This window comes from Tympanuchus pallidicinctus, unplaced genomic scaffold (genome assembly GCF_026119805.1).
Source record: "Tympanuchus pallidicinctus isolate F22 unplaced genomic scaffold, pur_lepc_1.0 scaffold8, whole genome shotgun sequence".
In the NCBI taxonomy this organism is placed as follows: Eukaryota; Metazoa; Chordata; class Aves; order Galliformes; family Phasianidae; genus Tympanuchus; species Tympanuchus pallidicinctus.
The window spans coordinates 30,323,362-30,584,226 of record NW_026294802.1 but is presented as its reverse complement, the minus strand read 5'-3'; the positions used below and the strand labels follow the sequence as shown (position 1 = coordinate 30,584,226).

Sequence of the window (260,865 nt, the reverse complement as noted above, 5' to 3'; positions counted from 1 at the left end):
GCTCTGAGAAGCCTGAGTTAGAAGCAAGCCAAGGAGGGCTGCACTGTGTTTGCCTATAGGTGCTAGCAGGGACCTCTGGAGATTCAAAGGGAAAGTTTGGAAAGGCAGAGCCAGCACCTTATAGCACCTTGCTGCTTCCCAGCTGTTTGCAGTCGAGAGTTTACCTCACCCAGAGGCTGCAGTTCTGTATTTGAATGAGTACTTGGGTACCCCATGTCCATGTGAGTTTCTGAAAACTTCGTTCCTTAGGTCAATGAGTTTGACACAATTTATGGAAGTAATTACAAAGCTGAGGACAAGGGAGAGAAAGAAAACAGAACTACTATTTGTAGATGTCAAAGTGATGCTGTGAAACCTGGACTTGGTTCTGAGGAATTGCAACAAGCCCTCCAGCATGTGGCCCCAGTGAGAACTCCTCACACAAGCTGTGTGCTGAAGCACACAGTGATCAGTGGTTTATAAAGCAAGAAGGATGCTAAAAACATCACTGTGATGACAAAGATTTAGGACTGTCAGGCACAACCCAGATTCCCACCCAGCACTGTTCAGGTCCAAATCCTAACACGTTCCTCAGCCAATATCCTTCCTACGCTTCCTGTCAATGAGTGTCGGGCTACTGGCACACACACGACTTCCTTCTAAAAAGCACATCACAAAGCATTGAAGACATTTCTGAAGTATCAGTGATGTTAAGTTGCACACCTAGTTTTCAAATTTTCCATCTTCCAGACTTCCTGGTGACTACAAAGAAACCACCCTGGATTCCTTGTCAAGAAACATTCCCAATGCTATTTTCAGGCTTCATTTTGAGGTGCCTGGCTCAGCAGGGACACTTCAGAGCAGTTAAGGTTTTAGGGGTACTTAGATTATGAGCAGAACGTTTGTTTTCTTAGAAACAGCTGTAATCTTGAGGCAAGGTGAATATTCCAGAGGAGGACCACAAAGATGATCAGAGGGTTGGGGCACCTCTCTTGCATTGACAGACTGAGGGAGATTGTCTCGTTCAGCCTGCAGAACAGAAGGCTGTGGGGTGACTTCATTGAGCCTTTCAGTATTTAAAAGAGAATTAAACAAAGGAGGGAAATCAACTTTTTACAGAGGTAGACAGTGATAGTACAAGGGGGAGTGCTTTTAAGCTCAAGGAGGGAAGGTTTAGCTTGGATGTCAGGGGGAAGTTCTTCACAGGGAGAGTGATGAGGTGCTTGGCACAGACTGCCCAGCAAGGTTGTGGATGCTCCATCTCTGGAGGTGATCAAAGCCAGATTGGATGTGGCCCTGGGCAGCCTGATGTGGTACCAGATCTGGAGGTTGGTGGCCCTGCTTGTGGCAGGGAGCTGGAACTTTATGACCATTGGGGTCCCTTCCAACCCAAGCCATTCTGTGATTCTACAATTCTGTGATTGAGGGTTTTATTCTGACATGACCAATTGGTTGGGAATGCTCTGCACTCCAGGAATTTCATTTCTCATTCAGCCGAAAAAACACAGATGATTGATTGGTACACTCTGCTTCTCTAAGGGTAAAATAGGACTTTATTAGCTCTCCTAGGGAAAGGACTACTGAAAGCAATATAATCTATATCATGCATACGGTGCACTTGTCCAGCTGGTGAACTATATTAAAAAAATGAAGAAAAAAAAGGCAGCACCAGGAGATACTGGTGCAAAGCTCAGATGTAAGAGAAAAAGATTGTGTATTGGTCACGGAGTCCAAAAAATAAGAGCAAGCAGTCAATTTAAATAAGACTGCATCAAAAAGATGCATTTCCAAGACAAAAACAAAAACATTGTAATGTACTGAAAGGGAGAAATTGAAGCAAGTTTTCTTCAGAGATCAGCTCAAAATTATTTTTTCAAATGGACACCTAGTATGGCACTGTATCATGTGCAGGTACAGATGTAAATAATATAAATAGCAGACACAAGATTAAAGGAGTGCCTGGAAACAGCCTCACTAGCTGAATTATATTTTATTAACACACCTTGGACAGTAGTGCAGATAATTACACCAGGCTTAACAACTTACAGTTTACCAGAGGTGTTCTTTTCTTCCCAAACATGAAAGAAAAACATATCATCAGGATGCAAAAAAGCAAGTAGTCATATGGGAAGGACATGCACTGTGCACTGTCCAGAGTGAGCGTGAGTATCTTTGTCCAGGAAGAAGATATGAGGTGAACTGTCATGTCCAGAGACCCCCTCAGATTACATCTCTCACTCTTCAGTACAAAGATGACAAAAAAAATCTGTTCTGTCACCATGACAACTCATGCAGCCTCATTGCCATAGTAACCAGACGAATACTGCTAGTTCTTAACCAGACACGCGGTGAGCAGGCGGCCAAAGCACCACTGAGGAAGAGCCACCACTGCAGCCACCACAGCCACGGTGGGTGCTGGGCTCTGTGCTGCTGGCAGTGCCACCCAGCCCACCTCTGGGCTTTAAGTCGACCTCTTTCTGTGTCTCCCAGCCACTGGATGAGCTGCCCTCCACTGACAGCTCTTTCAAAACCAAGCCCATCTTCCTGCTGGAGTGCCACAACTGTACACTTAACCCATTTAATTGCGTGTTTGTTTGTTTTCCCAGTGATTTATCAGGCTAAGATTAAACATGACTAGAAGATTTTCATCTTCACACGGAGTCAATGAAGATCTGCTCTATTAAACCTGTGCACCACAGGGTGGCTGTTCACAATGCATTTGCATCCCATGCACGCAGTCACATTATCAGCTCAAAGGCACTGTCCTATCCCCTGAACAGTCATAATTTCAACACAGTCACACTGAAAGATGTGTTTACTATGCACCACCAAAGCCCTCATTATGGTAATTTCTAGTGCTGGTTCAGTCACAGTCACAGGCTCTCTGGTCATGGTGCGTGGTGATGTACGGCATCAGCAGGGGGAACACTGACACTCCTAAGATGACTTCAAAGTCCAATAATTTGCTGTGGGGTAATATCTTCCAGCATGGAGAAAGGAGGAAAAAATACAGCTATTAATGACCCAGACTGGGGTGGGAAGTGGAACATGGGTAGTGGAAGAGCTTGGTGGTTAGAGCAGATACCTGTAGTAGGTTCTTGGCAGGGATTCACTTCCAACGGACCTGGCTGTGACCAAGCTACACTACCAAAACTCTCCAACACACTCTCTAACACACTAGGCTTAAACCCTAGCCTGGTGTCACCTTTGTCTGCCAGCAAGGTCTCCTCGAATACCTCTCCCTCCCAAAACAAATCCCCTTTTGGGGAAGGTCAGTCAGTACAGACCGATGAAGATCAGAATGGGTTGCAAGAAGCCTCCTCAGGAACGCTGCATGGAACACCGGCTCATGCTTGCCTTGCCAGATGACTACTCACACTGAAGAGAAACAGAGAATAACCCCCACCAAAGAAATAGTGAAAAATCTTCCCAGGAGCACATTTCAAAAGATGTCGCCTTGGATAGCTATGCCCCCCTGGGGAGTCGTGCCCCAGTGGGGAGACCATTCCTTGAGTAGAGTTTGGAGCAAACTGGCATGGGGACATTATCCAGCTTCCTCACTGGGCTGTAACAGCCATTAGATCATGTTGCAATGCCTTGGGGAAAAAAAAAATTGCTCCTCTACTGTTGAGGAAGAAAAAAAATGGTAAGAATGAGGAAAATAAATCTGTAAAATGCAATGTAATTTTAAATGAATTGGTAGTTTTCAACAGAAAAATTGTAAAAGCTTTTTAAGTTGGTTCTTTTTTTCTTTCTTCAACTGAGTGAGAATTCCTTCATGAAGAAGATGCAATGAAACAAAATCATTTTAGTGCTCACATACATACTAAGGTATGAAACATGATTCTTGTTATTGCTGTTTACAGCCAAAACAGAACTCCGTAAGTCACTCAATGGGGAAGAAAGCCAACAATACTAAAACAACAGATCAGACTAGAGCATTAAAAGCTATGTTCATAAATGTGTAGGAGAGTACAAACAATAATTCTATCCTGGATACGTACTGAGCTCAAAACTACTTACTTTTAATATTAACACCACCCTCTAGTGGCAGCTTTTCCACCTTACCAAAGTACAAAAGTAATTAACGCATTGCTCTTACGCATGGAAAAATGGTACAAAAATTGGATTCAGCTGTTTTCTTCCCTGAGCTGGACAGAACGCTTACACTTGGCATTCTTGAAGGAATGCCAGTTTTGGGAAAAGTTCTGTCCAGATTATTTCTAAATATAATTTATGAAATAAGTATCTAAGGAGATACTGTCATGAAGTGCAAAAAAACCAGTAAGTCCCTATAAAACATGGTTGCAGAATAACCTTTCAGATGGATACGTAAGTGAGCAAATTATACTCTGAAGCATGAAAGCTGTGCTTTTAACATATGATTATCGTATCAACTCTCTGAAGACATTTCAGCTGGCAGCTTTGAAGATAAATATAGAAGAACTTGAAATAGTTCTGTTTCTTGAAATTTCAGCTCTTTCTCGTGTAGTTGGATATACTACAAAACCATCAATGTGTTTGGTTCCTTTTCCTTCTTTCTTTCCCAGGAGCTGGTTGGCAGCATCCTCTGGGAATCTGCCCTAGAGAGCACAGGGGCCCACAAGAGCTGGTCACTTTTCAAGAACCACCTTTTAAAAGCTCAGGAGCAGGTAATCCCACTACGCCTCAAGTTAAGCTAATGGGCTGGAAGACCAACTTGGCTGAACAGGGAACTCTGCCTGAAACTAGGCTTGAAAAAGGAAATACACGATCTCTGGAAGCAAGGTCTGTCTTCATAGGGAGGCTATGGAGCTTTGGTTTTCATCTACAGGGAGAAAATGAGAAAACTCAAAGCCCAGCTTGAGTTGCCACTGGCCAATGTGGTGTCAGACAACAAAAAAAGACTTTCAAGTATATCAACCACAATCAGGCTAATCCTTGGAGTGGAAATCACCTAATGAGGAAGGAGGAGGAAAAAACAGAGGAATTCAATTCTTTCTTTTTTCTTTTTTTTTCTTTTTTCTTTTTTTCTTTAACAGTACTGACAGATTTTGGCCTCACAACTGGGGGAATACGACTGGAGAAGCGATGACTTTCCATCTGCATATATAAAAGGACTATGCCAGCTCAATGTGCCATAGGTCCAGATGGGATTCACCCTTGAAGTACTGAAGGAGTCAGCAGCTGCTATAGCTGGACGCTTTCCAACAATTTACCAAAGGTCATGAAAGCCTGTGCAGGTCCCTGCTGACTGGAAAATAGCCAATGCCATAGCCATGTACAAAAATGGCATGAGTGAAGACCCAGGGAACTGCAGACCTGTTAATCAGTTCCTGGAAAAGTCACGGAGAAAATCTTCTTGGGTGATTTTGAAAAGCAACAAAGCTGCTATCAGGCATAGTCAACTGGAGTTCATCAAGGGAAAGTCCTGCTGAGCAGTTTGATCTCCTTCTGTGACAGGGCCACCTGCCCGGTTGATGAAGGCAAGGAAGCAGACATAACCTTTCTGGTTTTCAGCAAGGCCTTTAACACAGCATGCTTCTGGACTGGTCCAGCTCTACTCAACATTTTTGTCAGAGATTGGATGCAGGAGTTGAAAACATCCTTTGCAGGTTTGCTGATGGTACTGAACTGTGAGGTTCTGTTGACTCCTCGGAAAGATGGCATGCCTGCAGAGGGATCCAGACAGATCAGAACGCTGGGCAGTCAGCAACAGCGTGACGTTCATCAAAGATAAACGCCAGACACTCATTGTGGGTTAACCCTAAAGGAAGCTAAGCACTGCACAGCTGTTCATCCACTCTTCCCACCCTGCCAGTGGGATGGGGAAAGAATTGGAAAAAAAGTAAAACCCACAGGTTGAGAAAAAAAGTCTGATAGGATGGAAAAGGAAGGAAAACTAATAATGATAAAAGAATACACAGAAGAAGTGGTGCACAATGCAATTGCTCGGCACCTGCTGACAGATTCTCAGGGACTTCCTGAGCAGCAGTCCTTCTCTCTGGCTGTCTCTCCCAGTTTGATCCAGAGTGATGCCATACGGTATGGGATACCTCTTTGGCCAGTCTGGATCAGCTCTCCTGGCTTTGTCCCCTCCCATGGTCTCCCCAACTTCCTTGCTGGCAAGCTATTGGGGAAAGCTGGAAAGTTCTTAGAGTGAGCACTGCTGTGCAAAAACTGAGACATTGGTGTGTTATCAACATCATTGCTGATGCCTCATGCCTGTCAGTTTTCAATAAATGACTGGATAATGCCCTCAGTAATATGTTTTAACTTTTGGTTAGCTGTGAAGTGATCAGGCACTTGGACTAGATGTTGTACAAAGATCCTTTCCAACTGTCCTGTCCTGTCCTGGTTCTACTCCACTGTTCCGTTCTGTTCTATTCTATTCTGCTTCTCTCAGAAGCAAGTAGGCTGATCCCTTATTAATCTAGCAGCCATTGTTTCAATAAGTCTGCATGCAGACTGCAAACTTCAGCATGGAAATGGTTGATCCACTACACCTAAGAATATTGGATTTGCAGGCAAAACAGTGTAGACAAATTGCTTAGGAAGCTGGGGTGGGGACTCCGTTTATCTCAGTCATTCCCTACATAAGCAACAATAAAAAAGGACTTGCTTTTCCCAAACGCCTATTATTCAATGACAGTTGAAAATAATTGCCTATTGCTCTCTCTAGATAGATACATATGAAGAGAAGAAAATAACTTTTACTGTTTCTGAACCTTTCCTTCAGCATCATTCCAGGCAGAGGTGAGCTCTACAAAATGATTTCCACACCTAAAATGGGACTTAAATGGTCAAATTTGTAAATCATGCAGGCAGATTTAGAGCATCAGATTAAAAGAAGACAGCCTATTAGTGCTCACAAATTCCCACCCCATCTCTCTGATAAGAGTTAGCATCTTCCAGCGTGGGGGTGCCTAGTTTACTTAGCTGTATTGATGAGGGCAAAGCCTCAGATGCCCCACCACAAGTCTAACAGAGTTTAGGTGAAAAGTGGAGTTGCAAAACATAACCTTTCACCTTTAAAGTATTCCTACAATTTTACCTAGAGTCCTACACAGACCCAGGAAGTCTTTGGAGAAGCACTGCTCTATTCCTGAAGAACCAGACCTAGTAAATACCCAGAGAGGACATAACTCCAGCCTACTGCAGTTGCCAGTGGTGCTGATGAAAGCAAGTCTTTTAACAACTTTTAATTCAACTTGTAGATCCCCACATGGGACCACAACAACTCAGCACAATTATGCTCTCTTTACAGCTCTGAGTAATTTGACTTACACACACCAAAAAAAACCTCCCAGTACTTTGGTAGCAAATGATGCATATAACACAGAGCCAAATATTTAGTGACACTAAATACTTTATGAGATCAGTAGTGAGCTGCACAATTACAGCAAGCACTGCACTGCCCCAAGCTTCAAATGTTAACTCTTAGCATCATATTAGCATGTCCTAGTTAATAATGTAAACCAACTAAGACTCTCAAAATCATCTATCCAGAAAGAGCTGTTCTGCCAAGATGGTTGCTACCTAAAGATTGGAAACAGGTGACTGTATTCATATGCTTTTCTCCTCCCAAAGCTACTTTCTTCCCCTTACCGTGGATAGCTGGTCTCACAGGAAAATACTGCAGAGGCAGACAGAATTCGTGCAACACTTTATTATACTGCTGAAGACTGGGAATCGGTTCAGGTGACAGCTGCTTCTCTCTTATCAGGCTGAGGAAGTCAATAGCACGACAACATTACAAAGCCACTCTCTGAAAGAAGGTAAGCACACAAAAGACAGTCTTGGGAGGGTTTAGAGTTTCACTGGGACAAAAGGACAACAGGAGATGCAAAGTGCAACATTGCTACAACCAGGTGGTGGTCTGCTGCTGGTGTATCTACCACTCCTTTTCCAGTGACAAAAAGAAGCCTCTTCAAAATCTTAAGGGTGATACTGCAGCTAGACTAAGACTTAGGAAAAAGGAAGAAGCAGATATTTTCAACAGACCAACACCTAATTATAGCAAAACATGGAAGACTCTCTCTGGCACAAAATGCAAAACTGAAGCTCAGACTTTGAGATGAGAGCATTCTTATGTGACTGTGAAGAAACCAGCACTTGCAGGAGAGGTGAGACAAGCTACCAAAACCCTTTGCAAGAGAGGAAGGTACTCAGTAAAACTTAAAATCCAAGGGTATCTGTTCTGCTTCAAAGCTTCAACAGTGTTAGCTAAGGATCTAACTTGACTACACCAGCATAAACTGTGTGTCAGAGCCACATCCTTCCCTCCTGAATTCCCATAAAAGAAACTGCATAGTGGTCAGAAGAAACACACAGAATAAGCCTGTAAGTCGTGTGTGACACAGGGAAATATCGATTCTCAAAATGAACAGCACTTTCAGAATAATCAGAAACCACACTTCTAGCCTCCGGATTTGGAAAAACTAAGCAGCGAAACAGACATTTCAGAACGAGGAAAACATACTGCACAGGAATGAAAATCAAAATTCCAAGAGTTGCAATTTAGCTTACTTGTGAAAGCATTTAAAACAGAACAGAATAAAAACAACAAACCTCCAAAAATCTGAAAGTATATCCCAGTTGGCCCTGACAGCAAATTGTAAATTAACTCACAAAGGGTATTTCCTCCTGCACGCTTTTTTAACGTGTAGCTGAACAAAAGCACAACTTGAAAGAGCTTTGCTGCTTTTCTGTGGAGCCATTCCAATCTAAACCACCTGCTCAAACTCCTTCAGCTTCAGTTGGAGCCAGATACACACAGGGTCTCATCACTGCAGGGAACGCTCTGCTCCCAAAACATGCTTCAGCTTTATTTGATTGAGCCTGTGTTCTGAAGCAGCTTTATGATTGTGCCTGTGTTCTGAAGCAGCTTTACGCTTCAGAGCTTGTTTGGAATAAACTGCTGCTTAACAGACAGTATCAGTTCTCAACTGTTTTTAAAGTGTTTTAATTAGCGAGTTCCTTTGTGATTCATGTATCTTATTTATTGAAAACATGCTCTTGTAGATTCAGATATTTCAATATTCCCTTCCATCAGTGCACAGTTCCCAGAAGTAATTCCTGTCAGACAGTTTTTTGGTTTTCGGAAAATACACATTTTCCACCCTCATCACATTTTCAGTAATCTCTATAGATCAGACTATAATAAAGTGCATATATTCCTTTGTTATACAGGCAACTAAGTTGTGGACTGAAAAAATAAATCATACTGCAAATTGGAAACCACACACACACACACACTCAAAAAAACTCTCACTGCTGCCATTTAGCACCCCACAGTTAAGTTATCTCACTGAATACTGCCAAAAATATTTTTTTCCCCAAGAGTCAGTTAGCTGTATTTTTTTTTAATTGAACTTATATCATTAAAAATAATGGTTCCTTTTTAATTAGACGACGATAATCGTGAGTTTATGTAATCCTGGAAGCTGCAGTTACCCCAAGGCTGACAGTCTGCCTTGACAATTTGTGTTACGTGTTTTACCCTTTGGATCCAGGCTTCAAACTTGCAAAAGCTTTGGAATTCTTAAGGGAATGTGAAATTTCATTGAGAAAAGAAATAAAGTGAGAATCCCTTTCTGACTTCTTGGACTCAAAAATAACTACAATGGTGAAATGAGGTTCAGGGCGAGTCAGAAAATAAGTGCTTTGGACTTTGTCATCGTAGAAGTGAACAACTTTCTCCAAACTGTTGAGGTCAGAGGTTCTGTCAGTCATAATCATGATTACATTGGGCCAGTGCATAACAGGCCTGTCACTGGGCAGAGACACCACTGCAGGATACTGATCCACTCCTTTGGGAGCTTCCCTGTAAGAGTGGGGATGGTGATAACCGTGTCCTTGAAAACTCTCCGATCCACGATTGTCAAAGATTAAGGAAACATTGACAGCGTCGTATTTCCGAATAAAACTGGAGATTTTCCCAAAGTAATCAGGATTTGTTTTAGCAGTCAGAGTTTTCATTTCAGACGCGGTCGTTTGTCGGCTAAGGGCCTCGTGAAAGTAGAAGCTAAACTTGGCAAGGAGAATGTTTTTGAGTTTCACCAGCCAGAGGAAGAGGTGAGGAGGTTGTACGGCTTTCTGGGACTGCCCCCCAAACAGATGCTTCTTGGTCTCTCGTTGTTTTTCAAATATCTGGCCCCAAGTCTGTAGCTTTGTGTGAGCACTGTGCAAGTTGACCAAGGATGGAAGGAATTTCCACTCTGAGATCTGAGCCTGAGCCTTTAAGAGATGCGCAAGCACATCTACTTCCAGCTGGAAACTGCTTTCAAGAGGACTGAGGATTGGATGATGAAATCTAGAAAACACAACATTGTTCAAGACATGAGAAACTCTACAGGCAACAGTGAAGTTATCAGCTAGTGCTTCTCAATTCACAGACGGAACACAACACATCAAGGCAGGCTGAAGCGTAAGCCAACAAGTTATCTTGTTAATTTAAGAATTCCTACTTAGCATAACTAGGACAAACATTTTAATGAATGTACAGCATACCTACATCAGCCTACATTGATTCACAAGCTATTACAGAACCATTCCTCTTTAAATTCAAGTGGTTTTGTTTCAATTTTAAATCTCTTCTGGTGGTAATATGTCTTGATAGCTGTCAAATAGTACTAAGATATCTAAGATATTAAGTTTAAATAAAGAAAGTTATGTTATAAATTCACTGCTCATGTAGAGAAGCTATGAGGAAACCAACCTGAGCTTGCTTTCTTTCCTTTTCAATTTACAATAAAACAATAAAACTGTGATGGGAAATAAACCAGTAGAACTACAATTAACTGTATTTACTGTTGAACCCAGTCTCAAATTTGAACGTTGGTGTGCCAGGAGCAATGAAGAGGAAAAATATTCAGTAGAATCTCATACTTCCACAGTAAAAGATTCTCTAACTGTCAGCACATCTCCCCCTCTAAGAATTTAGGGCAAGACCAGCTCTCAGTTTAACAGATGCTATGAAAATGTTATTCATAAGGTAGAAGTGCCAATGCACATCTTATTCATTAGAGTGATTGTACCATTAGGACAAGTCTCAGTGAAATGGAGTTTTAATAGAGCCATTTTACAGCTTTCTCTTCTCCTCCCAGCTTTTCTCCATTTTATCTTAACTTCACAGAGGGGAAAAAAAAAACAAGCCAAACCACCCCACAACAAAAAACCGCACTCAGAACCTGTCTACTTCCTTCTCCTCATCACTCAAACTTGTAGATTTGTAACACTGGAGATAAATACACTTTAATTCAAATTGTGCAGAACTGCTCCAGTTGCAGTAGGTAAATACTCAACTTCTAAAAGACAAGAACTTCAGCTAAGACAAGCAGCCTTTTTAATAAGTGTATTCCCATAACATGCATTTAGGTGACCTCTTAAAGAGATCACCATCAAAGAGCAACCAACACTTCAAAAACAAAACTTGACTAAAATCAATACAGATTGATGCCCTCACTTCCAACATCCTGGGTTGATCCTTGATACTACTTTAAAGCAAACAAGTTTACACTTCACACCTCTAATAAGTGATCAACAGGCAAGGTGAAAGCAGCTCCACTCATTATCTCCCTGAACTCTCCAGTCACAATCCACAGAATCAATTTTGGAAATACTTGGTTCAAAACCAAAACATTTCATTCTGTTGTAGACCAAAAGAATGGACAAGAATGTTAAGCTTTTCTCCCTCTTCCTCTTCTTCCTCTTCACTGCTTTTTCTTTGACTTTCCACTCAGCTTGCTGCCAAAATATCAATGCTTCAGCCTGTAAAAATAGTCTGACAGCCTTATCATATTTCAAGGGTCTCCTTTTTTCTTGACAGCCACAACACACACTTTTGAAAGGATTTGCTTCTAAGACATAAGTTCAAATTTATTTAAAAAAATTAAATGATAAATGTGGTAGATCAGTCTATTTCCCCCCCAGTCATTCATGAGAGCACAGGGATGATGGTTCTGTTCTCCAGACTACAAAGACAACATTTTTTCTTCAACTTCTTAATTTCTTTCTCTAGATCACAGATGCATACAAAGCTACAAAACACTGACTAGATGCAAGCCACAAGACACAAGAATAATTACATCAAAGAGGATTACTTATTGATTATATATTAAGCTTTTATAGACCTGAGGCTGTTCTACTTTCTCCAATTAAAAACATAAACATTCTCCTCTCACACACTGCCTCCTTCACCCCACAAAAAAAAGTTCAAAAAGTTCAGGCAGTGGTGATTTTCCAGCTGTATTTTACAGAAAACACAGAGGAAAATGTCTTCTACTGGCTGTTCACAAGCCAGGAATAAGCACTAACAAAATAGCTTCCAATTGTTCAGAGATTGATGATTTTCAGATGTAAAGGAAAGAAACCAAGGCCAGAACCTGCAGGAAAACAGATGCCCCGTTTGGCTTAGAAGTGTTGATAAAATGGTGCACCTATAAGTGAGGATATATTCCCAGAGGGAACAGACAGCATCAGGGTGAGTTTATCTGACCTTTCACTTGAGAGAGACAACAGAGAAATGCTGCGTGGCAAACACACGTCACGTAGCAGCCCTCAGAAACTGCTCTGAGATACATCACAACTAAAAGAAAGAATAAAGGATGGACTTTGTTTCAGAAATATCCAGTACAGCATTGGGGAGAACCAAGCTACCCACACAGCTCTAGTAGCAGCTCAGAACATCTCCATCGTTTTAGGTTTCATTGGACTAACAACCCTGAGACTGTAAGGATTTACAAACCAAGAACTGCCAAAAATTACTAGTAAGATCATATAAATCAGACTTCCAAATAACAATGTTACACAACAATTTCCTTAAAATTATTAACAAAAGCAAGGGGAGTCAGCTGCAGTGCTTATGTTTGGAATTTTAGAAACACTGTCAGCAGCACTGAATTTTTTTTATTGAAAATTTAAAAAATCTTAACTATAAAAAAACCTCGCAATATTTCACCCAAATGTCTTCTTAGATGCTATTTCACTAACAAAGATTAAAAAGAACCCAGCTACACTTGAAGACTATCTTCCTAAAACAGCTACCTTGTTTGGCTTTTAAAATAAAAGCATTTTTACAGCCATTTTTGCCTCCTGTCAAGTTACTCAAAATTTCTTTTCTTTTTAAACTGCCACCACTTGCACAGATCACGTTTTAGCTGTGAAATTCTCAACCAAGAGTGACTTAGAGATCTTAATATAAGAAAGGCAAGACCACCAAAGACTTTGTGCTCCTTCTGCTACCTCCAGTAGCTCTCAAAAGAAGTGATAACAGAACACCATAAAACCCTTCCAGGAGGATCAGAAACAATAATAGTCTATATTAAAAGCCAACAATATTGTGAAATTAATCTGAAATTTACTCAGATACAAACTAACGCAGGGCTTTAGAATGTGTTGGCTCAATTCTAAGTTTAAAACTAAAATTAATATACAAATATTTGTTCTATTCCTAAACCAATTTCATAGAGTCACAGAATGGCCTGTGTTGAAAAGGACCACAATGATCATTGAGTTTCAACCCCCTGCCATGTGCAGGGTCACCAACCACCAGACCATGCTGCCCAGAGCCACATCCAGCCTGACCTTGAATGCCTCCAGGGATGGGGCATCCACAACCTCCTTGGGCAACCTGTTCCAGTGCATCACCACCCTCTGTATGAAAAACTTCCTCCTAATATCTAACCTAAACCTCCCCTGTCTCAGTTTAAAACCATTCCCCCTTGTCCTGTCACTATCCACCCTTGTAAGCAGCCATTCCCCTCCATGCTTATAAGCTCCCTTCAAGTACTGGAAGGCCACAATGAGGTCTCCCTGGAGCCTTCTCTTCTCCAAGCTAAACAATCCCAATTCCCTCAACCTTTCCTCATAGGAGAGGTGCTCCAGGCCTCGAGCCCTTTTCACTCAAGTCCATATTGAATTAAGTCCTTGTTTACCCTGCAAGCAGAGCAATGGACATAAGAACAGAATTCTGGCATACATTCTTTGCTCTCAGCTAAGTATGAATTAAGGAATAGAGAAGATGGCTCCTGTAAAGTAAAGAATAGAATTTTCTGGGTTTTTCTTACTTTGAGCCCTCAGCTCAAGGGTGGTCATTGCTCACCAACATTCACTTCATGCATGAATTCATGCAAGGAACTCCTCAGCAATCAAAAGACAGTAAAATCTTTAGGCTTTCAGCCATAATGTAATTTATTACAGATCATATGCCCGAGTACTTACTGCCAGCAAATAAGCACTGACCTTGAGCTATATTTCTTTAAGATGGATTCCAAAATGTTTACCAGTTCCTCAGAGTTAATGAACTTTTGGGTGCTGAGCGTGTACATTTTTTCATAGAAGTCAGCAATTTCCATCCGAGCCTGAACAAAAAAACAGAGCTGTTCAGACAGGTGAGAAAGCAGCTCTTCCAAGTGAGGAGCTGTTCCTCCCAGTGCATTGCGACCCGTCGCCACCACCTTCTTCAGCTCATTATGCAGGGATGTGTAGATGGTTCGGATGGAGTCCTTTCGGCTGAAGAATGACTGACCACCTGTTCAGATAAATATGGAGGTATTACCAAATTCCAGGCAGAGGAAAGATAGACAGCAATACTGGAGAACAAAACCACGTTTGTTTTTCCCCAGGTGTTCCTATGGGTTTTTCATCAAGAAATCAGTTTCAGCCTATTATTTTGCAGGTATGAATTGCACACAGAAGCACTCCGTGTAATCTGATGCAAGTCTTGCCTGCCCCAATTCTTATTTCATAGCAGCCAACTACTGTTGCAAAATGTCTTCAAATTCTTCACACCTGTGTTAGCTGCACTATGGGCTTTTTAACAAGGGTTTAGTTAACTCTGCTACTATGATACACTATTATCTCTGGAGGTCATGAGTCAACATGAGGTTTTAATAGGCTCAGCTGCTGTTAATAACTCCAAAACTTTAACAGAGAATTCCCTTAATAACACCTCCTCAAAGACAGAGCACGCAGACTTGGACAGCAGCCTTTACATGGGAAACGTGATATTTACGTGTACAAACCAAATGCTTCAAGTTCCTACCCTATCTTAACATCAACCTGAACTCAAAGGGAAAACAACTGCAGTTTATCTCAGTGGGACCACAGTGCAGACTAATTCATAATTAAACTGAGAAAAAACAAAGTCAATGCTTCCCTCCACTTGTTTGACATTATGATTATTTTAAAATAAATAATTTTTTAAAACGTAATTGTGAAAAGGTTTGGGTTGGAAGGGACCTTAAAGATTAGCTAGTTCCAACCCCACTACCACCAGGGATACAGACAAAGGATATTCCTCATTGATGTTCCCAAAAGACTGTACAAAGCTACTATTCTTATTTCATTTCCATTTCCAGATGGCTTTATGTGCTGCTGTGGCACTCATGAGCTGCAGCAGAGCAAGGATCATGAAGAATGAACCTGCAGAACATTTTTTTTTTTTTTTTTTTTTTTTTTTTTAAAGAGACTTCAGGTTCCATTTTGAAGCTGCTTATAACTTTCATAGTGGTATATAGTCATTTCCACATCTATTTTACACATGTAACGTTCAAAAGTTTCATTAGCAATTTGTAGCAGAAAAGCATAGAATTGGTTATCATGGAAAAATAGCTCCAAGCCAAGAGCTGTCCCTGGATCAGGGCAGGGGAACAGTCACCCATTGCTGCTGTACTTGAAGTATGCAAGCAAATAAAACTATGCACGTCCCTTATGTTGTCAATTTTGCTCTTTCTGCAAGAACCAAACAAACTTTTAGAAGTCTGCTTTACAGTAGGCTTTTTCCCTCTGTAAAATTCTTCCTACAAAATAGTTTAAAGTCACCACTTCAACATAAACACCATAGCAGAACTTTCTTGTTGCTTTACTGCATCATGCAGCAGACTTGCATCCCTTGATTCAATTTCCATGCCAGTCTGCAGTCCAAAGAGAAAACAAGGAGTTCTGCCCAGAGGACAGCATGATGATGGCTTGTCCTGCATGAGTTAGTTTTCTGTATTCAGAGAAGCAGCTGAGATTGTAGCCAAGGTTTCCTGAGATCCTGCAGCATCTACATGAATAACAACTTTCAGGAGGCAATCTTCAGCCCTGAGTACTCACACACGTTCTGACACACACACTGTTCTAGTTTTAGGGCCTGGAACCATAAAGTGAAAGAAGCTCTTGGCGACTCCACTGAGCTCACCTTTGCCAGAATCTCAGACAAGAGCACAGCCGCCCGGAAACAGAGCTGGCTACAGCTCGGGAACCGTAGCCAGGCTGCTTATTCCCCGGCACAGGTTCGGAAGGACTGGCTGTGCCAGACGCAAGACGTGCTTCGGGGTAACGCGAACGTCAGAGCGCACGGAGGGCGCGGACCCAGTGCTCGCGTTCGACTCACGCGCTGCACTCCTGCGCTTCCCGCGAGCCCGCCCGCTTCCCCCCACCCCGCCACGGCGGGACCCGGAGCAACGCGGCAGCCCGCCGCGACCGTGTGGGGGCCCGAGGACGGCGATACCTAGCTTCTGGCCCAGGAAGGTCATGCTGTGGTAGGCCTTCTCGGCGGCGGCCAGGTGCGCCAGCCCGGCCAGCAGGGCCAGCCAGCTGGCCCCCGCACTCTTGTTGGCCTCACGTTCCTTCTCCACGTTGTCCTTGGCCTTATCGTACGAGAAGATGCCCAGGTGGGAGAAGAAAGTCTCCAGCACCGCCTGCTCCACCGGCACGGGCGCGCCCAGCGGGATCGACTCCCCCATGCCGCCGCCGCCGCTTCCGGGTTCCGCTCCCAGCCGAACGAGGAGCCCCACTCGCTCCGCAGCCCCCGGAAGTCCTCGTCACGTGATGCGGGGAGAGACGGGCGGGAGGGTCGCGGTCACGTGAGGTGCAACGGCCCTCCCCGTCATGCGGCGCGAGGGCACAGGTGGGCGCAGGGCATGCCGGGAGGGGATGCTCCTCTGCGTAAGGCGCTGGTCGTCCGCGCTAAGCTGCAGAATAGGAGCGCGCAGAGCACGGGCCCTCCGCTCCTGAATTGTTTTCTCTGGTTTAAATCAGAAGGCCGCTTTCATGCTCCACTGTTTTCTCCATTAAGCGTCCAAACGCAAGGGCTTCTGGGCAACGTTAGCTTGGACCCTAAAGCACCACTCCTGCATGATCTCCCATGTAAGCCGTGGCTTTTGCAGCTTCCAATCCCACCTGACATCTCTGCAGCCATTTTAGGGATCCTCAATTGCTCAACCCACTGACAAGGACTAATTTAAGCTTTGGACAGATCAACTCCTTGAACAGATTGGAAAGATGAGTACAGCACGCAGCAGAGCTGTGACACACAAGCCCACAGAAAGGGGGCTGCCGTGACAGCATTGCCTGTTCCAGCTCCTGGGGAACATCAGAGCTCTGTCCCACCCACCTCCTGCTGAAATTAGCAGCCACTTCTCTCTGCACTGAGCTCCAGAGCTCCCCTGCTGCTGTCCCAGAGCAGCAAGGTTCCCAGCTGCCTCTGGCCAGTATTTCTACTACACTCTTCAACTAGGCTGCAAATAACATACAGAAAACAGGATATGAACAGGGGCTTCCTGGGTATTTGAGACAGAGTTTACAAAGAAACCTGGAATGAAAGGTTCAAATAGACCTTTATTACACTGAGTAGACAGCACATTTTCGTACTTAGAAGAAAGTATTTGGTCTCTTGGTGGTGAAACGTGGTTTGTGCTGACGACGCAGAACTCTGTGTGGCAGAGGGAACTTGATTTTAGAATCCTGCAAGGAAAATATTTGTGTTGAGATACTACATCACTACTGCTTTACACTTCACAATACTGAAAAGACACACAACGTCTGCAATTGTTCTTGAACAAGAAGTCTGTGAAAGGCACATTTGTTGTAATGTAATACATGTTATATTCTGACTTTAACAAAAGGAACTTTATCACAAAATAAAATATCTGTGAAGCTATGAGTGCAAGTTTGGTTCCCCCTCCACACTCTTGCCTGCAAAGCAAACCTGCACCAGACACAGCTCCCTCCCTCCAGCCCTCTACCAGACTGGGACCCAGCAGGTACTGCAGTTTTACTCACATGGAACTGCTTGACTGCTGGCCTACGGCACTTGCTAGCAGCAATCTGCTCAACTTTCATTATCTGAATGGAGTGAGCACGGGCACGATGACGGGCTCCCATATCACGGTCTGCAACAAGAGAACTCATAACTCAATGTCTCCAAAAGAACGCCATCTTACTCTTGCCTGACTTCAAGATATGCGCTTGCAGAAATAATCAAGACGGGATTTACCTTTTTAAAACAAGTGAGTTGATTCAGAATCCACACTGAAGTATTATTAATGGAAAAACGTTCTTAAAATTCCTAAATTATTCAGACTAGATACTTAGCTATCAATCACTGCATTATGGCAAACTTGAGTTCTGAGGCCTCTTAAGCAATCTTTCAGTACATTAATTAACAGAAAATATCCTATTAAGTTAATGTAGAACCTCAAGTTTCACTTTCAAGAGCACCTCAGCTCTGGAAAGGCGACAAGATCCATATAATATTTGCACACACGACAAGAACATCATTACAGAGAACAACATTCTTTGGGTTTTTGTGTGCATTACGTACAGTTCCAAATTCAACTATCAACAGAGTCAGCCATACAAATGGTGTACCCCTCAAGCACTTTACATAACAGAAGTTGAGATGATCTAATCTGAAACATTCCCTCAACAAGGCCGTTCTGAAACATTATATACAGTAAACATCTAGAGCACCTCAAAGACTAAAAAACTCAGCCTACAGAGCAAAACTTGTTACCACAGTTACTCAATGTTACACAGTGATCAAAAGGGAATATCTTTATCTAGAAAAAACATATTATGAGTGTGAGATCACACCTGCAGACCTCTCCAGCAGCTTCCTGATTTCATTTCCTAGAGTTTAATTTTGTTTCTCGTAGTTTAAGACAGCATTCTTACCCAGACTTTATGCTCAGTTTAAGATTTAAGCTTATGTTTATATACACGTTCTACCTTGAACAATTACAAACTTACAGCACTGAGTGACAGCACCAGCAGTGGTCAAATCCCTGTACTCTCTGTACATGTTGTGAGTTCCACTACGAGAATCGTAGCGCAGCCAAATACCAAAATTTTTTACCCGCAGAGGGGTCTTCTCATACACCTGGAATTACACAAAGGGACAAAAGAAGTTAAATACGTCATCAGTATTTTAGTTTAACTACAATGAAGCTCTAATGAAAACACTGTGGACAGTTTTAGTGAAAAAAGATTTTGTCTCTTCTCCCACAACAACATAGCTGCATTCAAACTGATAATTTTTGATGAAAATACTTAAAATCAACTTTACATCACTATGAAAACAAATGGAAAAGGACACCCTATAAATAGATTGGTAAGCATATACTCTCCAAGAGTTATGAATATCCACATAACTCTTAAGAAGTATAAGCCCAAATAATGAACGCTAGACCCTGAAAACAGCAGAGTACAGTAATGACTTAAGTCATCATAGCAAGTTAATCTTGTTTTTTTTTTTGACCGTTTGCTGTTTCCTAAGCTCCCTGGATATATACTGCCATTTTGAAAAGAGGAAGGCGTTGGTTCACTTGACAGCAACAGAAAGATAAACTGAGCTTAACTTCACTCCTAGCAGCAGTGCTTCGTGTAACTTTATCCTATATATACCAGCAGGAATTCCCTTCGAAACCGCCCAGATTACCGGGTATGTCATCCCCCACCTGGCCGCAGTATACAATCTCTCCAGAAGACTTCTTCATCTTCTTCAGCTGTGACACGAAATACCAGAACCGGGACTTGGCGACAACGTGGTTGGGAGCGAAGATCCGCATCCGGTAGAGCGGAGGAGTCCTGCATTTCGGCGTGGGCAGACAGCGCCCGACCACCTTGTACTCCCGCAGCTGCAGGGAAAGACAGCGGCGTGAGTCGCGATGCGGAGGCTGCGAAACGACTCCCCGGGACGGACACCTCGGCGAGAGGCGGAGGACAGAGGTCCCGGAGACGAGGAGCCGCACCGAGACGGGCCTCCCGGCGCCCGAGGAGAAGCCGTGCTGCGGAAGGCCGGCAGCGCCGCCCGCCGGCCCGGCCTATGGCGGCCCCCCCTCACGCGTCGTGCCGGAGCGCCGCCGCCATGTTGGCCGCTCGCCTCCATGCGCGGCAGAGCGGGGCCCACTCAGGAGCGCGGAGACCGCTCTCGAGCGCCACGAGCCCGCACAGCCGCACTCCCAACACCCGGGGCCGGCCTCAGGCCCACCGCAAGACACGGACGCAGTCAGAGCGCTTCGCGGCCCTCACTCACGGTGCCCGACGCCTTCATGCTGCTGCCGCCGCCGCCGCCCGCAGGAAAGGAAAGGCCGCACGCGCGGCTGCTTCACGTCACCCGCCCGCTGCGGCACCGCCCGCCGCCGTCCCGCCCTCCCATTGGCCCGCGGCGCGGCGCGGTTGGGCGAGGCGGCTGTCAATCACCGCCCGCGACGGCCGGCCCTGGTTTCCGGGCTGCGGCGTCCGCGTGGCCGTAGGAGGAGGCCGTGGCGCCTGGCAGTGCGCATCCAGGCGGCCGGCCGACGGGCGTCCCTCGGCAGCGCGTCGGTGCCCCTAAGGGTGCGGCCCCGTCTCTATCGCGTCGGTGCCGCCGGGTCCTGTAAGGGGGGATGGCGGCCGGGGGCACTTTCTCACGTTATTCTCAGGGTAACCGCGGTAACGGCACTCGCTAGGCAGACGCTGCAAGCTGCCTCCACCCGTTAACGGAGGGGGTGTGGAACCACGCTCCCGACCCCTGTGAGCAACACGCACGGGTGCGCTGCGACGCGTCGTTCGCCCTCCGGAACGGGGGCGGGGCGGGACTACAGCTCCCATGGGCCGCGGGGGGCTCGAGTCGTTCGGGCTGTCCCGAGGTGCCGCAGGGTATTGTGGGAGCTGTAGTCCCGCGGTGCGGCGAAGGGGCGGAGGCGCCTTCCCTTCGCTTCCCGGACGCGCTTGGGCCGCGCCACCTCCCCCGGGCCGCCTCCCTCTGCTCCTCCCGCCGCCAGCCGAGGCGGCGCGGCCTGCGCGGCCCGGCCCGCTCCCTATGCTCGTGGCGACGTCGGAGCTGCGGGGCGGGAGCCGGCACTGCCGCGATGGAAGAGTGACCGGGAAGGTAACGGCGGCCGGGCGGGAGCCGGGGCTCGCCGGCCGTTGTCGGGCGGAGGCCGTGGCGGCCGCCACCTCGGCGGCGGCGGCCTCTGCCGGTTTGCCGGTCCGGCTGCGGGGAGCGCTCCGTACCACGCAGACCTGCGGGGCTGCGCCTCTGTGCCGGAGGGCCGCGCGGCGTCGGTGGGGGGAAGGGGAAAAAAGCTGGGACGCGAGGAGCTGTCGGCCGGCTCGGAGCGCCGTGCTGCCCGCAGAACTTTCTAGGCTACGGGAGAAGTTGTGGGAACGGCCGTCATTCGGCGCTGCTCGTACATACGTTAAGCCGGCGTAAAGGCTTCGGGTCCTACGAGTGCCTGAGGCTTGCGGCAAGCAGAGCAGGCAGCAGAAAGAGCGCGTAGGGTTGGATAGAAAGCTGAGCGAATTAAAGCAGCGCGGACGTGGCTCTGCCTGCTGACACGGCCTTGTAAATACCCCGAATGAATGGTGTAAATGAGGGGCTTTAATCGCTAATTGTTCTGATGCTCATCACCTGTAGTGCGTGCTCTCAGCACGCTTATGGCTCAGCCCTGCCTGCTCTGAGGACCGCATGCCTTTGACCATTAATGCTGTTACACGTCCTCCTCCCCCACCCGAGCCGTGACCGCGTTTGTTCCTTGTGTGATGGCCTTCTGAGTGGGCGAGTCAAGCTGAAACCCTTAGAACAAGTTATATGGTCGAAGATCAAATGTTAAATGTGCTCCTGTCGTGTGTGCAGAGGTAACAGAGCTGGCTGGCTCTGCTGTGAGCTGAACGTGTGAAGGGAGCACATCTCTGAGCCACGGTACTTTTAATAGCGAGGCTTGTCACCAATGTGTAGAATATTGCTACTTGGGGGACAGAGATTCTGGTGATAATCAGCGGGAAAAATAAACCAACAATGGCCTGGTTAAGATGGTTTTACTTGTGTAACTGTGGGCCAGGCCCCAAGTGGAAGAAGACATACAAGAAAGCACAGTATTCTTACAGTATTTTTCAGAGTTCGTTTTTGTCCGACTACTCTGGATATCAGTTATGGGGAAAACAAGCTGAGGGTGCAGAGATGGAAACATGGGGAGAGCAGTTTTAATCCCTGGAAGTTCTGACTCTGAGCAGGGTGGCTCTGTGTTGTCAGGCAGAGTGCAGAGCTTGTTTTGCCACAACTCTTCGCTTTGTTCCAGACTTTCTGGTTCCTCTTCTGCCACGACTTGCATTTTTTTTCGTTTTGTATGAATTCTTTAGATTTTCCCTACTGAGCTGCCCTTCGTGTTGCATTTAGTTACAATTTTTCTGTAATGAATTGTACAGAAATGTCTGCCTGATGTCACGTTCATTGCTGAGCTGTCCTTTTCACGCTTGCTTCCTCGGCTGTCGCTGTGCCACCTTTCTTCCAGTGGGGGAGGTGATGGCAGCACATGCACCAGGCACGCAATGCTCAGAAATCGGAAATTCTACCTGCAGGCAGTTTGAAACAGCAGTTCCTTTGAGTTTCGTCTCTTCCTCTCGTGTGCTTTTTTTCCCCTACCTCCTACGTACTTATATAACAAGGCCTTACTTAGGGCCTGAGCAACTCTGTTGCCATGTGGGCATGCTTTGATGTCCTGGTGCATTTTGGGATTCTCTTGCTGTTTAACAGCATCCGTGCATTTAACAAAGATTTTTTTGATCCACTTTTTTATCCAGCGTATTGCAGTATGGCCCGTAGAAACACCTGATCTTCAGAACACTTGTCCAGCTTCCTTGTTAGTTTTACAGTGATGTGTCTAAATAGAAATCATCTCTAGTAAATTATCATCCACTAATAGGAACAGACCACTTTGTTAACAGCTCAGTATGATTTATTTTGTGGCTAATGTCTGATACCTCTCTAATGTGTGCTTGCTTTAGAAGAAAGGCCTGGTAATGCTTTTGTTCCCTTAGAGGAAATGGCATTATGAAGCATTTCAACAGTATTTCAGAGCAGAAATGCTTATTTTTGCAGTGGCTGAGCTGCTGTCTATCACTTAAGTAGCTTGTCCATGCTTATGTCACGTCTTATTGAAACGTCCTTTGTGTGCTTGAAATTTGAGTTCAAACCTTTCCTTAGAACAGTATAGATTATACTATTTTTCTGTTACTGAAAGTGGATGAAAAGATGTAGGATTCTGAGATCTGTATCAGAAGCATGGTCATGTTTTGGTGCAGTGCATACAATGTGTTTGAGATTGGTGCACACAATTCTGTGGTTATTCCTGTCCTGCTTTTAATTTTTATTGTTGTGCGGAGCGAAGGAAACTTCTTTTTCTATTTTCAGATGATCGTAGCTTCCACTCGAGAAGAAGTGGGCAAACCTGTTAGCAGGAGTAGGAAACGGAGAGTATAGCAATAGAGATGGATGAGCAAGCCCTTCTGGGGCTGAATCCAAATGCTGATGCAGACTTCAGACAAAGAGTACGTAATTGACTTGTTTATTTCTCTAATAATTTGGGGTGCTGCTTCAGTGAAGAAGTCTTGTAATTGCTTTTTTGATTTATGCACGAAGGGTTTGTGGTGGTGTGTACGGAGTGCCATGTTGCAAGTGTGTATCAAAGCTGAAAGACATGTTGCCAGTCCAGTGAAACTATGGTTAACTTGTATAGAATTTGTTTCTCTGGGCTCTGGCTTTTTCAGTCCTTTCAATTCTAGTCCTTGTTCAGCTCTTCAAGTGGATTCCTGTGGGATGGAAATCAGCCCCTGGAAATGCCAAATTGCTCGTGATTTCCTTTTAAATCTTGGGTGGCAGTTTGGGGGCGGGGGGCAGGCTGTTGTGTTTTTTGTTTATCTTCATTTATTGTTATTTTGAATGGATTACCTGCCTTGAGAGCCTTCTCATTAAAAACAGGTTTTTAAATTGTGGTAAAGTTTAATGTAATTTAAAGTCATGATAAGCAGGGACTTAAATGATACGAGAGATGCTCACTTGGGAAGGCATTTCTAGTTTTAAAACTATTTAATGAGTAAATGCTTACTTATCAAATTGATTCAAATACATATGACATTCAGTGAAACCTTTCAGAAGTGAGAATACGAGCATCTTCTTCGGATGTTCATAAAACAGCCCTGAAATGTGTAAGGAAGTTAAAACTGTAATTTGATGCATCCTGGCGTTGCTAAGCAGCCTGTTAAATCTGTTTGTTGGGGATGCTTGTCCTTGAAAAGATGAGTATGGCTGAACTGTAACGTTTTATCAAGAAAATGTCACCGTACATTTGAAGCTCACAGATTTATTGACCTTTTAACCATGCAATCTGCATACTTCTAAAATACTTCATGGTGAAAGGTGAGTAATTTTTTACTCCTCATGCTGGAAGTGACATTGTACTACTTGACTTTACTAAGTATCAAACCTTAGCTAATTAAACTGTTCACTGTAAGGAAGTTAGTGCAGGCTGCAGTGATTTCTTGTTTTAAGAACTTAATTCAACTCTCTGAATAATTATTTTGATGAATGTAAACAGTCATGATAGTTAGAGAAACCTCTTGAAATACAAGTCTTTATAGGCTTAAAATGATGTTGTCAAACTCATCTGAGTTTCAGAAATTATTTTACAGTTTTGTATAACACATCACACAAAATCTGAAAGCAATAATGTCTAGGTAACTGTTTTTAGAAGAGTCTTAAAACATTTGGTAAGCAACTTTGGCATCTAAAATCTGCCTGAAATATACATTTCTTAGCAGCCTCTGTAATGGGTTCATAAACTGACTATTGTCAGCTGGTCAGTGAGAGATTTGTGTTTGAATGTTGCTTGGAATGTAGAATACAAGCAAAGTAGTGCAACAGAGATGGGTTGTTTCAGTGAAGAAGTCTAAGTCTCTTGCTCTTTAGAATTTGCGGAGGGAATTTATAACTTGGACTTGAACTTCCACCCCTGGAAGTTGTAATCAACACCCAAGTGAACAAGGCCCTGAACGAATTCCCATAGCTGACCCTGCTTTGAGCAGGCAGTTTGCACTGGACTGTCACCAGAATTCACTTCCAACTCTGCCAGTTATGCGACTGTGACTTTTTCACTATTCAAGTAACAAAATGTTAAGTGGAAACGAGCACCTGTAGTGTTTGGATTTGGAGGAACACTTGCTTTGTGTTAATGAGGGAGCCAAACAAAAACTTGGAAGTTTCCAAATACCACGTTTTTTGAAGGAGAGGTGCGTCTAAGTGTGAACAAGATGTTTTGCTGTGTGCTTTGGGTCTTGTTTCATTACCATTTTCTGCGTCGGTTCTTTATCACATGAAACTTAATTGGATGTTTACAGGCGCTGGCCTACTTTGAGCAGCTGAAGATATCTCAGGATGCTTGGCAAGTCTGTGCAGAAGCATTAGCTAAGAGTATATACAGGTAATGTAAATAAGAATCATTACTTATTTTCATTGGTAATGTAGACTTTATATACAGAAAGCTCAGGAATAGTTCTACTGAGCAAACCATCCCATTGTTCCATATGCAAAGACTGTGCAGTCAGCACTATTTTTGCACCAAGTTGTGTATTCAGATCTCAAATAATGGGTTATTGCTGTACTGTAGAATAGTGCAAGCTGGAAGGAAATTCAGGGATGTGTATCTATGCAATAACAGTGGCGATTTATGGAGAATACTTAGATGATTTTTCAAAGCTTCCCTGATTCCAACCCATAGTATGTAGTCATTAACAAAACCGTGAGAAATTTGAAAAACACCATTTTACTAAGATACACAATTTGTAGATTTTTTTTGAAAGACATGGTAGAATAGGTATTGTAGTTCTGTGTGCTTAGTACCAAACTCAGACTATAATAAACTGGTAGGCATAGAAAAGAATATCATAAGAGGGAATATCAATATTAATTCTCACTTTTATCAGATGAATTGCTCGAGTGTTCACCATTTTTCCTCAGCCTTTTTTTCTAGTGTGCCATAATTCTTGATTTGCCAAAGGCACTGCCTGGTTGTAATATTTGAGGATTTTTTTCCTTGACAGGGAAGTGTACTGCAGTGCTTCCTCTAATAGAATTTTCTCTTCTTTTCTAGTGATGATCACATCAAGTTCTTTTGCTTTCAAGTTCTGGAACATCAAGTTAAGTTCAAGTTAGTATTCTTTCTTGATACCAACCATGTAAATCTATTTTGATTTTTCCCTTTTTATTCTGCTTGCAAATAAAATGGCATGTCACTCCTACTATTCTTGAGTAAAAGTTCTCAGAACCCTTATTCCAAACTGGTACCTCAGCGTTGTTGATGAGGCTTTACTGAGTTCACAAGGCTTTATTTTATTCCTTTTGCTTTTCCTGGAAGAGAAGTAGCTGGTGTTTAAGCAGTGCACTTTACTCAGCTAGTCCAACAGTTCTGTTTGGCCCAACACAGACCTGGTCACTAAGTATGGGATAAAACTTAGCACTTTCCTTCAAGCCTTGCTCTACTACCACTGATTTTCAGAGAAGAATTTGTCCTGCACATAGCAGCCTTGCTCAGTACAGCACTCTGGACTTAGACCAAGCCCTGCTTGTGCAATAAGCATGGCAAAGATGTTGTGATGAGTGAGTATTTTCACTGAGTTGTGTTTCTGTAGCATGGTAATTTTAGGAAAAAACAATCTAAAATGGAAGATTCATTGCACGGAACTGTATTTGTTCCGTACTTTGGACTCCTTTGGTGTGAGCTCGAACATCTCGCCAGAGGTGTCTGCCTGCCAGTTGGGATATCGCTACGACTGGTTGCAGTGCACTGAATGTTTGAGTCAGGCTGTAGGTAGGAATAAGCTGTATTTTGCAGCTGTGGTTCAAAATTGAGTATTGGACCAAAAATCTGTGGCTGAGCTGTTTGAGATCTTACCTAGTTTTACATCACTGTTCTCCTTTATGTCCACATTCCATTTTTTCTGTTTGCTTCTTGCAGTAAATTTTCTGTTCTCCTGCTTCTCATTTTTTCTCTGTTTTCAGTGGAATTGCTTTTTTTTCTTCTACTTATTTATGAAGTAACAGGAACATTGAAATCCCACTCAGCAGTTGTCAGGGCCATACCACGACTATAGCACCTTGGAGAAGTAATTGCAGGAAGTTTCTTCTCAACTTTTCTAGTCCTCAGATGGAATATGTGTGGGCAGTATTAGAGTTAAGCTGGTGATAACACAGAATGCTGGCAAGGCTTGTGTATGTACTATGTAGAGTTCCTTGTTTGTTTTGTTTTTCTTGTTTTGGCATATGTTTGATAGTAAATGCACTGCAGGGTCAAATCAGTGAAACTTCCTTGAGATCTTCAAGGAGTGTAGAACTCGGATTTCAGCATATACAAATGTCCATCCTTTGCCCCATGGTTTATGGTCGAATGCGGTCTTAAGATCCTGTCCTTAAAGCAGGGCAGCCTTCCCACAAAACTTCAGGCTGCTTAGGAGAGGCTTCAATGCCTGGAAATGTAATTCATTAATACATCTTTTTTTTTTTCCTTTTTTTTTTTTTTTTTCCCTTCAGAGTTTTATCATGCAAACAGCTTTGTAAATTCCTTTTCCTTGGAATTTTTCATTGACATTAATATGCAATGTTGCTATTAAATGTGTTTTTACTTTACTGAATGTAAATGCTCTTGTAAAGAAGCAGTGATATTTTGATCTCTTTATGCTTTGTTTCAGATACTCTGAGCTCACTGAAGTCCAGCAGCAGTTAATTAGGGAAACGCTCATAACATGGCTGCAAGCCCAGGTAAGTGTATTTACAGCAGTTTTGCACTGCAGGCTGACATAATGCGCTGAGTGCAGGCTAAATGTTTAATCTGTCATTTGAGTTTAAAGATGGTTTCCTGAAGATACGCATTATCTGATGGTGGAAAACTTCTAATGTGCTAATCATTATTAGAAATCCTTTCAAATGTTTGTTATAAGAAAGTCTGTGCTTGAAATTAATATTAAATACAAAACTCTTACATCAGATAATGGTTGTGGTTTAATCAGTTGTGTATGAAGTAAGAAGCATTAACAGTTTTCCTGTGGTGAAATATAATCTAGATTCCTGATGTTGTTGACTGTCTAGAATAGGAATGGCAATTTGTTTTTAAAACCCTCTTGGCCTAAATCCATCTTATTTGGAGTACCAGCAGACATTTGGGAACGAATGGAAAAGACTTTTGAAATAACCCCTCTGGTAACATTATGGTAGTGCATTTGCTACTCTTTCTTGCAGAGGTAGTTACTGTAGCTAAACTTGTAGTAACAGTTGGACCCAAGAGTTTGCAATATGTAGAACCTTCAAGCAAACTGGTGCAAATCTGTGTCTCTTCCTGCCACTATCTAGTTATTATTCCTCTCCTGTACTGGCTACTAAGATACTTGCTTTGTTTGTAGAAATTTGAAAATCAATAGAATATATTGCAACATGAAAAAGAACAGATCATTGTGAAGTAGATTACATTGTTTTGTTTCGTTTTGTTTTGTTTTTTAATTTTTCCTTGGTGTCCCATTTCAAAGGAATTTATGTAAAAGAGAAGGGAGGGAGGGAGAATGATTGATAGTAACAGCTTCCATTTCTCCCTAAAGAAATGAGACCTAGAAGAACTTCATACCATTCTTACTAGCATCTAACTTAGGTAAAACCAGCTACGTGAGAACCATAGCTTTTTTTCCCAGAAGTTCTTATTTACTTCAAACCACAAATTAAGAAATCTTATTTTAGTTTTTTAATAGCACAGTTAATATTTTTGCCTTGAATGAAAGATTTAGGACTTAAGACCCAGAAAGAATGTTTTTCCTGCTTTGTTACAATTGAGCTTCTTCAAAATCATTAGAAAGGTAAAGCTTTTTATTAGTCTCATCAGTAAGGCAGAAGAGAGGTACTGCACATCACTCTGAAGAGATCAAGAGCATGTATGATTTTTCTCTACTTAAGAATGAACAAATATAATATCTTGTTTTTACCAGATGCTGAATCCCCAGCCTGAGAAGACTTTCATTCGCAACAAAGCAGCGCAAGTCTTTGCATTGCTTTTTGTTACTGAATATCTCACAAAATGGCCCAAGTTTTTTTTTGATATCCTATCAGTAGTTGACCTTAATCCACGAGGCGTAGATATGTACCTCAGGATCCTGATGGCTGTCGATGCTGAGCTGGTAGACCGGGATGTTGTTCATACATCAGAGGCAAGTTATTATTTCACACTAATATTTGTTTTGAAGTTCCCAAAAATTCTCTACTTCAATTACAGTACAAGATTTGCAGAGAGATTTTGTTTGTTTGTTTGTTTGTTTGTTTTTTCTCTGTTTTTTCATCTCTGCCTTGGAGTCATTAGGGGATTTAGATCCAAAAGCTTTATATTGTTTAATGCTTTTTATGCTTTCATTCTTACAAGTTAATGCATTTTTTTTTTTTGCTTGAATAGCTGGCAAACAAAAACTAATGGGCTGAGTTAGCTGACTTTGTGTTAGATTGACTCATTTCACAATGGTAATATCTTCCAGTGCATGTTTGAAGGAGTCCTAACGTCAAAAATCCATTTAATTATATAGAGAACTTTTTTTCTTCCTTGCCTGCCTTTCTTCAGTGTCTGGGCATCATGGTAGAAAAAAAGAAGGAAAAGCTATAGTATTTTTTTTTCTTTTCTGCAATAAAAATGAAGGTGCTTTTTCTGGGTTTTTGATTTGAATTGTTCATCTTGGTAGAACAAGTAAGTTCTGGTAGTGGATAAAAGAATGCTACTAGCCTGGAAAAATGCTATTAGTGAATGACAGTATTAATTTATTGTTTTCACTGTGTTGATAGGAGGCTCGTAGGAATACTTTATTAAAAGATACCATGAGGGAGCAGTGCATTCCAAGTTTGGTGGAATCGTGGTACCAAATCTTACAAAACTATCAGTACAGTAACTCGGAGTTGACGTGCCAGTGCCTTGAAGTTGTTGGAGCTTACGTATCCTGGATCGATTTGAGCCTGATAGCCAATGAAAGGTATGGTTTTTGATGGAACGTTTAGGTGGGACAGAAGCAACAACAGAACCTGTTAGTATGCTGCCTGTGTTTCCATGAAACCACGTGAAAACTTTTCTTAGAATAGAGACTGTAATTATATATAAATAATTGTGTTTTTTGTTTTAATGGAGTAATAGAAATTGCAAGCAAGCTGATATAATGACCAAAACAGACACTGTACCATTTGCTCTGTTCTCCTTAAAATATATCAAATACTGGATTTAGTCAGTACAACAGACTATCATGATTTCATTTTTATAAGACATTTTTAATTTTGCATATGAATAGTACAAAGCTTTTGTATGATGCTACTGCAGACTTCCAAGTATAAATTTCTCTTTTTTCCCAAAGGTTTATAAATATGCTGCTAGGTCACATGTCTGTGGAAGTTCTCCGGGAAGAAGCCTGTGATTGTTTGTTCGAAATTGTAAATAAGGGAATGGACCCAATTGATAAAACAAAATTGGTTGAATCTTTATGTCAAGTGTTACAGTCTGCTGGCCTCTTCAGTATTGATCAGGTTTGTAAATTGATTTTACAGTAGCAACGAGTCATGGGTTTCAAACAGTTCTTAAACAAGCAGATCACAGAAAACTGTGAAAGTAAGTGCACAGATGTAGGGAGAATCAGCTGTTCTTCTTCGTCACAGTTAAATGCTTGCACTTTCCTCATACTGAAATTAACAGGTGGTTATTAATATTCTTTATTCATTTAAATCACTGGTTATTTCATAAGGTGTGTTTTGCATACCATTTATGCTGTTCCTATGTTTTGTTCCTTGGTATCCTTCTTCAGGAATTACTCTGCAACAGGTATTGTAGACAAAGTATTTTAAGAATGTAGCCAGGACAGAGTATTTCAGGGTGAGACAGGAGACATCCTTTCTTAAGGTCATGTACGTTGTTGTACCTGCCTGCACCAGCAAACACAAGTCTTGAAATGCTGATCTGGGAACTGGAAAAATGGACCAACCAACTAAACGTATGTTCCCTGTGCAGTAGCAGTGCTTAAGGAAGAGCTGTTCGCTATGTGCTGTGAAGAAAGAGGAACCTAGTCCTGATGAACCACAGCTGATGAAGCTGTGGTTCTTGGATTGCAAGGCAGTTATCTCTTTATTGTGAAGTCTTCATCAAATGTATGTTCCTACTGGAAGGCCAAAAATGTGTAATCATCAACTCAGGAGTTATTTCTCTAAAAATCTTACCTCAGTCTCTTAAGAGCCTTGTTATTCCTCTGCTTTAGTATAATTCTGACAGGGAGCAAACCATTTGTTTTAGATGACTGGTCTAGCAGTCTCCCTCCATTCTAATCAATGTATTTCTGCAAATGGAAGCCATAAATATTGAATGGTCACTCACTTTTGCAGGCAGTACTGCTTGTTGCTTGTTATCAGTATTTCTGAAGTGAGGTGCAGCTGCCTATTTTTTAAAGTTGTCATGTGAAGGGCAAATATGAAGAGATGGGGCATGGAACAAGCTGCTGTTGCATAATGGTGAATGCATAATCCTTAAGTTCATGCCACGTAGACCTGAGTTCTGCCAGTATTTTTAATCAGGTATCATTCTGGATGATTGGACTGGGTGATCCTGTGGGTCTTTTCCAACCTTGGTGATTCTATGATTCTTACAGGAAGATGATGTGGATTTTCTGGCCAGATTTTCTAAGCTGGTCAATGGGATGGGGCAAGCATTAATAGCTAGTTGGACTAAATTGGTAAAAAGTGGTGATATGAAGAGTGCTCAAGATGCTCTGCAAGCAATTGAAGCAAAAGTGTCCCTAATGTTGCAACTGCTAATTCATGAAGATGATGACATCTCATCTAATATCATTGGCTTTTGTTATGACTACCTTCACATCTTGAAACAGGTAAGTATGCCTGACTTCAGTTTAACATTTTTTTTTAAAATATATTATTTGCTTTGATTTTGTGGGAATATATGAAGCTAATGCTTTATGTAAGCTGCCTTGCAAAATAGTCTTTTGACTAATTAGCATTCAGTATTTTCACAGACTGTGGGTGTACTTTTCAGAGAGTTTTGTTTAGAAATCTGTAGCAGCTGAGTTAAATCCTTGTAAGTGGAAAAGAGGCCTGCTTCATATGGTTGTTAAAAGTAAACCTGTATTTTGCTATTAGTAGGAAAGAGGTTACTATGCAAGAAATAACACTTGAAATTTTTTTTTTATAGCTTTCTGCACTTTCAGACCAACAAAAAGCTAACGTAGAGGTAAGTATTAACTTTTTTTTACTGAGGATTCTTACTGACATTTTATCAGAACTTTTCATTTTGTTGCAACAAATTGTATATAATTTATATGCTTTAGGATGTCCATGAGACAGTAATTAAAATTAAATAGTAAGCCTATGTAACCTATGTTGAATTGTATATGAAGGTGAAAGTGATTTAAATGCTTGGTCTTCCCAAGCAACCTCAGTGCTGTAAGTCTGTCTTGCTGTGCTCCTTGACAACTTCTTGATGAAATGTTCTTTAACCAACACAGAGGATGTTTTCTCCTGAAATTTTTATCTGTATTAAAACCTTCCCTCATTCCAGGAATTGGAAGGAATATGGGAAGGGTTGTCATAAAATAAACCCTCGTGAGTAAAACTTAACAGAAGAAGCTGCTGCTCAGATGTAACATTTGCACTTAAGATGAGCAGCTATGTGCTAAGTGTTATATGAAGCAATGCATTAAGCTGAAGTTTATAAGCTTAATTTTATGCATTAAGCATTAAGATAAGTAAATATGTTTGCATCCAGTTTTAGAAATGGAAAACTTGTATCTTGTGTTCAAATCAATTTACTGCTGCAGCACATTTAACACGCTTAAAATCTGAATGTGTTTCTATCTAGAAATCTATGATTATGTTGAATTTGCTTTTCTACTGAACTTCCTGTTGTAATTGTTTCTCAACTTCACTGAACACATCTTGAGGGGTTTTGTTAGACTGAGAAGCAGTCGTACCAACCTTTCTTCTTTCATTCAGTTCACAAAATGAAAACGTTTGGAAGCATCTTTTTGCTGACCCAACGTAGCTTGCTAACCTGGGAAAAAAGAAAAAACAAACCCAAAGCCCACGACCAATTTTGAAGGGGCTGAACTACCAGAGAAAAAGTTTTAAGGCTAAGCTGACCTACCTCTTTGAAATGTAATCTCAGAGAGCTGTTTAGCTTTCTCTGCCTAGTTCAGTCATCTCTAATTGCTCTTTTTTAGTGTGAACTGAACTGCACAGGTTAGAAGCAGGAAGTAAAGCCAAATAATGCTGCTAGGTGGAGGGCTCGAAGTCATTTATACTGTGTATCTGAAACTGCATGTGTATCATTTGGATAGAATCTATCTGTTTCAGTATGCACTGTGAATTCAAAATTTCTGAAAACAGTAATTCAAATGGGATGTAAATGTTTACAAATATTTTAACGTTTGCCATAATGTTTCCTTTTTTGTAGGATTTTGACTGTTGCTTCTTATTGCTTGTCTGCTTTTACACTTACAGTTCTGTTTATCTTAGGCAATCATGTTGGCTGTTATGAAGAAGTTGACGTACGATGAAGAATATAATTTTGAAAATGAGGTACTGTATGAATAAACAGACAAATGCAACTTGAATTGCACACTGTAAAACTTTCTCACATTCTAAAAATTCATACCTTTCTTAGGCTAAGGATTTGAATATAGGAAGCTAAGGTCTGTAGACAAATATTTCCTGTGGGGAAAACTTTTGTTTCATTTAAACCTAAGAGCATGTCTTCATAGGACAAAGCAACGTAGTAAAAGGATATTCAAGCAGTTTGATTAACAGAATAACTCTGTCTGCTTTTGTGCAGAGCTGTTCCTGGACAGATATGACTGTGCTGTTAGCTAAGCATAGCTGTTGAGCTGGCTTATTCAGAGTGAGTTTGCATGTTTCTGCTGTCATGCAAAAGCATTTGAGAAACATTTAAGAAATACTGCTCAACCTATTTTAGATTTAGATTAGGAAGAGGTCAAACTTCTGCAAAAAATAAGCTAAAAGTCTTTGATTTCTTTCTTCCCCTTGCATCTCTTCTAGCCAGCAGTAATGGCTGAATGTGTTAGGCAGTTCTGCTCTGGGCTATTCAGAGAGCTGTGATCTTAGAGGTGAACTTGGACTAGATGTAGTACATGTTAAATGTTTCTGTCAGATTAATTTAAAAATCAGCTAGATGCTGAGGGACATCTTCATGAGGAATGAGTCTATTTTCAAGAACTGGGTCAAAAATGCTTTTCTAAGAGCATTTTCTTTCTTGTACATAGTTCACTCTGAAATTAAAGCCTCCTATTTATTTCTATGGAAGCTACAACAGATACAGAGAGCAGAATAATGCTATTTGATGAAGCAAATTCTCAGCTACAAAGCTATTTTTAAACATAGTCACCACCATTAGCTCTGCATATTTGCCAGCAATGAACAAAAGCCTGCATGCCACACTCATCAAAATCTTCCTGTCTGACCAGGAACCACATTACCCACTGCCTCACTGTTCTCACATCCATGTTTTGGTTTCCATAAATGTTCAGCAAGCATCAATGAATGCCCATGGATGCCATTTTTTATGCATAGAGGAGGAATTCACTGACACACCTTTGCTTCCTGAGCACTTCCATGTCAGATGCCATTATGTCAGAGTGCCCCTCTGCTGCCATCTGTCACATGACAACATAATGGGATACTGGTGGGAAGATTCAACCTCTGCTGCCATAGCACCAACATCCATCTCTGACATCCTGAGCTAACAGAATACAATAGGAGACACTACTTTTGAAGCCACACTTTTGTATTTATGGTTAGTTTTCAGTTTGGGAAAAAATTTGTGTTTTTCATGTGTTTCTGGATTGAATGCGGTGCATCCCAGTGTATCACAACCAGACAGTAAGGGAGCTAGCTGCTATGTTGCAAGGGTATTACTAAATTTTCCAAACATGAAGTATGGTTCTTACATATACACATTTTTGTTTGGGATGCAGCTGTCTAAAGTGGTTCTGGATATATTTAAGGGTGAAAATGTACTTCGCTGATGCGAGTGTTTTGCAGGGTGAAGATGAAGCAATGTTTGTGGAGTACAGAAAACAGTTGAAGCTGTTGCTGGATAGACTTGCTCAGGTCTCACCAGAGTTACTGTTGGCATCTGTCCGCAGAGTTTTTAACACTACACTTCAGTAAGTTTTTTTTTTATTATTTTTTTAAGCTTGTTTACATAAATACCCATAGCTTTCTTGCCTTTCTTTGTCAGGCATTGCACTAACAGTAAGTGTGAAGTACCACAGCAAAGCCTACTGATAAAATAAGCTTGTAACAACTTTGGTAGTGTGACTTTGTATAGCTTCGTGATACAAATCTTACCCAGTTACTTAGGAAGAAGCAGCTTTCTTTTTGTAACTTTATTATTAGCTAGTTTTTGTTTGTTTGTGTTTTTTACTTCTGGTGGTGTTTCTTCATCTTTTTCACTTGCCTTCTTGACGTGCGCTTGTCCGAATGGCTGCTTTACGCCATCAGGAAATGTTAATGACACGTGGGAAGTTATTTCATGTACTATTGCTAGCAGGGAGGAAAAAAAAAAACCAGGTTGGATACAGAAAAGAAACAACAGTGAAGATTTTTTTTTTTCTTCTTACAAAAAGAACTGGACCAATCCTGAAAACCATGTAAATAAAGTAGGTGCCTGACTAAGAGAACGGCTGAAATCTAGTATTGTCTGTGCCTTCCTTGTGCCTTGCTTTTTATTGTGCCCGCTTTTTAAGTGATACTGAATGACTTGTCAGCACATCAAAGTAGATAGTTTTGTGCCTGTCACGGAGTTAACTAGTTCAATCTATGCCTGTGACAGTACGCCCCTGGCCTCCCGGCCCCACAGAAATGGGAAGGAAGGAAGGGAGAAAAAAGCAGCGGCAACAATCTATGGAGGAAAACTTATTTTACTATGATATCGGAATGCAAGATAACACAATAAATCAGAGAGGAGAGAGAGAGTTCCTGAGACCGAGTCAAACCTGAAAAGCTTGGAACGGCCAGGAAAGCAGCCTCCAGCACCCAATGCCAGCCAGTAAGAGACTGCCTAACCCGGAAGGGCCAGATCCCGTGACTTCTGTAATGTACAGGGATAGGTACCTGGAATTGGAGCATTAACACTTTAATGCCCAGTGCACTACATGATGTTTTGATGCAGAATACTGAAAACCAAAAAAAAAAACCATAAAACCATGACAGTGCCTAAATAAGCATTTGGAGAAATCTGTAGCTTTCAAGTTGAAATTGGTGAAAGAAGATTGGTGGCACTCTGAAAGAGAGATGGTACATCTTTGGATAAGATCTTCAAAAGCATCCTGAAATACAGCATTTATTTTCTTTGCTGAGTTCTACTCATTTGTGCTATACATCTGAATGCTCACAAGAAAATATGAACATGGTAGTTCTGTGATTATTTCACAATCCATAGTGACTAAGAGGATCTTCTCATTTTTAGGAACTGGCAAACTACACGATTTATGGAAGTAGAAGTTGCGATAAGGCTGTTGTATATGTTGGCTGAGGCTCTTCCTGTGTCTCATGGTGCTCACTTCTCTGGTGATGTTACAAAAGCTACAGCTTTGCAAGACATGATGAGAACGGTAAGCAGGTGTTACTTGGGAACTATTTGAAAATGCTAACATTGACTGAATCATTTCAGTGCAAATGGCTTATATTAATTACCAGCATTTCAAATGCTTTGTACTTTGGTGTTATAAATGGCTAAATTGCTAACTTGCTAATGCTTTTTTTTTTGTAGCTGGTGACTTCTGGTGTTAGTGCCTATCAACATACATCAGTGACCCTGGAATTCTTTGAAACAGTGGTTAGATATGAAAAATTCTTTGCTGTTGAACCTCAGCACATTCCAACTGTTCTAGTAAGTTTCATCTCATTCACATATTCAATTAGATAGGTCTAGATATGTTGTTTAGATTTAAGAACTTATTTTCTAAAGGTCACTAAAGAAATTGGCTATCTTATATTGTTGGATGATTAGCTTTCTCTCCTTGGTTAGACTGAAATGCTTTCTAATTGCAGATGGCATTTTTAGATCACCGTGGTCTTCGCCATTCAAGTCCAAAAGTACGAAGTCGAACAGCTTACCTTTTTTCCAGATTTGTCAAGTCTCTTAAGTGAGTAAAAGATGTACAGATGTATTCATATAGTGCAAAAAACATACGTGCAAAAGTAAACTTGGTGCATGTTTGAAACAGGCAGGGTTTTAAGCGGACTGCTGTGAAACAGACTAATGTTCTTACAGAGTTGTCCTGCTCTTTAATATCAAGGGTAGTAGGGGAAAAGTTCACCATAGAATAATGAACTTGAATGCATATTCTTAACTTATTTTGACAAGATGTTAAAATTGATCAACTGTATAAGTATCTGCATTGCTTCTCCTCAGTAAGCACAGTTGATAGTGAGTGGATTTGAAGACTCCCAAGTGTTAAGTTCCTGCATCTAACCAAATTCTGAGTATTCACAAAATTTATATTGATGGAGTTTACTCAGGCTCTTACAGCCTTTCAAATAGTTCCATCTTGCTGGTCTCATTTAACAGGCTTGTTTGAATGTAGAGGCAGGAGAACCTCTAAGGTGGAGCAGATTTCAGAAGGATCATATTTCTTAATTCTTAATGAAAATACTCAGAAAAGTGATGCTATTTATGCATTTTTTAAAATAATTAGGCAGAGAAGTGTGTATTTTTCACTCTGCCATGTATCTATTTTACCCACTGCAAGCACCATATGTATAACTCAGACTTGTCTACAACAGCGTTCTGACACTTGAAGGGATGTTCTTTACTGGGCAGGTAGTTTAATGTCAAGATTTACAACTTTAGGAAAATGCCAGCAATTTTGCAAAAACAAGAAAAAAAAGCCCAACCCACTTCTACATAGTGTTTTGTTCTTGTATTTTACTTCAGTAAGCAAATGAATCCCTTTATTGAAGATGTTCTGAATAGGATACAAGATCTACTGGAACTCTCTCCTCCTGTGAGTATTAACAGCAGTTTTTTGTAATAAATAAGTCTTGTGCTTATTCATCAGTGTGCCCAAATAGTGAGTAGTACACAAGCATTTAAACACAAATAATTGTCTTGATTTATTTATTTATTTTTTTAAAGAGTGAGATCACCTGCTTATGTTTGTGCCTAACTTTTAATAAGTTTGCTTATTTGGATTTCTGTGTGTAAAGAGAGATGTATAGAAGGCTTTTTGAATTGTATAAAAATACTCGTTCCTTCAACAACATTTTACCATCCACATAGTAATGCTACTTGGGCAGGAAAAGAATAAAAGTATTTGTAACTGTATTAGAAAGATAAAAGAAATGCATGATTAAAGAAAAAGTAATGATTTCAACTTTTTTATCAGAAGATGACTTTGATAGAGGATACTTAGTGAATTATGCCTGTTGTCTTCCATTTTAGGAGAATGGTTACCAAGCTCTGTTAAGCAGTGATGATCAACTTTTCATTTATGAAACAGCTGGAGTATTAATAGTTAACAGCGAATACTCTGCAGAAAGAAAACAAGCTCTAATGAGGAATTTGTTGACTCCACTGATGGAAAAGTTCAAGGTATTATTAGAAAAACTGATGATGGCACAAGATGAGGACAGACAGATGGCACTGGCTGACTGCCTCAATCATGCTGTTGGGTTTGCAAGGTAGGTACTGTGCAGTGTCTGTATGTGTGTTTCTGATTGGAGTAAAATGGGATTTATTTTAAAGAATTGAAGAGTTTACTGGGAGGAGAGGCTGAGTATCTATCTGTGATTTATTGACCTAGAAAATCCCAGCAGTTATAGAACTTCAATGTCCCTTTAAAAGAAAAAAAAAAAGAATGATAAGGATGTAGATGAAGAGAATAGTGCATAATACAATCTTCCTCTAAGAATTGTCTGGGGCTGTTCTGATCCTATGATGTTTGTGGTACGTTAGAATTTAATTCTCTAAAAGCTGTCAAAGCATAACTACTACTTAATGGATAATTGCTATTTCTGTTGTTTGGCTCCCACTTCACAAAATATAATGTTCTAGTTAAGTGTCTGGGCTGCATATGTACGTTGTTCTCAGTGTTATGGCTTCTCCATTATCCTGAGCTTATATAAAACTTGGTGCATTGCTTTTACAGCCGAACCAGCAAGGCTTTCAGCAATAAGCAAACTGTAAAACAGTGTGGCTGCTCTGAGGTATATCTGGACTGCTTACAGACATTTTTGCCAGCTCTCAGCTGTCCATTACAAAAGGAAGTCCTGAGAAGTGGCGTTCGCACTTTCCTTCACCGTATGATTATTTGCCTAGAGGAAGAAGTTCTTCCATTCATACCTTCTGCCTCCGAACACATGCTCAAAGATTGTGAAGCAAAAGATCTTCAAGAATTCATTCCTCTTATAAACCAAATAACAGCTAAATTTAAGGTATGGTATTACTAGTAAACAAGTCTTCAACCACAGGAGTGCATTGCTGGACTCACAGTACTGAAAAGAGTGTTTTTTCTTGATCAATCTCAGAATTTAGTTATTTCTAAACTTTCAAAGTTAATATTTGGAAATGAAATGTTACTTGAAGCACGAAAATATTAAGTTTTACAATTTACAAGATCTTACTGGAGTGTTGTACTAAAATATATACTGAGGCATCATGTCTTATTATTCAAAATAATAAGATGGAAAAGATGGAAAATACTGAGGTTTTAAAAGAGGGACATAAGGATCAAGCAAAGGTTGAAATGCTGCCTTTAAGAGTTACCCAGTCCTAATTTCAAAGATTTTGAATGTAAAGTCAATAAAATACATTAAATAACTAACCTGTTAATGGTGGTTCGTTTCTTAGCATTACCACAACAATACTGCACAGTCACAAACATGGAGGTTGCTCTGAAAGTAATGCCTCCTACTTACTCCATGGAAACTACTCCAGATACAAAGTGCACGCTAGCTTATTTGATAAAGCAAATTCTCAGCTACAAAATACTGTTCTTCATCATAGTCACCACCCTTAGCTGTGCATTTTTGCCAGCAAAGAGCCTGTGTGCTGCACTTATCAAAATCTGCATGGCCATCCAGAATGTGGCTTCTTTTTCATGTTGTGTTGCCACTGTTGAAACACCACTCACTACCTCAGTGTCACAGAATCACAGAGTTGTCGGGCTGAAAGGGATCTCTAGAGATCATCTAGTCCAACCTCCCTGCCAAAGCAGGCTCCCTAGACCAAGCTACACAAGTAGGTGTCCAGGCAGGTCTTGAATGTCTCCAGATAAGGAGAATCCACAACCTGCCCGTGCAGCCTGTTCCAGTGCTCTGTCACCCTCACTGTGAAGAAAGTTTTATGTGCATTTGTGCAGAATTTCCTAGGCTTCAGTTTGTGGCCATTTCCCCTCGTCCTATTGCCATGCACCACTGAAAAAAGTCTGGGATGAATCTATCCTCATATCCATTGCTTGGTCTCCATAAATGTTCAACAAGTGTCAGTGAATTTCAGTGGATGCCATTTTTTCCACATGGAGAAATCAGTGACACGCCTTTGCTCCATAAGTACTTCCATGTCAGACACAGTTCTGTTTGATTGCCCCTCTGTTGCTATCTGCCACTTGGCAACAAGATGCAGTGGGATACAGGTGGGAAGGTTCAACCTCTACTGCCATAACATCAACATCAGACTCTGGCATTGCAAGCCAACATATTAAAATAGGAGGCATTACTTTTGGAGCAGCTCTTGTGATACAGGAAGTCATTGCTGTATGAGAAGGCCAAAAAGCCCTACAAATAGGTTTAAGTAAATTTTTCTGCAGAATGCAAAATTTAAATTACTTCTAGGAAGGAGAAATGTGTTTTGTGAGCAGCTAAATAGAACCATAATATGACTGTATCAAACTGGTGTGTGGATCTTTGGAATGTAGTGGGGGGGGGGGGGGGCAAGAAATTTTTGAAAAAAAAATGAAGTATGTGAGAGATGAGGGAGGAAGATTTCTGTTACTGTAGTCCTTCTCACAAGTTACACTACAAACAATGCACAACAGTTAAAAGGAGTGTTGAGTGAAGAAAACCTAAACAAAATATGCAGGAACAAGACTTGATAACTTGTTCAAGTGGAATGCTTAACTTTTTATGGCACTGTACTGTTTTATTACAACATGTTGAAATAAATCATCTAGCTTCATGAAAGCTTATCTTGAAAGGTAGGAATTGGAAATTAAAACTTCATGGCTTCATTCGTCTTCATAAAACTTCATTCGTTACAAGTATTCATTTTCTGTAACTGCTTGAGCTCACAGCTTCTTCTAATCTCCACAGACACAGGTTTCACCTTTTCTGCAACAGATGTTTATGCCACTACTTCATGCTATTTTTGAGGTGTTGCTTCTTCCAGCAGAAGACAACGACCAGTCTGCTGCTTTAGAAAAACAAATGTTACGGAGGAGTTACTTTGCTTTTCTGCAGACAGTAACTGGCAGTGGAATGAGTGAAGTCATAGCTAATCAAGGTGAGTAGTTCAGTTTCTCAAAGGATGTCACCATAGTTGCTCTCATTTAAGCTTTCTCTGCTAAAATCATTAACCTAATTCCTGCCGTGCAATATTAATTGTTAATGTTGGTTCGTTCTAAAAAAACTTAGATGGGCTTACTATTAGCCCATCCCAAAGAAGGGAGATTTAGATTAGATATTAGGAGGAATTTTTTTATTCAGAGTGGTGAGGCACTGGCACAGCTGCCAAGGGAAGCTGAGGATGCCCCGTCCCTGGAGGTGTTCAAAGCCAGGTGGGATGGGGCCCTGGGCAGCCTGAGCTGGTGGGTGGCAGCTCTACCCACATCAGGCATTGGAATTGGATGAGCTTTAAGATTCCTTGCAACCCAAACTATTCCGTGATTCTTTAATTGAAATACTGTACTACACTACCTGTTCAAGGAAGACTTTGGGTACGTGAAATCCAGATACAGTAGATGTATTCTTTCTCTTGATTGTGCCTCATGCATGTATTTGACTGATGAATCAGAGATCATATATTTTGAAGTAGAAAAGCATTTAAAAATAGGTGCCTGTATTTGAACTGCTGGGCAAAGCCATTTTCAGCTCCCTTTCAGTTTTCATTCTGTGTTGTTCGTTTTTTAAGATAAACATCAGTGACTTCTGTGACTTTTTTTTTTTTTTTTTTTTACTTTCACCTTATCTTAATAACTGTGCTAAAATGCATCATGCAACTTGTTACATTTACCAGGCTTTCCCAAATACAAATCAGCACTTTTTATAAAAGGAATGAAAAGTCAAAAGTCTAGTTTTGTGGGGTTTTTTTTACTGAATAATTCTCTTAGCCTGTATTCTACAAATATGGCCAGGGATTTGAAAATTTTCAGGGTGACTCGGGTGGAAGATAGAACTTAGACTTACTCTCCACATCCTAAAATGCACTATTACATGTGGAAAAGGAAAGGATGATGTTAAGAAGTAGTAAGATGTTTCTTAAAAGAGGCATCTTGGTAGTTGTAGTAGGCCAAGAAAGTTTAAAGAAATCAAAAATAAGCAAGCTTCTGTGATGCTTTTGTGAAGTGTGATATAAGTATATTGTAATGCATTGGAAGTGAGCTACTTGAGTGCTGCTGAGTTTTTAACTAACTCTATCAACAGTAGTGCAAGATTACAGAAACTCTTGTGTTGTTTGAATGACAAGTTCACTTTAATGTGTTTAAGGTGCAGAGAATGTGGAGCGTGTGTTGTTCACTGTCATCCAAGGAGCAGTGGATTACCCAGACCCTATTGCACAGAAGACTTGTTTTATTATTCTTTCTAAGTTGGTGGAACTTTGGGGTAAGACTGTCTTTCCATGATTCCCTCACAGCTGCTACTAATTCTGAAGCACAGGTAGAACATGCAATGTTATTTCTCTTTTCAGGAGGGAAAGATGGACCAGTAGGTTTTGCAGACTTTGTCTACAAGCACATTGTCCCTGCATGTTTCTTAGCACCTTTGAAGCAAACATTTGACTTAGCAGATGCCCAGACAGTATTGGTATGTATCACCATTGGGCTTTTTGTTGTTCTTCCTAGCATTGCCATGTGGCAGGTTCAATAGAAAAAAGGAAAAGTGAAATGGTCCCTTGGTATTAAAGGTCGTCTCCTCTTAGAAAGAAGATATCTTATGATTTTTTAATGGGGTACCTGAATAGCTTGTTCTTAGATGTTACAGTGCTATATTCTGTAGGTCACCTATGCTCAAAATCAAGCTATAGAATTGCAGGTTTGAGAATTTGATGCTGATCTGCGTTGCTTATGAACTAATATTCAGTGAAAGCAAATGCACAGATAACTGTTCCTTGGGTTTAGCTGTGACAAATGCTTCTTTGGTAAGAGGGAAACAAAAAATTGAAGGGAAATGTTGAGGCTGACTTAGAATGGGATGAGGAGAAAGGAAGGAACAATTGCATGAACTAGCCCTTGTTTTGGGAGTTATTTTAGAATCTCTGGATGGAAATACTTAACCACTATACTAACTGAACAACTTAATATTATGCATTACATTACAGGCTTTATCAGAGTGTGCAGTGACATTAAAGACAATTCATCTCAAAAGGGTAAGCTTCGTAATACTTTGCAGGGAGTAACTCTTGCAGGTTTCCTTCTAATGCTTTTATCTGTTTCTAGAAATCAGATGTTTTCCAAGATTCATTAACTGTTCTGCTTTTCTGTATTTTAATAGGATGGCTATAGTGCTTTGTTAGGAACAGAATTAAGTTGCTAAGTCACTAATAATTCACTGCAAAATACTGACTCTTTAATTAAGGGAGAAACTTTACCATTTCTATCTTTAGCTGATCAATTAGCTTTGGTCTCCTTTTTAAATGTACTACTTCAGCTAACATGAAAGAGCAATTAAAGATGTATGAGAGAGGCCTTTTGAAAAGAAGAAGGTTATTTTTCAGATTTTGAGAGACTAGATTAAGAAACATTTATGGGAAAAAAAAATAGAATTTTTCATTGGCTACTGCCTAAAGCACTACAGCAAATTTCAGTTTTAATGAAAAACCAAGTAGTTTCTATGTTTGTGTTACTGCAACCTTTAACTTGCTGGATAATTTCTCTCAAATGTGAGTTGAAGAGATATCTAAACAAACAAATAGGAGAAGTATAGATCTGTTTTAAAACTCTTGTGTGCCATACAGTACAGGGCTATGACTTGCCATAAAACAGTACAAAACCACTTCAACGAATTGTGTGCTGCTTCTCTTTAGGGTCCTGAGTGCATTCAGTATCTTCAGCAAGATTATCTGCCTTCTTTGCAAGTAGCTCCTGAGATAATTCAGGTAGGAATTCCCAAATGAACGTTTGGAAAACTTAAAACACAGAAATTTTAAATGGGAACAAAATGCATGTTGACAAAACTGTTTTACTGTCCCCCAGTACAAGTTGTTCCGATATTGCATATTGAAATAGAATTAATTTAGCATAAAGAGTGAAGTTACTGCAGGAGTATCTTGTAAGAAAGAGTGTATCCAAGTAAGTCTTCTTTATATCCAGTGCAATTAATTTTTACTTGACTACCAGAAATATCAGGGTATTAGAATACAATCAATAACTATACTGATGTTGTAAAGTATTGGATGATCAGTAAGTATACAGAGAAGTTAGGCTAATAAGATTATCATGTTGGGAAAGATAATCAGAGATAAATACAAAGTATTTACCAGCATTGTAGGCTCACAAGCAGTAATCTCCAGAGAGATCCATGCTCAGTGGCAGTCAGCCCTTAAATGGGGACTTGGAGAGGGGCAGCCAGGCTCCACCCCTTCTGGTCACACAGCTGAATTGCCTGCACCGGTGTTCTCATGGCTGACTCAAGTGGTCAATCAGAGGTTCAGGCCATGATCCAACAGTTCCCCTACAAATACTTGTAACAACTTAAAAGTAAAAGATGAAGAATGTTGAATCTATAAAAACAGTGAAGATAAAGGTCATATTCATTGCTAAGCCACAGCACTAGCTCTGCTGTCAAAATAATATACAATATCAAAACAGGTGGGGTTTTTTGTTTCTTTTGAAGTACCTGACAGTGTAAAAGGGCTCTGAGAAGTGAAGTTTTACACTTGACCATTGTGTCAACGTTTTATCATTACTAACCATGTGGTAACCATTGCCATGAAGAGATCGTTAGCTCTATTCTGACAATTTAAAACTTTAATTGCAATTAATTTGGAGACAATAGTAATTGGGCTTGCTTTTTTAAGTTTTCTAATGATTACAAATGTCTCCTGAACTGTAGAACTTTCAGGTGGCATTAAATATATATAGGCATCAAATACTATCTGTTGTTTGCCCCAGTGCAGTTTTCTAGTCTAAGTTTATAATGTTTTTTGAAAGTGACAGAAATGCTGTACTGTAACCTGGAGTCACTCTGTGTGTGTGTAATGCTACTTAGGTTTGTTCATCTCAAAGAAACCAAAATTTAGAAGAAAAGTGAAAAGTTTAAAAGCTCCTTGACTGCTCTCCTCCTAGGTAGTCTTGCTTCTGTCTGTTCACTTAGAAGTGAACTTGATGCCTAGATTTGAAAATACAGCTTTTCTCACCCCAGAATGTGCTTTTTTTTTTTTTTTTTTCTCTCCATTTTTTCCTATGCTTTTCTTGGGTTGTACATGAAGGAAAATACAAACTATACAAAGCATACATTATATATGTAACTCAGGTTCTCTAGTGCTTCATTTAGTTTTTCTTCCTTACAGGAATTCTGTCAAGCACTTCAGCAGCCTGATGCTAAAGTTTTTAAGAATTACTTAAAGGTAAAGATTTTGTTTCTTAAATCTCTTTTAATTCCATTCGAACATTGGCACCTAATTCAATCAAGGTGGTGACCTGAAGTAAAACTGAAATATAGAATGCTCAAACATCAGACTCAACTGATAGATAAGTTTTTAGCTAATCTCCAAGTTGTACAAACAGTTGCGTGGAAAGAAGGAGCAGTAACAACAAAAGCCCTACATCAGTAGAACTACACATATGCTTTACACCCTGCCATTTTCTTCATTAGCTCAGTATTGTTGTGGCTTGTGTTGCTTATTAGTTGAAACAAGAAAAACGTACTGTAATTAAAGTCAGTGTGTAAGAAGACTTCATTTTGGTAGGTGTAAATTTAATCAAATAGCACAAGACACATCCCTGAAACTCTTGGTTCATTATGTTAAAGAAGAAAGTAAGCTTTGACAAACTGTCTTACACCATTCCATGTCTTAAATTCATATTTCCCTCTTTTTTTTTTTTTTTTAAATAATACATTTTAACAGGTGTTCTTCCAGAGAGCAAAACCCTAAGGAAAGGACTGGAATCTCACGTATCTGTTTCCATAATCAAGAACTCTGGTTGTTAATTTATAAAAAATGCTAACTCTTGTGCCATTCAAACTGGTTTTGTTCTTAAAAAACATTGCTTTGTGCTCACATCAGTACATCTTTCAGCCTTTGCATAAAAAAAAAAGAAAAATGCAAATACCCCACTTCTGTGTCTCAAACATGAAGGTATGTGACAACATGTAAAATTGCCTGTATCCCTACACAATACTTCTGTTATGTATAAGATGAATTAAGCTTATGCTGTAACATGTATGGCAATAAAATGACACTTATTTTTTGAAATTAAATATAAAATTCCCTTCAGACCATGGAAATGGTTATTAAAATATGTACATTTTTGATACTGAGTAAAATGTTTTCATAAGACATAAAATTCATCTGTTCATGTATGGTGACATGAAAATAAAACAATCAAAGTCATTTTTGTAGATAGTCATTTCATTAAAGTTGTCTTAATGATAAAATATATATATATACCTCCTATAAACAGATTGGTTTAATAAATGACTTCATTTAAAAGTAGCATCTTGGTCTTTTTTTTTTTAATAAAATGAAATTTTATTCAGTGAAATATTAAGTCTGAATCATTTTGGTTCAATCTTAACAAGCTAGAGCATTTAGGTTTTGGGCTATTACATTTAAATAGAACTGGGCAATTTTAGTGATGCTTGGATAGTAAGTTGTATTAGTCTTGCATGTGGAAGGTGCTGGCAGAAAGAAAGAACTGCATTCGTGAAAATATGAGGGCTGCTGCAAAAGTAATGCCTCCTATTTTGTTATGTTGGCCCACAATGCCAGAGGCAGATGCAGGTACAGCAGTAGAGCCTGAACCTTCCCACCAATGTCCACTCCATGTTGCTGTGTGACAGATGGCAGCAGAGGGGCACTCTGACACAATGGTGTCTGACATGAAAGTGCACAGGAAGCAACAACAGGTCATTGAATTCATCTATACAGAAAAAATGACACCCATTGGCTGGCATTCCTTGACACTTGCTGAACGCTTGTGGAAACCAAACAGTGGATGTGAGGGCAGTGAGGCAATGAGTGGTGTGTTTCAGCAGCAGGGATAGCAAGGGGAGACAAGCCACATGCCAAACAACCATGCTGATGTTGATGAGCATGGCATGCAGGCTCTTATTTATTGCTGGCAAAAATGCAGTTAGTGGTGGTGACTATATTGAAGGTCAATGTTTTGTAGCTGAGAATTTGCTTTATCAAATAGTGCTAGTGTGCTCTTTGTATCTGTTTTAGTTTCCATGGAATAAATAGGAGGTGCTATTTTCATAGTGGCAGAGGGGTCAGTGGTCTGTGAAGAGATTTTAGGTGTGTTGATATTTTCAAAATGTATCTGTTTGTCAGTTTGTTTCTTTGCATTTCTGTTTTTTATTCTTTGATGTAACAGCATTCAAAGCTGTTGTTCAAGGAATAGAGTGGGGAATGAGCTAGTATTAATGATTTAATATTTTCCTTGAGCTGCAATGTAACTAAATTTGTAATTCTCTATAGTTTATGGTAGTAGGTTCTTTATCTAACTGAAACGGAAAGCAAATGAGGAGATGGATCACAAGCAGCAACCTTGAGTGGAGCGTGGTGATGTTTTAAGGATGCTTTTTAATGTATGATGTACGATTGCTGTATACCTGCCTGTCTAGACTAAAAATGCATAAGCATCCTCCTTTTGTATGCAACAGTACTTCCCACTGCAGAGTAAAATATTATTAAGTAAGGAAACACGGTTGCAAGTCTTAAAGATAAAAACCACATTTTAGAGATAGAATATTTTATTCACAAGCTGGTGTTGTTATTAAAAGCAATTTCAGGCTTGCAAGGCTTTTTCCAGGTGTGAAGTAACAGCAATAAATTCCATGCCAGGAGAGGTGAGAGACACTTCCTCTCACAGCATGGCTGTGATCAGTTCAGACACTTCACCAACTGGTTGCTGCTCAGAAAGGCAGTCTGCCCATATACCCTCTCTTGTCTGATGCTGTAACAAGACTGTTCATGGTGGAAAGCTAATCCTACAAAATAGATGCAATTTTGTTTTGTGTCTGTATGTGCCCACAGACTGTCTTGGAAGATTACATTTGGTATGAGTATGACATTTTATATTTGCTGTTTGCAACAAGGTAGGTTGCTACCGGTCAGACGGATGATGCACGTTACACAGGCACATGGCAGGAGAGTGCTCTGGCACACTTCTTGCATATATTGCTCTAGTAAGAAGGCTTCTTCCTCCCACCTTTTTTTCCTCTATTCTTGCTTAATGTATTCATTACTCACTATATACCAGGCAGTTCAGAAAAGTAGGAGATAGCAGGCTCCGGAACAGTTCTATATATTCTTTTTTTGACCTAGTAATGTCATTGACTGTCAGCACTAGCCTCTGTACCACTGAAATCTCTTAGAGACATCTTAACAAGAGGAAGACTATAATTTGTGGACTACTTAGCATACTTTTGGACTAAAATTCGCCTGGGAGCATCAACTTGTACTTCTGATAAATTGATTTGAATGACTTCTATGGTGACATGTTGGAAAAAAGGTAGAGCTAATGAGAGCTGTCACATATCATGGAATTGTTTTTCTTCCCCTTCTGCAAAACGTGCAAAAAGTGGAAATGCATTAAATGATGCAGAACAAAGAAAGGTAGTTCCAGGTGAAGCTGACTGCTTAATAGATGTGCTTACTCTGATTTAGTTGCTGTGCCTTTTAAGTACTTAAATGCAGAAAACAATTTGACTATAACAATATAACAATAAAATAGCTCAAAAGCTTCAAAGGAATATGCAGGACAGGCAAGACAAAAAACTTTGTGGGAGATGAAGGCAGGCAGTAAAAGCTTTGTCTGCAAGGCTAAGGATCTAATTTGCCCTTTCCTGAGGCAGAGCCACTTCCAAAGGGCATTTCAACCAGTCCTGCTTCTTTGCTTCCTTTCTTCCAGTGCAGCCTTTAAAAACAGAAAACCTGCATCACACACAGAGCACACAAATGGGATCCACGTGCAGAATGGGCAGCCAGCATTCTCCAGGAAGAAGACCCAAGATGTACTCTCTGTCAGCCAAGTTCCACAGGATGCCAGAGTATGAAACTCCTGCAAACATGATACCACTTTCACATCAAACAGGCCAACAGCCATGGACAGGAACAGATGTCCCCACAGAAGCAAATATCACCTTTGCCTGGGCCTTCCCAACTAAAAGGTCAAAAAGACACTGGAGAACAGCTTCAGTAGTTCCTCTATTATTAGCAGGTCCTACTTGGGTATCCACATTGGTGGAAGGCACAACTTAACCTCCAGCCCTCGTGGGATCCCTAGTGACCAGTGGGCAGGTTATGGCAGAGGTATTTTTCCCAAGAGTCCTTCGGAATAGCAATACATGCTTGACTACCAGTGTAACTATTCCTCTCATGCTCAGTGTAAAACGCACCCTGCTCTCATCACTTTAACAACTGCAGACCTTTGAACTCCAGACAAAATTTTCCAATCAGCAATCCGGTCACACCAAGGATTGACAAGCATTGCCATCACTGGTGTATTCAATTCTGCTGTACAGAGAATCATGAAAGCCTTAGCAGAGAATCTAGAACTTTCTCAAGTTTCCTCAATGTGTAGGTCAAATGCTGGTGCCTAGGACACAACCCTCCTATGAAAAGATAGGAAGTTTTCCTTTTTTGTTCTGATCCCAACATTCAGCCAGTTCTTCACCTACTGACCTGTACAGCTGTCCAGGCTATAAGTAGCCAGTTTCTCTAGAAGAACGCTATGGGAAAGTAACAAACTACTAAAATCCAGGCTCCACAAAACTGAAGTTCTTTGCACCTAGCTGGTACAGACAAAGAAAAGCTATTTTAGAAGGCTTACCCATGTGCTCTTCCTATGCAGACAGTAAGCACTTCTTTGCCTGCCCTAGCTCTGACTGAGAATCATCACACGTCTCTGAGATGGAGCATGCACCTGTGGCCCTTTTCTCTGAGGACGGTTGAAGCACAATTTCATTCATAGCATCACAGAATGGCTTGGGTTGAAAAGGACCACAATGATCATTGAGTTTCAACCCCCTGCTATGTGCAGGTTGCCAACCACCAGACCAGGCTGCCCAGAGCCACGCCATCCAGGGATGGGGCATCCACAGCCTCCTTGGGCAACCTGTTCCAGTGCATCACCATCCTCTGAGTGAAAAACTTCCTCATAATATCTAACGTAAATCTCCCCTGTCTTAGTTTAAATTTAGATCAGGGACTACTGTTGGGGCATTGTGCATGCTTACTAGACTCTTCCTATCTTATGGATTCATCTTGTGGCTGAGGCAGAAGGTAGTGAGTGAGAACTGTGATCTTGTCTTATCTTTGTCTTGCCTATCCTTGTCTTAACTCATGAACTTTTTTGCATCACATTTTCTCCTTTTCAGGAGGGGAATGGAGAGTGAAGTGTAATGGAGCTTAGTGAGCGAACAATATGAAACCATCACAGTTGTTCACTCTCTCCAGTAGCTTCCAGAGGTGTTCCAGGTTTCATTTCCTGAGCTGTGCTTGATACTCTGCCTCTTTAGGCTCTGTGCACCTGGTGAGCTGCGAGTCATGTGGGAATCAAATAAAAGCAGCATGGGTATTTTTGCATGAATTCTGATGTGGTTCTGTCAAGAAAAATCCCCAGTGTGGTCTGCTACCAGTCCAGCCTATGCAAGAGCCTATGCTGCACTGCCTCAGTTCTTTCCTTGGAGCCCTTCTGGTCTCCTTCTGGGGCCTTGGTTTTGGGGATGAAATGCTTCATGTGTCTGGGGCAACTTATGCAGGAGCTGCCTCATGTTTTCAGTGTCATAGGAGCTGACAGGCCTTGCAGAACAATGTACTGAAAAAACCCGGCCTAGTGAAGCACTGCCCAGTTTCCAGGAGGCAGTCCTTTCTTTTTTTTTCTGAAGAATAGATGCGCAGACATGGCTGAGTCAGAAGGGCCATCAGGTCCCCTCTTGTTTGGCTGAGGGAGCACTGAAAGGAAAACCATGGCTGCCAGACTCTAATTCTTTAATGATACAAGAAAAACAATATTTAACTTTCTTAGAAATTTCCAGCATTGCTGTTCTCAGATGATGCACTGGTAAAGTTAGTGTTTTTTTTTTTAAATAAGATTTCTCTGGGGTAATCTGCAATTCTCCACTTGAATTCTTAAAAGTCAAACAATCCAATCTTTGTTTTCCTGGCATGCATCTACAGCAGTTGGTTTCCACTTTCCTGTTATTCTCTCATTGCTGGGTTGTCCAGAGGATCTCAACAAGCCAAGGAGATGCTGAGGAGATTTTACTGCTCTCAGTTCTCACTGACTTATCAGTTTCACTAAGCGTTATTTTGGAACATGCTTAGTGCCTGTAACAACAGAACTAGCGGAGTGTCAGAATCATGACGCCCAAGTTAAGATAATAACTGGAAACACAGCTTGTAAGCAGAAGGTGACTATCTCCTCCCAGCCAGCTGTTCAAGACATTGGATGTCAGGGGGAAGTTCTTTACAGAGAGAGCGGTGAGGTGCTGGCACAGGCTGCCCAGAGAGGTTGTGGATGCCCCGTCCTGGAGGTGTTCAAGGCCAGGTTGGATGGGGCCCTGGGCAGCCTGGTCTAGTATTAAACGGGGAGGTTGGTGGCCCTGCATGTGGCAGGAGGGATGGAGATTCATGATTCTTGAGGTTCCTTCCAACCCTGGCCATTCTGTGATTCTGTGAAAGCGGCAACGAATCTATGATAAACATAAGACCTGTGACGCTCCTGAAGCGCGATGCTGAACCCCACAAGCGGCGCGGACGCGTTTCACCCGCCGAGGTGCTCCCGGGGCCCCTCCTCCTCAGGCCGTCCGGCGGCGAGGGCCGAACCGGCGCCTCCGTCAGTCACGCAGCGGCGCGGCCCGCCCCGCCTCCCCAGCGCGGCTCCAGGAAGCCGGAAGCGGCTGGTGGGCAGGCTGGCGAACGGCGCTGGGTGCGTGGGGCCGGGGCCGGTGGGCAGGGCGGGGCGGGGCGGGGAAAGGTAGAGGTCAGGCCGCGCCGGTGGGCGGCCGCGGCCCGGAGGGAACATCTTTACCGGGCCGCCGCCGCTCTGGGGAGGAGGCTCCGGTTCGCTCGCGGGCGGTGGTGGGGCCTTCCCGGGAGCTGCGAGAACCTCGAGGAGCGCGGCGGAGCGGGGCACCCGCGGAGCGGCCCCGTCTGGGGCGCGGCCTGCGGCCTGTGTGTCCGCGGTCCCGGTGCCGGCCGTCCGAGCGGCTGTGGAACTAACGGCGTGCGCCCGGCGTGCGCCCGGCGGCCGCTCCGGCACCCGGCGGCTGTCGGCGCGGGAGGGCTGCCCCGCTGCGGAGTCTTTAGCTGCGGGTGGGGCCGCCGCCGCCTCCAGCCCTGTGCGCTGAGCGCCGGGCCGCTGCGGGCTGCGCGGCTAGGGAGCCCCGAGCGGAGGGGCGAGAGGCGGCGAGGGGAAGCGGGAACTTGAGGGGAGGAAACTTCCTTCCTGAGAGATAACAGGAGGGGTACTGGGCGGAACGCTGACGTGTTTACGGGCTGTGAGGAGCCTCGGCGCCTTGCCTGGCAGCCTTGGTGGCGTGCGGGACTTTGCGTGCGGGCAGCGAGAGCCCCGCCGCCTGCCCGGCCCGCTCAGCTCCGTGCCCGGCTGCTGGCGGAGCTGCTGCTCGCTTAGCCGTCCCGTAACTCTGCGTTAGTTCGCAGCAGCCGTTCTCCATATCATCAGTGCAGCTTTTTCTGCTACTGCCCCGCTGCTGACAAGTAAAGAGGCAGTAGCTAGACACTGAGAAGTATTCAAGGCACCAAAAAGCAGACCCCGACCCAGCAGCCTGCTAACAAGCCTTGGGGAGAATAAATCAGTGCTTCATAGGAGACTTTAAGGCCCATGTGAGGAACTTCTGACTCATCTTGTGTGAGGTTTAGACAAAGTGACCGTGAGATTTGAAGGAATAGATCACTTGGTGTTGAATCTAGTAACAGGACTAGTCCTACGGATAGATGTGCACGTGTTTTGTGAACGTGGAGCTCAGTGACCTGGGAAGATAACGGAAGATGTGAAAAGGAAACTTGACGACACCGTGTCTTTAGAGAAGATCCGTGCTGAGTCAGTCTGAGAAATGAAAAGCGTCAGATCAGTGGAGATCTAGCATGTTGTATAAGTTTTTAAATCTATTTTCTTATAATTTGAAGACTGATCAAAACTGCGTGAGGCTTTATGCCCTTAAAGAGAAGACTGTGCTAAGAGAGCAAGGACTTTGTTCTTATTTATAAACATACTGTTTTGACAAGAGGCATAGTAGAGCAGCACTGACACTGGTAGGTACCTGGTGCTAACACTGGTGTAATTATATCTTTAGTTCCATAAGTTAAAAAGACAGACATCGACTGTTAGACTTATGTGTTGTTTTTTTTTTTAAATCCACTGAATTACATTCAAGCTCAACTGTCACAGATTTGTTCTTTTATTGTTTTCACTCAGTGACCTCAAAACAAATTTATTTAGGAAGTAACAGGGTAAAGGGGGAGGGCCAGCCTATAAGTAAGCTGCTTCATTTCTCACTTTGGGCACTGTGATGACTCTGTTAGGCCACTAACATTGCTAGTATTGGAGTGGATATCAGTGAAGAAACTCGTTGATTTGATTCATCTATGTAGTATCTGCTTAAATAGGATTCATCTACAGGAGTTGCCTCTGGAAGAAGTTGGTACTCAGAACTGGAGATCATCTTAGAATTAACAGAACTTTAAGGTCTTGTGTGTGTATAGAGGTGTGGTTTTTTTGTTCAAATTCAGGATTTTCTTGTTAAGACTTGAGAGAGAACCTTTCTTTCCTTCTCTGGGCATGAAGAAATAGGTTTAGAAATGCTATCGCTGAATGATTCTGGGCTTAGTGTGGACTAATGGCATGTCTTTGCATTGTATGGTTGCATTCTGTGCACTCCATGACATTACTTTGATGTTTTGGGACAGCTATACCTGAAGCTGCACACCTTACGTGAGCCAATAGCTAAATAAAACCATAAAATCAGTAGTTGTTGTGCATGGAAAGATGTGCCCAAAGCCAGAGAAGGCTTCTGCCTCTTTGCACAGCAGGTGCGTGGCCTGAAGCAGGGGCAAAGCATGCTGCTGCTTGCTGACTGGCTTTAGTCATTGCCCTTGAGATGCTCTGCTGCAGGCAGTGCACAGAGGCTGCTACTGAGGGACCTGCCCCTGCACTGGTCTGTGTCCTGCTGCTAGGATTCTTTAGGTCTGGGGAAGCTGCCTCTTTAATCTTCCATCTTTTTGCTCAATTTAATAGCAAAGTTAGTGCTTTGATTAAACCAGAAAGGTAAAGGTGTTCAACTGCAGCTCCTGCTGGTTTGGCAAGGGGGAAAGCTTGTGCTTCTGTTTTATTAATCATTTTTATTTAATCAAAATTTTTTTCTTTCTTTTGAATCTGTGAAAGCTGATGTGTTTGACACCTTGTAGTCATTGGAGGGTGGGGAAGCCCGGTGGTATTGAAAGATGACATGGCATACCACATGTGGAATTTCAGAAATGAGAGAAGTGTCCTCTGATTTCTTCCAGTGATAATCAGTGGCTCAGCAAAGAGTTGATAATACTTATGTTAATTGTGACTTTTACCTAGCTCATCTCATGGGAGCTCATTGTAAGTAGTTAGTGCAGTTTCCCTATAGCTGTACTCAAGCACAAGGCTTCCATTATCGAGTTGTTCCTAGGACCAAGTTGATCTAAAACGTGCCTTTATCTGCTTTCCCTTTTTGTCTTGTGTGTTCTTCAGTGTTACATACTGAATAATGGGTGGTCCTGCTGATCTTGGTGCTCATTTTGACTCTTTCTTCTAATTTCCATTGCTGGGTCATTTGAAAACATATGTACATATTGTATGGTTTTGCTTTTGCAGCTGATCTTTCAAACAGTATTTGAGTAGGAAGGATCTCAAATGCATAGAAGCGTTGTGTCATAAGCATTCGTTTTGATTTGTGATAGTGTTGAGCTTGGTTTTGGTTCTGTGTTTTACCTCTTAATTTTCTATCCGGTTCTTTTAAATTATCTTTGTTTTTGGATTTGTGTGTGGGTTTTTGGCTTTTGTTATCGAGTTGTTTTGGTGTTTTTTGTGGTTTTTTTTTTTCTTTTTTTCTTGTAATTATGAAGGCCCCATTGTGCATTTTCTTAAAATATATTTTGGTATATTTAACCTTTTTGTTTTTAAGGTCAAAGTCAAAGCTGTCTAATAGGAAAGCAAAGATGCAGAGCACCTCGAATTATCTCTGGCTGTTGTCTGACATTCTAGGACAAGGAGCTACCGCAAACGTTTTCCGGGGACGACATAAGGTTTGTGAAGAGTTACCAATAGAAATGAAACATAAAACTGAAGTTTTTATCCTCATGGTTATGGAAGTTCCGTAAGTGTTATGGAACTGATAAAAAGCTGTTAAATGTTTAGGCCTAGAGCAAATGCATTTTTCTAACTTGTTTGCACATAGTTCTTAATATTTTTTGTCTGTTTCTCCACTGAATTTGAGTTCTATACAGTTACTTCTGAGGATATGTTTGTGATATTAAATATATCTTTGTATTATATATTTGCATTCATATATCTTTGTAAAATACTAACGGTTAAAATTAATCCCTCCACTTATCAATTTGCCTTCCACCTTGCTTAAGAATTTAAATAGAAACAAAAGTCTTGTCAGTTTCTGCTACTGCTACCTGAGTTTCTTTAGTTTCTTTGTCACTTTTAAATTCTCTTTTCATATTTTTTTCTCTGATCTTGTACCATCAATACAATATCTGTAACATGTTCTCATCTGTACAATCAATGAGTATACAAATGATATGGTACATCCAGCAGTTTGGCTGATGTAATTATTATACTAGAGTAGGAAAGTAGGACATTCACCCATATCCTGGGCTCACGTGGTAAATTCCAGTGGACTGAATCTCCAGAAGAGATCCTTCCCCACTGCTATTGGGCTCTTAAATGGGTCTAGGAGAGATGGAGCCAGGCTCCACCCCTTCCTGCAGCACAGGTGAATTGCGGTACCTGTGCTCCTGTGGCTGACTCATGGCTCGCCTCAGGTGATCAGTCAGAGCTGTGATTCAGCAGCCCCGTACATCATCTGATTCAGTTGCTGTGATATTCATCCTTACATCAGTGCTTCCAACATATGTTGGACACTGTTTTTTGGGGTGATGTGCCTTGAGTAATCAGCACAAAGCACTGCATCTTGGAGCAGTTTTGCCATATAAATGATGTACTGCTGTGTTACTGTGTTGTAACCCAAGGAGCTAAAATGACCTTTCTGTAGGTCATTCCGTTCCAATGAATTCTGTGGTATGTCTCCCCAAATGAAGAAAAGCCTCGTTGTGAAAGTGGCATTCACTTACATAGTAATAACACTGTCAAATAACTATAAAATTATATATAAGCTATAGAGTTTGCTACAATCCCCAATCTATGTGAAGCAACACTGAGCAGTATTTTAGCAATTTATGTACTTTTTGGCTGAGTGAATTTCAGCACAGCGGTTCCTCTGTAAAGCTTATGGTTTCATGGTTGCACCTCTCATCACTCTCACTGTTCTGATAACATGACTTGCAGCTTTGTATCAATGGCAGAAAACCTTTACTGAGGCACCAGCAGTGCATGTAAATGTGCTGTACAACTTCCCTAGGTTAAGCACAGGAAGGCTTCAGTCTTGAATCTCTCACACATGACGTTGTCAGTGTAAGCTTGTTCTTAGAGTGCATGCAGGGAGCTGCTTTGCCCCAGGAGTTATGCGGTAAGCTGGTGCTGTGGGTGCATGAGCGTGCTAGGGCTTAATTCCACCTGACAGCTTCAGTCTGTTACTGTGCCCCTGACCGTGCCCAAGACTTGCTTGCTGGGTGGGTTTGAATCTCTTCTGGATTTTGCATGAGTGATATGTAGTGCTTGATGCTGCCTTCTGTGGTAAAATACGATATTACGTGGTTAATATAAGCAAAACACTAAACAAAAAGTTGTCTTCTAACTGTAGAAAGGGAAGACTCTTATCTGTAGGATGTGCAAGTGGTTGACATCTTGCTGACAAATTATTTTCAGTGGAGTTCGTTGTTGGTTCTTCCATGTGCAGCCTTTCTTATGCTATTCATTTAAAAGCACTTAGATTTGTGGGGTTAAATCTGGGTTTCCATTTTTCTAGTTTGTTTACTTCTAGCCTACGTTAAACTAAGTCAATACATAATTTATTTTTTTTTAGGAGAATCTTAACTTTCATTTAAAGCAAAACACTATTTTGAAGTATTTCTAATCTGGTTTAGCTCAAACAACAGAAGATCTCAGAATGCTTGGATAATGGATATGTGCATATTTACAGTCTTAGGCTTCTGGTTGATTAATCATTGGTTGTTTGTTTTGTTTTCAACAGAAAACTGGGGATTTATATGCTGTCAAAGTATTTAACAGTATAAGTTTCCTTCGTCCTGTGGATGTTCAGATGCGAGAGTTTGAAGTATTGAAGAAACTGAACCATAAAAACATTGTCAAGTTGTTTGCTATTGAGGAAGAGGTAATGAATTGTTGTATTTGGGAACCAAGGTACACAGTAGTAACCACACTAACTTGTCTTTTTGCTTTATCTTCACTTAGATACAATAAAGTTACATTTTTAAGAACAGTAATTTATGTGATAATATAATACTCAGGTATTCTGAGTACTCAGGTACTCTGACTACCCTTTTCTTCTTTTCTTTTTGTCACTGTTAAAACAATACACTTTGTTTCAGTGTTGAGATACAGGTTTTGTTTCTTCAAAGCCATCTCAAGAAGGTGCTGTGATAAGGCTTACGGTGAAACGGCATTTTTAAGTTATCAATGTAATATGTAATACGTACTGATAAGATGTAGAAGCATTAAGCAAGGTGAATGTAGATAAGATACAGTAAAAATTCAAAAAATTGGAGATGTTTCAGTAATTCTGGCAGGTTTATGATTTTGTTTTATAACCAACTGAAATAATGACATAGTACTTCTATCTAGCAGTATGAATTACAGTGCTAAAACTTGAGACCGCTTGAGATGACTCGGATACTGAGACTGCTAGATAAGAAAGGAGGAGAATTGCTGCTGTCTGCACTTCTGCTCCTTAGTTTTTTGTTTGCCCACCTGTTAATATTGCTGTCTACCCTGTAAGGACTTAGAACTCAAGGCTTTCTTCATCTCTGTGTTAGAACATGTGAAACAATAGTAAAAGTGATCTGCATTTCTTTTCAAGATCTCTAGAATGATATTTGTGATTTTGCTACTGATTTGCTTCATTTTCGGAAGTGTGCTCCTGTTCTGCTTGTGTTTTCTGACATTATTTTCATAGTATTCACAAACTTGTCCTTTGTAATTGTTTTCCAGACAACAACTAGACACAAAGTGCTAGTTATGGAATTTTGTCCGTGTGGAAGTTTATATACAGTTCTAGAGGAACCATCCAATGCCTTTGGTTTGCCAGAATCAGAATTCTTAATTGTGTTGAGAGATGTAGGTATGTAACCTTTGCTCTTCAGCCTTGTTGAATTAAATAAACTTGTACTCGTTTTATCTATCGTCAGATAGCGAACGATGAGAAGTTTGAATTAGTTCAGTAATTCAGCAAATTAAGTTGGCCACGTGGAGTCATGGAGTGTGTGTCATGTTGCTGAATTAAGAAGCAAAGCTTTAAACATTTTTATTTAGATCATTGCCATTCTGTTTGCCAGTTTCAAGATTATTTGTCACTTTGTATTTGACTGATTTCTAGTGATCATTAATCTCAGAAGAGGAAACTAGCAATAAAATGAGTTTTACTTGTGTCTGCCTGTCATTAGTAAAACATCTGCCAGTACTTAATGGAAAGGATGCTATTGAGGGCAAGAAATAAAGTAAGTTTTCTAATTTAAAGAAAAAAGGAAAAATGCTTAGAAAATTTTCTGGTCTTTTTGTTATTTCTCTTCTTGTTTTCACTTCCCAATGAGAAAGTGAACACGCATGTATTCTTAGCTTCAGTTACACGTCAGCATTTATGCAGTAAGTGCTGAGATGCACATCAAATTCTGCTGTTTTCTTTTCTTTTTTTAATCAAAGTGGCTGGGATGAATCATCTCCGGGAGAACGGAATAGTGCACCGTGACATCAAACCAGGCAACATCATGCGTGTTATAGGTGAAGATGGTCAGTCTGTCTACAAACTGACAGACTTCGGTGCTGCAAGGGAGCTTGAAGATGATGAGCAGTTTGTTTCTCTCTATGGCACAGAGGAGTATTTAGTAAGCCTGTGTGATTTTACTTTTTGCTGAAAAACTGCTTAAAGCTTGGGATCCTTTGTGGCAATAGTTGTATAGGTATAGTTCAGACTATTAGAAATTAATAATAATTTCTCTCCTTGTATTACACTTGTGTTTAGAACTTTACACCTTCTTTACTGAGTCACACCAGTTCTGACGTGGCAGCAGAACTTTAAGGAATTTCCAGGTCTAATTTTTTCGGTTTCCTTAGGTGTAAGGAGTAACAACAGTATCTTAGTTATGAATATCTTTGTCTTCATTCCTGTAGATATTTTCTCAGTTTGTATTTGAGCTATGTGCATGATGGTGAGTGTAGTTAAAATGTATTACTTGACATGGTGGTTGAAAAGAGATGAGCAGAGAAGCACCAGTTCAAGCATCTTAGATGTAGTAGTCTTCCTGTTGCCTGAAAGTTTTCTTCCATGTGTAGCATTGTAACTGATACTCTCCTTTGCTATAGACTTTTTTCCAATTTAGCTTTTGTTGCTTCACTATCATCTGGATGAGTAGTGGTTTTCTGCTTTACTTTGAGGGTGACAGAGCACTGGAACAAGTTGCCCTGAGATGTTGTGGAGACTCCTCTGGAGATATGCAAAACTCAGCTGGGTGCTTTCCTTTGCAATCTACTGCAGGGAACCTGCTTTAGCAGGGGGTTGCACTGGGTGATCTACTGAAGTCTCTTCTAACCTTTATGATTCCAGGCTGGAGGTGGCTCTGGGCGGCCTGGTCTGGTGGTTGGCGACCCTGCACACAGCAGGGAGGTTGAAACTAGATGATCATGGTTGTCCTTTTCAACCCAAGCCATTCTATTATTCTGTAATTCTCTTCTTTGGTGCTGTTATATTCTAGTAGTATAGTTTTGACTGAATTTTAACATACTACTGTCAAAACTAGAAGTAGCTATCATATACCTAAGAGCACTTTGTGGTAATCTGTTGGAATAACTTAAGCAAATTCTGTGATGCCAGCTAACTTTGTTTTTTTGATTAAAGAATTTGCTGTGAAATTATTGTGGTTTTGTTCTTGACATTGTTCATAACGTGATCCAACATTCTTTTTATCTACTTTTTTTTCCTTCCAGCATCCTGATATGTATGAGCGAGCAGTTTTGAGGAAAGAGCATCAGAAAAAGTATGGAGCCACAGTTGATCTGTGGAGTATAGGGGTGACCTTTTACCATGCTGCAACGGGGAGTTTGCCTTTCCGACCCTTTGAAGGGCCTCGTAGAAACAAGGAAGTGATGTAGGTAATTTAGAAGGTTAATTTTATCTGTTCATAAATAAAAAATATGTACATTAAATGCTTTATTTTTTTTTAAGAAATCCTATGTATTTATTGCAAACAGTAAAACAGTGAAAATATTTAAGGCATAATGTTCTTCAAAATTCTCCTTCAACAAGGATTTTAATGTGTGAGGCCTTCAGACTTGAATTAAGCATCAGAGCTCCTCCAGAATACCAGTGTTTTTCCACACGTTTCCTTCCCCATTGCAGTAGGTTGGTCTGTTGCAGTGTGGTGTGTGTAAACTGAATATTCGTATGAAGTTGCAGTACTCTGATTTTATTTTTTTTTTTCAGTTTTTTCAGTGCTGCAAAAGTTTGTTGTCTTTTTATGTGATTGTCTCTCCAGACTGTCCTGGAATGCATACACTACACATCAGGCTAATGTTTGGTTTTTTTTTGTCAGACTGTTTTGCTTATTTCATGGAACCAGGTACTACAGCTAAAGATAACAGGTAGCTCCCAAATGTAAAACAGAACTTGTGATAGTAACATGCTGGCTGGAGTAGATTTCATTTTTCATTTTATTCTAGTGTTCTTCTGTATGTTACATTTAAAAAACAAATCAAGATGGTAGCTGGAGACTCTGATACTTGTAAAGCTCCTCTGTACTGGTAATGCTTGTTGAGGCTGATTTCAGTTTTCTTAGTTTAAGGAACTACCCATGCTTTGGTTCTCCCACAGGCATTCTCATCTGTTTTGTGCTCATTTCTTGCTTCTCTTTCAAGCAGGCAGGAGTACGTTTTGTGTGTAGTTCATCCTCTGAGAAAAGAGCACAGCTGAAATTTCGTTTTGCACAAAGCCTGTTGCTCCTGATGTATTTCATGAGAAGTCTGAGAAATACCAGCCTGCTACGTACAAAGTTACACAGTGCTGAATTGCATCCAATTTGTTGAATATTTCCATGTTCCAGTAATTTCTCAAAGCCCACCTTCTGTTCCTTTTTTGATCCTCAGGTGACTTTTTGGCAGTTAAGCGTCATCCCTTGCCATGGAACATGCTACAAGTTAGTCAAGTGAATTCCAACATTAGAGGCTTGGCAATCTGATTTTGATTAATTACTACTTGTGAACAAACTGTGGTTTCTTATAGTAGTACCTAAGATTTCTTCTATTTTTTTTCTCAAATTCAAGGTAGAAAAAAAAACTGCTTTCTTTTCCAACGTAGTTCAAAGTGTTTCCTCTTCACTGTTCACTACTTTAACACTACTTGGTGCCAGCCTGAATGTGAAGCTCCCTGATTATTGCCCCACCTCAAAACAACAAGCTGGCCTAACATTTACTCTTGCTTCAGAATTTATGTTATTGATTCTGTTTTAAAGGTCAGTTTGCTAGACTTGTGTATAAGAGGTAACAATTTGTTTATGTTGTATTAATAATGTGTTGCAGGTATAAAATAATCACTGGGAAGCCTTCTGGTGCTATTTCTGGAATACAGAAAGCAGCAAATGGACCAATTGAATGGAGCTGGGAGATGCCTATTTCTTGCAGTCTTTCAAAGTAAGTTTGAACTCTGAGTGTTTCAGGGCTACTTAATTGTGCTTTTGCAGTTCTTTCTCAGCACCGGTCCTTCAGAACAGAGATCTGACTGTTGGTTGCAGTTGTTTTCTTTGAACTCTTGTATAATTCTACATACTGTACTGATTGGGTCATCAAGTCTTCTTTCTTTCCATCTTTCTATAATATTTATACTATGGCTAATTTACAAATGAGCACCAGAGAATCTGAAATGTTATGAGTAGAATAAAGATTATTACTATTTTTATCCTCCCTCATAAAGGAATGTGAAGACTTAATAAACCTTGAATTGATGTTCTCCGTTCCTCCCTTTCTGAAAGAATGTGATGTAACAAATCCCAAAGGTTAGACAGCAGAAAATGATACGGAAAAACAGTTCCAAAATGTACATTTTTTTTTTTACATCTTCTATTTTTTTTTTTTTATCATTTATTGGTATTTTTATTTCTTATTTCAAAATACTTCATAGAAGGAGTAATGCAAGACTGATTTAGACAAAGAATAATTCTTACTGATACCGATGTACATAAAGGGGAGACACATGTTCATTGCAGTATAACCATGCCTCAGTGTTCATAGGTGATTAACAAATTTCTTTAGCAAACATAATGTTTTAAGATCATGTTGAGGTCAGATTTTCACATCTCCATAACTTGCTTACCTATATTTCTTAGAGAATCATAGAGTCACAGAATATCCTGGGTTTCACAAGAACCCTGACACACACGGATTGTTGAGTTCAGCTCCCAGCTTTACATAAAACCACCCAAAAATAAAAACCTGTGTTTGAGAATGTTGTCCAAATTCTCCATGAACTCTGGCAGCTTGGGGCTGTGACTACTGCTCTGGAGAGCCTCTTTCAGTACCCAACCACTCTCTGATGAAGAACTTTTTCCTAATATCTGTTCTGAACCCTTCTGAGTCTTCAGCAATGTAAAATTGCAGGTGTTTTTAAGTACCTTGCTGAACGTTTATTCAAAGCTGTTCTTCATGGTGAAGGGCAAATGAAATTTTTCTGTGAACAGACTATAGAAACAAACTTTCTGAAAGCCAAATATGTTGATCCACAAGGAATGTAGTGTGGAAGTCTGTTTTTTATTAATTCATTAGTTCATAAAGATAAATTTATTGATTTACAGCATACAGAACTTACCATTTACGCTTTATTCACGGTATTGCTTAGTTGTTTTTTCTGTTTACTCCATTATTTTAAATAATAAAGGAAGACTTTTTCACTAGATGTCTACTTAGAGGAATATTTTCAAATAGCATTTAAACAGCATTTATTGCTGCATATTTAGACTGCAGTGAAATGGAGCTTTGAAGAAGCTGTCCATGATAACGCAGAAGCAGTGTCCCTAATCTTCCTCACAAGTCAGATTTTTCAAAGTAAAAATGCCAAGAAACTTACATTTGCCTTTTCATAGAATAGTAAAGGCTGTAAGGCAATAGTTTCTCACTTTCCTCTGCAGATGATGAGCTGCATGTATCAAATGCTTGTTTGGCCCCATCTCAATCAAGGTGTGTTTTTGTTAGCACTGGCAATTGACAATTCAAATAATAAATCTTTGCTAACCAAGCTGATTCTGACTGGAAGCAACGTGCAAAGCAGCTCAATCAGCAAACTTAACTGGCAGTTACCTCCTCCGAAGTGATAGGCTGCTCTAAGTGTTGATGAGAGCTCAGTAAAGATCATTCCCAGCAGTGGTAGAACATTAACTTAGCTCTAAGATGTAGACTTCCTAAATTGCTTGTCATATTTTTTTCCAGTGAGTATGAAATTAGTTATGTACCAAGGAAAAATAGGTGATAGTCAAGCCTCAAATGGTGTGTTATAATTGAACAACGGGCATTGCCATTAAACGTTTTGTTTTTATACAGAAGAAATTAAAAAAGCAGTGGGATATTCTTCAGGGCATAATAGACTGACTTATGTTCATGAGGCAAGTAAAACGTGGAAAGGTCCAAGTTGTTTTTATCTCTTCCTGGTGTCCTCTAGGGGTCTGCAAGTACTGCTCACACCTGTCCTTGCAAATATTCTGGAAGCAGACCAGGAGAAATGCTGGGGCTTCGATCAGTTCTTTGCAGAGACGAGTGACATACTGCACCGAATCATAATCCACATCTTTTCGCTCCAGCAGATGACCTTGCACAAAGTTTATATTCACAGCTACAATACGTAAGTGTTACCCACTTCATTTCTGTGCATTTCTATTCATTTCTTTGCTCTTACTCAGGCAAACTGCACTGTGACCCGAGAGCATCAATGTTACACATGTGGTCGCCTTTCCTTGTCAGTGTGTCTGAGAAGTGTGACCTTGTAATTCTTGTGTGTATTCACAGTGCATAGAAATATGTTGATCATAAAAACATTTCTAACAAAAATAAAATGTTTGAAGGTCAAATCAGCAGATTTGAGATTGGACTTAATCAGTGACATAGCACAGATTTAATCTATGTCTTTTTACAGTGATTTTGTGTTCATAGTGGATACCAACTCAGCCCAGGTTTGTCTGTGCTAAGTTTTCCATACATCCTATTTACTAAATAATTTTTCACAAAACATGTTCAGCTCTCACTGTGCTTATCTTGTCATCAAGGAAACAAAATGCGCGTAGTTTCTGTGTCTGATGCAAAAAAAACTCTTGTAGGCTTCTGGAGTTGTATTGCTGCAAGTTAGTAGTGATATGGAGTTCACTTCGTGACCATAAAGCACTGATATTAAAAGCTATAGAGTCTGACTTTCAGAATGATGCAAAAATAAATTACTTTTCCCTGCCTTACTGCAGATAATGCGAAGAATGAATTATTCTTTCATAAGAGAACAGATGCAGTTATTTCATCAAATTTGTACATAAATTTCTGGTCTTTTCTAATTCTTCTTTTCTATTCAGTACACTGTATTGCCTGAGTACTGTTTTTGCAGTGAAATCTTGCTTGTAGCTCTAATTGCTATTTGTACTTTATTTTTCACTTATTTTATTATAACTTACCTTTCTGAGTGTTTGTATGCTATCTGTAGTAGTAAGAGGTGACACTGCCTCCTGTGCAGCACTGCAACAAACTGGTCCTTCCTACTTTGGTTTTTTTTTGTTGTTGTTGTTTTTTGAAGTTGTACTTCTTGTATTGTATTTTAATTCTTGTATTGTATCCTTTGACTGCTGAATTTGAAACACCAGAGTATTCTTGACCATCTCAATCTCTGCTGTTTCAGGAGGTAAATCTGTCTGTCTCTTCACTTTAAGTCTGAATTTTGGGTGTATGCTCTTTGACGTGTAAAATTACTAGATTTTTCTCTTGGAGAGACCATCCATATGTTGTTAAGAAATCAGCATGCCTGAAGTGCTCATCCTTCTGCTTTTACCAACGTTCAGAGTTCAGGGCAAAGCAGGTTTTGTTTATGCAGACATTCACAAAAGGTGGTGGAAAATCAGAGATAAATGCAGAAGTGTGATGTTTTGCAGGAAATAGCATCTGTTTTTGTAACAAAGCAAGCTGGAGCTCTGGGCAGTGCTATTTTGTCTTCCCGGTCAGATGCTTTCTGTATCAAACCAGTACTTAATTCAATAGAAGTAAAAAGGATTTTTTTACTTCAGTAACACAAAATTGGAGTTGTTGAAGTATTGCACTGTAGTGAGTCCAACTACTAGTGTATATATTTCTTGTATTGTAGAGCTGCTATATTTCATGATTTGGTCTACAAACAGACAAAGATACCATCTCAGAATCAAGAACTTATATACGAAGGTCGGCGTTTGATACTAGAACCTGGCAGACTGGCACAACACTTCCCCAGGACTACTGAGGAGAATCCTATCTTCGTAGTAAGCAGAGAGGCTGTGAACATTGTTGGATTAGTCTATGAAGAAGGTATAAAATGCCTATTTCCTCCTTCTTATAAGTACCTTAAATAGTTTTATTTAGTTATTATTTTATGTCTGGTATGGCTAAGAGTTTCAGAGAATTATCTTTGAATATCTGAATTTCTAATTAAGCAGTCCGATTAAAAATAAAGCTGAGTATCCAGCATTTTTACAGTAAGAGTAGCTGCTTGCAGTGTACCTGGTGCTGTGAACCTGAGTGTGTGTGTGTGGTCATCTGTAGTGGTGCATATGGAGTTCTGAAGCTTTTTGAAGATGACGCTTGTAACAAGCTGAAAGGAAGTTTACAGAATGTAATTCACAGCTGGCTCTATTACACTTCTCACCAAGTGGAAATTCAAGTTCTGGTCTGTTTTATTCCTCATGAATGTTGTTATTCTTTCTGTTAACAGTGGAGGTCTTAGCAACTTAGATTTGCTTAGAAGATAATGCTGAAGAGGAAGAAAACAAACGAAAGTTTTTACGTTTCATCTATCACTGAGGCTCACAGTGAGCCCAGTGCCAGAGCACTTCTTTATGAGAGATGAGCTGGAGGGCATGCCTTCAGCTGAGAGATCAGTGCTGCTTTTGTCATTACGTCCTACATACTGACTGCTGGGGCCAGCTGGAGCTCACGCAGAGGTGCTGAAGAGCGTGGGTAGGAGCGCTGTCTGCAGAAGGGTCAGCAGGGCCTTTATATTGTGTCAGAACTCTCTGAAAGAGTCCATGAGCGTGAGAACAAAGGAGATTCAGCTGGTGGAGGTTACCCTGGGTTTCAAAAAGCTATTCAGTAAAGTCCAGCCCTTCGGACTCTCCATGAATGTGAATCATGAGATAAGAAGGAAGGATCTCCCACAGGGCCAAACGTGGGACTGAAGAGCAGAAATAAGCGGTTGGCTTTCACAGTGGAGAGAGATTATTAGTGGAGATCTGCGTGAATCTGTGCTGTGCAGCATGTTTAAAAGTAACTTGAAAAAGGTAGTGAAGGGCATTTTGCTCTAAGTTTCACATTAAGGTGTGTAAGACTAAAGCTGTGTGTGAAAACCATGCAATATTTAAAGGCTTGGCAGTAACAGGTTAGATGAATCTCCATGTAAATGCATATGAAAATAGTGGATGGGGTGAGGAGGGTAAGCAGCTTGAGCTTAATGGAAGGACTCTAATTTACTGTTTTCTGCTTTTCTATTCAGGAAGATCTTCAGAGTTTTAATGGAGAATTCAATGCAGTCATTTGCTCAGTGCTTTGCAGTGGTCAAAACAGCAATAGGAAAGCTGAAAATGCTCAGTGAGGCTTTAGTCATAATCCCTCAGCATCGACATACTACGTGCCTTTACTTTTGACCTTTGAGTTCCTGGGCAGTCCTAGGCCCTCTTTCCTTCTCTTTCAGTGGTGGTACAGAAGCATTAAAACATTCTGAGAAAAGCAACAGGGATAACTTAAAAATTGGTAAAATAGATAAATCTTCACCTAAGAGAGAGGCAATGGGGGAGCAGAGGAAGAAGAAGCCTGAGCAATTTGCATAGGTATCTGAGCAGCATATAGAATCTTTGTAAGCGTTGCTTACTTTCTCCTCCAATAGAAGAACCATAAAATGCCAAATTCATTTGTTACAGTGGCTGTTTTGTACTTGTATGTGAGGTGCTTCAATCGCACAAAGCATACTTAGACTGCAGATTTTTTGCTGTAGGTTTTGAACGTGAAAGCTTTCAGAAGGTTTCGGAAGGCTTCTGTTAAATTAATGGAAGAAAAAAATATTGAGGGTTTCATTAAGCACAAATTTCATCAGATCTCAGGAAGTCCTTGAAACACAGATAGTTTGAAGCTGGGAGAATAAGAGGGGAAATTAGATTTTTGTCCATTCTTACATACTTCCTTAAGCTTCTGCTGTTGTCAGCTGTGGGATGAAGCATACTGAGCTGGGTAATAGAGTTATGCTTTTTTGTATGGAGGTGCTTGATGTATGGAAACAAAATGGGATACTTTTGAAGTTGCTTGCTTCTGATTCAATTGTGCTTTTGACTTTTAGTAATATTTCTTAAACATATTAGCATATCTGTTATTTTATTAAGGTTTTTGAAGTCTATTATGGATGACAGGAAGTACAGATGTTTCGTTTCTGTTTCAGTTCTGCTTCCTAAAGTGCATCAACGTTATGACTTGGATGGGGATGCCACTATGGCTAAAGTGAGTAATGGTGATTTTTAATGTGTACAGCTGTCTCACATAACGATACTGAAATGAAAACTACTTTATTCTCAGATGAACAATGTTAATAAAACTATTTTTACATGGTAGTGAGAATTTTTACTGACAGAAGTGTATTTGCTAATGAGAGGCGCCAGAAATATGTTTTAATAAAGTCAGGGTTTGTATTCAAATAATTTTGTATTTGAAAAACAAAACAAAGTCTTTTAAAGTTCAAATTCTTTGCTACAGCATAATTTAGTAATGTGAGGAAAGGAGCTTGCCAATTTCAAGTCTTCTAAAACTACTGAATGTGTGCATTACCATGCTTTGATTTTGTCACAAACACTTTTGTGCCATGCCTCTAAAATGTGGCTGCTGAGGAGTTGTTTTTTTTCCCACTATGGTAATTCTAAAGGCACCTGTCTCTTTGAAAATCAACCATCTTTCAAATTAGTAAACAGAAGGCCATTATTTCATATGATTAAGAATATTTTAAACTGTCTTTTATGAAACTTTGTTCACAATTCTCAGTGATACAGCAAAGGTATTGTAAGGTAAAAGAACCCCTAGCCTTAAAATTGTAAAATAAATCATTTTTACTAGTTTCTTTTAGTTTATTTCCCAAACTACTGAGGAAATATACTCGTCCCTTTACAGAAGTGAAAGTAAATCCCAAGAGGAAGTGGTGTGATTTTTGTCTGTAAGAGGCTTATTTTCATCCCTAACAGATACTTTAGCATATCTGGAAAAACTCACTATTATGTTTAGCTCTGCCTCTATAATCAGTATTCCATTATTTCCTGGCTGAAGTTTGGGCAGAATTATTCATCTTTTACTACCAGCTTCACGTTGCTCTTTATTTTATTAATCGATGTTGCTTTGTTGTGATTGACTTGAAACAGCTGTAAAGAGAATGTCAGGTTAGCACTAATGTTACCTGTTTTCCACCAGGAAGTAACACGTATCGTGTGTTATGCCTGTAGAGTTGCCAGTTCTTTGCTGCTTTACCAGGAGCTGATGCGAAAAGGAATACGATGGCTAAAGTAAGCAATTGATTCAAGTGCTGTGAACATGATTGTGATTTAATTGTGATGTACCTTGGTTTGTGATCTGCTGCCCTGCGGGGTTTCTTCTTCTCCTTGCATCCTTCTGCTTCTTAGATCATAAAGGAAACAAAGTTTTGTTGTTGTTTTTTTAACAATAATATTTAAGTGTTTGCAATTTCACTTTCTCCTGTGAATAGTTAATCTTCAGCCTTGGTTAAGATGCATGTACACGTTAGTTTTGTATGAGGATTATACCAATGTGTCTCTAAAGGAAAGCAGTTCTTAGTAGCAGTTAATTACTGTAGGTATATTATTACATAACTTGATTGCTGGTAAGGTGGCAGTTGAATGCAATTTGTTATAGACTGATGCTTTGCTTTTTAGTGAGATAATCAAGGATGATTACAATGAAATGGTTCATAAAAAGACTAAGGTTGTCATCAGACTGGATTTCTGCAGCAGAAACATTGAAAAAGCAGAGAAAATGTGAGTAGAAACAGTACACCAAATGCATTGATTTTCCTCATCTTTAATGACAATGATATTTTAAGTTATGTACATTCACAGGGTTTTTTGCATTTAAAATTAAATTTGAATTAGCATGGCTGTACCGATGCATTGCTTTCACTTCAGCAGATTTAGTAATTCGTTTTACTCAAATTAGTGTTAATTTTACTCCTTATTTTAGTGGGTACAAGTAACTACTATTAAATAGTAGTTGCACACATCCTTTTTCTACTTTCTTCCTAGTCATGCTCATTTACTGTTGTCTTTAGGAGTTATAGCAGAGCCTGAACGAAGGATCTAGTAGTTCTCCTTTCCTGGGTGCTTTGGTGCTTTTGTCATTGAGTTTGGTTTTGTATGTGAAGGATGACTTTGAGTACTGCCACATTCACAGCTTTAAGACCTTTGCATTTTTTTGCCCAGAAAGAATTTTTGTGTTGAAATATAACATGTAGCTGATATGAAAACCTATTGAATAGCTGCAGTATGATGTCATGAGATCAGAGCGTGCACACAGGGATGCCAAAATGAATTGCACAGGAGATACAACTTACACCTTTTTAATTGCCATACCATTAAGTCATGTTTGTCTCTTTTGGTTAACCCACATGTCAGAGGCGTGCATCAGAGTCTCACCGTTGTTTTCATTTACGTGTACGTAGTACAAGGGTTTCTTTAGAGCACTATCCTTAAAGCTGTCAAAGCTTATGAAAAGGGACAGCTAATATATTGATATCTTATAGAATAAAAGGGAAAGGACCTCCAAGTTTCAAAGACTTCAGAAGAATTGTGACACTTTTCTTGTCTTCCAAGCTCTAGAAGCAAATGTTTTCCAGTGGTCAAAGACTCTTCTGTCCTACCTCTTTCAAATAGTATCCAGGAGATGGAATTGCAGCATTGAATTCTCCAAGTTCCGTTTTTTCTGTCCAGACTTTTGTTGCATCTCTTAATCTCACTCAGTGTCCAATTCTATCCCTTTTCTTTCTGATACCTTTTAAAAGTATTTTGTTCAATCTTTCTTGGCTCCTTCAGTTGGATGTATTCTTTCTAGGCAGTTTGATATTAGTAGTTTGCAGTAGTTTGCCAAGCTAGCAGTTTGGCTAGTAGTTTTCCCACATACTGGCAGTGTTCCCTGAATCCTGTCTTAGCCACAGGATTCAGTAAGCTTGCTTCCCAGCTGGTCTGAAAATAGAAATGCCCACAAGATAATTAATGCCCACATGTAGAGTCATGTTGGAGCGTTCTGCACTTGCAAATTGAATGGCTTGTATGTAGTAATTGTGAATACCAAAGGATTTGTCAGGCTTGATCTGTACGTGCCAAACACTTCTGAGTTTTGAGGATCTTGCTTTAAAAAAACAACAGCGAAGTTGGTAACTGGTGAGACCGTGGTAAACCTTATAGTAGCCTTGTTACAAATCACCAGGGCTGTACTGCAAACTCCCTTCAAGCCAGTTTATGTAGCTAACAGCATTGCTTCCTGTTTACTCTGTTTGGGTCAGATGTTTTCCAGTATTCAGCCATGTCCTGCAGGTGAATGCCACTTACTGCTCAGAAGAAATCGCTGTCGTTTCTGATATATGACTGTGATGTATTCAGTCAAACCTCAGAGCAGCAGTTTGAACAAAAATTACATTCTTTTGCAGACTGGAGTAGTTCTTGTGAATAGAAATTTGCTGTGTGGTTGCACGTTTTTTCAGCAGGCTTTCAGTCGATTTCACTTTAGAGGACTCTCACAGAGCTAGCAAAAGACAAATCCTCTTGTTCTCCTTTCTCAAGGCTCTGCCACAAAGCATGACAATGCAGAGCTTTTGTCTGAAAGGTAAACAGAGTATTCGCCTTGAGCAAAGTATGCATTGTTTGAAAGTAGCTGAACTGGTTCTAATGGTGTTCTTAATAAAATGTGCCAAATACTCAGCAGGAACAAATAACCTCCTGAACGATTTATTAAACACTTGAACTATGGTCATATGGAAAGTATCAATTGCTTGGCCCAGCCTTTAATGTTTGGTAACCCAGCCTTTCCAGATATGTTTCTGCAGAAGAACATCTCGGTGCACTGATTTGTTGCACCATTGACTACCTTAAGAATCTTTAGTTTGGTAACTTCCTAAAAGTGATTTGATGATAAAAATAGTTTTCTGCTGCCTTCTGAATGCAGGTAATGGGAGTATGATGAAGAATTTCTGAATAAAAGTTTCAAATTCATTTTTAGCAATTCAAAGGTAGAAAAAAATTCAAGGAATTATTTTTTTCTTAAGAGAAACGTTTTCATTTCTAATGGTTGCTTTAGGTTGTCTGTCTTTCGTAGTTGTTTGATAAATACTGTATTTCATATAGAAGAAGTGGTAGCTATTCTTAATATTTAATTTCAAAGAATATTTTGAGTGAATCCGTTACTCATTTGATATTTTTTTTTTTATAAACATGCTGTTTGTTATGATCAGATATGAGAATTTAATGCAGATCAACTTGGAATCATCAGAAGTGGATGAAATTTCAGAGATAAACACGAAATTGTTGCGTGTAAGTATTTTACAAAGCCCACGTTATTCTCAAAATGGTGGTCTAGAATTACAAACCAGTAACACAGGTTTTTCTGTATTTTCCAAGTAATTTCTGGACTGCTGAGGATTGTTAAGATGCCTCTGCTGACATACGGATACCTTTCTGCAAACACTAAATCCTGTCATTAGTTCACTGTAATGAAAATAGTGTTATCCCTGACAATCCAATTCCATTTGCTACATTTCACTTAAGTGAAAAATTATAACCACTAAATGTATTTTTCTGTTTCCTTAAATGATTTTGAACTGCTAGTTGGCTGTCTGATGTGATACCCACACAGGCACGCTTCAGAATGTTTGTTCTGTTTTGAAACTTGTATTAAGTTTTCAGACGAGGAAAAGTTGAAAGTAACTTCACACTTTTTCCCAGGATGTCAGTCTATAAAGTTCACTATTCCAGAAAGAAAAAGGTGATTACTTTTTTACTTTGGAGGTTTTCTGAATTGTGGGGAAGGAAATGTGTGAACGACATGTAGTCATTATGTGAACTCTTAACAAACTAAAATAACTAGTGGAGAAGTAAATAGGGAATTTAGGAAAGGTACATTCTTAAAGCCTCTGAACGAAACAAAGTATTAACTAATGGAAACACCAGCTTCAGTGAAGAAAGCTTTGTAGCTCTTTAATGAAGTCAAACAAATGGATATTGAGGCACTTGGTCTGTCTTCAGCCTAAATTAATTTTTCACTTGGCCCAGGAGTACGATTGCTTGAACTTTCTTGCTCTTACATAGCTCTCCAGCTCTCAGGGCACAATAGAAACAAGTCTTCAAGATATCAAGACCAAACTTTCTCCTGGTGGTTTACTAGCTGACACCTGGGTGAATCAAGAGGGCACACATCCAAGAGACAGAAAGTGAGTAACTGTATTGACTCGTTTAATTCTATGCTGAGTTGCAGTCCATAAAGCTCATTAGTAGCTACTTGAGTTTGTAGATCGAGTATTTTGTTATTTTTGTCATTCTAGTCCTGAAAGGCTGCAGACGCTGCTATCTTCGATCACAGAAATTTACTATCAGTTCAAAAAAGACAAACAAGAACGAAGTAAGTAATTGATTTGATTCATTTTTAATGTAAGCTGTAATATAAATAGCAGGTCAGTCCTTGTTCTACTTGGACATTTGTGGTAGCAATGAGGAGTTAGTCAACAACAGTAAATGTGTGTGTATGCCTTTCTTAGTTATCTTCTTAATGCCCATATGAACGAAACGCTGCTTTTAATCTTAGAGATTTGAATTCCAACAAAGGAGGAGGAAAAAAAAAAAAGTAAATTATTGCTTTTACTTATCAAAACAAAAGAAAAACATACTGAAAGTGGATAAACTAAGTGAAGTTTTACGTAAATACAACTAACAGAACTAAACTAGTAATGTCTCTTGTCTGCTCTGATCCTAGGGCTTCCCTATAATGAAGAACAAATTCACAAGTTTGACAAGTAAGTTCTGAAGTTAACTTTGGGAAACAATTGCTTTCAGGTGCTCTTGGTGATAACCTCTCCTGTGGATTATTGCTGCACATTATATCCTCTTTAAAATTTCTTCCTTAAAAAAGATACGTATTTTTTAAATATCTTAAATACATGGAGTGCCAGCATACTTCAGTGTGATGCTTTCTGGCATGGAGGTCCTTCACATACGTTCCTTTTAAATGCAGATGTTCTTTATCAGAGCATGATTGCTTTATAGAGAACTCCTTTTTGTCCTGTTTGCTATTGAGATGAAAATATTTCAATGGTTATCATGCAACAGTTAATGAAGCAATAGAAGCAGCTGTTAGACTGTACCCCTCAGTATTCCAGTATCCCTTAGTTTTACTTCCTGGTGCAATGCCTAGGATAGTATGGCAGTTCCACTGGAACTACTGTCTGCAGTGCTAACCAGTATTCAGGTTTGTTTTGTTCTCCTGTCTTTATGTGATGTTTTTCTTGTCATTACCTTAAGCTAATACAGAACTCCAACTTATTTATTCCAAGGATATCACTCAGCACAAAGGATTATTTACAAATGCTGGATGTTCCAAGTATCTGTAGAAGGCAACTAAATAATAAGGGATTCTGTTCTTTCTATTCAGAGTCCCTTTCCCTTGAATATACCTGCTCAGATAAATGCTGACTGCAAAAACACATTTGATCAATTATTCATATGCAAATACTTGCAATTTCTCCCTGCCAAGGAATGTTTCTGAGATAATCTGTCAGTTCATGCTGCTTTTTGAGTTCTCATACATTACAGTGGCATGAATAAAGTTGATCTGAAGGGATTTTGAATCTGCATACTTCTTGTTGGTTGTTGTTTTGAAGGAAGTTCTGAAAGCAGTATGGCACTCTTAATCGTTTCTGTGTTGCAGGCAGAAGCTGTATTTGCATGCTACCAAAGCCATAGCTCTGTTCAAAGATGAGTGTGTCAGCAAGTATGATGCATTTCTGGACAAGGCTGAGGACTGGACAAGGCAAGTTTTTTTTTAATTTCTTTAGTATTTGGTAAAGTGCATCAGTTTTTTTTAAAAAATATATATGTATATTAAAAGAAAACTACTACTTTTCTCATTTAGGAAAATGCTTCACACAAGAAAGCAGTTGCTGGCTCTCACCAACCAATGTTTTGATATTGAAGAAGAAGTATCCAAATACCAGGATTATATAAATGAGGTAAAAATTCTTCTAAGTTATGGAAAGGCTTTGCAAAAATAAGATTATTTTACATTGTTTAATATTAATGCTGTTTATAGTGAGTTGTACTTAATGCAGTTGCATTAAAATATAGGCTTGATGGTTGATGCTCGGCTGAACATGAGCCAACAGTGTGCCCAGGTGGCCAACAGGGCCAACGGCATCCTGGCCTGCATTAGAAATGGTGTGGCCAGCAGGAGCAGGAGGTGATCATCCCCCTGTACTCAGTGCTGGTGAGGCCACACCTCCAGTGCTGTGTTCAGTTTTGGGCTCTTCACTACAGGAAAGATGTTGAGGTCCTGGAGCGTGTGCAGAGAAGGGCGACGAAACTGGTGAGGGGTCTGGAGCACAGGGCTTATGAGGAGCATCTGAGGGAGCTGGGATTGTTCAGTCTGGAGAAGAGGAGGCTCAGGGGAGACCTCATTGCACTCTTCAACTTCCTGAAGGGAGGCTGTGGTGAAGAGGGATTTGGCCTCTTCTCCCAGGCAACGAGCAGGACACTGGGCAATGGCCGCAAGTTGTATCAGAGGAGGTTTAGGTTGGACATAAGGAAGAACTCCTTCTCTCAGAGAGTGGTCAGGCACTGGAATGGCTGCCCAGGGAGGTGGTGGAGTCGCCATCCCTGGCAGTGCTCAAGAGGCGTCTGGACGACGTGCTGCGTGATGTGGCTTAGTGCTTGTGGTGGCAATGGTGATGGGGAGACGGCTGGACTGGATGATCTTACAGGCTGTTTCCAACCTTGTGATTCCACAATTCTATGAAAACACTACTCTCATTCAAGATCAGGGAATACGCACTCAAGGACTCATGCTAATGTAATGCTGCTGGTGTCATGGAAGAAAAAGTTCCATTAAAATTTGGACAGCGGCTCTGTTGGATGCAAACTTACCAGAATTACCTCAAAACTGAAAGAATGAGAAAAGCCTTTACTCTTTTCTGTGTAACTTTCATGAGATGTGAAATTCAGACTTAGTATCATGTTCCCATATCAAAACCTAATCTCAGTCTAACCTAAAAGAGTATCTTCTTGCAATCAAGAAGAAGGAAACCAGTTATTCATTAGAATCCTCTTCCCTTAGGCTATCTAAAAACATAACAAATAAATAATTCTTCCTTGTGAGTTTATTACAAAAGCTTGAGGCTCTTAAGAAGATGGAACAAATCAGAAAACTGAAGGCCATCTCTATAAAGATCTTGCCACGATGATCTCATGCCTTACTGCTGCAGTGATTTTGTGAAGTATCTCAGCAACAGAGAATTGAAAAATGGAGAATATCAAGAAACATATCACAACTTGTATTTTAACTTACACTTCCTTTTTATCTATTGCAGTTACAAGATGCTCTGCCTCAGAAAATGTTTGCAGCTTCCACTGGGATGAAACATACCATGAATACAGTTTATCCAAGTTCAAATACATTAGTAGAAATGACTCTTGGGTGAGAATTTATTGATTGAATGGCCATCATATTCCGTACCTATTAGACAGATAGATTGAAAAGAATGCTTACAGTTGGCTGTGTGATTGCTCTGCTAAGGCTAAGAATGATACAATTATTCAGTTGTTGCAGAAAAAATAACTCTATTGCTGAAGCAACAGTATGGATTTGGAAATGAGTAAAGGACAACATTAATAATCATCCATTACTTTTAGTAAATAACCAACCTGATCTATGTCTCTTGTTTTGTATGTAATGACAAGTTGCTGAGAGTTTTGTGATGATGAGTGATTGTACTAGACAGCTGTCTCTATAAAAATTGTAACCTTTTGCTTGTTCTGACTACAGTATGAAGAAACTAAAGGAGGAAATGGAAGGGGTTGTTAAAGAGCTGGCTGAGAACAATCATATTTTGGAAAGGCAAGCAATTGTTTTTCATTTTGGGGCTGTTAGTAGGAGCAAGCTTAATTTGGTACAGTTTGTAGATCAAAAATGCAAACTAAGGGGCAGTTCTATCCCCTAGTCTAACAGTAAATAAATGTTCACCTGCTGATCTGAAGTGCAACAAAAGCCATTCTTCACAACTTTGAAACATAGCTGTGAAAACATTCTGACATAGCAATCAGGACATTTTTTAATGTCACACAGGTTTAGCTAATAGAAATACTTGTTGCACAGAGGTTATTTCCAAATGTAAGCGCAGTGTTTTTGCAGCAGCTCAGTATGTTCTTTTAACTTCTCACTTGTAGATACCATTTTTAACAGCTGTGGAATTCTACCGGTGTGACTTAATGATTTAGCAGTTTTCAGATTGCTTAAATATAATGGGGAGTTTTCATCATCACATACAGAATGCTTGTGCTTTTTTTTTTTTTCTAACTGGTGATAAAATATATGAAAAATAATAATCTCTTAAAGTTTCAGGTTAAATTGTTGGTAGAGCTGAGCTTAACTTCAAGATGAATTTTTTTGTTCCCTACCCAAGTCCTGTACTTGGAGCATAGTAGCCTTTTTCTGTCTTGTTGTCAGGGACAAAAGTTAGATATAAATGCGTGTGTCAGCATGTGACAAGGGAGAGGAAAAGCCCACAAGTAAATTACAGTGAAGTAAGGATTAACTGATTCTGTATTTGATCTATTCAATCACCTAAGAATACACTGCTTTTTCCTTTTAGATTTGGTGCTTTGACTGCAGATGGTGGCCTGAGGAATGTGGACTGTATCTAACTTTCAAAGGACCTGAAGATTTGTACATTTTTCAAAGGGAAAAAATACTGTTGGGACATTTTAAAGCAGATAATAAATCTGTATCCAGTTCTTTTTCTCTGCAACTGTAGTATTAAAAAAAAATGTAAATATGTATAATATGTAAATATAGAAGAAATATATATCTTTTTTTGTCAGCGTTTAGGGTAGAATTAATTCTGGCAGGGAATTTAATTCTTGGAGGATTTCTGACATAGTCCAGAAGGCAAAAGTGTTGTTGGTGAAGTTGACATTTGTTTGGTTTTAATATTGCCCCTTTTTCAGAATGCAGTTTACTCGTTATTGCAAGAGTAACCTATAGAAGTCTAAAAATCATGATTCATCTTTAAAGAGTGTCTTGGATTTCCTTTAACCACTCACAACAAGAAAGACATAGAGGCCCTGGAGTGTGTCCAGAGAAGAGCAGTGAAGCTGTGAAGGGTCTGGTACACAAGTCTTAGGGGGAGAGGCTGAGGGAGCTGGGATTGTTCAGTCTGCAGAAGAGGAGGCTCAGGGAGACCTTATCGCTCTCTACAATTGCCTGAAGGGAGGCTGTGATGCAGTGGGGATCAACCTCTTCTCCCATGTAACAGTGACAGGACGAGAGGGAATGGCCTCAAGTTATGCTTGGAGAGGTTCAGGTTGGACATTAGGAAATACTTCTGTGAGAGAGCGGTGAGGCATTGGCACAGGCTGCCCTGGTGGGTGGTGGAGTCAATGTCCCTGGAGGTGTTCAAGGAGCATTTTAGATGTTGTACTGAGGGACATGGTTAGTGGGAAATACTGCTGATAAGTGGACGGTTGGACTGGATCATCTTAGAGGTCTTTTCCAACCTTGGGGATTCTATGATTCTGTGATTCTATTACTTTGGAAACTAGCTGAATGACTCTAATCATCCCAAAACAGGAGAGCTGTTCTAAATTATCTCTCTTTAAAAAGTGTGAATGGAGACTAAAAGCACAGACAGGACAGAGTGGAAACACATTTGTCTTCATGTGCCTATTAGTTCTCTTTTGTGGGAAAATAATTTCACAGTATTTTTTGTTTTTAAGTCCTTACCCATATTCAGTGCCACGTTGTCTGCTCTGTATGTGGAAGTTTGATACTGCAGGTGTCAGACTGAATGTAGAAACTCCTTTTGTAGAGTACAGTACTTTTAGAGTGTTCCTGAAATCTTGTTGCTCACTACAAGAGAAGTGGGTTCTTAAAATAAAATTGTTTTTTTTTCAGAGTCCTCTTTGTAGACATTATTTTTAAAGGTTAAAAACAGATATTACAGAGATTTTTTAGGTGGTGAGTAGAATAGAGAGCATTATGCCTCAGTGGTAACTGAACGTTAGAAAAAATAATGTAACCAGTCCAGATCTTGGAAAAATGAACCCACCCACTGCCAACTTAGGTATTTTTCAACATTACATTGATAACCCCTTGCAGTTTCAAAGGCTCTTAATTTTGAAAGAAACTGAGTGTTAGTTGGATATGTGATTCTCAACGTCCTTTATACTGAAGCAATCTGAATAGGAAAGCTCATTGTGGTAACAATATTGTCTGTGTATTGAAATACACGTGGCATTCTTTTTTATGGTTGAAACTGATTTATGTTCTACTATGTTCATTTTAAACATGGCAGGTTTTAGTGTTGCTAAATACATTGGTGATCTTAATCCTGTTAAAATTACTTTTAGATAAAGTAATTTTAACTAAGCACTAGCTAAAGAAGTAATCAGTTCATGATTTACTGATTACCTTCTTATGAAATCAATATACTTTTCCTGTTGAGGTGTGGCATATGATACCATGGAACTCTTGGCTCATACTAAGTGTCCTGATGCTATCAGTCATGCTACTGATTTGCCAAAAGAAGTAATAGAAAGTAATATATGGTTCTTCCTCCTGAAGCTGGTTTGCTTTCTGGGGGGTTTAGCATAGTATATTAATTATCTGTTACTCAAACAAATCTGTCGTCATATGAATTGTGAAAATGCATGAGTGAATGACTTAAATACATCATCAACCTCTTACCGTGGAGCGTGTCCTTCTTTGTCTTTCCATAACTTTGCTTTTTCTCCATTTCAGTGTTGCCTTCTAATGTTTATTTCCCCGTATCCTCATAAGCCTCAAGTCTGACGTAGCGAAGCGCAGCATAGAGCTGGCATTAGTCGGCTGTCCTGAAGTGGTGTCCCAAACAATAGAATGACTGGCAGGGCTGCCAGGAGAGCCAGTCATGCCTTGTACTTTATAACTGCTCTGCTAACACGTGTTCTGATGAAAATGAGCTCCCTGTGAGAGTGGCAAAATTGTCAGGCTGTGAACTCCTCTTGTCAGCTCTAATTGGACTAAAGCGCTGTAATAGCGGTAATCATAGAGTAACATCGGCTATAGTGCTACGATAAGGGTTTAAAAGGCTGAATGGAAGAGGGTGGGCGGTTTTTTTGTTCGTTCTTTTTAAATCCTGAAGAGAATTCTAAATCTGGAAGAAGGGAGGTGCGTTAATCTTACTGCTGCGTATTTGTTCCGCTGGCCGCAGCAATCGCCGCACCCCCGGTGCTCCTCGTTCCTTCGGCACCGGCTCCCAGGCGTCCGTGCGGGCCCCTCCGGGCTCCTTCGCCTCCCCCTGCTCTGGGCACAGCAGCGGTAGCGCTGCGGCACTGCGGAGCGGAGAGAGAGGGCTGCGGGGCCGGACCGCTCCCGACTCTCCGGAACCCTCCTAAGGGAACCCGGGCTCGAAAAACGCCGTCGCTAAAAGCGGCGTATTATGGGATGTTCGCGATGCTCCGCAGCCGCCCCCTGCGCGCCGCGCGCGGTGTCACTTGTAACGGGCTGAGGAGCGCCGGGCGCGGCGCCGCGCCTCCCGCACGCAGCCGTGCCCCGGGGACGGCGGGCAGAGCCGCGCTGCCGGGCCGCTCCGCTCGACGGCTCTCCGGAGGAGCGCGCATGGCGGCGGCCCCGGGGGGACCCGGCCCCGACCTCGGCTCCGACCCCGGCACCTCCAGCGGCCGTCCGGCGCCGCCGAGCGCCCCGCACCGCTTCGTGCCGGCGGCGGCGGGAGCGTGGTGCGACCTCTGCTGCCGCTTCGTCGTCTCGCAGGGCCTGCGCTGCGCGGGTGAGCGGCCCCCGACCCCTCGCTCCCTTCTCTCCCGTCCCTCCGATACCGGGTGGGGGCTCGCGTGCTTCTTGGGCGGGAACGGAGCGGCGGTGGCCGCGTCCTGCCCCGCGGGGAGGTGCCTCGGGCCGCGCCTCGGCGGGGTATTTCCTTCCGTTGGGATGCGCGGCGGGCAAAGGTGGGCATTTCTTTCACCTCTCAGAAGGCAACTTTCCTGTTTTGCAGCCATCTACCTGTCAGCCAAACGCACCTTGTTTTGTTTTTGGTGCTTTAGCCAAGCGTAAGGAAAAAGTCCAGCGGGAAAAGACCTTCCCACGTTGAGGGCTCTGTGAGACGTTCTTCATAGCTTCAGTCCCCCCAAAGCCCCATAAGGACGTGTTTGAGGATAACCGAGCACTGCCCGCAGCAGAGTGCTGTGACAGGGGGTGGGCTTTGCCTTCTGTCCTCACTGTTAGAGGTGGGCACTGACACCTGGCCCAGGGCAAGAGGATGCATGCTGTGGCTTAAGGAGATGTGGCAACTTCAGGTTGTCCTCTGCTAAGGTACAGCACTCCTCTTACAAGGTTCCTATCGTTACCTTCTGCAGCTCTGTTCTTACAGTTAATGCTCTGAAAGGAAACACTAGTGATGTGAAAATACAGTTTTTAAAAATGTATTATTATTGAAGTTCTCGCATCGTTCTGACAGGATGTGTGAGTACACTTATGTGAAAGTAGACCTTAAGAATCCTATTATTTTCTTTTACGGTTGGCTGTTCTGTGGCAAGAGCCCTCAAGTGTCACGTTGGATTATGCATCTTCCAGCAGTGTTTTCTCAGCACGATTACGGCTCGCACTGCTTTTCTTTCTCCTCCGTGACAAGCTCCATTTTTATCAGCCATAGTCCTTGCGGCTGCTCTCTGGTGAAGTAGCAGAGGGAGCATTCAACATTTATAGCCTAGCATGAATATAACATTTAAAAGCCATAAAGTGGTACGGAGAAGAGAGGGAGCGGGAGCGAAGTCACACACAGACCGCTGCTTGAGCCTGAGTGCTTGCTGGCACCCTGCGATCTGAGTGGGTGGACCCACATGGCTGAAAAATTGGTGCAGGGCAACAAATCCCCACCTGTACCAGCCCAGTTCAAAGGCTCTTCATCTAACCCGGCTGTAGGGGTGGTAGCAGGCTGCAGGGCTGCAGCAAGGCTGGTGACACCTGCTGGAGAAGCCGTGGTGCTCGTCAGCACCCCTTGAGAAGCAGAAGCCACTGCAGGAGATGCAATGCCGATTCCTGGCAGAGGCTTTGAGCTGCTTGGCAGGTGCGGCAGTGCTGGGAGGTCTCCAGGTAGTTCTGGGCAGTGGTAGGGAGCTTCTCTGCCTCATCTAAAAAGCAGAACGTCAGCATCTTCCTGGCAGCCTGCAGCAGATAAAGAAGAAACTGCGCACTGAATTGTCACAAGGATTCTGAGTCAGAGAGATGGAGGTATTACTTGTACTTAGATCACCCTGTTTGAATCAGCACTCAGTAGCCAGCTGCCCTCAGATGAGACCGGAGTCAGAGGTGCTGACCAGGATGGTAAGCACTGAAAGCAGTGAGGAGTTCCCCCTGGGACATGGGGACAGTCAGAGGGGATGCTAGGGGGAGAATGTGGAAGTTGAGATGAGCAGAGCTCTGTCTCAGAGAAAAGAGCTGCGATGTCCCTATGGGGTGGTGGCACAGCATTAAGGCAGGGCTGGGCTCTGCCATCCTCGTTTCACAGAGGGAGGGGGGCTGTGGTCATCTCTGGGGTTCCATGTGCTTCTTGATACGTGTGATAAAGTGCAGTGAATGAGGAACCACCAAGAAAAGGATCCTTCTGCTTCTCGTGCTATTTTGGTGTGGAATTCATCAGTTGGATTTCCATCTTCTGCTAAAAACTGGAAAAATACTTTCATATAACTCAGGGAAGAATGATCAGAGTGGAAAAAAAGAGTTCAAGGAGATCAATGACCATCTGTTAAATGCAGTGCACAAGGTGCACGTTATTCAAGCAATAAATTCTTGGAAAAAATAAGGCAATACCAGAATTTCTGGACCTCAGCCCAGAAAGAAAGCCGAGTGTAATGAGATACCTCTGAAAAAGATGCTTGGTAGTATCTGAGCTCTTGCTGTTATTCTGGATTACTTTCCAAAGGGACCTTGATTGGAGTAGCGCTCCTGGCTTTCTTGGCCCTTCACCTTTTCACCTCTATTTTTGGGGGAAAAAACATTCATTTGTGCAGGTGCAGAGTGCTGCTGCCCAGTCTGACTGCTCCTTACAGAGCAGGTGGCAGCAGAAACAGTCCAGCTTATTCTGGTTTAAACCAATGAGATGATGTGCAGAAAGAGCAATTTTCTCTTCTAGTATTCAAATTTTCTTGGAATCTGAGAGTATTATGTAGTGATAGTTGTCAGTGTCTTATATCACACCGATGGTTTGATGGTATGTAGCATTATGTCGCACAGACGCCCTGAAGTAGCTGTGTTGTTTCACCTTATCATTTGGCATTTGGAAAATGAGGCATTTCTAAGAGTTTTAGATAAATGTTGATGCTGCCAGCCTTTGGAATACTGCTCCTCAGCAGCTTTTCCTTCCAACCTGCCTGGTCAGTGGGCTGTGTTTTTAAAGGCGGCAGGGGTGTAAAAATAACACCTCTGTGCACGCCTGCCCTATGCTTCCTAGCTCAATTCTGTAGCTTTTCTTTTCTCTTGAATATTGACGCTTTCATTTCAGATTCACTTTTTCACTGAGCCAGATAGAAATGCTGCTGTGCCTTTCCAGGAGTTTTGCTCTTCATTTAAGAGGATATAGAGAAATTATAGTGCTTGCGTGACTTCCGGTTCAAACTTTCTGAAGTTATTTAATCAGATGGAGTTTAGAGGTACCATGCAAAATAGGTCATTTATTTTCAATTTTAAGTGATGAGACAGGATGGGGAGGTCATACTTACGCTGAAGTGTGAGATTGACACAGTGATACTTACTGCCCTTAGCAGCTATAGTCACCCAAGTAGCGCTCTGTGTGCTGGTGTGTGGGTCAGGTTTGTGTGGCAGGGCTGATGGTCAACTCTGTAGGGACCTTGGGAAGCACAGAGGCTTACAAGTATCTGTGAAGTTACTAAAGGAAAAACTGCAGTATTTCCATCAGAATTTTGATGGACACAGTCTCTTCTAAAGACAAAATGAGAATGCAGGTAAGTGGGTGTCTTCTGGGTGCCAGCTTGCGAAGAAAGTGAAGGATGGAGGCTTTACAATCACGTGTGATGTATCTTCTTTATTACAAGCCTTCTAAATCATCTTTTAAAAACCCACAAAGCTTAGAACAAATTACAGTATGTTATCTAAATGGCTCCTAATTAGCGGCACTTTTAAAGAAATCAATTCCTCCTTACAGAAGGAGAGGTAAAACATGGAGAAAAGAAGAAAGTGCAGGTGTTAGTGATTTTTTTCCTTCAAAGGATATTTTACTGGCAAGCAATTTCTGGAACATACGTTTTAATGCTTTTCAAAAGAGAATAGACCTTGTCAGCTATCCCAGCAGTAGGAGTTCACTGGTATTTAATCACGTGTGATGAAGGGTTGTACTGCTGGATTTATGCCTAGAGTTACCATTTGTATTACCAAACAATCTGTGTTCCAGGGTCTTCTTGAAGTTTCATTTAATGAGTGAGTACTGTGAGCAGATTGGAGGTGGAGCTCTTCTTTGTTTCCCCTTCTTTCTTGGGTAGTTGTTTAATGACTTGCCATTCTCAGATTTTCCTTTATTTTGTTTGAAGTCCAAGATTACCAGGATTTCTCAGGCTCTGTATGGGCAGGAATGGTAGCACGCTGCAGCCCAGGGTTTGTGTTCCCATGGGTTTGCTTTTCTGAGCCCATTTTCCTCTCATTTGCAGAGAACCATAATTCCTCATCTGGAAGAAGCAGACCCTGCTCTGAAGTGCTGTGAGTGAACCAGATGCCAAGGAAAGCACCAAGAGGAGAACTGGCTTTCTTTGTCATCAAAGAGGGCACTGGCCAAGCCTCAATCAGACCTTAGCTCATGTCCAGCATTCACAGTCATCCCTTCCTTCTGCTGCTAAGCAGCATTTACCAGAACCCCCGGCATGACTGGATGGAGCTCTGTATCCAGACAGTTAAATGCAGGTCAGCAGTGTGCAGAACGGAAGGAGTTATGCTGCTTTTAGCTGGATGGCTTTATGAGCTGCAAGGCATGTCTGTTGTCGGTAGTCAGTGCAGCATAGAGACAAATGCCTTTTTGATTTTTCTCCATAAAGGAAGAGCACATCTTGTGTAGTAGCTTGGGTGCAATGCCCTGACAGTGAGCACAGGAGCACAGAAAGTATAAAGTGATACAGTGAAAGTCGAGCACTGCAACATCTCTTTCTATTGCACTCCAGTTTCTATGCTCCATTAGCTGCCAAGGCTAAAATAAGAAAGAGGGAATGAGAAACATCCTACTCTTCAGAGAACATGCGTATAAGGGACACCGTCAATCTCAGGTGCACATAGCATGTGGTCACTTGCACAGTGTGCAGAGATCTAATGAAGGATTCTCTAAGCTTTACTGTAACCTAAAAATCAGGCTACTCTTGATGTAAACATACCATGCTAAGATGAATGAATCAATGTGTTCTTTTAGCAACATCTAGTGCACATTTTTGTTTTCTGAATTCTGATTTCCCTTAGAGATGGTTCTGTGCAAACTCTCAATGAGAAGTCTACTAATTCTGGCACAGTCACCCAAAGCCCACAGGCATGTTTGTCTGTCATCCGCTGAGTCAACTCCAATGTGTCAAAATGAGTTACAAGGCAACTCAATATCTTCTCTTCAGTTCTAGCTTAGAGTTTTATTTTCTCTGTATTCTGAAGTGAAACTCTACGTGTATAAAAGCTCACCCACGGTACCGGATCAGGCACATCTGTCTCTGCGCATTTGCACCATCAGGAAAAGGACATAAAGAAATTACAACAAATGTTACAGGCTGAAGTATTGAAAATGAAACAGTGAACGACCGTTGCCCAGGCGAATGAGCAATGCTAAAAAAAATCCTGCAGATATATTGCTGAAATATGGAAAAAAATACAAAACAAACCCACAAAAAAACCCAACACTTTTTATGCAACAGTGTTACGATATTTCACAGTAGTGCCATATATTTCCATAGAATTGCAGAATCATTGAACAGTTTGGATTGGAAGGGACCTTAAAGCCTACCCAGCTCCTACCCCTTGCCGTGGGCTGTCTGCCCCCTCCCAGCTCAGGCTGCCCAGGGCCCCATCCAGCCCAGCCTTAAACACCTCCAGGCATGGGGCGTCCACAGCTTCTCTGGGCAGCTGTGCCATCTCTCACCACCCTCTTGAGTAAAAAATGTCTTCCTGATATCTAAACTAAGCCTCTCGTTTTAGTTTTAAACAGTTTCCCTTTGCCCTGACACTAGGAGGCCATGTAAAAAGTTGATCTCCTTCCCATTTATAAGCTCCCTTTAAGTACTGGAAGGCTACAATGAGATCTCCCTGCAGCCTTCTTTTCTCTAAACTGAACAAGCCCAGCTACCTCAACCCTTCTCAGTAGCAGAAGAGCTCCAGTCTTGTGATCATCCTTGTGGCCCTCCTCCGGACACACTCCAACAGCTCCATGTCCTTCTTGCACTGTGGGCCTCAGGCCTGGATTCAGCACTCCAGATGGGACCTCATGAGAGCCCAGGATATGGTTGGCCCTCTGGGCTGCAAATGTACGCTGCCAGTTCACACTGAGCTTCTCACTGACCAAAACCCTCAAGTCCTTCTCCTCAGAGTTGCTCTCAGTCTGTACGTGTCTAGAATTACTCTGACCCACGTGCAGCACCTTGCATTTCATTTTGAGATGCAGTAAAGACTAAGATGTGACTAAATGTGCTTTGACACCCGAATTTCTCTCCTTAGATTTCTGTCCAGGATGTGCTTCATTGGAAGTATTTCTCTGAACTTCCTGCTCCTCACTCCCTAAGGTCAGAAATCCAGATGTTCTCCAACAGATCCTGTAGAAGTAGACAGTTCTCAGGGTTTTTCAGTTAAGATGTTCTCAGTGTCCCACAGAGAAGGCAGAGCACTGCTTGTCTCCTTACAGCCAGCTCCAAGGAGGCTCTCACAGCTTCTCATGTGCTTTCCACAGCAGTTTCCTGGCTTCTTCAGAAGCTGTGCTTCTGAACTGTCTCATGAACTGTTTTATAAATTCACTGCAGGATGGGAATAAGTATGCCCAAGAGGCACTGTTCTTTCTCTGCCAAAAAGATGGGAGCCATGACAACCATTGCAGCGGCAGACAGCTGGATTCAATTAGACAAATCCCAACTACCTGCTCATCCAGAGAGATTCCGTAGGGCTGGCAAAAAGGGTTGAAACTGCTCCTGCTTGTCTAATGCTCGCTTGCTTTGGAGAGGCTTAGTCCCAGTTCTGTGGTGTTTTACTTAAAAGTCATTCTCATCACAGGAATGTGTCTGGTCAAGAAGCACTTTTTATTCTTATGCAGAAAAAGACTGTTGGATGGGAGTGTCTAGTGATATAGATCTGGGAGTGGTTCGGTTTGATGTGCAGTGACTGTCAGGTGAGGTTTTGGGTTTTGGTTGCGTTATGTTTTTATACCATTTTTATGTCTTTCATGCATCTGTAATGTATTATGTAAGACTTTCAATATCTTTCCCCTTCTCTTTGTTGTTTTTCTTTATTTCCGTATCACATGTTGTGGTATATTACCTGCTGGTATAGAAATGACTGGAAAAATTCATAAGAAAGGATTAGATGCAAAATATCATGGACAGCTAAAGGGCAGTACAGCCTATTTTAACTTTACTGATTTATTTGCAAAAGAATAGATCACGATATCTGAAAATGAATGTGTTTTACATCAGTTTGAGCGCTGCAGTTCTTCAATTTCCATCTTGCAAGCTGAGGCAAGATTTTGGAAGCTGCAGATTGTCATTCACTGTCCATTTTTAATCCCTTCTTTTTGTGTATGCGCAGCTGCTGAGAATCAGATGTTTTTTTAGAAAGCTCAAAATATAGGTCCTTATTTGGATTATGGATGGATGAACAGCTGAGCTGGAAATCGGAAGTATTATGTCAGTTTTGCTGAACAAAGCTCAAGTGCAGCAGATTTTTGTTTCTTTATCACAGGAAATGCACTGTGTTCTTTATGAGCTTCCCAGCAACAGTACAGCATTGTCACACATAGAATCATATAACAGAATCATAGAATGGCCTGGGTTGAAAAGGACCACAATGATCATCTAGTTTCAGCCCCCCTGCTATGTGCACCAACCAGCAGACCAGGCTGCCCAGAGCCACATCCAGCCTGGCCTTGAGTGCCTCCAGGGATGGGGCATCCACAACCTCCTTGGGCAACCTGTTCCAGTGCATCACCACTCTCTGTGTGAAAAATGTGACAACACATGATAATGTTATGATTATGTTGTAGTATGAAATCTGTGTCATTGTGTCTTGACACTTGTGTAAACGCAGCAGTGCTGAAGCATGGGACTACAGAGCTCTGGAAGCCTTTGTCCTTCTCTGGAAGTTCAAGCTCCATTGGCATAAAAAATACTGTTACAAAGATTGACTTACGAATACTTCTCCACTCTGCACTCTGCTTGTAGGTGTTGTACATAGCATTGTGCCTCATACCCATGCTGCCATGCATGGGAAAGCAACCACCTTGTTTTCCAACCGTATTATTCTAACTACAAAAAAAAAGATAGAAACTTGCTTTTGAGCTCAGCTACTGAAGGTATTTGCTAATGGAGGCAAGCATATGTTAGTATCTCGTTAAAATGCTTACCTTTTCTTATGCAATTCTCAGAAGGAGCGGTGAGGCATTGGCACAGGCAGCCCAAGGATGTGGTAGAGTTACTGTCCCTGGAGGTGTTGAAGAAATGTGGAGATGTGGCACTGAGGGATGTGGTTAGTGGGCATGGAGGGGATGGGTTGGTGATTGGAGAGTATGATCTTAGAGGTCTTCCTACCTTAATAATTTTATGACTCTGTGATTCCCAGACAGACACCACTGGTTATTTACATTTCCTTGTTTTCCATGAAGTATGTTACATAATAGTGAGGTTTTTTTTATGCTTTTTTGTTCCAGCTTTGCATCTCGAGCAGTAAGGATGGGAATGGCTTTGGTGCAGCAGCCACTACACCCTGTGTAGCCCTGCTCAGAGCCAGCCTGCAGGGCTCTGCGTGTCGGCATCGACAGTGACACGTCTCAGCTTCAGGGGATTTGCCTGCAGCCCTTAGAGCCCAGGGGACCTGCTGGGAGCTCACTAGGGCTGCTTTCTGTCTGGCGGGCGCAGGTTTCCCTGTGCAGAGTGGGCTGTGGGGTGGGCGCTGTGGGGGATGAGGTGTGTGCCTGGCTCTAGTTCTTGGCCTAGAGAGCACCCAGGGCCGTGGAGCCAGGTCTGTGCGCCCACAGGGCTTGAGGTATGCGAGCTGGATGTCAGTATGCCGCAGGGAGAAGCTTTGCTGGGGTCGGGGGTGAGGCTTACCCACTGTTCAGCAAGCTGGTTTGTCACACAGTGCAATTGTCTGGTTTATTTAACTGAGGATTTTGTGTGCTAATTGAATTCTGTGTTGTTCCAGTAAGGCACGGAACACTGCAAGGCGTAATCCTCCATAGGTTTGTTGTGCCTACCAGCAAAGTCAGTTTGCCTCTTTATGTTTTTATACCCTGATGTGTTTTACTGAGTGCTCTTTTAAGCCTTATAAAATACCACTGTAACAAAAATACAGTATAGATATTTTTTGTTTGGATGATGAGTATATTCCCCAGCCCTTCACATCCTGCTAAAGATAATAATACTTCTTCATCAATTTATAAACCCACTAGTCCTAACATATATTCACTTCTAGTCTGAAATATCAAGTATTTTTATATAAGCCACTTTGGTTTTCATTACATTTTGTGCAGACCCATTTCAGGAAAAAAAGCCTTAATCATTTAACTCAGTATTTGGCAGCTGCTCTTAAGAGCTCAGAACCATTCCAGTTCTCAAAGCTGTGAGTTAGCTGTTGGGCCCTAGCTCTGCTGTTTGCCGAGCCGGGTGTCAGAGCTCTTGTGCTGAAAGCCTCACTTTGCTGTGAAATTCCTGCTGGCATGGTGGGGTGGAGCTCAGTGAGGAGATGAGTCTGGCAGCTTCAGCCCCGACGTCTGCTCTTCTGTTGACGCTGACTGAAGAATTGTGGCAGATCCAGTAGAAGTGGAAATGTTTGTTTTCTGAGACATACTAAACAGAGGAAATGCCGTCTATCTAACTTGGACCCGAGAAGTTAGCAGTATGTTAAAAATGTCCAGTGTATAAAATGGGGCTAAATACTTCACGTATTTTAGCATAGAGAAATACACAGTGAATTCTAGAAGAGTTATTAACTGCATGCTGTGAGCGTAGCTCATGTAACAGAGCCCTTCCTTACTGTCATTTAAAGGTTAGGATAGAAGGATCTTTGTTTAGTAATGACATTAGTTTTGGTATTCAGTGTTTTCTGCTGTCCAGATTCAGCAGAAGGAAAAAAAATCAAATTAAATGTGAGAAGCTGAAGAGAAGCTTGTGACACAGCTGAGGAGATCTTACTAGGCTTGGGAAATGGTTGAATTGTCTTGCTGTTCGAATGCGTATGCTAGAATTCTACAAATAAATGTATGTTTTATTTGTTTTAAAGCAATTAGGGGGGTATAGTAGTTCATTGCATCTCTGGGTTTACAATTCAATATGTGTCTTGCTTGAAGCATGCAGTCGAGTGACTACTGACATGCAAGTAGTTTCTTTGGATAGCTGAACGTTAATAGATGCTTGATTCAGACTGTGGCAGTGAATTATCTGAATTACCTTAGAATCTATTATGAGTAAAAGTTGCTTTTTGAAAACCTGTGTACTTATAGAAATCTGTTCAGTGTATTGCTAAGAAATTTCAAAAGAGGGTTTCTGAGATATTTAGATAAAATCTTGTCAGTTTAAATAAAGGGCATTTGAAAGGGGACTTAGGCTATCAGTTTTGGAATTGATTTGCTCACAGACTAGAAGAGGTAGCTGGAGATGAACCTTCCAAAAACCCTGTGTGGAAAAGAAGTCTTCTTTTAACATCACCGAAAACACAGCACCAGGTTAAGGCTCTGAAGCATTAGTCTTTCTTTAGCCAGAGCATCTATTAATATAGCTCTGCTTGTCGTAAAGAGGGAGGTCTAAAGGGCTCTAAACTGAGTGACTGGGAGGGAGGGAGGGGATTTAGGACTAACAGGTGGTCTCGAGACGCGCTGGCTGAGGCTGAGCTCAGAGCCGGCTGTGTGCGGGCATTCGTGGGCTTTCCCCTCGCAGTCTGGGTATGTGCTCCTGCTCTTCCTGATGTGAAGCTGTGGAGCCCTTTCAGACATGGCAATAAGAAGCGACTTCAGCAAAACCATCCGAAGGATAGCACGTTTCTTTTACCGGTTTCCCAAATCACTGGGCAGCTCGAGGAGGAGGACAGTAAAACTTCTTTGGAAGTCTACTGGTAAGTCTGCTGGTATATTCTTAAGACCTTTATTTTTTTCCTGCTAAAAAGAAATTCAAAGAGAAAAATGATGTATTCCCATTCAGCCGGTTAGCTTTCCCGGACCAGCATTGTTCTGCGTTTTTCCATTCTCTGAGGCTCATTAGGTAAAACTGTAAAAATTCTTTTGCATTTTGCAGATGCAACAGAAGGTTAGTTAGGCTTCCTCAGATGGAGAATCCTCTTGCAGCCTTGTGATTTATTCATATTAGCAGTCATGTTGGAGATATTTGGCATCCCGGTTTTACAGACCTTTTTTCTCTCTTACACAGGAGCTCTGATACACCTCAAATACTTGCCAGAAAATTATTTCAAATTGCCTTACCTGTTCATTTATCTCGAAGGCTTTGTGAAGGTAAAGGTGACTAAATACCTTGGCTCTTTGTGTTGTTCACAGAAAGCAATGAGGAATGGGGGGAGGGCTTGTGTTTGGCAGTGATACTCTGTCCTTAAATATCCGTTTTATCAGCTGAAATAAAGTACCAGTCAGCTCATCAGTTAGTAAAAGTTATTACTCCTAAAGACAATTTATCCTTGATCCTTGTCCACTCCTAATAGGGAAGTGTTTGCATCCTCTTAAATAGTTGTAAAGCCCGAAGATGGTTGCGTCCTTTCAGAATTGCCTAAAAGCTGGGGTTGAGGCGTGTTCCCAGGGAGTTTGGAGAAATGTGCACTTCTGCAGTTTAGGAAGCTGCATTTAGTCTGTTATTTTTAAAGGTCTAATTATACGAGACAGAATTTCTTTTGACAAGGACTGTTTTGATTGAAGTGGTCAACTTGTCTATTCTGCAAGTATTACGGCATTAATACCACATTTCGGTTTGCGAGGGATTCAGATCAGTTCTGCAGCTGAACAATTTCTGGTTGCAGTGTTGTGCTCCAGATAACAGATTTATGAATCTGAGACAGGAAGGACAAGTTGAACAATGTGAAATCTGTCACAGAAATGCTGTTGGACTACATGTCTAAATGACACATCTAATTAGCTTGGAAAGCAAATGGTATCCTGGGCTCCATGAGAAGAGGGGTGGCCACTAGGGACAGGGAGGTGATTGTCCCCCTCTGCTCTTGTGAGGCCCCATCTGGAGTACTGTGTCCGGGTCTGGAGTTCCCAGTACAAGAAAGACAGGGAGCAGTTGGAGAGGGTCCAGAGGAGAGCCGCAAAGATGATCAGGGGGCTGGAGCACCTCCCCTATGAGGACAGGCTGAGGGAGCTGGGTTTGTTCAGCCTGGAGAAAAGAAGGCTGCGGGGTGACCTCATTGCAGCCTTTCAGTACCTAGAAGGAGACTATAAACAGGAGGAGAAACAACTCTTTGAAAGGGTAGATAACTGCAAGACAAGGGGAAATGGGAGGGAAGATTTAGGTAGGATGTCGGGGGGAAGTTCTTTACAGAGAGAGTGGTGAGGTGCTGGCACAGGCTGCCCAGAGTGGTTGTGGATGCCCCGTCCCTGAAGGTGTTCAAGGCCAGGTTAGATGGGGCCCTGGGCAGCCTGGTCTGGTATTAAATGTGGAGGTTGGTGGCCTTGCATGGGGCAAGGGGGGTTGGAGATTCATGGTCCTTGAGGTCCCTTCCAAGGATCATTTAATTCATGGAACAAGGCTAGCAGCACATTCTGTGATTCTGTGATTCTGTGATTCTGTAAGTACCAAAATTATTCACATGCTTCTTTAATTCTGAAATACCACATTTTAAAAATTCTTTTAACCAAGCTGCTCTTCCATCCTACTGAGAAAGTTCTCTAGTACGTAAGTCCAAGCAGAATTACCATCTATTTACATTCTTATACAGGGAAACTTACCCTCATAAATCATAGAATCACAGAGTGGCTGAGATTGGCAGCACCCTCTGGGTCCATCTGCTCCAACCCCTGCCAAGCAGGGTCACCAGAGCAGGGTGCCAGGGCTTCTGAAGATCCCCAAGAGGGAGATGCCTCTGGGCAGCCTGTGCCAGTGCTCCATCACCTGCACAGTGAACAAAGTGCTTCACTATGCATAATTCTAGATTTTTCAGCTTTATCTCCGCCTCTGTGTTTTTCTGCCAGCGTTTGTTCCTGTGTTGGCACTAACAGGATTTTCAGGTTAGGTCAGCCAGGATGAGCCAGCAAAATAATTGTGTGCTGTTAGCCTTGTTCCATGGATGAAAAACTCAGCTGATAATTACAGCTTGCTATAAGACTCACTGATAGTTTTTAGATGTGTTTTAACAAATAATGTTTTAATAACAAGAAAGAAACTTTCATGATTTGGATGTGTAACAAAGAGTAGAGATGGCATTCTGTAGTATGCTTTACCACAGACATTGTGATATCTTCTGTCATCTGAGTCGAGTGGTGGGCGCTGTGCCTCTGAACAGACTTGCTTTCATTCTACTTTGGTCACTCCATATCTCAGGGGTCCTTGTCCTCTTTTCCTGTCCAGAAACAAAATCTGCAGAAGTACAAAAACAGATTTTAATTATGAGAGTGAGTTTAGTATCACTGTATATGGTTGTTTTCAGAAAGCTGTATTTCGTGCATTTTTTATCTGTGAAAGCATAACTAGATTTCTAATCTAGTTAGTCCTTTGTTTTCCAGCCTCTCTTTGGATGGATGCTTTGGCTGTGGATTATTGCCAACAGCTAAGGTACCCCTTTTTGCATCATTAATTCTAGGATAATGCTCAGTAACTATTTTTGATTAAATTACTTACCAAAGGTTAAAACAGTATCTTAGATGTTGTTCAGAGTATACTACAAGGGCTGCCGCGAGAGTAATGCCTCCTATTTAGTTATGTTGGCCCACAGCATCAGAGGTGGGTGCTGGTGGTACTGCAGTAGAGCCTTCCCACCAGTGTCCACTACACGTTGCTATGTGACAGATGGCAGCAGAGGGGCGGTCTGACACAATGGTGTCTGACATGGAAGTGCATAGGAAGCAACAGTAGGTCCCTGAATTCCTGCATGCAGAAGAAATGGCACCCACTGATATTCATTGACGTTTGCTGAATGCTTCTGGAGACCAAGCAGTGGATGTGAGCACAGTGAGGCAGTAGGTGGTGTGTTTCTGCAGTGACCACAGTGACAGTGGGGCACCTCTGCTGCTGCAGGTTTTTACAAGCACTGCATGCAGGCTCTCGTTCATCGCTGGTGAAAATGAGTAACTGATATTGGTGACTGTGTGGAAAAACGCTGTTCTGTAGCTGAGAATCTTTTCTATCAAATAGTGTTACTGTACTCTTTGTTGTAGTTTTAATTTAGTGTTCTCCAGCATTTATTTCTTTGAAATGCGTCTGAATTTTTTTTCCTTAAACATCCTCATAGAATTTGTATTGACAAGTTGTATGATTAAAAATCTTCCAGTACGTAATGAGCAGTCATGGGGGAGAACTGAAATACAAAGGAATTAGAAAAATGGGTCAGAGAGAGCCTAGATAAAACTATGGAAACTTATGGTCAATGAAGACACAACAGACAAATGGCTTCTATTTTCCCTATCTTATAGCAGAGCATTAAAGTGATGGGTGACAAATTGAAAGTAGGTAAAAGGAAATTTCTTTACTTTTTTTCTTCTTTCTAATTCAGAATGTAATTAAATTGTAGAGCTCATTACCAGGGGATGCTGCTGAGGTCAAGAATGTAACCAGATTTAAAGAGGATCTGGAAGAATAAGAATATTCAATCATATGACAATTGAAGCTGTAAGAAAAGCTTTGAAAGAGATGTAAATCATCTTGCTTCAGTGTTTAAGTTAATTTTTACCAATTACAGATTAGTTTGACATAATTTCTGGCTCAGACCCCACAATTGTTTTCTGTAGTTTCTTTGGAAGCAACAGATGCCTACTCCTAGCAGAGACAGCCTCATGATACGCAATGATTTAAACCCTTACAATCTTTTTCAGTTCTGTACAGAAAAAAGCAGATTTCAGACCTATTCAGAAAAAAAAAAAAGCCATCCCATAATATCCTGTGATAATGAACATGAGAAGATGAAAAACACAATGCTTCCTATCATTTTTTTAGATAAAGTAGTCTGACGCAGACGATTTTGGTGGCCATTTCTTTCCAAAGGCAACTGACTCATGAAAATCTTTATTCTCAGCTGTTGGATAGTGATGATTCTCTAGTTTTTGAGCTACTGTCCCTCTAGGCATATAGGAAAGCTCTTTCAGAGGGCAGAAAGAGAGACCTTCTTGACAAAATCTTGAACTAACCCAATTTCCCATAGTCGGAAGTTGATTTTTACCCTTCACTATTTTTTTTTTTTTGCATGATCTTTCTGCTGTAGTGTTTTAGCCTTTTAGTTCTTCTCTAATGTTAGTAGAGCCAGACTTTTTTTCACATTTAAAAGCTCATTATGGAGTAGTGTGTAGAAGATAATGGCTTGCTGCATGCAAGCAGTGGATTTTTTAATGGATATACTGACTCTTTTGGATCCTGTTGTACATGTTACAGGGGTGGCTACTGCTGATGGTGCTGGCATGCTGCTTGGCTCTGGTTGTCATGGCCAGTGCATGCTGGTGTCAGGGCAAGCTCACTGCCTGATGCAGTCTACATCGCACTTACCCAGCGTGAGTGATCTGTCTGAAATTTTGGAGCTAATTGAGCAGTGCATTCTCAAACAAAACCTCACAGAGGATGAAGGTGAGGTCCTAGAGCTGTAGAAGCTGGGACTCCTCTGGTCAGCCATGGGTTGTGCGTTTATCAGCATGCTCTGCCTGTGTCTGCTGGGAGTGGCTGAGACTGGGCAGCTTTGAGCCTTGCAGTGTCTGCTCCCAGCCTCCCTGGCAGATGCCTGCAGCTGACCATGGAGCTTTACATCACGTCCTGTGCTTTTTGTAAGAAGATTCATTCCTATGAGCCCGTAGTTCATCAAGACTCCTCTTAGGATCAGCTGCTCTGTGCTTGGGGACAATTCTTCATGGTCTGGTGGAATCGTGAGGCCAAGTCAGGGCTTAGGGTGCTTGCAGAGTTTGAAGGGAAAGTCTCTGTCTCCAGGCTGATGGAGAGCATTTTGTCCCAAGGATGGTGAATGGGGTGTGGGAACATTTGGGAGCTGCAGCTCTGAAGCATTCGTGCTCAAATAAGGTGGATAAGATGTTTGCCAGCAGTTGAGTATAATTTGAAGGGTTAATTAACTGTATCTGGGAGAGAGGGCAAAAAGACACTGTCTCAGTGGACACCTATGTGGTTGCAAATCAGTTATATTGAAAACTAATGGAGCAGCAGACAAAGTGAACTTCTGCAGCATGAATCCAGTAACAAAAGGCCGTATCTCCTTGGGACCTACTAGAGTGGGCGATCAAAACTTTAGAACCAGCTTGTCTGGACTGCTGTGTTTGTTTCCTAAATGCTTACTTCAAGGCTACTACCTACCTAGAGCTTGGGATGAGTATGGCACTGTAGCAGGTTGGAAACAGGTAGAATACCTGTAGAATTAGGCTTTTACAGTTGGATCATACAGACAGATTGTCAGTGTTAGGACTGGATGTAATTCTTTCAGTTCCTAATTGTTCATCTGCTTTGGACGTTTCAGCTCATTAGATTTGAAGATTCCCAGTCATCATTTAATGTGTTCATTTAAGTTCATATAACTATACACAGATTATTAATGGAAATATGCCATTTAGAAATCACTTGTGTTGTGAAAACATGGTTTTAATTTCTGGTCCTCTTTTCAAAAACATGTACATACTTTTGCTACCTCTTTTTATTTTAAGTATGTGTGTAATTTTTCTTGTACAAATTGCATAAAAGTGCACTTATCTGGCTCTAGAGGAAACTGTTCCAAGCTCTATTTTGTACAAAATACTTAATGCATATTAGCAAAGTGAAAAAGAGGATGGATGCCAGATGTTGGTGGTTGCAGGTCATCTGCGTACTTTAGAGATGGCTGAAAAAGGCTGTGGAAGAAACACATCATGCTGAGTGATGGGTCAGTGAAACTTAATTCATTGTTGATAAATATGTACAAAAAATATGAGGAAAACACTATAACTGCATATACAGAACAGTGGCTTTCAGTTTAGTATTCATCACTTGGAAAACTTGGTTGACACTCAGCTGAATGTGCCCAGGTGGCCAAGAAAGCCAATGGTATCCTGGCTTGTATCAGAAAGCAGGAGCAGAGAAGTGATCATCCTTCTGTACTCAGCACTGGTGAGGCTGCACCTCAAGTACTGTGTTCAGTTTTGGGCCCCTCACTGCAAGAAAGACATTGAGGCCTGGAGTGTGTCCAAAGAAGAGCAGCGAAGCTGCAAAGGGTCTGGAGCACAAATCTTACGAGGAGCAGCTGAGGGAGCTGGGATCATTCAGTCTGGAGGAGACTCAGGGGAGATCTTATTGCTCTCTACAAGTACCTGAAGGGAGGTTGTGTTGAGCTGGAGGTTGGCCTTTTCTCCTGTACAACTAGCAATAGAGCAAGAGGAAATGACCTCAAGTTGTGCCAGGGGAGTTTCAGGTCAGATGTTAGGAAATGCTTCTTCTCTAAGAGAGTGGTCAGGCACTGCAACAGATTGCCCAGGGAGATGGGCATAAGAAGTCATTACCCACCCCACCATGGACTGGACATACGAGAGGCTTAGAGCTTTTTCACATACATGCACACAGATGTAATTCAATTGGAGAGCTGACTAACAGGATGTTTGAGAAACTAAAGTGTAAGTGTATTCAAGGAAGGATTAGATAAATTCATGGAGGAGAGAGCCACAAAGGGATATTAAATAAACAGATGCAGATGCAGCCGTTGGCTCATTTAAGTCGCAGAGTGCCAGAGGAAAGGAGGTCATAAAGGGGAAATATCATTCAAAATTCACTTTATTTGTCATGCGTGCTCCCTGTGCACCTGCTCACAGGTTCTTCCCAGGACAGGATAGTGGCCTGGGTGGCTCCTTGCTCTAACCCAGCTATTCTTGTGTTTTTCAACTGAAATACTGATACAAGCTGCAAAATAGGAGAGCCTCTTTCACTATTGCTGATTTCTGGGTTTTCCACCATCCATCAAATAGTTGTTAGTTTGCCTCATATTTGTAAGTCTGTTTTTCCAGGTAAGACCCATTCTGTTAGGCTCCAGATAATAATGTCTGTTTTTATTGGTAGTGGTCACCAGTCACAGCACATATCAGTCACACAGCTTCTACTAATTGCATCACACATTGTTTTATCCCAATTATCAGATGATTAGATGAACTGAGTGTGGCATCCCACTAAAATGTCTTTTGCTTAGCTCTGCCAGTTTTAAATGGAACAAGAGAAACCTCTTTCCATAACTCTTTTTTTCTCTTCCAAAGAAAGGTCCTGATTGGTACCCTTACTAAAAGCTTTGTATGTCTGTTACAAATGCAAGGTAAAAAAACCAAAACTGTTCAAAGACTGAACTTCATCTCACAGGCCTAGCCTCTGTGTGGATCAGCGCTACTGATGTGAATATCTGCAACACATGAGGGGTTAAGGTCACCAGGAACTACTGTTACAATCATTCAATTCAATTCAAAAGTAAAATTCAATTTTACTTTCTGCTTTTTTACTGCCACATTTCTTTCCTTTGCCAATGTCAAATAATAGCAGTAGGAAGATGTCACTGCTCTTTGCTGCTTCTTTTTTGCTGCCCTGGTAGCTTGTAGGAAGACAACCAGAAGAGAAGAGGATGCCATTAAACTCAGTACCTCCCCAAGATACATGTCTCAAGGTCTCCATTATCAAGGTGGGAATTGATGTCTCATAACTGAAATAAAAGCTATGAGTTGGTCATTTATGCAGAAGAACATTAGTAAATTAGTAGTGTGGAATTAACTCTTTTAAAGAGAGAATGTAACACTGTAGCTCAATACCTTAGCACCCAGAAGCATGCTTGGAGCTGGGCTGAGCTCAGTGTTAAGAAATGACCACTACAGAATGCTCTGCACAGCATTCTGTACAACTGAACAAGCACAAACGTTGTTCAGTTGAGCTTTCTGTAGTTTGAAGGGTTTGATTTCTCCTTTTCCCGATTTCACATTGCACCAACTGAACCAAGTAGAGGGAGTTAAGTAACTTGGATCTGGCTGTGAGCTCACAGCTCTTTAGCAGGCTGGGTAGCTACACGTAAGCCGTACTTTTATACTGATGAATATTTTTTTGTCAGGTTTCTGCTAAGGAGAAGGGAAGCCGAAAGAAAATGATAATTTGTGAATTAACTTTATACTCTGTGTTTCAGGTGTTCAGCAATAGAGGGCACTAGAGTAAATGCTTTGTTTTCAGATTGGGAACTGAGAGCTGCCATGTTTAAAATTTTTTGGATGTTGAAGGTTTTTTTCTCCCCATTATTTTTGTCTTTTAGTGTTGGAAGGAGACTAGCAATCATAGCACATAGAAATCCAAAACCAGCATGATCAGTAGTGGCACTACATAAATACGGTGGGCCAATTTTTTTACCTTTTTAAAACAAAAATTCTTCAGTTACTTCCCATTACATTTTCAGTTCAGAAACTCACACAGCCAGGTTCTCAATGAATGTAAAATCTCATGATTTTTGGCAAGTGTTCTGAGAGAGATGCAAGAGGAAATGTGGCTGCTGGGAGCTGGAGTGCCTCATCTGCCCATTTATCCAGGCCCCACTGAGTCAGAGACTTCAACACAGTCTCTGGTTTGCTGGGTTTGGGGAGCTCCATGCACAAGCTCATGGATAAGTATGAAGTTATTCACCCTGCCTGGGGAGGTGTTAGATGTTCTTTGGGGTTCCTTTCAACCCAAGGTTTTCTGTGATTCTGTGGTTCTATTCAAAGATGCTGTAGGCTGGTTTTAAACCATTGGTGCAACATGTTGGAGCAGTGGGCTGGATTGGTAGCTGGGCTCCAAATGCAGATGTGTCAGAGGAACAGTGCTGCAGCGCTCCTGTTCTGCCAAGGCTCCTCTCCAGCTGCCCAGCCTGGGGAGGTAGGGAAGGGCAAGGAGGAGAAGGTCCATAATGCTCTCCAGAACTATGGAAGCTCCACTGCCATTTTCTTTCATAAATGTACGTACAATAGGCATACTTTTCTTTGCAGCACGTGCCAGCAGTACAAAAGCACCCTCTGAAGTCTGTCAGGGAAGGCTAGACAAAGTTGTATATCAAGATATCTGCTGAGTTTTGTCCACAATCTCTTGTTTGAAGTTACTAGGCAGAGAAATGTAGTCTCCCCACCCCTATCTGCCTTGGCAGAGTCAGAAATATAAGCTCTGTCTGCCAGCTACAGCAAGTAGCCACCTCCAAGATCTGCTGGTGTAAGTAGGAGCACATTGTATTCCCTTCTTGTTTGCTGCAAAGCATGGGTATGCAATGTGAAATGTGCTCTTTGCATTGGTTAACAGGTTGAGACCTCACCAGGTTTTTATGTGTGGAGTTTTGAACAATAGTAGACATCACTGTGCTACAGGGTGTTTTAAAAAGCTGCTAAACATTAAGGTTTTTAGACACTGTCCATAGATGTGGACCTCAGAAAACCAGCCAGGTACGTGGGGAGGAGCAGGTTATGTGCCTCATAACCCTCAGCGCTCACATCATCTTTTGGTGCTTAGTTCTCAGAGCTTACTGCAGGAGTGTTCCGAGCACATAGATGTGTTTCTCAAGGCAAGCAGCTGGGACCATTCCAGCAGAAGGCTGAAACAAGAGGAGCAAGCTGAAAGCTGCAGCATGGAAGTTAAAGCCAGATTTCAAGTTGGCTGTGATGCTAAAATAGATCAGAAAGATTTTGAGTAGTAAATATAATCTTAGCTTGTATTTTCTTGTTTTGTATTTTTCTTTTAAAGTTCTTCCACTATTCATAGTTTATGTTTTAAGCCTTCCTTGATTAAATGAAGTGAATGTATTCCATTCTGTGTGGTCTGGCAAGCATTAGGAGCTCTGTTGCTGCTGGAGTGATGGCTACAAATGGGACTGCACACAGAGCGTTATCTGCTCAAAGCAGGCACAGGAGTTCTGAGGAGCCCAGCTCTGTTTGTAGGCTGATAATATGGAATCCCAGCTTTGAGCAAGAGCTTCCTATGGCAAATCTTAGCAGGAGACTTTTGGCAAGCACTGGGAAAAGAGGGAAGGACCCAAGACTGAGGTAGCCATGTTGAGAAAAATACAAATAGTCTTTGCATACACGTTAAATTGACTTAATTCTTTAATAGCTCTGGAATAAATAATTAGAATTTATATTCCAACATAACTCAGGGCTCAATGCTCAAAGACATTTAAGCATTGATGAGCCACTGTAGAGTTCAGTATCTCAAGATAGGCGTTAACCCTACCTCACGCATAGTTTTTACGTGCATGGAGGCGTGCAGTCCTCCCTCAGAGGTCAGAGGCTTTCTCTGTGGCTGCTGCCAGCCCTCTTAGCTGGTCGCTGTGACCACCTAAAGATGTTTCATTCATGCAGACCTCCCCCATCCCAGTTCCGCAATGTGCAGCTAGATGGCAATGTCTGCTGCCAGTCCTTCGGCGAGCTGCCCTGCCATGGCGGTCCTGCTCAGCCTGCCTCCAAGTTCCAGGTGGCCATACCCGCACAACTCCTCTGTCTGGTGCTGAGCACTCAAAGCAAAAGCACAAGCCAAGTTGAGATAAAACCACACACACACACACGAAGACATTTAAAGCTCCAAAACAGGCCCACAGTTGTTTATAGAGGTATCCGTGGCAGAAACTGAAGAAACTCTGGCTTAGCTTGTTTAGTTCAAAACACCAGTCCCTCCTTCCTGTTTTGCTGTTGAGAGGCTGAATTAATCTACTACCAGATTACTTACTACTTGGTGCATGTGATCAAGGATGTGCTCTGGGTGTTCCCAGATCGCACGGCCATTGAGCAAATCCAGGCTGATGGATGTTGTTGGCTTCCATGGCTCAACTGTTCCTCCCTGGAGTTTTCACCTGGAATTTTCATGTCTTCTCCCAAAAGGCCTATGACTCTGCTCCACAGATGTAATGTCCTCTAGATATGGCAAAGCCAGGTTGGTTACTGCCTGCCCAGGTGGCAAACAGTTGTCTGAAAATTCGGAATCTTTTTTTCCTTTTTTCTTTTTTTTTTCCCCCACAGTAGCCAAGCTCTAGATTGGTGAAGCACTTTACAGACAAAAGAAAGTTGAGTTTTTAGGATTATTTTGTTAGAGTTAAAGCACCCTTCTTCCCTTGAGGTCCGAATATATGCAAATACATGACCAAGCAGGCCTGGGTTGCAGGTGGTCTGGGTACATGGGTAGCTGCAAAGAGAGCTGGTGGTTGCAGGAGTTTGTCCTGTTCCCAGGCAGAGTTCCTGACCACAGTTGGGGCTGTAACAGGTCCAGGTGGGGCTGCAGGCCTGACAGATGCACTTTTAATCAGTGTATATGTAAATGTTTGGGGTTGCACAATGCTAGAACATTCACAGCCACAAGGAAGTGACAACTGTTAGCAAAATTCGTGTGAACGTTTCAAAAGAACTTCCACAGTGCCCATTTTGACTCACTGAGAGTACAGGATAGGAACCAAACTTCAACTATATCCGAATAATTTCCTGTTTTGAAGAGGAGCCTTGAAATGCTGATTTACTGCTCAGGATCCAGATTTACTTCTGTGATCTAAAGTCAGAAAGATGTAAATCAAACGATGGTATGAGATACGAATTTGCAGGAATGCCATTATTTTCAAATATTCATTAAAACATTGGAAGTAACTTTGGTGTCATACATACATATAATTATTTCTCTTCATAGAAGCCAATTAGACTGTGCGTGTCTTAAAGTACCATCTCTGTACTGGATTTATGCCATAATATAAGACTTAGTCCTAGTTACCGATACATCCCACGTCATCAAGAATTATGCTGCTACAGTCAGTAACTCATTTGAGTTTTTCAGTATGACTTAATTTGTTCAGAATGATTCTGTTCATTAAGTCAGTATTCAGCATGAGGAGTAGTGTGTCAGACGATGAACTCTCACAGGCTGGTATTGACACAGCTTCTTCAAAGTTACAAACAGATCCTGGTTCTACTCTTCAACTACCTATCTGCAGTCACATTCCTTTGAGTTTTAGCTTCAGTTTTAGAGTTTTACAACAAGTAACATTTTAGAGATTTAACTAGTAAAATGTGTGAATATATTAGAAGTACCCATGAATGAGTGTGTGAGAGGCTCTTGTTTGTTTGTTTTTATTCTTTGCCAATGGAAGATTGTAATCCAGATAGTTTTTGCCAGCTGTGTGAAAGTAAAAGATGAGAATTCTAGAAAAGCTGGAAAAAGAATTATACAAATGGCTTGAATGCTGAATCTTGAAGCCTTGTTTTATCACCAGCACTTTGAAATGGCTCTGTTATTTGGATTTGTGCTTGCCTTCTACTATTGCCAAGTGGTCTGCAACAGTGGTGTGAAGCAGGAATTGGATGAGAGAGAATGTCTGCTTTCCAGCAGCACTGTCTGCTTGAAGGAGAAGGCCCATCTGGATATGTCTTCTGGTTTTTATCAGCCCCCCAGTGCCATTCTAGCAACAAGATGGTTCCAGTGTCTTCCTAGAGGTTCTTGTAGTAGCAGGCCTCATGGAGCACTGCCCTAGGGAGTTAGTCAAGCCAGTTTTATGGTCTATCAGTGCCTGGGAAAATTGCTGTCTATAGGATGTGCATAGGGCCCGGTGGTCAGTGGCCATGGCTGTGGCCCATGTATCTGTTGAAAGCAGTCTGCAGAGAAACTGTAGATTAGAAGAACTTATGTGGAAAAGTAGTAATTGTGGATGGATACCCCTTTAGAGGAGTTAGGATTGTGGGGCTTTTCTGTACTGCAGTGTGATCTGAGCCTTGCCTAGCTCCACAACTGGGAGCATGCACAGAGATTGCTTGGGAAAAAGCATGGCTGTAAGGAGGTCAGAAATTCCATGACTCATCGGTAATGATTGTGATGCCTTAAAAATCACCCATGCATCATTTATTGGGAAAATGGTAAAAATGAACTTCATTCTAATCTCAGACTGATGGTGAGTGACAGTAATAAATAAAGAAATAATGAGGAATAAAGAGAATAGCAGATGTACGAACAGAGTTAAAACAGATCTGTGCCCCCAGAGAGCTAGGGGCACTCAGCACTTTCAAAGGGCATTTGTTTCTCATTGCGCCGCAGGATCTAGAGAAACTTATATATGGTGGCAACTTTGGCATCTAATTAGAATGTAGACTTCTGAGCATCAGCGAAAAGAACACAACGTATATTAAGTCCAAACCAAAGCGTGAGATGTGGATGTCAAAGTATCATAGAAATATAATGAATTCTATCTTTCAGAAGAAACACTGATCTTTCTTCTCCTTCCTTATGTGACCTGCTGGCTGCACACAGATTAAGAAGTAAAGCCGTAAGCATCTTGTGTAGTTTGAATATTTTTCCAAGAAGCTTTACAAGCATGATTTCTGTAGGGCAATCACAGTAGTAATCTCTCCTCTGATAGCTGGGAACAAAGCCACAGGCTATCAATTAAAGATAATTTTACTGTCTGATTTCCCATCTCATGCAGTAGCAGAACCAAGCTGTACACCCTTCTCAAGCTTTCTAGTAAAGACTTCTTCAATTTATTGTAGCTGATAAGTAATACAAACCTAAACATGAATTCAGCTTTGAACTTTTGATGTGTCACTCTGGCATGGCATACATTTACATATCTATTTGCAAGTTAAATTTGTCTGAGCCCCTGTCACAGAACTTGTGTGCACATGCACAGTTCCTGGGCAAGGAAGAAGACCATAGCAGGAGGGAGAGGGTTTGTTGCTGAGCCTCTGCTTGACCCAGTGACACTCAGTTACTTGGGCTCATGCTGGAGCAGCCGTTGAGCTGCCTGCCTGCCCCTCTGCTTGCTTCCTGCTGTGCAGCCTGGCACAGCCACTCATGCAAACAGCTATTTACAAGTTATCAGGCAAAATCAAGTGTCAGATGAAGAGAACCCAAACATCAGGTAGGGACTGATCGCATAAAATGGATGCATTCAAGTCTTACAGTTCACCTTCATGAAGGCAGGATATAAGCAGTCTTCATTTCATGTAATTTTAAAATTTGCTAAGTTGTTTTTTTCTATGACTCCAGTAGCAATGCAGTAATAAATAATGTGTTCCCTTATGACTCAGTAGTTGCCAATGCAATTTTAAAAATATTTGTATGTTTAATAAATACACGGTTTGCATTTATAAAGGATGCAGGATAATTACACATGTTCAATATGCAGCGATACGTCACTTTAATAAATAACTTAAGCATACAGGACAGCCTGAGCATTAGTAAAATAAACCTGCTAGCTTTTCTACATGTCTGTGGGTGCTTTCATCAGCTGTACATAGTTAAAACCCCTGTACACTTCAATTCAAAGGACTGCATTCGTTTCAGGCTGTGTCAGAAAGCAACACCTGGTTCCAATTGCTTTCTGAACAGAAATAGTATGGCAGCCCAAAATCTGGTGATCAAAACAGTGTTTTTGGAATAGTAGCTGATGTTTGAACTCATGGTAATTTTGAGAATACTCCAATGAAGGATTACCAAAAAAGGAGGATATTATTCTTAACTTGACGCTACCTGGACCTTTGTGAAATGTTGTATGCCATGAATGCAGTAAAATAATGTGTTTAAAGCTAAGATAAATAGTAAAAAAAAGGCTGTAAATATTACCGTGCTAAGAAAAAAAATCTATTTTTTCTTGTCTTGCTCATTGAACTTATAGTCAGTATATTAAAATCTAGTTTATGATCAAGAGTTTCAGAGAAGAAGCTTTCACATTTTTTGCAATTATGCCTATAAGAGCCAGCAGGAAATTATGGGCTTGTCTTACAAATGACATTACAGACTCACAAATTAAAATGAATATAAATGACAAACAAAATAGCACTGAGAGATAATGTTTCTTAACTTAATTAGTAATCCTGGTTTTGAACACTGTTTAGCTAGGAGATTTTTTCCTAACATTATTTGTGAAAATGAGCCTTCAGAATAGGTGCATGCTCAGTATATTTGTTTGCATGACCACAGAAAGCTGTTGGATTAACGAAGCCTGGTTTCGTACAGATTTGTGCCCTGTTCCTTGTAGCCTCCTCCCTGGCCAAGAAGAGGCACCTAGGAGCTGGTTGTCCAGTGTCTGACACATGCATGATGGCTGAGCTTTGCCTGCCTTGCCCCAAGCTTGGATAGTAGTTTGATCTCTCTTCTTTAACCTGGTGATGATTTTCAAGAAATTTGTATAACCATAATGGTCTTTTAGACCATATGTGGTTGAAATTGGTCAACTTCAGGGTAGAGCCTTTTCTCAGTGTTTTGAGTAATGCTCCAACAGGATCGTTCTTGCCCTGTAATTAGCTATAAGCCATTTGCTGATGCCCTAAGTGTGTGCCTCTTATGTTAAAGATCCACTCCATAGCCAAGAAGAGCAGCATTGCAGGAAACTCTGCTGAGTTGCCCTGTAACACTGCTGCTGAGTATTGATTGTAACTGGGAACCTAGAATGATTTATCCTTCAAGAGGTGTGATGGGAATCTATTAAAAAAAATGTGGGAAACAGATTTTTGAAAGGTTGACAAGGGAAACAAACAAAAAAAAAGAATCCCACCCAGAATTCATATTTTTCTATAAACAAGAATGGTATAAAGCTTTGTAAAAAAAAAAAAAAAAAAAAAAAAAAGTATTTGCATGAGCAGTTTATTTTGGGAAAATCAAAGCATTTCCTTCAACAGTCATTCTTGGAAATGGCTGAATTGTTTTAACCAAAATGTCCTAAACCAAACAGCATGATATTCCCCAGCATGGAAACTTTAAGGACAAGTGGTTCCTCTTTGGCAAAATTATAAACAATTTAAGACAAAGTCTAAAAATAGAGAGTGACATTCAGTGCGAGACAAAGGTGGTATAACAAGCTCTGCCCAACTTATAATAACAGTAGATGCAGCAAGGCTTCAGAACCAAATTCCAGTAAAGTGATTCATCTCTTTGTGATGCTGAAGCAGTATGAATCAAGTGCTTTCTTGGTAGAGATGGGGCCAATTGCCTCTGTTAGGAATTTACATTTCTAGTGTCCATCCCGGTTGATTTTGGTAGCTTGCAAGTGACATTTTTGAATTGTTCCTGAAGGCAGCTTTCTGATTTAGCAGGTTAACTGTGGCTTCAGATAAACTCCTCATTGGTTTTCAGTATTCCTGTATGCATTTTCAAGAGCACCTCATTTAAAATCCATAAAGCTATGTAACAGTGGTTGTATAGTGGTTGTACTTATGTAGAAACTTGTATCTGAAAATCAGAAATGTGTCTTTTCTGAGAGCAGACCCTCATGTGCTTGCATTACGATAGCTAATATATAGTGCATGACACAGATTTCTTGCACAAATGCATGAGAGCAGCCCTGTTCCACATAGAGACATGCATTGCTGGGACCATGTTGGGGCTGTCTTCTTTGCTCCAGTGATTTTCCATCTTCATGATACGTTCCTGTTTTTACGGGGAGGTTCAAACGAGGCAGTGCGCCATTTCCTGGAGGCCACACAGTAAATCAGGATGTGCCTCGCTCTGGGCTTCAGCCTGCAGCAACTTCATTTCTAAACACTTCTGTTTTTCTTCTTTTTGTCTGCGTGTGTGTTGCAGATTGCAAATACACATGCCACGCTCACTGCCGAGATCTGGTGCACCTGGGCTGCCGGCGGAATGGGAAATTAATGGACTGCCTCACTGCACATGGCACCTTGCATGGATCTGACAGCGATGGTCAGGTAATAGGTCTCATGTTCGTGTAATTACTGCTGTCTCTTGTCAGCTCTGTAATGAAACGTGGTCTGCCTGCTTCACCTGGCTGCTTGGAAATGATGTCACACTTTAGCATGGCCAGCAGCACTATGGTTTTGCAGTGTGACTGCTGCCAGCTGGGTCACCACTCCTCCAATCAATTTTCAGCTAAGCTTGCTGAGAATCATCTCACAGAATGGTATTTCTCCTGCAGGTTTGGCTGCCCCAGGAGGGTGGTTGGAGCAGAGCAGGTGTGTGTGTGCTGGGGGGAGAACCTGCAGCCTGGGCTGCCCGTTAGGCCGTTAGCTGTGCCGTGGAGCACCTGGCAGTGAGATGGGCAACCCAGGTGCTGTGTGCTGCTGAATGGAGTGCTGTGGGACTGCGAATGGAGCTAAGGGCTTGGCCGTTTATTACCACTGAATGATGCTTGTGGTTTTGACTGGTGTAGTTTTATTGTGCCTCTCTGCCAGTAATTTCACATTTCCTGAAATTCCCCAGCAGCTTCAGTTTGTTGCGATGTACTCCCCTCACTTAGAGCACCACATTGCTTCTCACCTTGTATTTCACCCTCAATGTCTGCGCCTTCTCCCTGCCCCTCCTTCCTCAGTAGACGCATCAAAGCAGCACATGACTGTAGGGAGGTAGGGATTCTCCATGAAGAAGGTTCACACAGTGATAAAGAACCATACAGATCTTTAGTGCTCTGGTAGAAGTTGCATTGTGCTAATTAGCTCTTGCCTTTACCCATTTCCAGATAATTTACCTTTTGTCACCCATAAAAGTCTACCCACACTTAATGAGGTGTTAAGCCATTGGACTTTCACGTGAACTAGTTGAAACTTCTGAGTGCATCAAAATGTCTCCATGCCCTTGCTAAGCTTGCCAAGCATGCACTAGACCAGCACAGAACTTTATCTGGGAAAAAGGCTATATCTGTTTTCTTTGCAAAATTATTCTGGCATTCTGTGGATGGAGTGTAATCTGTAGGGTTTTAATTAGACTTGGAGTATGCTTTGGAAGCAAGTCTTCCAGTTGTCCTCACTTTTTTGTTTTGGTTTGTATCAGCAGGCGGTCTCAGAGTACACAAACTCAGTTCATTTTCAGGTTGAATAGGGGCACACTCTGATGTGCTCCAGCCAATGATGGCCATTCAGCCCACAGGAACAAGACTGAGATTGTCCTAAATAAAACCACCAAAGTCTTCACACTGATGACTTCACAGCACTGCACCAAATTGCTTTGCTTTGCAGAATTGCTCCTATTGCACCACAGGATTGTTAACGTAGGCGTAAGATGTTTGTCACAGAACAGTCCTCAGAAGCAAACTGATAAGTGCTCCAGTCTGCTTTTGCTTTATCTGCATTATGACTTTGAAAATCATGTGGTATGCAAAACTAGTTGATTTTGCATCACACTATGTTAGCAAAATGCATATCTGCAAAGAGCATGCATGTATTTGGGGATATCTCAGCCATGCAGTGAGTGTCCACTGAAAACATGATGGGATTACAAAGAACTGCTGGAACTCTGTGGTATTTATGGAGAGGAATGCCTTACTAACAATCTTGCCAGGGACTGGTCAGATAGGTTCATGCTCTGGAATATGGACAAACTGCTTGACGTTGCTAATAAGCCCTTGGAGATCAAAAACCTGAACTTTGCTGTCCTTTCTGTATGTGGATATATGTATACACACGTATATTTCATGATAAAAAGGTCTAGGAAATGTGATTACATATCTGTTTGGAGAGATCAGTATAGCTGTGTGGTTAAATATTCGTAAATGAAGCTCACAGTTTCACAGTTAGTGCAATTACCCGATGACAGAAATACACGGCTCAGGTGAAAAGGGGATGGTGTCTAGCTAATTGTCTGGCCTTAAATGGTTCCCTCTCAAAGACATTCCCTATAGAGATTAAAGCAGAAAAGATGGATTAATACCCTCTGCTGTCTCACAACAGCACCCTTGGGAAAAGCAGTGAGAGAGCTGCCTGTGTCCTCTAGGAGCAAGCAGAGGGGCTGGTTGTGGGTGAGGAGAAAAGAGAGAGTGCGAGAATGGAAAACTCTGTGGGCACCAAGGCTGCCACTAAATGTAACTGGGGCTGAAAGTAGTTTCAGTTCTCTCTACTCAGAGAGGTGAGACTCTTTGACATCTCTTTTATAAAAAAAAAAAAAAAATGCCCTTTGGGAAGAAAAGAGACAGTACAAAGCAAAATATCACTGTGCAGATGTGTTCAGCTCTTGATGAATAACGAAAGCTACCACTGAGTTACTGATTGCTCTCCCATACTCACTGTTGGTAATGGTTTGTTTGCTGTACAGCGTGCATGTTTTTTATGGCTTGTATATTTAAAATCTCTATTAAACCTGATTATGCTTGGTAATAGTTGAAAGGAAAAGAGGAAGACTAAATGTTTTGGCAGGCAGAACATAGTTTCATTTTTGCCAGTGACTGGGATTGATTTCAAACCTGGAGCTGATTTCAGTTCCAGTTGTGTGCGTTGCTCAGGCTGCTTTTATAGAAATTCATTTCACATAAATAAAAGCCATGATATAGTATCAGTATGATATAGTAAAAGCTAGGAATTGGTCCCAAACTTTCAAAGCAAAAAAATTTAAGAGATATCCACAGCAGTTCTCTGCAGTCTTCCTTCAGTGTGAATATTGCTAGTATGACTTTGTGCAGTGCTGACTTAAATGATAATGTATATGTGTGTTTATAAAACATAAATGGCAACATTTTAAGAAGTCTAATTTAGTATATCAGATATTTGGACTTCTTTAATAGTCTCTAGAGGTATCATGAGAATGCATCTAGGTATCATGAGAATGCAGCAGTTATCCTCTGGAGCATTTATCCACCAGGTGTTCCTGAGCAGGCTGCATAAACTCTTGGGTCAAGGATAACTAAGACATTCGTTAAGTACTTCAATTAGGACAAAGGCAACAGATGCATTTAAGCAGAGAGAATTTTTTTTTAAATTTAAAGAGGGTCTTGGAGCTTTAGGTTGTGGTTGTGGTTTTTGTTTTGTTTGTTTGTCTGTTAAGTATCTATTCCCGCAGGAAATACCCCATTTTTGCAGACTTTATTGGCTTTATATCTTTTGATGACAATTTTAATACTGCACACAGAAGGCATTAAAACCCAGTGAGTTTTCTTTCTCCATCAGTGATCTCCAGCAGAGGGCAGGGAGCAGAGTACAGCACAGCCCCTCTGCCCACAGCTGCTCCCAGCCCCGGCCTCTGCCGGCAGCTCTATGCTCCTGCTGCTGCCAGAACAGCTCTTATACCCGCAGCTGCTTCCCTACCCATCTCCTGAAGAACTTATGTGAAAAAAAAAAAAAGCAAAAAAAAAAAAAGCAGCAGAAAGCATGTTAATGTGTATAGGCAAGAAATTCTGACCGTCTCTTTCCAGCCTGTGGGTTGAAGGTTTTCCATCCCTTGCCAGAAAGGGATATCTTGCTGGAATTACCATGACTTCAGGTTTCTTGGAGATAACTTCCTCTCCCATGTGGTGTTTTTATTTTGGCAGAATTTGAGACTTTTTTGGTGTAGTTGCCTGGAATTCCAGATGTCTGACAGCTCAGGCAGCTATGCTTTACCTAGCTCTCAGGCATTCAGAAAGCTTGGATGTCTATGCACAATGTCAACCCCACTTGGATTTGCTTGAAGCCCAACAGTAAAGGTTGGATGGGGCACACAGTGAGTGGACAGTGAGTGGACAGACAGATGTGCCATCATAGCACCAAATGACATATTATGGGAATTCAGATCTCTAACAGGGCAGGATTCAGCCTGATGGCACTTTATGGGAATTCACAGCCCACAGAAGAAGCATTTTTTTTCCCCTCAAATTGCATTTGAAGTCCTTGAATAATAATACACAGGTCTGACCTTTCAGACAGAGAGGTAGCAAGTTCTCTGATCAGTGGAAACACAGCTGAAATCCAGAGATCGATTCTTGGTTGTTTATTAATCAACTTCATTCAAACCACTGACTTTCTGGCTGCTTAAAAAGAAGCAGACAAGGTTTCAAGTTACAGGCAAAAACTGCTCTTAGACCAGAGGAATATTACAAGCGAACATCTGATTTTTGCAGTTTTGTATTGTTATATTCAAGACATTTGTATGAGCTCCTCAGGAAAGGACACACAGTCCTTCCCCAGTAATGCCACCTTCAGCTTGAAATATTGTCAGCTATTGTTATAAGATCAGTGTTAGAAGATCCTTCAGCTTGTATTTTAAATACACATCATCCTTACCACAAACATCTTCCACAACCATTTCCAGTTTGTGCTGTCAGTGTTGTGCCGCATATGTGATGTAAAATACTGACTGCATGTCTTTATTGCAGCAGTCTTCTTCCTTGTCCAAAGCTATTAATATCTTCACAGGACCTGTGCAGGCTCTGCAGAGCACAGATGATCACGTTACAAATTTAATAGAAGTAATATAGGCTTGCACGTCCCATGTGTTCGAGTGGTTTGCTGATATTCAATTCAAACGCCTAATCTTGCTGGAGAAAAAGCTGCAGGAGAACCAGTCTTGTGAGACATTGTTTTATGTGTTATGTAGACAATATAAAGTGACATAGACACACACCAGCACCAGAGGTGGCCAGGTTCTGCCTGAGCAAGCAGGGGGAGCTGATAGCGGGTGAGGGTGCTATGGGTTGTGCCAATGATGGCTTGCAGCAAGGAAATCTGAGAACATTCTCTTTGTTATCTTTTGGGTAGTTATTCAACATGCAGATCGGGCCAGTGATCACCAAGAGGACTGTTTTTTATGGGGCATGTGTAGGCAACTGAGTTTTGGCTGCTTGCACTGAAGAAATGCATTTTACTGTTGTCACAGAATCACAAAATGACTGAGGCAGGGAGGAACCTCTAAAGTGTCTTTGCTCCAACTGCTGCCCAGCAGAGCCACCAGAGCAGGGTGCACAGGCCAACATCCAGGCAGCTTCTAAAGATCTCTGAGGAGGAGACCCCACAGCCTCTGGGCAGCCTGTGCCAGTGCTCTGTCACCAGCACAGTAAAGAAATGTTTCCTGAGGTTCAGAGGGAACCTCCTGTGCTTCAAGTTGTGCCCATTGCCCTTTGTCCTGGTATTGTGCACCACTAACAAAAGCCTGGCTCCATCTTCTTTGCATGGGGACAGAGGCCAACAAGAATCTCATGGGGTGCAACATGGAGAATAGCTAAGTTCTACACCTGGAGAGGAACAACCCGAGGCACCAGTGTATGCTGAGGACGCCCAAATGGAAAACAGCTCTGCAGGAAAGGACTTCATAGTCCTGGTGAATACCAAGTTGGACTTAAGCCAGCAACATGCCCTTGCCTTTAAGAAGGTTAATGGCGTTCTGGGCTGCATTAGGCAAGGTGTAGCTAGCAGGTCAAGAGAGGTGATCCTTCATCTCTATTCAGCAGTAATGAGGCTGTACTTGGAGTGCTGCATCTAGTTTGGGGCTCCCAGCATAAGAGAGACATGGATGTATTAGAGAGAGTCTGACAAAGGGCCACCACAATGATCCTCCTATGAGGAGAGGCTGAGAAAGCCTGGATTGTTCAGCCTGGAGAAGAGCTGGCTCAAGTAGGGGTCTCATCAGTGAGTGTGATGGTATGTGTGAGATGCCCATTTGCTTGGTGATAAAGCACTATCCATGATAGTGTCTTGTTCAACCGTCAAAACTTGAGGAATGAGAGAAAATGAATGCTGGATGGGGAAGTTGTGAATATGGGACATGATGGCAGCTCCCGTGAGTCTCTGCCCCTCTGCAGAGGCCTACATTGATTTTTTCTTGAAAATTCTTGTGAAATAGATGACAGACAGACAGCTAAACTTCTCCTGGAAGTCAACTGGTAGATAGGATGGCAGTCACTTTCACCCCTCCCTTCACAAGCTGCCTGATTATTTACTTCACATCCACAAAAATATATGGATATATATTCATACCTCAACCAAAATAAAGTTATCAGTAGCACAGCAGCCATGTCAGGGCTGTCTTAATCTACTAATCCACAGGGGTGATAGTTTTCCAAACAGGGTTCCAAGAAATATTTGATATCACATGCATTTTATTGTGCTTATTCACCAGGCTCATTTTATTTCACAGTTGAGAGTTCAGGAAGGAAGCTGGGCTGGAATAATGATTGCAGACTGCTTAATTCACCCCATGTGGATCTGCCCTAAGCAAACAACAAGATGGCAGCAAGGCTGATTAAAAGAAAAAGTCAAAACTGTTTGGATCTTGGCGTAAATTGGTGTAAATATTTTTGAAGCTTCATTCTCTTTCTCTCTTTTTTTTTTTTTTTTAACAGTATCAGGCTTTTTTTGTTGACTCATGGTGTTAGTTGCTGTTGGAAATTTACAGAGATTACTGCTGCCTTTTGACTCAGTGCAGGAAAGGCATGATGCAAAACCTTCCCTGGTGGGGAAGGAAGGTGGGGAGCGGTTTTTGATTATTTTCAGTGATAACATTGCTGGATAAAGGTATGAAAATATTTGTTCCCAGTCTTTGATCCAAGTGGTTTGCCAACCAGCAGCCCCACAGATAGCTGTCAGAAAAGCAGGTAGAGAATAGAGCGTATGTTGTTCTGATGCAGTCCCGTTTATCTTAGAAGAATGTAAAGCTTTGCTTCCCCGAGACCAGGGAATCAAACAAAATAAGGTAGTGTTGTTCTGCACTGATCGTGGCTTCCTCTATGTGAGGACACTGCCTAAGAGCTGCCCTTGGGGCTCTTCTTTGGTGACTGACTCTCAGCCTTTGGTCTGTCCAGAGTGCTTCTCCTCTTGTGTCCTTCTCACCAAACTGTGTAAGCTCAGTTTCTCTCCAATTTGGCATATGTTATCAGTGGTGGTTTCTGTCCTTCCAAGAATCGTGTTGTACAATGAAGCTCCATTCTCATCTGTGCTGTCTCACAGGAAATGTGGATAAGAACTTACATATTCCCTGTTAACTCTGCAAATAATGCGTATGAATGCATGAAAATTCAGTAATGTAGTAATGTTAGTGCTTCAGTGTATTTATTGGGAAGGGGGAAACTGTGACCAGTTACTATGTCATTTAAAGGCAATGACAATGAAGTCATCATACTAAACTAGTGGGGAACAGTCCTTCTGTTCCTACCCAAACCATAAAGGAGTGGCTGGCTTTTCTGGAGTCAAAACATACTGGGTTCTTGACATAACTGTGGGGGACATCAAGCAGTAATCACTTTGTCATGTCTCCTTCTCTGTTTTTATTAAACCTGCTCAACCTATTTAACCTAAGCCTCCAATCCTTCAGTATAGCTTTCAGTCTTGTACCTCTGGTTCCTGTGACCAGATTGTCTACTGCAATGCAAAAGAAGCTGCCCAGAAGTGAAAGACTGTTGTGTTTCTTCTAAACACAGAGCTAGAGCTACAAAATGCAGATTCCTACAAGCTTTTTAGATCTGATGTGTTCTAAAAAGAATACGCTGGTGATCAGTTATTTGGTTTTTTATTTCCTCAAATATTTATTTCACAAAAAAACAACACTTTTGAAAATGAGGTAAAGTCTTTATCGTCACTTCATTCAAGGTAAACATTTTATATTATGGCTGGGATATTCTGGATAAGATTTTGGTTCCAAGGGTCGCTTTGCATTGATTGCCTTTCAGCTATGACCTTCAGATATCTTCAGATTTATGCTTCTTTTGTTTCTGCTCTTGTTTTGGCTTGCCGAGAAAAGAAATCCACATACTACTTGTGGATTTTTCTTGGAAGAAAAAAGGAAGAAAATGAGAGCTTTGACATACTAGGTGAATAAAGTGTATTGTCTCAGCAAACAGTTTGCAGGCAGCCTTCAGCTGGTCTGACACAGCAGAGCCTACAAGACTGTTCTATCTATGCATGTCCAGGGAGTTGCAGCTGCTTCCATTTCCCTACCCATCTTGATTCAGATTTGGATCACCTTCACAGTCAGGAGTCAGTGGGAAGGTCAGCAACCCAAAGTCATGGGGTGAGGAAGCTGCAAGGTGGAGCGGTGTTGTTTTTCCTTGAAAAGGTACACAGCATCCTGAATCTTCCAGTCACTCCCTTTCTCCATGACCCAGTTCTTAATCAGAAGGCCTCTGGGTGGGTTTTGGATCAGCACCTGGCCCAGGTGATGCTGCAGCCATACTACTTGCAAGGCAGAGGTGCCCTGAGAATATAAGCCCAATGGGTTGCCTGCCCTGTGTGGATATTTAAGCAACAAAAAAGGATAAAATTGTATCTGCCCTTTACTTTTGTGATGAAAACTTTTATGGTCAGACCCCAAGAGGTCTTGAAGCGTATACACTACAACCAGTGCCATCAGCCAATGGAGAGCAGCAAATCCCTATTTAAAACATTTTGCCTGCTATGTGCTGCAGTCAGCTGGATAGCTGGATAAAATTATTTGCTTTGCCTAACTCGTGTCCTGTGCTTCTCCACCTCATTCTCTGCCACTGCTTACAAGTGTGTGTGTAACCATGGCCAGTCCCTTTTCAGGTTTTGTCTTCTCTGACTGCATTTGTTTACAGCAAGATAAGTACAGTCATTGATTATTTTGCTTTACAATCCTGAATGAGAACAAAGCAGTGGTGATAGTTACCATGGGGCAGCAGGATGAGATCAGCATCCTGTCTAAGGCTGATCTCACCTAACTGACTTCAGGATAAAATTACACTGTCTTGATTTCCCTAAACTTTTGTATCACTGCAGCCTTATCAGACAATTTTACAGCATTTTTCTTCAGGGAGGACTGGCCTGTAGTAAAGCTGACCACTGCTGTTACATCTCCCATCGCTCCTGAATTTGTATTTAGAGGAATGTTGCTCTGATACACACTCTGCATTTTCCATTCGCACAGTTCTCTCCCTGCAACCTTCCTCTTGCTATCATAACAAGTATTTTCCTTCAAATAACCTTGGAGAGATTTCTTTATCTGCATATATGACTAATCAGCAAGGTCTTATGATTATTATAAAGCAATTTGTTGGAGGTAGGAATTAGAGCATGAAACTGGGACTGAGGAAACCAGATTTGCAGTCCTTGCTCTACTAATGACTGATTAGATATGGCCTTCAGCAAGTCAGTTTGGTCTCAATTTTCAGATGTACTGATTTAATTTTTAGTCTCTCGCCTCCAGCTTTCTTTTCTTCCTTATTCCAAGAGGAGGGAGGTGCTCATGGTATGCAAACCTGGTATTTCGCTCTATCTCAAAAATATCTCAGTCTGGGGAGTCAGAAATAGAAAATGTTTTTGGAAACAGTGATGTTGTGATTAATGTTCCTTGCCTATCTGTTGCTCCTAATCACACAGAGAACTACTCTTTGTTGCGAAATACTGTGGGCAAATAAATGCGGTGTGTGGCACGCCTGTGTGTCAGCAGCAAGCAGAGTTCAATTCTGAGAGCTTGATTGTTTCTGAATTTGTTTCTGCTTTGCCCATACCTCTGAAGTCAAGTACTGCTGAGTGATTCATCACGGCATATTCCTGAGTTTGTCCAAGAATCTGTAATCTGGAGAAAGAATGAAAGGATGAAGATATGATGAGCTGGAAGGTAACTCAGTACAAGAAAGGGAAAGGAGTATGATTTCTAGCAGCTCCATCTGTGAAATATGATCTTACTGATTTCTTTATATTTTCTCCCACAATTAGCAGATAAACCTAGGGAGTGGAACAATTTCTTGGGCTGAACAAATATGAGAAATAAATTTTGGAAATACCTAGAACCCCTATTTCCAGCTGTAACCAGGTATCTACTCTCTGTCCAAGAAGTGACCCTAGCATTATTTGTTAGGTAGATTCTAACTTTGTGGCAGTAGGTGTGCACTTCTCTTTCCCTCTCTTCCTCTTCCTCCTGCTCTTCATCGCAGCCTGCTCCAACCCCTGCACTCCAGCCTTCTCTAATTCTGGTGGAAAGAGCTGCCCTGGGTGCTGGGACAGGAGAACAGAGAGATCTTTGCCTGAGAAGAAAGTAAGAGAGAAACAGAAAAGCAAAAGAGATGCAGACAAAAGCAGCCTGGACTTTTCCCTCTTCTGCTCATCTCCTATGACACAGACTGGATCTCCCAGGGCAACTCTGCTCTTGGGGGTAAGAATCATTGCATTGTAGGAGACAGTGAAAAATGAGATGCGGGGTCCAACAGAGTTGATGAGAGCAGAGTTTAGCTACATCAGATTGAGTTTCAGAAACAGTTTGTAAATATTTATGAATATTTACATGTCCTTTTTCTTCTTTTTTTTTCATCAGCTCACATCAGCACCGCGTGCCCCGGAGCACTCCTGGCACTGGGAACAGGAGCTGCCCTGCATCCTGAGCCAGACAGAGAGCTCAGCAGAGATGGGGCCTCTGAGGCAAGGGGAATGTGCCTGCCTCGATTCCACCTATCCCCAGGCCACTCTAACTAACATTAGTTGGCAATTGTCCCTAATACCAAGGGCTGAAGCAGCATTTCATAGATGAGTCCTTTAGATTGTGCTAAAGCAAAATGCTTATGCACTTGGAGCAGTACTTCCTGGTCATTCCACACTCTTCCTCACGCTTTTCATTTCTTTTAAGTCACCTGTGGGTTTTGGCTGCAATTAAGAAGGAAAAATGTTCTGGCAGTTCTGCAGCAGTCAGATTTGGCAGTTTCGCCCGTTACTTCCAGTAATTATCTTCATGTCACAGCTACGCCCTCAGTGCCAGCTTTAGGGAAACCTTCCACCTTTCTGGTGTTCTAATGAGGAAATGGATTCTTTAGGAAGTTGCTTGTCTCCAAGAACAACCCTTTCTTTGTGAGCACTCTTGCTGCGGTCTTTTGAAAAATATGCTGATGTGAAAGTCCTGTCTGTGGCCGACCTGCTGGCAGGATGCTGGGGGCAGTGGGCCCTGTGTTCCCTGCAGTGTCTGCAGGGCAGCTGCGGAAGCTGTCAGCTGGCTGAGCCACAGCAGGCAAACCTCTGCCAGCAGCAACGTGTGGAGAGACAGGGCCTCCCAAAAAAGCAGATGCTGATGCAGATGTTAGGGCTGCAATGACAAGGACTGCTGCCCTGTGAGCAGTGTGGGGTCTGTGGCAGGAGACTGCTTCCAGGATGTGGACTTGAAATTCCACAAAGCGGAAGGCTCTCAGTGCTGGGGTGCCTCTGCATTTCAAACCCTCACTGCCATAAGCCTCTTATAAAAGGTTTTGTAGAGTTTTCCTGAGTTAATTTAAAAGCAGGTCTTTGAAACAGATAGTTTTCAAGAAAACTCACTCCAAACAAGAAGGTGAATGCAGCATGCATGCAGCAAAGAGTGTGTGCTCTCTAGTGTTATTCTGTCAGGGTGTTATATATAAGGGATGTTTCTGATTTCTTTTGAAGTTTGTGAACTGACTGCTTGCTCACTGATTGCTTTCTGTCCTTGTGGTACAACCCATTCTTCAATTATCCTGTGACTTGCTAACTTGGCCACATCAAGTGAGGAGAGGAGCACCCTCAGTATTAAGTTCCCTGTGCACATGGGCTGTAGATCAGTCCGCAGCCCCAAGCTGCACAGGCACAGCCTCTGTGGCCGTGTGTGGCTGGCTTCTCTCTGGACCGGGCAATGCAGGCACCGAGTGCAGGTGGAGGACATGGAGGTTTTAACAGCTGGTGTTGGTGGGATTGCCTTTACTGCCCAAGCAGATCTGCAGTCCATGTGGCACATGGCAGCAGGCAGTGATCCAGGCTCCCTTGGGCAGTGCTTTGTGCTGCAAAGCACTTTGTGCTTCTCTCCTGCAGTGTGGTTTCCAGTTCCTGACTGGAACCTCCCTGCACTGGTGTCACTGAGCAGTGTCAGTACCCCACAGTTTGCTATCCTTTTGAGGAGCTCCATTTCATCCCACGGGATGGCTCAGTGAGTGAAGCAGCTGCTCTGCTGGGGCAGAGTTCAGACTGGTGCTATGAAAAAAAAACAACAAAAAACATAGCAAAATTGGTTCCAGTTTATCCTAGCAATCTATGCCCTAAATTGAGGCTGTTCAGCAGCTGCTTCATCAACAGCTGAGCTGTCTTTGCAGGGACTAGGACACCCTGGGAAGGAGCCGAATGGATGGACAGACAAGGGCAGGAATAGCTGCTGGTGCCCAACCCTCATCTCTCCCTGGGGAGACTGTGGGGCAGCTCTCGGCATAGCGAAGAAAACCAGAGTTGTGGATGAAGTCTCCAGGAGCCTGTACAGAGCATTTCTATGTCAGTAGCAGAAAAGAAAACATGTGGAAACAAAGTGTTCAAATGTTGGTGGAAACCAGCTATATTTAGCTGCTCCAAAAATTGTCTGGTATAAGGCATAGAGGAAATGTCTGTGGCAACATACACCCCTATGGTTTCACCTGTTGCAGTGCTTCTTAAGCCCAGAAATGTCAGTAAAATAAGTAGCAAAGCAGCTAAAGCTTCCCCAGAAGTGCCAGCAAACTAAGCTCACTTGTTGAAGCAGCCGTTGCTGAACTATGAATTGACTTTGAGCTGTGTTGATTTACTGTAATTCAAACCATCTGCACTCTGAAACAATTAAAGCCTTCAGATCTCCGAGGAGTTTCCTTCCTCTGATTATAACTTATGTGCTGTGGTAGGACACTAGGGTAAACAGCCAGTCAGCATGGAGCTCCATGCCTGCCTCTTTATGGCACCGCGCACAGTGCCGCTCCGTTCCAAGCTGGCTTTCAAGTGGAGAGTGCAGCATATGCTCTGCGCCGAGTGCCGGAGTCAGAGGCCGCAAACAGCACGGGATGGACACATCTGCTGCACCTCCGCTGCCTCCTCCCCCAGCTCTGCATGAAGATAAGGCAGGGGGTTGGACTTGATGATCCCCAGAGATCCCTTCCAACTGCTGTGATGCTGGGATTTGGTAAGGGTTTCTGTAAAATATGGGTCACTGTGCATAGGCGGTGCTGAGCTGTGACCTGCTCCCCAGCAAAGCCCTGGTTCATGTGTCTCACCTGCAGCCTCCTCACTCCTGACAGTGGTGTGTCCGTAATGCTTGTGTCTCAAACCTCTGACCATGCTGGAAGAAAAAGGATGGGATAACTTTTGGTTTGGTTACAAGTTTGCTTCTGAGTTCATCTCCTTTACCACTGACATTTTATATCGCTTTCCAGGAGCTCATTACAGCTCTCTACATCCTTAAAAAATCAATCTGTGTCCATGACCTCCACGTTTGGACATCGCTGCGGTGGGAAAATACCAGCCACTGATTCTGTAGGATCGCTCTAGAATTTGTCACAGCCCGCAGCTGGCAACATTTCACATTGAAAGCACTGCACCGTAAATCCTGTTTTTACATGTTCATCCTCCATTCCTCTCCATCCAAATGATAATAGCATTGAAATTTGGAAGCCTCCCTTTTCAAATCACAGTGAGGAACAGTCATCTGCAATTCATGAATGAGAAATTTATTTTGTAAGAATAATGTGGTTCTTTTCTGATTTTGGAAAACAAGTTTAACAATATAAATGTTCACAATGACCGTAACATTTAATTAATTAGTTTGCTTTTAAAGCTAAGTAACCAGTAGCTGTAGCATAGTCTCAGAACCAAGCACAGCCTCTGCGCCTGCCATGACTATGCTGGAGACAGGCAGTGACCCCCAGCCTCCAGCCAGGAGGGGCACAGCAGCTCTGCTACCCATTTCTCAGCACTGTCCCCACCCTGAGGGCAGGCACTGTCCCCATGCACGTGTCCCTCCAGACACCAGATGTGATGGCTGCAGGCAGTGCTCCCGGGAGAGGTGTCCCACTGCCACCTCAGTGTGGTTTCTGGATCTAATGACCCCCGAGCTCATCTGGTTTGTTTTGAAGAGAATGCATGGATTCACTGTAAAAGAGGGGGTCTAGCAATGAACTGAGGCATAAAACAGACTGTCAAAGCACCCGACCCTGGGACAGGATGGGGAAGCTGAATTATTTGATAGTGTAGGTACAGCTTCTATAAATTCTATGTCATCTTATGAATGCTGTATATAAAAGGCTATCTATCAACAACTAGACAGAAGTGTATCATATGCCAGATTTATGGCTTCCTTTGTGACCTTGGTACTGACCCATATCCAAACAGTGCTGGAGACCAGAGAAGCAATGAGGGGCTGGGCCAGGTCCTGCACACGGGGCTGCATGGCCACGGGCAGTCATGGAAGAGGCATTGCCTAGCTGAGGAGTGCTTGTCTTTGAGGCCAAAATATGTCCCCTTAGTGGTTTTTTTTTTTACAGCATCACTGTTTTCTGTTAATGGAGAAGATAACAGCAAGCAACCCCACATATCCCACATCAGCACAGGGCTCGGGCCCTGACCTCTTCACCTACAGCCCAACCAGACGCAGCAGCAGGCACATGCATAAAGAGCTTCTTTCCCTTGGGCTGGGAAGCTGCTCCTGCAAATGCAGTTTCTTTCTTCTGGTCATATATACATAGATATACTTTTCTCCCTGCGTGTGCTGCTGCTCCATGTTACGACGTGGGGAGAGGAGCGCAGGAGCTGCACAAAGCCTCTCCCAGTGCACGAGCTGGGCTTTTCAGGGTGTAGCACACCCACTTCCCCCATCCCCTTCCTTCCCACTGTGTATGGAGACAGGAGACTGACTTTACATCGGGTGAATTATGGATTCAAGATGAGTACATCATTCCACAGTTCTGAAAGAAAAAATGAAGCATATTTTCCTTTTTTTCTCAGCCTTGATGCATATGCTTTCTTCAGCTGCCCTTTCATCTACTGTACTTTTCCCTCAAGTTTCCTTCAAATATTTTTCGTATATCTATCTTTTTTTTCCCTAAACCTTCCTTCAAAATTAGAAACATACATCCCATCTTTCCTAGGCATGTGCTCCTTTTGCACCCAGAAATTAATCTGACCCTCTGTTCTAAAAATTTCAGAAACTCTGGATGGGAAAACATGATTCTTAGTTCAGAGTGCTACCTTTGTTTGTTTGTCTCTTTTCTACTTTGGCCAATTTGCCTCTTTGTCCAATCTGTTTTCTTCGGGCCCCTGCCCTCCTGTCTCCTGCACTGGTGGAGGAGCAGCATGACAGCAGTGGTGAGAACTGGGAAGCTCATAGGCTGGTAAATCACAGAATGTGATTGGATTGGAAGGGACCTCAAGGATTATGAATTTCCAACCCCTCTGCCACATGCGGGGCCACCAACCTCCCCATTTAATACCAGACCAGGTTGCCCAGGGCCCCATCCAACCTGGCCTTGAACACCTCCAGGGACGGGGCATCAGTGGGACATGGACCAAAAGTGAAAGGCAAGATTTAGCTAAACTTTTCAGAGGCAGTCACACTGGAAATGTGAAAAATGTTAATCGCGTGCATCATTGCAGAAGTAAGGGGGAAAAAACATTAATTACTTTGCATTAGCAGCTTTTCCTCTAGGAAGTCCTCAGCTTAGAGGGGCAGTTTCTAGAGGGTTTTTACTACCTGTTGCAGTCAAGCTTGCTACTAAGAGAGCAAACAGAGATCTCTTAGAGGATGACAGGAGAACTTCTTTGTCTAGGAAATGAGAATGTGGACTTTATTCCCTGATCAGAAGGCCCCTTCCCCCACAGATTTACCCATTAGAGGACAGATGCTTGGAATCAGATTGCAGCTACAGTGCATTAGGGCTCACATTTTCGTGGTATTCACAAGCATGCTGAGCTTCCACAGTTGTGGTTTCTATACTTAAAACAGAAGTTCCTACTTAATTTTACTGCCCCAAGTACTTTTACGTACTGTTAGCAATTAGGATGAAAATAAAAATGGGGGAATGTCTGTACACTTTATTACAGAATGTTTCGTCAGGATTATATTTTCTCATACAGCAGCTCTGCTGCTTACCCTGGCAAGGCAGAGGTGCTTACAGGGAATTAGATGACAGCACTCCCAGGCTTCCAAGCTTCTTTTATGTCAACTTTTACTTATATTTACATGTGACTCCTCACACCAGTGGGATTCTGCCAGTGGGGCTGAATTCTTCACCTCTTTATTGAGCTGGAGCTATTGGACTACATCTAATGCTGCCAGACTTTTGAGCTGATACTGTTGGGGTTGGCTGTGGTGTGAGCTAGAAAGGCCATTGCCACAGGGAACAGATTGCCAGATGCAGTAACATGGCTGTCAGCTTTGAGCTCACACTGGTACTGGCACACCTCCTGGTCTGTCTATGCCACAGAAATATGACCTTGGAAAGGAAGGGAAGGGATAAGGGAAGGGATAAGGGAAGGGAAGACAAAGGAAGCAGTACAGAGAGTCACTCCCTTATATTTGCACAGCTCTTTGAAACCCTCTGAGTAAACACGACAGACATATGACATACATTTTCATCATCTGTGGTGTAAAATCTACCTTTTTACATCTGTGACAAGAAAATGCCTGTATAAGCATGCATTTTGTAGTCAACAAAGAAAAAGAAAGGAAAATTGCTAGCAAATGTGTGTGTTCCAGAAAGCATTTCTGCCTAATAGGAATATGAGTATCCTGGAAGAAAGGTTCACGCAGGCATGGCCAAGAGTTACATTATGAGCATTGTGAGCCTTTCCATTGGTGCTGGTGGGTTTGGGACAAATGTGAGCTGTGTGAAGCTCGGTGCTCCTGGCACGTGGTGAGGTCAAACCCCATGGCAGTGTCCTCAAACAGCAGAAAAGCCCCTTGGCGAGGGCTGTACTCATAGTATTGTATCATGCAAATCCATGCCATCCCACTCAGCTGTGTCAATGACATTCAGTCTCTTTGAGATAAGAGTTTCCCAGAATATTCAAGGAACGTTCAAGAAACTCTAACCAGGACTGGGATCTAGTGTGTGAACTCACGAGCATGGAAGAGATTCCACAAGCTACCTTCAGTTTCCAGATGTCCTCTTCATTTTGAGGACTTTGGATGAAATAGTTGCACTAAGGGGTCTTATGAGTCAGGTGGAATTATGAATTTGAGGAGCTGGGAAAGGACTCCAGGTAACACTGCCTCAAGTTGTATCTGTCACAGCAAGTACATGGCCCCATCCCATTTCTTCACGAAGGAGGGTGGGGAGGCTGCAGAACTGGCTCCTGCTTGTTTTCAGCCTGTACTCATGCGCCTGTGTGGCTGGAGTGCCCTTGTTTGAATTAGCAAGTCACCAAGTATGAATCAAAGCGTAATTGTCAGTGCTGCCAGTGGCACTAAGCAGAGCTGAGCTATTAATTCGAGACAAATGGGAGAAATGAGTAAACAGAAAGTTTACTGGTCTATGGCAACTGCGGGCCTGAGTGGATGTTCTGTGTCAGTTTTATTTCAACTTTATTGCTTTGCTTTGATCATTTGAAATTGCCACTATTTTCAGCTGGAATTTAGAAAAACTAAAAACACATGATTTCTGAACTAATTATTTTGATTTTAAAGCTATATTCTGTTACAGACTATTTCTCTTCCTCTGCAACTTGTCTTTGTATCATTTTTTGCTACACAAATCGTGATTTGCAGAATGAACATCATGGAATAATTATATTTTGCTGTAAAAATGCTACAAATAAGCCAAATCCAAAGTGTTGGTAAGTAGGAACTCTTTTTGATTTCAGTCTTACGCATATTCAAAGCTTTAGTATGTCCCTCAGGGACTAATCATGGGTAGAGCTGTGTGTATGGTTGAGGCTGTACAGGATCAGAGCCAGCACTTGCCAAGATGTGTGAAAGCAGAAAATGAGGGGGAGAGAGAACCTCAGGGCTTCAGAGCAACCAAAAGGGTTCCTGCTGCAACCGGAGGCAAGAGGCATCTTGCAAATTCATAGTGGTTGTCATTATGAATGCCACTAGGGTCGTTACTGGAATTCTTCTTGCAAAATACTGGTGAAAGCAGGAGGCAATCTGCAGACTCCTGCCTTAGCACCGCGGCTGCACCCAGCCTGGCTGCAAGACCTGCCAAGCCATCAGCATTCTGGCTGACACTGAGGTCACACATTAGTACTTTACAGGCTAATAGGTTCTGAAAATATTTGAAATTGTGGCATATTCTTAATTCCCCATTATCCTTCTGGCCAAGGAAAACCATGTAAGTTGCTCCTGAGGTCTCCACACTACTGCTTGTATTTTAATAGAAAAGCAGTCGAAAATGTTACAGGACTCCCCACGCCCAATCCGCATCTTGCTTTTAGCTTTCCTCATTCTTTGACAGTGCTTTTTGAAACAGTCTGGTCAAAATCTGGAGAAAGGTCCAAGGCCTGTGTACAGAACAGTGTGTCTTGGGCAATGGCAGCCAAGCAGCCATAGTGGTGGAGTGAATGCTCGCTGAGTTTCCCATTTTATTGAGCTCTCCAAGTTTATATGTCAGAGGGCTGAGGGGATGTTTTAGAAACATGTAAACACCATGCAATCACTGATGGAGTTAATGTAAACGCTGTAGCATGTTTTATCTGTTGTCGTGTTGTTTAGTCTGGGGAAGAGGAGAATAGGGGAATGATGAGAGACCTTGAATATCCAAAAGGTTGATATAAAAACCGCAATGGACTGCGCGCTCCCTCCCTCCCTCCTTCCATCTCTCCCTCCCTCTCTCCAATTTTGTTAAGGTTTTAGGTGAGATGGCAGAATTTTTCTAACTCCAGTAGGTAGCTAAAAAGCTCTGGAACAGATGACCTGCAAGGGAGTGTTTATACTACCACACCTTGCTCTAAGAATAGGTTGGCTGAAGGTCTGTGGGGATGCTACACAGACCTTGGTTCTTCTTCAGAGCAGTGGATGCATTTACTGAACTGCCCTCGAAAGTGCCCTTCAGATTTTCATCTGGAATTGTGATCTCTCCAATAAAGAGACTTGTTAATGCAAATTGACAAATGAAACTGCAAGGTCTTCAGATGAAGTCTGCCTTTATGAAATTGAGTACCTAGTACTACTTCAGCTGTGGTGGCTGAGAGTCCAATCCTTACCAAATTAATAAAATTATCCACACCTGTTTTGCCATTCAGGAATCTTAGCTTTCATTTTCACTTTCCTGGAAAGCTATACCTGATGTTTTATTTCTTTAAATTGACTCTCCAAAACCACAAAGTAATTTAAAGCTGAATTTTATCTTTGAATCTAATAGTGATTTTAAATATTGTTGCTCCTCTTAAGCAACAAATATCTACATATCACACAAGATAACCTTCCCTGTGATTGCTCTGTGCTAATATTCATTAAACTTGTTCTGTAACCTAGAGTGCCCATTACTATTTTTGCTTGATGTACTTGAGCCACCACATTCTAGTGGCTTGAATGGGCTGTAATTTAAAAACACTGTGACATTCTATGTGTGTCATCAAGCTTTATTAAATAAATTTTAAAAATGTTATTCATGTTTTCTTCATAGGTGCATCTGTGGCACTGCTTGCTACTTCATTGTTCATTAAAATAAATAAAAAAGCATCTTCATTTTCTTGCCAGTTGCCTGTGTGATCACATGGTAGCTACTTCCAGTTTCATTTCTCATAGAACTAATTCTTGGAATGAGTGACTGAAAGCCTCACAGTGCTTGTCTGTTTTAAATCTTTCTCCCGTGCCATATTTCCTAGCTTTTAACTTCACTGTTTTTACCTAATGCTTCACTAATGCTCCTTAAAAGCACATATGCTTTCAGAAACTTTATTACTAAATTTATCTTCAGATATTGCCCTGTTTACATCATGCAGTGTTATTTTGCTCATTGTCTACTACTTAAGAGGACTGTCAGAGGCGACTGAAAATAATCCAAGGCTGGTGGTAGTCTGGAGGTTTCAGTGCAGCACCTAATGAACAAAGGCTGTTGGATGAATCATACCTAAGTAAGATGAATAAATTCATTTCAGAAGGCAGAAAAGTACTTGTCTAGGGAGAAACCCTAAAAATTTGGGCAGAGTTTGCCTGGGAATGCTAAAATGCACGTGGGAAGTGTAATCCATGCATCAGTGTGTTACATTGCCCTTTGGTGTCCCATCAGTGGAACGTGGAGCCCCTTCCAATTCCCAGCTAGAAAGCCTTGATGCTTAGCACCCACCTGGTCCATGTTGCAATACAGGACAGTAGTCATGGAGAGGACATGTCTGAAGACGACTTACTTCTCCTTTTAAAGGTTCTGGAAGTCTTAGTGGGTACATGACACTGATTACCAGGTAGGTAGTGTTTGACCAGACAGCGGTATCTCAAGTGACAACACATTGATTGCTGTGCTTTAGAAGGAAAATCTGTGCTTGTTGGTGCTGTTGTAAATAAAACATAGGCCTGAAAAATTAGCAGATTTTATCTTACATTCATAAAGCACAGTGAGTGTCATGCAATCTGTAAGGTTACATATGTTGAGTCTTTTAGTTCTGACTAGAATGTACTATACTGAAGTGACTGATCTACAAGCTGAGATCATCTGGACTACTTTAAAATTCATTTTAAAAAATATACCTGTATATTAAGATAGGGAAACCAATTAATTTTTAAACATCAGTCTTGGAAAACACATAATAGGATTTGCATATATTATTGCAAGCACCATGTAAATCAAAATTAAAAGGTATCTCATCTGCTTGTACCTTCATGTGAATTCTTTGACTCAGTGCCACATCTGAAAAAAAAAAACAAAACAGGAAACACTGTCAAAATTAGTAGGCTCAAAAACTGAATTCTGCTTGAAGAATGAGTTCTTACTGGAATATATGTTACAAAGAACTTAGATGTACTTTCTCCATCAGTTTTTGTTGCAGCAGGAGAAAACTACAATGGAAATCTTTCATTATCATCAGTAGAAATGATGCTTCATGGACAGGTGAACATCATGCCTTGTTGTCATAAACTGGAGCCAGGACTTGCAACAGATCTGGCACAGACAGAAGCTCCCTTGGCAGCTTATTGCCTTCTTGGTCCTGTTTGTGAGCTTGATGGTCCACCCACACATGATCAGTTCTGAGGCTGTGACTAAGCAAACAGGCTGTGTACATAATGCCTTTTGTTGCTGAGAGTTGGTCAAGTGTGCCAACGGGTAACATTTAGAACACCTTTGTAGCTGGAAAACAAAAATCCCATGTAGTGGTGCACTCAAGTCTCTAAAAACCTTTACTATGATCACGATCATAGCTAGGAGCATTACACCCTAAAGCTCTGGAAGCTGGGTTTGGACAATCCAGCACATCTCTAGTGGGACTTCTTTTCAGCAAGGCTCTGGTCTTAGCAAGCCACATAACACGAAGATCATTGGTCTAAAGCAAGAGTTTTAAAAACTCTTAGTTGCATTCAAGTAACTTGGCATTATGCTTAAAACTATCTTGAATATTGGGGAGCTTTCCAGTTCCAACAAGCGGGCTAAAGAATTGACACATTCACATCTACTCTTGTTAAACTCTATCAGTTGTTTTCAAAAGCTATGCTGCCTTCCAGTATGGCAGATGCCAAATTTTTAGGAAGACCTGGAAGAAGCCAAGCTGACAGGAAAGTGAGGAGATAGCACCTCCGGACTGACTGACTGCTATCAGTGCTCAACCTGAGTGTTTTGGCTGGTAATGGGTGACTTCATTGATATGCAGGGTGAGAAATCATAGAATCATTAAGCTGGAAAAGACCACAAGATCATCCAGTGCCACCACCAACCCATCCCCTCCATGCCACTGACCACATCCCTCAGTGCCACATCGCCACGTTTCCTGAAGACTTCCAGGAACGGTGACTCAACCACCTCCCTGGGCAGCCTGTGCCAATGCCTCACCACTCCTAAGAAGTTTCTGAATAGATCATGAAGGGACAGAGAAGAGAGAAAGGAGACATCAGCAATAGGAACCCAGGCACATACATGGCTGAGCACGAAGACTACAAAGTGCTGCATTAGAACACAGCTTGGTAGACACACAGCTTTACTTAAACTAATTCAAGTCCGTGCTGCTGCTAGAGATGCCTCCTACCCTCACTCCCACCCCCTGCCCTGGCTGCGGGCCCTGCTCCGGGCTCACTTTCCCCTTGAGATCAGTGGCATAAGATCAGCATCGCGGGCCCTAGGCCCTGCAGGAAAGGCAGGTCTACTTTTCGGGCAGCTGTGCGGGCCGAGGAAGCCGTGCCTTAAAGCGAATATCCTGTCGCTGACAGCGACCAGCTCTAGATAAATTAATGGAAGAGATGAGAAAACCCGAAGCAGGTAATTACGGAGCGAGCCGGCCTTCAGGCATTGTCCGCCACTTCCCCCGCCGATGGCCGAGCGCGGTTTATTGCCCCGCATCATCCCAGAACTGCTGGTTCTGAGCACGTTTTCCAGCCTCGGTCGCGGCGGTCCCTGCCCTGCCCCCGGTCCCATCCCCGCGCCCTCGCGGCGCCGCTCGCACGGCAGCCCGGGGCGATGGATTCCTCGCGCTTATCTCTGCTGGCCCACGGCGGGGCGAGGCAGCGCCGCAGTAGCGGCCAGCTGCGAAGTTTAAATTCAAGTTCTCCTAGAAGAAACCGAGAAAGACTCGCAGCCGTTCCGCCCGAGGTTACTTTTTAACGCGTTATTAGGGCAAAGTCCCCCGGCGATTTGCCCCCTCGGCCACCTCCTCGCTGAAAGGCCCAGGGGCGGGCAGCGCCCAGCCGGAGCTCCGGCGACCTGCGGCCCACGCCCGGTCTTTCATCTCCGGCCGCGCGCTTCCAGCCCGCCCCGGCGGCCGTCAGCGGAGCTCCTCGGGGCCGGGCGGGGAAGCGAGAGGTGTCGGCGGGGCCCGGCGCGCCGCTACCCCGCGGAAACTTGTGCGGCAGGAAGGGAGGGCGGGAGCCGGAGAGCGGCTCCTCCTCCTTCTCCTCCTTCTCCTCCTCCTCCCGCGCCCCGGGCCCGGCGGCGCTGGGAGAGGAGCGGCCGCGGCGGGGCCCCATGCGGCGGCCGGGACGGAGCTCTCCGCCGCCGGGCCCCTCCCGTAGCGACAGCAGCACTAGGAGTCGCCGATGACCTGGACCAGCAGCATGAGCAGCGGCTACAGCAGCCTGGAGGAGGAGGACTCCGAGGAGTACTTCTTCACCGCCCGCACCTCCTTCTTCAGGAGGCCGCCGGGCAAGACCCGCGCCGCCCCGCAAGTAAGTGCCGAGCGCCGGCTCGGGGCCCGGCTCGCGCTCCACGTGTCCGCCGCTCTCCGAAGGGGCGCCGCGCCTCGGCGCTCCCCCGCCTGCTCTGGGGTCCCGCAGGCGGCGGGCTGCAGCCTCTGAAATCGCTCCTGAAGGGCTGAACGGGCGGGCTGGGGATGGGGTTAAACGGTGGCGAGTAACCGGCGGGCCGTGCGCGTCGTGTCGGCGCTGAGTGCGGTGCGTGGCAGCCTGGCTGCCGTCCGGGCGGCAGGGAAGGGCCCTCGGCCGCGGTGGAGTGGTTGAAGTGCTCGAAGTGCTCGGCGGAGATCGGCTGTAAGAGGACTTTGAAGTGAAGAGCTGATTAAGAACAACAAAAAACCCGAGCCCTTCGTAGTCAGCGCTAAAATGCCCACCTCTAAGAAGGATTTAGGCAGCGCAGGGCAAGAAGTGCTGGGGAACTCGGGCAGCCAAGCAAAACTCCCTTCTGGAGAGCAGAACCTCCGGTTCTTGTCAGCACAGCGAGGCAAACGCTCTGCTCCTTTAGCTGAAGCAGCCCAGCCCCTCTCGTTTGTCTTTTCTGAAGCGCAACGTTTTTCTTTCTAAGCATGGCTTTATCCTTGGAAGCTGATGAGTCAGTTTTCCATATGCTGGCTCCCCTTGCCTTGCTCCTACTGCTTGCTCAGACCTCTGGTCAGTGTTTGTACAACTCCTGCTGTGTTTTCCCTGCTGCGTGGCCACTCAGCTAGGGAATTGGCTGAGCCTGGTGCCCTCTGATCAATCTGTGGGGCTTATCAAGAGTCGTGGTTGCCCACAGCCCTTCCCCTAGGTTACGTGCTGCGGAAGCCAAACTTGGTTCCTGTTTCTCCAAGGTTCCACAACTTATTCCTCATTTGTGACTGACTTAAATTTTGAGCCCTGTAACCACCCCTCAGGAAACTCCTGCTCCCGTTTGAGGAAGTGCACGGAGTTTTCTTGAGCTTTGGTTTCCTTCACAGAGTTTGGCAGGGTGCCTGGGCACACCCTCTGCCTACACCTGAGCCTAGGTGCTCCGTATCTGCTCCTTGTGCAGATATCCTGAGACCAGGATTTCACCATGTCATTGCTGCCTCCCCAGGGTGCTGCTTGTGGTTCCCTTCCTGAGAGGTCATCTCTTTCTCATCCACGTTGAGTTTCAGCTTCCTGTGAATTCCAGTGACTCTGAAAGCTGGCAGGTCCTGCTGAGTGTCCTTGAACTTTATCTAACCTGCTTGGCTGGAGTTGGCTGCCACCTGGCCCATATGAAGCAGAGAATGACTTGGGTTGGAAGGGGCCTTGAAGCCCACCCTGTTCCAATCCCCTGCCATGGGCAGGGACGTCTCCCATTTTACCAGGTTGCCCAAAGCTCCACCCAGCCTGCTCTTGAACACCTCTATGGTTGGGGCATTCACATCTCTGGGCAGCCTGTGCCAGAGCCTCATTGCCCTCTGAGTAAAGAATTTTTTCATCATATCTAGACCAACTCTTTCAGTTTAAAGCTATTACCCGTTGTCCTATTGCTCCATGCCCTTGTAAGAAGTTTCTTTCTTATCACCCTACTGTAAGTAGTGAAAGGCTGCGTTAAGGTGTCCCTTGCAGAAGATTGCAGTGTCACAGTGCTGTGTGAACACATACCTCAGTGCTGCCAGACTGTGGGTGGTTGCTGTATAATGGGATGTGAGAGGCCCCAGGTCTTGATTCAGGTCCTAAAAACATGCTTGTTCCTTTGCTTTGTAATGCTGCTGCATGAGTTGTCTTAGCAAGTACTTGTTAAGTAAGTGGTGGATTGTGCAAACATGTAAATCGCTGTGTGTGATGTTAATGTTCTCAATCAAGGGGTGAAGGAAAAACAAAAATTTGATATTCTGGTCTGGTAGTGTTTCCCCAAAGAGTGTTGTGGTGAGATGCTGCAGGGTGTGTGTTTAAGTATGCATTGGGTGGCATGGAACAAATTCATCTGTATTGCTGACTCTGCAGCATCAGAAACACTCAGCTAAATGTTTCTAGTTATAAAGTTATTGCCAGCTGCACTGTGTCTAATGAGTTAGAGAGAAAGAAAAAAAATCCCCAAACAATGCTGAATGTAGATTTCAACAGTCATGTGGCCAGTAAGAGTGAGTTTCCCCTTCCAGCAATAACAATCATAATAAGACTCTTTGTATGTATGAGGATGTTACTTTTGGTTTGTATTTGAGGTTTAGTCAAAAAATGCATACAATGTCCCCTTGAGCAAAGGGGAAAGAGTGGAGCTATTAGTTATTGTTTCTGTGTCTTTCTCAACTATACAGATGCTAAGTTTTGCAGGGTATTTTTTTTACTGTTGCTTAAGACAAAGTGGTGGCAATTACTTTTATTCTTGTCTTAACTCCTCCTTTCTCCTGTACTCACAGTGAAAAGATTGGTTACAACTTGGAGCTCACGGTGTGCCATGCCTGCAGAACTACCCAGTGGTAGCTCTTGATCTTGTTTTGTATGCATGTCCAAAGAAAAGAAGGAAAAATGGAAATAAAGTAGCTGTGTGAATTTTTGCCTTCCATTTAATGGAGAGGAATGGACTTACGTATCTCAGTTTCTATGGCTGAGACAGGGTAAATGGATTGATACCAATTCTGATATAAGAGTTCAGTAATAGTGTCTTTGGGCTTTGCCAAATCTTCTGCACGATGTGGAAAGATTTGTCTCTTCCTTTCTACCGCTTTTAAAAACCTGAAGCATTAAAATCATTACGGAGTGTTGCAGGCAGTGGGGTGTTTTGGGGCTGAGGTGTTCAGCTCATTTTTTCAGTCTTATTGAATTCTGCTGTATAGGCAGTGCAGTGGGCTACCAACCCTCTTTTTTTGCAGGAGAAATGAAGGTTGGCAATCCAGCATTTGTAGCTTTGTTCAATTAAAGATGCAGACTTGAAGCTGAAAGATCTCAAACCTGGATCTGTGTCACCCAAATACGAGCAAATTTTTTCAACCGGATTAAACTGAACATGGCCCTTTTTTGTGCTCACAGTGACTCATTTACTAAATGAAAAAGGAGGAACTGTAAATATTTTTGTCGTGCCAGTGTGACTGCTCATGTGAGGTGAAATTACCCATGCGCAAAAGCTGCAGCAAGATCAGACCCGTGCTTCTGTATGATCAAGCCTTTGGAAATCGTCCACTCCCTCCAGAGAAAATACCAAAAGAAGATGTTTTGCAAACTTTTGAAAGCTGACCCCTTTCTCTCCCTGTTTCATCCCTCCCACCCCCATCTTTTCAGGAAAAGTGAAAACAGTCCTGCCTGCTCCTGCACGCCTGGCCATATGTCCAGGGAAGTGCATCTTCCTGCCTGCATTCCTGCACTTCCACAGGCCACTTCCACATGCTCTCCCACTCCTAGCAGTGTTGATGTAAATCCTCGCCAATCCCCTCCTCCTTTCTCACACAGCTTTGGGGGGTGGTGGTTTTTGAGTGCTGCTGTGGATTAGTTCCCAGCCATCCTCCCACTGGGAGGCTGCAGGTACCCAGGGAATCCCCCGATGAGATATGTCTCTTACACAGGAGGCTGCTTCTGGGGAAGTTCTGCTCCAGGAACAGGCAGTGCTGTGCAGGTCATGGGCTCCTGGTTGTTAGGAAAGAGCAAATCTTACATTCGGCATCTGAGTGCTGAGTGGTGTGTGCACAGAATGGCTGAATTCTGGAAGTGCTGTGTAAAATATCATGTAGGTACAAAGTTTGACTTTTGAATGCTGCTGTTCTCTCTAAGAAGAAAAGAAGAACTTTTATTGTTTATGCTGTTTTTTTACTATTTCACCCAGTGCTCTCTAGAGATGTTAGCAAGAAAAATGCAGTTGCACGCACCTTCCTGCTGCTCCTCAATCTGTGCTGACTGCCTTGTGCTCAGTGCTGTCATTCCCCATTTGAGGTCCACCTCCTGGGCATCCTGACCCTGCGCTGTGTCAGGAGCCCAACTTCTTGGGGCTCAGCCTTTTGGGGTGCTACCCTGCCACACCGTTGTTGTTCTCTCCCTCCCCTCTGTGTTTCAGTGGAATTTGCAGGTGTGGCAATGAGGGTGGGAGAGGAAGTTAGTATAAAGAAAGCTGGAAATGGAAGCCGGATGTAAGAGAGCAGAGGAGCCTTGCAGAGGAGAGGCAAAAGGCAGTGGCTGAAAGGCTCATCCCAGTGAGGTGACCGTCTTGCTCTGCTACCAGTGCAGAAGATTGGTGTCTTTGTTTTCCGTGGATGAGCTGGCATCCATGTGAAAAACATACTTCTGGGTGCAGAAACCCTTTTGTATCTATTCCACATGAGTTTGCACAGTGGCTTCTGGCATTTCAGTAAGAAGAGAGACAAAAGCGCTTTATTTTGGAAGAAAGCAGTTTCTTGGGGTACAGTGCTGTTTGTAACTACTCAAGTGTAGTTGGCATGGTTCTGTGCTAGCAGTGTCCGTTATTAAGAAGTTCCATGTTGTTTGGTTCTTACAGCCCTTCCCGGGTTTCCTTTCCACAACATTCCCCAGAGAAAACAGCTCTCCTGACGACCAGAACAAATGAGGTTTCTAATTATAGGCTCCGTTTGGAGCCGAAGAGGTTAGATTTGTGTTTGACGTGCAGTCGTGAAGCTTATTTAAAAAATAAAGCTAAAAATATCCAGTCTCATTCTTTTTTTTTTTTTTTTTTTTTTTTTAATCCATTTGACAGTCGGTGAATATTATGGGATAAACATTGTCACAGCTAGAACACTTGAAAGTTAAGACTTGAAGGAACCAGGAGCATGGAGTCTGTGCCTGTTTTAAGGCTTGGTCAGTGTCAGGATAAACCAGCAGTCCTCGTTTCACTCTCTTGTGCTTTGTCCCACTATATGAGTGGCTGACACCGTGTCTGTGCCTTAAGGAGCTCAGCAGAGCAGGGCTGTTCCCAGCGGAGCCCCAAGCCACTTACCAACGTCTGACAGCCTCTGGAGGTGAGAGGGGATTTATGTGCTTTGCGCCAAGGAACGCTGATCGCTGTGCATTGGTTTATCAGCACAGTTGGCTTGTATAGTCATTAATTTATGTTTTGAAGACTTCCCTAAAACATGTACTGTTTTTAGGTATGAAGTGGGGAACTACTAATGCACAAAAATTAAGAAGCAAGGTTTATGTTCTGTCCCAGGAGGAGTTAAAGTCACTGAAACATCTCTTGAGTTCAGCCATCTCAGTGTCCTCAGTACAGCAGCACTGCAGGTACTGTTCAGACTGGGTGTCTACTCTTTCTTTTTTTCCTTTAGTCTATTATATTCACACAGTACAAGATATATCTTGGGCAGTGTTTCTGTGTTAACGTACGATTTTGGTTCACCAGCAGTGGGCTGCTGGCTCAGTTGTTGATGTTTGTTGGAATATCACCAGATAAACACTAGATTATTATTTATTTTTTTTTGGTCATTTCTTTGTCAAGATTGGCCTTTGTTCACCTGCTTGAGCTCTGGGGCACAGTAGCTCTGTATAGGTGTTTTGAGATTGGAGTTCTGGTAACGTAACTGAGTTTGGGATAAAAATGAGACTTTGAGTGCAGAAGGGCAGAACTGCTGCAATTTAAAGCTGCCAGATGTCAGAAAGCATCAGGACCTGTATACCTTATGGATTGGAATGTTTAAATTGAGACTTGTTTAGATGTATGAGCAGATGTACAAGATGCAAGGAGTTCTGTTTAAGTTGAGGAGGCTGGTGAATACAGGAAAATGTGCTGCAGAGCAACTGAGCTCAGCATCATCTGCATGCAGTAAGTAGATTTATAAAGCAACCAACCAACAATGATTTGAAAGGAAGGAGAGGATCTGGTAACTTGTTTTCATCATTTCTTATTTCAACTACAGACCTGTGACAAGGATATGAGAAGATATCAGAATACCATTTTGGAAGAGATTCTTGCTGACTAATATTTAGCCATGGCCAAGAGCAAAAATATGAAGATAAATGAAGTAAAAATCAATACTGCATTTTGTCCCTTGTGTGAAATGCCAGCGGCAGCAGCGTTGGATTAACAGTCCTTAGTAAACCGATTAACAGAGGATTTTAAATGAAGCAATAGATCTGTAATGCAGCGTTTGCCAGTGACAATAACCTTGTAAACGAAGCCAAGCAATGTAAGTGTCAGGAAGGGATAAATCAGAGTGATGGATCTCTGTAGTTAAGCTCTCCTCTTACAGACAGGCAGCTGTCTCTGCTGACTTCAGCAGCATGTACCCATCAGGCCAGAGCTGTGCACTGCGTGCTCTTCCTCCCAGATAGATACCGTGGTGGTTTGTGTGCGTGGATGCATTTATCTGTACATGCAGTGTTTATTATTCGGTGTATTTATTGCAGCTTGTCACAGTTAGATGTGTACTTCAGATCAAAAGCAGCCTTCCAGTCGGCCACTGTGGATCTCCCAGTTTCTACTAGGGAAACTGGAAAAAAAGGAAAGATGGATCAGGATGGTTTTTAAATACATGGTTTTAAAATAGGGCTACTAAGATGGAGAAGGGTCTGGAAAGCAAGGTATATGAGGAGTGGCTGAGGTTCCTTGGTGTGCTCAGCGCTGAGCGGAGAAGCTGAGGGGAGGCCTGATGGCGGCTGCAGCTCCTCACAGGGAGCGGAGGGCAGCGCTGAGCTCTGTGTGACAGTGACAGGGCCAAGGGAACGGCATGGGGCTGTCAGGGGAGGGCAGCTGGGTTGGGGACAGGGTCTGCATCCAAGGGTGGTGGGCATGGAACGGGCTGCCCGAGGCAGTGGGCACGGCGCTGAATGCTGGAGCTCAAGGAGCGTTTGGACCATGTTCTCAGACATGGGGGTTTAGTTTTGAATGATGCTGCATGGAGCTGGAGTTGGAGTCAGTGATCCACGTGGGTTCCTTCCAGCTGAGGTTATTCTACGACTATATATTATTTAATGTTATAGATTTATAGAATACACACACAATATATATGTATTTCATATTTCTGCTCTCAGAAAGTGAGATCATTCTGTACATTTTGAGAACAGCATTCAGGAAAGTCCTAAAACCAGTGCATCCCACAGACTTGAAGGGAACACCCTGGTGTGACTGAAGCTGGTTCAGCATGCTTTTATCCAGTGCAGTTTGAGCCCTGCTTGTACTGTCACGGGTTTGCATTTGTGTAGGTGCCTGTAACGAAGCACACAGTACTGTAGGCAGGTACAAATTGACTTGGGATGAGTAATTGTCCCTTTTGGTTTTTTGGTGGTTTTTGTTTTTTGTTGTACTTGCTCTTTTGCAAGGCTGATGAAATACTGCAGTCAGTTTCGAGGAGAGTACTTCCTTTGTGGACATATATTTGGCTGTGTGAAGTAGCCACGTGTGATTTATGTAGCAATTAAGATCATTTTCGAGTTATTAATCTGTGTGTGTGTTGGAGTGGAATTTGTGCTCCCTTACACGGAGGTATGTTTGCTGTGCTGCATAGGGCAGCAGTTGAGGAAGCCTCAGGTGGCAGTGCTGCTCACGTGGGATCACTTACCGTGTGCTGCTGATGGCTTCTCAGTCTCACTCTTCATCTAGGAAATTCTGACGATTCCATGTGAAGTAATTGTGGAAAATGGTGTCTGCGTTTCTTTTAGAAATTATATACAATAGCAGAGTAGAAAATCATTGGCTGTACATGCAGGAACAAATTACAAAGTAAGTTTATGGTCTGTAATCTTTTATAGTCATCCCTCTTGTCCCTAATTAGGATTGCATTTATTGTTTTCTGTCTTGTACTTCATCCCCAGGTGTGTGCAGGTACAGTCTAGCCATGCTGTACATTTCTGCACAGTACAGTCACTGTACTTTATGTTTGTGGCATCCGATCCATGTGATCTTTTTAAAGCCAGATCAGTAATAACAAAAACTGAAGATCAAATTCTGCTCTGGCTGAAGGTAGTATTTGTTTAATAGCTAAGTAAATGTTTAATCTTATTTCCAAAAAAGCAGATGTGGTCATGATTTGGCTTGTCCCTTTTGGGACAGGTTGTATTGGTTAATAGTGCAGAAGTATCTGAACACTTCTATTGATGGATTGTAACCTATTTTGTAGAGAGCTTCCTCTCAGCCACTTCCTGTGCATAGTTGTGCCTCGGATCATGATAGCCTGCCAACATGGGAGAGTTTAGTTTAGAAGTTTTATTTAGATAATGATTTTTCTTCCTTGCTCTCTGCTGAAGATTTCTGCTCACCGGGAACAAAATTGAAGATCTTGCTGTTTGGTCCACAGGTGGCTTGATTTAGTATGTTCACTTACAGATATATCAGCTAAGATTATGAGGGTTGTTTTGTTGTTGCTCTGAGATAATAATTTAATTGCAAAGCATCTTCATGGTTCATTTGAGAAGCATCTGGGAAAGCTGTGTAAACAACTGCACCAGGTATTTCAGTGTAACTCTCAGAGCTGATGTCTGCAGGAACTGGCATATTCTTCGGCACTGCGTAAAAGATTACAAATATGGTGATGGCATGTTGTATATTGGGAGAATTGACCTGCGTTGTTTGTCCTGGTGTCTGAAATGAGGAACTTCAGTGTTCAGTGCCACTGAGATCAGCGTGAAGTCAGTGCAGCTTTTTTGCGTGTGTGTGACAGATGCAGTTTGCATTCAGTATTACGATTTTTAATAAGTTATTGTGTGCAAAGATTCTGTAGCGTAGGCATAGACAGGCATCTTATGTTACCCTGTATGAAATTTATTTTCATGTGTGGCTCTGGTTAGCTTGCTGATAGTAGCAAGAAGTACATGTGGTGGGTAACCTGGGCTGTGCCTGGAGAACTCAGCAGTCTGTGCCATGGCCAGCTTCAGGAACCAGTCCTCTGGCAGCGCAGGCATAGTCAGTCCCTTGTTCTGTCACTCTGCATGCGTTCTTACCTTAGAAATGCTCTCCCCACTGCTTTCCAACAGAAGCATAAAAGAAAGTCTGTTCTCTCTGTTCACATTTGTGCACGTGGGAGCGATGTCTTGTGTCCTGGACAGAAATGGGCTGTTCAATCAAAAGTTGACGCTTAAAGCAGTTGCTGCCTCATGTGCCATTCACAAAGGCTGGCATCAGAAGAATCCCAAACACACATGGGAGAATCACCTGTGCAGATGACCTGGTATGAGCAGTAGTCAGACTGCCATGTAATCTGCAGAAAAGTACTCTGCCTTATGAAGGAGGACTTAATATTTCGTTGTGTCATGATATTCCCAGCTTGCACAGAGCCTGATTTAGCAGAGCATCACTTAACAGTGTCTACATAAAATGTAGCCTTGTAACTGTAAAATACTTAAAAATGTAAGGCTTTGTGAGCTGATTTTGGTGTGAAATCTAATGGAAAGAAGTTTCTAGTTTTTGCATCGGTTATCAGGCTGGGTTAAAATAATCAAAGTGCCTGATGTGATGTTCAGTGGGCCCTCAAATTCTTGAATTAAGAATACACCTTTTTTCCTTTCAAAGAATATGCAGTGTAGGATGATGACTAATGGCAGGAGTCCTAATCAACTCTTTCTGTAATGAAAACCATTTAACTGCTGCTAGAGAGCTGTTAAGTGGATCTCAGCACCGGAGGGGATGGGTTCACAGTAGCTGGAAAAGACATTTTCATGTAGTTGCACCACTCTGGAGTTCAGTCTGGAATTTCTTTTTGTATTTGTCAACATGATTTAATTATTTCCATGAGAAAGCGACTCTTACGATACCATTGAATTGCTTTAGCTATTTTTTGGTTCACCAAAGTGGTAGGACACTAATGTATGTACCTACGGTGGTCTGAGCTTCTGGATATGGTCCGATACACCTCTGAAGTAGGCCACCACATTATTTTCAGCTGCATTTTCTATTCTCATTGAATTAAGTGCATAAAGAGTTGCCTTCCCTAAGTTTATTTCTAAGGGCTCCATGACTGACAGTATAAAAAAAATATTCCTCTACATAATGCAGTGGTATTTTCTTTTGTTCTTTGGGGTCCTGGCCATGTGGGAAACTGTTTTATTCTCTGGGATACACATTACTTTCTCTTCTTTTAGTGTAAGACTAGCTTGCACTGCTGTGGTTTGTACCAGAATTGCTGACAAATGTAAATACCTTCTCTCAACATACCCATCTAAGCTGCAAAATATTGCTTTGGGGGTTGACTTGGCCTTCATGGGAACAAGTCTGTTTTCACAGAATTTGAAAAAAGGTATTAGTGTTCAGCTGACCATGTTATCCACTCTGCTGAACTCCTGTCAGGCCCTGATGTGTGTAGAAGGTATTTTACAGTGTCTTAAAATGAATAAAATGTAAAACACAACTGATACGGAACCACCATCTTTTAATCAAAGTGGACTGAAGAATGTTTTCTGCAAGATTTTAAATTCTATACCACAGTTGCATTTTTTTTTCATGAAGAATCTACCTAGACTGTGTAAGCAATTAAAAAAAGAAAGAAAAACCAGGGTGTGCCCTTACCACTACCTTAAGCCTGTGTGCAGAGGGACTTCTCAAGGTGGATTTGGCTGTGAGATCTGAAGTTTTTAGTCACCCTGGTTCCAAATCCTTGATCTTCTGTAAAATGAAGCAGACAGCTGATGTACTTAGCTCTGTGAGAGTTTAAATTGTGCATTAGGCTGAGTGCTAATTAGCCAGCACACAGAATGGGCAGTTCTTCTGCCTTAAGCCCTTGTCACAGCATGCACAACATTGTCCTTGCTAAACGTCAGATATTCAGGTGAAAAGAAAACCCAGTAACACTTCATAGGTCAATGGATGTCAAATATGAAGTGGCTTGGCTGCTGGGAGCGCATTGCATCAGGATTTCCTCTTTTGTCTATTAAATCATAGGGCGATGGTCAGTGCCTTGACATTATGACAGCCCATTTGTTATAGCATATAGGGAAAGTGATGCCTGGTTTACACATTTCTCAAGTTGTGAATGAGAATGAAGGTGTCTGTTAAACAATAACAGTACAGAAATGTCCAGCTGTCAGAAATCAAGCAAGGTTCTTGCGAAACATAGCAGGTGGTGCAAATGCAAATCAGTTTAACTTCTCTTTGATCATGGAATCACAAGGAGGTTCCTTGGGAGGCTAATCCTGTGCTTTGTCACCAGATGCTTTGCGCTCACCTGTGCTCCTGAGCTGGGTTTTCAGTGACTGAAGCTCTTGGCAGCACACTGCTGTTCTGGCTTGCTCCCATCGCTTGGTTTGTTCTTCAGCTGCCAGTGCTGAGTGTACTAATGGCAGCAGTGGCAGCCTGAAAGCCTCTTTGGAGCAGTGTTGGATCTGCTGAGTTGAGTTCTAAGGTAAACTTCATTTTTCTCATAATGGGCACTCTGGAAAGAGTCATTCCCCTTCAGCAGCTTCAGGGACTGTCCTGGCAAAGACCCTTAGCATGGTGATCATAGCAAGAGTTTGAGTGTTTCAGATATCCGAGTGTTTCAGATACCCATGTGTTCCATTGCTTCTCCAAAACAGAGGTGTTAAGATGCCTTAGCAGGACTAGCAAGGGGTTTAAGTAAGTCACAAACGTTTCCAATGGATCAGAAATTGCAAAATGCCTTTAATATATTTCTGTCTTCTACTTACAGCATGCATCTGCCTGGTCATGGAAATATATTTATTAGAGCATAGAGGTACGATTAATAATAACACAAGTTATTTTGTTTTATGGATAGAATTGATGGGTTTGTCTAAGTTGGCAGCTGCTGTCGATTCAGTTGCATGTTCACATGACAGGAGGCTTATCTCAAGATGTGGGAACATGATTGTTTATACTGCACTACAAGGTTGGTATTATGTGAAGTGGAACATCAAAGCAGTTTCTGATTCTCTGAACTTTAAAACTCACAGCTGATTTAATTAAAAAAAAAAATTAAAAGCAACATTTTTCTCCACCCACTAAAACAGACCCCAAGTGTTCTTCAAAGCATATTTAGTTTTAATAGCTTGCTGATTTCTTCCCTGAGGCGTTTTTGAAGTTCCAGTTACCGCCGGAATATGAAGATGTAGCTTTGAATTGTGAAGATAATAGACCATTAAGAGGCGTTTGCCTCTTAAGATGACAAAATGGCATGCTCTGTAGAAACAGAAATAGCCAATAAACCTGGTGATATTTCCTGTAACACTCAAAAGTTCATGGCAAACTTCTTTGTGATTCATAACTTGAAACTGCTCTTGAAGCAGCTTGGTGAAACGCATCTTTAAGCGTGTTGGTATGCCACTCTTGCTTTCCCCCTTGCCTCAAAATTGAATCAGGGTTGTGTATTAAAATGAGCTTGCTTAAAAGCCTTTGTGGCGTATGTCAGAAAAATCTCATGATGTGTAACACAGCTTTTGCAGCGCTATACGTATAGTTGTGAGCACGTTTTATGGAGAATTGTGGGTAGGTGCTCTGTGATACGTGCCTGGATTTAACACCTTACTTAAGTAATAATCCGTATGTTTTCATCTTGAGAGATGGATGTAGAAGACAGAGGAGGAAAAAAAAACCAAAAAAACAAACAACTTTCTCCAAGTGTTTCACATTCGGTAGTTACTGAGACAAGAGTACAAGAGACAGCAGAGCAGTGTTAATTATTTGAAGAATTATAACAGTACTGTTGTTGGTAGTAGCACTGGCATTTCGTTACTGTGTGGGCATGAAGCATTACAGTGTAGTAAGTGCAGTCATAGAACTACAGTGCTGTTCCCTGAGTTTGGGAAGGAACTGTTATTTTAGGTATTTCCAGATAATCTTTCTCTCTCTTCCTCTATCCTCTCAGTGCTGCTTTCCCAGAGGGATGCAGCACTTCGACCTGATTGTTCCCAGTGCTTAAAAGGTAAGCAAAAACATTTGAAATATTGTGGTGATGCCCTACTGAAACTTTGAACTGGAATTAGCTTCTATTTTCTTTCAAACATGTATGAAGATGTACTTCCCTGAGTAGCACTTGCTCTGTTCCCTCTTTGTTCTTCACACTGTGGGGTTTTATGACTTACAATGCATTCTTACAAAGTCTTCTGACTCTTATGCTGGTCAGCATGGGTTATCTGTAGTTCAGTATATAGCTTTTTCTTTCAAATTCTTATCTTCACCATCATCTCCACTTTTGTTGAAGTGTATGTATACAAAATGTTTTGGTAAAAACTTGGCAAATTAGAGGTAAGCTGGTTATCAAGACGTACCCAAGGTCAGAGCACAAGCCTGATGTGCAGCTCTTGGGATACTCTTCTTGTTTGGACATTTTGTAGAGGGGGCTGAGCTCTGCCAGTTATCCGTTCCCCAAGACTCATCCCATGAACTGAGAACAAATGATGTCTGACAGGATAGAAGTGTTATTAGGGAGCAATTCATAGAATCATAGAATGGCCTGGGTTGAAAAGGACCACAATGATCATCGAGTTTCAACCTCCCTGCTATGTCCAAGGTCACCAACCAGCAGACTAGGCTGCCCAGAGCCACATCCAGCCTGGCCTTGAATGCCTCCAGGGATGGGGCATCCACAGCCTCCTTGGGCAACCTGTTCCAGTGTGTCACCACCTTCTGAGTGAAAAATTTCCTCCTAATATCTAACCTAAGCCTCCCGTGTCTCAGTTTAAAACCATTCTCCCTTGTCCTATCATTATCAGTGCATGTAAACAGCTGCTCTCCCTCCTGTTTATATGCTGCCTTCAAGTACTGGAAGGAATTTCATCCTACTGGAAAGAAATTCATCCTACTTCTGTTGATTGTGTCCTGTAACATCTTGGCAATGCATCTAAAATGCAAATGTGACAGGTCTAGGGTTATTTTAGAGCATGGTTGCCATCACTTGAGCAGAGGGTGTGGTTTCACTGCAGCGTTAGTTTAATTAAGTTAGTTTTAAGGCAGACCCATTCCTTGAACCTGCTTGCTGTGTGGCTGCACGAGGAGCTGTGTTGGTGCAAGTGGCTGAAGGAATGCACAGGTGGGGAGGGTGGGACCTCAGGAAGCCCCATCTGGGCTTGTCTTACCTGGCAGAGCTGTGCTTTGGGATTGCTCCGAGGAAGAGCCTCAGCAGAAATTGCAGGGAGGATGTGCCTTGGAGTGCTGGGATGGATTTCTTAACTGCGTGCTCAATAGAAATGCTTTGGGTAAGCAGAAGATGGAAAAGTTTGTTCTAAATGTATAGGAGATAATGAAAAGAGATAAGCAAGGAGAAAGTAGTACAATTTACTCAGTGGGAAAAATTGCTTATGCTTTAGGCTGTGACAAAGTAGGAAACGGAAAAGGACTGCAATGTAAACTTGGATTTACTTCCAGATTTCTGATGCTAAAAATGAATGTATTTGTGTATTTTTAGCTTTTCATATTTTCAGTGGCTCTGGATTCCTCTCTTAATTGTTCCCTAAAGCAGACTTTATAGACCAGTTCATCCATTTAGAGGATAAGGTTGAAGGCCCTGTTTTAAATGTGTCAAAATACATTTCAAATATCATGCCAGCCCAGAATTGCGTAGCACTATTTCCTGTGTTTTAAAAACTGTGGGGAGGTTCCTTTGCTTGACAGTTCTGGAGTGGGAGAAGGTTGGCATGGCTTTATTAATCTACTTGATGAATGTATCATCAGTATCATTTTCATGCTAGTTTGTAACAAGTCTTAGTGCTGAAACTGTCTGCTTCTAGTAATTATCACAGAAATCAACTTTGTGCCATGACTTAACTGTTGTATATTGGACTTTATTGGTTATAGCATGTCTCCCCTGAGATGGGGCAGGTTTAGATTAGATATTAGGAGGACGTTTTTTTACTCAGAGGGTAGTGGCACACTGGAACAGGTTGCCCAAGGAGGCTGTGGATGCCCCATCCCTGGAGGCATTCAAGGCCACGCTGGATGTGGCTCTGGGCAGCCTGGTCTGCTGGTTGGTGACCCTGCACATAGCAGGGGGTTGAAACTAGATGATCATTGTGGTCCTTTTCAACCCAGGCCATTCTATGACTCTATTAATTAGGAATATTTTCCCAAGTATAGGCAGCTTTTTGGATGCTACTACTGCTCTAGGAAAACGTATCTTCACCTGAGTAAAAGACATGAGAGAAATGCAGGTGAAAAAGGATCTACTGCTGTGGAAGTGGAAGCTCCACAGGACAGTAGGGTGTTAGACCAAGGAAAGGGGAGAAGGCTGGCTGTGTAAGCCTTCTATCTTTCATTAACCACAAACACTTGAGCCTAATGGCTCCTGACTGTTTAATCATTTATTTTGCTCATTTCAAAGAGGGAGAGCATCACTCAGTAAGCTTCTGATCAGACTGTAAGGCAACTGTACCCTTCTTTTCCTTTTTTTTTTTTTTTTTTTTGTCTGGCAAGACTGGAGTTGAAAAATAGAACTAGTATAGTCAGGGTCATGGGAAATACTGTAGCTGTACATGCTATCGGTGTAAGAAAATACCGAGTTTAAAAATATACACAAAGTGATACCTCATTATTTGACAGCTTGGATCTAGTCTCTTGCTTTGGTTGTTTTAGACAGGAGATGTCTTCTCTATTCCTTGCTCTCTTAGGTGTTCTTTCGACAAAATCATGAATCTGCTCCAGGTGCTTTGTTTAAAACAAGTAGGCAGTGACTGGACTGGGTGCCACCACCAGGAACAGGAGAACCAAGCACTGTCTGACACTGCTGAGTCCTGAGAGCATTTGGAGGGCTGTCTGTTTTCTAACAGTCTCAGAACTCAGCCTGTAGATAAACATAATGCAGAGGGTCACAGAGGAAGGGTATAGAAACTTAGACATAAATGCAATTAATTTTAGTTCTGACAATTAGTAATATCCCCTAGGAGTTAGTTATGAAGGCCCTTGTGTTTTATTGAGAGCTGAGAAATGGAGCACTGACCATCAGCAGCCTCTGAATTGGAGTGTGTGTGTGTGTGTGTGTGAGCTTCACTCCTTGCAGTAGCCGTGTGAAGAGTTAAACATCCTCTCTGGACAAAGGGGACAACACCATTGGAGTAGATGCAGCCTGGAGCCCACTTGTGTGGTTTTGGCTGGCTGGTGTGACCTCTGCTCCCATTGCTGTGCATCGTGCCAACACCAGCAAGGGGGGAGGCTGGCAAGGGATTTGCTGCCACAGCTGTGCAGCACTGCAGAGGGCTCTGGCAGGTTGGTTAGGAAAACAAGGAATCTGTGAGAGCCTGGGCAGGTGGAGGATGTTGGCAGTACTGTAAGCCAAGTGTTGGCTGTGCTCTGGTTTGTGATGCGGAGGGCTGAGGTGGTATGGGAAGGTATGGCTGAGAAGGTATGGGGCTCTGCCTCCCTGATGAAGGGAGGCCAGACAGCTGGAGAGCAAGGAAGAAAGATGGCTCAGGGAGCTCCTGTTTGGAATTGAAGCAGAGGCTTTTTATGGAACCGAGGCTCTGGACAGCTGACCTCAGCAAGGTTGGTGTCTGAAGGAGGTGGTGTAGGGCAGCGTTGCAGGTGATAGGTTGGTGGGAGCTCTGAAGCAATGCAGGAAAGCTGGGTGGTGGGTAGGAGCCATGAATCTCTGCTATACAAATAGCAGCACTTAAACGAGAGCAGCTTACATATAAGAAAAGGTGTTTGTTATTTTTGTTATTGTTGTTGCTTGTATTTATTTTATGGTCATTTCTCCTCTACTGCCTGTTTTGTTTTCATTCATGTCAGGACTGACTGAGTTGGCTTTGAGCTAAAATCAATCAATCTTTATTATTTTGTGTTCCTTTACATCTCTTTCTTCATGGCACCAAAGGCTGAAGAGATCACAAAAAAAAACAAACTTGGTTGCACATCATTTTTCAGATGATGCTTAGTAATACCACTTAGCAGACATCTGTTAAGCAAGCCTATTCATAAACACTGTGGGTAATTATTAACTGTAAATCCCTAGGTTTTGACTGCTCTTCTGTGGGGTTTGAAGACAGTTGCTGATAATAGATAGGTTGTTAAAATATTTTTCCATGCTCAAGTGTGGCAACCCCACTCTAATACTCATCCCTTGACTTCTTTGCAGGTTGCAGGGAATATTCAGAGTTCAGGTGTCATTTCAGGCTGACCTTGGAGCTCCTTTTATCAGACTACAGCCAGGCTGGATCCCAGCTGCTTTTCTCCAGAAGGCTTCAGGGTTCTTTGGCTGTCCTTCAGAGAGCTTGTATGAAATTAAAAACAAAACAAACAAAAAAAACCCAACAACATTTCTTTCTACATTTAAGGGTAACACATCAGAGTACATTAAGTACAGTGGTATTTAAAGCTTGAATGTTGGCATATAGCAATATGCTATGGAAGTGAGTAAAAGATGGAAAATGTAAGGCTGCTTACCACTAACTGAACTTTTTGTATTGCTTGATTGCCAGTACAAAGGAAAAAAAAAAACACCCATCATTTGATTTTTTGCTAGACAGACAAATGCAGGCCAGTTGCATGAAAGTGTTTGCTCTGGCACCATTCATTGCTTATGAGAGTCTTTGCTTATGACCTGAATTCTGGGCCAGTGTCCAAGTCTTATGCAGTCTGGAGTGCTTATCTCTTGCATTCTTTTTTATTATTCTGCACAGCAGAATACACAGACTATTTAGCAAATGCCCATGCAATGGCAGCTCTGTGTCCCATTTCAAATTTTCTCTCCTCTGCTACAAAGGATATGCAATTAAATCTCCCCTTTCAAGGAGGTTCTGCTCTTCAGTTCCTGTTTGTTCTTATGCCTTGAGCATTGATGGTGTCTTTTTTTCTTCTGATTTGAAGGTCTGCTACCTTGATGATACAACATGCTCATTTTAAGGTGACTTATCTTGCATTTGTCTCTGGGAGGAAGATTAATTCACTGAGTAAAATAAATCGTTCTCTGGTTTTATTTGAATACTTGCAAAGTTTGCAGAGGTGCACGTGGAACTTTTGTGCTTTTGTGTCCAATTCTGGATATAACAATAGCTTTTCACAATAAACTGTTACATCAGTGGTGTTTCTGACCCTCTGAAGCTAACTTCTTATGGTGACAAGAAACTCGTTTGATATATCCGTGGTGTTTGTGCAGGGTTCTTGGTTTATGCCAGCCAAAAGCTGTTTGTGCATGGAACAAGTTGAGTGTAAGCACAGATGGCAGAAATACACTTAATTTTTCACTGTCTTTAACTGTGACAGGCAGAGCTTTGGCTGTGGTGTGCAGCTGCTTCAAAATCAATCGTTGCTTGGATAGAAGGATAACTGAGGATCACACAAGCTGTCCTCATTTGCTGTTGACAGTAGAATCTTCAAATTCTCCTGGCTGCCCGTTTTTAGCTCTGTTTTCTAGAGCAGCAAGACTTCTGCAGCCCATCCCTGTCTTAAACATGGGATGTCTTTGCTCGTTCTCACAAAGGGGTGGGGGACGCACAAAGTTCCTGCAGTTTTTCCATAAAGCCATGAGCAGGCTTTGCAGAGACCATGACAGTGCTCCAACCAGAAGCATTGCGGCAGTGGCAGCAGGTGTAATGCCAGGCATAAAGGCATCCACCTGAGAGAAGCTCTGCAGCTTCATACAGAGGAAAAATACTTCACTCCCAGCTTGCCCCTTTGTAGCTATCCACGTGAAAGTCTTCCAGCACTTAGAGACCATAGTAAACTAGGCTTTGTTAGTTCATTTGTACACAGACTTCTTGCTTTTTTTGCTGCCCTTGAGCAGCTACGGGAGGAGTTTCCATTACTAAATGGAGCTGATGCTGTCCCTGACCTTGGATTGTTTGAGTCAGAAAATGTTTTTAGAACAGCCTTGCTCTTTTAGAACAAAGCAGGACCTGAGAGTTTTTCAGGGTTCAGTAAATAACCCTGTGTTCCTGTGGCCAGCAGCGGCTTGGGCTGTTCACACAGGGACTATGGCAGGAGTACTATCTGCCATTTGTATTCCTGCTTGCATTCTAGGCCTCGTCTTTCTGCTCCCCTCTGGTGCAGGTGACAGAAGGGGGTGAATCCCTCAGCAGTGCTGTGATGCTGCCAGCTGAGGGAGGAATGAGCACGATGAGGTGCTCCCCTGTGGCGTTTGGTAGACTTCTAGCTCTTGCCCCAGACACTCCAGCTCCTGCCCAGCAAGGGAGCGCGGCCTGCCTTTGAATTCAGTCCTGGAGAGCTGGGAACGCTCCTGGTGAATGGCACTTGACAGTAATGTTTTACCAAACATATTTGTATTTCGTGAAGTACAGAGGTTACCCCTTTCCTCTCCTTTCCCATTAGTCCTCAATGTCCTTCCTGGCCCAGTTCTGCCCCAAAGTACTTCTCTGGGCTGGAGTGCTACTGGGCCCCATGTAGGGCTGCGGGGCGGCTTCAGCTGGGAGCCCGTGGGGTGGCTGCGTTGGCACTGGGCTGAATCTGGCAGGATTACAAATGCCTGCTTTCCACTAACCATTCCGATCACAAGGCAAAGATAAAAATGGACCAATACATCTTCCGTGAATTTATAAACGGCAAAGGATTTGGCTTTCTTTTCAAGCAGGCAGCTGGCTTTTGATTCCATGATTTTACTTTCCTTCCCGGAGTGCTCTTCCCTGATTCTCATAGCACTTTAGAGCTTTCATGTGATATTGGAGAAGATTTCCAATAAGGAGTGGGATTTAGGGATGGTTTTTGGAAGTGAGGTGCTTTGTTTCCAGAGGACTGATTCTCTGGAGCAGCTCAGACTGTTCTCAGTCCTCAGTGTTAGGAACAACCCATGATTACCTTATGGGAATGATCTGTGTGCAGATCCTTTCCTCCATGAATGGCGGAGACCGAAGGACTTCAACAGAGCAGTTACCTCCAGGTGAAGCAAATCTTGAAAAATCCTGTGTGAAGAAGCTCGAATCCATCTTCATCCTAATCACAGCAATCTTTTAAAGCAAAGAGAATGAGTTGTCTCTTTCCAAATATCTGACCTGAGTAAAACTTCATCATTCTTTTCTTTTCAGCAATTTTTGTAGGAGGGACAGGATTGAAAATGTTGTTTACAAGCAAATATATAAGGGGTCATTCTCTTTAATGCAATCTTCTATATTTTAAAAGGACAAAAAAAAAAAAACAACACCAAAGCCTTCATTTTGCAGTTGATGTACAATGTAGGGTTTCACTGTAAGCCATAGTCTCTGTGTCAGAGCAAAGGATGCTGGTTTTTTTTTCTCCTCTTCACTGCTTTTGCCACTTCCATCTTTGGAAAACAGGATTCCTTTTGAGTTCTTTGTTATTGTAAGAGGGTGGTTACTTGTCTTAGCTGGATCATGCGAATGACAAGTGTTTGTTCTTAGCAGCAAGATGATAGGAAGCAAGTTAAATTCCTACTTTACTTTTAGTTGTTCTGTAGGGTAGCAGTAAACTGGGAGCCTGTTGAGGAAAGTGGCTGGATTTGTAGTACTGGTAGAAATACCATAAAACATGAAAGCAATTTGGAATACAGTAATAGAATATTCATGCTTGTCATTCAGCTGAATTTCAGTATCTTCTGCATGCCTTCTTTTTGTAGCAGTGCTGCCTTTCACAATGAGGATTTGTTGCTGTATTGCCACTTCCAATCAGTTGCATAAGATGACTGATTCTTTATGGCAATACATTTTTTTCTGCAGTGGCTTATAAACAAATGATTGTAGGCAAATGCATGAAGCGCAGCAGGAAATTTTAAACAGTGGGTCTGGTGAGAAAGATTAGTAAAGGAAGTACTTCTGAATGCAGGAGCACAGCATGACACTTGTAGTTCTGCAGTTTTAAAATACTTTCTGGATTAAGCATATCCCTTGTTTCCAGCAGCAGTTGTTTTTAATGTTAATAGTCAAAGACTGGGATGTGAGATTCCATTTAAGTTCATTAAGTATATGCCTCTCTAGGTAAGCATATGAAAGTTTTGGAATGTATGGAAGTGAGTGATTTTTGTAACATTGTAAAGGCATGTAGTCATTCGTATCACCTCGAGTAGATTTTTTTTTTTTTTTTCATACTACTTCACTGTAGGCTCCAAGTCCAAATTTGAATGCTGCTAATCTAATAGAACCATAGGTGTTGCTTGTAGGAGAGCTGACGTGTTACGCTCGCTGCCTCTGGTTGCAAAGATGTGTCTTCATACTGCAGAAGTGTTACAGGTGAGAGAGTGTTGTCAAAACCACAGGAGTTTGGCTGTGCACAGGTGCAGAGGTCACCTGTGAGACTGTCAGCTCTGGATGACAAGAAAATGGAGATTGTCTAAGTTTGAAGGTGTGTGTTGTTGGGTTTGTCACACCTGGGAAAACGTAATGCTCTGGGTGATAAGACTTTAGTGGTTACTCCATAAAACAACCAACCATGAAGAGCATGGCATGATGTGACTCAATGGCCACACTGTCCAAAGTAATGCTGGTTCTTTCAGCCCCTCTCTTGTGTTTTGGTTGAGGTTGAAATACATAAGATGAAGGAACCAGTAAAATGGTTCCTTTAGGAGAAATAAGGGAGCAGAGCCACTTCTGCCAGCAGAGAGATGTATGTCCATTTGAAACCTCTGGATTGCCAGTGGCAGTGCGTTATGTTGGAGTGAGATGTGCTTTGGGTGCAGTTTGGCAAAGGTGTGGGCCAGTTCCTGCACCATGGCTCTTTGCAGGGGCAGCATCACAGGATGCTTTGGTGTCTGTGGAGGAGCTGGGCTTGCTGGCAGCAGCTTGGTATCAGCTGTCTCAGAACATGGAGCCACTTTGTGTGGTTTGTCTGCAGCAGATTGTCCACTGCCTGTGCTTCTGCTCTCTTTTGCAAACTGCCCCACTCTCCCCTCCCAGCTCCCCATAGTAGAGGGTTGACCATACAATAGTAAAAGAAAAAACAAACCCACAGAAACAGATTTATTTTGTAATGATAGTTTAAAGTGATGCGCTACACTGCACAGTGGTACAGTGTGGCTCTTAAGTCTTGAGCAACAAAAAAATTCAGTGATGCATTCAATTTTGAATGATATGCTATTGAGAAGTTTTAAATTAGATGCACAGCTTCACGTCTGAAGGTGTTATCATTCTTCTGGAAAAATCTAATGGAGAGTGTTTCCTTTCCAGAAGGGACTTCCATTGCAAGTCTGAATTGGTATTCTAACACCTAACTGATCTGTCAAAGCGTTCGTGACCTTACAGACAGCTCTTGTAAGTGCTGTCCATCCTCTCTCTTGGCTAGTTGAAGTGTCAGACTGAAGAAGAATCTTCTTTTAGCAAAATCAAACTGACAGTTGGTAACATGCTGAAAATAGCAGGAAATGCCTCTTATTTTAAAAATGCAAACAAGCACAAATCAAAGCATAGGCATCGTGCAGTGTTTTCCATGTATTCATATTCACTTTTGCCACTGCAAGTGCCAGCTAATCAGGCAGAAACAGTACTTAATTGTTGAAATCTAAGCATTCATTGCTCAGTAGTCAGGAAATGAGAACTGACAGGTAATCTGCGCTATGCAGAAGTCTATTGTAGACATACTGGGTTTGTCTGCCAAAGCTAGTTTAAATATTTTCTAAAATGCATGAAATATACACTAGCATTAAACTTGCAGCAATTAATGAAGGTTTGGTTTCCAACATTGTTTTGTGCGCAGCATGTTATTCAATGTAACAGCCAGATTTTAGGAATTAAGTTTTACATTCATAGTCCTTTTAGACTTTACTGTGCAAATACATTTTGTTGTTACAGGTTTGTCCTCTATGGAAAGGATTAAAGGGTTTTTCTTTTCTCCAGTGTAACTGACAGCCCTTTGTTGTCCTACTCCTTCAGAAGAGGTTGATGACAACTGCAAACACTTGACACCTATGAAAATCAGCCTTCATGTTTTTTAAGTTCAGAAAAGCCTTTTTATATTCTGCCTTGCTGAATGTGGTATTGGAACAAAAGGTAACTTGGAAAAAGCATTTAAGGGTCTGTAAGCCTCAAGTTCAGCACTCTGTTTACCTTACTCTTTTTTTTAAAGCACTTCCTAAAATGGCTAAACTATGGTGGCAGGTACTTCTAAACAAAATGGACTTGACTGCTGTGCTTTCTTCAAAGCCTCTTTTATGCATAGCAGTAGAAACAGCCGGGCTTTTAACTTGTCCTCTTTTAATTTGAAGTTCATCAGTGACACCTGACAGCTTTTTCTGAGATGCACATGGGCGCAGTATGTGCCATGTAGAAGTGCCTCCAGATATTTGAGGATATTGGACGAGTTCAAGTGCATCTTTGATTCCCTTCTTATCATGCAGTTTAAATCACTTTAATTACAGAAAGGTGCTTCATTTTTTTCTTTGGCTTTCACCAGTGAGGAGAGACAGACCCACTCTGTCTTTATTAGCTAGCAGTAACCAACTTCAGTGCTCTTGCTGGTACCCCAAGGTCACCAAGCTTCGCTGGTTTCTAGTTTTCTTTTTATTTAGACTATTGAGTGAAGGAGAAGGAGCTGCTTGACCTGCTGGTCTGCCAGCTCGTTACAATCAGCTCTCCTTTATTTCCATTTCCTCTTTTGCTTGTTATGCAGTGCGAGTTTATCTTGAAAGAAAGGAGGACTGAAGTGCTGTTTTTATGGGCTGCTGTAGCTTACATCTGAGCTCTGGGTGTCCTAGGAAGGGGCAGGCAGACAGCAGCTGCTGGAGGGAGATCAAAGGATGTTGTGCTAAACCAGGCAGCAGGGTAAGCTGCAGGCACAGGCAGAGGTTTGCTGGGATTGCGTTGAATGTTGGAGGGCTGCAAGTCAGAGGTATCTGTTTCTTTGCCTTCATTCTACAGCAACTGCTTAACCAGAGCTGAGAAGTATGATGTGTATTTCTCAGACTACTGAGCATTTGCAGTGGGACATAACAGAAGTAGCTGTGGCATCTTTGAGGTGTTCCCCTGCCTGGGCGCAGAGGCTGTCCTGGGTGACAGATCTGTTTGGCACAGCAAGTCATTGGGGTTTCACAAGAGCACTGGAAACTCCTGCAGCATTGGGGTACCCATGCTGTACAAATAGTGGCTGTGTTCATTTTCCTCTCACAGCAGTAGCACATACCTTCTCCTCGTGCTTCTTTCCCATTCCCACTTGGCTGGTTTTTTTTTGCTTCCTGGGATGATTTCTACTCACACTTGTCTCAGGTGCAGCAGCTGTTAGCTGCAGAATTCCTTTTTGCACCCAGGCTCCCCAGTTCTGCAGCAGTGACTCAGCCTGGGCTGAGTGCCTGTCTGCCCCTCAGCCCTTTTCATCTCTTCCCTGCTCTACTTTCCTAATATCTGTGATCTCCGAACCTCCCACAGCCACTCCTTCCCCTTGTCAGATAACAGCTACTGGGTGCTGTTGTGCCACTCCTGCCTCCTGGGCAGGTGCTAGCTGCCCTGAGTGCTCCCTGTAGCTGCTGCCTTCCTCTAAATGCCGTTGTTTTTCTCTCAGTCCCTGTTGAGGTGGGTCAGGCAATCATCTGCACTTTGTTTCTAACGCTTTGGTATTCTGGGACAACCAGCCAATTTGCATGCATGGAGTCTGTCTTTCAGAAGTTCTACCTTAATAGGCTACTGTTTTCTGCAACCAGATAAACTTGCAGGAGCCTCCACTCCTGTACCGTATTGGTGCAACTACATCATAAATTGAGCCACCTGCATTTGTACTTCCCTAGTTCTGCTCCAAGGAGGTAGCTGGTAAGCTCCATGGGTGGCCATAAAGCATCTTCACAGCTCTACTGGTAAAGCAAAATGTGGCAGAAGCCTCCTACCTAGAAGCCTTCAGGAGGAGGAAAGGTGTGGAAATTCCCTGTTAGTCTCTTTAGCTACCATCATCTGGGTGGTGTTTGGGTTTACGCTTAGTGCAGGTGGGACGCATTGCCTTTCTGACCTTCTGGCAGCTCCTTGGGGCAGCATTGTGCAGATACTAATGGCGTTTGAGAAAAGTTAATGTTCTATCATCTCCCCATGCATTCCTCAGCCCAGGGATTGTAGGAAAGTAACAAAATCAGGGCAGTAGCAGAACTTGCAAAATGCTGAGAAATTGTCACTGATTCCAGAAGATACAGGAAGATGTTTCTTCCACTTATCTAATTCCCTGGGATGTGGTTCTATATTTGTGCTACTCAAGGCAGAATTCTCTGAATCATACGAGAGGGGTCAGTAGGAACATGTCTCGGGGGATTGCATGGTTTAAAATATATCTTTGCTATAAATTGCAACAGATGGTGGTGAGATTCTTTTAGGTGGATTTTTTTTCCTGACAGTACTTTCAAAAAAACCCAAACGTTTCCTTTCTCCATCCATCCAGCTTTCTCATCAATGCAAATTTCTGGAAAAAATACAAAAATGAACTAAGGGAGGTTGACTTTGTGTTGTTGTTCTGCAGCTTTGAGTTTCACTTTTCTTTTTCAGGGGTGCCAGATGGAGCTCTTGCCTCTACCAGTACTGCTCTGCTTTATTACCCAGGCTAGGGAACATGTGGTAAATGGCAAGTGTGCGTGTGGGCTTTTGCAGAGTCTGTATGTATTTTTAACGTGTGCAATGTATACTGTAGGATCTCCGTTCTCTTCTCTCATCAGCATTCACTTCTGTTACGAGAAGATCCATCTTGCAAGAAGGGGATTAGCTGTGCAGATTAGCTGCAGGCTATATATTTGAAGAATTGACTGAGGATTACCTCCCAAGCCAAGGTTTGGTCCTCCCAGTACCCAGGAACACAGAAGCTTCCCTGTTAGTTTCCAGCTGATCATTTTTCATTTGCTCAGGAAGGGTATCCTGTGCTGTTGGGTTCCACACAGTATCTGATTACCCCATGAAACTTGAATGTAGTCCTGAACTTTTGACCAGATACCTTATCTTCTCATACTTTTATCATACTTTTAAGTGGTGGGTTTTAGGTTTTTTGTTGTTGTTTTAATCTCTTGCAGCAGTTGGCTGCAAGATGGCTGGCAGTTCAACCCATTTTTCTTTTAGGTTGCTCCTTACATGGTATCCTTACTTAGATAAGGTCATGTACGATGTAGGCTTTACTTCCTACATTTCTCCTTGTTCCGCTCTGTGTTTCAATTTCAATTGAGTTGAATATCAGATCTTAGGAAGTACAGATTTCTTCTCCTTGAAGGTTGTGAACAGAGGTGGTAATTCTTGCTTTTCATTTTATCCTGACCAGATAGATTCATTCCATAAATGTGTAGGATTTGCAGATCCCTCTTGACCTGTCAAAATGAAAGCCAGCTGTAATAGTTTCGTATCTGCCTCTTGGGTTGAAACAAGAGTTGGCTGCCATGGAGCTTGTCACATTATTTGGAGTGCCACATTTTCCTTGAGACAGTCATTTAGTTTTGTTTTTCTTTTTTTTCCCTTAAACTGAGATCCCTGAACAGTTGTTTTCTAAAATGTCTTCAGTAAATGGTGGGATTACCTCGCTGTCCTCAGACAGGGCATGAGAGAACTTGTTCTGCTGCCTTCATATAGAGCTCTGAAACCAGCCAAGAGGCTCTTAGTAGTTAAACACTATGACTTCAGCAAAGTTGACAATGAAACTTGAACGGGAGAGGGATGAGTGTTGAGTCTATAAGTTTGAGGTAGCTCCCATCATGTCTACTGGCTGGGAGATGTATGAATGCAACACTGAGAGAGGAATGCATCAATAAAGGTAAGGAACAAATTGCTGTAACAGTGTCTCATCATAAACAGTAGTATAAGTAATAACTAAGAGTTCTGTGGTAAAGCAGGAAAATATACTAAGGGAATTTGTGAGGAAAAGCTAAATAAACTCCTTCTCCCAAGAGAGGCGCTCTTGAAATAAATGGTTTAAAACAGTTATGTCTACTGCAGGCTATTTTAATAAGAGGCTATGGGTGCAGTGAGAAAATATGGTCACTGTTTGCAATGTTTCTTCTGTTCTTGTTAGTTTTTCATTCAAGGTGAAGCTCCCATGTCTTTCAGTTTTTGATAAATCTTTTTTAAAAAGTTGTTCAGAGGAATTTTTGGTGGGATATGAAGTACGCATATGCCAGGGCTTTGTCATGTAAAGTGGAGCATGACTGTTCTCATCTGCAAACGTCTTTTTGTCCTTGAGTGTGCAGCTTCCTTGTAGTCTTCATTGTTTGTTGACAAATCCTAGCTCAGTGGTACTCTTGTTCTGGATTGGATGTTCTAGGTACTAAAATAAACCTTAGTATGAATTAACGCATTAAAGTGTGTTTATTTCTGAAAGCACTGGAGAGCTAAGTTGTTACTACTTGGAAGAGCCAGAGTTATTTCTCCAGTCTTTCAGTTAGGATACGTCTCTTATTTACCGTATTGTTTGCCAGCATCCCTCCCACAGACTGTTTTCCTCATCCAGTACACAGAACGTATGGTGCTAATCTTGATGAGTCTTTCCCCTTTTTGTGATTGTGGAATATGTGTCATATGGCCATAAATTTCCTGCAAAGTACTCAAAGCTCGCTTTAAAAGAAAAATTAATCACTTCAGTATGAACTTTTTTTTCCAATAGTGTTTCACAGATGTTTGTGAACGTGCCTTCCAGTAATAACATATTAACAGAATCTTCCCATCTACAAGTGCACTACTGCTCATGTTTCAGGCAGTAGGAGGCCCGTTCTGCGTTACAGTTGAGTGTGTGATCCCCAGCTTCACGTCCCAGGCTCTGTATAAGACTGTGTTTGGTTAGCCTGGCCGTGGTTCAGGGCCTGCTCTTTCTGATGCATCGGCATTATATCTTGGGTTACGATACATGATACTTTGGGAGCTCAAAACTGAGGGCTGTTTACACTGGTATCCTGTCTGGCAGTTGCTTACAGTCGGTGCCAAGGGAGGAGTAGGATGGGGCATATACACTGTGGTGTTTTGCCAGTGTTTCCCCAGCCTCTGGAGATTTGCAGCGTAGGTGATCTTCCGTGAATTATCTTAATTGTTTCTGAACTCGTGTAAACTTGTAACATCCGCAGTGTGCTGTGGCACAGGATTCCTCAAATTAACTATGTTGCACATAAAAGCACCCCATCTTTTTTTGTTTTCTGATTCTGCCTCTTGCTAGCAGCATCACTGGGATTCAGCTCAGGACCAGAACTTGTCCGTGAAGGTATGGTGTGAGTGCAGATACCTTGGCAGCAGTGCTTGCAACAGAGCTTGGAGAAATTCAGCTCAACACCAAGTCAGCCTGTGGGGTGGGATTCATTGTCTAGACCAGAGGTACCACCTGCTGCAATTTTGGGTACTATGGGATGGGTTTTCTGCCATACCTCAGGTTGCCACTTCAAGAGTTGCAGTATCTTGGGTGCATGGTTTGACAAATATGGGGTTGACAGATGGGAGATGTCTCCTCTTGTCTCACTGTATTGACTGGAATAGGAATGAAACAGTTGGGGTGTTCTGATGCAGCTCTGTGTGCTCCCCCTTTTGTTCCCCTGTTTGTAAGAGAAGTTTTCTACTTGTGATCTGGTTAGGTCTAGGATTTGACAGACCTCACGTAGCTGGCAGCACACAGATCCTGCTGTGAGATCCAGCAAATCCTCACTGCTCTCAAAGCAGCTTCCCTAAAAGGAGAGAACCTGCCATTAGTGATCATCTGTGATTACTTTTGTGCTTAAAACTCCATTTCAGGGCAGGGTTGGAATCGGTTTCTGCTGAACAGTATTTATCCCAGAGGTTCCTGCCTCCTTTGTTGGACTGCTGCCAGCTTTGCAGTCAGGGACCTTGCAGGCTGGGGTATTTCCCAACCTCTCAGTCACAGTTACTTAATGAAAATGCTGCCATAGCGCAGCACTTGTTCCTGTTTGCAAGTGCATGAGGAAAGCAGTATTGTGTGGAGTGCAAGGCAAAGTAATACTTTTTTTTTCGATACTTAAGTAAATGATCTTTTCTTAGCCTTTGTTAGACTGTTGAAGAAGACAAGTAAAGCAGTAAAATCTGTGCATTTACTTATTTAAACAATAATTTAAAGGTGGTCTTTGAATTAAGCATCGTTTATGAAACATTGCTGTATGATTTCCTTCAGCATATAGCCTTGAATTCCTGTTCCTGCATTGCTTTTCCGTTCTGGTTCCCTGTTGTCCTTCCAGATGCTGTAGCTGCTCAGCTGCTCCAGAGACACACAACCAAATTTCTGCTGTGGACAAAATAGCCTTTTCCTGCACATTCTCCCTCTACTGCAGTTGTGGCTGCAGATTGAGAAAATATCTTCTTTCTATGTAGTACTGTGAACCTATGATCAACACTGATGATCGAAGTTAAAGTCTACTAAAAAATGGGTGCTGCAGTTCAGTTGTTGCATATTTGTGCACACAGCTTCATTCATTCAAACAGTGGTTTGTGTTTTTTAAATGATGTTTTCAAGTCATTGCAAACTCGACACGTGAATGGGAGCTGAAACTGCTGATAATAGCTTTCCATAGCCCTACATACACACATACACATTTATTTCTCTGAGTGGTCTTGTTCAAGTCTATGGAGAGGCTGATAGCTTACTCAATGCTTCTCTCTCCAAGCATGTAATTAAAGACTGCTGGATTAAACATTTCTACATTTCTCCTTAAAACTACATGTGTGTTCATGGCAAAATTTGTAATGCTCTTCATTCCCGATTTGAGTGCAGGAGTGAAATTATCCAGCTGCAGAGAAAGTAAATTAGAGGCCTCTGGAGGGGCCAGGTGGCAGCATTGTGATGGCTCCTATTTCTAATAAGCACGCTGGAGTTTCTAAGTCTGTATGGGTGTGGGGGGAGCTGTGTTCTGCTGCTTATAAACCTAAATGAGGATGGTTCTGCTCACTCAGTTCCTCTTATGTTTTTCCTCATCCTGCACTGGATTTATTCAGTGATTTTTGTGCTGCTGGGCTATAAGGAGCACACAGTGATTTAGACTGCTTGAATCAAGACACAAATAGCAGTGAGGCATTAGACGTGGTCAGACAACGCGTTTTGCAGACAGCTGTTGTGGTGGAAGGCAGCAATAGCTTTTCCTGAAGGAGGACTTTTTCTGAACCGAAGCAGTCAGATCTGGAATATCTGATAATGTTAGAAAAGCTGATGTGAAGATTTAGTGCCTGTTGCCAGCATTCCTAATCGTTTGGTATTTCGAAACGTTCTCTTAGTAGATGTATAGCTCTTACTCTAAACTGAAACACAAGAATGCTGAGATGATGGGTGCAGATATAATGCTTCTCTGTCATTTGTAATGCTTTAGAAAGAGCCTGCTAAGCCTTCAGTTTACAGCTGATATTCCCAGGAATCTCCAGTTGTGCTGACAAATTCTTTGCTTAACAGGCAGTAGCTTGCATGGAAGTTGCAGAAGGATAGGAGTGCAGGTTGTGGGGAATCCTGATACACAGGAATGCTTTTGGTGGCAGCGGGTCCTGACCGAGGTACTGCAGGGGGCTGGTGCTCGGGCAGGGAAGAGCCACAGAGCACACCACCAGTTCCACTTAGAGTGCTTTAAATCAGATGGAATTTGGGCATCCTGCCTCGGCAGGGAAGGCAGAGAGCCATCAGTGGTGGATGCCTGAGTGGTCCTGAGCAGAAAAGGAGTGCAGCCTTGTGGCTGGCACTCTGCAGGGTTAACTGTTGGAAAAGGTGAGCATCTGCCCAGGCTCATCCTGCATGGCTTTGGGCACAGTGTGTGCTTTAGGAAGCTGCCAGGTTCTGCTGGGCACTATCGCTGTTGCCTGTGACGCTGTGAGTCTGTGGGAGGGTGACTGGGAGCAGATGTGCTTCATTTCCAGTAAAATTCTGTGGCTGTGCTTGGGACTATGAGTTTCCTTGTATCACTGTCTTCATCAGGACAGTGTTGGTTTTGATCAGCCTCTTTCCTTAGCTTAAGAGTAAGCTTCTTCTGGCTTACTAGAAGTGTGGTATTTCCTAGTCTAGTGAAGCCTGTAATATGTCTGGGGCTCTTGTTAATTTTCCAATAATGTACATTAGTAAGAAGAACTGGGTTGAGAAATTGCATACAAAATGTGACTTGCTGAAGCAAAACTAGAAGGTGTGGTGGCATTGCAAGTTGTACTCCCCACAGCATTATCTTTTCTTAGCATCACTTGCATCCTTTGTAGTTTGCTTGTTTATATTACCCCTGCTCTTTTTCTGAAATGCTGATTTTATAATACTATAGCCAGCCGCAGCTGGCTTCTTCCCACTTTGCATCATAAGAAACATTTGATTAAAAGCATGTAGTGAACTCCCTTTAAGTCTCCGTGTTTCCATACTTTGATGTTGCCATGTTATTTTTTTTATTTAAAAAATAACACATGCCTTTCTTGTGTGCACATCTGCTTCTCTGTGTGTCACCTTGGTACGTTTACAGAGCCTTGTGTAAGTGACTGTGCTTATTTCATTAGGAATCACTAACAAATAATCCTGATAAAGTATGATTGCATGAATAACTCTACTCATTTAATTAGGGCTTACTAATTGGTGGTCCTGGTACTAAAGGACCAGGTTCAGTTCTCTTGAGAGAACTTTCCCGGAACCAATGGATGCCTTGTAATTTATATGCAAACATGATACTTAGTATTAACATGATACTTAGTATTAACTTAGTATTACAAGCCACTATTGCAACTTTTGGTGTTCTTAATACAGCTCACTGAAAAGGAAATTGTTGTTTGGATGCTAAATGAGCTCTAAAACAACACCAATAAATCTGAGAAGAAAAAACTCACCCCTGAATACTTTGTGATGTTCAACTGTCTCCAGCTTGCAGGTCTGCTCCCAGTGTTGTGCCTTATTAATACAGTATTGCCTGGACAAGAAACTGGACAGGAAATGGCAGTGCTCCTCCACTGCCCTGTGCAATTTGGCATTACAGAAGTGTTTTACATGAACCTACAAGCTCTGATAATTTGAAGAGCTTCTGTAACTAAGTTACACAAAATACCTGTTTGTAAAAGCTTGACTGAATTTCAGTCTTTTGGTCAAATTGTGCAAGCTGGGAATAGAAGAAAATGAGATGGTTACAGGTTTGTTTCAGTTGTTTAAGGCTGAGTTCCCTTCCACATGACAGGTCTGTGGTTAGAGGGGCTTTGTTGCTGGGCTTGTTTTATATATTCTCAGTAGAAGGGTCAGCACAAACTGACTGGTCTCTTTACAGGACTGATGCTTTTGTGTTTTTCAGGAGTTAGAGGTATGCTCTCATTTTCTTCCAACTCTTCAAGTTGGAAGTTCCCCTTGACTACATTTTCCTTGGTGTATTGATTGATGCAATTGTGAGGTTGCTTTGTGTATTATTTAGTAACGTAACAAGTTTATAGGGAAATGCTGTGTTTCTTTACAATTGAGTCATTTTTTGTTATGATACTTAAATTTTGCTCTACTGATAAAATGGAACTTGTGTCACTTTACTTGCTTTATTTTGCCCCCTAAAAACACAAGTGTCAGGATTCTTAGGTTAGGACAATATTTTTCTGTTAAAGCACAGGAAATATTAAAAACAGTATCTCAAAGTCTTAGTAAAAAAGCAATTCAGTTGCGGTTTTGCCTTGTGGAATTTGTTGCTTATTTAAACGAGCTTTGATTCAGTTGCACTCTGCTTATCCCATGCTTGTCTGCAAAATGACCCACACTTTTCCATGTGTGCTGGTCGAGGGTGTTTGGAGGCTGTGATGGGTCCTCATTCTCCCCATTCTCTTTAATGTTAAGTAAGTGAGTTTTTTGTGGGGAAAAAAATCTGGAAGACTCTCTTCTCCCTCCCCCTGAAGTGTGTGTGTCAGCTCTAACAGATCCTGTGTCTTCATGAGCTTCATGATACGTTTCCTGAAACAGAAGTTGGGGCTAAGGAAAGGTGGAGTAACAGCAGCATTTCCTTGTGCCTGTAACATCCTGCCCATAAAAGCAGGGAAATAGCTGTTTGGAAGGGAAAAAAGAACAACTTCTGAACTTTGTGGTAGAATCAACACATTCTCCCATTTGCTGCTTAAGAACAAAGCCTGTAAGTTTTTTTTCCCCTTCACGGGTTTCCTGGTGGCCATTCTCCAGCATGGTAAAATAGCTTGTGTTTGGAGACGGGCCATGCAATCAAGTTGTGAGCCAGCAAGCCGTTTTCTTCAGCACAGGCTTAGGGCTGTTCTCCTGACCCTTTCTCAGAAGAGCTGGGTTCATCAAGCTCTTTCACTGGGGTACTCTGTAAGCACAGTGTAATGTCTTCTGTTCACACTGCCCACAGAAGTCTACCCATTGTGACCTGTTCTGTTCTCCTCCGTGATGCCCTACCAGCATTCCACAGGGCATTGCTGTCGCCCCGCTCTTTTATTGATGGCATTAAAAATGAAATGAAGGCTGATGGTGGCAATTGCCCTCGTATTTTGCAGTGACTCACTTGTCTGCCTGAGATATGACTTGTGAGCTGCCAAGGAGGAGCAGCATGCTCATGGCAGACCAGGAAGCAACGTGAGCTGTGGTACTTTGTACCAGTCTAGCATGGTGGTGGTTCAGCTGAGAATGTGCTCAGGAGTGTTTGTTGCAATAGGATGCTTTGGAACTTGAGGCACTCAGTTGGCTTGAGCTCTTACTTGGGAGAAATGCATGTGTAAGTGCTGGGGAGAAACAAACTCATACTGAAAGTAGACAGCCACCTACTATTCAGCAAGTGTATTTTTGCAAAAAGAGTTGAGTTAGATGAGGTTGTGGTAGATTTCCTTTTTTTTTTTTTTTGTAATGCCAGTAGAGATTATTGTCTTTCTCCTTAAAGAATGTAAGAGCTGTGAAGGAACTTGTCCTTTTGTCAGTCTTCCTCTGCTCAAAACGGAGGTATTGGGGAGGCTGTTCAAGTGTACAGCTGGATTTGTGATTCAGTTCCCTGAATGGGTAAGGATCTCTCTTAGTTCATCTTTTCTGAATGGAAGAAGCCCTTCCCTACCACATGCTCCTCAAGAAACCCCACAAAACTAAGGAAACAGTTTGATTGAACAGACAGTAGAAAAACAAGGGATTGAAAGCCCTCAGAAAGTAGGTTATCATTACCATACTGATGAGTTTATTCATGGCATAAAGATGCATAAATTGCTCTGTTTCCTCAGAGTACAGTGATCTGAGGTACAGCTTACCTAAGTGAGTGTGAGGTCACTGGGATGTGCCAGTGTGGTGAGGGGCTGAATAGTGGGGTCCAGAAACCCTCTCCTGCTGCCTTTACCTTCTTGTCAGCTGTACTAACGACTGTGCTGGGATATGTCTTTTGACTACTACCCTGTTTTTAATAAAACATGCTAATATTGAGGTAGCACAGGAGGGTTCATACTATTAGCTGTTAATGAAGTGTGCCAGATGATCTAAATTTTCTGGAGTGTAAAAGGAGAAAAAGCATTCATGCAGGTTAGTCTGCCGGGGCGTCTCCTTTTGTTTGCTTTTTGTGAAATACAGAATTTGGATCCTCTTTGAAGAGACTGGGAGCTTCTTTGAAGGTGACTCCTGAGCCTTTCAATGAAAGTTGTGTGGAGTTACTCATACAAAGCACAGCAAGAGATAGTGTTAGTGTAAGAATATTTCCCATGTTCTATTTCATTTTCTGCTGAAAAAGAGCTGTTGTCACTGAAAACTTTGTTGTATGCGGGGTTAGGTTTAGCTCTTACCATCTGATGTATGTATATAAAGCAGCAGTTATGTAAGTTGGCAGTAAATACATATGAAGGCTTTGTCATGATCACATTCAACATACTAAGAAGGTACTTCAGCTCTTTGGTGGCTTAGAGAATGTATGCTTCAATAAAGATACCAGAGATTGCTTACAGCTTTCTCTCCAAATTATGATGGGACTTTGAGGCCTTCAGGATGCAGATTTTATTTGAGAAATAGATAGTTGTGCTTCTTCAGTTTTGTGGGATTTCTTGAGAAGCCCTTGTCGTAGGGGAGGACTTCCCTTCGGAAGAGTTTCAGATATGAGGTCAGTGCCAGATGAACCGAGAGAGATCCAGTACTTCCTCTATTTAGGGAACAGTGTGTTCCTCAACAAGGAACTCACCCCCACGGCAGTGTTTGCTTGAAAAACTGCATCTGTTTGAGCAGTGCTGTCTGTGTTCATTGCAGGGTCTGATGGGGAAAGCTGCCTGTCAGGGTTGTGCTGTTTCAGGAGAGGCAATGTATTACGTCATGCTTCCTCAGTCAGCTTTACTGCTGGGTAGCTTTTAAGGGCTTGGTGTTTCGTTTTGTTTAGTTCTGTTTTTCAAATAGATCAAATCCAAACAAAATGGACTGTCTTGGTGGGACTGTGGCCATGTTCAGATTTGCCACAGCATGAGCCCTGAAGCTGGGCTTCGGTATGAAGCTGCTGCCTGCTTGACACAAGCAAATTTCATCAGATGGCTTAAAAAAGGGTTTGATGAGCCAGTCTGTGAACTACCCAACCGGACCTGGGAGGGGAACCTTGCTCTGAAGATAAAATGGCACAGAAGCCCAGCCTGGCACCCAGCCCCAGATGAGGCTACCAACTGAACCTGCATCATTGAGGTGCAGAGAGGCCTGACAATAGCCAGGGGGCAAAAGCAGCACTGCTCTGCCTGGCACATGGCTGGCTCTTCCCCCACAGAGCTTCCCCAAGTAGCTTTCCAGTGCCAGTTCTGATACATGGTGTGTATATGCATTTGAAGACTGCGGGGTTGTCATTGCAAGCAGCCTCTTCCTGCATCCTGGTAGATGGAGCCTGCTGGATTCTTGCAATTCAGGTTTGCATGCAAATACTATGGTATAATGACCCCAGGTCCTAATGTTACTTAATTGTCTGATTTGCTAGCTGGATGAATAGTTTGGTTTTCAGACAGTACTTCACCTTCTTTTCAAGATATACTAATTAGATTTCTAGATTAGATTAGATTTCTATATCTTGTATGAGCTTTCCAGCTGTCTGTTGAAAGCTAGATTTTGTTGTGCAGGTCTCAAAGATGCTGGCTGTCCCTTTATACTTGATTAAACCCCTTATCTCCTTAAATAGCCAGCAATTAAAGCTCATGCACTTTCTGTAGAGGAGACCTGAAGGAGAGAGGTTATTTATTGTTTGCGTTGTTTCTTGCATCTCATTTTACTAGCTGTAATGAGCAAATTGACACAGCTGTGAAATGTTACTTAACTTGTGTAATGTATTGCTTTTAAAATAAGTCATAATATGAAAAAAACCAGAGTAGGAATCTGCATTAGATCTGCTGATTCTTGCTGGACAGACTAATGCCAGGCCTCAGAGACTATTCTTCATACGGTTGGTTTTCAGTCTACGCAAATGACCGCCTTTTAAAAACTGGGTTGTGTGCCAGTAGTTAAAGTATGGCCTTATAGGGTATGACAGGCTTTGTTACTAGGGATTTTCAGAGGTGAGGTCATGATAAACTTAGCTGAAACTTCAGCAGTGTTAATGTTACCAACAAATAGATTTATTTTTCTAACCTTCCTTTCACAATGCCTGAACGTGACCTGCTTTTATATGGCTCCTGTTTAACGGAAAATAATTTGTTAGAATGAATAAAGGGAAGTTAGTTAAAGCCCATGTTTTCATTCTCTGCTGCTTAAAACTATTCACCTTATAAACATAGAGTGTTTACATCAGAGACGTTGGGCAAGAAAGATAATGCTTTTTGGTACCCTTTCGTTAGCATGCCAGCCACCATTGTGTGGTGGTACTCTGGGAAAAACTGAAAATAGACTGCAGCTAAGAAGCACCTATTGGCTGGAATGTGTGTACCTTGTAAAATCATGCCAAAATGATAAACCGTGGCTTTCTTTGACCGCAGTGAAAGAACCCTGGCAGAGAAACCATGCTGTAACTTTCTTAAGGGTTTTTCACAGCGGTGAAGTTACTAACGATCACCTGCATTTTGATGCACCTGTTGTGCATTCTGCATACATCCCAGCTCACCATATCTCAGGGCACACTGGAGCTATTTGTTCTTCTCTAAAATAATGGAGAGGTTGGAGCAGGTGAGTTAGGAGGAAAAGCTGAAGAGTCCAGGGCACCTCATTTTGTGGAGGCATGCGATTATGTTGTAAAAATATCATGAGAGTGATGGGTAAGCAGATATGAAATTCAGGTTCACAAGGTCTTGCAGTTATTAGGATTAAGGGGGCACCCGTTACGCCTAACAGAAGCTTCCTTCTGTCTCAACAGTAATCACTTGGAAGCAGATGACAGTCCTTCACACTGCATTTGTGTATTTCCAGAACTCGCTTCTGCAGGAGGTGCAGACACAGGGAGTATCGGCAGGTTCCGAGAGGCCTTGCATGCATGCCTCAACAGCAGGGCCATAAATGGAGACTAAAGGCACTCAGAAGGGAGGTACCCTCTGCATTCCTGCTGAAACAGTTGTGGATGCCAGTGGAGAGGCTGCAGAAAAGGCTCACGTGCTCTCTCGAAATAGCCTTCTTTTCTGCTGCTGTTGCAGGCTGAATACCAGGCTGAATGGACTGTGTACACCTGGCCCAGGCGGGCATTTCTGCTGTTGTTGCCTTCAGAAGGCAGGTTGTTCTTACTCAGGTGCAGGTTGTTCTTTCTTGCTCCATTAGGATAATTAAGACTTGGGTGAGCCAAGGCTGCTCAGAAAAACAGTGTTTTGGACTGCTTCCTGGCTGGTGTGCCACTGACCTGGGAGTGGGAACTGGATCACACTGAGCTCAGAAAGAAGGAGGCACTGAACAGGATATAGAGGTGTAGACTCTGCCCACATCATCCATCTCATCAGAAAATGGCATTCTCTAACCCTGAGAACAGTGGCTGTTCAGGAGGACACAGACGTTTTGAGGTGCAGTTACGTAAGAAGGTGTCAAGCTTGGAACTGCGTCTTTTTTGTTCGTTTTTTAGGGTTTTCAGATTTGGTTAGGTTTTTGTTTGTTGTTGTCTGCCTTCTCTGTAGTTTTCTGGCTGCTGGTGTGTCTTACCATTTGTGTACAGGCGTGACCAGCATCTCCACTCTGGTTCTCAGGCTTTCTGTGGAAAGAGGAGCACATCTTCGGAGCACACACTTGCTCTCAGATGGAGGAAGTTGCGCTTGCTGACAGTGCTGCTTTGATCTTGTGAGAGTTAAGATGAGGAAAAAGCAAGATGTTTGTTTGCAGGGTTTCAATTTCTTTCTTTCCTGTGGGAGTGCTGGCAGGTTGTAGGAAATGTAGAGTTGTTTCTTGTGGAAGTAACAACTGCACTGAGATCAGAAGTCCCTTACTGTGTTTTCTCTCATATTCTTTACTAGGTTATTTGTTCTATGGTACCACTGTTAGTTAAATCCTTTCTTTAATGCAAACATAAATAAATTGCATTAGTTTCATTTTTTTTTAACTAAACAAGACTTTATATATAATTTTTTTTAAATGTAGATTAAGTTGCATTTTTCATTTGTCAAAGCCTCAGTACTTTAACTCAAAAATAATTCCTGGTCACAATTCACAGCCAGGTCAGTGCATCTCTACTCTTCCAGCTGAATCAGGTTTCACTCTGTGCATGGGATTAATAGGACATATGAGGAGATAGGCACTGCCATTGCTTAAAAGTTGGCTTGAGCTCTCACAGGCCTTCTGTGTAGACTTCTTAGAACAGTGTTACAGTATTCCTGGGACAGGTTTACATTTTGTCCATTATGTTTTCATTTGTCTGTCAAGCCAGAAGTTTAAGAGGAGCTTGATTTCCCCATTCCTCAAAGGTGCCAAGTTCCTAGAAATTTTGTGAGAATGGAGAGTTAGAGGAGAGGCAGCTTGTTGTGTTCCCCTGTAAATTAAAAACAAGTTGGGGAAGCTGAGCATCCATCTCGAGGCAAAGATCCTGAGGAAAAAGGCATCAGGGTTTTTGGCTGTGGCTTTTTCCTAGCCTAATTCCATAGCAGCTTGCTAGCTGTTAAGGTTAGTGCTTTCTTACTGCAGGCAAGACTAAGCTTTGGCAGTAACCGTGGGACTTGAACTTTATGGAAGTCCCAGATGTGATGTGATTCTTCTTTTTTTGGGATTGCAACTTGATTTGCAGTTCATTTTAATCGTGATCTATACTTTTTTGTTGTTGTTGTGTTCCTTGAGGATTCACACAGAACTACTCTCTGGAGGCCCTTGTACTGGGTATGCATGTTAGAAAGACAGGGATTCTTCTCTAAACATCTGTCACACAAATAAAAGTGGGGATATGGAAAGGAGGAAGAAAAAATACATTTTCTGCCTTTTTTGTTGAGAGGAGGCTCAACTGTGAAGAGACATTGTCTCATGAGTTTGAATGAAAGACCAACTATTCCCCGTGGGGAAACAGAAGCACTTGCCTCATTTCCTTCTCACTGGCAGCTGTTCCTTAGGAATTTCATTTGCGTATGAGCTGCTTTAGTTGACCTGAGGAATAGTTTTAATATGAACGGCCATCAGCGGTGTGTGCTGTTAGAGTTGGAAAGTGCAGCGTGATATTCACAGGAAGTTAATAGGTTGAACTTAAAGAAGCATTTTGTACCCCAAGAAGTCCTCCATGCAGATTCTGGTGCATTCAGCTATCTTGACATCAGTTTTTATCCTTCCCATCTGTGCGGGGCTGAGAAGCAGGGAACGGAAGGAGACACAGGGCTCTGATGAGGAAAACACACTTATTAGGGCTGGGAGGAGGAAGGTGCAATGACATGGCTGCCATTGCTGAGATCATCATGTGGGTAGGTGATGGAAACACACCTCGCTCAAGTTTTTGTGTTTTACCAAAATAACACACTGTAAGTCTATTGTTCTCTTTTTTTTTTTTTTTTTTTTAATTATTATTTTTTATTTTTTTTAACTCTAGCACTCAGAAGTGTCTTGCTAGGCCCTGCAACACCTAAGCTGACAGAAGGAACAGCATGAACTGCTGTGCTGTGTTGTGCTTCTGCATTGACACATGCCAGGATCTGTGGCTAGGAAACTCATCGCCTGTCTTTAGAAGATGGGCAGTTTCACAATTCCCAACATGCAGATTGTGTTGGACACGCATGCTGGGTGTCTCACCAGGCGCTGGAGATGAGTCGGCTGCATCCGAATAGACGTGGGGATGAGTAGTTGTGCTGCAGCATTCCGCTCCCAGAGGAGCTGTGCCTGGGCTTGCAGTGTGCCTCTGGGCTCTGAGGGACACAGCCGGAAAAGTGGCTTCTGTCCTGGGCTGGGTGAGCCACCAGGTGATGCAGATGGGCTTCTCCTTTCACCAGGACAGGTGGAAATGTCACAAGGACAGGTCACACATACTGAGCTGTGGCATCCAAATCTCACCTCTGAATGCCTTCCCTCCCTTCAGCTCCATTTAACCTTGGTGAGGTTGGAGTAACTTCTCTCCCAGCAGTCTCACTCTGCACACGTGTGAATTCAGCTGCTTATGGACCTTCCTCAACAGCACAATGCAAACATTTTGCAAAGCCCAGTAGAGATTTATTTGTTACTGCTGTTACTCTGCTGCTGGTGGATCACTCAAGATCTTTTACAGATTGTAGATATCACAGTGGAATTTGATCTGCTGAACCTAAGCAGAGATATCAGAGGGATTTTCCTTGGGCGAGTCCTTGTTATGACATGACAAATACAGGAGGAAATAAGTCATAGTTCGCCAAGCCCTCCCCCAGCTGCTGAGGTGCTTTGGTCAAAGATTTATTTGTTTGCCTGAAGACATGGCTAGACAAAGCTGTATGGCAAAAGCCAAGTGCCACACCATGCTGAGAGCAATTCAGGCTTGGGGGAAAATGTGTACTGTCTTGTCAAGGAGTAATTCTTGCATGTTGGTCATGTGTAATTAGGGAAAAATGAAAGACGCAGGTACCTCAAATCAGTGTATGGTATCTGATGTTAGTCACTGAGCACAGCTGAGACCCAGTGGGCCAAGGCTTTTGTGTTCATGGAGGGCTCACTAGATGTTCTTTTGTGGACTTTCTCCTGGTGGCAGACATGGAGAGTTCACTGTCATTTCAGTCTGTGTGACACTGACGTGATTCTTCATGGGCAGTGGTGTCTGGCAGGTGAGAGTTTCTGCTTGCTTGGTTGGAGTCTGTCCCCTGATGTGTGTGCAGCGGGAGTGTTTGAGCTTTAGTTTGGGAGTGGAAGTGTTTCTCTAGGTTCAATCATGAAGGTCCCGGGGTTTTCCCCAGGGTTTTCCGCTGGGATGACATCTGTGTTGGCTGTCCACCATTTCTCACTCTCTGTGGTCTTTTGTTGGTCTTGAGTGGAGGATTAGGCTGAAAATGGTAATTGAAGTAAAGAGGGTTTCTGCTTGCTATGTGTAGCACTTTTTTTGAAAGGATTGGGGTCTATTCATTAATGCTTTAAGCCCAGTCCCTACTTTTTCATAATCTCTATACTGTTAAAATTAGTTGAGGCAGTCTTTGGTTGCTCAGAAAATGAGTTAAAGCCATGTTTGTTGCTGGTATGTGCAGAGTGAAGTTCTCTCAGCTTTTGCATAAACATGGCTTTCCTTCTTCATGCTGAACTAAACTTGGCCAAAACTGCCTGGCCACTGGTATCAGTGTGAGGAGACAGAAGTTCCAGTTGTGTGTTCAAGCAGGGAAGCCTTCCTAGCTCAGAGGGAGCACTGATTCTCTCAGTGATGCAAGGGAGCCTGCAGCTCTGCAGGGAGCCTCACCTGGAAGGCTGGCATTACACTGAGCTCTTCCCGACCCCTCACCTCCAGCCTGGAGCTACCGCCTGCAGCTCCTCAAACCCACTCTTGCAATTGCATTTAGTTCTATCAAATGTTTAGCATCCAGCAGTGTGTTCTCCTGTTTAATATTTGCAGAGCTGACCCTAGGGCAGCACCAGAACAAGTCCAGCAGAATTGGGCTTGGGTTTCATACGTAGTGCCTGGATCCTAGACAGCCCATAGGAATAGGCTATTCTCAGAGAGTTGCATCTATTCTAAACTAATCAAATTGCTATCCAGCTTGTTTACCGAGTTGAGTTAGTTTTTTTTCCAACTCTTAATAATGTAGGCAGATTGTTTACATGCTGTGAGCCATGTGAATTTGCCCTGTACCATTAATTCTTTTATAATACACTCTTATCTCCGGTTATTGAAAGTCCTTTCTGCCAGATTAAAGCTCTTGAAGTGCACAGAAGTCAGTGTGACGTTATTGAAACAAAGGTCAAGGTAGTCATAGGTAAGACTAGGGAGTGGTCTCTTCGTGAGTAGTGTTTTCTCTTGATGATGATGCTGTGGGTGGTTTGGGTGATTACACAGAATCATAGAATTGTTTGGGTTGGAAGGGACCTTTAAGATCATCTAGTTCCAACCCCCTGCTATGGGCAAGGGCACCTCCCTCGAGGCCAGGTTGCTCACAGCCCCATCCAGCATGGCCTGGAATGCTTCCAGGGAGAGAGCATCCACAGCCTCTCTGGTCAGTCGGTTCCAGTGTCTCACCACCATCATAATAAATAATTGCTTCCTCATATCTAGTCTAAATCCATCCTGTTCCAGTTTAAAGCCATTTCCCCTTGTCCTGCAGGCCCCCCTTCAGGTACTAGAAGGCTGCTGTAAGGTCCCCTCAGAGCCTTCTCCAGGCTGAAGAGCCCCAGCTCTCTCAGCCTGTCCTCACAGGGGAGATGCTCCAACCCTCTGATCATCTTTGTGGCCCTCCCATGGATGTGCTTTAACAGTTCCATGTCCTTTTTGTGTTGGTGGCCCCAGAACTTGATACAGTACTCCAGGTGGCGTCTCACAAGAGCAGAGGGGCAGCATCACCTCCCTCGACGCACTGGTCGCAATTCCCTTGATGCAACCCAGGATACAGTTGGCCTTCTGGGCTGTAGGAGCACATTGCTGGCTCACATTGAATCTGTCATCAATCTACACCCCCCAGCTCCTCCTCAGGATGGCTCTCAAGCCATTCTCCACCCAGCCTGTATTTGTACTTGGGATTGCCCCAACCTAGGTGCAGGACCTTGCACTTGGCCTCGTTGAACTCCATGAGGTTGGCATAGGCCCACTTCTCAAGCCTGTCCAGATCCGTCTGGATAGCATTCCTTCCCTCTTGTGTGTCAGCTGCACCACTTAACGATAACAGTTGGCTCCAGCGAAGTAGAAGAGAGGCACCTGCTTGGTCCGTTGTCCATGAAATAATGGCAAATAGTAAAGCTGTGGTGTCCACTGCTAGAAATTTACTATCAAAAGTGTTAGCAGATTGGATCTGTGCTGAGAGGCTTGTCTGCAGCTGCAGACACGGAAACCTTCTGGTTTCAGCTTTGGGTCTGTGAAAGCAGATGTAGAGGCAGTAAGTGCTCTGTCACGTTTGTGTGGCTGGATCTTGGCCTGTTCTCACATGCTTTGCAGATGGTATTCATAACGCCCATAGTTCCGGACCTGCTCTGTGTTACTGCTTTTACTGCTTATTTTGAGCACTAAAGCAGCAAAACCTATTTTGATTTCAGAGGAAAAACAAAAAACAAAAATGCTTAGGCACAAGAAAGAAAGAGAAAATACTAGAGAAAATAATTTTGTTTTCATTTGTTCATTTGCTCTCAAAGTGAATGCTGCACGGTGTAAGAGCCTCTGTGGAGATGAAGCGAGAAGTTTAGATGAAGTTGTATTTGTAACTCTGATGGCAGTTTAGGGGAGGATGACAAATAGAGGAGTAAGAAAGATTCATTTCTCTAGTGGGACTGCAGGCTTGGATTCTGAGGACGGTCAGTAACTTCGTGTTTTGCAATAGTGAGGAGGGGTTTGGCAGCTGTGCAGGGCACGCCGTGCACTTGGTGAGAGTTGTGCTAAGGAGCTGGTGGGAGGGTTGAGCGGCCGGTCTTCATTTTGCCTCAGTTTCCTCATCAGTGAAGTAAAGGTGTGTTCCCCATGTTGTGCAGGAAAGCAGCATTTGAGTCCATATGGGAGTCTAAGGTTTCTGGTTCCCAGCGCGTTCAGATCACGCCTTTCTTTTTATAGCTATGGGAGAAAAGTCAGCTCCAGCATGTCATTTAGTAAAACACCATATAGGAAAAGCAACGCTAAGCCCCACAGAGCTAAAACTAGCCGGTTTGCACATTCTTTCTGGGAAATGTCAGCTTTCAGTTCCACACCGGCTGCGATCATCCTGGCAAACCAGAGCGCTGTCCGGCTGTGCACAGATGTCCCAAGGGCTGCATGAGTGCAGGGAGCTCCTCTCCTCTGTATGGCCGCCGTGTATGTCTGTGTTCAGATGGACCCCAAAGCTTCAGGCCTCCGCTTCTCCCTTTCTAAGCGATGTCTTACGTCGTTAAAGCTGAGAGCTGCAGCTCTTTCAGACTATATATGGCGTTGGTGCTCGTGGTAGAATGTATTTATAACGCTGTTCGCTGTAGTGATGTGGATTGGGAACAAATGTTTGGTTGGATAAAATCCAACTCCAGGGATTGGTTTTACTGCTGAGTGTAAAATCCGTAGCAAGCTCATAAAAGCAGCAGTTGAAAATCTAATAGGGCCTTCCCCATAGAAAAGCCGTGGCTGTGGTGTGATGTTATGGAGCTGGCGTGACTCGTGATGGCTCACATAGCAGTCAGTGCCCCAGAGCGTATGCAGGCTGGGATGTGGGGATGCTCCTGTCTTTGTGGCACACGTTGGGACTGCTGGTGTTACTTGTTAGTATACGCTGCTGCTTTTATTTGTCTTCTTTGTTTGTTTAGAAATACTCATTTGTGCCCTAAGTAATGTTTCAAAAATTCCAGCTGTATTCTTAACAGTATTGCATAGCAGTGACATGAGCAAACCGAGCTGTTTTACATACCCCTAATAAATATTTGAGTGAAAACAATTGGCAGAAGAGTGACACGAGTGTCTTTGGGTGTGTTGATTTAACCATCTCCATTCAGTCCAAGTTTTCCCCTTGACTCACCTAACTTGCTCAGCCTTTCTTTTGCTGTACAGATGGTTAATGTGCATTGAGCCCTGTGGAGTCACCCAGACTGGGAAGGCTCAGATCCCACATCGTAAGAGAAGTGTTCTTTATTTTGTTTTCTAAAACCACTCTCTGCTGTTGTTGTTGAAGGATGATCAGAAGGAGACCGAACCACATGTTTATCTCAGTAAAGAAGAAGTTAAAGAGAAGATACAAAGCTATAACTCATCTGTCACTGATAAATTGAAGATGACCTTGGTAAGTTTTGCATAGGGTTTCTGTAACTTACAATAGGAGCAATTGCACGGTAACTTCATAGTGAATAATGAATCATTTTATTCTTAGCATCTTACATGCAAACCCATGCCTGGTTTAATGACTCTGTAGAAGGCTTTTTCTTAGATCTGCAAATAAATCTTACATCTGGAATATTTTTATTCATGTCACTTTTTTATGTGAATGGAAACAAATTGTAGAGGAGGCAAATTTGAGTGTTTGAAATGCATTTAAGATTAAATTCCGCTTTAACACCAAGATGTCAGTTTGTCAGATGAAAACCCTTCAGCTGGTAAACAAGAACATATTCATTCTGTTTGGGTTTATAAATGTTTTTTCAAGCATCTCTTTAACAGATTCACAAACAACTGAGAGAAGCAAGAACTTGCAGTATTTCTTACAGGAGACTTAATGCTCAGAGCAGTCCTATAGGTTTTCAGCACAAGGAGACTTCTTACTGCTGCCCTTTCCATGCACGTTATATGGACAACTGAATGCAGATAGATTTCTAATTTCCAAGTACTATGTGTCAGGTCCAGGGCTCAGTCTGACCTTCTCCAGACCATAATAACATTCACATTCACAAGTTCTGTAGCTCAGTAACGTGTGAACAATTTTGCTGTTTTCCTTCAGATGCAGTCAGAAAAAATAATTGAAAATGCTCATTAGATTGACATTTATTCTGTTTATTTTTGAATTGCAACAAGATTTGAGCATTTAAATACCATAAAATAATTTGACAAGTGCAGCTGAAAAGTAGGGAGATTAATTTCTTTATTTACTCCTCAAATATATAGTTAGAAATACATGCTAACGGACTTATACTTTGTAGTCAAGATCTAATAGATGCAGAGCTCAGCTGTTACTGTTAAGGCAGGTATTAATTTTATTCCTGCTGGTATTCCTGCTGAGTAATATGAATTATTGAAAGGGAATCTTTCCTAGGAGGTGTCGTGTGTTACAGTGGCATTTGCGATCTCTCACTCTTCAGTCTTCCTCCTACACTCATATGTCACAATTGTTCACTGCTGATTTTAAGCGTTTGCGGTTTCTCTTCCTGTTGCAGAACTCAAATGGGATTTACACTGGCTTCATCAAAGTTCAGATGGAACTATGCAGACCGATCACTGTGCAGTCTTCTCCCGGCCAGGGAACGTGTGCTCACAGCAATAACGAAACTGCTTTTTACCTGCCGAACGACTGTGTGAATACACTTCACATCAGCAGCACCAATACTGTCCGTGAAGTTATTGAGGCCTTGCTCAAAAAGTTTTTTGTTGCTGACAACCCTGCAAAGTTTGCACTTTACAAACGCTGTCACAAAGAAGACCAAGGTTAGACTTAGGACATTTGGGTGACAAAGTGATGTGTGGGGATCTATGCTAGAGGAGCACTTGAAATAAACAGGGTGGAAGAAAAAAAGATGGAGGGACGTGGCAGTCTTAGTCACTCTTTTTTTCTTTGGAAAAGTAGCATGCGCAATAAGAGAGTCAGTGCAGTGGGGATATTTCACAAAAGTCAGGAGAACCCACTGAAGCATCTGCATGGATCTCCCTTGCTGTGCAGTGTGTTCATTTAAAGTGCCCCCTTTATCAGGCTCTAAATTTCAACACTACAGACCTGTGAGACTGAATTAGAGGACGGTGTTTTAAAGAGAAATCATCATGTCAGCAATACCTGCAGTCCCTTCTCGGACAGGCAGCTGTTGAGTGATGAGCATTGTGGGCATGCGTGGGATACTTGGTGCATGGGATGCTCTCTGAACCGTCTGACAAAAAAGTTAGATGTATATCGTGTTTGGAAATCCAGAAGATGCAGAAGTTATCTTCAGTGGAAAAACACTTTTTGCCAGCGTTGTTAGTACATTTAAGAGCCTACCTTCTGTAGGCAGATATTGACAGCGGTTTCAGGAGCTCAGATGTTTCTGGCTGTCTGGAAAAAAGGAGTTTCAGAATGATGATACCACAGCTGTGATGTTTTAAATACTTATTTATAGCTACAGAGCTGTGTTGTATTTCCTCCTCCCACCCCCGCATACATTCAGATCCTGTGTTGACTAGAAGCCGCTTCATTCATATTTGATTTTAGCCTTGTACTGCTGCCATCCCTAAAGCTCGTTTGTTCAAAAAGAGCTTGAAGAATGTGTAAATTTGTGGCTACAGGTGCAGATCTCTGCACATCTCTAACGTTGGCCAGCACTAATCATTCAAAACATGTCAAACATCATTACTAAAGATGGTTAATTTCTGTCACTTCTCCTGCAGTTTATATATGCAAGCTGTCCGACAGAGAACATCCCCTCTACCTGCGTTTGGTGGCAGGCCCCAGGACAGAAATGCTCAGTTTTGTTCTACGTGAGCACGAGACTGGAGAGGTCATGGTATGTTACACTCCGCTTTTTGGTCCTTTAACGTCGTGGATGAGTGGGATCCTGTTTGATCTGCGCTGACGTGATGATCTGGTTTTTTGGGACGCTTTGTTTTTTTCTCATTGATAGTTATTTTGTGCTTTTTATAAGGGTTTAGTCTGTGGTTGGGCTGCCCTGCTGTTTTAGGGCTTTCAGAACAGAAAACAGCATAAAAGAGTTAAACGTTTTCAGATTGGTAAGATTTGCGAGTAGGGTGCCTGATGCTGTGTGTATATAAATGCTGTGTGTATATAAATGCTGTGTGTATATAAATGCTGTGTGTATATAAATGCTGTGTGTATATAAATGCTGTGTGTAAATAAATGCTGTGTGTAAATAAATGCTTTGTGCATTTCCTGTTATTTCATCTGTCGTTTTCTCTCTGTCTTTACAGTGGGAAGCTTTCAGCCTTCCTGAACTGCAAAACTTCTTGCGTATACTGGACAAAGAGGAGAACGAGCAACTGCAAATCTTAAAGAAGCGTTACGCAGCTTACAGGGACAAACTTGAAGAAGCCCTTGGTGGGGTGTGGAAACCTGGTTAAAAAGGGGGCCAAAGCACACTCAGGAAAAATGCACACAACCAAATGTCAGTATAGCATGCCAAACCCAAAGTACAAAAGAGCAGCAAAGAGTAGTTTTCTTTATTCAGAAGGCTGTTTTGTGATGCTAGGGTACCTGAATTTTGCTATAGACTTAGTTCCATAAGCCAGGTCACTTAGCATCTCGCACCCACAAGTGTAAGGGATTCTGCATGTTTGTACATCAGTTTGCAACCCTCTGTGTGCCTAGAGAGTTTTCCAAGTAATCTTGGTGCAAGCTGTGAAACTGTAATCAATTTACTAGGATGCTATGAAATAAGATTATTTTTTTTTCTTCTTTGCTTTAATGGTAGCTTTACAAGTAAGGAGGTGCAAATTGATTGGTTTAAAAAATGAATAAATCTATCTGGAAAATAATCAGTTGGAGCACTATCTTTGAGATGAAATTGATTTGCACTACCTTTCTGGTTTCAAATAGTTACTGTATAATTTGTGAGAGAACTGTTATAGATGGAAGGCATATGGACCTTATGTTTTGTTCTGTGAAATTTGTGGAAGGCTTTCAGGTAGTCTTCCCAGAGAAGGTAAGGAGAAAGTTGAAGAGAGGGTTAGAGTTAGGGCAGGAAAAGTGTAATAGCTGATGGAGAAGGACTGGTTTTAAATAGAAATAGTATTTATACAGAGGAAAGTTAAAATACTAATTCTACAAGAGTAAAGTTTTAGGATGTTGTAATATTGTGACTAAGTTTTAGGGCTTCTTAATTTCGTAAATCCACACTGGAAAAGAAATAAAGATGATAGAAAAATTGGGAAGGAAAAAGAGGCAAAAGCTGAATAAGAATGGAAGTGGAGCTGCACAGAGGTCACAATTGGAGAAGCTAGTTCCATAAATGTGTAATGGGGGGTTGGGAAGCGCAGCAAGGCTAACCAAGTGGCTGCTTACTTGAATTCTGAAATGCGGATGTTACCTAAGGTAAAACTCTGTGAGAAATACCCATCCTAGTGAGTGTTTAAGATCCAAGCTGTAACTACAGATGCGTTTGGTCTTTGTTGTAAGTCAGATCTTTCCTTTGGCTCAGCAGTCCATTTTTAGGCTGGATAATCTTGAATTGTCGTATCTGAGAGACAAAAACAGCTTCATCTGCTTCCTCATCTGTTAAAGGCTCAGTCAGGCAAAGGAAGTAAGAGTTCCTCATTCATGTTTCCAGCATAACAGAAAATTAAATTATACTGACTGTGTTGGTGACCAATCCTAGCAACTCTTGCTTTTAGTAATTGGAAGATTTTCTCTCTCATATTTTTTCAAATCCTTAATTGAACACCTGATTACCAAATTCTGTACACTGCTGATTTACTTGATTTAAATGTAGGAAAAATGTAGCAAGAAAACATTTTACTTTATTGTAAATAAAATTGTGGTTCTTTCAGAGTTATTTATCTAAAAAGCACGCTGGAAAGAAACCAAAGAAGTGGGAGTGCAATAGAGGCATAAGGCAGGTCAGGTAACCCATAATCCAGTCATTACCACACCAGAGAGGAAATGAGCTGTATATAATGGAGGTGAGGTGGGGGAAGTGCTATAGGCTGAACTGCAGAAGTTGGTGGTGAGTTGTGTTTCGTTTTGTTTGGGTGGGTTTTTTTCCTCTGTTCCTAGGATGTTCATTTTGAATTCCCAAGGAATTGTTAGAACTTTGGCGACATCTAATGGATACTGTGTGAAACTCCACGATGCTTCTGGTCATCACCTTAATTTGATGTAACTGTGCCTTTGTTTCCTTTCCTTAGACTTCTTTTTTGAAACTCTTCACAGGTGTTTTTTGGTTAAAAAAAAAAAAAAAAAAAGAATTTGACAATCATAATGTTTTAAAGTGTTAAGAGAAATTGAAAGTAGGACTAACTATAAAGTATCTACATGGCATATCTTGTTTTTGTTTTTTTTTTTCCTCCTTAATTTCACATGTAACATTGTAGTGCATGTGTGAGTTAGTAACATTATCCTCAAGTGAGACACTTTATAATGGTTCAGGGAATGCTTTTCTGTTTTGTTACGGTTTGTTTTTTCTATGAAGCAGCAGCATGTCCATGAGTATTCTTTAACATCTACTTATTTATATGCCTGCTCGTAACGATGTAATCTTTACATAATCGCTGTTAATGTTGAACCATTTGTTGCTCAGATTTAAACACTGTTTGAGTCTAAATGTGGAGTATAAAAATATGTGAATTTTGTTTTTACTTGAACTGAACTATCAGTCTTTTAAGTGGGCACATCTACATTTACTTCAGCCAAAAACCTCAATCAGTGTTGTATGCACTATGAGTTTTGAATTGGGGGAGAAGGGGCAAGAACCAAAATGGCTTACTATATTTTAATTTTGTCTTAGTCCATGGTTAATTATTGTAAGATGTCATGTGTGGGGTTAATTATTATTATTATTGTTATTATTATTTTTTACACACTGGCAATTACAACAGCTTTAATTTAAAGAAAAGTAATGGTCATCCCTGGCCACCTTTTCTCTTTTTAATTTTAGCATCAAATTAAACTGTCAAAGCTTTTGTTGCAGAACTGTTTTCATTTCTATCTGTGATGGTACCAGAATGATCAGATGGTTGGGGAAGGGGGGGTGGGAGGAGGGGAATGCAGGGAAACATGAAAATATATGTCTTTAAAGACAAACAAGCATTAAACTATTTATAATTTTGACAAGCTTAGTTTTATTTTTATAGGGAAGTTTTTATTCCCCTAAAAGTTATTAATGAAATGGCAAGTGATGGTTCCATTATTAAAGTTGAAGTTGGCAATACTTTGCTATGTGGTACGTTTTTATTTTCCCATGATCTGGAGTTCGTGTTGTGATGGTTGGATACTGGATGAGGCTTCTGTGTGGCACTGGGTCATGGTTAGGAGATGTAGCGTCTGTGTGCATGTTCCCAGTTATACAGAATGACAGAAGTACGTGATTTTACCTCAATTTGCTTCCTGCTTTTGATAAAGAATAATGCAAGCACAACTAAATAAATAGATTTATTTTTTCCCCCCCAAATACCTCATCATGGGCTGAACATGAGTGAAATGGGAACTCCTTTCTTGCTCCTCCATGAGTAATCAGGATGGTACCTGTGCTGTGGAAATGAGTGTCACACAAGTATGTAAGGCTGGCTGTGTCTTGGTGGGGTGGTGGGGTGCTGTAATGCTCTTCCGGTCCCTGCTGTGCTTTTATTAGAGGGCAAGAAAAATACCAGTTCTCCTTTGACCTTGGTGTGAATCCAAAAGGTGAAAATCCAGCCGTGTTCCTGACTGCCCAAGATCCTCTGGCCTAGTTGTGTGGGAGAAGTGAGTGCAGGGAGGTTGCAGGGTAAGTGTGCATGTGCTGCACCTGCACTGGTGAAAAGGCTCACAAGGACAGAGAGCTGGTGAAGCTGCTCTGGCTCCCCAGGTTGGCTGATATGAAAGTCGGGATGTATCAAAGCAGTATTGGAGGTGCAGTGGTGATCAGAAATAAAAACAAGTCACCATCTGACCAGCACGCATCTTTCTGAAGTACCAGATTGCTGGAAGAGCCGCTGGGTTTGCTGATGAAGTCGGTGTTTTTGAGGCCAGATTCAGCCATCAGCAGGCTCCCTCTGCTGATCATGACGCCGCGGTGCTTTGGCAGAACAAACAAGCCCTGACCCAGCACCAGCGTGGGAAGGCCTCCCTTGGCCCACGCGTGGCTCCAGCTGTCCTGTGCTGAACATGAAGCTGACACGGCAGACCTGCTGGACCCAGCAGGTTCCAGCCAATCTCTGCTCCTCAGAAATTGCAAAATGCTGAAAGGGGTGGCTGGGACAGGAACAAGTCCAGCAGCAGGCCTTTACACCAGTCTCACTACTGGCTCCAAACAACCTGCTGCCTAAAACCTCCCATCAGCTAAAGACTAAGAGAACTTTCCAAGATTGTCAGCTACCTTCCCTCGTGCTGCTGTTGCCACTGACAGACCTTTGAGGCTGGTCACCAGCCCCAGAGGTCCCTCGAGGAACAGGTTGGTGCTGATGAAGGTGACAGTGACAGGTGCTCTCCCACAGCCCCTCATCCTCAGTTGTGTGCTGCTGGGACGGAGCGTGTCTGGCAGTGTGGCAGAATTGTTACATGCATGCAATTGTATAGGAAGACAAACTTCATAGATTCTTCAGTGATCGTATTGTGGGGCTGTGTCTCCATCTGTAAAACAAACATTAGTCTGTTCCACCCAAGTCCGGATTCCTGGATACGGCCTACTGCCACTTGAGCAAAAAGTAAGACTGATGTGGGTGGTTGTGTGAATACGCTGGTTCCACTGGTTGATTTTGGCTTGCTTGGGTTTCACTTGTTTGTTACCAACTTCTTACTGCACCAACTGCTGAATTCCTCAGTGCAGGGGATATAGTTGTCAAATAAATACATTTGAAGTGTTTTCCAAGTGACTGATGTTGAATTCCCATCTGCACTCCTAGATGCCATGGTATGCTGTTGAAATTGTCCTGCTGGTATTTTAGCATAGGGAATTGTTCCAAACTTCTACCTAGCAGGTCACTGGTGTGAACGGATGTGCATTCAACATTTGCTTGGCCTTCTGTAAAGTTTCTTCCCCAATTAGCACTGCCATTTTTCAATTTGAATTGTTGTTTAATTAGTCCGTCCCCTCTTTCTACTCTTTCTGTTACTTGAGTTTGACAGGATAAGTGGAAATTCCACTTAACGCTGTACTTAAGATCATTCCTTATTCATTTATATATAAATTAATTTATAAAAATGTGACACGTTCTCTGACTGCCTCTTGTGGCTCTGGATGCATTGCAAACCACCAGTTGAATTCTGCTGTTGCCAGTCTGCGTGCACTGAGTAGGATGGGTGTTACCCAAAACACTTATTGCTCCAACTCCAGACATAATGAATTCCTGTTCTTCAGAGATACATGTCATGGGTCCACTATGCTCCATTTACCATGTACCTCAAAAGACTTTTCCCATCCATAAGGTTTGCTTGTGGCTGATGTGTGGCAGGACAGTCTTTCATTATGAAATCCACAGGTGGTCACCAGTAGGGCGACTCGTTGCTTAGTTACTGACCAACTTCATCTTGCTGCATGCTGATACAAACCATGTGCACCACTGCACCCCATTCACCCAACCTTTGACTCTCAACAGCAACTTGGAGGGAAGACACTGAGCTACTGAGGGAAAATAACAAACCCACAATAGAATATCGCAGGTTTGAAGGACTCACAAGGATTATAACTCCCACTGACTCAGGGAACACCTGTGGGCAGCTGGAGCCATTTCACCTGGCTGAAGCCTGAGTAGTAGCATTGAGTCCAGGAATCTTGTTAGACACCACAGCGCTAAATATTACTGGTCCTGATGGACTCGGGCTTCGTGCTGAGCATGCATTGGGGGGTGAAAAGGCATCAGTCAAACGTGTCCTGGGGTGTTGCAGCTGCTCACTCAACTCTTGCTCTGGTTGTGGTGAACACGCATCATCACATTGTGTCCTGCAGAGGTAAGAGGTCATCCTCTGCATCACTTGTTTGCTATTGTGCAAGTTGAAAGTAGAAGTGTTTTCAGCTGTCACAACATAGGGCAGAAAGGGACCTAGCTCAGCAGTTTGCACAGAGACACCCTTAGCAAACTCCTCCTCAAAGCTGCTTCCTTCTCACTTTCCTAAATTGTCTTTTTATTGCACTTTTTCTTTCCAACTCCTTTCTCTTCAGCTTTCACAAAGTGCAGTGATTGCAGTTGGGATGTGCATTGTCCATGTCCCCCTGTGGCAGCGACTGGGAAGTCCCAGCTCAATGGCTGGGACCTTCAACCTGATCTAAAGGTCCTTTCCAACCCCAATTATTGATTCCATATTTTTATATGCCAGTACTACTCCTGTAGACACTGTTTCAAAATCTGACTTTGTTTTTGGTGCTGTATAAAAATTGGGTTTGGTGATATTTTCCTTGAGTGTGTTAATTCTACCAAGGGCCTCTCCTGAATTTTGGAATGTTCCAGGATTCTATCAGGTGAAATGAATGAGCCTGTGGTGATGGTGCCTGAATTATGTAAATAAATGCTGCTTTCTGTATGAGTAAGAGTGGGTATTATGGGTAACTGGAGTAGTTCTCTTTTGTCTTTACCACAAGTACTCATGAGACAAATGCAGCACAAAACTCTCCTGCAGTAACTATATAAACCTAAATATAGCATCATAGCTTACATAGCATGATAGAAAATACCAGTACAAGGCTAAGATTTCCCTCTTTAAATACAGAATCAGCTGTGGCCAACATTTCCAGGGAGGCAGTGCTGTGCCAGCAGATTTGATGACAGCGATGTTCAGCCTCTGTTTTTTTCCCAGGCAAAATTACTGCACGGAATAGTGGCTGTGAAGTTCTCTGCTGAGATAAACAGGTGCTTTCTTTATGCCAGTAATCCTGGGCAATAATCATGTCTAGACCTGACAGCTGATACCCCAAGCATCTCTCTCTCCCTCTGCTTGTAGCATTCTTCCATGGCTGTGAGAAGGCAGATGCCAGACATTTCGTATCTGTTTTTACGCTGTGGTGTAAGTAACCACTGGACAAAGTTAGAATCCATGTTTTTAATTAACAGCAGGACAGACGGGTGGCACAATGTCTATGGAGTATCTTCTAAAGCCTGCTGCCAAATAATAGTGCGTATTTTTAAACGTGAGCAAGGCTCGGGTAAAAACACAGATCACACATATAGAACAGAAGGCCTGCTGCAGATCAGTCTGAGTTGGAGAGCAATCAGTCATAGGAACACTCCCAGAGCTAAGAGACCTCGCACCACTGTGTGCTGCTGACAGCCAGTCACAGACTGGGCACACAGCACTGTCATCCAGATACAACTGTGCCTGGATTCTCACTTTGGTCTGTAGACCATGAGGCCAGAGACAGGAGACATTACTTTCAAAGCTACCCTTACACTTTTTCTGCTGCCTTTTCACGTTAACTTGTCTGCTCGTTAAAGAAGAGAGGTTTATTTTGGCAGCTGGAACAGGTCCAAGCACCAGTCATACCTTGAGCAAGCAGGTAGTGACTATACTTAGAATGTGCTTTGAAATTGATGAGGTACAGGACTGTCAGCTTTAGAAGACACCCATTGGATATCATTGTGATATTAAACAGCTGTATCTGACTAAAGCAGCATCTGAAAAACTGTGTATTAGCACTGCCAATTCTTTCAAGTCACACAATTTCTCCAAGTATTCTTTTTTCTAAAACAGGTGACTCCCATCATTCTACAGTGTTCTTCATAAACATGGCTTATCATTAATAACAAATAACAAAGGAGGCACCTTGGAAAGGTTCATGAGCCCAAGTGACATTACCATGTGCAAACCACTAAAATCATTAAGCAGAATGGGAATTTGCATCTAGGTACTACAAGAACTCCATTTCTTGGGGTGTTACAGGGAGCTGTCAAGGTTTCATAAATAGAAACAACAAAAGACATTGAATTGTTCCATTAAGTAGCTGTTGAATATTTTCCCCTACATAGTGGAAGACTACTGAAGATACATACTGAAGACTACTGATGAAGATACAGCAGAGAAGGACTTCATAGAAGCTTTAGAAGCTTTTTAGAAGATTTGAAAAGGTGAGAAGTACTAAATCACCCTGCAGTATAGTCCAGAAAAGTCATGCATGTACTTTTAAAGTAGTTGTACAGAATCACCTAAGGACTCAAACTCTGTAACAGGGACTCTGAAGTGATGGGAAGTAGCACATCTTACTGTTGGTTGCAGTTCCCATTTCAGGAAAAAAAAAAAAAGCCAAGCCCATTATTCTTCCTCTTGTCAAAGGGCAGAACATGCTGCCTTTAATTACAAACAGCAGTTTCTCCACTATCTGTTCAGTTCCAAGTTTTCCATGTACTCAACTACATCAGTTTCCAAGGTAATATGGGAAAGTACAGATTGCTTTTAGATGAGTTCACTCACCTCAACATTTCTTCCTTGTGCAAAGCAGGCAGGCGTTCTCTTGCTGAACACTACAGAGGATCCACTGCAATCAGAGTTCACTAGCAAGAATCTTCACATAATGGGGCAGTAGGCAGAGCACAGGGTTAGCAATAGGAAGTCAGTTTAGACACGTGACACACTTTGATCCTTTGGAAAGGTTTAATTGAAATTCGGAAACAAAGGGAAGAAGTTTGATAGGCAGTTTATTTTTTCTTTCCCCAAAAGTGCAGCAGTGAACAGGGTCCTCTGGAAGGGCACTTTCTAAACAAACGTTCAAAACAGCAGAAATTAAGGATGCTCACAACACGCTACAGCAAAGTATGCTCACATACAGAGAAGAGTACTACAAATAAAAATCACTTTAAGTGAATCACAGTAAAACTGAAAGTAGTTGAAATAATGTATAATCAGTCAATCTTGACTTGTTGAAACAGGTATTGTACCTACTTTGAGTACGTGATTGCATGTCTGTCTGCATTACAGCTCTATTCTCCACACAGAAGACCAGCATGCTGGGCCTGCACTGGGTGAACGTGCACTGGCTGTGCACACTTCGGCCAGAGTGATAACACAGAACATGGTTTGTTTCAGAATAATGTAAAAGTTAACTGTATTTCTCCCTGCATAGCATCTGCTTTACCAGCTCAGATCAAAGTTCACAGCTTTTGAGAATAATGATTTATAAGAAAAATAAATCACATTTTACCTAGACACAACTCTGCACCAATAAGGCCCCTTCATTTGAAACAAACGCCTCCGGTACCAGGGTATGGATACAGCTATGATCACACTGCATACAAAGTGGAACATCCAAGGAAGACAATTTAGCCACAAAAACCATTTGGTTGGGAATCAGATCTGGCTGCAAGTTATAAGTTCCTTCATAATAATTTTAAGTCAAGAATTAATACTGTTCATTCAGGGCTCTTCAAAGTCTCAGAATTATTCATGGAAACAGATGCAGGACAAATCACAACAAACTCCCCTAAGGTAACAGAAGCCAGGCAGCTGTTTTTTCCTGTTCTTCCTTCAACTAAGTGCTTCTGCTGAACAGCTCTTGAATCTTTATCCAAAGCGAGAAGTTATTTTCCTGACCAGCCCTTCTCTCTATCTTGGTGGAGCAAGGACTGACTCATTTCATTCTGAATTTCAAATGAATAACATCTATTACCTATGACAGATTCCAGGTATTGTGTGATTCCCTGACACTGAGTGCAGAAGGAAAGTTACTGAGTCTACTTAGATGGGCAACTGTTTACAGTGCATGCAGAGAGCACAAGTGCTGACCTGGGTACAATTGTCTCATCAGGTGTTTAATATCTATACCAACTCTGTCATCTTCCATGCTATTTATTAGGCAAAAAGTAAAGTGTTCAGAAAGAAAGATTTGCTTACTATGGCTTTAGATCACTTTGAGTGTTACACATCCGTACCCAAAATTTTTCTATTTTTAAGTCTACTGAGAAGCATAACATGAATTACTTGCACTGAACAGCAGGAAGTTGACATATGATCTCCTAGATTTGATAGGGCTATGGAGGATTTAGTGTACAGCAAACTGTTTTATACTAGCCTCCAGACAGCTACCAAAGCAAAGATTAAATAAAAACCAATCCTAAGCAAGACACTAAGTAAATGAACCTTAGGTTTAGCTCAGTGTGCAAGAAAACACTGGAGAGCACAAAGAACTTTGGTTTTGTTTCTAAAAGTCAAAGCAGAGTTTAAATGATATTGATAGACAATCCTCAGGCTTAAAAATCAAAGAGAAAAACATAAAGCTACAACTGTAATGGAGGAAATAAAGTCCTGAGTATCTGAAAGCACGTAAGTAGTTTAAGAGTAGCCAAAAACCTCAGTACTGATACAGATACTACAGCTGAGAAGTTACCTTTCAAGCATTTTGTCTCCAAATATTTGGTCACTCAAGAGATTTAAAATGTTGAGCTAGATTTGAAATAAAAGCCCTATAAAACCTAAGCTGCACACCATCACAGAAGTTTGCAGCTAAGCTAAATAAAAGGCAACTTCTGTGCTTCAGAATCAAAAGGAAATATCAGCTGAATTTTAGCATTACTTTTATCTGTGTGCAGATCTGTGTATTGGAATGTGCACCTCTGCAGTCAGGATACAGTTGTACTTCATTGCCTAGTTAGTTTGTTAGGTTTTTTCTCCCCCCCCTTGGTAGAAGGCTTCAGGCAACAGAAATCAAAAACATCCTCTTTAGAGAGGGGATCTAAAATAGCTGGTGAAAAACAGAGAGTTGTGTCATGGTTTGTCTGAAAAGAGAAAGATTATCTTGACTGATAATGCAGTGGATTTACACATATGCAACATGACTTTGTCTTGCAGAACACAAACAATTTGGTGTTTCTAGAAGAGTGTTTTGCCAATAATATATAGAAAAGCTACATTCTTACTCAAATTCAGGTGTTTTCAAGATTTAGGAAGATATTCAAGTTTGGGTACAAGTGACAGCTGCATTTCAGATGAGCCTAATCAGAAAGTTGAAGAGACAGTATCACCTTTCCAAAGGGAAACTAAATGATAACATACCAGCCAGATGTCTGACGTGCAGTCCTTTGGTGTGAAGGCCACTTACTGCAGATTCTGTGTAGTTATGTCTCAACCAAAAAGAAACTATGAAGTACTTAAACTGCCTAAAATTGCCCTCTAATTTCTAGTGAACAGTGATTTACTTACTTTAGTTAGTTTTCTCTCAAAGCAGTTTACTTCAAGAATCTAATTGATATGTTAGAAAATTCCAGGTAGTTGGAGGTTAGAGATAGATCAACTCTATTGCTGTGCCCTGTTTGTGTTGGTTTTTAGTAATACTTCTTTCCATGTATTGAAGCAGATTTAACAGTTAGCTCAGAACACAGGCACACTTATTTGAGTACTTGTTAGTCCCAACACTGTTTTGATTAACACAGTAGGAAGCCTATACTAAATCTTAAGAGTTTTTTCAGTAGTACATATCAACCCAATCCAGCATTTTAAACTAGGAGGCTGAAATTACATTCTTGCTTGCAAGCTATCAAAGCAGATCTACAAAATTCATTGGTCTCATTTAAAGTGGTCTCATTGAAAGAAGATACTCTGCATACTTAATCCAGTTCTGCAAATGACTCTTGCTAGTCAGATCCTACAGTTTTGACTAATGTCTTCCCTACGCTGTTTTGGGCTAGTTTGCTACTGTCATTAAGAGCTTTGAGCTCAACACAGGAAATCTATCCATAAACTCAGCCTTCAGGGAAGTGTGTGACACTGAATATAGGTGAGCATTACTGTGCAATAGCACCTGCCTATCTAACCCAATTCAACTAATGCATTTACTGATTTCTTCAGAACAAAAACTGTTCAGATTCATAGGCCATAGATTCACCTCTGTGCCTGGAGTATGAAAAGGTACTTGAAAGACAAAGGTGGTAATCAATATCTGAGTAAGAGAGATTTAGCTGTGTCTAATGATTTAGTTACAGGTCAGCTGTAAAATATACATATTGCACAAGGCAACCAGCTAAAGACAAGGGTTTTTCTTCCAAACATGGTTTGAACAGCCCAGTAAGTCTTCCAGCTGTTATCAACGAGAGTTTCAGAGACAGACCTGCTGCAGTCACTGGAGAAATTGGTCAGTGGGAGCTGATTGCAAGAGGCTCTTAAATGCTCGACAAGGACCGCGTAGAAAACCTCCGAGCCCGAACACCGTGATTGCTGAACATCAGCCGTGGGTCAAATCTGTACCTGCAAAAAGAAACAGTGTGTGTGAGCTACAGTTAGTCCATGGTAACAAGCATTTCTAGGAACAGCTGATCTCTAGAATAGCTCTGGTACAATGCTATGTGAATAGCATACAGCAGTGACACTCCACCTACCAGATGAATTATAACAACGTACAGCTAAGGAGTTATACTCTCCAGAGAAATAAATACGAGCCGTAACACACCAACAGCACATCGGTATGTGTAACATTAAACATTCATGAGATGCCTTTTAATAGAAGGTTTTGCTGCCTCTAATTACAGACCTATGCAGCCCATCTATAGGAACATTTTAAACAGTGCCTATAGTTTCAGTTCAAAAGACTGCTGACTGAATTTTGAAGACGACAATTTATTTCCAACAGCTTTCTAGCATGAACAGCTTATGTCCTGAGCTAAGTGTTCTTTGTTAACAGCCAGGAACAATCCAGGAATAATCACAGCAAATATCCGGGAAATCCCTGCCTACAGAAATATGCAGAGCTCTTTGTTGCTTGCAGGCAAACCTGAAGTCACTTGCCTGACTACTCAAAATAGCTACAAGATTTAGCTATGCTAAGTCAATGGCGGCTGACAAGATTTAAGTAGTAGTATTAATGCCATCAAGTTACATTTGGTAGGTTCGATTAAAATAGAGATTAAGCATTCAAGATAGATAAGCATCAAACTATTTTAGTAAACAGAAGTATACGTGCCAGGGATATTCTGTCTCATCGTAAATACCCTCTATGAAAGCTCAGTCTTTTAAAAATACATGGTTATATTTAAAAGTCCTACGAATTAACACAGTGTTTACCCAGGATCAAAGACTCCAGGTGTACGGCAAGTTGCTCCTGCACACGACTGCAGCATCATTAATCGGTAATTCATCTTCTCTAGAATTTCTTGATCGATTGTTTTGGCAATGTTATTGATCTGGTGTGGATCTGCAGTCAGGTTATACACTTCCACAAACACCTGTTTAACATAAAGTTCCCATACTGTATTGAAGTCCTAAATGTTAATTAACATTTACCACCATTATATACTATTAATCAAATGCCGTTCCCAAACAATCTCAAATGTGATTTTCAGTTACACTGTGGCACACTCATACAGAAGCAATATGCAGCCAGGTGAATAAAGAGTCAGAGGTCAGAAGGTATGTTAAGCTAAACTTTTGCTGTAGTGCTGTTGGAAGAGTTTTGCTCTCATCTAAACTGTTCAGCTGCCTCAGTATAGGTAGATCCTTCATATACATATGTGGGCCCCACCTTCAGCCTACGACAGTCTACGAGGAAAAAGTCACAGGGAAGCTGGTTGTCTTTTCATTAATGGATCTTAAAATACTAGTTGATGACCATCACATCACCATTTTATATACATATGCTTATGTACTGCCAGTTGTCAGAACTCATGCATATCTTAACTACACATACAAAGCATTCTCAGTAGAAACTTAGTTTAGACCTAATGAAAGAAAAGCTTTTGTGTGTGTACATACTTCAAGAACTAGATTTGTCTAGGCAACTTCAAGGCAGATTTGGTTTCTGGTACATTAAATCTCTGAACCATTCTGTGGGACAAACAGTAGCTGAACATATCTTAAGAGTGCAGCTGATGTTTTGTCTGTGCTCCAGTACGTTGTGATTGCAGATGATGTTGATTAACACTGGCTCAGTTGTGTCTAACTGCAATAAAGATTCATCAGGACAGACCTTGGTAACAAGCTTTCTGGGAAGGTTTACTGGAAGGTTTCAAAAGCTACATCACTGCATCTTTCCAGAACTGCTGTCTTAATTCAGCTGACCCAGGTAAGCTGAGTAACCCAGAAATTCAACAGCCAATGGAGTGCAGGACCTGTTACCTTGATTTCCTATCGTCTTTTCTGCTGTCTCCTCACAAAAACTATCTTGTGGTATTTACTGTCCCAATTTAAGTCATTTATTGCAGGTTACTAGAACTCTGTGTGTGGCAGCATGGTAACTGGGGACAGCTGATGCTTATACATTCACTACACACATGCTGACATTGCAGTTTATAGAATTTGTGACCAGAACACTTGCCTCAACCTCAGTATGCTCTCTGGAGCAAACTGCATGCAAGTGAACTCAAAGATCAGACCTAAAAACCACATGTTTCGTGCATGGAGGTGGTGCTCCACTAAGGAGATTTGAATAGTTTCTGGACAGGAGATTGTATATCACATTCTCCCAAACAACATTAGAGACCTTCCTCAGAGTTGTAACTTACACTTGTTTGGCCAGAATAGACAAACAAGTGGGCAATAGAGGAGAAATGATTAGCCTCAGTTTTCAGCTCTTCCTGACGAACAGAGTTGAACTTAAGAACAGCAGAGGTGCAATGTAACAGAAGTATCTATCAGCAGTACAGAGGAATCAGCCACATGGAATTAAGACTGAGAAATGAACTCAGCCCCAGCACAGCTCTCCAGAGGCTGTTAGGTGATGCCAGAAGGCAGTAACGATAGTTTAAACTATACCGCCTTCCCCACCCTCTTTTTCTCCCCAGAACCTCAGCACAAACTTTTGTTCAAACATTCTCATTGATTATTAAATACCTCACTGCAAGTAATGCTCGTCTGCTATTCAGAATACGTTATGCAAACTATTTAGAGCAGACAAGACTGTAGATCATCACCTGCACAGCTGGGAACAGCACACGCCTGTTGTGGACTCACCTCCCGGTCATCAAATTCACAGTACTGCAGATCCCAGGAAGTGGACATTGTCCTTACACAAGCGTATGTGTTGTTATAGGAATCTTCACAGACACAATCTGGGAAGCAGTGCTGAGAAGTAAGCAATTAAATATTTAAAATTAAGAAAGATGAACTAGCAATCCTTTCCCCAGAGTCTACAGCAGCTCAAGCCAACTGCAGTTAATTAATAAACACCAGGATCTTAGTCTAACACACTTAAGACTCTGCTGGGGATGTTAAGAAAAAAATCATCTCTTCTAAATTCAAGACAGCATTATTAGTGAACTCACAATGATTAAATAAATTTTGTCTGGGATGCTAATGTATACACACTGAATGAACAGCACAAAACACATTAAATACAACACAAAAGGCATACTTTACTTAGAGCAAACTGATTCAGCTAGCAACCTAGCAGCTAGCAACAGCTAGAAAGTAAGAACAGTGTGAGGAGGCCACTGGAACCATAGGAGGAAGACTACATCCCTGCCAGCCATCTTCTGAAGTCAACACCTTTCTAGATGCTTGTATAGCCCATAGTCTCCAGAGATTCCCACTGAAAGGGTGACTGTTCTATATGGTCATATGGACACACCAGTTCTGCATGGCTGGATGCTTCCTTCTGATTCTTTAATACTGCACAGCACTTACAGGGCTAGTTCCTACTGGAAGCTTGCTTCTATCCACAGAATAGATAAGTCAGTTTCTGTGTTCTAATGTAACATTCTTGTCCTACTTACCGTGACGCCGGGTCCAAGGCCAGGACAGGTAGGATCACTGCCGTTGTATCCTTCTCCTTGGTACTCCACCAAAAAGTCTGATCTCCATGTCACATTTTTGTCTCCTCTCTAGGAGGAGAGGACATGACTTAGCATTCACTGTACTATGAAACAGAAGATTCCCGTGCCTTGCATAACACTGACAATGGCCACAGCTTACAAGGCGAGTTGTGGTCCCTAGTTTATGTCAGTCTTAAACTAACATTCAGCCTTAGATTAGAATTCTTTGGGTAGCTGAAAGACAAGGATCCAACAAAAGATATCCTACATCAAACCTTCAAGAAAAAGCTACTGAAGTAATAATACCTTCAGCTCAAAAGTAACCAAGCAGTAACACAAACAGTAAGCCATACAGATACTACAGTGTTACAGACAGGAGCCCTGTAACGAGGCTGTTTGTCTTTGATTTGTATCAGATGACCACAACAGATGGAAAAGATAGCCCTGGCGTAAGAAAAGATAAACAGCTTTAAGAAGCAACTACATTTTAAGCTGCTCTATTTGTAGATACATTTTAAAAGAGGGAGGAGAAGTAGTTTAAAGTTAATACACAGTGCTGCCACAGGTATACACAGTGAAATAACATCTTCCACATTTTTGGTTGTCAGTTTAAACTGACACCTTTCACCCTCATCCATCAGAAGAACAGCTTAAAGTTTGGATAGAAGGTTTTAATAGCAAAGCACTGTTTTAAATCTGGATGATCTCCTGCATTTCCAAGTAAGCTGCCTTCAATTTATAGACTAAATTTAATTAAAACTAAAAGGATAAACTACAAGCAGCTTTATTTAAGTAGGCTTCTGCTCACTTATTGGAAAGGTCAGCTTTACTTTATGAAACCACCTACAGTTTTGTAGAGTTCACTGAGAAATGTTTGCTCTTCAGAGAAGCAAAACGCAGTAAGAACAATCTACTCTCCTTGTGCCTGTGCTGAGAAGTCCTAAGGAAAAGGTAGGGAAGGTTGCAAAACGGAAACATGCAACCTTCAGAACAGGAATTCTTACAGATTGCAGGATTAGTCAAAGCGTGACAACTTTCTATTACAAAATGACCAGAGGTCATTACAATGCACCTACATTTAAACTGCATGCCCATGCTTTTCCCCAATAAACTGTCAATGTTCTGTGTGAAAATGCCAACAGGAGACGAATATGGATTGGAAGTCCACCCAGTCCATTGAAGGAAATAGTATTCCCTTTGAAGAATCATCCCTATTACTGCTTACTATCCCTGGTTTTCAGCTTACCAACAGTGGCAATAGTGACATTCCATCCATCTGGGTCTTATTCAAGTCATATCCTGCAATATCCAGAATAGTGGGACCCAAATCAATATTTGCAACAAGCATCTGCAAGGTGAAGAGAACTGTTAGCTCAGAAGGCCAGAACCTAGCAAATATACCGATGAGATTTCTGTTTTAAGTACACCTAAACACTACTTAATTTCATCTTTATAGGCTAACAGAACCTGTAACCTTCACAAACAATGCTAGAATCTCCCGAAAATGATCTCCACATCTCCTATGTCAGCAGCCTGAAATTGTTTAAATTTACTGCTTAAACAAGGGCGTGCAGACTTTTTTTTTTTTTAAATAAGAATGGAGTATTTGCATTTCCTACCACCTCGTATTTCATTGATCAACTGTTACCTGAAGTGGTTAACAGTGAAACAACAGAAGTCAAGCTGTATTCTCTCCTCACTTACCTTGTTTGTCTGATTGGGTTTTATCCCTGGTCCTCGAACTAGCAATGGAACTTTGATATCAAACTCATACAGCTGCCGTTTGTCTATTGGCAAAGAAAACTGCCCTGTATTGGAGAAGAAAGAGAATTAGACAGCGTCTTCTTTAATGTTTAGAAAAGCTTGTTACTCAATTTCCAGCAATTAATTTTAAGCAGCCAGAAGAGGTTATTTACTTCATTAAAAAAGCAGAAGATATTTTGAAATTGTCAGCTCCTGTAAGACATAATTCAAAGTTTATTAGCTTGGATAACACATTTTCACTTGTGCAACATGTTCCAGACAGGTCTTTGAGACAGATTTTCACTGGTCAGCTTTACAGAACAGAGATCCGTCCTCTGTCTCATTTCACACTGACAGACAATGCTGAAAATTAAAAAGACAAAAATCCCTCAAACACCCTACATTACAACTGCAGGATGTTTTGCAATTCAGATCTGTACTTCTCATACCTGCAGTTTTCCACAGTTGCTGTTCCCATTTTCTGCAATGGTCACAAGAGTGAGAAGCTATGCCACTTCTGAAGCTTCTACAAGCATTCAGTAAGCAGTGAAAAGCTTACCAGTATGAAAGCCATTGTCTGATGTGTAAAAGATGTATGTGTTATCTAATTCTCCATGGTTTTCCAATTTCTTCACTAGCTTCTCTACCAGGTCATCTACTGACAGCAGAGTTTGCCACCTACCAGAAACAAAACAATTCATACAAGAAAGTAAATTAAAAAAAAATACAAAAAAAAAAAATAATCAGAATTTTGACTAGTAGTGCATTCACAATATGCTTTAAATCAACAGTGAATGCACTGGAAGTAGATATTTTGTTCACAGTCTCTGAAAACAAACTTCATAGATTATCACGCTGTACTTTTGGAGGCTGCAATTTAAGATAGAAATGAACTGTTTGTCTTCAGTTCTTGTTGATTTTATTCTGAAGTGTCTGAGAAAGATGTCAAAGTGACAGTTACTTCTAATCTTATCTGGAGAGAGTCAGGAGTAACTTTGAAGCAACACAGCAGCAAACAGTCCTTCAGCAAGGTCATGTTATTATTTTTTCATATCTAATGTTTAATACTAAAATACAAGTCTGCCAGTAACTTAGTTTTCTATTTGGGATCCTTCCTGCCTGAAAAGCACATCACTTGTTTTGTATCACCCATGCAGTATCAGGATCTACTACTGCAATGTAACTAAAGACCTTAAACTGCCAAAGGTTATTTCTTCCCCTTGCCTCGGGGTCTGCTATTGACACTGCTGCTGAGAATCCAATGATAAGACTTCCACAGGCTAACATTATATTGAATTTAACCTGGACTTATTCTATTATTATTTCTTCTTGTCTCCGGGCTTAATTTAAGATTTGGTTGCATATTTTTATCTTAGCATTTTGTAAAGCAAGAGTCTGGGGAAAAAGAAAACCCAAAAACCTTGGTCTTCCATCTCCAAAGCAACAGGCTAGTACCTGATAACTTGTCAAAAGTGAGTTTAACATTTATAGTTAAGCTAGTGTTTAATTCAAAATTTCCAAAGAAATCTACAATGTAAGCCTAATCTACAAGGGAAACACCTTTCTTTGCATTAAGAAAAAGGGAACAAGTTACACCTTCACATTCATCCTACCCCTTATAGAAAGGAATCAAGCACTTGCCTTGGCCAGTTATTACAGATATTTGCACCTAAAGAGATGCAAATAAAGAGACAGAACAGACTGAAAGCCAATGTTAATGAGGTTAGCTGGCCAATACATTGATAATATTTCATATATATTCTGCACTGAAAGAAAGGCAGCTAAGATACTAAGCATGACTCATCTTCCTATGATTTACAGGCAAAATACTTTGGAAGTCAATTACAAGTTTCTTCTCAGAAAGTAAACTGAAAGTCAGGTCTGCTGAGATGAACGCCAGACAACTAGCAGAGGTAACTCAAAATCTGCTGTCAGATGTATTATGACCTTTGAAAACTTTTTATCTTAAACAAAAATTACCTCTTCCTGTAAGCATCATCTAGAAACTGTATTGAAGAGTTAGTCATCGGAGTCTTTGCTTGCCGAATTAACCAGTGCTTGTTCTGAAAAAGAAAAAGAGCAGTGCAGAACAGTAGTACAAGAACAGTTTTGTGTCAACTATTATACCTCTATTAGACTGATCACAAATTTGTGATCATGATTGCTGTTAAGCAGCTAGAAAATGCTATCAAAATAACCCGAGTCCAATTTTCTGCTCTTAGCTCATGTAAAACCCAAGTGGCAAGAACAGACCATACTACAGCTCCATTATGCCTGCATTGGATGCTTTCAAAGCAGCCCAGGAAAGAAGTTTGTGAAAATTGCTAGGGAAGGCCCTCCCAAACATAACATTTCAGTAGCTACCAAAAATCCAGCAAGCTCCATGATATAAGTCTAATGGGAGAAAAAAAACAACTCAGGGATTGAGTACATTTTAAGATTGGACATGGCTAAGTGTGGTTCTTTGGGAATTCATACTTGTGAGCATACTAACATAAGTAGAGAGGTGGGTAGAAATTCAAAGGCAATTAAGACTACCCGATTTACTGGCAGGTGAGAAAAAAAGACCTGTCACTAACAGATTCTTGGTAGCCCATGAACTCCAAGGCTACAGACTGAGGTGGTTTCTGCTTCCCTTGCTTTTAGTTTGATTTTTATTTTTTTAATTCCAGAAAAAGTGTGATTGTTTTGCTAAAGGGCTAAACATTTTTTTGGACTCATCTCTGTGTTCCAGAAACAGCTCTTGCCCTTCTCCCCTCATTGCTCACTTCCCCCATGTAACAGAGATGATTTAACTCCTACAAAAATTTACACTCTCACATCCTGAAGCATTGGTCTGAACTGGCTCAGCCATTACACAATACAAGCAAAAGTCTGTTGTGAATAAACCAAAGGTTAATATTAGCGGGGGAGCAGAATAAAGTTATGTCAGTGTAGCTTTATAATTTTTCATTTAGGAAGTTGGAGCTGATCCACTTGCCACCTTGAGCTTGAGCCTATATTTAGCTGGTCACTCTTCTCTAGAGCCTCTAGTTACACAACTTTCTTTTTGTCACAAGTGAATGACTGGAAAGGGTTTGGACTTCAAGGACTCACAACAAAGTGACTCATACCCTCTGCAGTTACTCAATTCCTCATTTTCTGTTTTGCAGACTGAAGAAAGGATTTTTGGCATGAAAAACTAATTTCATAACCAGTTTGCTTTAATTCACTTTATTCAGATCTTGCTTTTGCAGCAGCTGTAAAGGAGTGCAGAAGTGAGGAAAGACAGAACACGTGCTATTCCCAGCTCAGCCAAAGTTCTTCAGAAGATGGAGCTGACACTGTCACCTGTGCACCTGCCCCCTTTTGCAGGAGGTGGGCTCAGGAAAGCTATTCCCCAGGATAACTGTGCTGTGCAACTCAGACTGATAAGTCACTTGGAAAAATTGAAAATTCCTCTTCTCTGGATATTTTTCTCTTCCTATGTTTCTCGTAAGTCTGAGAAGTTTCACACAACGCCTAAAGACATTTGTTGATTTCAATCAACTCCATACTGATGCACCATCCTCACATTCACTTCTGTCAGCCCCTGCTAAATCTCTTTCACAGTGTTATATACAGAGCTGTTCACCAAACCTGCTGCCTCCTGATGCCCTATTCTGAAAGAAAGCCTACAAGACCTTGAGACAGAACACACTATCTTGCCAGCAGAATCTGGACAGAGCTGTGCTTTGACTTCGCAGGGAAAACAATCCATGCAAGAGAAATACCTAACACAAATCTTGGTCAACTTTTCTCAGAACAGCTTAGTTGGACACCTCATCTGGAATATCAGTAGCCCAGCCTGGGAGACCAGACAGCCACCTATCACTTGGTATAATCCACAGCTGAGGATCTTAAGCAAAAAGCACGTTACTAGACAATAGAAGTACTCAATTCTTACTCTTTATGCAGAGATTCCACCTATATGGCTTCTTTCAGTAACTCTTGCCCACATCATACATTAGGAAGCTGTGAAATATTGACTTGGAATCAAGACTGTTTAACACACGACTGCACAATGCAAGTTTGCTCAGCAAACATTACAACACCAATGACTTCAGTGTCTATGTGTATGTTTACTACTTTCGTAGGAATTACACTTGCCCCAGAAAATAGTGGAGCTCAAGGAAGAGTCAGGCTTCAAGACAATAACACTACCAATTAGAAATGCACATTGCTAATGACTGTAGCTATTTTATGTCTAGGAAGGTGCTAGTCTGTTCTTATTTTGAAACCTAGTAAGATTGCTGTATTCACAGGAATTAGCTACCAACTATTATAGCACAAAACAAGACAGACTGATGGGCATATGCAGAGCTTTTGCCTTTGCTCTGCATAAGGGAACTTCCATGACACATTTTTCAGCTGGCTGCTGACTTCACTGGTCAACTTATTCCTAGCTCAGAATTTTGAAAGTGTTCACTTTTCACAATGGAACCTAAGACAAAATTAACAACCTTATATGGCAAAAAGATTCCAATTTCCACTACACCAAAACATAACAACTCTTTTCTCCCCTTTCACTCAAAGTTATACATCATGCTGAAGCACAGTGTCATTTTGTAAGCCATAGTTCTCAGCTAAAAAGCAAGTTCCACCCAGGACTGCATGAGCCACAGCGAGCTCAAAAGTGGTTTCACTGGGCTCCACCTAGGAGTAAATCCTGAAGTGAATGGATTGAACACTGAACAGTGGTGAAGTTTCTATTTGAAAATAAAATAGCAGATCAACTGTCTAGAACTTCCACTTACTGCTGAGTGAGTAGCAGATTAGTCTGAGCTAGACCATATATGGTTAAAACTTACTGGCAGCAGGGAAGATGCTGCCTGTCACAAACATCCCCAAGTGTGTAACACCAGGCTGATCAATTCTGGTTACAAGTTATCTCAACGAATGAAAGCCAAATTACTGAAGTCTTTAATGACTCTAGGCCCCGTGTTTCATGATTTCACAAAGTCTTCTAACTGGCCTCAAAAACTTGTCAAGTAGGAACAGATTTGCCAGGAGGGCAAACCTTTTTTTTTTTTTTTTTTAAATTTGCCTTTAATTTTAATAAGCAAGTGAGAATCACTGCTTACTGCTCTCACCAACTAGTAATCTCCACAAATTCTTGCTAGACAGCTTACCTTCCCATGAATGTTAAAATTGCTGTTTCTTGGTGCACTGACATTCTGAAAGCTGTTTTTATACTGTGGAGCAGCTGTCCAAGGCGAATGTGGCGCTGGGGTTGAGATCATCATAAAGAAAGGTTCAAAATTAGATTTATACTCCAAGAAGTCCAACGACATGTTAGCCTGTGAATAGTTTTGTTAAAGAAAAAAAGTCTTAATTCTAAAGGAAAACAGTACTCAAAAATCCAAACTACATACATATAACATTTAGAGCCTGGGCAAATAATAAGTTTCTGAGGTGGTTCACTACCATCTACAAGTGTTCAAAACTGCATCTCCTGATAAAAATAATCCCAAGTGTTAAAGAAGTTATTTGTCCCACATCTCTGAACAGCATTCTACTTCAGACCTTTGCTTACACCGGAAAGTTCATCAAAAAGATGTAGAAGATAACTCCAGCTTTTCATCCCACTGTGCCTACTTCAAGCATCAACAGAATCCACCCAAATCCTTCCCTTATCAAGTAAAACTGAAACTTCAATACAGTCTGAGGGTCTCAGATGCCATCTCCTGCCTGACAGATCACATACTGTCAGATTCAGCTGCCCTCTGAAGTAGGCAAAGTTGAGAAAAAGTCTTTCATCTCCACAGCTTACAGGGTTTGCTCATTCCACAGCTAGCTCCTTAGTTTCTAAGGAGTGTCACATTTCTGCTGGTGAAGCCTGAAGCTTTAATGAAGCACAGTAACAGATTCCAATCACTCATGTCACTTTTTTGCACTTTCATTTTCACTTCTGTCTACATACAACTTCAGGGAAACACTGTGAAGAGTTTCATTTCGCCTTCCCTTGTTCAGGCTTTGAAATTAAAGCTTCAAAGGTATTATTGCTGGATAGTTCTCTACTATTTGGATTTTCCAACATTTCCTTTCTGATTAATATATCCCTCTTTGTATTTCTTCTTCATCCTTTACAACTGGAGAAATGCTAGAAATTCCCCCTGCCAATATGACTTTGTCTTCCTCCCTCCTAATTCCCACATATAAGCAATAGAGGCTGGACCTTAGCTATATGATGACAGACTTAAGGAAGGATAAAAACAGTTAAGTACACAAACCAGCATGAGAGAGGTAAACTCAGATTTTATTAGAACCTTTCAGTGTAGCATATAAGGGCTGCAGCAGACTGATCCAGGCGCTCAAATTCTCAATACTAGACTCAATTACTCATGTCCTCAGTCAGAACAAGGAGATTGTGCACTGGGTCAAGTAACACAGGAACTCTGCATAAGCTACTTATTGCTCTTCCTGGTGGTCTCTGTCACTGCACATTTGGCAACACTCACATGGTGTGCACTGCCCACCCACTGAATTAAACTGAAACACTAATCTGAAATGATAAATACGTATTTCATAGCTAGAAAGTGGAATTCTTGGTGGCAGAGAGTAGAATGCAACACACTGAAAATTCATCATAATACACTGGTGTATCAACAGGCAACCCACCACAAATATAATCTTGGTCAAAATGCTTATGAGCTACTGAAGGATCTAAAAGACTAGTACAATACCAGTAACAGGATAGCCTCTCTTCTGGTTTACCAATTCCAATCCAGCTTTAGCCACTGTAAATCTAAATTTAATCAGACAGCTGTTCCATGCCTTGAGAAACATCAATCAGTTCTGTTCCTGGTAAGCAGCTGTCTAGGTTAAAGAACTGGCAGTGAACCTCACTAGTCAGCAGAAGATCACAAACTCACTGCTCGAGGAGGCTTTTCAGAGGAACGTTTTCCTGAGCATGTGAGCTCCTAGCAGTGCCATGTAATACACTACAACAGTGCATTAACCTAAGACTCTAACTTTGGGAGGCAGGATGAGGAGGATGAAAATAAAATAGAAAAATCCACAGAAAATCCAAGCTACTTGCTAAACAGGGCCTCAAGAAAACTACAAGGAAAGCTGTAATTATTACTTATGTATTTTATGCATTTATTGCTTTTGTTATTTACTTCTTTAAGATTAAAGAGAATAAAGAAGTTAAAGTTCAGGGTCAACTACACATTTTGACAAAGCACATTTATTGCCCTCCCAATCTAAGGTGCACGGATTAGGCTTTCATATACTCAATCTACCAGTTTGATTTAATTAAAGATTATAAGATACTGATATACACACACAACATCTACCAAACAAAGTCACTTTTTTTTTTTCACTTAACTTCCTATTGAAATCTCAATGCAGTTAACCTGCTACAGAAGTTGTCTATTGTAAAGAAATACAGTCTGCTATGAAGTAATTCAAGACACTGCCTGTATGCATCACATTCCTCACATACCACAGCAGTCACTATTAACCTCTCAGCGAGGCTACTGCTAGAAAACAGGTTGTTGGAACATATTTCCTTTCCATAGCTTCTACACATAAACTTCCTATTTTTCAAACATACCCAGAATCTTGTTTTGCTAGTTGATGCCTGCCTAGTGCTATGACAATGCAATCATTCAGTATTTTATGAACTACTGAAGCTTAAACTGCCATTACCACCCCTCCCCAGCCCCACAGCATCAGGCATTATTTGGTCATAAGCACTTTTTGTAACACAGAATGTAGCAGAATTTCCTACCAGTACGTCCGTCAGATAATCGACACTGTAGTTCTCACCATGCCTTCGTGCTTTGCCATTTACTGAAAGAGTATAGTTGTAGTACTTGGAATTTTTCTCCTGTGAGAATGAAAAGTTACACACATTTATGTAGAGCAACATACACAATGAATATACTTGAAATAATCAAAACTCCCAACAAAGGCCAACTTGGCTTCAAGCATCTGTCCTAAGGACACTCCAAGAATCCTCAGAACTAGCCCCAACAACATCACATGCTGCAGCATTATCTTGCACTGCTTTCGCTTTACATTCCAAGGTTTTTTCCTAGGCAGTTCAGTAAAAGCAGCCCTTGTGAAAGCCAATGGACTGATATACAGTAGAGAGGAAGAAAGGGAAGATCTGCATTAAGTTGTTAGATGCTCCGTGCTCTCTATTTCATGACCAGCAAAATTCAGAACATGAGCTGGATTACAAAACTATCAAAATTAAGTATTTTAACAACAATCACATACCAAAGCATACCAAAAACTCCATCCTGGAGGGACGTGACTTACTCCCCCTGCATCCTCTGCTCCATACTGAAAAAAAGACAGATTGTGACTCAATTTCAGTTATCGCAAACAAAAGCTAGAGATTATGCTTCATATTCATGTGCTTTGTTCAACACTAGCCAGAAACACCATTAAGTCAAATTAAATTTCAGAACAGAAAAAAAAACAAATATATTTGTATGTAAAAGCATATTTACAGGCTGTTAGAGAGACAAGGGTTAAAGTAACTAAAAAGACAGTCAATGAAAATCTGGAATTCAATGATAATATTTAAATCTTATTCCCTCTTCCACTCCACACATGAAATCATACAGAGATCTGCAGAACATCCAGTACATCAACATGCAAGAACACACTATCAGAACATATGCAATAAGATAGACCTGGGTTTTGTGCTAACAGCTAAGAGACTAAAGAAAACTCAAGTAGACTGACAGCCTCCATCACTCTGTACGAAGAGTCAGTGTGAACTTAAATCAGTGCTACTAGCTGTCATCTTAGAGACAAATGATTAAGAACAATCAGGCCTTAAGACAGCAAAAAAAGGAAACTGGCTGCTGAATCAGTGCCAAATCCAAAACAGAGGGTGCCTCAGAGCACCACAATGCATCTTCTCAAGGCTGCCCTCTCACATCTACATGGCTCCCAAACCGGAGGGACAGGAGATGGTGCTGACTCAAGGGATGCTCAGAGGAAGCCAGATAAACTTCCCTTCCCCAGCTGTCTCATTGACTGCAGCAGAGGCAGATTTCTGCCTGGCTAGAATACTCACTCATGTTCCATTATTCTGTTACACCATCAACATTTTCCACCAAAAGACAAGGAAAATAATGCTGTTAAGAACTTTAAGTCACTGCAAATACAACTCCTTTATGCTAGAAGTAAAACAAATCTTAGTGCTTTCAGGGAAAAGTTTTAAAGCTTACTATAAGCTACCATGAACCACAGCTTAGGGAAAAAAAAAAAAAAACCACAACAAAAAGCACACAAAAAATGATTCAATAACAAAGTGCTGAGTAAGCTCTGCCAAGAGCTCTGGTACTAGCTACTCTCTCAATAAACTTGCTTCAGTGAACATTTAATACTTAAAACAGCAGTTAAGCGTTAAAAAGAAAATAGTCATGTTCAAGGGAATATATCAATTGCAAATAGTGAGAGAAGTGTATTCTTTTTCTTTAAGTAGCATTATTCTGACATCTTCCCCAGACTGGTACAGGCCTGATGATACTCTTCATAGCTACAGGCCTGATGATATTCTTCATAGCTACCATGTGCCAGTCATGTACCATTTCTTACAGTCATGAAAAACCTGATGCCTATCAAGTGAAACAGCCAAACACACTGAAAGATGCCTACGGATCCTATCATCCTTTCACAATTAACTTTAAAAAAAACCTTCAGCAACTAAGAATCTGATTTTAACTAAGCTAAGTTAAAGATCTCAACTTTGCACGTTATTTACCCTGCTTCAGTGAATTCACAGAATTGTTTATCCAAGTAATATCATTTGAAATACGGTCGGGATTCAATATCCATTACACACAAAGCCAGAAGCCATTTTAGAAAGGTAGATAAAGGCAAATGCGTTGTGCCACAGTAAAAATATAAGCGCAAAATACCTCATTCAAGTACTTTCCAGCAAAGAATGTTTGATAACCACACATTGATTTGAGCAGTGCTGGGAAGGTGTTTGGTTCTTGTATCTTCTGCCACGACTTGCTGCTGCAGTTCCCTTCCAGAGTGTTATTGACAACGTGGTGGTTATGAGGATATTTCCCTGTTAAAATGCTCGCACGACTGGGACAGCAAAGTGCACTGGGAACATACTAGAAAGAACAGGAACAAAAGAGACAGGATTGATCCTGAAAAACATTTTTCCTTAAAACTTGCAGTTTTAAAATATCAGACAACAGGTTGATTGAAGAGCTCACTGGCTTTAAAAATTAACAAAACATGCACTTTATGGGACACAAAGAAGGACACCTTAAGTATTTCCACAAGCGAAATGCTGTGGGTTCAACTGCCTTTCGGTTTCTCCAATCCCATACTTGCACAGTACAGATAAGCAGCATCAAGCACCCATTCAAACACTGTGCTCACCAGTTGATTCACGCTGTTATTTCAGTTGACAACATATTAGAACACAAAAAGAGCGAAGTGGGATTTCAACATACAGAAAGCAGCAAGTGGCTTCTTCTAACATTTCTCAGCTCACAGTAAGAAACAGAAGAAACAGACCAGGCAGCTTTACTGCGCAGTCTGAGGAAGTCAGCCCGAATGGTTTTAGGAAGTGAAAACTGCCCCTCAGCCTCTGACCTTGAGCTCGATTCTGAGACCTAAAACTAGGTAGGCGTTGAATCAGAACTAAAACAATACGCAAAGCGTGCACGTTCACAGGCTCTGAAACCAAAAACACGAACTACACACTCGCACCTCGGAGCCTCAAGGCGTTAAGGCAAACACTTACCGCGTTTAAAAAGGTGACTCCCATCTGCGCAATGAGGGCATTGGTCTTCTTCATGGGGGTCTGGAAGAGAGGCACCGAGCAGTCAGCTGCGCACACGAGGACACCACGCGAAGCGGCAGAGCGGCGAGCAGCCTCACACAGCGCGGTCACACGCTGCCCCGCTCCGGGCCCCGCCACGACGAGCTCCGCCGGCGGCTCTGCGGACGCTGCCCACCGCAACGCGTCCCACTCGTGGGGCCGCACGGCATCGCAGGCCCTCAGCGCGGCTCCGCCCGGCTCTGCCCACGGCCCCGAGGCCTCCCGCCCCGAGCCCCGCGTCCCCCAGCAGCGCCGCGGCGCCCACCCCGCCCGCCGGCCAGCCGTACCATGCCGCCCAGGAAGATGTCCTGGTCGTCAGTGAGGATGAGCACCACGTTGGGCCTCTGCCGAGCCGCCCGCGCCGGGCTCAGCACCAGCAGCGCGGCCAGCACCAGCCCGCGGGCCAGCGCCGCCAGCGCGGAGCGGGACATGGTGCGGCGACGGGGGCGCGCGGGCGGAGGGGCGGAGGGACAGACGGACGGACGGAATGCGTCGACGTCGCTCAGACCCCGGCGTCGCGGAGCGGCCGACAGCGCACCCCGGCAGCAGAGCGCGGGCCCGCCCCGCCCCCGGCATATGACCAGGGCGAGCGGGGGGAGCGGTGTCACGTGGGCGGGAGGTGCTGCTCAGCGCCCCGCCCTGCAGGGCGGACCGGGGGCGGTGCGGCGGCTCTGCGCCTCGCCCACAGCGGCGCCGGTTGGCTTGCGGGGCGTCCTGCGTGAGGTGGGGGGAGCCGCCGGGGTCATCGATTCCGATTGCGGCTCCGCGCGGCATCACCTGAAACCGAACCCTGCGCCTGAGCGCCTTGTTCACATCCACCTTGAACTCGGCGCCGCGCCCACTGCCCTGTTCAGCCCGTTCCACACCCGCCGCCCTCTGGTGCAGACCCTGTTCCCAGCCCCCAGCTGCCCCTCCCCTGACACAACTCCATGCCGTTCCCTCGGGCCCTGCCTGTGTCACATAGAGCAGAGCTCAGCCCTGCGAGGAGCTGCAGCCATCAGCCCTCCCCTCTGCTCCACGCTGAGCGCACCGAGGAACCTCAGCCGCCCGTCGCACGGACCCTTCTCCATCTCCGCACCCTCCTTTGAACGCTCCCTAATAGTTTTATACCTTTGCACAGCTTAACACCTGCCGTAACAAACAGCGCAGCTTTTTATTCTGAATACCACTTTTGTCAACCGCTGCATTTCACCGCCCAGCTCCTCACCCCCCCCCGCCCTCCCCGCGCCTTCCCCCGGCGGTAGGTGATGCCCGCAGGTGCGGCCCCGGCCGCGGGCTCTACCACGCCGCGAGGTGCGCGGGGAGGGCCTCGCGTCGCTCCTGCCCGCGGGGAACGCCCCGGAGCCCGGACTCCCCCCGCCACCTCCGGCCGGCCGTGGAACGAGCCGAGCCCGGAACTCGGCGCCGCCGAGCGGCCGCGGAAGATGGAGGCGGGAGAGCGAGGCGCGGGCGGCCGGGCGGGCAGCAGCGCGGACAGCCTCGCCGAAGAGGAAGACGAGGAGGACGAGGAGGTGCCAGGCAGCGGCCGCTCCAGCCGCACCTCGTCGCTCGTCAGCGGGCTGCTCACCGAGCTCTACAGCGCCGCCGAGGTGGCCGCCCCTCCCCGCGTCCTGCGGGAGCTGCGGCAGCAGCGGCCGAGCCGCGCCGAGTACCTGCGGCTGAAAGGTACGGGCCGCTCCCCTCCACTCGGTGCAGCGCTCGGCACGGGGCTCGCTGCATCCGGGCCTGAGGGACGGGGCGGGCTCACCTGCGGCAGGTGGAACGGGTGTCATCCGTTGTTGTTCTTTCCCTCCTTCCTCCGTGAAAGCTGGCCGTGTTTTCAGGCTCTTGTCATTCTCATCAGCTTTGCGGTTTTCAGCTTACTGTGCAGGTAAACTTGTCTCCAAGGAAAGCAAAATGCATTCAAAATAAAAACGAACCAAAATGAAGCTGTCAAGGGGCTCACGATGCCCGTGCAGCTGTGACAGTGAATGCTTCCTGAAGGGTGGGACTTGCAGCCGCAAGCCAGCCTGGTGAAGAGGACCATAGAAGATCTCTTGTCTCTTGATGTCAGGATATCCTTGTTTCTGTCAAGGACAGAAAGCAGGAGGTGAATAGACATGCCAGTTTCTCAGGCTGTGCAAACAGCCTTTTGCTTCCTTATTTGGCTTCCTAATGAGATGATGGTATTCAACCCGATGTTACAGGATATGGGCTCGTGTTCTGTATGTCCCATGGGGAATGTATGTCCTGGAACTAGAACTTAGGACTTTTGCTGCAACGGTAATTAATGGTTTTTACAGGAACAGCTAACTGGAGTGAACAAGAAAGGCTAAAATTCACCTCACTGCTTTTGTGGTGACTGTCCATGTCAGTAGGAATACAGTTTAATTTTATTCCCTGGTACGATGTGGCATGAAATCACTTTGCCCAATCCCAGAGATGGGAAGTACTGATTGAGCAGCAGGGACCCATCTGGATGCGCTGCCTGCTGCAGAATATGGAGTTGTTTTTGCCAGCATCTGCCCTTGCTGCCATACCTGGTTCTCTCCCATCCCACAACTGGTTAGCATTTCAGCCTACTTTGTCCTTTTTGTAAGCTCTGTAGAGTTTTGAGGAAGGTTTTGCTGTATGAGCCAATCACCATCTCACTAATGGTAGCTTTTCCTGAAGGCATCAAATTTTTGCTCGCTGGATCAGATTACTGCACTATGGATTTTTTTTGATTGATTTTTCTTTCAGCTTTGAGAGGTGTGGTTGGCCTGAAAGCAATAGGGTTTGAGAACAGTCTCAGGAAGAAAGCTGTCAGGACAGCAATAGCAAATTTCACCAGGCTGTTCTGTAGCAAAGAGCTGAAGAGGTCAGCATGTGGTAGGCAAAACCCAGACTTTCACTGGTGGGATGCGCAGAGGAGAGAATCCCAAAACTCTCTCCCACATCTCTAAAGCTCACTGCACAAGTGTCAGCAGGAGCACTAGAAGTAAGCTGAGTCATTTTGGTGAGCTGGGAGCTCTGGTGCCACTGAAACCAGTGGAAATAGTGAAGGCCCTGACTGAAGCAACATCATTTGCCTTTTAGTGGAAATAGTTTTCCACTTAGAGCTCGTCCTGGAGTTGCATCCCTAGCTTTGCAGGCAGTGTTCTTGAACATTTTCCTTTGTCCATTGCTACTTACTTATTCCTTTTGCATGTTTTCCCAGGCAGTGTTCTATATATAAAACGTACCCCCTGATTGTGCTAATTGAGATGTATTCTGCTGCATCTGTCATGAAGGTTCTGATTTATCACAATATGGTTGCTAAGTTTAATACACTGCACAACTAATTGAGGTACTTCAGTTTGAATGAACGTTGGAGACTGTGGCTCAGATCTTGAAAATGTTTGTAATCGGGGATGGTCCCCTTCAATAGATCTTCCAGTATATGGGAAATTTGCATTTGTAAATGCCTTGGGGGCAAGTAACTTTGCATGTCAACTACAATAGGCTTCTTATGTATGTTTTGGCCTGGATTGAGGTTATTTTCTCTGCTTATTGGCAGATGTGGATGAATTGACAGCTATAAAACGGGAACTGAATTACCGAATTTCTGTTCAATCCGCGAAGTTACTTCATCTTCTGAAGCTGAAAGACAGGCTTGTGCATAAAGTCCAGAAGAACTGCGACATTGTCACTGCTTGTTTACAGGCAGTTTCCCAGAAACGACGTAAGTGCTGTTCTGTTTGTGTGTGTATTAGTGTAAGTAGTGTATTTCATTAACGTGGGCAGTATTTCAATTAAGCCCTTGCCTTTGATTTAAAATCATGAAGCCAGACTGTGCTGTTTCTTACACGGCTGGCTTCCAGTGGTGTCTGTGGCACCTGGCAAAGCACAGTTTGATTTAAGCTGTTGACTGGATAGGCTGTTGTAGTTACAGCTTTGTGTAGCTACACATGGCAAATGCAACTGTCTTCTCAGCATTTTGTTAGTAGTGTGTGCTACTTCTTTCTATTGAGTTGATTCAAGATGAGGAGCATTAGTATAAACAAACTTACTGTCCCCAGACATCTTTATCAGCACGTGTGTGTTTGGAGGTGTCAGAGGGAACAGGTGGGAAAGGGGAGAAATGCTGATCTTTAATTGCTTAGCCTTTCCTTCCAACACAGTGAAACCTTTTTTGAGGCTTGGCAAAATTGTCATCTAAAGGCATGCTGAAATGCTTTTATGAGTGCTGCTAAAATGAAAAAATGTAATGTTATGTGTCAAAATAGATAGAAAATATGCCTTCAGAGTTGACATGTGAAAATAACCTGTTTCCTGTCTTATTTTTTTATTAACATGCAGCGTGACAGGTACAGAAATGTTCAGGTACAGTAAATAAAGCATGGTCACTTCACAGAAATGCCTGGTAGGAGCTTTGAGGTGCATGTAAAATATTATTAAAAGAATCTTATTGTAGTAGCATGTGCTAACGTAATTTAGTTATAGGTCTATTCATTTTTAAGCATTTATAAACGTTCCTCTGGTTGACTTAAAGCATAGCATGAAAGATCTTGGCTGACATGTACTACTTCAGGTGTATTTCTACTTCTCACCTGTTATTTTTCTTCATCAACATCAGCTTGATAATTGTGTTCTCAACATTAAGCATACGTTATAGCCTGCTTTTAAATAAGAGTATTTTCATTTTGCATGCATTTAAGTATTTAGAGGGCTGACTGTAAATTCTGAAGGTGTGAACATCCTCATTTGTATGGTTAGAAACTTTTTGAGTCAGAGGGATGTGGGATTTCATCCTAAATATGAATGTGTTCTTACAATTTTCAGAGACTTTTGTACTTGTGTTTTAAACATAATGCCCCTTTCCATTAATTTGCCAGCAATACTTGAGATAGCAGCTGAAACATTAAGGTAACAGTTTATTGTCTAATATCAGTCCATGGGCATGCAGATTTTTGTTTAACTTTTTGTTAACTTTCGCTTGTGGCTCAGAAAATCCAGACTTGTGTATCCCAAGACAGCCAAAACTTAGTTATTTCTTATGTAAAGATCTGATCTACAGCCACTGGAGTTTTTTTGAATGACTTGCTATGGCTACATTTGTTTTGGAATAGGTGTACAAGTTTCCAGTAGTTGTGCCTTTGAGTTGTTAGGTGATCAGCAGCTGTCCAACTGCAGGCACAACTGGTTTTCTTCCTCCCAAACTTTTATTCTTCCCTCTGTACTGTCTTCCTGCATTGTAATAGGCAGGAACCACTGTGTGGTATGTGGTGAACCAGACTGGAGAGCTGATCCATTTGAAAGATAATTCCTCTTTTCTTTTCGTAGCACTTCCCCATTTCCATTTTCTCAGAGGGTGGCAGAAGTGAGAGCACAGGAGAAGGTAATAGCTTAGGCAGGTGTGACAAGTGCAGTTGCTGAGTATGTAAAGTACTAAAATCTCAACAAAACTGTTAAGCTAAGAGAGAAAAGATCTACTTTTCCCCTGTCAGCTTTGAAAAAAACAATTCACATTAAAAAAAAAAAACATTAAAAAAAAAAAGTTCACTCCGTCCTACCGCAAAATGTATTTCTGCTGGCCTAAACCCTTTAAATTTTTCTCAAATAACTAAGGAGAAGTTGCTAAATATTTTTTTTTCTCTAAATAATATTTTTAGTGACCAAGAAAAAAAGAATCTTTGACCTGTGGTGTCATTAATTCTGACATTGCAGTGTTTGTAATAATACAGTGATGCTTTGATTGATTTACGTAGAGTTTTGTTGTTTGTTAACACTGCTGTCACGTATATTTTTTGTCTTGACATAGTGAAATCTCTGTGTAGAGGTAGAACATCAGTCAAATTAACCTTAGGACAACATCCAGATGCTTAAATCTGGTTCAATACAAAACTGAAGTTATATTAACACAACGTGCATTAATATTCTCTTGTATTTTTGATGAAGAGATATTTTCAAAAGAACCTTTCACTAAGAGTTTGTTTAGTGCTATGATACCTATAATAACTTTAACTGTGTCTCACAGTGTACTCTGTTGTTGTACTTAGAAACTGAGCTTGAAGATTGTTATTATTCTGCTGTTCAATATTGGCTCCAATATAGAATTCTCTAGGATGGCACTAAATATTTGCTTTCTGTTTTTCCCTTCCCTCCGAGTGGTTTGATTTAATGCAGAGCCAGCAGGGGGAGACAGCATATTTTATTTCACGCAGAGATTGAGGTGCATCTCTTTGGGTTTTGCAGGTTGGAAGCTTTTGTATCATTTCCTTAAACATGAATGTAAGAGCTTCACAAGAGGCAAATAAATGTACATTACAAGGAAAGTTTTAGGTTTCATATGAGAAGCAGTTGGAAAAATAGTGACAAATTATATCTTAATTAGAACTGATAGTTAGTTCTGATGTGGCTGTAGAGGTTATTGAGAAGCTCCTGATAATGAGAGCTGAGTGTTTTGGAGTCTATAAATTCGGGGTTTTATGTACGTACTTAGTAGCAATGCTCTGGTCTCTTTGAGTGCATCTTACCTCAATAAAAAGTCTCAATGGAAAGTAGTGCAAACTGTTGTTACCTGGCCTCAGAGATGTACCCTCTGCATTCTCTGGGAGATGGCCAGGCTATGAACTCTTTGCTGACGGTGTGTTATGGTCACTCTACAATGAGCTCTTCTTACAGGGTAGGAATCTCACTTAGAGGATACTGACAAAACCTTGTCTGAGACTGTGCTAGTGTGAGTTGGTTAGTTGTGAGTTGTTCCTCACTTTAGTATCTAAAATGTATATTAAAGAGGAGAGTGTTCTGTATTAAAAATCAAAAGTATTAGTATTGCAATTTCCATTTGCAATTAAAAGATAGGCTGTGTGCTTTCTGTGTTCATCTCCAACTCTTCTTTAGATTTCCTGTTGCAATCTGACTAATTTTAAATTTAACTCAGTAGCTCCGATGTTTGAAGCCAGATGGATTTCCTTTTTTATAGCAATAGCTATTTAATTCGTCTATCAAAAATACATTCCTCCTTTGATACACTTAAAATAAGATTTACTTCTTGCAGTCTCATTTCACGTGAGTCATCCTCAAATTAGTCTATCTCTGCACCTCATCAATGTTTGTGTACTTACATTACCAGTCTCAATCCTTCATGGATGTTAATGAATTTGATACTTTAAGAAATGCTGTGCTTGCTTCTTGTTTTTCCTAATGAATTGTTTTTAGTTTAATTCTACTTCATCCTTTCCCCATGGGAAGCTTTTTGGTGGGGAAAGAGAAATGGGAAAGAAACAGGATAATGATCCTAAAGATGTGATGATTGTTTCCAGGTGTTTGTTAAATTCGTAGAATCAAAGAATCATAGAATCGCTCAGGTTGGAAAAGACCTTAAAGATCATCAAGTCCAACTGCAACCCAACCATACTGCCTTAACTCTAACAGCCCTCTGCTGAATCATGTCCTTGTTGCTAAGTGTAGGCTGAATTTTCTTTACGGTCAGTTTCCCTACTGGAGCATTACATATTTGCTGCAGAAAATAAATTGAATATTTTTATTGATTTTTAAATGTTGTGATTGTCAACAAACTGTTACCTGTGTGCTATAGAGCAAAGATGCTCTATGCTACTTATGACTCAAGGTATGGAAGTGGGCTGAAGTAAAGATTAGTAAAGATTTCATAATCTGATCTATGTCCTGTTTGTAGAAAGTGAAGTAATGGGACAGGAGAGAACCTGTATTTCAGGATGCTGGAGCTTGGCTTGTTGAGGTTGGTAGCTGTGAGAATCCTTAGAAGGATCTAATAATGGTGAATATGCTGCTGTGAAATTAAATGGCACTTGATTATCACATTTCATTCATCTTTAGCCAGCCAAGATTTTGTCAAATCTGAGAGCAACAGAATCCAGTGCAACAGGAGCCTGGTCTGAGAAGGATGACTTGTGAACAGTGTCTATATTAGTATGCACCAGGTCATGGCAAAATGTTTTTGTAAGTAGTTGTATGTCATATTTAGTATTTGATAATGAACATTAGATTATGTATTCTAGATAACTGTTAGTGAGTCTGTGAGATAGAAGGGTGAGTGATTTCATACACAGTACCAGCAGTGTGGAATACTGAACAGGGTGTTCACTGTTACAAGGCCAGCGATTTTGATTTTTAAATACTATTGGGAGCTTGCTATCTTAGTACTGAATGCAACTACTTAAACTATCAACACAAAAAAGGTGCTAACTCTGTGTTTAAGGGTGACAAATAATCAGAACCTGAATAATCCTGGGGACTTTTTAGGTAGTGAATTACATGATTACTTCATTTTGATGAGAATAGGATCTGGGAACTGGTATTTGGTGAACTGCACAGCCAGGGTGCTGAAACTGAGGGAAGCAGTGCAAGAGGAAGCAGTGTAACTGAGCTGCAAATGAATGTTATGATTCTGTGAATATTCTGGCTCAGTGCTGTGCTGTGCCACTGTTTATCATGCTATGTTTCTTATTCTAGAGAACTATCAACTAAGTTACCAGACGTACCGTGTATTTGTGTTGTTGATGGGATGTGCATACATAGTACAGATCTTTTGCAGAATTGAGGTAGGCAATGAATGTTGACATCTTTGATCATCTGGTAACGGCGGTGTTGATAAGCACTGTGGGGACAGACTGTCCCACTTTGTTGTCTCCGGCCAGTTCTTCAGGTTGATCTGTGCTGGTGTGAGTCTGCAGAAGCCCTTGTTTGGCTAATCTGTAATAATTTGTAAAAAGCTGACTGCCATCTTCTAATGCTGATATTCTCCACTGTAAAAACAAAGCTGTAATATCAGTTCTAGATTGTAAGGAATCTGACTGGAATATTTGCCAGGCTTAGCAAATCGTGACTGTGCAGAGTTGGCATCCCTTAGAAGGCCACTTTGGGATTAATTTCAGTTTACTGACTCCTGAGATGAAGAAGTTCTTTCCTTTTCTACTGCTAAAAAGGAAATTATCTGCTGTTGTTTTTCTCTAAAAAGTGAGAGGATTGATTTACCCTCTGGTTTGATCATATCCCAACTCAAAAGTTCCAATGATCTGTACATTTGCAGAATATCAAATTCAGAAGATGGCAAAAAATAATACTTAGTGCAGTACACAATCTGGAATCCTCACTTTAGGTGAAATTCCACTTTTAGAATGCAGCAACAAAAAGTATCTTGTTCCAACATGAAATGAAACACCCACTCACAAAGTCAACTGCTTATGAAGCAAAATTCTGAAAGCTTACATTTTGAGCTGAAATGCTTTGTTGAGATTTTGACAGTCCTTGCCTTTTCTCATTTCATGTTATGTAATGAGCCATTTTTTAGACATTACAGCATTTAATTTCAAAAAGAGTCAAAATGAAATTATGTTTTTAGCATTTAGAAATATGATGGTTTTTTGGTTTGGTTTTGTTTTGTTATTTTCCCAAATACAGTACTCTGCCATGAAGGACTTTGCTCTTCATGAGCTGGCATTTTGTGGTAGTTTTCCATTAATGTTTCCAACCAGCTTTTTACTGGAGATTTTCCTGGGAATATACATTCAGCCATCTCTGCAGTTCACTCTGGCTGCTCAGCACTGAGGTTACCAAGTTGGATTAGGAGCTGAACAGTTAACACTTATTCTTAAGCCATATGTTTTCCTCCTGTCTCTTTGGAGAGCATATAGATCCTTACTTTTTCTGTGTCTGGTATTCCTCACTATACCTCTTTGCCCCTAGCTCTCAGTACTGAAATGTCTTGCCTGCATTCAAAATATGTCCCTGCTGATGTATTATGATTATATGTTCTGTCATTGGCTAAAATCTGCACAGTTCTCAGAAAGGGCTTTTACTGTGGGCTCCTTCAGAGTTTAGCTAAGAAAACTGTCTTGACTGCTGCTTTGGCAGGATCCAGGAGGATTGCTTTTGTTATGAACCTTGGGCATCTGGTCAAGTTCTAGGCTTTCAGGCACTTTGGATTGATGGTATATTGTACCAGGCATGGTTTAGGAGTTACCAGCTCTCATGGTTTAGGAGATAATCAGCCTTCACCCGATGGAGTGCAGTGAGACCTGGTCAAACAACCATGACATCCCCCTTCTGTATAGACTGTGGGGCCTGCAAACTTTAGAGCCATATATCTGCATGCTTTCTTCTCTTCATTTTGAATACTTGCCTTGGGAAATGACAGACTTCTGGGGTGGGAGTAAAGTGATGTCAAATTGATCTGTGTGTACAGTGTCACATAGTACAGTCTCATAGTTGATCTCTGCTGCTATCACCCTATAAATAGTCACCATCCAAGCAGTGGTTGATGCTTTCACCATTGTACCCAACTGCATTAAAATAGCTCTACAACATTTTTATGTGATGCAGAATGGGTTGTTAACAGCTGAATGTGGCTACAGTATATATTACCAGAATAAATACTTCATTGCCTATTATAGATATGATGAGTGAATTCAGTGCATCTTTCTGTAAACAATAATTTTGCTACTGAATCTAGGCCCATTTTGCAATCAGAAGTGCAGACTGCTCTGTATGTAAACGCATAGATTGCAGGATCACTGACACATTCTTGTCATACAGTGTTTCTTACAGGATATTAATATTCTTTGTCATTGTGTTAGCAGCTGTGACAGCAAAGAAAAGCTTGACTTAGTGCTACACCTGAGAATGTATTTATTTTGTATGTGCATACAACTAGGGTTGATTGCTGCCTTTTCCATATTCTTCTGTGTAGCTGTAGCCCTGTTCCTGTTGCAAAGCGATAGCAGACCTCCTGGGATTAGTTTTGTTATGCACATAGAATTTTGAGTGCTCTGAACTGTTTTTCACAACAGCTGTGCCATGAGAAGTTGCTGTATTGGATAGTACTTGTTACATAAAATGCTTGCTGAGTATTAGAAATGTAGACTAATCTGATAGATTATTGCAGCTGAATTTCTTTTTTTTGGATTCCTTATCAAGTAATGCTCTGGTAGTAGCTATATATGAATTTGTCTGAACAAAGTGGTTCTCACATCAGTGACATCTTATTTTTTCAGTACAGCTATAACTGAGAGAGGTGGTACTGGATCAGCTCAAACTAAGGAGATTGTTCAGTCAGCCAAAGGAAGGATGCTGTTGTTTGCTGACAACAAACAGTCAGAACTGCCTGTTCATCATGTGCAGTCCCTAGTCAGTCGATCGTGACATTAGTAACAACTCTGTCAGGCAACGTTGTTCTCTCTGTGTGTTGAGATGGATTCCTCATCTGCAGTGAAGTTTGATTGGCCTCACAGTTCCCTGAAGAACTGGAAAAGCAAGGTTTTTATTAAAGTCACAGTGAGTATGTTGTGGTTAAATGAGCTGAGATGCTGACTTCCGCACAGGATCAGTGTGAAGCTGAGCTCATCGTTCCAAGCCAGGGAGCCTGCCTGGGGCAGGGGAGTGCCAGGCAGGGCTGGAAGGAATGGAGCGTGTGCCCTGGCCGAGCAAAGGGCTCAGCCCACAGCTCTGTGTAACACAGGCAACAGCAGAACTAAAAGTAGGCATGAGCTTTGCTGTGTCCAGGATATCTGGGATACTAGGAATTCACAGCTTTAAAGGGGAATTTGAGAGGAAGCTGGCTGTACAACCAGTGCTGCAAAAGGCCATGTGAGAAGGGGTGACGCATGCTGGGAGCACGTGATGGATATAGCCAGCAGTCATGATTCATACCTCCTTTGGACACTTCTGATCTGATCACAGATCTACTCTTACACCTGCAAGTAGTGAAAACACCTGACATGGGAAACTTCGAGCATTCAAGATGTATGGGTTTGTTTGTATACGTGAGCTCACAGGATGGGTGGCTGTGTCAGTTACCTAACTATAGTACACAAATGATACAATTAAGGAATCTTTTGCTGGAAATACCCTGAGAGAAAAAGCTGTGCAGTTAGATTGTGTGCATAGTCTTTCACAGTTGTCTAGTTTAGCAGTACCTACTTTTTAATTCTTCTAGGGATTATACTTTAGTACTGTTAACCTTGCTGTTCTTCGTTCTTCTTTCTCCTAATGAAATGCTATTTATTTATTTATTTTGGAAATTATTGTGAATTTTCAGGAAGGTTAATGGAGCTTCACTGAAAATGTTCAACAGAGTGCATAGCGTTTAAGCAGTATAAGTGAATTTTATCTCTGAATATCACACACAAAAAGTTCTTCAGTTGAGTTAGTCTTTGAAGAAGAGATTTCCTGGATATTGTAGATCAAATGGAGGATAACAGCTGCTTGGGATAATTAGTGCTAGGAATAGACTGATTTTTGAAGGATCAGACAGTCCTAGCAGCTATGTTTTTGCAGTTCTGTGAGATAAGCTTGAATTTAAAAATGAGGTGTTAAAAAAGTGGGCTGTGAATTTAGTCCTTTCAGATCAATACTCCTGGTTATAATTCTATGCTACTCTGGAGATTTCCTCATATTTAAAATGTTTTGCTCCTTGAAGTTAGTAATAAGCTGAATTTGACTTGCTGAGCAGTGAATGAGTGCTCTTTGTATACACTTTTAATTTGCCAGAGAAGTGAAGTCTGTTACATCTCCTTGTTACATCATCTTACTGTAACACCTTTGTAAAAGAAGAAAGAATTATTAGTATTATCTGAAACCTTTTAAAATTTGAAACCTTCTATTATGTTTTATTAGCAATTAAATCACTTACAAGTTTATATGCCTCTCTAAAATTGTAACAACTTGGTACCAATCAATGTAATGCTTTCCTTGTCATCCATACAGTACATGTTGCCAAAATACAAAGCATGTACAGTTTGTGGTTCTTGGCTTGCATTAGGCATCATTGATAGGTAGCAGTTTGAAGGATTTATTTTCAATATGTTGCTGCTGGTTTCTAGCCTCAACTAGTCATCACTGACAGCAACAGTGAGCCTTAGACCCTGAAGGAGAAATAGTTATCCACTGAAGGAAGTCAGAGTGGGTAGGTAATCAGTATATATAGCTGATTTTATTATTATTATTTTTTTTAAGAGAATATTAATTTGAGGAATTAGTTCTAAAGATCTGTGGTAATACCTAGAGAAGCCCAGTGAAGTCAGGAATTTAATGAGCTGGTCTCTGAACAAACAAATGGTGAGAGGACCTCCTGGAAAACAAATTTATAATAAGAGTGGGACGCGCAAAGTTAGTTTGAAGTTCTTTTGCTTTGTGTTAGTCACTTCCTTTATTGGCAGTTGCAGAAGTGCTCTGTGAAGTTATGGCCCACGTGGTAGATGGAGAAGGGAATTATGTGGTCTGAAAGCTTGCAGTAGTTTCATTTACAACAACATGTAATGGGAACATTTACATTTCTTAGAGGACTAGTGGCATCTGCAAGCAGCAACTGATGTATATGCAATCAAAGGTCTTGAGTGCTGGTGAATGACATCCGTTCTGACTGATCAAGATTTGCAGTCCTACTAAATCCATTAGCTTCTGTTGGAGTGAGCATTTTCCTCTGCAACCCCAGAAAGGGTTTTGTTTCCATTCCTCTCTACTGAAACTCCATCCATGGAGGCCACATGCTGTGAAAGGGAGGATCCTTGCTAGAAAGTAGGGGCAGCTGGGGACAGTGTGTCTTTTTTGCTAACTATATACGGAACACCTTGCACATTTCGAGCTTGGTCTTTGATGCAGGTCCTTAGCATTACTGCAAATAAGAAATGATATCTAAAAACTTTATATATAAACATGGCTCTATCTCCACAGTGCTTCACAGCCCAAAGCAAAGGCATTTTTGCTTAGTCTTTTTTCTAGCTTAGGTAGTCACTTTACAGTCAAAGATCTTTGAAAGTGTTCTTTTTGTGAACAAATCTTTTCTTGGAGAAGTACTGGTTTTGCTCTCATTATTTTTGTTTGGAAAATTAAAATCTTGCTTTTTCTGAAATAGCAGTTGAAATCAACCAAGTTGGCAATTCACACTGTGATATTCAATTTCTATGTTAGATGCTAAGCAAATAATCAAATTCTAATAAGGCAAGAGCGCCCCCGTTTGAGACCTGAGAGCCTGCAATATACCGTGAACTCTGTTCTGTAAATATTTAAACATGACTACAAATAAAAACTGTCAAAATAATAGTTTTTTGTATTCTTTTTACTGTATTACATTAATATTTTCTGCTTATTTGGTGATTAGTTTTTTTAAATGATCATGTGACTTTGAAGTGGGATTCTGGGGTACACTGTATGCTGTGTATACTGTCCAAGACATGCATTTGCTTTCCATCATTTGGAAAGGTAAGGGAACATTTCTTAGTTCTTACATTCATCAGCAATACTTTTAGGTAGGCCTCTTCAGTGATTTTTCTTAGTGTTTCCCTTATGAAAATAGTATTATGTTTCAGTAGAAGCAGATAATTTCTCTGACAAAAAAGGCATCTGCTGTGACATTCTAGTTAAAATGTGCTCCATATATATTTTATTGGGCACACAGGCATTGCTGTGATTTTTATTCCACCAGCTAACATGAGACTTTATGCTGTTTACTACTGCAGTTAAAATGCGTTGTTTCTATAGCAATGCCTGCATGATATGTCTTTAACCTTGCTCATGAAATGCAAATATCTGCTTAATGTAACTGCGTGTGATCTGCTTTACTGTTATAACCAGTGCCTAAATGAGATGAGTGAAATAAATTGACTTTTGCTCTTTGCCTCACAATGGATTTCTTTCCGTCCTTCATCAGGACAGTACTGGTCGCTCTGTTCCTCAAATGGCAGTGTTGACTTCAGAATGAATTCATGTAGTTGCACCTAATTAGGAAAAAATAAACTTGAATGCTGTTGTTCACAATTCCCCCTCCCCTTTCCTTGTAATTTCACAGTATGAAAAGATCCATGTTGCTGACTTATCTATCGCTTCTCTCTGATTAAGAGCCAGTTGGAAGCATTTGGGACACTGAACGCTTCCCAAACTCTTTTTGATGAGTATACTTAAGCCCTTTTAGAAGACATGATATATACAAAGAGTTAACTGAAGACTTCAGTATGAGATTGACACATTTGTATTTTAGTATTGGTGCATAGGTGTTTCTGTGTGTGCTATGTGCTTCTGCTTCTCTTAAAGTCTTCAAAGATATAGTTATCATCTTGCATCTTGCTTTAACATACAAAACTCTTTGCAACCTAGTATTGTCACTTATTTGTCATTTCCTGTTCACTGTTCAAGGTTTTGTCACACCTTCAGCCTTCATCCTTCACTTAGCATTTTAAAACAAGCACCTTCTAAATTTCCCCATGTGTCAGGGTTTTCTTATAGGTGTTTATCCACACTGAAGTTGATTAAAATGTAATCCCTTGGCCCTCTTATTGACCTCATGCCACCTTGTTGTCCTCCTTCAGGTTTTTCCTTTGTTACTCATTTCTACTACAGAAACGCAATAGCATCTCTTATATTCTGACTACTGCTGCTATCCATTATGCTTACCAATATAATCTTAATGTCTCTCTGTATTATGCTACTGTGTTTTCTTTTATTTCTTTCTTTTAAAGCAGGCAGACTGTCTTTCTGTGATTGCACAGCACCTACTCTAATACAGTGCTGCAGACCAGAATTAGAATTTATGGGTGCTGTGATGAGTAGAAATAGCTTTACAGATTTACAGAGTCAGGCTTACTCAGTTGTGCAAGTATGTTGCCCTCTATTACTGGCTTAATAAGGGGAATTAAGTTATTACTGTCCTGTGATCAAGCAACCATATATTCAAAAGTCTTTTTGTTTCCTATGAGGACAATTCTGAGTTAAATCTCTGCCTTGTCCTGTCAGTGCAGCCACAGCACACTATGTTAAGGTAAAGGTTTTCAAATCACATCAAGTTGGTAACATTAGGTTATCTTTTTTTTTTTTTTTTCTTTCTGAATATATTTGAGGTGCCTTTGGTCTGTGGCGTATGATGTTTACAAAGCATAATTTGGTTTCTGCTTTTCAGAAATTCTTTCAGATCTCTCGTGTTAAACTCTGGGAACAGGCATTTCCCATTGGTGGGCCTGGAATGAGTTTGGTCACTCTTTGTACCTAACCCATTGGCATGGGTTGTTGTCATTATGTGCAAAGTGTTGCTGTGTTATCAGCAAATGTAATTTTTCCATCCTCAAAAATGGTTTTGTCTAGAAACTGCAGATGCTGCAGAAAATGAACTTTTTTAATAATGTGATTGTGAGAGCTGGTGACATGGTGAGAAGAGTTAATGATTTGTTATAGCATTTGAATATTAACGTAATTCCTAGCTTTCAGTGTGATTGTGTTTTGGGGACAGATTTTAAAGGACTCAGGAAAGTGCGGTTTTGTGTGGGTCTGGGGAGACATAAATGTGCAGTTCTGTTGTTCGCCTTAGTGAGTCCTGGTACTGCACGGCTGCCAGGTCTTTCTGCTGCACCAATTTTGTAGAAATAACTATGTCTTTACAAACAGGGAGATACTATGGATGGGTTCAAGAGGGTTACAAGTGTCTCCGTACTTTTGGTTTAGCAGCCTGTGATACTATTGAGGGCTTCCGCATTCTCACACACGTAATCCAACTGCATAAGCATTGTTTGTGCTACTTTGAGAACAATATGGGAAGCAAGGGGCCTTCAGGAAGTCTTACCTGCACTGACTGACTGCCTAGGAGTGTGGTGCCTCTCTACATAGGAAACTGGTCATCACAGCTCCATCCCATTCTGCTAGCAACTGCTTCCACAACTGATTTGCAGGTGTCTTCATTAAAGACAGATGATTTTTGAAGTCTTTTCATTGATGCAAAAGTTTGGTATACCTCCCAGGCATACTTATCTGCCAAAAATTTCAAGAAGCAGTTTGTGATAAATATAATTCAACTTGTGAATAAACTTACTGGTGTAAATATCCCTCACTCCAAAAAGATAATTTACAACACACATTTGTCGGTAGGTGATGTAGGGAGAGCTGGCTGTATTGAAGGGACCTTCTCTTTGTCTTTGCCTTTCATGCCCTAGTATACACATATAGTGTGGAAGGCAAGAGTATATTAGTGTGGGCTGGGGAAAGCAGGAGAATGACCAAGAAAAAATACCAAGTACCATAGTTAGTAATCTTGGATCTGAAGTTATTTTCTGGCCCAGTCCCAATTATAGTAAGCTTAAGGATCCTATAGTGTATATACTTCTGTGAGCTTCTTACCACAGGAGTCTTGTGGATTAATTTCCAAATACACACTGTAGTAAATGGTGCTGTTTTAATTATGTTCTCTAACTCAGTCCTCGGTAAATACAGCTAAACGGCATGCAGGCAATATTCTCTTTCAGACAGCTATAAACAAAGCCCTGTTGCCAGTGAGCTCTGTACTAAGAATTCCTGAGATTCCCTCTACTTTGCCTTAATTTCTCCAAGAACAAGTGGGCTGTGTTAAGGGCTTCCTTCAAAATAAGGCACTGTTAAAGAGTATTTACTCTTTAAGCTGTCAGTTTTTGTAGGGAAAAACAAGAAGGGTGTGTGCAGTCTAAAGGAAGAGGTAGCCCTGGGCTAGAACTGAGCATGTTGGGGTATGTTTCTCAGTTCTGCTGCACACTTCCTGATACTAATCGTTTAAGTCTTGATTTTCCATTCCTGAAAATGATAGATATTATTTTCTGTCCGTTGAGTAGTTTATATTTGCACTGAATACCTTTGTAGCAAGGATTGGCTCTCACTCTTTTTTTTTTCTTCTTTTCTTTCTATGATATCTAATATAGGACAAAACAAGGTCCTGGACTCTTTTGTCGCATTTACCTTCCAAGTACTAATGAATGGGAAACCTTAAAATATTAATGCTGTGTTGACAATGGTGTGTCAACACACTGAATTATTTTCCTGAGCTCATAGGGAAAGTACACAAGGTGAACTTCTCTAGGCACAAAGACAATAGCAAAACTTCTGGTTTTTTTCAGACTCCAGCATTATCCCTTGTCCAGAGCAGATGACCCTGCTTGACTTGTATGAGAACAGAGATCGGCTTAGTAACAGAACTGACAATTAGTCCAAAATCTTTTTTTTTTTTCTTGTGTTTACAACATGTTTCCTGTGGTTGTAAAATGAATCTGTCCTCCTCTACCCATAGGCTCCTTTTTCCCATGCTTGTGCAACTGTGGCCACGCAAAGCAGTCCTGCAGGCTCTGTTGTGCTTGGTTGTCCACACAGCAGTTGCAGCCAGCTGGTACATCAAAGCATCTGCTTTCCTGTGCTGTCTGAGGTAGGAAATCCAAAAAAGAGCCTGCATAGCAGTACTGCCAGTGCAAGAGATGATGCTGTAGATGCAGGCTGGGGTGAGAAAAGTGCTAGGCCGCCTAGCAGGAGCTCGTGTTCAAGGACACAGCACTGCTGTAGCACCCATGCCCCTTTAGTGCCAGAGATTCAGCTAGCCAAAAGCCTCTTCTCAAGTTGTCAGATGAATTATGCTTGTTTTACATCATAATGTGAAGCTGTCGTGGCATTGTTAAAGTATTAACTTCAGCTTGGTTCAAGAGCCTATATTAGATGAGAGTGGCTTTTAGGATAGAGCAAAAATATACTGTTTTTGGCAGGATGGTTGTTTAATAATAGAACTCCTGTAGAATTGGATAGGATAGAAATGTGCTCCAGTGGAGAAGATGGTTTAATGGAATAAGTGTATTTAAAATAGTTTTGCTTCCTAGGAGAACTCAAACTGTCTTATTCTGTCATCCTTCAAAAGTGGGTGCATTTCATTTCACTCCACATGTTTTCTCCTAGACACTACAATTTGAAAGTGTTTTTTTCTCTTTGAAGTTCATGATGAATTAGAGTGCACATCATAATGTGTGTTGGTATGGATTCCAAATTTCTTGATTTACTATTTCAGCTATTTGAAGCCAAATGGTAATGGAATTACATTTTATGGTTATATTTTGTGGACTGTTACAGAATTCTGTGTAATAATAATGCCTTTGCAGGCAATTGGCCTATCATCAGGTTAATAAAATAGTTTTTACCTGTTATTGTAATACATATTTTCCATTATATTATTGATATGTACATGCCATCTAGTAATTGTTGTACGGGCAGCTAGTGCAGTGATGCTGCCTAAACATAGTTTCTAAAATGTTTTGAGATGAAGTATAGTATAAAAATTTTTGAACTGCTTTTTTTTAACTGTGATGACTGAATAATGCATAAAATTGTTGAGAGAAAAGGTCTTAGCATAAGTCACATTTGAGGCTTAATATTTAACTTAGTGGGAAATTTAATTCCACTTAGAGGTTAGGAAGGTATTCTAGTACCTGCTGTTTGACATTGTATGCAAGGCAGGGCATTCTTAAACCTACCTGCCTCTTGTTTTGATGGCTTAAACTGGAACTTTCCTAGAACTTGCCTTTTCTCTCGTGTATATATGCAGTACAGTTCTACCACCTCCTGCTTTTAAACACATCTGTGTAAATACTTGTGTAGGTACTAAAAGGATTTTCATCACATTTTAAAAAGCATGACATTCTATACAATTTTCCTATAGAATAAAGGTTGCTGGTTAAATATTTTGCTAACACAGGTATCCCAAAGCATGGCAAACAAGCTTTCTCCCCAGACTTTAACTGTTTAACCTTTTACAGAGATGTGGTGCAAATGAGAATTATGGAAGGTCTCTATGCTTTCATATGAAATAAAGGGAGGGATATGAAACACGTGAAATACAATGACCCAGCTGAAAATGGCTTATGACTTTTAGTCTTTTGGTTATGTTTAGTCTTCTTTGTGCATGTTGTACAAGAACCAGTGAAGTGTGCCTGAGTTCTGGATTTGAGTAGCTAAAGCTTTGTGCAAAAGGATATATCCTTCTCTTTAATTGCAAGATTGCTCTGCAGCCCCATTCTGTCACTGCTGATGTTTATTCTTCCTTTCTAGCTGCATCTTGAACTCATTATCCTAGTGCAGACAGAAGGAAAGTGGGATGGTGAATGGTGAGGAGTAAGGTAAATAGAGCAGAGTTGGTTCTTCAATGTCAAAACCTTATGGTGGTCATAGGACAATTCACCAGAAGGCAGACTGTGGGAACTGAGCAAGTTATACTTGTCATGGAGGATTTCTTATGAGATATCCTCAGGGTTTATAAAGGCATGGTTAGCAGGTGGTGATGAGACTGCAAAGATATACAAAATGAGGAGGAAAGGTTTTTCAGAAAGTGACTGCGTTGTGTGGGAGGGAATAAATGAACTACTAATAAAAAAGAAGTAGTAAAGGGGAAAAGTAAAGGCTCAGATTGATAATCATGAAGTATGTAGAGGTGAAGTAACTGAACCAGCCAAGGCTCTTGAATTTATTTATTTATTAATCATTTCTGAATGCCATCTGGCTTGCTGGTAATGTAGCTAAGAACTTGTTAATGTGGCCAGCCTTTTATGACTCTGTGTAGCAATGTAGATTAATGGTGACTGGCGACATCTTTGGTTTTAAACTGTTGCTTTTACCCCAGCTTGGAGCTGGTGATTTGTCTGTGAGCTTTATTCTCTCTGCGCTTTGAAATTTCCATGTTGTTGAAGACTATTTACAACTTAATGGTGACCATGGCAAACTTATACAAGCTGTGCATGCAGTGTCATGATTAGGTGTCTGCAATTCCAGGGAGTGGGACAGAGAATGCTTGCCACTGGCAAATCAGAGGTTTTTCCTGATCAGTGTTAAAAAAGATGCCATCTATTTTTCTAGAAGCTCTGCTCCTGTCCTTAAAATATGTATGTATATACATAATGGGAGGCTTAGCCCTATCTCTGAAATCCATTTGAGCTGATGATCCAATGAGTCATCAAACCCATTAGTATGTCTTGGCTTTTTCATTTTGTCTCTTATAGTTCATTTTTGCATTTTTCTTAAGAGTAATGTTGGATTAATTGGCTGCCATGTTGGGCAAGTGCCCTTAGTGGTGTGGTGGTCCTTGAGAAAGTGGCCATTCTGAATCACAGAATTACTGTCCTGTTTGTTTCTGGGTTTTCACGCAGCAACAAGATGACAAGTAGGAGAAACTACAGCAACAAGAACTCTGTACTTTTCCTTTGGTTGTACAAAAGCAGCTGGTTATCTTCATCATTTAAGCACTGATGTCTTTCTTAGAGCTGACTTGCAGTTGTTTAACAATTGGAGGTAAGATATTGTTATCATCAATTTGGTGAGATGACTGAGTATGGATACCCTTAATCATGTCCTGAAACTTTGACTTTGGCCATTGGTTGGTAGCATTGAGCTAGCCAGTGTTGGAATGATCAAAGAAGGATGTGGTACTACTTGCATATGGTGCCAAAGGAAGAAGAGAAAAATACCAGATTATGTGGTTATTTCTGTATGTAAGTACTTCTGCTGCGGTCCCACTGGTACAATCTGTACACCTAGTGAGATTAATTCGTTTCAAATTTTATGCTTTAACCACTAAATCATCTCCAGCTGGCACTGAAATAAAGTGATTTGCATCATCTACATCAGCAGGGAAGTGTCACCTTTGTTAAAAAAAGAACCACCGACACACAGACTTAATTATCTGTTCAGAGTGCGAGCTGGCAGCTCGAATGTAGTGACTTCTCTGCAGAACCAAACCAGATATTTAAAGAGGCATGAACAAATTCACGCTACTCTGCAAAAATAAAAGTAGCTTCTAGATATAGCTCTAACTTCTAGATTAGCTATAACTGATTTTTAAAAACAGCTTTTTTGTTTTGTTTTGTTGGGGTATCCTTTATGCAGTTGGCTTTACTGCTTATCTGTTGCCTGTTTCCATATTGCACCTGGCAGGCATGTTTAATAAAAGGAGCAAGTTGCTGTTCCAGAGCTGCAATGATGGACAGTTGGGCTCAGACTTTGGGCAGCTTGGTCTTTGAGCCTGACTCATGTGACATAGTCATAACTGTAGAATAACCTCAGCTGGAAGGGACCCACAGGGAACATGAAGTCCAACTCCATGATACGTCTCTCTTTCAGCTGGAGCACCAACTGCCTTAGCTGTCAGCATTTTGAACGCTTCCCCTTACCTGTCAATCAAACGAAGAGCTTGAAATTTAGTATCAAAACATTTTAAGAAGCTTTTGAGTCAAGTGAAAGCTCTTGAAAATGCACCTATTCACGCTGTTGAATAGCTTCCTTTTAGAAGTGTATCTAGTGGGACGTGAGGCTGTAATTTGGGATCGTACAGACGGCTGTTTTTACTTGGGGATGCTGAAAGCGTGCGTGCTGGACAGTGCGCCGTGGGGTCGGGAGCGCCGCGCCATTCCTGCCCGGCCCCGCTCCGCTGGATGTCAGTCAGCGCCTCCGCGCTGCTCCCCGTGCCGGAGCGGGGCCGCCCTTTATGTCTGCGAGGAGCTGCTGCATCCAGGTGGTGCTGGAGGAGGTTTTCAGGCTCTGATGCTAGGATTGTGGGCGGGAGCAACTCTCTTTTTTTACCCCACCTTCTTTTTTTCCCCTCTCCTCTGCTCGTCCTCCCTCTTTCTCTTCCTGCACCTCCGCTCCTCTGCCCGCACTGCAGACCCCCGCTAGCTCGCAGAGCCTCTGCCGCCGGCCCCCCGCGCCATGCCACCGGCCCGCAGCCCCAGGGCAGCTCGCTGAGCCGCGGGCACCATGCGGCAGGAGCGGCTGACGGGCTCGCTGCGGCGCGGCGGGCGATGCCTCAAGCGGCAGAGCTCGGGAGGCGGCGTGGGCACCATCCTCAGCAACGTCCTCAAGAAGCGGAGCTGCATCTCCCGCACGGCGCCGCGCTTGCTCTGCACCTTGGAGCCAGGTATTGCAGCGGAGCCGCGGCCGTAATCCCGTAAGCCGCTTGGCGGGGGCGGGCAGGCGGCAGGGTCGAGCCGGGCCGGGCCGGGAGGACGCAGCCGGACGCGATGGGGGCCGCGGGTAGGCGCGGCGCGGGGAGGCGGCGGCACCGGACCGCGGCAAATGGCCGCCCGGGTCCGCGCGGGGTGCGGCGAGGCGGGGTCGGGCCGGGCGCCTTCGGGATCCGCCTTCGCGGTGCGCCTCGGGGCCCGGGCCTGCGAGGCTGTCGCGGGCTGAGGCTTGCCCCGCGCCTGCTCCTCCTGCCCCGCACCACCTCGGCCACTTTCCTTCCCTATGCGACGAAGGCCAGCGTCGCTCGCCCGCTGCCGGCTCCCCGAGCCTCCCGGCCTTTGTCTGCGGCGCGCTGCCGGCTGCGCTCACATCCGAGGGACGCGCAGCTGCGGCTCTGCAGCTTACATCAGCGCCGGCGTCCCGTGAGCTCCCGTGGTCGGCCGGGGGGTAGGGACGTGCTCCAGGGGGACGGGCGCTCAGCAGAAACGCTAAGGGGTGATCTTTGCCGAGGGCTAGATTGTGGTTGCTCGTCTTCAGAATGGTGGATCATGGAGTTTCTGTGAAGTACTGGAAATCTAGATTCGGTTTCTAATGTCAAGCTGTTAAATGTCGCAAAAGCATTGTTATTTCTTGACTGATCTTAGGCCTACAGAAAATGTGTAAGCCTGGGAAAAACCTATAGCAATGCACAGCAATACGTAGGGGTCATTTTCCCATTGTGTGTCAGGCACTTGTGTGCAAGGCTGCTTTTGGAATCGTGTAGTGCTGACTGCTTCTGTGTTTGAGATTCGTTTCTGGAGCTGTTACTAATAAGATCCTAAACACATTCTGTTAAAAATTTGTGGCATCTCTGTTACTGAAGGGATTTCTTACCTGTAGCCCTCATAGACCCCTGCCTTCCAGGTAACGACATCTGTACAGTGACACTGTTACTTATGCTCTTGTGGGGACGCAATCAAAAGCTCAACCACAAATGCTGTAGTCCTAAGGCTAATTCAGTGTGCAAATGTGGGCAAATACAGTGACGTCATTCGGGATGCACGCTTCCCTAGAGTGATGGAAACAGGGAGCCTAATGAGCCTTAAAAAAAAAATAAATAAACTTAGTTAAATTTTGTTCAGGTTTTCTTAGTATCTATGTACACTTTATATTTGTAGTGAGAAGTTTATGCGGTCTCCAGTTGTTGGATGTGTTTTCATGAATCCCAGTGAGCTCTAATGGCAGCTCTGGCTGCTATTTCTGGTTTTGCAGGTAAAAATATATGTTTAGAGAAAAATTGCAGGGTAAGACTAAGAATCTTGCTATTTCTGAAACAGCAAGGAACAATAAGGTGGTAGTTTATGTTGCCATTTTTGTCCCCAGATTTGGTATCCCACTGCACAGAAAGCTGCTCAGAGCCCTTTTCCTCATTTGTTTTCTTGTAAAATATTTATTTGTTTTCCGTTCAAGGAGTTTAAACATCTCCTCTTAAGTACAGGCAAAAATCTACAATTATGTGCTTGGTGAGTTTGAAGCTATGGCTCTTTAGGTTGCATCAGAACAGATTGTCTTTGTATGTTTTTTCTGTTTTAGTATTGCTGAAAAATTCTCAGACTTTGGCTCTATCCTTTTGTTTCATGGAGCTGGGGAGCAAGGATTTGGTTCCTTCATCCAAGTACTTGGCTGGATGCTTTCTTTAGCTCCTTATTACATGGCTTATTACATGGTTGTATGCTCCACTTTGGTCATGCAGTGGGAGGCCTGAGATTTGGGTATAAATCTTCTTTTTCTCAGCCTTTTGTTACGGGTTTTCTTAGTGTATTTTATATGGGATAGCTAATAGGCCTGATTTCTGTTTTTTCTTGTGTTTTGTGGGCGTTTTAAAAATGTGTATGTAGTTGGGTTTTTTTTGTTGTTGTTTTTGTTTTTTTTTAATTACTCTCCAAATACAATTTTTGCAGTTGTTTCTGGTGACCAGGTTACAAGGACAAAGAACAGGCCGTATTCTGGCATTCTTCTACCCTTCAGTAATTTAATTGATGCCAAACAATCATACTTCTGTATATGCTTGTATTTGTGGAGTTAGTTAATTCAAATATATTCCCAACACATTCCTGCCTACATGGGTTAATTTTTTTTAGGTATGAGGTGTCTTTTGCAGAGGTAATATGTAGTATGCCAAATTACACTATTAGGCTGTCTGGTTTGATTAAAAAGAAGGGCTGTGTTGTACTTCTGCTGCTTACAGTCCCCAGGAGCTGCATGCAGGTTACATTTCAGCCAGGCTGTCCATGTGGAGGATCTGGTAAGAAAAGTTCCCATAAAGCTTCAAGGGATCAAGAATCTTTCTTGCAAAAGGTGTGCTTATGTTACACAATGGTGAAAAATGTAGCCCAGACATAAAAGGCGGGCAAAAAGGGGCAAAACAAGTGAAAATGGGTGCAGAGGGTGGCAGGGTTGGGTAGATGTGGGGAGCTGAGGAGGGAAGAAGGTATTGGGGAATTTAGGTTTGTGGGAAGAAGGCAACTGAATGCAGAGGTAAAGGTGATCAGTGGTAAGATGTAGCATACAATGGACGTTTGTGGGAGAAAAGACTGTAGGAAGAGTTCTGGACATCTTGGGTTTTTTTCTAGGGCAAGAGTAGGCAAGATGAAATGGGTGACACGACTGACGACAAGAGGAGAATTACATGCAAGGATGGAAAACTTGTTAGAAGGGAAAGGATGGAGATAGGAAGGTTTGAGGAACCAAGAGAAGATAAAATAAGGATAACAGTTCATCTCCTTGGGGAAGCTCTGAAGTCCAGGGACAAATTCATTGAAGGGTGCAGAAATTGCACATGCAGAGAAGCATGTAACAGGCAGTGAGGTGCTGCTGCCACCTGGCTGGCTGCATTCCTGCATGTACCCTCAGAAGCTCCAGGCTGGGTTGTTTTTCCAATCTCTTTTGCCTTTGAAATCATTAGGAAAAAAGATTGTACTGTTCATATTACAGCTTCTTTATCTGTTACTTGCTGATTGATTTTTTTTTTTTTAATTGAACAAAAATTATAATTTTCTGATTTTAGGAAATACAAATTCTTTAAAATGAACAGGTGTGATGAACCGTCCCTGAATGTTCTGTGGCTCACTCCCCATGCTTCTTGCTTCTTCTCTGTCACCAAAACATCATATCGTTTGATTTGGAGAATATTTCTGCCTGGCAACTGGGATTGCCTGGGAACAAATAAGGGGCCACAGACTTCACGGCTTCATGAAGTAAAACTGTAGTTATAGTACATGGCCTGACCAATAGGTCCTTGTCATGCTGCAGAAGAGTTAGCCCATAGTCTAGTCTAGTTTTACCACAACGTTAGTCTAATTTCTAGTAATTTCACACCTGTCCTAGTGGTCAGCTATGGTTTGCTAGACTCGCGGATTCAAGACACTTGCCTGTGTTTCTGGTTGCATTTTTCTTTTAAAAGATTTTAAGATGAAGAGTTAAGTTGTTACTGAGATCTTTATCTTAGAAAACTGTGAAGAGATTAAGATGTGGCTGTTGAGTTGGAAATGAATACATGATTATTTTGGCAGACTATTGCTTCTTTGATTCCAGGTAATGTTAGATAACATGCCAGCTGTTACCTTAACAAAAGGAGTTCTTGATCACAATGTCTTTTTGTGTGTACTAGGCTTCTCTGATACCACAAAATTGCTAGGGAATGAGAATCCCTTTTTCACATCTCCAGCAAATGTGATATGATTTCATCTTAGTAGGTTACTAGCATTGTTACACTGTTCTGAATTATTATGAAAAGATTTATGTATTAAGAGTCCCTGCTGAGCACCATGGATTTATGTGGTAGAATACTAATAAACACTTGCTTCCAGGAATATCTGTTAATACTTGAATATTTTTCAAAACATTTGCTTTATGCTGAATCTTTTATTTTTCTAAATCTGACAGGCAAGTTTTTTAAATCTAAAGCACAGAAACCAAAGCCTCAGTCCCCAGGTTCAGCAGTACTAAGTGACACTTTTGTGTGTGTGTGTGAATTTCCTTTTTTACAAAAAACAAACAAACAAACAACAACAAAAAAAGTAGCCTTCAGGGAGAAAGCTTTTTCTCTCTGTATTTTGTCTTTATATATAGACATTAAGGTTTTCAAGTTGCTTATTGCCACATTTTAATTTACTTATCTCTGTTTCCACATGTCAGTATGCAAATGTTGAAAGACATTAAATATTCCAGAACTAGCAGATGTCACTACAGTTTAGGTTTTTGCAGACTCAGGCTTAGTCCTTCAAAGCACTGAGTGTTATTGGTGAGTTGATTTGCATGGATTTTATTTACATAAAACCTAGCAAATTAGTGATTTTTTTTTTTTTAAGACTATTAAGATATGTATGTTAAAAATGTTAGGATTGATATTCTAGGAAAACTGTGAGCTATATGTAATATTTAAGTATGGAGAAATGCACGATTGAAGTTATGGAGGGAAAACGAAGGCTTCATTCTGTACGTAAGAAAGTTCAGTAGATGGGGCTCGGTGCGGCGCCGTGTTCAGCACCGGGGCTCTGGACAGCGGCATTGGAAGAACCCAGGAATGGCGGAGCCGAGCGGAGCAGAACCGGTGTCGCTGTTCTTCGTGTCCTGGCACAGGAGGGGCCGTAGTCAGGCTGCAGTGTAGGCCAAATTTGAGATCCTAGTATTTCGTGTAATATTGTACTTCAAGTCGTATCTGCTAATATTCTGTACAACAACTGTTATAATCTGCTCCTATGGATGATATAAAGGTTCATATGGTAGTTTGCGATGTCCTGGTATGGTTGTAAAAATAACAAACGATGTCATTTTTACTATAATGAATTGTGATGAACTAGAACATTAATTTGAAGAGGACATGTCGTTCAAAAAAACATTTTCTCTGTGTGCTTTTTAACATATGCCTTGAATCCCCTGTGAAGACAGTAAATCACAGGAACAGGTTAAAACATGATTATTCAACACAGGTAGTTGAAGTTCTGTGATCTTATTTGAACCAGTTTTATTTCTGATCTAAATGAAAATTATGATCATAACTGTTTTTCCTTTTTGTTTCTAGGAGTTGATACAAAATTGAAATTTACTCTTGAGCCATCTTTAGGTCAAAATGGTTTTCAGCAGGTAATTTGATTAATTATTATCTGGGCTTACGGAGCACCGGACTCACCTTGGTTAAAGTACTTCCCTAGTTCAAAAATGCATTTGTCATCGTATCAACATATTATTTACTACTGCATGAAGATAGTGTTTGGAATATAGAAATACTATTTGGAAGGTGCAATAGGTTTTCTTTGTTCTTTTTTTTTTTTCCCCAGAGATTTCTTACATCTTTGTGACATAATGTTACAATGTTTTTATATCATTCAGTAATTAATCTGTATTTTCCCGATAAATTGATTAAACAGTAGAACTCTGAAAAGCATACAGTAAAATGAAATGAATGTGTGTCTGCAGTATTTTGGATGTTGCCACATTTTTGCATTAAGCTAATGGTGAATTTTTACCTGGATTTTTATTTTTTGTTTTTGGTGGTTTTTTTTTTGCTTTTAGTGGCATGATGCACTCAAAGCAGTGGCCAGGTTGCCGACAGGCATACCAAAAGAATGGCGGCGAAAGGTAGGTAGACCTGCATGCAGTGTTCAACACATCACCTTTGAGTTTCAGTTTCACATGAAAGATAAACAGGATGAACAACATCACTATTACTGTTATGTTTTTTAACACTGGAAATTTTAAGTGTGAATTTTACTGGGATTTTACTGAGTTTACCTTCTTAAGTGGTAACTTCACGTAGCATCTGGAAAGGCTGAGGAAACAGGTAAAGATGGTATTTACACCAGTCAGGTTCTTTCTGCTTGAGGCTCAGAAAACTTACTGCAGTGCAGGTGATATTGTTTCAATCTGTCAGTCACAAGGGTCTGAATTGGTGAAGCTGCCTCAGCAGCTGAAGATCAACTAAAAGCAGAGCAACTCATGTCAGAGTTGTAGGCTGTCATGCTTATGAAGGTGAGGTTGATAGACGCTAGTGCTGGAAATGCTGGAAGGAATGTTCTTGGATACATTTGATGGGGTAAAGGCAGGTCCCTTAAAAAGGGAAGAGTCAGGAGTGATATGGAAGGGTAGAGTGCACCATTGCAGGGAAATTGCTCTTGGTGGTGTAGAAAGGGCCCAGTGGGATTATGCTCAACTTGTTTTATTGCAGAATTCAGCAGAATTTGAACTTACCTAGCCTACAAATAGATGTTTATGTATTTACTTTCTTAAAAACTAAATGAAGCATGCAATCTCAGCTTTGAAAATGTAGTTTTACTCAACAGACTATTTTTAAAGCTTTTTAAAACACCTACCTGGTTCCATATATTTTTGATGCATCAGGTAATTTTCTTTCCCGTTTCCTTTTTGCTGTGTTTCCAAATTGCAAAATGGGGAAGGAAACTTGAGACTGTTATTGTTATCCTAACACCACTGCCATTCTCTATTTTTAATCTATAGCTCCAGTGAATAACTATGTCATCTTAAGAACCTTTCTGTTTCCCGAAAAGTTCTGCTCCCACACTTCAGTAAGCATACTAGAACTGCCATTTCAGCTTTTTTTGGTGGTGGTGGTGCACTGAATCACATAATGGCTGAGGTAGACAGGGACCTTTGGAGGTCATTTAGTTCAACCACCTCCTCAAGGGCTACCTAGAATAGGTTGCCCAGGACCGTGTCCTGACAGCTTTTGAATAGCTCCAGAGGTGGAGACCTGTACAGCCTGCGCTTTTCACTGCTGTTCCTTGGTTTTCCAGTGATATTGATACCAAGATTACGGAAATATTTGTTGTTTTGGCAGCACGCTGATTGCTTCCTTTGCTGTCAGTGGAAGGGGCAGGGTGACATCTGGATTACCGCTATGGCATGTGACATCTGTTGTCCAGAGCTGGCAGAAATAGACAATCCAGTCGAACATCAGTAAGAAATTAACAGTGCCAAATGCTGCTGGGAGACAGAGAAACATTAATCCTCTACATGGGTGGCTTTTCAGAAGCGTGGGATGGCATGTTTAAATGTGGAAAATCTGAGATTCTGTGAGCTGTCTACAAATTCCTTCCCCATGCAATTATCTAAGTGTTTATATCTGTGGGAAGTGTTTGAATTACTTTTGTCACTTGAGGGAGTTAACAGCTGGTATAAAACTTGACCCATTTGCTTTCATGATTTCTTTCAGTTTCCTGAAAATAAAAATCCTTTATTGTTACTTGTTGCCATTGTATGATCTGTCATGTATATTTATGGTTCAAGAACTTCTCAAATGTTTAATGAAGGTCTACAATTTGTCTTAAGTGCACATACATAATCTGTTTTGGTAATTAACAGGTTTTAAAAGTGGGCAATGCCTGTTTTCAGAACTCCCTGTTGTGCCAATAGTTTAGTCCTTTTTCAACATTAACTTATACTGATCCAAGTATTATTTATTTCAGATTAGTTCCAAAGGCTTCCTACTGGGAACTGCTCCTTCTGGAAAGTTGAGACCTCCAGGAGAGGGAGCACTACTGGATTTCTCATGTTTGTGTTTCCAGGAGATGGATCCATGGTGGAGTTAGAGGAAAGCCTGCAGCTGTTTTATCCTTTGTAGAACTCCCTGCTGGTTGTAAGATTAGAAACGCTGATAGGACCATTAGATGGGCTTCCACTTGGAAGGGCTCTTGGTTTCTGACAATGGACTTGCAACTTTGTAAACAGTTCATAGGCTTGGATACTTAATACCATTTTCCTCCTTTCTGCTTTGGGGAGCAAGGTATTACTTTAATTATGCAAAAAATTGTTTTAAATAAAGTTTTCTCCTGTACACAGCAAGTCTTAACAGCAGATTGCAGCTGGCTGAAGCTGGTCAGGTTCATCGCATGGTGCTTATAAAAACTGCTCATATTTTATCTGAGAAATAATGCATTATGTTGACTTCCTAGGTTTGGCTGACCCTTGCTGATCAGTACTTGCACAGTATAGCCATTGACTGGGATAAAACAATGCGTTTCACATTCAATGAAAGAAGTAATCCAGATGATGACTCTATGGGCATCCAGATAGTAAAGGTAGACGCAATTGAGCATCTTTCTATGCACATTTCTCAGCTGATTGTTAATTTATATGTAAAACAAAGGGCATTTTTGAGGGAGAGCTTAACTGATTTATATTGCTGTGGTGATGTAGATGTTGGTCTGTTTACCTAGGAGATGTTCTTTATTTTCTATAATCATCTTAATTAAAGGACATGGAACAAAGTACCTGGTGTTCCTGGTTATTACTGCCATCTGTACTTGGTAATATAAGGCGTTAGATCTTACTCATGAAACACAAAACATTGTAGTGCCTTTCGCCTTCCACAAATAATTTAAATTAAATTCTCAAGGACGCTTCTCTTTCTTTGTTTTGTCCTGAAAACTTAATCAGCTGGAATTTATTTTATATTTTGATTTAAAGAAAAACAGTTCCTCTTGTTTTGTTTGGTCAGTTTAAAAACTGGATTTTGTCTGTACTCGTTTCCCAGCATAAATTATTCACAAATTTAATGGTAATGTCAGGCACTTCCCAGTAAAAAATTTGAATGGTTTCTAGAACAGATGTCTTGAAATGGAAGGCAGATGCTTGCTAGAAGTTTTGCATCTAGCTTCAAACTGCTAGCTGCTGCTAGTGGCATTTGCACACAAGCATCTACTCAAATCCTTTGTTCCGTATTGTGCAATATTAACAAATTGTGATGTTCTGCTCAGCCTATTCACATTGTAGTGGTTGTCCCATGCAATGAAAGGATTTTGAGATAGAAAAAAAATAATAATACTTTTCCCATGTGCCTTTGTTTAATATGCACAGAATACATTTTTCTGATGTCTTTGAAAATCCTTAAAATCAAGAGAAAACACCATTCTGTGGAGGAAGACATAAAAAGGAATTACAGAACTGATATATTTTGCCTCTTTGAAACACAGATATCTTCTGATATTTTCTGTGACAAATTCCTGTGAGCATTTTCTAGATAACTTATTTACTTGTGACCCTACTGAAGAGAAATAGGCTAAGCAAGCTAAAGGTTTACAGATTAAAAAAGAAACAAGCTCATCAACTTCAGGAGCATGTGTTTGGAGGGTGGACGTGAAGGGAAAACTGGGGCAGGCAGGAAAACTAATGGAAGGAGGGAAATAAGCATTTTTATTTTTTTTTTTCTGTCCTTTTTTATCCTTTCAAGGACCTTCACCGAACCGGTTGCAGTTCTTACTGTGGCCAGGAGGCAGAGCAAGATCGAGTGGTATTAAAACGAGTTTTGCTGGCTTATGCCAGATGGAATAAATCTGTTGGCTATTGTCAGGGCTTTAACATCCTAGCTGCACTCATTCTGGAAGTGATGGAAGGCAATGAGGGAGATGCATTGAAAGTGAGTAGAATCTTTTGTTGCAGTGTTGAGGATTGCTTTTACTTAGTGAACTTAAGAATAAATGAATGTGTGAACTTTATAAACAGCCTAAAAGAGCAAGACTTAAAGTAGATTGATTTTTATCTCTGGATTGTTTATTATCTTGTCTGAACTAGAGGTGGACAGTTTGAATGTTATTACTGTTTACCAAAAAAGCAAACTGTATTCAAAAAACCAATGAGAGCTTGACCATAAATAAATAAAAGATGACATTGCTACTGACTTTACACAACCCCTGTGTTTAGCTGAAACTTCCAGTTTCTGTTATCAACCTTGTACATGGCAGTTAAGAAATCTGCTGCATTTTAAAGCTAATTGTAGAAACACACAAAATAAATACGTAAAATGAAAATAAATAGCCCCGACAGTGTTTTATTTATTAGACTTTTTAAAATTCCATTCTAGACCACTCTAGAGAGCTACTTATGATAGTAAGAAAATACTGTATTTGTCAGAGTAAAATTTCCTCTGAATAATTTGTGCTACAATTTTTTTCAGTACTTTCAACTATTATTTTCCATCTATCTTATACAATCCAGAAGCTCCTAGGACATGTTATGATGGTATAGGAAACGTGATGACCCTATTTTTATGATTATGATTTTCAAATTGGTTACTTGGAACTCTGTGTTTTTTTTGTGTCATCTCTTACCATGAGCTGTGTCAGGCTCCTATTGCTGAAGAAGTAATGGAATGGCCCTACAGAGCCATGAAGAGTTAAATCACTGAGGTGTGTTAGCACTACGAAATGAGTCTTATCTGGCAAAAATGAGAATGGAAAACAAAGTTATTTCTTCTCCATGTTCCATATGTGTGCTTTGTAAGGCTGGAATTTCTCAAGAAGAAGAAGGGGTTTGATGTGAAAGGTGCAGCTTTTGTCATTTTAAATAGTAGCATAAGCTAAAGAGGAAAGATACCTGTTTGCAAGAAGGCATGAGAGAGAAAGAGTGGCTCTGGACGAGGCTTGGGAGCTAGCAAGGATTAAAAACTCTCTGGAGAAGTAGTGAGTAGTGGAGAGTTGGAGATACAGCGTGACCACATGCAGAATCTCTTAATGCAGTTGGTAGAGCAGGCATTTGAAATAGTCTAAGATCCTGAAGTTCAGAGTCTCCTGTTGGGCTGCTAATGTACAGAAGGTGTTTTATATTTATTTGCTCCGTTTGTTCGTTCTCAGAAGCTCGACAGCATCCAGTTAATGCATTTTTACCCATGTCGTTGAGCTATCTTACTTGAAACATATGTCTCTTTAAACTGTCTTGTGCTGCTTACTTTAGCACCTCTTAAAATGACAAGATGAAGTGCAGCATGCACTAACACATCACAGTGAGATGTGTGAGGAATGCTTTAAAAGAACATTATCTTGCATTTTGGAGAAGCAAAAGAAGATTCTTTAGAAGACGAGTATTCTAGTTGTGACAGTTAACAACCAGAAAGGGGATAATGGAACTTTTCAGCAATTTGGAAAATCTCATAAACACCTCTAGCATCAAAAGTGCAAAATGTTGCCTTTGATTTGAGTGATGCTTCCAATTTGGGCATAGCTTATCATGAAATTGATTTCAGTCCTTAATGGTTCATAAAATCTGAGCAGCTTCAAGAGGCTGTCTTAGCCTTTGCATCTGGATTGCTGATGGCAATTTAGAGTACCTGTGAATGCTTACAATGACGATTATTCCCCATTTTAATGGAGATGCCAGCATGACACTGGCTCTAACCTGTAGTTTTGTGAACAGAATTTAGAATTTTAGATCTCTTTTCTGTTATTGAGACTTATTTTCTAGGAGTAAGTCCTACGTGATTGTAATTATCTTCTTACAGATCATGATTTACCTAATTGATAAGGTGCTTCCTGATAGTTATTTTGTCAATAATCTCCGTGCTCTCTCTGTGGATATGGCTGTTTTCCGAGATCTTTTACGAATGAACCTTCCTGAACTGTCCCAACACTTAGACACCCTGCAAAGAGCTGCTAACAGAGAAAGTGGAGGTAGGTTCAATGGAAAATGCTACTCATTTCCTTCTTATTGTTTCATTTAAGCACAGGTCTGAAAATAGTCTTTGAAGCCGTTTCCTGAATATATTGTTCAGCAAACATGCATTTGGCATTGTTAGGAGTGAAAGATGATCGTTTCAGTTATTGGTATGCTTAAAATATATTGTCTCCCAGGAAAGATGAGGGAAATCGTTTGGCCCCACAACTGCAAACATAACATAAACATGTTGACAGTAGAACATATGGAGTGCCACCCCTCTAATGAACAGCTTAGTATAAAAGATACATGGAAAAAGTGTTTCTTTCCTCAGCTCATAATATGTGTCTAACTGCTTGCTGCTTTTATGTTGCTCGAATTTACAGAGCTGTTCTGAGAAGAGTTGTGATGCAAGAGCAAATGGCAACTGGTTAATATGCCTTCACCTGGATGCTTAGCAATATGCAGATACAAAACTGAGCTACTTCCTGAATTACTACCTGAAAACTGGCTTTGCACTGTGAATTTTTGTTGTATAGCATTTCCTCCAGACAACTTTTTTTTTTTTTTTTTTTTTTTTTTTAATCAAAATACAGCTGTTTCGTTCACGAGAGTTTCCTCCCCATCGCCCACCTGGAAGCTAAGTGCACCCAGGTTTCCTCTTTTCTAAAATGTACCACCATGCTACATACAGATAAACTCATGACAGCGCAGACTGTATGAAAACTAAGAAAGTGTGTCAAGTAAGCATTTGCTGCTCAAAAGTATTTTCACAGACAGCAGCCTCTGTGAATCATGGAATTCAGTTGATACTAGGATGCACAAATTGCTCTCTGAGAATAATAAGAAAATAAAACTACAGCTTTGTCAGGCTGCTAAATCCTGTAGGAAGCTGTTAACAAGCCAAAAGGAAAACTGAATGTGTTAGCAGTTTCTTCTTCTAAGTTGTCAGTGCGTCAGGACTGAAGACTGCTGATGTCATTAGTTTCTGCAGAAATACAACTGCATTTTTTTTAAATGGAAGGCTTTTAGCTTATGTAGTTATAGAGAAGGAAAAGCAATCTTTCTTATGTTAAGAAAGGATGTTTAGTGGTGTTTTTCAAAGTGGGTGGTGATGCTTACAGCTTCTGGCAACACAGCAAAATGAATGGTGACTATATATGTCATTTTTTTCATTTTTCTTTTTCTCAGTTTCTCTTTAGCTCCATGCTAAGAAACTTTTGCCCAGTAACAGGGGTTACTAGAATGACAGCTGAATTTCAGTATGCAGTTCATACATCATGTAAAACAATAGCAATTACAAGGACTTAAAGCATTTATGTTTTTATATTTCAGGAGGCTATGAACCCCCTCTTACAAATGTCTTCACCATGCAGTGGTTTCTGACCCTCTTCGCCACTTGCCTGCCTAACCATACAGTTCTGAAGATCTGGGATTCAGTATTCTTTGAAGGCTCTGAGATTATACTGAGAGTAGCTCTGGCTATCTGGGCAAAGCTAGGAGAGTAAGTGGTCGTGTTAGTCTGATTTTTCTTTTGCTTTGATCAATGTAAATAATTTATATGTTGTTCTGAAGAGCATATTCTCAGTCTTCCAGGAGAATGTACATCTTTTTCAAAGCAGAAGCAATGTTCTTCTCTGGCTTTTCCAAGAAACTGTATACTAGAGAATATTGTCATGATGCCAAAAGAATGGGCACAATAATGAGCTGAGCCTTCTTGCAGCGAATGTCTCCTGATGTTTGTATTGTGCACATATAATGTCTTTATGGTGTGCTGAAATATTAGTTGGACTTTCCAGAGCATAGACATCAGAGGGAGTTAGTAAACATTCTGGGAAAAGAAGTACAGAGCAATTTGAGGATGACTAGCTGATTTAGTCCTTCTTTGTCTGAAGCTGGAGATGTTACTCTTCATTTTTTTCACTTAAGCCCATTGGCTACGGGTAAGAAAACAGCTGAGGGTTACTAAGAGAATCATTTTGTGTAATGTGGTTCTTCTCTCTGAATGCCTGCAAAGACATTTTATTGAGATTCTCTGCTTTTAAGCACGGTCTAGCAAAATTGCCATTATTGTTAATTTGTATTTCTATTATTATTGTTATATTTGTCCATTTCTATCACTACATAGGATGAAATATAAAAGATTAGTTCTCAGCAGAGGCTGTTGTTGTGGCAGAAGTTTGCATTCCAAAAAGTGCACAGTGCTCCTGGAGAAATAAGTGTTCTGTCACCAACTTCAGCAGGAGGTGTGAACTCACACAGGACAAGCAGATGTTAGTTCAACTGTAAACTTCTTCATCAATTGCATCATTTTTTCTTGAGATGTTTATCAGTGCTTCACTTCCTTTTTTTTTTTCTTCCCTTCAGACTGAACCTCTGAGGTTTATGTTCATCTCTGTACTTGGATGTTTGATTTTTTCTTCTTTTGGAATATATTAACACTGTAGGCTACTAGCATTGCAGAGGAATGTTTAATACAACATCCATCTTTAATGGAAACTGTAATTAGCATAATAACTACCCAAGACATTTCTTTCGATCTGTTCATGAAAGAAACGTTTACAAATAATTTGCATTAGGATTAAGCTGTATGTAGTCCCATTGTCCTTTATTACTTGGTACCAAACCTTTAGATAAAAGGTGGGTTGGTTCTCTACATACTTACCAACTGTAGCTACAAATGTTCCAATTCATAACATGATAAAAAATAAAAGGGAGTCATTGCTTTGAAGATTTTTAGTGTAAAATGTAATCAAAGAAAAAATTAAACACACTTTATAAAAAAATGAAAAGAACAGGAAACCACCTAAAAGAATACAGCCAAAAGAATAAGCTAATTGTATTTTATACCTTAAGTTATTGTATAGGGGAAATAGGAGTGTGGTCGCAGGACAGTTTTTGGGGCACTCAACAGAAAAAGAGTAGTGGAGTGATAATGAGAGATACAGAAGAAGGTGGGTCACAGAAGCTGAACAGACCTGACGTTCAGTAATTTTGTGATTAATCATATCAAATAAGATAAGCAGGTAAAATGGGGCGCTGTATTTTTTCTGGAAGAGGAATGTGATTTTGTTCTTTGCTGAAAGTAGAATGGGGAATTGAAAAAGTGGGACCAGTGACAATAGCCATAGTCTCTTAGTCTTCATACTTTTCACAACTATTTTTCTAGACTTGAAAACGAGGTGAGAAGTACTTCTCTTAAAAGGTTCAGCCACACTTCTGTTTTGATGAAAAGAGACTTGAGGAATGGGCAACTTAAAAATAAGGGCAGCAAAGAAGTTCTGTGGAAGCCACAAGAGGTTGAAATTGTTAGTAAAGACAGGCAGTAAGTTTGTGGTAATTGCCTATGTACCCGTTATTTCTATCATTTTTCACCACTTAATCATTCAGCTAATATAAATCAAGACTTTGGTAGCAGCTAAACTGTTAAATGACTGTTCCCTAATGTAGACCTCCCTCTCCCCTCCAAGATAGATCAAGGGAAGCTTCTTCTTCTAGTCCTCATGAAAAAAGTTTTTTATCATCCCAGCAGCTGTATTCTACATGGAAGGCTACAGTATGTTCAGTTCTTTCAGTGTTCCAAGTAACAAACAGATAATACGTATGATTTGTAAAAACAAGTATGCAGTGCCTATAAGATAGCTCTCATAATTGATATGAAATAAAAAATAGGGTGAAAACAATAAAGCTTCTTGTAATCAAACCAGAAACTTGTACCATGAGTGTGTAAATAAACAGAAATGACTTGGAGCTGCTTGTTGAGCAAATGGGAAGAAGAAAGCCTTACTATTGTGAAAGATCAAATGAATTAATGCCTATCAAAGGAAAAGGTATTCTGAGAAAACTCAGCTGTTGCAGTGGCTGACTCAGAAGAGTGGCCATCACTGAAATGGGAGATGAATTGGCAAATGCTCAATAGTCACATTATCCAGATGGAGAGTTCCTCATTTTTGCCCATTTGGGGTCTAGGCACAACAGAAAAATCCCGCTCTGCCACAAGCAGTTATTCAACAAAAAAATTGTGATCCCATCTTTCCATAGTTTGGAGACAGGATCATGAGGCCACCTGCTTTTCCCTACTTACTAAGAGCCATAGGAAGGATGCCAGTAGATGACTAGAAATGCCTAATGCTGGAAGCTTTCTGTCTGTACCTGTTTTTTTTCATCAGTGTTTTCAGACACATCCATTTCAACAGATTTAAATTGGTGACATGAGCACGTAAAATCCCAAACTTTAAAATGCAGTATGGAGAAGGCCATGAAGAAGGGATATATCCTTGTCTACCTTTACACATTTTTGGATTTTGTTGTTGCTGTGAATTTGTTTTTCTGCATTACAGCTATGTGGAAAGAATCACAGGTCTTTTAAACATTGAAGAGTAGTTTTAGATAAAGCAGTTCTCTCTGTTCTGGTGAAATCCAGAGAAGAAATACAGTTTAATTTTCCAGCCTATATTTTAAAATCTCTTTTCAAATTCATGATGTAAGCTTGGATAAATAAATAGCACATTCAGTGTATTTTCTTGAAATAATGATCTTAGCAAAAGTGATTTTCGGACTATGATTTTTATTCCAACTGAAGATCCATTCTGTTTGTAAAGCTATCAGAGCTAGTGATTTGGTGCAGCAGATGACGCGATTTCTTTCCTTCTGGGATATTTTTAGGAAGGAAATATTAATGTGGGTTTAGCTCTTAGACACTCAAATAACATTAAGAAAATATGGATTAATTTTTTTTTTCCTTCCAGACTTTGCAGAATTCCATGAGTCTTTCCAACCTATAGGCTTCTCATTTACAAGATGAAGATAGTATTTATTTTCCCCTTGAAGGCAACGTGAACTTATTGTTACAAAACATTGATATCTTTGAATGGAAATAGTTGCAAGGGCAAAGGAATGATTAGGTTGATCTATCTAATCAGTGGTTTATTGTTCTGTTTTGTGTCCCAGTCTCTGTCATTACTGGGTATGCTGTTTGGAGGTCAGATGGGTTCTTACAAGAACCGGTGAGAATGAGATTAATTTTTAATTCTTAGAGGTCCGAAGATGAGGCTTTTAAAAGCTTTTCTATCTGGATCAGACCACTCTAACCCTTAAATAAAATATTATATAATGGCTTTGTAATACAGTCAGTTAAACTGACCGACATGTAGGTGTATATGTACAAGATAATCGCCCCAGTCTTGTTTTCATGCAAGCAAGCAGAATGTTACAAGATTAATTTAGCAAGAGGCACTCTCATTTTTGGTCCTGATGAATAAGGGCTCAGGATTTATTATTTCTCAAGTTTTATAACTGAAAGAAGCAGAGTGAATAACCTGTCTGTATATGCGTGAATGTGTATAGCTTAGGCAGACATCATATAGTGATGTGTAGTTTTGTTATTTGGAAGTGTAGAGGGAACTGCAATAAATGTAAGAATTAATGTGACTCGTGGAAGTGCATGTTTTATGATTACAGAAAATTCAGTTTTGGTTTGGAGGCAAATAATTATATGTAATAATAAAATGAGATAAAACAACATTTATTCTGACACAGGCAAATAGAGTGTTGTGAAACTGCAGATGAGTTTTACAGTACCATGGGCAAGCTAACCCAGGAGATGCTGGAAGACAGTCTGATTGACAGCAACGAACTCATGCAAGTGAGTAATTGTGGTATAATGTTCTGCATTCTCCAATCATCCTTCAGGGGCTGATTTTTAAAGAGTTACATTTTCTATTCAGATACTGCAGGAACATAAGCTCTCTCAAGAATAAAAATTTAAGATAAATGCAGATGACCTGCAGTTAAAGCTGAAAATCTTACACATGAAAAACAGGAAAGACTAGACTCCACTTGATAAAGAGTATGTGTATGTTGAGAGCTGAAAGTTTGGTGTGGTAGTGTGCAATTGAATCTACGCAAGCAAGATGTAGAATCTCTTTGTAGTCATAATTTTTAGGATGTTCTTTTACTTTGTTTTTGTTTTGGCCAGTTATTTATTACACTGAGTCCTTTTCATTCTGCAGACATAGTGGGAGACGAGCATTTATCAAGTGAGAAAGAGAAGAAGAGTCCTTCATGATTTAAAAAAAAATTGCCTTGAAGGGCATTCAATGAACTATAAACAAAGACATTTGTAGATAACTATGCTCATTGAATTCTTACACTTATGTCATTGGATAAGAACAAATATCTGCTTTGTTCTAGGAAAGAAAAGGGACTTGAGTATTGCAGATAAAAATTGTATTGATTTGAGCTTGCATATTTTTTATAATATACATGATAATATTTCTGCATGCAAAGTTAGTAGACACTTCCATAGTCTATAAAGTACTGTTCTGAAGCAAAGAATTGCTTTCAGACTTTTAGTTGTTTTGTCTGATGAGGGAGCTCTAGGAGTGGGAAAGGCAACTACTGTGGCTTTGTTCTGCTTCAAAAATGAAGTGCAACTGGTCAGAAGTACTTGTATGGTTTAATATAGGTGTTATGGTTCCTTATAGGGTAGTACGGATAATGAAGACATGTGAGGAGGGCAGCATGCCTATTTTGTGTATGTCCTCTGAGTAGAAGAAACCATACTACAGTTTAGATAGCATTCATAGAGTCAAAGGCAGGCACTGACAGTGTAGTTCTTTTTGTCAGAGAAATTCTCTCCAGATTGTCTTTACCTTTAGAGGAGAAAAGCAGGCAGTGTAAGTATTTGCAGTTTGGGGATATGAGTCCCACCACGTGCCTGGCTGCTGCATTTGAACAGTTTTGGTGGGTTTTTTTTCTGCTTTGGAAAAGAAAATAGAGAAATATGAACCAGTTCATTAATGAAAGGAGATAAACTGCTTGAAAATATTACTTTTATAAATTGCTTTAAGATTTTCTAGACAAGTAAGCCAAAGATGAGCATTTAGGCTGCTTTGTTTTCAAAATGTTATTTTTTTTCCTAATCGGAATCAGAGTGATGGTTTTACTTACATCTGATACTTTTTACAAGGTGGCTGAGGGATTAATATCCTGCCATGGGGAAGGATTAATATTCTACTCTGTCTTTTCTATACATTTCAGTAGAGGTTGCTAGTGGTGATCATCTCCCTTTTCTTTAAAGTTGCATGATGCTTTCACTTGTGTTTTAACTACTTGTCCAGGCTTACTTAAGCCTCTGAAAAATAGCTGGCACTTCTAGACCACTAGGAAACAAGTCCTGCTCTATAGACCTATTGCCTTTTGGAGCTAGAAGAGGAAGGTATGGCTGATGCTTCAGGAGCAAGAGTTGATAGAGCAGATTTTTAAATTAGATAAGCTTTTGCATATTTGGCCCTTACATTGAAAGAGTTCCAGCTCTTCTCCTTCAAGCTGAGGAGAGCTTGGAGTGATTGGAGGAGCAAAGAAGCCAACAGCTTCCTCCTTTTTCAGACTGAGCAGTTTAGGTGAATTAAGGGTAAGTGCTGCACACTCCAGGTGCTAGGCTGCATATGTATTTAGGACTAGCAGTTAAGCAAATACAGTATTCAGTAATGTCATTTTATTGGCCTATTGATAAACTTTAGCTCTTGCAAGGAGACAAAAGACTGTATGCCAGGTATCTGCAGATTCTTTAAACAACGTGTGCTTATTTAGGTAAAGGATTTCATGCTTTCCCATAAAATAAGAGTTTTTACAAGCAGCTAAATTAGTTCAGTTTGTAGGTTTAGAAACATTCCACTGTAGAGATGAAAAGAAAACATAAAAAGGAGAGGTATACCTGTGTGTTTACCACGGTAGAAGGGAATAGGTTAATCCCTCTCTGTTAGCCCAGCGTTTTGGACCATCTCCTGCAGTTACCTGCATTTGATGATAATTCACTGGTAACTTTTTGCTGGAGTCTGCAAGCAACAGCTTAGTCTGTTTTTGAGTTTGTTTTTGCTTTTTGTTTTGTTTTCCTAGTGAAAAGGGAGAGAAACCTTAAATCATTGTGGAGCAGCTCTTGAATCAAGACTTTGTGAGCTATCTTGCAAAAGCAGAACTTCTTCCCTCCTCTGGAAGCCACAAGCCTGTCACCTTTTGTATGGCATTCTGCTGAGAGCATAGCTGACTGCAGTTTTAGAGTAAGGTGTGAGGTTTGAGACGAGAAGGGAAGGTGTTTTTCTCACCTCTTTAAGTGTTCCCAGAATCTGTCCCTCACTGCCATAAATAAGACCGTGCAGCCAAACTCATAATGCTTCGTATTGTAGGCCATTTCCCACTGGCCCAGTTTCACCAGAATTAATCACATAGCATCCAAATCTGTGTGCAAACTAGAAGCAAGATTCGTTGAGGCATTGCTGTGAGATCACAGGTGCTGATTGACAAAAATTTTTGAATGTGCACCAGCATAAAATCTGTTTGTGGATCTCTTAGGTAGCAAGTGAAGCTCCTAGTTAGAATCTGACAGCAAGTAATTAAGCAAAAAATGTGTGCAAAAGAGAGAAATTGCACAGGACCTGGAAAAGACGCATTGGAGACATGGGAAAGCTGAAAGCATAATCGAAAACAGTAGGTGTGAGGAGTAAATGGAGAGTTCAGGCTGACTGTTCACATGAAGGGTAAATAGCATATGGAAGAAGTTACCTGAAAAGGCTGTTGACACAAAGAGTAGAAATAAATTCCAGACGCGCCTCCTTCTCTATGAAGGGAGAGAGTTGAGACATATGGGCAAAAACACTGTGAAGTGTGATGGAGATCAAACAAACAGGCAGACATGTTGGGCCGGAGGTGGTTGGGCCTGGTCTTTCTCCAGATCATAAAATTCCCCCATCTGGTAGACTGCCAGCATATCACTGTTCAGGCCCTGGAGGATATTTGTCTTTCACAGCAGTGTTTCAGTTTCACTGAGTGACGAAGCTTCAGTTCGTGCTCTGGGTTTCTGAAGGCATTCTCCTTGCCTCAGAATCTTTGCAGGGCTCAAAATACAGAGTTCCTTACACACAGAAGTCTGTTGAACTGTACTATTGGCCTGTGTGATCTAGCCAGGATTACCCTTCCTGCTTCTCACTGCTAAAATCATTGCCACCAGAGATTTTTTTTTTCCCCTTTTTTTAATCAAGAACGGTTCAGAATTCATTTTTGCAGTTTTCTTGATGTATTTTGCACAGACAAAGCACTGTCTGTGAATCAATTAAATAGAAATTGTTCACAATTTCCTTTCATGTTAATTGAGGCCATTTGCTTTTAAATGAAAACGCCAGTGACTTACTAGCACAGGAGCAAGAAAAGGAAAGATTTCCTGCCATGGCTGAGGAGAAATTTTTATGCTGCTGTCTGTCAGTAGACATTAACTTGTGAAAAACTCTTAATTTTTTCAAAGAAACTCTGAGAAATGATGTTTCAGGGTTTTTTTTTCAGTGCAAATGTAAGGGGAAAAGGGCTACTAAATTAGATAGAATCAAATCGGCAGTGATACTGCAATGAGTCTGATCTGTCTTCATGCCAGGTTGGTTGCTGACACACATTGTCTTATTACAAAATGGCCTAAAGCAAAATTAATGCTGAAAGTAAGTTCATTTGCAGCTATTGATCATCTTTAACTCTGAGTATTGAAGTAAATAAAATTTAGTAAGAGCTTTTTGTGGTCTTGTTCTAATGGTTACACATTGTGATTTTGCATACAGAGAGTTGTGGTGGCACTTTTTTTAATGACAGGACAAATCCTTTTTTTTTTTTTTTTTTTTTTTTTTAAAATGTTAGCTGGACAATATTGGGTTCTTCCTGTTAGTCTGTAATTCAGGTGATGTAAGGGATCCATTAACACTCTCCATTAAGCTGGGGCTGCTCATCCCTATCTGCAACAGTGTCAGTGCCTTGTTGAATACTTAAGCAGAAGCATAGTTCTTCTGGAAGATGCCTAATGCCTCAGTGCTGCAGGTGTGCTGCCAAGGAGAGGACTGATAATAATATTAAATTAGTACAGCAGATTTTTAAGAAGTCTGTATATCTAGCATTGCCTTAGATGCTTTTAGAACTCTAAACTATGTGCTTTTCTAGTGAGTCTTATTTTTCTTACAGGAAATATCAACTAAACCATAAAAGCAAACTATTTGCATTTTTTTCATGGCACAGTGTTTAATTCTGTGTGTCTATGAAAGTCTGTTCATGGACAAATCTTTTGTAGGACTGTTAATTAAAGGAATGATTGTAAAAGCTGCATATTCTTTCCCCTTAGACTGTTTATACCATGGCTCAGTTTCCCTTCCCACAACTGGCAGAATTAAGGGAGAAGTACACTTACAACATTACTCCTTTCCCTGCGACAGTAAAGTCAACTTCACTTTCAGGGTGAGTTTGAAATGCACTTCTTACAGTGGATCATTGTCAGATATTGAAATTACATCTTCCCTTATATGCACCTAAAGAAAATAAAGATGTTTAGTAGTAATCATGTTTAAGAATGTCTTTTTCCTTTTTTCCCTTATATTCTCCTTTGTCAGAAGGCTAGGCAGAACCAGAGACAGTGATGAAGAGAATGATCTAGACGATGAGGACTCCATTGCCAATGCAATTGGCTGTCTTGGACCATTAAGTGGCTTTTTGGCACCAGAGCTCCAAAAGTACCAGAAACAGATGAAAGGTAAAAACATTCTTGTTAATTTTGAAAAATGGAGTTAAATCTGCATGACCCTGCAGAAATCACTTGTATGTTCAACTGTGAAAGCTGCTGTGAAAACAGTATTTTTAATTCATATAGGGATTACAGCAGATGACAAACCACTTCCTCTGCAGTCCATGAAGATGCATTAAAAGTCAATTTCACAGGCTGCATATATATAATATTATACAATATTATTCCTTTATTGGTTCTGCCCCTAGTCATATCCCACAGGCTCTCAACCTGTTCCTGACTGTTTCCCTGAGGGAGGATTCTATCCACTTTTTTAACAGAGTAACTCCACTGCTCCTCCTACCTTGTCTATCCCTTCTAAAAAGCTTATAGCCCTCAGTGGTGGTATTCCAGTTATGTGAATCATCTCACCATGTTTCTGTGATAGCAATAAAATCATAATTTTCCAAGTGCATCATGGTTTCCAGCTCCTCCTGGTTATTTTCTACTCTGTGTGCATTGGTACAGAGGTCTCCCAGCAGCTCTAGATTAAAGCTGTCATGAGCCCAGCCAGCTTGTTGCCTAGTATATTCTTGGGTGTATTTTGGGTATATTCAATTTAAGAAAAAAAGATTGGATATGGTTTAGGGTGTTCTGACAAAATGCTATTTTTTCAAATCCTTCAACTGAAATAATTTTTTGGAAACAAATGTTCAGATGTGAAACACTCAAAGCAGAACAAAATTCTGATACAAGAGAAAAACACAATGAGAAGAACATAATATTTCTTAACTTGCAGCAGCCTTTATGAAGTGGTGTTTGATGGTGACATTATGATACCCTGTGAGGGGCTATAGTTTAAAAGAATGAAATGTGTATGAATAAAGAGGGAAACAGAGTGATGTAGAAGACACAGTTATATGATTACCCATCATTGTTCTTGTGGATTGGTTTTACTGAGACCTTTATGCTGAAATTTTCCCTGTTGATTTTTGTGGTGTCTTTTTTTTTTCTTTTTTTCTTTCTTAAGGGCATATAGGTCTCCACCTGCTACTTCAAGCTAGCACTTAGTCAGAACATCAAACTGCTATTGCAAACTAAACCAAAGACAAACAAACATCCCTTGAAAAAGGATTATCCCCTTGACCCCAGAGTTCCAGTTTGGTGGTGCATCAGAAACAGCTGTGAAAATAAGTTGCACTGCTTCTTTTGCTCTGTGGTTGCATATCAGAGAAGCTCAGAAGTTGCCCAACTCCTCAGCTGCTCTGCTTGCTACTGTCAGCTTATCCCCTGTGGTGCTATAACCGTTTCTTGATGCTTCTTGCTAGTATCACTTAGGCCATTTGTTTAACCTCATGCCTCTTCAACTATAACACATTTTATGATTTGCAGTTTTAGCCTCATCTTTGACCAGCTGAGTATTTTTAAAAATACTTTTTTTTAATATTCCTTTAAAAATGGCTTGGCGTACTTTGGGGTTATTGGAAAGCCATGATCGTAACTTTCCACTGCTTTGTTAATTGATGTTGTATTCTTAAAACATGCACTCCTCCCCCTGCCTCCCACCAAATCCTTACTATTCTTAAGGGTTAGCTCTAGAAATATATATTTGTTAAAAAATACTGCAGCTTTATTAAATACGTGTATTGTAACAACTTTGATTAAAGACTACAGTTAAATAAGAGAATAGGAATCAGCCATAGTCTTGCCTTGCTGATAATCTGCAGAACTCTTAAGTATACCAATTAACTCCTCGTCTCCACTTTCTTCCCACTCCATGCAGATCAGAATGAAGAACAAAGTCTGGGCTCCAGTAACATTGCAGAACTTAGTCCTGGAGCAATAGAGTCTTGCCGAAGCGAGTATCACGCTGCTTTTAACAGCATGATGATGGAGCGTATGACCACTGATATCAATGCACTGAAAAAGCAGTATTCCAGGATAAAGAAGAAACAGCAACAGCAGGTTCACCATGTGTATATCAGAGCAGGTAATACATCAAATCATACTCAGTTACTGATTGATTACAAGCCAGTCTCATAACAGGAGGCAAGACCAATAATGCTCTTTTACTTTCAGCCAAATAGCGAAAATGAAAGATTGACTTGCGACATTAATAGCAAAGTAGTTGTAACAATATATACAAAATGCAAATGAGAAGATGATGATGTTTCTTCTTTTGCCAGGATCTGAAGATGATGACCCTGGGATATTTTTAAGTCCCAGGGACCACCTGAACAATGGTATTTAAAAGCGTCGTTGCTGTCTGGGTGCACTGTGCTGATCTCTCTGATTCAAAAGTTTAAATCTTTGGCATTCTTGGAGTTGACATACTGATGCACTGGAAAAAATGATAAAAGGAGATGAGTACACTTTGGATCAAGCAGCAGATAGATTCATAGCTGGTACATAACTTCCTATATCCCTGAGATCATCAGGGCATGGCAGGTTCCATTGTAGCTGACAGTTTATTTAGCCCTAATGATATTGCTCTCAAATTTGGGCTGGATGCTAGTTTATTATTTAGCAATCAGTTTTACAGAATCTGTTTCTCCAGTTGGGATTCTGTGATCTGGAGATTAGTCTGAACAGAGTAACTAAAGGTGTACAAGCTCCTTATTGGAAGTCATCTTTCCAAGTCAGCATTGAAACATGCAGATGTGTCACTGCAGATAGTTTTATTCCTCTCCCACTGGCTTAACTTTTTTGTAGGAGCTGCTATTTTCATTAATGTTAGCATCTTTTTTGAAGGAAATTCTTTTCAATAGTGGCAATGTATCTGCTTTGAACAAAGGCAGTAGCTGTGCCAAAACAGTGCAAACAGTAAGATGTTGATTCTCAAGGACTGCCAAAAAAAGAATAAAAAATCAAACCAATACAGTAACAGTTCTAATTCTTCTAATCATATCGCAGGGCTGGGTTTGAGGGTTAATCAAACTATCACCTAATTACCTAATTCTGAATTTACTGCTGTGATTTGAATTAGAGGATATAATAATAAGTTGGTGTGGTTTTATCTATTAAAAATATATTGGTTCATTCTGTGTTTACTCAAGCCTCATGGAGGAGCTTAGATGACTGAATTCATGTAGGGACTGAATTGCCTCTTAAAGCTGGAATAGAAATGAAGGAGGGGGGTGCAGATGTCAGAAGCCAGCTTCAATTACAGCACAATTTCACAAATGGAGGAACTGTATTTGTTATGACTTATTTTCACGGTTTTCCTGGCTCAGGACTTAGTAAAGATGGAGGGAGAATGGAATGGAGGGAGAATAGCTTTGTTTTTGACTCCAAATTGTAAGAGGAATTCAGTGATTTTACTTGAAGTCAGTCCTACAAACCTTTGCTATACTTCAAGAAAGGCTAAAAATTGTCTTTGCTGATAGATCCTTGGAACATTTTGTTTTGACATTAATTTAACAATACTGTGCTTCTTTCAAACACTTTCTTTCAGACAAAGGGCCAGTTACCAGCCTCCTCCCTTCTCAGGTAAACCATTCCCCAGTGATTAACCACCTCCTTTTAGGAAAGAAGCTGAAATCAAGTAACAAATCTCTCAAGAATGCTGTTATCCACATTCCAAGTCATGCTACAGGGAAGATGTCTCCCATTCCCCAAGAAGATCTTAAATCAAAACTAAACTCTCCATGGCGCACTCACATACGAGTTCATCGAAAGAATATTGCTAGGGCTAAAGGCCAGCTGGGCTATGGGGATACCATAGGACTTATAGATGAGCAGAGTGAGAGCTGTAAAACAAATTGTCCTGGTGCAAAGGAGGACACTTCCAAACATTCTGATTTTGGAGGAGGAGGTAGCTTGGATGACAGGACTACTCGTAGAGCTGACCAGCAGTCTGCTGATGCAGTCTCTACGGGCAGCAATACAGACGTGACAGTGGTTCAGCTAAAACTGGAAACGCTGGAACTCACCTCAGATAACAAAAGTGATGCTGAGTCAACATCCAGTCAGTCCTGCCAGCCACATTCATCTGAGTCGTCTGCTTCATCCACAGACAGTGGAAACCTGGCTAAATCTCCCCAGCCTGGTAATTCAAAGTCACAAGTCTTCAATCCTTTCCCCAGTGTTAAGCCCCTTCGAAAGTCAGCTACAGCCAGGAATTTAGGGCTGTATGGCCCCACCGAAAGAACGCCAACTGTTCACTTTCCCCAGATGAGCAGAAGTTTCAGTAAGTCAGCCAGTGCTAACAACGGGACCAGGAAACGATGATGTACCGCATGGCACTTTCTATTTCTGACAGCAACAAAATTTGTATTGCTTTTTTAAATTTTATTTTATTATGTTTGTGTGTATGTGTGTCCCAAAAAGTTCCTAATCTTTACCTAATGAGGACAAAAGTGGCTACCAGATGTATAATTTTGTGTCTTTGAAAACTGTGCTCCCGTGTTGCTATGGGATAGATTAGTGAAGATGCACTTTGGAACCCTGTTGCTGATTTCAATGTTTCTGTGGTAAAACAAACATTGATTTGGGGCGTGAAGCATACTAAAATCACCAGCTGCCTTTAACCCATAGGCCTCAATGGCTGCCTCTTGTTTCTTTCAAACCTGTGAGGACAAACTGTCTGCCTGGTGCAGCAAAACCATAATGCAGTTTTTAAACCTGTTATGCAGCCTCCTGGTTAGACTTCTTCATCACGCTGAGTAACTGGAGAAGCCACAACTAACAAAAGCACAAGCAGCCCTTGCAATCAAAAGTATCACTTCTGTTGTTGAACATGGACATGTGTTTATACTGAACCACGTGGCTTCAACCGTTCTCCAATTGCATGTCATGCTTCTCTTCCCATGGCAGTCCTCTGCTGATGATGTTTTTAATATGAATGTAAATCAGTGAGTGTGAGAATAGCAAACATAAGTCCTTCCACAACACTGGTTTGCTCCTTTTCTTTTGCATATAATGGCTGGGGAGTTGCAGTGCTGCAAAGTTAGGTATGAGGTACAACTATATGTATAGTTGTGTTGAATGTTATGACACATCTTGGCTTTAGTGGATGTAAAACTATTACCTAGATTACAACCAGTTTTGTAATTAAATCATATTTGCCTGCTTAGCAGTAGGTAAAATACATGAATGTTCCAAAGTAGTTTAGAAGTTAAAATTCTAGAAATAGAGTAGTAAGATACTTAGGGTGCCACTTGTCATTAAAACCCAGCACAATCAGCCACTATGTTAGTGGATTGGACCCTTTGGACTGCCAGGAGTTCCCTGCATGGTTCTGGCTTGTTGAGAAACACCAATGGCTAAGCTGTAAGCTGAATATTTACTTCTCAGTTAGTCCCTGCTAGTTGCTTAGAATGTTTTCTCAGAAGCCTGACTTTTGATACAAGTCCCCCACTAAAGTTTTGCAAAGCTGATAAATACCATGAGACAAACAACATTTATATGTGTATATATAAATGTAAGCAGGTAGGCAAAGAAGCTAACTGTGGATCATTCAGCTTTGGGGTTGCAAAATCAAAGCAAACTCCAGCAAATCAGGTTGCTCTTCAAAGATTACAGCTCTGCCGTACTGTATGCATTGACTCTGATTTGTGACATTAGTACTTCCAAGTTCCTCATGATGTGAAACTATCCTGACTTTAAGCTGAGGTAAAGACAGTAATGACAAATCAATCCCATTGTATCTATTTCCTCATCCTCATTCCTTGTTAAATTTGGAAATTAACGTATGATTGTCTACTTATTAATGTATCCCATGACTTTTAGGATGTGATAACAATTTTAGCTGTACGATATACCCTGTTTATTGTTGTGGGGACAGATTTATTTCACTGTTGTATTTTATACAGGTGTATGAATATAGGATAGTATACAAGTACAAACATTATGAATTTTAAACAGTGATAGATCAAATCTTGCCCCTGCCTTATTTCAGGTTAAGTAGTATTGTCGATAATGATTATTTGTAGCATTAAGTAAACTTAAAATAACGTAGAATTTAGTCACTAATCAGTGGACTGTAATGAGAACTGTTTCTGCCTTGATTTAAAAGAAATGCACTTCTTTTCAAAATTGTACTGTGAATCATTCTCCCCATTTTTTTGTAGCGGTGGCAGATCATGCAGCTGTGTATGGAACCAGTGAAAAATAAAAGGAATGTCATTCTGAAAAAGAAAAATGCCAAAATGTCACTAGTATGTGCATGAATTTTTGACACATGAAGATGTGATTAAGTAATGGAAAATTAGCAAGCTTTGCATAGATGATGGTCTGGGGAAAGAAACATCAATAAAATACTAATTCTGGTGATTCAGACCTGATCAACAATGACTGTGATTTGAGGGACCTGGGCTTTGCTTGGACTGTTAGAATTGAGGCAAAGCAACTGTGTGTATTGGTTGAGTGCTGTTTGCAGCGGGGAATTTTGTCTAAAATGACATTCAGTTTTCTTGGTTCCCATAACTAGCAATACTGAGTTGTTTGGTACCCCAAAGGATGTTTGACCTACCTAAAATCTGTCTGCTGAGCACATAGCAAAAGCATTTGGTACTGAGGAGAAACATTAAAAAGAGGTCCAGAGAGCCAGGAAACTCCAGAGAAGTTTCCAGTTATTTTTTCTCTAAAGATCCCCTTAATCAACTAAGGTCTGTGGATGCAGCTGTCTTGGGAGGATTGTCAAAAATTCATCCTAATGGATCACTGTCCTTGTTGTTGCTTTGTTTGCTCCCATTTTTCACATTTTTTTATTGGTGGAAAATCAAAGCAGGCAGTTGTCACAGTGTCCACAAATGCTTTATTAAGTGCAGAATTGCCCCATGAATGAGCATGTTCAGCCCAAGTGTTGTCAGTCAACAGGAGCTGGAGGGATGGTGGGCTGCTCGAGCACCTAGAGACTGAGACCTCTGAGTATCACCTTGTTTAGTGGTAGGCATCCTAGAGAAGGTGTGGGAAGGATGAATCCAGCCGGAACCCTGTAGGAAAAGCTGTGCATGAAGAGGATCTTCTTGATAGTCGTCTTCTGAAGACTTCATGGTTTGTACCGTCTGGAATTTGAGTGATCTTAAATGCGGCAAAGGAAAGCTACAGCATGTCTTCATCCTAAGTTCTAATGAGAGGTTCTTTTAACACGCTTTAGGGTGCAGAATTGGATGCCACCTAGGGTTAATAGTGTCTCAGGCTGGTCAGTGGTCTGGCCCACATGCCTTCTGCATGATGCAGCTTCTGCTGTGCTTAATCCTGCACACAGCATGCAGCAGTTACTGGCTCACCGCAGGTTTAACAAGAGCCACAAAACTTTTTAAGTCTTTCTTTGATAAAACCATACTGAACCATGCTGGCTTACCACAAATAAGCAGGAAGGATAGGCAGTAGTAACAGGGATGTGGGAGGTAATGTATGTAAATTGGGATAAGAGCATAAAGAAGGTGTGTGGCAAGCTGGATGCCTGTGCTTCTTTTTAAACATTTAGTTTACAGACAACACATGGAAGGACCAGGTCAGCTCTGTGCCCCTCTCCCCCTTGGTGCGCTCACAGGGAGCTCTGACCTGCCTGAGGTCTGCCAGGAGCTGATCTGTGCTGATGGCGCCCACCCGTGTTGTAGCCCAGCCACTGTCCTCAGCCTGCCAGCAGAGGGGAGATGATAACTGGGGAGCAGCTGGATGGAGTTTGCTGAGGCTCCCTTGGCAGGGCAAGCCACTAAAAAAGGGAGTGGATGCTTGAATCCCAGCCAGGGCAATACCTGAGCTGTTTCTGCAGGCACTCTTGCCTCCTGGTCTGTGTCCCGAGCCAGCTGGATGTGAACCAGCTCTGTGGAGAGCATGGCTGGAATTGCTCTGTCCCGAGACTGAGCTCACAGATGTTGTTAGCAGATGGCTGTATACCAGGCTGCTGCTAGATGGTAGTGAATGCTTCGCTGTGGGTGAAGCCTACATGCTAACTGAAGCTCCATGGTGCAGAGCTGGATTGCCCGTGTGCTCAGAATACAACTCATATCATGGTGCAGCCAGAGGCTGCCCTTCTGGGGCAGATCCTTAGCCTGCAGCCACCTGAGTGCCTGGGCTGTGCACAGCACGTTGAGTGCTGATGGTTGGCCAGGGTGGGGCTGATGAGAAAATCTGCAGTAAATGAGTGCTGTGCTGTGCTGTCCTGGGTAGCTGAATGCACAGTGAGGATTGCAGATAACGCTGCAGCAGCAAAACTTCCTCCTTCACATGAAACAACACAAACACAGAAGCCAGGAATGAAAGGAATAATAAACAGCAGAGAGCTTGAGTCTGAAACAGTAGATGTCAACTACTATGTGAGCCCTAAGGTGCACCTTCTGCCTGAACTCCAGTCGTCCCATGAAAACCACTCACATGGGAGTCAAACAGGGCTCATAAGAAAGGCTGCAGATACACCTCTGTCACTTTCCTGTTTGCGCCTGAAAAGTAAGTGAAACTCATTCAGTTGTTTCAGGACTGGGGCTCACAATTGCAGTTTTCCTTACTCTCCTAATGACATGATTTCTGGAAAATGCTGAGTGCTGATGTAAAGTTGTTCTCCATTGCCGGTCAGTTACACGACACAACATGCCCTCTGAACTGGAGTTCATCCTAGTTTATCCTAAACTCTCTCGGATAATTTTTTTGCACTGTTTTCCCTGCACTACAAAATTTTCACCCAGCTACAACAACAGTGCCCGCTGCCTGGCCCCAGCACCCAGGGACAAGAGGCCTTTCTCCAGAGGGAACAGACAGGCCTTTGTCTGCTTGGCAGAGGGAAGAAGCCTCAGTGTTGGCTGACACGTTCTCCATCACCTCCAGCCAGTGCTGAGTCACCGATTTCCTTCCCAGCCAGAAGGCCTTTGCTCCATTCATGCCTGTGAGCCACGTTTGCTGTAGTGGGAGAGGCAAACTCCTCCGGCCTCGGGCTGCCTCGGGTCTTTCTGAGTTAATATAAATGCACGGTCATCTAGCTGTGGTCGCTAGATGCCACTGTTGCTCCATATGAAACCCGTTCTGCAGCCTAAAAGCTGCAATTGGGAGGAAAGGAAATGCGAACACAGTTTGGTGTTTGGAAATTGTTCTCATTTTCGATTCCAGAGCAGTTACCGAGTCACTTGCCTTTGTTTTCCCTACTGCATCCTCCCTGCTCTGTTTGACTTCCCTGCTAACCTGGAGAAGTGAGCCCAGCTCGCAGCTTGGCACTATGTCTTTGGAAACAGTGTCCATAGCAATACAGTAAAACACCTACAGGCTCTTTTTCAGTTAGCGGAATAACAGAGATTAAAAAAAAAAAAAAAAAAAAAAAAGACTTTCTGTTCATTTTCAGTAATAACAAAACATAGCTAAACTAAAAATATCCCTCCCTGGATGCTCAGTGCCATGTCCTGGGGACCTTTCTATTCCAACCCCCAAACATTTTCTAAGCCTCTGTAG

The 260,865-nt window shown here is 41.7% G+C and overlaps 7 protein-coding genes, 1 long non-coding RNA gene and 1 other non-coding gene across 20 annotated transcripts; 4 read left to right on the top strand and 5 right to left on the bottom strand.

Moving 5' to 3' along the window:
- Nucleotides 1-7,612: 7,612 nt before the first annotated feature.
- On the bottom strand, nucleotides 7,613-16,767 carry KICS2 (KICSTOR subunit 2). 3 transcript variants are annotated; one of them, XM_052669122.1, is made up of 4 exons: nucleotides 16,457-16,767; nucleotides 14,418-14,491; nucleotides 14,203-14,339; nucleotides 7,613-10,273 (listed from the first exon to the last, which is right to left on the bottom strand). In XM_052669122.1, exons 1-4 carry the CDS (start codon nucleotides 16,689-16,691, stop codon nucleotides 9,457-9,459), a joined length of 1,263 nt encoding a protein of 420 aa, XP_052525082.1. In that variant the 5' UTR covers nucleotides 16,692-16,767; the 3' UTR covers nucleotides 7,613-9,456. The 3 variants fall into 3 exon arrangements, with proteins under 3 accessions (XP_052525082.1, XP_052525083.1, XP_052525081.1); XM_052669123.1 differs by having other exon boundaries at nucleotides 14,203-14,321; XM_052669121.1 differs by having other exon boundaries at nucleotides 14,203-14,491.
- A 778-nt stretch (nucleotides 16,768-17,545) lies between these two features.
- On the bottom strand, nucleotides 17,546-20,395 carry RPL18A (ribosomal protein L18a). The gene is made up of 5 exons (XM_052669127.1): nucleotides 20,264-20,395; nucleotides 19,686-19,865; nucleotides 18,979-19,108; nucleotides 18,010-18,119; nucleotides 17,546-17,691 (listed from the first exon to the last, which is right to left on the bottom strand). Exons 1-5 carry the CDS (start codon nucleotides 20,279-20,281, stop codon nucleotides 17,599-17,601), a joined length of 531 nt encoding a protein of 176 aa, XP_052525087.1. The 5' UTR covers nucleotides 20,282-20,395; the 3' UTR covers nucleotides 17,546-17,598.
- LOC128074130 (small nucleolar RNA SNORA68) lies at nucleotides 18,413-18,544 on the bottom strand. The gene has a single exon (XR_008202997.1). It is a non-coding gene; the product is annotated as a small nucleolar RNA SNORA68 (small nucleolar RNA).
- Nucleotides 20,396-20,471: 76 nt separating the features above from the next.
- On the top strand, nucleotides 20,472-46,835 carry XPOT (exportin for tRNA). 2 transcript variants are annotated; one of them, XM_052669117.1, is made up of 25 exons: nucleotides 20,472-20,565; nucleotides 23,402-23,538; nucleotides 25,384-25,466; nucleotides 26,136-26,192; nucleotides 27,730-27,799; nucleotides 29,011-29,229; nucleotides 29,849-30,033; nucleotides 30,406-30,574; nucleotides 31,684-31,920; nucleotides 32,241-32,279; nucleotides 33,563-33,625; nucleotides 35,105-35,229; nucleotides 36,534-36,678; nucleotides 36,837-36,956; nucleotides 37,118-37,212; nucleotides 38,004-38,073; nucleotides 38,511-38,749; nucleotides 39,217-39,502; nucleotides 41,378-41,567; nucleotides 42,770-42,886; nucleotides 42,972-43,087; nucleotides 43,602-43,649; nucleotides 44,307-44,378; nucleotides 45,792-45,848; nucleotides 46,350-46,835. In XM_052669117.1, exons 2-25 carry the CDS (start codon nucleotides 23,479-23,481, stop codon nucleotides 46,374-46,376), a joined length of 2,889 nt encoding a protein of 962 aa, XP_052525077.1. In that variant the 5' UTR covers nucleotides 20,472-20,565; nucleotides 23,402-23,478; the 3' UTR covers nucleotides 46,377-46,835. The 2 variants fall into 2 exon arrangements, with proteins under 2 accessions (XP_052525077.1, XP_052525076.1); XM_052669116.1 differs by lacking the exon at nucleotides 20,472-20,565 and adding an exon at nucleotides 20,946-21,100.
- Nucleotides 46,836-52,285: 5,450 nt separating this feature from the next.
- TBK1 (TANK binding kinase 1) lies at nucleotides 52,286-80,037 on the top strand. Of its 3 annotated transcripts, none has more exons than XM_052669118.1 (21): nucleotides 52,287-52,380; nucleotides 55,625-55,745; nucleotides 57,821-57,961; nucleotides 58,798-58,927; nucleotides 59,506-59,687; nucleotides 60,787-60,947; nucleotides 62,374-62,484; nucleotides 64,502-64,681; nucleotides 66,176-66,372; nucleotides 68,489-68,547; nucleotides 69,502-69,593; nucleotides 69,981-70,082; nucleotides 72,548-72,626; nucleotides 73,401-73,522; nucleotides 73,634-73,710; nucleotides 74,062-74,101; nucleotides 75,013-75,114; nucleotides 75,217-75,313; nucleotides 76,667-76,773; nucleotides 77,122-77,193; nucleotides 77,948-80,037. In XM_052669118.1, the coding sequence occupies exons 2-21, from the start codon at nucleotides 55,659-55,661 to the stop codon at nucleotides 77,997-77,999; spliced, it is 2,190 nt and encodes a 729-aa protein (XP_052525078.1). In that variant the 5' UTR covers nucleotides 52,287-52,380; nucleotides 55,625-55,658; the 3' UTR covers nucleotides 78,000-80,037. The 3 variants fall into 3 exon arrangements, with proteins under 3 accessions (XP_052525080.1, XP_052525078.1, XP_052525079.1); XM_052669119.1 differs by lacking the exon at nucleotides 52,287-52,380 and adding an exon at nucleotides 52,861-53,726; XM_052669120.1 differs by lacking the exon at nucleotides 69,981-70,082 and having other exon boundaries at nucleotides 52,286-52,380.
- Nucleotides 80,038-108,271: 28,234 nt separating this feature from the next.
- On the top strand, nucleotides 108,272-180,877 carry RASSF3 (Ras association domain family member 3). 2 transcript variants are annotated; one of them, XM_052669471.1, is made up of 5 exons: nucleotides 108,272-108,340; nucleotides 175,959-176,066; nucleotides 177,151-177,418; nucleotides 178,349-178,464; nucleotides 178,886-180,877. In XM_052669471.1, exons 1-5 carry the CDS (start codon nucleotides 108,287-108,289, stop codon nucleotides 179,033-179,035), a joined length of 696 nt encoding a protein of 231 aa, XP_052525431.1. In that variant the 5' UTR covers nucleotides 108,272-108,286; the 3' UTR covers nucleotides 179,036-180,877. The 2 variants fall into 2 exon arrangements, with proteins under 2 accessions (XP_052525431.1, XP_052525430.1); XM_052669470.1 differs by lacking the exon at nucleotides 108,272-108,340 and adding an exon at nucleotides 131,049-131,306.
- On the bottom strand, nucleotides 115,763-130,993 carry LOC128073997 (uncharacterized). 2 transcript variants are annotated; one of them, XR_008202962.1, is made up of 4 exons: nucleotides 128,290-130,993; nucleotides 121,282-121,346; nucleotides 117,790-117,857; nucleotides 115,763-116,547 (listed from the first exon to the last, which is right to left on the bottom strand). It is a non-coding gene; the product is annotated as an uncharacterized LOC128073997 (long non-coding RNA). The 2 variants fall into 2 exon arrangements; XR_008202963.1 differs by lacking the exons at nucleotides 115,763-116,547; nucleotides 117,790-117,857; nucleotides 121,282-121,346 and adding an exon at nucleotides 126,346-126,714.
- A 6,334-nt stretch (nucleotides 180,878-187,211) lies between the features above and the next one.
- On the bottom strand, nucleotides 187,212-207,398 carry GNS (glucosamine (N-acetyl)-6-sulfatase). Its single transcript, XM_052669469.1, has 14 exons — nucleotides 207,128-207,398; nucleotides 206,763-206,822; nucleotides 205,915-206,121; nucleotides 204,257-204,322; nucleotides 203,763-203,861; nucleotides 201,157-201,324; nucleotides 197,987-198,069; nucleotides 196,566-196,684; nucleotides 195,968-196,071; nucleotides 195,510-195,611; nucleotides 194,225-194,332; nucleotides 193,464-193,574; nucleotides 191,580-191,740; nucleotides 187,212-190,766 (listed from the first exon to the last, which is right to left on the bottom strand). Exons 1-14 carry the CDS (start codon nucleotides 207,269-207,271, stop codon nucleotides 190,682-190,684), a joined length of 1,617 nt encoding a protein of 538 aa, XP_052525429.1. The 5' UTR covers nucleotides 207,272-207,398; the 3' UTR covers nucleotides 187,212-190,681.
- Nucleotides 207,399-208,236: 838 nt separating this feature from the next.
- Nucleotides 208,237-257,758, top strand: TBC1D30 (TBC1 domain family member 30). 5 transcript variants are annotated; one of them, XM_052669463.1, is made up of 14 exons: nucleotides 208,237-208,505; nucleotides 210,358-210,522; nucleotides 234,595-234,656; nucleotides 235,086-235,151; nucleotides 237,482-237,607; nucleotides 238,759-238,944; nucleotides 240,802-240,970; nucleotides 242,289-242,457; nucleotides 246,492-246,597; nucleotides 251,107-251,219; nucleotides 251,372-251,511; nucleotides 253,265-253,471; nucleotides 253,668-253,724; nucleotides 254,936-257,758. In XM_052669463.1, the coding sequence occupies exons 1-14, from the start codon at nucleotides 208,265-208,267 to the stop codon at nucleotides 255,709-255,711; spliced, it is 2,583 nt and encodes an 860-aa protein (XP_052525423.1). In that variant the 5' UTR covers nucleotides 208,237-208,264; the 3' UTR covers nucleotides 255,712-257,758. The 5 variants fall into 5 exon arrangements, with proteins under 5 accessions (XP_052525423.1, XP_052525424.1, XP_052525425.1 ...); XM_052669464.1 differs by having other exon boundaries at nucleotides 208,238-208,505; nucleotides 251,375-251,511; XM_052669465.1 differs by lacking the exon at nucleotides 253,668-253,724 and having other exon boundaries at nucleotides 208,239-208,505.
- The last annotated feature ends 3,107 nt before the right edge of the window (nucleotides 257,759-260,865 follow it).

Excerpts from the sequence above, each read along its gene's own strand:
- TBC1D30 (XM_052669463.1), top strand. The coding sequence starts at position 208,265 with ATGGAGGCGGGAGAGCGAGGCGCGGGCGGCCGGGCGGGCAGCAGCGCG. Across the intron at positions 210,523-234,594 it reads GGCAGTTTCCCAGAAACGAC|GAGTTGATACAAAATTGAAA; the intron begins GTAAGTGCTGTT and ends TTTTGTTTCTAG. Across the intron at positions 238,945-240,801 it reads ATGAGGGAGATGCATTGAAA|ATCATGATTTACCTAATTGA; the intron begins GTGAGTAGAATC and ends ATCTTCTTACAG.
- RPL18A (XM_052669127.1), bottom strand. Across the intron at positions 19,109-19,685 it reads AGATTGTATACTGCGGCCAG|GTGTATGAGAAGACCCCTCT; the intron begins GTGGGGGATGAC and ends GTGTAATTCCAG. Across the intron at positions 18,120-18,978 it reads TGGTGCTGTCACTCAGTGCT|ACCGTGATATGGGAGCCCGT; the intron begins GTAAGTTTGTAA and ends CTCTTGTTGCAG.
- KICS2 (XM_052669121.1), bottom strand. The coding sequence starts at position 16,691 with ATGGGGGAGTCGATCCCGCTGGGCGCGCCCGTGCCGGTGGAGCAGGCG. Across the intron at positions 14,492-16,456 it reads CTTCCTGGGCCAGAAGCTAG|GTGGTCAGTCATTCTTCAGC; the intron begins GTATCGCCGTCC and ends TTATCTGAACAG. Across the intron at positions 10,274-14,202 it reads TTAAAGAAATATAGCTCAAG|ATTTCATCATCCAATCCTCA; the intron begins GTCAGTGCTTAT and ends TGTGTTTTCTAG.
- RASSF3 (XM_052669470.1), top strand. The coding sequence starts at position 131,178 with ATGACCTGGACCAGCAGCATGAGCAGCGGCTACAGCAGCCTGGAGGAG. Across the intron at positions 176,067-177,150 it reads ATAAATTGAAGATGACCTTG|AACTCAAATGGGATTTACAC; the intron begins GTAAGTTTTGCA and ends TTCCTGTTGCAG. Across the intron at positions 178,465-178,885 it reads ACGAGACTGGAGAGGTCATG|TGGGAAGCTTTCAGCCTTCC; the intron begins GTATGTTACACT and ends CTGTCTTTACAG.
- TBK1 (XM_052669118.1), top strand. The coding sequence starts at position 55,659 with ATGCAGAGCACCTCGAATTATCTCTGGCTGTTGTCTGACATTCTAGGA. Across the intron at positions 55,746-57,820 it reads TTTTCCGGGGACGACATAAG|AAAACTGGGGATTTATATGC; the intron begins GTTTGTGAAGAG and ends TGTTTTCAACAG. Across the intron at positions 70,083-72,547 it reads ATTGAAAAAGCAGAGAAAAT|ATATGAGAATTTAATGCAGA; the intron begins GTGAGTAGAAAC and ends TGTTATGATCAG.
- GNS (XM_052669469.1), bottom strand. The coding sequence starts at position 207,271 with ATGTCCCGCTCCGCGCTGGCGGCGCTGGCCCGCGGGCTGGTGCTGGCC. Across the intron at positions 206,122-206,762 it reads GAGTCACCTTTTTAAACGCG|TATGTTCCCAGTGCACTTTG; the intron begins GTAAGTGTTTGC and ends TGTTCTTTCTAG. Across the intron at positions 190,767-191,579 it reads CCTGGAGTCTTTGATCCTGG|GTACAGATTTGACCCACGGC; the intron begins GTAAACACTGTG and ends TTCTTTTTGCAG.
- XPOT (XM_052669117.1), top strand. The coding sequence starts at position 23,479 with ATGGATGAGCAAGCCCTTCTGGGGCTGAATCCAAATGCTGATGCAGAC. Across the intron at positions 30,575-31,683 it reads GCCTCTTCAGTATTGATCAG|GAAGATGATGTGGATTTTCT; the intron begins GTTTGTAAATTG and ends TGATTCTTACAG. Across the intron at positions 33,626-35,104 it reads AATATAATTTTGAAAATGAG|GGTGAAGATGAAGCAATGTT; the intron begins GTACTGTATGAA and ends AGTGTTTTGCAG.